This window comes from Diospyros lotus, chromosome 7 (genome assembly GCF_014633365.1).
Source record: "Diospyros lotus cultivar Yz01 chromosome 7, ASM1463336v1, whole genome shotgun sequence".
Lineage (NCBI taxonomy): Eukaryota > Viridiplantae > Streptophyta > Magnoliopsida > Ericales > Ebenaceae > Diospyros > Diospyros lotus.
The window spans coordinates 18590325-18849142 of NC_068344.1; the positions used below are offsets into that span (position 1 = coordinate 18590325).

Below are 258818 nucleotides of genomic sequence, written 5' to 3' on the forward strand. Positions count from 1 at the left end.
CATGTTCATCCCAAACATTGATACATTCAAACCATTCTACTTCTGATAAAACAATTTTGAATAACATCTATGCATATATCCATAATTACATATGGGCATTCAAGACTACACGCTTAACATCCTCATGTCGTTGTCTAATGTGGTAACCCACACAACCAACAACATTTGGCATGTCAAAGCATGTTGCCACAACATATTTGATAGAAGTGGTCGACCAGGACAATACAGGCAATCAACTGATTCCATACATGAAACTGCTGATTGTGTCCTTAAGTAGTCGACTAATTCTATAATAAAACACAACCAAAGCATTTACTACAAAATCAGCCAGCCGAAACCCTACGCATAGTCAATAAATTTCATACAACTTGACACATACAATCATCGTATATGAATTAAATACCAAGTTAAGGCTTTTGATACCACTATTGGAATTGTTGTACGGAAATGTAGGTAAATTTAAAATTTTTGCACATTAACCATGCACAACAAAAGTCATAAATATACATATCATACACAACTTAGGTATTTAAGAAACACGATATTTCATCATATAAAATGTAATAAATAACATACTTGTAGCTCGATGCTAGGTGGGTGTAGAAATTATTTCTACATTGAGATTGATTCCTTCTCACTGCATAGAAGGCCTAATCTATCCACACCTAGCTAGCAACCAATACCATGACGCAATCATCATCCCGTGCTAGCTTGAGGAATTTGATTCACTAGCATCCATGTGTCTCTCTGGACTCTCTATAATTTTCACTCACGTAACAATTATGCTTTATAATTTTAGACAAAGAAGTAGAAAAAAATAAAGAAGCAAATGCCAAGCACTATAAAACCCCTTTGTAATTTCCTCCTAATTTATGCCTCCCAATTTTTCCACTAACCCCTTATAATTGAGTGATAGGTGGAAGGCACTATCTGCAGCTTTGGCGGCGAAAATGGTTAACCAATTATTTAGAGATGGTCAACTGATTTCCACCAGATGGAAAAACAACCTTGAGGTAGTCAACATTCCTTGCTATTTCTAAAGAAACCACACGCCGATTCATTAACTTTTAATCAATTGAGTCATTAACACTTAATGACATCTTTATAAACCACCATTAACTATTAATGATGTTTGAGACATAACTGGTGCATAGTATCGATACCAGATGCCATACTATATTGTGTGTGACTTTTTAGGTTCACCATCAACTGGCAATCAGATAATGCCAAAACCCTTTTGACGTCGGCTGAAATAGCTCAACCTATCATGAGAATCTCTCCATATTCTGGTGATGTTCTGAAAGGTCATGGGAAGTGCCTAGCAGCAGTCCAACACAATATAGTAGGCAATGAAGTCAAACTTCAAGCAAGCCAATTACAGTTGATGATTACCATATAATGCAATTCTTTCGTCACTCAACGTCCCGACCGAGATAGAGTCATAGTACGATAAACTCACAAACTTAATAACTATGTGTAATGTAATGTCCCACTTTTCTCGAGCATTAAATAACTTAGGAATTTTGGGAATATATATATTTTAATATAAACCATTTTCCGACAATCTCGTTTTACCTTCCCAGCATACTAAATAAGAATAAATAAACTAAGACAGGTAATCATAATAAATGCGGAAGCTAAAATTAAAACCTGATATGCTATAGAAACGGAATTCACTTTAATCATAAAATAAGAATCCGTACCATTACATCTTCAAATACTTAATTACATGGAGACTCATCATCAAGCGATAACAACTAAATACCTCAATTGATACAATCCAATGATATCTCAAAAGTACATTAAATCATAACAATTATACATGATCATCAATATAATAATATATCTTGAATCCTCATGAGAAAGCAAATACCAGGATAACTCGCCAAACCCATCGGCCACGTCATCACATGTCGTTACGTCTCAATCATCTCCTTGCCATATCTGCAAGTCCTAACTAGAACATTTGAATGTTCCAGGGGCATAACCTGATTAAAAGATGAATCTTCTAGTGAGGGTTTAAAAACATGATACGTGAATGCATGATGCAAATACATGAACAATCATTTGCCCTAGTGTAACTTCTCAGGCCCAGCCCGGCATGGAACCCTTGGCAGAATGCCAAACCTCTGTAGGATAAGCCTAATGTTGTTCCATCAATTTCCCTTGGAGAATTTCGGCTACACTCTTAGGGTGACATCCCATTCCCATGCACAAATATTAATATGACAATAATATCGTGCCATACAAATATCACGACTTTCCATGCAATATGACAAAATTAATCATATCTTTCATAAGTATCTTGCATATATAAGCAATCACATCTTTCATAAATATCATGCATAATAAACAATCATATCATATAGGATAGGACAACTAACCTTTAGAGATAAAACTCAAATTTTTCAAAAAGGTGCATCACCTCGATATGCAGGCCCGACCTTGATTTTCGTGCTAATTCTCGAAAGTTGCACCAATCACTTTTCCTCGAGCACATAAATCATAAAAAGTATATTTAATCACTAAATATCTCAAAACCCCAATTTTTAGATATTTCCTTCATTTTCTTCTATTTTTCCCTCTAAAAATCCCAATAAATACCCTCGAGACTATTTTCTCGAATCTCTTTTCACAACAATTCATAATATCCTATGAACTTCAAAGCAAAATATTGGACTTAACCAAATGCTGCGTTTTCACGCAAAATAAGGCTGTTCGGTGCAAAAATTGAGACATCTGGAAGCCCAACTTCAAAAATTTTTACACAAACCCCCATAAATTATTTTTCTCTTTTTCTCTACATTTTTTTTGGATTTTTCTGAGCTAGCACACGCTCCCACGTACTGGAGCTTGGTTCTGCCCATGAAGGAAGCGCGTGAAGGCCACGCGTTGGCCTTCTTCTCCAGCGTACACCGGAGCTAGGAGCCGATGCCATCTTAACCTCATTCTCTAGTCGATCCAAATGGGCCCTCTTGAGGCCTGAAAAGACCACCGGAATACGTCCAACCGGGGACTCGAATGTCCTGCCAGGCGGACAGCCTCCCTCTTTCCGGCGATGTAACGACCCGCCTCTCGGAGCCTCATCGTGCACAAAGAGGATCCGTGAGAGGGTCATTACTAAAATGATACCGAACAATACACAACTACAACTCATGTACAATCCTTATTAAAATCATATTCTTTTTATCATTTAACATCTCATAATCATTTTTACAAAACCATTCATCACTTGGGCCCACTTGGGCTTACATAACATACGACAATCTCAAAAAACGTAAACATTAACCTTAACAAAGGCATGATGACACCCACGATCTAGTTTCGGGAGAGCTCTACACTTGCTACCTTGACACGATGGCCTGGACCCAAACCCCGTTGAACGTACCTACTATCTCAGGCGTTTCTCTTACCTAGAATGATGGAAAGCAAATGTGAGTCGCGAGACTCAGCAAGCTCATGAAAGAAAGGCTGTAGGTTTAAGGTTGGACTCTTCCCATGATACCCCATGCAATTCATACCAATGCAAACATGCCATGTCATGAACCATATGTGCTTTACGTTTAAATGCATAACATAAAGTTAACTGCACATAAAGGAACTAGGGGCCCACATAAGTCACACATTGGCACCCAGGTCCAACATACAAACTTGTTATAGCCTAACATAGGCTACCATTTCATCATTCTCTCGGACCCACCTTTTCATGACATGGTCGGCTTTTCCTGACATTCACATTTGGCTTTTCCTGATACTCGTTACATGTTCTTCCTGATACCCATCATACCCTCATATGCTTTTCCTGTCATCCATCACATTGTCATATCCTTTCGTGATCTTGGTCTTCCCTCGGGGCACCCCCGAGCTAATATCTAAGCCGAGCCAAAGCTCCCTCGAGCCAACCCCGAGCTAATATCTAAGCCAAGCCGAAGCTCCCTCGGGCCAACCCTAAGCTAATATCTAAGCCGAGCCGAAGCTCCCTCAGGCCAACCCCGAGTTAATTTCTAAGTCTTCCCTCGAGCTTGCATCCTCACCATGCAATGCAACAAATAGGAAATGCAATGGCTTTTGTAACATAAAAATGATGACAAGGCCCCCATAAACCAAGCATCAGGCCCTGCTATGCCCACATAGGAATACACACATGCGATATGCTCTAAGTGCATATGCTCACCTAGGATACCCAAGTTGGCTCTTAGACCAACCGGGTCATGCAAATGCTTACACATCCCATCACACACAAAGCATGTGTCCCCAAATGAATGCAACCCAGCCCCCTGTATCACACACATCATGATATGCACAAACCAAGGTGAAAATCTGGAGTACCAGCTCTTCTGGCCCATCTAGCGCTTATCGTAACAGCCGATGACTGGCGCCCATACATCCAGCCATCAACTACCACGACCCACGATCGACAGTCAGTGACTTTGTACCCCATACCCTTAAACACACATAGACAACATTAAACTCATCATTTCGCACTCTTTAACCATAACAACATAGCCACTATTATGTCATTTGCATTCTCATCTCTTCTTATACACAGAAAACCATCTCCACATTCATAATAATTTATTAACATAACCCCATAAATCATACTGACTCTTCTAAGAACCTAACCCATCGGGTTCGGCATCATTCCCAAGGAAAATGGAACGATACGAAGCTCCGTAACGGTCAAAATGAAAGACACCAAGATATCTTTGCTTAACTCATTCCATCAACAATAACCTCATTAATAAATATAAATCATAGGGTGGTTGTCACGCGAAGTATTATTATTAATGCGTGGAACCAAGTCAAGGTGAGGGAGGGAATAACATATGAGAAACTACGAAGACTTTCACGGGAAATAAAGAATATGAGTAAAGGGTTAGGAGCTTACCTGAAAACAGTTGACTTCGGCCTCTTTTGTGCTCCCGTTACGAAGTAAAACGTTTCACTGCGTATAATAGTACCATAGCTTAAATTAATTAAATCTAACCGCTTAAAAATTTGTAATTTAAACACATAACGCTTCTACTAATTTTTACCCACGTACCTGATCATTTTCCCTGCCGAAAAATCCCAAAATTCCTTTATTTTCCCCTTATTTTCCTTCTTTTTCTTTTCTTTCCTTTCCTTTCTTTTCTTTTCTTTCTTTCCTTTTCTTTCTTCTTCTTCTTCTTTTCTTCTTCTTCTTATTCTTCTTCTTCTTCTTCTTCTTCTTCCTTTCTTCCCCATGCCTTCTCCAGCCGCCGTCTCAGCCAACACCGCCCTCGCTGTTCATCGCTGCTCCTCCCTCACTGGTGCCTTTGGCCGCCACCGCCACAGCCGGCTCCACCGCGGCCACCCGCGCCTCATGCAGCTGCTGCTACCGCCTTGCTCGGCTGCCATGGCCGAGTTTCACTCAGCCAGCCTCTCTCCCTCTCTCTCTCACACTGCTCTCTCTCTCTCTCCCTTCCTCCCTCACTTGGCCGAGCCCTCTCCCTCTCCCAATCTCTCAGCCCACTGATCTTTCTCCCCTTTGTTTATTCTCTATTTTGAACAAAAATGGTCCCCTGTAGCATACTTGGTTGCCACATAGCTATACATACATATATATATATATTAATTAGTTAAGTTAATTCAATTTATTCATTTGCTATTTTATTATTATTATTATCTCTTTTATCATTATTATTATTATTATCTTGATACCTTAAATTCTCAAATACCGAAATTGATATTTATTATTGTTTCCAAAATTTTGGGATATTACAGGCAAGCTTCGAAACTAATTTGATCTTGCTTTGTTAGCCACCAAAATCTCCAGAATTGATCTTCAGGTCATGGGTAACAAAAGCCCCATGGTTTTGACTCTCAATTTATTCGAAAAATCCCTTGATTTGAAGCTTCATTTCTCTCCATTTTCGGCAATTGTGGAACTCTTACTTATAGGCAAAATTGGGCTTCCAAATGCCCTTGGACGAACAACCCATGCCCCTTAGAGCATAAACCTCCCTCAGATCGCCCTCGAATCATCCTCACCCGACCCCAAAAGCGAGTTGCAGGTGTGCGATAATCCGATCGAACTTTCAGTCAATTTTTTTGCTTTTCTGACTAACCCCGTGGCCGTTATCGGCCCATGTCTTTACAAAAGATGCTCCCTCGACCATCCCTTGTGCAACTCTGTGGCTAAAATCGGCTGTGGTTGACCGACCATGTGCTGGTCATTGGCCAAACTTTTGGCTTTTAGCACTTTGGCCCCTTAACTTTTGGCTTTTACCTTTTTTACCCTTTTCACTTAGCCCATAACTTTCTATAATTGTTTTCAAGACCCTCAAGTCCTAAAACATCAATTTGACCCCTGAGGATTCCGAAAAAACATCGTTTTGACTTCCCTCTGGCAATTTAGAAAAACTGCACTTAGGCCTGAATCTTCTTTTTGGCCCTAAACCCTTTCTTTTCTTCCTGAAACCCCTAAAGGGTTGTTACTTATGAAAAAATCATGCCCCCTCAATCTTTCGTTGATTTCCCAAAAGTTGCCAATGACAATTCGATTTTGCAACCAAAATGGCAGCTGCATTTTAGCTGTACCAAAAATCGTTCCCGATCTGGTTTCTTTCGATACCATAAATCTTATGTCGGGATACTCGTTAAGGCCACATCATTTTTCTTTGGCGTCTCGGCTTCAGGGTACTCCCTACAATCAATTCGATCAATTTTTTTGGGCTATTTAGATACCAATCTTCCCTGAAATTTCATTTTCTTAATAAAACGTTTATTCTCTAATAATCCTAATTTCTTGGATATTACATGTAAGATCTTATTAATATGACTAGATGACACCTTAAGAAACACTTTTCTGATTAATCATACTGTCTTGGCTAAGAAATTTCTCATCACACTAACAGTAGAACACATGAGGGTGACAGATCATATCCCTAAACACCTACCTCTATGCACCAGCAATGCAGAACTGCGTAGATGAACTTCCCCACCTCATAATTGGATGGTTCAGTGCATTAACAAATCCCGCACACTAATACATAAGACAACCATGTCAGTTCAAGTCTTATAAGAATCAGTTATACAATCGCAACTCGATGACAAGATCATTATCCACAATGCTATATAATTAGTTATTAGTGTCACATTCAGTGCATTATTATCCAATAACCACCCATAAGTTTATTAGAGACATCGCCATGTCATATAGTATGTGACTCACCACTCTTAACCATTAGTATCTCATACTAATCAAGGAAGTAAACATCATGCTAATCCATAATTGATCAATTAGAGTCCCCATCCGATTAATCTAAGTACTAGGAATATCTACGAAATCACATATTCTTTACATCTTAAGAATAAGACTCTTAAGCAAAAAAATCCAGGGACTCATTCATATAACAAACTAGAGATTTTAATGAATGATGATAAACTTACATTTTATTAATATAATATACAAAGATACATTTAATGTATTTAATTACAAACACGTGCTAGACATCATCTAAATCTAGCATTAGGGCAGATCACTAATATGTTGTGTGGTTAGAAGAGTTGAAACTGAAGTTGTTTAGTTGTTTCAAGTGATCAACTTGGTTTTTATTACCTATGAAAATACCTGAGAGGTGGTTGAATTGGATTTAGTGAAAATTTAAGGATTTTTCCCAAAAATTTTTGGTTTTAGTTAGTTTGATTTGAGAGTGATTTAATTATGAAATGATTAAGTAGAGAGCATGGAAGCATAATTACTCAACATAAAATTTTTTAGAGGTTTGACTGTAAGAGCTTACATTCTCTCTCTTCAAGCAAAAACTTGAAAGTTTAACTATGAAGAATAAACCCTAGCTTTTGTATACAAGGTATAACTTTGAATTACAATTCTCTTGCAATCAAGAACAGTTCCTAAAGAAAGTTACGCACCCTCACAAATTACAGTGAGCTCTCATAACACACAAGTGAATTAAATTTAAAGTACATTGATTTAAAAATACAAAAAGATATAGGATGAATGAGAATTTAAAACCACACTCCTTAAGATAATCAACCAACTCAATACTCAAGTATTCACCTCCTTGTCAAACAAAAGATGGCCTAGTCATTTTCCCGAGAATATAAGATTCATAAGTTAGCCCAAGTTCTAAACCCGAATTGAAATCAATCCACATTGAACTAACTTTGTCAATCGACTCTCACTAATATGACCAAGCCGAAGGTGCCACAATTGTATAGGATTAACATGATTATCTCAATAAGGTTTCTCTATTATTGTGGTGTTAGCGTTATCAACTATTTGCTGACTTTGTTCACATTCACATGTTTCTAGAAAATACAAACATTTACCATTACATCCTTGCCCACACACTCATTACCATAATAAATGTAACAACAATTGTTGGCAAAAAAGAATTCATAATTTTATCGTACAAGCTTACAAATAGACAAAACATTCCTTATAGGATTCGATACATGTAAACAGTCCTATAAATAAAACACATGACAAGAAGGCAAAAGTAAAAAAGTAGTTCCAATGGCTAATGCAACAACTATTGCTCCATTTCCAACCTTTAGAATCACTTCAAGCTTCCCAAGCATCCTACTTCAATGGAGATCCTATGCAGACAAATAAATATGAGAAGTAGCACCTGAATCAATGATCCATGAAGTAAGGTACTGATCAATCGTAAGATCAATCTCAATTATAAACAAGGAAGAAGAAATACCTTGACTTTCTTGATGCATGACCTTCAAGGTTCTAAGATAGTTAGGGCAATTTCTTTTCCAATGACCTTTCTTTTGGTAGAAGTAACAATTATCTTTGCTAAATACCTCATTTCCTTTCAACTTTGTCTTTCCTATGTCCTTCCTTGCCCCAAGAACCTTTATTTTCTTCTTCCTAATTTTAGGTTTCCTCTGAGAAGAACACGAGACAACGATAAGAACTCTTTCTTTACCTTTACCCTGCATTTGTGATTGTGTTGTCGTTAACTTGTTTAATAACTTGGGGAGAGAACATGCAATTTTATTCATATAAAAATAAATGATAAAGAAAGAAAATGAGTCCGACAATGATTGCAAGATCAGATTAATCCTAAGATGAGGATCCATGGGAAAATCCAGTACATTAAGCTGACCGATCCAATTGATCATGTTGATGACATGTTCTCCCACATCTAACCCTTCCATCATTTGAAACCAAAATAGCTTCTTCCATATCTCATATCGAGCTATTTGACTACGCTGCCATAAAGGTCCCTTAGATTCTAAATCATCCCTGTAGTATTAGGAAAATTCTCATGATGTTGTTGCAAGTCATTGGACATAGAGGTAAGAATATAATTTTGGGCTCTCAAGTCATGATTCTTCAAACTCTCTCAGGTAAACCTCTCCTCATCAGTCACATCATCAGGAATAAAAAAAGAAGTACTAAGGAACAAGACATCGTCTATCCTCTCCATACTAAGAACAATTTTAGGATTATAAAACTAGTTGGAGATATTAGAGTCAGTAAGCCTATTAGTATCCAAAATACGGGTTAAGGGATTCATGTTGCTTATCATTTTATCTGTAGAAAATAAATAGATATATTAGTAGATGGATTTTGGTAAAAAAAAAAAAAAAAAGCCATTTAATTAAGGACTTTAAACTAAATGGGTGCTCTCACTAAATTTTTTGAATCTGTACTTCCTAACCAGAAAACGTGATCCTTCAGAATGATCCAATAGCAGGTGTGAATTCTCTTTCATATGAATATCCCTCATATTTTAGTTTTTGAAGTACTCACATAATTGAGTAGGCAACACTTGACCCCACATCACATGTGGAGCTCGTTCTTTGGCTTCTAACCAACCATAAATCTCACATTTTAGTTTTTGACCTGATGGACTAGTTAGATCCCACCCACTGTCTTGGCTAAGTGCAATGGTTTGAACATAATCCTCCCATATTTTAGTTTTTTGTTAGGTGAAAATCATTAAAGACCACCCCATCATATGGTTAAAATAGGAAAGTTAAGCCCCTAAGGCATGACGTAAGTGGTAAAACTCTCAAGTTTTCTTGGGAGTGGCAGGGGATCAACTATTGGTAGAGGCGGAAATGCCCCATTTAGTAAGGACTGACTGTGTGTTTTCTTAACTACAACAAATTTTGGTTTTCTCTATGAAATTTTTCGTAGTTAAAAATTCAATTTTCGTAACAAAAACCAATTAGTTACGAAAATTTATTCGTAGCATGAATTGTAGTTAAAGCCTCGTAGCTAATAGTATTTAGCTACGATTTAATGTTTCGTAGGAAATAATACATTTTTCTCTACAATCAGAGAAATGTAGAGAAAGCATTAGTTTTCTACTACAACATATATCGTAGCTAATGATGGCAATTTTCATAGTAGATAACACAACTTTTACTACGAATGTCAAATTGTAGAGAAAATATTTATTTTTCACTACATCAAATCGTAGCTATCCATGCCAATTTTCATAGCAAATTAGTTTTCACATACCAAATTTTCATAGCAAATTAATTTTCACATACCAATTTTCATAGTAAATTGATAGTCACATACCAATTTTCGTAGTTAATTCTATATACAACTAATATACCACTACAATATCACTAAATTCAATTTCGTAGTAGAAAAAATCCATTTTTTGGGAATAATATTTTTCTCTAAACCTACACCAACCCTTACAATCTATATGAAATTTAAAACACAATATATAACTTCAAAAAAATTCAATTAATCATATAAAATAAAACTAATGTCAACCACAATCTCCACAATCTCCAACTGTTTACATAATACCAATACATATAATGATAGTAACATTAAATCCTAAAATAAAAATAGTTAATTAACACAATATGAAAATTTAGCTCCAAGTGTCATTCTTCCTCTCCAAGTGTCTTTCTTCCTCTGCTACTTATGCATGCCAAGAACCTGAAAAACAAATGTAAACGAAAGATCAAACAAATTAGTCTAATTTGTTTCAATGTGAAAGACTTATAATAATTCGAATAAAGAAAACTAATCATACTAAAGTCCATCAAATTTCACAAGGACATCAAATTTCATAGTCTTCACCCATATTATCTCTAATAAATTTCATGAAAGACTGAACTCCATGCAGATACACCTCAAACCAATTTTTGGCAAACATCCAGCCTTCTGAATGACATAAAACACTTTCTAAATCACATAAAAATAAACTTAAATTAAAAGTAAAGCAATATCATCAGACAAATTATGGTTTGCAATATAAAGCTAAGGTGGATCAAGGAAAAGTAGTAACAAATCAATTGTTTCGTTGCATATTCACTACATTAAGAAAGAAGACATGTTTGGAAATAGAAAAGCATAAGTTGGTTTGGGTTGTTTTACTGTCTGGTGCTACAGTGCATGTGAGACTGTTTTATTTTTTGTTTCAATTTCTCTTCCATCTTTTCTGTTTCTTTCCAGTTTCAACTATTTTATATGTATGTATTAAATTGAAAACATACATTCAATTTCTCTTTCTTTTTTTTCAGTTTCAATTCAATTAATTGCTTTTCTCGATTTTTTTCCTATTTCTTTTTATATACAAATATTTTCTTTTTACAAATTTAAATTGAAAATAGTACTATCTAAGTATTTTATACATATTTTTTATTATATGTGCGGCTCATGTGCTTGAAGCTCGTGATTCACCTGACATCTAGGCTCCAAGCTCCTCCTTCTGCACTCTTGAAAACTATGTTGGTGATTGATATCATTGTTATCTGCATTGCGAAGTTTATGGTCTTCTCCTACTTTCTTTTTGTGCTTTCCATAAATTATAGATTAATCTGTCAAGTTACAATTTCCCCTTCATTTTGTTTAAAGCATCCACTATGCTTTATGAAAGTATTAATTGAAATATTCATGCTGGTTTCCAACAAGATTCCTAAAGGTTATATGTTTGTTTTTACAAAAGTTTTTTTCACTAAGATTCTTATTATGTATTTGGTTTAATTCTATGCCATTTTCCTACTTCCTGATTTGTGTAATAAATACAAGTAAATGTGCCTAAACAATAATTTTAAGTGTTGGGATCACTACAAATGTTGTAAAACACATACTTTGAAATCCAAAGTTAATCAAATTAACCAAAAAAATAGGGGAAAAAAGAAGCAAAAAACACTAAATATAACAATTAGACTTTCACGCAGAATCAATGCATGCATAATTTTTGTTGAATATGTCCCACTTTGAACACTCCAACACCTATTGTATCACTCATTGTCTCACAAGTCTTCTCTACGAACTTTTGACGAACACATGGTACATGCAAAGATGAAACATATGGTGTGCTTGTACAACTATTTAAACATAGGCATTTTATCAAATATATGGTGTGCTTGTACAACTAAAATATAAACAATGAATCCAAGCAAAAAGGGAAAAAACAAAAAAAATCAACTCTAGACACAACTCTCGACACACAGATGATTACAAGGAGGAAAAGCACAAACCGGATTGACAATCACGGAGTCGGATCAGGAGGTGTTCGAACTACCGAGGAAGCTGTCGGAGTTGGAAGTAGATGGTGGAGATGCTGCCAGAGGAGACTTGCAGCAGGTCACAGTGAAGAATCAGGGCACATAATCGCGACCTGGGTTTGAACAAATGATTAATCGTGGGAAGAAACAAAAGTTTTGGTTTGGACAAAGGGTTTCGATTTGGCGGGGATTGACAACGAATTTGGATCTTCAAGGATTTGAAGGCTTCTGGAATCGGTTTGCACAGCAAAATCTAAACCCACTAATTCCGTGCAAAAATATGAGACTTTGGAAGGCCAAATTGGATTTGGCAGGGATTAACGAAGGATTTGGATCTTCAAGGATTTACACGATTTGCACACAGGAATTCCATTCAGAATTTTGAGTGGGTTTACACATAATTTAAATATTTGATTTACATGATTTAAATATTTGACACTAATTCCGTGCAATTTGAGAGTTTGAGAGGTTAATTTTTAATTAATTTGAGTTTCTAAATGTACATTTTAGGGGGAATCTTTCTCGCTCATTTTTTTATACTTTTTAATTTTTATTATTTTTAATTTAAAAAAATTAAAATTATCTTTTAACTACAATTTAATAATTATGTAACAAAATCTTATTTTTTTGCTACGCAATTTTGAATCGTAGATAAACTTTCGTATTGAAAAATTACATTTGGTGGCAAAAAAATTTGGCTTATTGAAATTGCCTACGATTTAATAATTACGTAGTAAAATATTAACTTTTTACTACGAAACTTATAGCTTAGATAAAATTTTCGTAGCTAAAAATTATATTTGATGGGAAAATTTTTAGCTCCTTTAAATTATCCACAATTTAATAGTTTTGTAGCAAAATGTTAACTTTTTGCTATAAATTTACTACGTAGAAAAAAAAAATCATAGAGAAAGGGTTATTTTGTTGTAGTATAAGTTTGTGACCGCATCCGATTTACCTGGAGGTCGAACCAAGGAGGAAGGCCAGTCTTCTCCAAGACTAGGCAGGTGAAATTCGGACACCTGAGTCATCAAAAAGAAAAAAATGAGAGTTAAAAAAATCTTCTCAAAATGGTCAACTCTCTCCTCATCCTTTGATGATGTTGATTACTCAATCTCTTTCCCTTTCCATCTCCATCTTGCTTTCCTTTTCTCTTTGGGTTCTCTAAACCCAAAACTCTATCTAGGATTTCATGATAGTTAATAAGGAACCCTCCACCATTCCAACAGTAGTGCTCGTGTTGCAAAGTTCGTGGGCGGACACCTTATTTTTTATGATGGTGATTGCCTAAAAAGGTTTTTTTTGTAGTTTTTTTTTCTAAAAAACATTAGTTTATATTTATATATATTTACCCTATTGGAAAATATATTTATTTTTATAATTAGAATATAATTTTTGTAACAAAAATACATTTTTATATTTATGTAAGATATGAGAAGAGAGAAGGACAAAAGGGAAAGAATGCAAAGAAGAAGTTCTGGAAGAGATAGGAGAGACGAAGAGAGGAAGGGAAAAGAGAACCCAATGTAGAGTGGTCCTTCTATTCAAATTTCTAAGAAAGAAGGTTTTTGTAATTTTAAAAACATAAAAAGTGTCTTTTGCTTTTCTTGATGGATATGAGAATGATGAGTGTAATGCACTTGATAATTAATTATCATGTAACCCAATCTTATCAAAAAGTAAAAACTTATATGGCTAAAATAGCCTTTTCAGCTTTTGATGGTCATCAATTACTCCCTTCAATGAATGAAGTAATTACACAGAACAGAAATGGAGAGAGAAAAAGAGATGTGTTCCCTATTTAAGTTGTTTCTTGCATTGGGAGATAAGAGAGTCAAACCATCATTTAATTTCTTCCTAAGTTTTCCACCTATTATTGCTCTTTGGCCCAAACCTTTCAAATATTGCACTTAGACCCCTTGCAACCTGGTCTTCGGGCCATCCTAAAATTTCCTTTATGCCCCTATAGAAAGGGTTTATTGCGTTAATCCCCCAAGATTTTGATAAATTATACTTGTATCCGAGTTTTTCAGAAATTGCACTTTTACCCAGGCTCAAAAGTTACAATTTTGCCACTAGCTTTGAAACTATATTTTTATCTCAGAACTTTCATAATTCCTTGAAATGACCTTTTTCCCCAAACATTTTAGTTTAAAAATCTTGGGTATTACATCTTGGTTCCAACTTTTTTGTTTTCAACCTTTTAACATAAACTGGTAACCCCAAATCCTAATATGTTTAAGTCTTTGGGGTCTCCCAACCCATATTTCATAAGGTGTAGTCGAAACAAATTTAGTTCGTATCCGATTTAATAGATAAATTATCGTAAGAATGACATAATCCCACAATGAAATAGGCAAATCTGTGTAGCTAATCATAGAACGTACCATGTCTAACAAGATTTCTATGTTTAGGCACATCATTTAGTTATGGTGTATACGAAAGAGTTAATTGTGAAACAATACCACACTCTTTAAGATAATCAACTAACTCAGTACTTTCTAATCCAAGAATCTTGATACTCTTTCATTTTTGTGTTTTCTACTTCCACTTTGAATTCTTTGAACTTTTCAAAGACTTCAAACTTGTACTTCAAAGAGTACACATAACAATACCTAGATAAATCATCAGTAAAAGTCACAAACTAGACATAACTACCCTAATCCATAACATTTATGGGCCTACACACATCCGTATGTACCAATGCCAATAATTTAGTAGCCCTTTTCCCTTGTCAAACAAAAGATGACTTAGTCATTTTCCCAAGAATACAAGATTCATAAGTTAGCCCAGGTTCTGAACCCAAATTGGAAATCAATCCACATTGAACCAAATTTGTCAATCGACACACACTAATATGACCAAGCCGAATGTGCCACAATTGTATAGGATTAGCATGATTATCTCAAGAAGGTTTCTCTATTACTATGGTATTAGTGTTAGCAATTATTTGTTGACTTTGTTCACATTCACGTGTTTCTAAAAAATTGTTGGCAAAAGAGAATTCATAATTCTGTTGTACAAGCTTACGAATAGACAAAACATTCCTTATAGGATTTGATACATGTAAACAATCATATAAAAATACAACATGTGACTAGAAAGTAAAAGTACAAAAGTAACTCTAATGGCTAATGCAACAATTATTGCTCTATTTCCAACCTTTAGAGCCACTTCACGCTTCCCAAGAGTCCTACTTCAATTGAGATCCTGCTTAGACAAACAAATATTAGAAGTAGCTCCTGAATCAATGATCCATTAAGTAGGGTACTGATCAATCATAAGATCAGTCTCAATTACAAACAAAGAAGATGAAATACCTTAACTTTCTTAATGCTTGACCTTCAAGGTTTTAAGATAGTTAGGGCAATTTCTTTTTCAGTAACCTTTCTTCTAGTAGAAGTATCAATTACCTTTGCTAACTACCTCCTTGCCTTTCAACTTTGTCTTTCCCATATCCCTCATTACCCTAAGAACCTTTCTTTTCTTCTTCTTAGTTTTAGGTTTCGTCTGAGAAGAACACGAGGCGACGATAAGAACTCCTTCTTTGCCTTTATCCCACATTTGTGACTGTGCCGTCATTAACATGTTTAACAACATGGGGAGAGAACATGCAATTTTATTCATATAAAAATAAGTGATAAAGAAAGAAAATGAATCCAACAACGATTGCAAGATTAGATTAATCCTAAGATGAGAATCCATGGGGAAAACCAATACATTAAGTTGATCAATCCAATTGATCATGTTGATGACATGTTCTCCCACATCTGACCCTTCCATCATTTGAGCCCAAAACAGCTTATTCGATATCTCATATTGAGCTGTCTGACTATGCTTTTATAAAGGTCCCTTAGATTTTGAATCATCCCTGCAGTATTAGGAAAATTCTCACAATGTCACTGCAAGTCATTAGATTTAGAGGCAAGAATATAGTTATGGGCTCTCAAGTCATGATCCTTCAAACTCTCTCAAGTAAACCTCTCCTCATCAGGAATAGAATTAGGAGAACTAAGGAACAAGACATCGTCCATCTTTTCCATACTGAGAACGATTTTAAGATTACAAAACTAGTCGAAGAAATTAGGGTCAATAAGCCTATTAGTATTCAAAATGCTAATTAACGGATTCATGTTGCCTGCCATTTTATCTATAGAAAATAAATAGATATATTAGTAGATGGATTTTGGTAAAAAAAAACCATTTAATTAAGGACTTTAAACTAAATGGGTGCTCCCACTAAAGTTTTTGAATCTTGCACTTCTCAACTAGAAAACTTATCCTTTAGAACGATTTAATAGCAGGTGTGAATTATCTTTCATATGAATATCCCTCATATTTTAGTTTATGAAGTACTCACATAATTGAGTAGACAACACATGACTCCACATCACATGTGGAGTTTGATCTTTAGCTTCTAACCCATCATAAATCTCACATTTTAGTTTTTGGCCTGATGGACTAGTTAGATCCCACCCACTGTCTTGGCTAAGTACAATGGTTTGAACATAACCTCCCATATTTTAGTTTTTTGGTTAGGTAAAAATCGTTGAACATTGTCCCATCATATGGTTAAAATATGAGAGTTAAGCCCCCAGGGCATGGTGCAAGTGGTAAAACTCCCAAGTTTTCTTGAGAGTGGCGGGGGATCAACTCTTGGTGGAGGCAAAAATGCCCCATTTAGTAACACTACAAAAAAATTGATCTTTTTGCAGTGGTTTTAAAAACTGCCGCAAAACACAGTATTTTGCGGCGATTTTAAAAAAATCGTCGCAAAATTCAAAAATTAATTTAATAATTAAAAATTAAAATTAATTTAGCCGCTAAATTCAAAAAATAATTAAATAATTAAAAATTAAAATTAAATAACATTTGCGACGGTTTTGAAAAACTGCCACAAAATTTATTAAAAATTTAATTTAGCGGCAGTTTTTTGAAAATCGTCGCTAAATTTAAAAATAATTAAATAATTAAAAATTAAAATTAAATAACATTTGCGGCGGTTTTTCAAAATCGTCGCAAAATTCATTAAAAAATTTAATTTAGCGACGGTTTTTTGAAACCGTCGGTAAATTTAGAAAAAAAATTAAAAAATTTACAAATAAAAAAATTACCGCAAAATTTATTGAAAAATTTATTTTTAAGAAAATAAAAAAAATTAACAAAATTTTAATATATAAAGTTTTTTATAATTTTAAAAATAAATTTTAAAAAATATATAAAATCCTCGTTTATTTTTTAATCAATTAATTTATTTAAAAAATAATCAATTAATTTATTTTTATTTTATTCCATTACTCTTTTAAAAAATAATTTATTTATTTATTTTTTTCAATTTATAATAAAGAATATAAATTATAATTCTGGAAAATAGTAGTTATATGTTAGTATATAATTTATATGAGTGAAGTTTTACTAACAAGGCTTCGCATCTCATTTGGTTTCATGCGCGCATGTGGTCAAGGGAGGTTCTGGGTTTGAGTCTGGGGAAGGGGAGAAGGATGCTGAAAATTTATTTTCAGCATCCGCCACGTGGCACACGGACAAGCGGCCACGTGGCCAGGGGGTCCCAGGCGCACTTGTGCGCGCAAGTCCACACTGGTGGGCGGATAGGCGCACGGCTTGGCCGCGCGCTTGAGATTTCAAAAATTCGAATTTTTTTGAATTTTAAAATTTTTTGAATTTTTACAACTGTTTTAAAACCGCCGCTACAATTTAATTTTTTTGAATTTTTGCAGCAGTTTTAAAACCGCTGCTAAAATTTAATATTTTAAATTTTTTTTGTGGCAATTTTGAAACTACCGCTAAATCACTTTTTTTGCGGCGGTTTTGAAACCACCGCAAAAAATATGACTTAGCGGCGGTTATTTCAGCAGTTGCTGAAAACCGTCGCTAAATGCTTCACGATGGCTAAATTACGTGAACCGCCGCAAAATGCAAAAAAACCCCCACAAAATGAAAAGAAATCGCCGCTAAATGCTGATTTTTTTGTAGTGACCGCGTCTGCCTTGGAGTGTATACACTTGTGACCCCATCCGATTTACCCGCAGGCCAAACTAGGGGGGAAGCCCAGTCTTCTCCAGGACTAGGCAGGCGAAACTTGGGCACCTGGATCATCAAAAAAAAAAAAAAAAAAAAGAGTTAAACAAATCTTTCCAAAATGGTCAACTCTCTTATTTTCCTTTGATGATGTTGATGACTCATTTCCCTTTCACTTTTCATCTCCTTCTTGCTTTCCTTTTCTCTTTGGGTTCTTTAAACCCAAAACTCTATCTAAGGTTTCATGATGTAAGGTTAATTAGGAACCCTCCACCATTCCAACAGTAGTGCTGGTGTTGCGAAGTTGGTGGGCGGACACCTTATTTTCGATGATGGTGATTGCTTAAAAAGGTTTTTTTTGTAGTTTTTTTTCTAAAAAACATTAGTTTATATTTATATATATTTACCCTATTGGAAAATATATTTATTTTTATAATTAGAATATAATTTTTGTAACAAAAATACATTTTTATATTTATGTAAGATAAGAGGAGAGAGAAGAATAGAAGGGAGAGATTGGAGAGAAGAAGTTCTAGAAGAGATAGGAGAGACAAAGACGGGAAAGAAAAAGATACACAATGTAAAGTGGTCCTTTTATTCAAATTTCTAAGAAGGAAGGTTTTTGTAATTTTAATAAACGTAAAAAATGTCTTTTTCTTTTCTTGATGGATGTGAGAATGATGAGTGTAATGTACTCGATAATTAATTTTCATGTAACCCAATCTTATCAAAAAGTAAAAACTTATATGGCTAAAATAGCCTTTTCTGCTTTTGATGGTCATCAATTACTCCCTTCAATGAATGAAGTAATTACTCATAGAACAGAAATGGAGAGAGAAAAAGAGAGGTGTTCCCTATTTAAGTTGTTTCTTGCATTGGGAGATGAAGAGAGTCAAACCATTATTTAATTTCTTCCTAAGTTTTCCACCTATTATGACTTCATATGTTTTGTTCTTTTCTTTCCTTCAATTTAATCTTTGTCAATTTTCTTGTAGTTACATTTGATGAAGTAACTCAACCCCCACCAACCTACTAATCTCTAATTTCAACCCATCTTCCTTTTATATAAATATGCATCTTCCCTTTAGTTTCTCATCTAGAAATGATCGATCTGAGTCTCAAGAAATGTATGAAGATTGTGAAGTTCTTGCATCCATGGTCGCTGAAGAAGATGGGGTTTTGCTACCGAGCCATGGCTCTGACTTTAGCGACATTCACATAAATTTTGACCCTTCTTCTCCTCTAATTATTTCAGTATGTAAACTAATTAATCATCCCTTCTTTCTCTCTCTCTCTCTCTCTCTCTCCATATATATATAAATCTAAGAAATGGTTAACCTTGTTGTAGAATGATGAAGAGGTAGCTGGAGGGACAACTATAGAGGAGGAGGAGAATGGCTCCTCTAGTAAGCCCCTAGAAGGAGAATCAACAAAAGAGATGGAGATGATCATTAAGCCCCAACATAAGAAGAAATGTTATCACCGCTACACTCCTCGCCAAATTCAAGAGATGGAAGCGTCTCTCTCTCTCTCTCTCTTTCTCTCTCTAAACTTAATTATGCATACACGATATCACTTTCCTAACCTTATGCCTTGCACACAGTTTGTTTAAGGAGAGTTCACACCTAAATTACAAACAAAGGGAAAGGGTGAGCCAAGATTTAGGGCTCAAGCCAAGCCAAGTCAAGTTTTGGTTTCAGAACCGTCGAACCCAAATGAAGGTACATGCATCTTAGAATTAATTTTATTCATAACTTGCCATTTCAATATCTTATATAATGGGTTTTTATTTTTTTAAATATGTAAGATCTCAATTTCAACTTAGTTTTTAATTTGTGCTTAATTAGTTTGGATTATTTATTGATAATTTTTCATGTGCTAGGCACAACAAGATCGGAATGATAACTTGAAATTAAGAGCCGAGAATGAAAGACTGAAGAATGAGAATTTGCAACTACAAGCTGCCATACAAGCATTGATATGCCCAAACTGCAATAATATGGGTTACGATGAACAACTTCAACTTGAGAATATGCAACTCAAAATAGAGGTACACTACTCTCACAGACTTATCGTATTAATATATCTTTTAATTTTTTCTAATTCAGGATATTTGAAATACAGATGCACACACACACATATATATATATATGTAACTGTCTTTGTCACAAAACTTTTTCTACTTTTTATATAAAAATTTAACTACAATAATACTATTATTTTTATTTAACATTATATTAGAATACAAATACTTCTTCACATAAAGATATTTAAACAAAACTTTTTTACATAAAATTGAATTTGTTTTTTGTGGTCAACACATTTGGCCCACAAAAATAGTAATGCCCAAAATTTACACAAGATAATGCGACCCTTTCAAACTTGTTTATAAGAAACAAAAAAATTATTATGATAATTTAATATTAGCAAAAATTAAAATAATATTACTATATTATTCTTAATAAAATTTTCTTCCATAAGAAAAAAAATTTCCTTCTTGTATACCTTCTTTAATTTTTTCCTTTTGCTTATATATGTTCTTCTTTCTAGTTACAAAGAGTGAGTTACTTTGGTATAACATCAAGCCAGCATATTCAAACAGTGGAAGAAACAGAAGCGATATTGGCCCCTTCACTTCCTCCTTCCTCAACAATTCTTTTCCAGGAGCAGCAAATAGACAACTCCAAGGACGTGGTCAACCAAGCCCCTTTGGTAACAAAAAACTTCTCCCAATTCGTTGGCGACTGTCTATTTGTGGAAGGAAACAAATCCATTGTATTGGGCCTTGCAATGTCATCCATGGAGGAACTGATGAATATGTGTCAGGCAACTGAACCTCTTTGGATTAGATTTGAGGGTAGCAAAAAAGAAGTGTTGAATGGTGAAGAGCATGCGAGGATGTTTCAATGGCCATTGAAGTTTCAGCAAGATAGAGGCAGTGAGTTTATTGTGGAAGCCTCTCGACACACTGCTGTTGTCGCCATCAGTAGCTTCATGTTGGTTGATGCTTTCCTTGACGTCGTAACTCCAATTCAATAACTTCTTTAAATTAAGATAATGTATGTAAATGTTTTCCATTCCAAAACAATTTTTTTGAGTGATTAAATGTTAAAAAACACGATCCATTATTTATCATTAAATAGAAAAATTATTTTGAAAATGTAAACAATGCAACAAGATGCATTAATTGAAGCTTAGCGTTACCCTATTTAATATATCTCAAAAAAATAATTTAACATATATTGAATGATAGTTTTTTTTTTTATTAATACTCATTAACTTTTATTAGTAATAACTATGCAAAAAACGTCACCAAAATAATATTTTAATTTCTATTTTAATCTATAGACGTAAGGGACAACATCCATCTATATTTTGAATTTGTATATAAGAAATTTCTATAAAAAGTCATTATTTGTTATTTCAGAGGAAGTGGGCGAAGCTCTTCCCCTCCATTGTCTCTAGAGCAACAACTCTTCAAGTGGTCAATTCAGGCATTTTGGGACATGCAAGTGGCTCCCTTCATCTTGTGAGTATTCCACATATATGAAAAGTTCATGGGATTATTTTGAAATTTTGATTAAATTAACATTATATATATGTTGTTTTACTTTTATATACTTAGTTTTGATAATCAAAAATAATATTTTATTCAATCCCTAAGTTATGAATCAAGGTTGTGGTTTTCAACATAAATCAATTTCAATATCAAGTATTATTTTGTGAGAATGAAAACCAAATGAATTTCAAGTATCAAGAATTCAAAGTCATATTTTTCTAAGTCTGGAAGGTTAGAGCACCTTATAAGGAGACATATATGAAAATGTTTTAGTTTTAGAAAACTAACTTTCGATAATTCAATAGTTAACATTCATTAGTGATAAAATGATTTTTAACGAATTTTTCAAAGAATAGAAAGTGTATATCTTAGAGGTGGTAAAATCGCAAAATCCTAAGTTCCTACTAAAACCCAAATTCTACTTTTTTATTCTTATGGATTTTGATTTTTTATATATTTTTATTGAATCCAAATGGGGAGTACTTTCTTATTTACATTTATGTATTAAAGTAAATGGAAGGTAAAATATAAATTAAACAAAATGAGGACTTTACTTATGTAAATATGTGGTGATGTTTTGTATTAATCAAGTGTGCTTCTACATGTTATCTGTTAAGTTTTCAGATTTTCTAAGAAGATAGTCGACTATGCTTGTTTAATCTATTAACTATATATGACCTCTGTCGACTATATTTCATTATGTCGACTATTGTGTAAGGATAGTCAACTATGCTATTTCATCTGTCGACTATGTTTGTTCATGAATTTCAAAATTTTCCTTGTATTTTTGATCTGTCGACTATGTAAAAGGATCTGTCGACTATGAGAAGTTTTGGTTGAAAAATAGTCGACTATGCTTTCTTATCTGTCGACTATGCCTAGTTTTATTTGAAGAAATAGTCGACTAACCCATTTGATATGTCGACTATGTGTTTCACAGAAACTTACAACGGCTAATTTTTCAATCTCCAATGGCTAGTTTCTCATTCTCCAACGGCTCAATAACGGCTAGTTTTGTGCAAGACTCTTGGGATGCTTATATATACATATCAAGAGATCAAGAGACGGCTAATGGACGGGAATGAAATAATTTGAGCTTCTGTTACTTTCGTTTGTATTTACAGTGATTGGGCTTCAATTTTTTTTTTTCTCTTCAAGGCTTTGATTTTAACTTGTATTAATTCATTCAAACCTTGTTTTCTTTGTGAGAGAACTTGTAACTAAGAGTGCCAACTCTTAGCATCTCGTTTACATTTGTATCACTTTTATTTTCCTAGCTTTGTGCTAGAGGACTTGCTCGTTAAAGCAAGGGGCTGTAATTCCTAGCTAGGTGCTAGAGGGCTTGCTTGTATAAGCAAGAGGTTGTAATTTCTAGTCTTGGACTAGAGGACCTACTTGGTTTAAGTAGGGGGTTTTAGTGGATTGTTTGCAAAATCCTTAGTAAGGAACTAAGGTAGTGGATTAGGCTTGGGTTAAGCCGAACCACTATAAATCCTTGTGTTTCTTATGCTTGTGCTCTTTGATCTATTTATCTTTCCAAGCATTTCGTTTTTCCTCACTTGGTTCACATATTTATTTTTTGTAAACTTTCATCTGTCACTTTTATATACTTTACGTTTTATTTCATAAAACCTCAATTTGTGTTAAAAAGCTTTTCAAGTTCAATTAAGTTTTTAAAATAACCAATTCACCCCCCTCTTGGTGTGTGCCATAGTACCTCCCGTTCTAACAATATATATTTAGGCACCTAATATTGGATTTTAGATTTTTACCAAAATAGCATATAATAAGAATGACTTGCCAGTCTAACTAGCGTGTCCTTCTTGATTTTCTTTGCAAACACTCTAGCAAAAGATTTGGCATGGAATAGGTGAACTCGCTAATGTGACTGGTGAATTTGGTTTAACTTGCAAAAACTTATGTTTTTTAAGACTTGGCAAGTCTCTTCGATTTTAGTCTCTGAAACCATCCAATGCTATTTTAGTAATTATTGGATATATGAAACTTAGTAATATATTGAAGACCTTCATAATATACTACTTTATAGGTGTTACATTTTTATTTTTTAAAATTGATAGGATGCTCGTATTTACAGGGATGCAAATAACCGAAGCAAGGAAGAAACTGATGAATCTTGCAGAGAGGATGACAAAAAATTTCTTTGTGAATATGAGTAGTTCTTGTGGTCAAACATGGATGGCCCTTTCGGATTATGCTGATGACACTATTAGAATCACCACTAGATGTATCACCGAGCCTTGCCAGCCCATTGGTTTGATTCTCGCTGTTGCATCCACTTCTTGGCTTCCATATTCACCCTTTCTCGCTTTCAATCTACTCAAAGATGAGCATTGTAGGGCTCTGCAAGTACATAATCATCACCTTCTCAATACATTCTTCCTTTGTCTCATTTTCTTTTCGAAATCCATTAATTAGCATTGCATTTGTGTTCATCATATATGGCAACTAGATGTTCTTTCAAATGTGACTTCTTTGCAAGAGGTGGTTCACATTGCTAGTGGCTCACATCCAGGAAATTGCGTTTCTTTTTTTCGCATTAATGTAAGTATGTGTACATTCATTTTGATTCTTGTGTGTATGGGTATTTTTTTCATGTAAAGTTGTAGTACCACATTACTACCTATATATATTTGTGTAGGACACAAGCATAGAATTCATTCTACAAGAGAGCAAGATTAGCGATACCAGTGGTGTAGTGGTGTTTTGTACCCTTAGCATTGACTCTCTCCAACTTGCCATGAGCAACTGAAACCAGTCCAACATTCCTCTACTTCCACTTGGATTCATCATACATCCTATGGGAGCACTACTTGAAAATGACTACTCCGTCATCAGTGAAGTCAATGGTGTGCCTAATTCAGACTTTGAAAGCTTGCCAGGACAAGGTTGTTTACTAACTGTCGGGCTATAAGTTTTGTTTAGCGCCAACCCAACTGAAAAGCTTGAGTACTCTGACATTATCGCGATCAGCAAGCCCTTGTGCAACATAGTCCAAAAAATTAATACTAACAGTGATAGAGGAGGAGATGATGGTGCTGGTTGTGCTAATAATGGTGGAAATGTGGGCATTGCTACGAAGCCGGTGGCACAAGATGAGCCATCCTTGCAACAAGATTAGGGTTTTGAATATATCCCTAATTACACAAAAAAATCTCCATCTCTTTTTGAGAGAAATTTGATATAACAATATTTTAATTGTTTTTGTTTCAGCCTTTATTTGGTAATTATTGAACTAGATATTTAGCTTTTTATAAGGTGAGAATGTGATGTAGAAGACTCTACCATGTAAAAGACTTCCTCAAAAAGATAAGATACCACAATACTAATCCTATCCATGTAACACATATTCAATCTATCCCTTTGAGGATAAAGTATTAAAACTTCTCAAGTGGTAGAAATATATTTAAGATACACATAGCCAACCGATAAAGAAGGAAATGATAGATCCCATGAAATAGGAATCTCCCTAAGGGTAGAGTAAAACTATAACTTCAAAAATTAAGGTCACAATATAAAAAACATGTGAATCACATGGAAACAACACTTTTAGTAGATCATTCGTCACTTTGGGGGGTCATTCATCATCTTGAGACTCATTCATGACCCTAAGAGTCATTAGTTCAGAGGACTCACTCCCACAATGCTTCCAAACTTCCAAATGCCATCCTAAGAGTCACAACCTTCATGCCATCTTGAGAGACACAACCCCTCCTGAGACTTCATTGTTACCAAGACACACTCCCATCACAAGTCACACGAGAAAGGGTCACACGCATACTTCAAAAAGATGATCCCCCACAAAAAAAATAATTATTATTGTAGTCAAGCAACAACACATGCTTTTTACACGTGCATCAATACACAACACAGAGAATAGGGACATCTTAAGTTTTATCTATTCTTCCAAGAAAGAGAATATCTCTTAGAAAGCATACTAAAGGAGTAGAAAAACTAAAGAGAATCAATAGAGAATGATTTCACTTATATGCACATAAAATGCTCCCCCTAAGATCACACCCAATTAGATTGATGAACCCCTACGATAGTAGAAAGTCACGATGAATCGGATTCACCGCATAAATCTAATATTCTTTTTCACATGGGAAGATTTTCAAAGCCTCTTAAATTTATACGGTTTCTTCGAAAAACCATTCACATCATCAAACATCATATGTAAGACAAAATGAATAAGGATGCATAAACATAATAAATAAAATGATCATGGGCTTGTGCACAGATTAAACTTGAGCTTCAAAGGTTTAAGCTATGCCTCAATCATATCATACATGACATGAAGTGCTCTTAGCTTCGCCGCTTCTTGTCCTGAGAATCCATCAACTCTTAACGTCTTATCCATCATCTCCTTGATGTTGTCTTCTTTTACAATATTTGTAAAACAAAGACTAAAAGAAACTACTTTAGACTTAATTATGTCTCATTACATAACCAAATGACTAAATTATTACATATTAAATGAATTAATATGAAGCTCCTGTAACATTCACTAATTCACATTCAAGCCCATGTTCATCCCAAACATTCATACATTCAAACCATTATGCTTTTGATAAAACAATTTTGAATAACATCCATGCATATATCCAGAATTACATATGGGCATTCAAGACTACACGCTTAACATCCTCATGTCATTGTCTAATGTGGTAACCCACACAACCAACAACATTTGGCATGTCAAAGCATGTTGCCACAACATATTTGATAGAAGTGGTCGACCAGGACAATACAGGCAATCAACTGATTCCGTACATGAAACTACTGATTGTGTCCTTAAGTAGTCGACTAGTTCTATAATAAAACACAACCAAACCATTTACTACAAAATCAGCCAGCCGAAACCCTACGCATAGTCAATAAATTTCATACAACTTGACACATACAATCATCGTATATGCCTTAAATACCAAGTTAAGGCTTTTGATACCACTATTGGAATTGTTGTATGGAAATGTAGGTAAATTTAAAATTTTTGCACATTAACCATGCACAACAAAAGTCATAAATATACATATCATACACAACTTAGGTATTTAAGAAACACGATATTTCATCATATAAAATGTAATAAATAACATACTGGTAGCTCAATGCTAGGTGGGTGTAGAAATTATTTCTACATTGAGATTGATTCCTTCTCACTGCATAGAAGGCCTAATCTATCCACATCTAGCTAGCAACCCAGTACCATGACGCAATCATCATCCCGTTCTAGCCTGAAGAATTTGATTCACTAACATCCGTGTGTCTCCCTGGACTCTCTATAATTTTCACTCACGTAACAATTATGCTCTATAATTTTAGAAAAAGAAGTAGAAAAAATAAAGAAGCAAATGCCAAGCACTATAAAGCCCCTTTGTAATTTCCTCCTAATTTATGCCTCCCAATTTTTCCACTACCCCTTATAATTGAGTGATAGGTGGAAGGCACTATCTGCAGCTTTGGTGGTGAAAATGGTTAACCAATTATTTAGAGGTGGTCAACTGATTTCCACCAGATGGAAAAACAACCTTGAGGTAGTAAACATTCCTTGCTATTTCTAAAGAAACCACACGTCGATTCATTAACTTTTAATCAATTGAGTCATTAACACTTAATGACATCTTTATAAACCACCATTAACTATTAATGATGTTTGAGACATAACTGGTGCATAGTATCGATACCAGAAGCCATACTATATGGTGTGTGACTTTTTAGGTTCATCATCAACTGGCAATCAGATAATGCCAAAACCCTTTTGACGTCGGCTAAAACAGCTAAACCTATCATGAGAATCTCTCCATATTCTGGTGATGTTCTGAAAGGTTCTGGGAAGTGCCTAGCAGCAGTCCAACACAATATAGTAGGCAATGAAGTCAAACTTCAAGCTAGCCAATTACAGTTGATGATTACCATATAATGCAATTCTTTTGTCACTCAACGTCCCTACCGAGAGAGAGTCATAGTACGATAAACTCACAAACTTAGTAACTATGTGTAATGTAATGTCCCACTTTTCTCAAGCATTAAATAACTTAGGAATTTTGGGAATATATATATTTTAATATAAACCATTTTCTGACAATCTCGTTTTACCTTCCCAGCATACTAAATAAGAATAAATAAGCTAAGACAGGTAATCATAATAAATGCGGAAGCTAAAATCAAAACCTGATATGCTATAGAAACAAAATTCACTTTAATCATAAAATAAGAATCCGTAACATTACATCTTCAAATACTTAATTACATGGAGACTCATCATCAAGCGATAACAACTAAATACCTCAATTGATACAATCCAATGATACCTCAAAAGTACATTAAATCATAACAATTATACATGATCATCAATATAATAATATATCTTGAATCCTCATGAGAAAACAAATACCAAGATAACTCGCCAAACCTATCGGCCACGTCATCACATGCCATTACGTCTCAATCATCTCCTTGACATATTTGCAAGTTCTAACTAGAACATTTGAATGTTCCAGGGGCATAACTTGATTAAAAGATGAATCTTCTAGTGAGGGTTTAAAAACATAATACGTGAATGCATAATGCAAATACATGAACAATCATTCGCCCTAGTGTAACTTCCCAGGCCCAACCCGGCATGGAACCCTTGCCAGAATGCCGAACCTCTACAGGATAAGCCTAACGTTGTTCCATCAATTTCCCTTGGAGAATTTCGGCTACACTCTTCGGGTGACATCCCATTCCCATGCACAAATATTAATATGACAATAATATCGTGCCATGCAAATATCACGACTTTCCATGTAATATGACAAAATGAATCATATCTTTCATAAGTATCTTGCATATATAAGCAATCATATCTTTCATAAATATCATGCATAATAAACAATCATATCATATAGGATAGGACAACTAACCTTTAGAGATAAACCTCAAATTTTTCAAAAAGGTGCATCACCTCGATATGCGGGCCCGACCTTGATTTTTGTGCTAACTCTCGAAAGTTGCACCAATCACTTTTCCTCGAGCACATAAATCATAAAAAGTATATTTAATCACTAAATATCTCAAAACCCCAATTTCTAGATATTTTCCTTCATTTTCTTCTATTTTTTCCTCTAAAAATCCCAATAAATACCCTCAAGACTATTTTCTCAAATCTCTTTTCACAACAATTCATAATATCCAATGAACTTCAAAGAAAAATATTGGACTTACCCAGATGCTGCGTTTTCACGCAAAATAAGACTATTTGGTGCAAAAATTGAGACATCTGGAAGCCCAACTTCAAAATTTTTTACACAAACCCCCATAAATTATTTTTCTCTTTTTTTCTACATTCTTTTTGGAATTTTTTGAGCTAGCACGCGCTCCCACGTGCTGGAGCTTGGTTCTGCCCGTGAAGGAACCGCGTGAAGGCCACGCATCGGCCTTCTTCTCTAGCGCTGGTACACAGGAGCTGGGAGCCGATGCCATCTTAACCTCCTTCTCTAGTCAATCCAAATGGGCCCTCTTGAGGCCTGAAAAGACCACCAGAATACGTCCAACCGGGGACTCGAATGTCCTACCAGGCAGACAGCCTCCCTCTTTCTGGCAATGTAACGGCCCGCCTCTCGGAGCCTCATCGTGCACAAAGAGGATCCGTGAGAGGGTTATTACTAAAATGATACCGAACAATACACAACTACAACTCATGTACAATCCTTATTAAAATCATATTCTTTTTATCATTTAACATCTCATAATCTTTTTTACAAAACCATTCATCACTTGGTCCCACTTGGGCTTACATAACATACAACAATCTCAAAAAATGTAAACATTAACCTTAATAAAGGCACGATGACACCCAGGATCTAGTTTTGGGAGAGCTCTGCACTTGCTACCTTGACACGATGGCCTGGACCCAAACCCTGTTGAACGTACCTACTATCTCAGGCGTTTCTCTTACCTAAAATGATGGAAAGCAAACGTGAGTCGCGAGACTCAGCAAGCTCATGAAAGAAAGGCTGTAGGTTTAAGGTTGGACTCTTCCCATGATACCCCATGCAATTCATATCAATGCAAACATGCCATGTCATGAAACCATATATGTTTTATGTTTAAATGCATAACATAAAGTTAACTGCACATAAAGGAACTAGGGGCCCACATAAGTCACACATTGGCACCCAGGTCCCGCATACAAACTTGTTATAGCCTAACATAGGCTACCATTTCATCATTCTCTTGGACCCACCTTTTCATGACATGGTCGGCTTTTCCTAACATTCACATTTGGCTTTTCCTGATACTCGTTACATGTTCTTCCTGATACCCATCATACCCTCATATGCTTTTCCTATCATCCATCACATTGTCATATCCTTTCTTGATCTTGGTCTTCTCTCGGGCCACCCCCAAGCTAATATCTAAGCCGAGCCAAAGCTCCCTCGAGCCAACCCCGAGCTAATATCTAAGCCGAGCCGAAGCTCCCTCGGCCAACCCTAAGCTAATATCTAAGCCGAGCCGAAGCTCCCTCGGGCCAACCCCGAGCTAATTTCTAACTCTTCCCTCGAGCTTGCATCCTCACCATGCAATGCAACAAATAGGAAATGCAATGGCTTTTGTAACATAAACGTGATGACAAGGCCCCCATAAACCAAGCATCAGGCCCTGCTATGACCACATAGGAATACACACATGCGATATGCTCTAAGTGCATATGCTCACCTAGGATACCTAAGTTGGCTCTTAGACCAATCGGGTCATGCAAATGCTTACACATCCCATCACACACAAAGCATGTGTCCCCAAATGAATGCAACCCAGCCCCTTGTAGCACACACATCATGATATGCACAAACCAAGGTGGGAATCTGGAGTACCAGCTCTTCTGGCCCGTCTAGCGCTTATCGTAACAGCCGATGACTGGCGCCCATACATCCAGCCATCAACTACCACGACCCACGGTCGACAGTCAGTGACTTTGTACCCCATACCCTTAAACACACATGGACAACATTAAACTCATCATTTCACACTCTTTAACCATAACAACATAGCCACTATTATGTCATTTGCATTCTCATCTCTTCTTATTCACAGAAAACCATCTCCACATTCATAATAATTTATTAACATAACCCCATAAATCATACTGACTCTTCTAAGAACCTAACCCATCGGGTTTGGCATCATTCCCAAGGAAAATAGAGAGATACAAAGCTCCGTAACGATCAAAATGAAAGACACCAAGATATCTTTGCTTAACTCATTCCATCAACAATAACCTCATTAATAAATATAAATCATAGGGTGGTTGTCACGTGGAGTATTATTATTAATGTGTGGAACCAAGTCAAGGTGGGGGAGGGAATAACATATGAGAAACTACGAAGACTTTCATGGGAAATAAAGAATAAGAGTATAGGGTTAGGAGCTTGCCTAAAAACGGTTGACTTCGGCCTCTTTTGTGCTCCCATTGCGAAGTAAAACGTTTCACTGCGTATAATAGTACCATAGCTTAAATTAATTAAATCTAACTACTTAAAAATTTGTAATTTAAACACATAACGCTTCTACTAATTTTTACCCACGTACCTGATCACTTTCCCTGCCGAAAAATTCTAAAATTTCTTTATTTTTCCCTTATTTTCCTTCTTTTTCTTTTCTTTCCTTTCCTTTCACTACAACAAAAACAGGCATTAACGACCAAAAATTAGCGACGACATTAGTTTTGGTCGTTAATGTAGTACTATTAACGACTAAATATAAATCTCGTCGTTATAAGATAACTTTTAACGATAGGTAAAATAAGTTGTCGTTAATCAATCATTTTCCCGTCCTTATTGACTAAAATTTTTAATTCTAACTATAAAATAAAAAAAAATTATTAAAATTTAAGTACTACTTATAATAATTAATTTATTATAATTATTATAATAATACAATATATCAAACTAATTAATTTATTATAATTATTAGATTTATAATATAATTATATTTTTAAATAAATATTAATTTGATACAATAATTTAAATTATTTTATTACCATATTTTAGATTAATAATTCAAATTATTATTTTATTAGTTATCATAATTATAAATTATTTTATTTTTATCAATTAAATAATTAATAATTATTTTCATAAATTATTTTATTTTTATCAATTAAATAATTAATAATATTATTTGTATAAATTATATGATTTTTACTTAACAAATAAATATTTTAAAAATAAAAAAAAAAAGAAAAAAAATGTGGGCGGGAATACTCCCACCGTGTATATCTCTCCCTCTCCCTTTCCCCTTCTTCCCTAAATCATCAAATCCCTAACTCCCCTCTCTCTCTCTCTCTCTCTCTCTCTATCTATTTATGAAGTACTCCCCCTGTCGATCAATTCGCCGCGCCTCCTGCTACTGTCGCTGCCGCTACCTCCGCCTCCGCCTTTCCTGCCTCAAAGAAGGTATATATATATATTGTGTGTGTGTGTGTATATGTAGTCTGCGTGTATATATATTCTGTGTATATGTATTCTGTGTGTGTATACGTATTATGTGTGTATATATGTATTCTGTGTGTATGTCTATGGATTATGTGTGTATGTATATATATTTATTTGATACTTTGAAACTTCGATTCGACTGATCGTGTGGCGCTAAAGCTATATAATCTTGTATTATGTGTGTATGTATATATATTACACTGATTGCATATGCTCGATCCTGCTTCTTTCCTTCCTAATTTGACTATTTAGAGCAAGCTTTTGATGTTAAAAAAACAGAGGAACGTACTGTTATAAAACCAAAAGATTCACTTGCTTCTGATGTTAATTGTTACAACTAAGATTCACTTCCTTCCTTCTTAATTTGACTATTTATGACTTTTTATTATTGTTCAACTAGTATATGAATTCCAGAATATCCTTAAACAATTAATGTCAATATTATTAATCTCTTTCTTCTTAAATTTGAGATTTTTAGGAAAACACTCTTATTATCCAAAATAGAAAAAAAGAGATAGAAAATAAAAAAAAAATGTTGGTTTATTTGTGGATATGGAGTCCTAGTTATCTTTTAGGGTTGTAAAATTGATGCTTTAATTAAAAAGCACATTTTTAATTTTAATTGGTGTAAGTAATTACTTTATCAGTAGGTGTTATTATGGGGGTGGGAGGGGTGTTACTATTAGTCCATTAGGAGACATGAAATCACCCAAATGATTTGTTTATTGTAATACCCGGGAAATTATTAAGAGTATAAATGATATTTAATGAAGGGTATAACTGGAATTATCGAAAGAATAAGGCTATATGACACACTAACGCAATCTTAGATGATTAAATCAGTCGGAGGGAGTAACCCGGACCTTAGATAGCTAAAGAAAATTGTACAGTATCAACAAGTGATTCGAATTATGATTTTTAGTGATGAAAGAAGTGGGATCGGGAACAGTTTTCGATACAGCTATCGACCGGGCTGAGAAAACCGAATCGACGTAGGAAACGTCCAGAAGATCAACGGAGCATGTCAAGAACTAGTATTTAATGTGTAGAACAACCCTTAAATGATTTCTGGTTGAATCAAATGGATTTAAGGTCAATTTGACCAATCGGGCCTAAGTGCAGTTTTCTAATTTTGCCCAAGGGAGGTCAAAACGGTAATCTTTCAAGAGTCTTGAGGGTCAAATGAGATGTATTAAACTTATGGGACTTAGTGATATGTTTGGATAGTTTAGGGGCACAAGGAAAAGGGCTGAAATGACAAAGAAAGAAGCAAGGGGGTTAAACTGCAATTTAACAAAAGCTGCACAGTGTGAACGCAAGAAGGAACGGCCGCCGCAAATCTTCGCACGTGGAGGCCGAATTCGCCGATGGGACGGCTGGGGAGGAGCTGGGGGAGGTCGTATACGGCGGTGGGTTGCTTGTAGGCCAAGTTGTGGCCGGTGATTGGCCGGATTTTGGCCGGATTTCGAGTATAAAAGGAGGCCGCGGGTTTTGATTTTTGGGCTTCAAATCGATCAAGTTTTTGAATGGTTTCGGGAGAGTGAATAAGGGGCTTTTGGTCGCGGGGCATCAAGGAAGATTTTGGGAGGCTTTAGAAGCATTTTCGTCAAGTGTAGAGGCCGATTGAAGCTCGGCCGAGGGTTGGTGGCGGACCGCCACGAGCCGCTTGCAACTGCCATTTTCGGGCTTTTTCCGGTGAGTTTTCGGCCTGATTTTGGTGCCATTGGGATCGATTCTTCAAGAGCTTCAAGGAGGTACCAGTTTTGCAGCCATCGGAGCAACCGCCGGTGACCGGTCTTGAGGAAGAAGACGACGCGCGTGGCTGCACGCGCCAACCTCCATGCGCAGCCACGCGCAGGGTGCGTGAGAGCGCGTGCGAAGGGCTATTTTGGTAATTTTAATTCCAATATTTTTCTTTAATTATGCTAGGAATTATTGTGTTGAAATATTTCAAAAAATAGTTGAAGAAATAATTATTTTGGAATTAACGAGGAGAAAATTGGGAGAAAATAGAGGAAATTATGAAATAATTGAGGAAAATGGATTTTAATGCTTCCTTAATTAAATATGGTGTTTAGGAAGTATTGTGGCTCGAGGTTGAGTATAAGTTCAAGCATTTGGGATTTGGCACGCAAACTGAGGCGTTGCATGAGGATCGAGGCGATCTGAATACATTCGAGGTGAGTGGTTTGATTCCAACTTTTCCTTGTCTTGGAAGTGTTTTTTTAGGTGCTTGTGGTGAGTTCTAGTGAGCGGTTATACCCTCCTAGACATAGATTGTTTTACAAGGCTTTTACTTATGATCATTGTGTCGATATTTGCTACATTACATTAACTGTTTTATTTTAAAATGTTGGTGCATGGCGTGTAAATTTTCATATCATTTGGGGTCAAATTTAATTGCATCGTTGGGTCCGTATGGGGCGGGATGGGGTCTACTTGAGATTGGGACAATGTTAATCCAGGTGAACGGGTGTCACACTGGGGCACTCGAGGGAATAATGTTAAACCAGGTGAACGGGTGTCACGACGGTGCACTCGAGGGATTAACGTTGGACCAGGTGAACGTGTGCCACAGTGGGGCATTCGAGGGATTAAGTATGTCAAGGTGATATCTCGAGTTAGACGTGTCTTGCATATTTACGTTTTTCTGAGTATGCCATGCTCGTGTATCTCTCATGCATTGTATGAACTGTTTTATGCCGTCACTTAGATGTTTATCATCTAACTTGGGCTATGCCCGTAGAACGTTTAATGTTCCAGCCAGGAACTGCTGCGAGGGCAAGGATGTGGCCGGTTGAGGGCCAATGGTGCTTAGTTTGTTAAGTCGTTGTAACGTTTGGAGGCTTTAGTATGTATTTCAGGTTGTAAATGAACAGTTGTATAATAGCGATTTTATCATTTGATCTGTATTAAGTATTTTGCTATGGAAATACCATGGTGTTTTGGTATTAGTGTATCCGCTGCGTTGTATTATGACTCGTTTAGTTTAAGATTATTGATCTTGATAATTAAACGGGCAAGACTGGGGTTCGCGGGGTTTTGTTTCTGCATGTGAAGATTGTTCTTGAAATACCGCGCGTGTTTAACTTAAAGAGAAAAAAAAAAAAAGAAATCCCGGGAATACCCTTATAGTGACACGCCTAGCGAGACGGGGTGTTACATTTATTCTCCCAAGCCTAATCATGCTCCAATTTTAGAGCTCTCCACCTCCTCAACAAATTTACAGTGATTGACTTTCATTTTTTGAGCCTCTAGTGAGTGGTTTGTCCTGAAATGGTAGTATTTGGTGGACTATTGTTGGCTTAGTTGATCATTGGTTGTGCTCATACGGTTGGTAAATTAACCCTGGTGGATTGGCTGAGTTAATTTTTTATTGAGTGATCGTGTGAAAACAACTCTTTGGTAGATTTTTCTTGGATTGGGAGTCAGATAACGTTTCAAATTGTTACCCTTCTATATAAAGTTAGGGTTTTGGTATGGTTCAATGAGATGGATCACGGATGCATTAACAATGAGGATTTCCCCCCCCCCCTCCACCCCACCCCAAACCAACACACACACACACACACAGAGAAATATGACAACTATTTTTTTCTTTTTAATCTCAGATGGCATGATTGATTGTGCATGGAGTAAAGACTTATTTATTGTTAGTTGTCATTTTTTTGGCATAATTTAGAATTTTCAAAACCTATATTTTTTTAATGGACTTCCTTGGCATTCTCTACTCTCCTGGCTGGCCTATTTTAATTTATTGATCTTTTCTTTGCCAGGTGCATCCTGTTTGGAACCTTTTTATGCATATGTAAATTATTTCAAAAAGACAATGAGCCACGATAGCAATGGTGTTGTTGCTCCTTTTTGACTAGAAAGTCATTGGTTCAAGTTATGGAAATAGCATTAAAAAAAAAGTTGTGTGAAAATGACTCTTACAAAATGAGGAGCGTGGTGAAATGGGAATGCCTCCCCCCCTTTAATCTTATTTATTTGTAAAGTATCTCTCTCTCTCACACACACACACAGAGATAAGCTGCCAGTCATTTACACATTTATTAATTGATTTTGTGTTGTATTGCTGCTGGATTGAACAAGCTTTGCACTGGTTCTATTGATTGTGGAATATAGGACTAGAATAATTTTTGTTAATTTGCCAGAATATATGTGTTGAATACATATGTATCATAATATATATTATATTTATTTTTTATTATTTTATGTTGGGTCATAGGACTACATTTTAGTAGATAAAGAGATGTGAGAAGATATGGTGATGGATAAAGATAATTCACAAATTAGAATTCATATAGGTGGCCCCCTTCTATAGAACTAGGACTTGGTGTTTTTGTTAATTTACATTTCAATCTACTCTATATTTAAGAGTTTCTATGTTTTGGTACATTTTAGTGATTGTATGTTATATAGTTTGTGATGGAGACGTTTTGAGCTTTGTTAATTCTATTTCTAACATTTTATAAAGAAAACATGAACACCTATTTGACTCTAATTTCATGTTTTATTTCTTGTTTTTGTAGGTCAATGAGACAACAAGACTCTAAAGGAAACAACTGCTATCTTGGAGTACATGAACAGTTTTATGACTATATATAGTGTTTTGTTGTACATTTTTTAATAGTATATATGATTGTTAAAATGTTACTTTTAATTGAATATCTTTTTTGGTGTATATTTTTGAATAGTATATACAATTGTCAAAGTGTTATTTTTAGTTGAACATATTCTTTGGTGTAATTTGTTGGCAATTAACACATATATATACTACTTTTGGTGTGTAAATGTAAATGGATAATGATTACTTTGGTGTTATTTGGATGACATGTTTAATTTTATGAGTTTTATTTCAATTTGATATGGATAATGATATATAGGTTTGATGGTTTATATCAAAACATGATATTTTTATCATTGATGACTAGCAATTGTTTTCATATATACTATTAAAAAAATTAAAAATTAAAAAAATATATTTTTTTAACGATAGGAATCATATCGTCGCTAATTGTTCATATTATTAACGAGAGGAAATATTGTCGTTATTGGTTTGTGTTTTGATAACTAAAAAGTTATTTTTAACGACAGGAATTATACGGTCGTTAATTGTTTAAATTATTAACGACGGGAAATATTGTTGTTATTGGGTTATAATTTGGTAGTTAATAATTATTTTTAACGACGGGAATCATACGGTCACTAATACAATTAACGACAGGTTTATCATTCCCGTCGTTAAAGACTTTTATCCTCGGAGGCAATAACGACGACTGATGACAGGAAAATTCCCATCGTTATAACTTTTTAACGACTGAAAATCAACTTTCAACGACTGATTTTCCCGTCGTGAAAACCCGTTTTTGTTGTAGTGTTTCCTTTCTTTTCTTTCTTTCCTTTTCTTTCTTCTTCTTCCTCCCTGCAACTCCCTCTTCTCTTTTCTTCTTCCTTCTTTTCTTCCTTCTTCTTCTTCTTCTTCTTCTTCTTCTTCTTCTTCTTCTTCTTCTTCTTCCTTTCTTCCCCACGCCTTCTCCCCTGCGCACCATGCCCAGCCGCCGCCTCGGACAGTGCTGCCCTCGCTGTTCGTCGCTGCTCCGCCCTCACTGGCGCCTCTGGCCGCCACCGCCACAGCTGGCTCCACCGCGGCCACCCGCGTCTCATGCAGCTGCTGCTACCGCCTTGCTCGGCTACCATGGCCGAGTTTCACTCGGCCAGCCTCTCTCTCCCTCTCTCTCACACTGCTCTCTCTCTCTCCCTTCCTCCCTCACTTGGCCAAGCCCTCTCCCTCTCCCAATCTCTCAGCCCACTGATCTCTCTCCCCTTTGTTTATTCTCTATTTTGAACAAAAATGGCCCCCTGTAGCATACTTGGGGGCTACACAGCTATACATACATACATATATATTAATTAATTAAGTTAATTCAATTTATTCATTTGCTATTATTATTATTATTATTATTATTATTATTATTATTATTATCTCTTTTATCATTATTATTATTATCTTGATACCTTAAATTCTCAAATACCGAAATTGATATTTATTATTGTTTCCAAAATTTTGGGATATTACAGGCAAGCTTCGAAACTAATTCGATCTTGCTTCGTTGGCCACCAAAATCTCCAGAATTGATCTTCAGGTCATGAGCAACAAAAGCCCCATGGTTTTGACTCTCAATTTATTCGAAAAATCCCTTGATTTGAAGCTTCATTTCTCTCCATTTTTGGCAATTGTGGAACTCTTATTTATAGGCAAAATTGGGCTTCCAAATGCCCTTGGCCGAACAACCCATGCCCCTTAGAGCATAAACCTCCCTCAGATCCCCCTCATCCTCACCCAACCCCAAAAGCAAGTTGCAGGTGTGCAATAATCCGATCGAACTTTCGGTCGATTTTTTTGCTTTTCTGACTAACCCCGTGGCCGTTATCGACCCATGTCTTTACAAAAGATGCTCCTTCGACCATCCCTTGTTCAACCCTGTGGCTAAAATCAGCTGTGGCTGATCGGCCATGTGCTGGTTATTGGCCAAACTTTTGGCTTTTAGCACTTTGGCCCCTTAACTTTTGGCCTTTACCTTTTTTTTTCCCTTTTCACTTAGCCCATAACTTTCCATAATTGTTTTTAGGACCCTCAAGTCCTAAAACATCAATTTGACCCCTGAGGATTCCGAAAAAACATAGTTTTGACTTCCCTCTGGCAATTTTGAAAAACTGCACTTAGGCTTGAATCTTTGTTTTGGCCCTAAACCCTTTCATTTCTTCCTGAAACCCCTAAAGGGTTGTTACTTATGAAAAAATGATGCCCCCTCAATCTTTCGATGATTTCCCAAAAGTCGCCAATGACAATTCAATTTTGCAACCTAAATGGCAGCTGCATTTTAGCTGTACCAAAAATCGTTCCTGATCTGGTTTCTTTCGATACCATAAATCCTATGTCAGGATACTCGTTAAGGCCACATCATTTTTCTTTGGCGTCTCGGCTTCAGGGTACTCCCTGCAATCAATTCGATTAATTTTTTTGGGCTATTTAGATACCAATCTTCCCCGAAATTTCATTTTCTTAATAAAACGCTTATTCTCTAATAATCCCAATTTCTTGGCTATTACATGTAAGATCTTATTAGTATGACTATAGGAAACACTTTTCTGATTAATCATACTGTCTTGGCTAAGGAATTTCTCATCACACTAACAGTAGAACACATGAGGGTGACAGATTATATCCCTAAACACCTACCTCTATGCACTAGCAATGCAGAACTGCGTAGTTATTAGTGCATAGAGGTAGGTGTTTAGGGATATAATCCGTCACCTATCTCAGTTCAAGTCTGATAAGAATCAGTTATACAATCGCAACTTGATGACAAGATCATTATCCACAATGCTATATGATTAGTTATTAGTGTCACATTCAGTGCATTATTCTCCAATAACCACCCAGAAGTTTATTAGAGACATCCCCATGTCATATAGTATGTGACTCACCACTCTTAACCATTAATATCTCATACTAATCAAGGAAGTAAACATCATGCCAATCCATAATTGATCAATTAGAGTCCCCATCCGATTAATCTAAGTACTAGGAATATCTACGAAATCACATATTCTTTACATCTTAAGAATAAGACTCTTAAGCAAAAAAATCCAGGGACTCATTCATATAACAAACTAGAGATTTTAATGAATGATGATAAACTTACCTTTTATTAATATAATATACAAAGATACATTTAATGTATTTAATTACAAACACGTGCTAGACATCATCTAAATCTAGCATTAGGGCAGATCACTAATATGTTGTGTGGTTAGAAGAGTTGAAACTGAAGTTGTTTAGTTGTTTCAAGTGATCAACTTGGTTTTTATTACCTACGAAAATACCCAAGAGGTGGTTGAATTGGATTTGGTGAAAATTTAAGGATTTTTCCCAAATTTTTTTGGTTTTAGTTAGTTTGATTTGAGAGTGATTTAATTATTATGAAATGATTAAGTAAGTAGAGAACATGGAAGCATAATTACTCAACATAAAATTTTTTAGAGGTTTGACTGTAAGAGCTTACATTCTCTCTCTTCAAGCAAAACCTTGAAAGTTTAACTATGAAGATATAAACCCTAGCTTTTGTATACAAGGTATAACTTTGAATTACAATTCTCTTGCAATCAAGAATAGTTCCTAAAGAAAGTTACGCACGCTCACAAATTACAGTGAGCTCTCATAACACACAAGTGAATTAAATTTAAAGTACATTGATTTAAAAATACAAAAAGATACAGGATGAATGAGAATTTAGTACCACACTACTTAAGATAATCAACCAACTCAATACTCAAGTATTCACCTCCTTGATCTAATCAAAGATTCTTGATACTTTTTCCTTTTTGGTTTCTACTTCCACGTTGAATTCTTTAAACTTTTCAAAGACTTTAGATTTGTACTTTAAAAAGTACAGATAACAATACTTAGATAAATCATTAGTAAAAGTCACAAATTAGACATAACTACCCTAATCCATAACATTTATGGGACCACATACATCCATATATACCAACCCAAAGAATTTAATAGCCCTTTCCCCTTGTCAAAAAAAAGATGGCCTAGTCATTTTCCTAAGAATATAAGATTCACAAGTTAGCTCAAGTTCTAAACCCGAATTGAAATCAATCCACATTGAACTAACTTTGCCAATCGACTCTCACTAATATGACCAAGCCGAAGGTGCCACAATTGTATAGGATTAACATGATTGTCTCAATAAGGTTTCTCTATTACTGCGGTGTTAGCGTTATCAACTATTTGCTGACTTTGTTCACATTCACATGTTTCTAGAAAATAAAAACATTTACCATTACATCCTTGCCCACACACTCATTACCATAATAAATGTAACAACAATTGTTGGCAAAAGAGAATTCATAATTTTATCGTACAAGCTTACAAATAGACAAAACATTCCTTATAGGATTCGATACATGTAAACAGTCCTATAAATACAACACGTGACAAGAAGGTAAAAGTAAAAAAGTAGTTCCAATGGCTAATGCAACAACTATTGCTCCATTTCCAACCTTCAGAACCACTTCACGCTTCCCAAGCATCCTACTTCAATGGAGATCCTATGCAGACAAACAAATATGAGAAGTAGCACCTGAATCAATGATCCATGAAGTAAGGTACTGATCAATCATAAGATCAATCTCAATTATAAACAAGGAAGAAGAAATACCTTGACTTTCTTGATGCATGACCTTCAAGGTTCTAAGATAGTTAGGGCAATTTCTTTTCCAATGACCTTTCTTTTGGTAAAAGTAACAATTATCTTTGCTAACTACCTCATTTCCTTTTAACTTTGTCTTTCCTATGTCCTTCCTTACCCCAAGAACCTTTATTTTCTTCTTCCTAATTTTAGGTTTCCTCTGAGAAGAACACGAGACAACGATAAGAACTCTTTCTTTACCTTTACCCTGAATTTGTGATTGTGTTGTCGTTAACTTGTTTAATAACTTGGGGAGAGAACATGCAATTTTATTCATATAAAAATAAATGATAAAGAAAGAAAATGAGTCCGACAACGATTGCAAGATCAGATTAATCCTAAGATGAGGATCCATGGGAAAATCTAGTACATTAAGCTGATCAATCCAATTGATCATGTTGATGACATGTTCTCCCACATCCAACCCTTCCATCATTTGAGCCCAAAATAGCTTCTTCCATATCTCATATCGAGCTATTTGACTATGCTGCCATAAAGGTCCCTTAGATTCTGAATCATCCCTGTAGTATTAGGAAAATTCTCATGATGTTGTTGCAAGTCATTGGACATAGAGGCAAGAATATAGTTATGGGCTCTCAAGTCATGATTCTTCAAACTCTCTCTGGTAAACCTCTCCTCATCAGTCACATCATCAGGAATAAAAATAGAAGGACTAAGGAACAAGACATCATCTATCCTCTCCATACTAAGAACAATTTTAGGATTATAAAACTAGTTGGAGATATTAGAGTCAGTAAGCCTATTAGTATCCAAAATACGGGTTAAGGGATTCATGTTGCCTATCATTTTATCTGTAGAAAATAAATAGATATATTAGTAGATGGATCTTTGTAAAAAAACCATTTAATTAAGGACTTTAAACTAAATGGGTGCTCTCACTAAATTTTTTGAATCTGCACTTCCTAACCAGAAAACATGATCCTTCAGAATGATCCAATAGCAGGTATGAATTCTCTTTCATATGAATATCCCTCATATTTTAGTTTTTGAAGTACTCACATAATTGAGTAGGCAACACTTGACCCCACATCACATGTGGAGCTCGTTCTTTGGCTTCTAACCAACCATAAATCTCACATTTTAGTTTTTGACCTGATGGACTAGTTAGATCCCACCCACTGTCTTGGCTAAGTGCAACGATTTGAACATAATCCTCCCATATTTTAGTTTTTTGTTAGGTGAAAATCATTAAAGACCACCCCATCATATGGTTAAAATAGGAAAGTTAAGCCCCTAAGGCATGACGTAAGTGGTAAAACTATCAAGTTTTCTTGGGAGTGGCAAGGGATCAACTATTGGTGGAGGCGGAAATGCCTCATTTAGTAGGGACTGACTGTGTGTTTGCTTAATTACAACAAATTTTGGTTTTCTCTACGAAATTTTTCGTAGTTAAAAATTTAATTTTCGTAGCAAAAACCAATTAGCTACAAAAATTTATTCGTAGTGTGAATCACAGTTAAAGCCTCGTAGTTAATAGTATTTAGCTACGATTTAATGTTTCGTAGGAAATAATACATTTTTCTCTACAATCAAAGAAATGTAGAGAAAGCATTAGTTTTCTACTACGACATATATCGTAGCTAATGATGGCAATTTTTGTAATAGATAACACAACTTTTACTACGAATGTCAAATTGTAGAGAAAATATTTATTTTTCACTACATCAAATCGTAGCTATCCATGCCAATTTTCGTAGCAAATTAGTTTTCACATACCAAATTTTCGTAGCAAATTAATTTTCACATACCAATTTTCATGGTAAATTGATAGTCACATACCAATTTTCGTAGTTAATTCTATATACAACTAATATACCACTATAATATCACTAAATTCAATTTCGTAGCAGAAAAAATCCCTTTTGGGGAATAATATTTTTCTCTAAACCTACACCAACCCTTACAATTTATATGAAATTTAAAACACAATATATAACTTCAAAAAAATTCAATTAATCATATAAAATAAAGCTAATGTCAACCACAATCTCCAACTGTTTACATAATACCAATACATGTAATAATAGCAACATTAAATCCTAAAATAAAAATAGTTAATTAACACAATATGAAAATTTAGCTCCAAGTGTCATTCTTCCTCTCCAAGTGTCTTTCTTCCTCTGCTACTTATACATGCCAAGAATACATGCCAAGAACCTGAAAAACAAATGTAAACGAAAGATCAAACAAATTAGTCTAATTTGTTTCAATGTGAAAGACTTATAATAATTCGAACAAAGAAAACTAATCATACTAAAGTCCATCAAATTTCACAAGGACATCAAATTTCATGAAAGACTGAACTCCATGCACATACACCTCAAACCAATTTTTGGCAAACATCCAGCTTTCTGAATGACATAAAACACTTTCTAAATCACATAAAAATAAACTTAAATTAAAAGTAAAGCAATATCATCAGATAAATTATGGTTTGCAATATAAAGCTAAGGTGGATCAAGGAAAAGTAGTAACAAATCAATTGTTTCGTTGCATATTCACTACATTAAGAAAGAAGACATGTTTGGAAATAGAAAAGCATAAGTTGGTTTGGGTTGTTTTACTGTCTGGTGCTACAGTGCATGTGAGACTGTTTTATTTTTTGTTTCAATTTCTCTTCCATCTTTTCTGTTTCTTTCCAGTTTCAACTATTTTATATGTATGTATTAAATTGAAAACATACATTCAATTTCTCTTTCTTTTTTTTCAGTTTCAATTCAATTAATTGCTTTTCTCGATTTTTTTCCTATTTCTTTTTATATACAAATATTTTCTTTTTACAAATTTAAATTGAAAATAGTACTATCTAAGTATTTTATACATATTTTTTATTATATGTGCGGCTCATGTGCTTGAAGATCGTGATTCACCTGACATCTAGGCTCCAAGCTCCTCCTTCAACACTTTTGAAAACTATGTTGGTGATTGATATCATTGTTATCTGCATTGCGAAGTTTATGGTCTTCTCCTACTTTCTTTTTGTACTTTCCATAAATTATAGATTAATCTGTCAAGTTACAATTTCCCCTTCATTTTGTTTAAAGCATCCACTATACTTTATGAAAGTATTAATTGAAATATTCATGCTGGTTTCCAACAAGATTCCTAAAGGTTATATGTTTGTTTTTACAAAAGTTTTTTTCACTAAGATTCTTATTACGTATTTGGTTTAATTCTATGCCATTTTCCTACTTCCTGATTTGTGTAATAAATACAAGTAAATGTGCCTAAACAATAATTTTAAGTGTTGGGATCACTACAAATGTTGTAAAACACATACTTTGAAATCCAAAGTTAATCAAATTAACCAAAAAAATAGGGGAAAAAAGAAGCAAAAAACACTAAATATAACAATTAGACTTTCACGCAGAATCAATGCATGCATAATTTTTGTTGAATATGTCCCACTTCGAACACTCCAACACCTATTGTATCACTCATTGTCTCACAAGTCTTCTCTGCGAACTTTTGACGAACACATGGTACATGCAAAGATGAAACATATGGTGTGCTTGTACAACTATTTAAACATAGGCATTTTATCAAATATATGGTGTGCTTGTACAACTAAAATATAAACAATGAATCCAAGCAATAAGGGAAAAAACAAAAAACATCAACTCTAGACACAACTCTCGACACACAGATGATTACAAGGAGGAAAAGCACAAACCGGATTGACAATCACGGAGTCGGATCAGGAGGTGTTCGAACTACCGAGGAAGCTGTCGGAGTTGGAAGTAGATGGTGGAGATGCTGCCGGAGGAGACTTGCAGCAGGTCACAGTGAAGAATCAGGGCACATAATCGCGACGTGGGTTTGAACAAATGATTAATCGTGGGAAGAAACGAAAGTTTTGGTTTGGACAAAGGGTTTCGATTTGGCGGGGATTAACAACGAATTTGGATTTTCAAGGATTTGAAGGCTTCTGGAATCGGTTTGCACAGCAAAATCTAAACCCACTAATTCCGTGCAAAAATATGAGACTTTGGAAGGCCAAATTGGATTTGGCAGGGATTAACGAAGGGTTTGGATCTTCAAGGATTTACACGATTTGCACACAGGAATTCCATTCAGAATCTTGAGTGGGTTTACACATAATTTAAGTATTTGATTTACATGATTTAAATATTTGACACTAATTCCGTGCAATTTGAGAGTTTGAGAGGTTAATTTTTAATTAATTTGAGTTTCTAAATGTACATTTTAGGGGGAATCTTTCTCGCTCATTTTTTTATACTTTTTAATTTTTATTATTTTTAATTTAAAAAAATTAAAATTATCTTTTAACTACAATTTAATAATTATGTAACAAAATCTTATTTTTTTGCTACGCAATTTTGAATCATAAATAAACTTTTGTATTGAAAAATTACATTTGGTGGCAAAAAAATTTGACTTATTGAAATTGCCTACAATTTAATAATTACGTAGTAAAATATTAACTTTTTACTACGAAACTTATAGCATAAATAAAATTTTCATAGCTAAAAATTATATTTGATGGGAAAATTTTTAGCTCCTTTAAATTATCTACAATATAATAGTTTTGTAGCAAAATGTTAACTTTTTGCTATAAATTTACTACGTAGAAAAAAAAATCGTAGAGAAAGGGTTATTTTATTGTAGTATAAGCTTGTGACCATATCTGATTTATCTGGAGGTCGAACCAAAGGGGAAGGCCAGTCTTCTCCAGGACTAGGCAGGTGAAATTCGGACACCTGAGTCATCCAAAAAAAAAAAAAAAAGGAGAGTTAAAAAAGTCTTCTCAAAATGGTCAGCTCTCTCATCTTCCTTTGATGATGTTGATTACTCAATCTCTTTCCCTTTCCATCTTCATCTTGCTTTCCTTTTCTCTTTGGGTTCTCTAAATCCAAAACTCTATCTAGGGTTTCATGATAGTTAATAAGGAACCCTCCACCATTCCAACAGTAGTGCTGGTGTTGCAAAGTTCGTGGGTGGACACCTTATTTTTGATGATGGTGATTGCCTAAAAAGGTATTTTTTTGTAGTTTTTTTTTTCTAAAAAACATTAGTTTATATTTATATATATTTACCCTATTGGAAAATATATTAATTTTTAGTTTATATTTTTTTTTTATAATTAGAATATAATTTTTGTAACAAAAATACATTTTTATATTTATGTAAGATATGAGGAGAGAGAAGGACAAAATGGAAAGAATGCAGAGAAGAAGTTTTGGAAGAGATAGGAGAGACAAACAGAGGAAGGGAAAAGAGAACCCAATGTAGAGTGGTCCTTTTATTCAAATTTCTAAGAAATGAGGTTTTTGTAATTTTAAAAACATAAAAAGTGTCTTTTGCTTTTCTTGATGGATGTGAGAATGATGAGTGTAATGCACTTGATAATTAATTATCATGTAACCCAATCTTATCAAAAAGTAAAAACTTATTTGGTTAAAATAGCCTTTTTAGCTTTTGATGGTCATCAATTACTCCCTTCAATGAATGAAGTAATTACACATAGAACAGAAATGGAAAGAGAAAAAGAGATGCGTTCCCTATTTAAGTTGTTTCTTGCATTGGGAGATGAAAAGAGTCAAACCATCATTTAATTTCTTCCTATGTTTTCCACCTATTATTGCTCTTTGGCCCAAACCTTTCAAATATTGCACTTAAACCCCTTGCAACCTGGTCCTCGGGCCATCCTAAAATTTCCTTTATAACCCTGGAGAAAAGGTTTATTGCGTTAATCCCCCAAGATTTTGATAAATTATACTTGTATCCCGAGTTTTTCAGAAATTGCACTTTTACCCAGGCTCAAAAGTTACAATTTTTCCACTAGCTTTGAAATTATATTTTTATCTCAGAACTTTCATAATCCCTTGAAATGGCATTTTTCCCCAAACATTTTAGTTTAAAAATCTTGGGTATTACATCTTGGTTCCAACTTTTCTATTTTCAACCTTTTAACATAAACTGGTAACCCCAAATCCTAACATCTTTAAGTCTTTGGGGTCTCCCAACCCATATTTCATATGGTGTGGTCGAAACAAATTTAGTTTGTATCCGATTTAATAGATAAATTACTTTAAGAATAACATAACCCCACAATGAAATAGGCAAATCTGTATAGCTAATCATAGAACGTACCATGTCTAACCAGATTTCTATGTTTAGGATCATCATTTAGTTATGGTGTATAAGGAGTTAATTGTGAAACAATACCACACTCTTTAAGATAATCAACTAACTCAGTACTCTCTAATCAAAGAACCTTGATACTCTTTCATTTTTGTGTTTTCTACTTCCACTTTGAATTCTTTGAACTTTTCATTGACTTCAGACTTGTACTTCAAAGAGTACACATAACAATACCTAGATAAATCATTAATAAAAGTCACAAACTAGACATAACTACCCTAATCCATAACATTTATGGGCCTACACACATCCATACGTACCAATGCCAATAATTTAGTAGCCATTTTCCCTTGTCAAACAAAAGACGACTTAGTCATTTTCCCAAGAATACAAGATTCACAAGTTAGCCCAGGTTCTGAACCCAAATTGGAAATCAATCCACATTGAACCAACTTTGTCAATCGACACACACTAATATGACCAAGCCGAAGGTGCCACAATTGTATAGGATTAGCATGATTATCTTAAGAAGGTTTCTCTATTACTATGGTATTAGTGTTAGCAATTAGTTGCTGACTTTGTTCACATTCACGTGTTTCTAGAAAATTGTTGGCAAAAGAGAATTCATAATTCTATTGTACAAGCTTACGAATAGACAAAACATTCCTTATAGGATTTGATACATGTAAACAATCATATAAAAATACAACATGTGACTAGAAGGTAAAAGTACAAAAGTAACTCTAATGGTTAATGCAACAACTATTGCTCCATTTCCAACCTTCAGAGCCACTTCACGCTTCCCAAGAGTCCTATTTCAATTGAGATCCTGCTTAGACAAACAAATATTAGAAGTAGCACCTGAATCAATGATCCATTAAGTAGTGTACTGATCAATCGTAAGATCAGTCTCAATTACAAACAAAGAAGATGAAATACCTTAACTTTCTTAATGCTTGACCTTCAAGGTTTTAAGATAGTTAGGGCAATTTCTTTTTCAGTGACCTTTCTTCTAGTAGAAGTATCAATTACCTTTGCTAACTACCTCCTTGCCTTTCGACTTTGTCTTTCCCATATCCTCATTACCCTAAGAACCTTTCTTTTCTTCTTCTTAGTTTTAGGTTTCGTCTGAGAAGAACATGAGGCGATGATAAGAACTCCTTCTTTGCCTTTATCCCACATTTGTGACTGTGCCGTCATTAACATGTTTAACAACTTGGGGAGAGAACATGCAATTTTATTCATATAAAAATAAGTGATAAAGAAAGAAAATGAATCCAACAACGATTGCAAGATCAGATTAATCCTAAGATGAGAACCCATGGGGAAAACCAATACATAAAGTTGATCAATCCAATTGATCATGTTGATGACATGTTCTCCCACATCTGACCCTTCCATCATTTGAGCCCAAAATAGCTTATTCGATATCTCACATTGAGCTGTTTGTCTATGCTTTTATAAAGGTCCCTTAGATTCTGAATCATCCCTGTAGTATTAGGAAAATTCTCACAATGTCACTGCAAGTCATTGGATTTAGAGGCAAGAATATAGTTATGGGCTCTCAAGTCATGATTCTTCAAACTCTCTCAAGTAAACCTCTCCTCATCAGTCACATCATCAGGAATAGAATTAGGAGAACTAAGGAACAAGACATCATCTATCTTTTCCATACTAAGAACGATTTTAAGATTACAAAACTAGTTGGAGAAATTAGGGTCAATAAGCCTATTAGTATTCAAAATGCTAATTAAGGGATTCATGTTGCCTTCCATTTTATCTATAGAAAATAAATAGATATATTAGTAGATGGATTTTGGTAAAAAAAAACCCATCTAATTAAGGACTTTAAACTAAATGGGTTCTCCCACTAATTTTTTTGAATCTTACACTTCCCAACTAGAAAACGTTATCCTTCAGAACGATTTAATAGCAGGTGTGAATTATCTTTCATATGAATATCCCTCATATTTTAGTTTATGAAGTACTCACATAATTTAGTAGACAACACATGGCTCCACATCGCATGTGGAGTTTGATCTTTAGCTTCTAACCCACCATAAATCTCACATTTTAGTTTTTGGCCTGATGGACTAGTTAGATCCCACCCACTGTCTTGGCTAAGTACAATAGTTTGAACATAACCTCCCACATTTTAGTTTTTGGTTAGGTAAAAATTGTTGAACATTGCCCCATCATATGGTTAAAATATGAGAGTTAAGCTCCCAGGGCATGGCGCAAGTGGTAAAACTCCCAAGTTTTCTTGGGAGTGGCGGGGGATCAACTCTTGGTGGAGGCAAAAATTCCCCATTTAGTAAGGACTGACTGCGTCTGCTTGGGAGTGTATACACTTGTGACCCCATCTGAATTACCCGGAGGCCAAACTAGGGGGGAAGCCCAGTCTTCTCTAGGACTAGGCAGGCGAAACTTAGGCACTTGGGTCATCAAAAAAAAAAAAAAAAGGGGAGAGTTAAACAAATCTTCCCAAAATGGTCAACTTTCTCATTTTCCTTTGATGATGTTGATGACTCATTTGCCTTTCACTTTTCATCTCCTTCTTGCTTGCCTTTTCTCTTTGGGTTCTTTAAACCCAAAACTCTATCTAAGGTTTCATGATGTAAGGTTAATTAGGAACCCTCCACCATTCCAACAGTAGTGCTGGTGTTGCGAAGTTGGTGGGCGGACACCTTATTTTCGATCATGGTGATTGCTTAAAAAGGTTTTTTTTGTAGTTTTTTTTCTAAAAAACATTAGTTTATATTTATATATATTTACCCTATTGGAAAATATATTTATTTTTATACTTTTTAAGTTTATATTTATTTTTATAATTAGAATATAATTTTTGTAACAAAAATACATTTTTATATTTATGTAAGATAAGAGGAGAGAGAACAATAGAAGGGAGAGAATGGAGAGAAGAAGTTCTGGAAGAGATAGGAGAGACAAAGACGGGAAAGAAAAAGATACGCAATGTAAAGTGGTCCTTTTATTCAAATTTCTAAGAAGGAAGGTTTTTGTAATTTTAATAAACATAAAAAATGTCTTTTGCTTTTCTTTATGGATATGAGAATGATGAGTGTAATGTACTGGATAATTAATTATCATGTAACCCAATATTATCAAAAGTAAAAACTTATATGGCTAAAATAGCCTTTTCAGCTTTTAATGGTCATCAATTACTCCGTTCAATGAATGAAGTAATTACTCATAGAACAGAAACGGAGAGAGAAAAAGAGAGGTGTTCCCTATTTAAGTTGTTTCTTGCATTGGGAGATGAAGAGAGTCAAACCATTATTTAATTTCTTCCTAAGTTTTCCACCTATTATGACTTCATATGTTTTGTTCTTTTCTTTCCTTCAATTTAATCTTTGTCAATTTTCTTGTAGTTACATCTGATGAAGTAAACTCAACCTCCACCAACCTACTAATCTCTAATTTCAACCCATCTCCCTTTTATATAAATATGCATCTTCCCTTTAGTTTCTCATCTAGAAATGATCGATTTGAGTCTCAAGAAATGTATGAAGATTGTGAAGTTCTTGCATCCATGGTCGCTGAAGAAGATGGGGTTTTGCTACCGAACCATGGCTCTGACTTTAGCGACATTCACATAAATTTTGACCCTTCTTCTCCTCTAATTATTTCAGTATGTAAACTAATTAATCATCCCTTCTCTCTCTCTCTCTCTCTCTCCATATATATATAAATCTAAGAAATGGTTAACCTTGTTGTAGAATGATAAAGAGGTAGCTGGAGGGACAACTACAGAGAAGGAGGAGAATGGCTCCTCTAGTAAGCCCCCAGAAAAAGAATCAACAAAAGAGATGGAGATGATCATTAAGCCCCAACATAAGAAGAAATGTTATCACCGCTACACTCCCCACCAAATTCAAGAGATGGAAGCGTCTCGCTCTCTCTCTCTCTAAACTTAATTATGCATACACGATATCACTTTCCTAACCTTATGCCTTGCACACAGTTTGTTTAAGGAGAGTTCACACCTAAATTACAAACAAAGGGAAAGGGTGAGCCAAGATTTAGGGCTCAAGCTAAGCCAAGTCAAGTTTTGGTTTCAGAACCGTCGAACCCAAATGAAGGTACATGCATCTTAGAATTAATTTTATCCATAACTTGCCATTTCAATATCTTATATAACGGGTTTTTATTTTTTTAAATATGTAAGATCTCAATTTCAACTTAGTTTTTAATTTGTGCTTAATTAGTTTGGATTATTTGTTGATAATTTTTCATGTGCTAGGCACAACAAGATCGGAATGATAACTTGACACTGAGAGCCGAGAATGAAAGACTGAAGAATGAGAATTTGCAGCTACAAGCTGCCATACAAGCATTGATATGCCCAAATTGTAATAATATGGGTTACGATGAACAACTTCAACTTGAGAATGTGCAACTCAAAATAGAGGTACACTACTCTCACAGACTTATCATATTAATATATCTTTTAATTTTTTCCAATTCAGGATATTTGAAATACAGAGGCACATATATATATATATGTAACTGTCTTTGTCACAAAACTTTTTCTACTTTTTATATAAAAATTTAACTACAATAATGCTATTATTTTTATTTAACATTATATTAGAATACAAATACTTCTTCACATAAAGATATTTAAACAAAACTTTTATACATAAAATTGAATTTCTTTTTTGTGGTCAACACATTTGGCCCACAAAAATAGTAATGCCCAAAATTTACACAAGATAATGCGACCCTTTCAAACTTGTTTATAAGAAACAAAAAAATTATTATGATAATTTAATATTAGCAAAAATTAAAATAATATTACTATATTATTCTTAATAAAATTTTCTTCCATAAGAAAAAAGTTTTTCTTCTTGTATACCTTCTTTAATTTTTTCCTTTTGCTTATATATGTTCTTCTTTCTAGTTACACAGAGTGAGTTACTTTGGTATAACATCAAGCCAGCATATTCAAACAGTGGAAGGAACAGAAGCGATATTGGCCCCTTCACTTCCTCCTTCCTCAACAATTCTTTTCCAGGAGCAACAAATAGACAACTCCAAGGACGTGGTCAACCAAGCCCCTTTGGTAACAAAAAACTTCTCCCAATTCGTTGGCGACTGTCTATTTGTGGAAGGAAACAAATCCATTGTATTGGGCCTTGCAATGTCATCCATGGAGGAACTGATGAATATGTGTCAGGCAACTGAACCTCTTTGGATTAGATTTGAGGGTAGCAAAAAAGAAGTGTTGAATGGTGAAGAGCATGCGAGGATGTTTCAATGGCCATTGAAGTTTCAGCAAGATAGAGGCAGTGAGTTTATTGTGGAAGCCTCTCGACACATTGCTGTTGTCGCCATCAGTAGCTTCATGTTGGTTGATGCTTTCCTTGACGTCGTAAGTCCAATTCAATAACTTTTTAAATTGTTTTGGAATGTTTTCCATTCCAAAACAATTTTATTGAGTGATTAAATGTTAAAAAACACGATCCATTTATCATTAAATAGAAAAATTATTTTGAAAATATAAACAATGCAACAAGATGCATTAATTGAAGCTTAGCGTTACCCTATCTAATATATCTCAAAAAAAAAAAAAAATTTAACATATATTGAATGATAGTTTTTTTTTTTTTATTAATACTCATTAACTTTTATTATGTCAATATCCATGTTATTTAGTAATAACTATGCAAAAAACGTCACCAAAATAATATTTTAATTTCTATTTTAATTTATAGACGTAAGGGACAACATCCATCTATATATTGAATTTGTATATAAAAAATTTCTATGAAAAGTCATTATTTGTTATTTCAGAAGAAGTGGGTGAAGCTCTTCCCCTCCATTGTCTCTAGAGCAACAACTCTTCAAGTGGTCAATTCAGGCATTTTGGGACATGCAAGCGGCTCCCTTCATATTGTGAGTATTCCACATATATGAAAAGTTCATGGGATTATTTTCAATTTTTTATTAAATTAACATTATATATATATTTGGGCAACTAATATTAGATTTTAGATTTTTAACAAAATAGCTTATAATAAGAGAGACTCGCCAATCTAACTAGCATGTCCTTCTCGATTCTCTTTGCAAACACTCTAGCAAAAGATTTGCCATGGAATAGGTGAACTCACTAGTGTCACTGGCGAATTTGGTTTAACTTCCAAAAACTTATGTTTTTAAAGAATTGGCAAGTCTCTTCAATTTTACTCTCTGAAACCATCCAATGTTATTTTAGTAAAATCATAAAACCAATGTTAGTTGCATAAGAAATGCTAATTTAATAATAACTCATTTTTTTTCTTAAATTTGTAGATTACTAAAAAATAAATTATTTTTTTATGTATTTACATGTATATGTGTCTCTAGATGTGCGCAGAGCTACAATTTCCATCTCCTCTAGTTCCTACAAGAGAAGCTCTATTTCTTTGTTACTGCCAACTAAACAAGGAGGAGAGGACTTGGGTTATTGTTGATTTTCCATTTGAAAGCATGGATGGAAGTTGCCAACCTTCCTCCCCTAGATACAAGAGAAGACCTTCTGGTTGCATCATCAAGGACTTGCCAAATGGATGCTTTAAGGTGACATATCAAATCAACATATATATATATATATAAGACTTAAAAGAATTATTTATTATCATTATATCTTATAACTCTATTGAAATAAATGTAGGTCACTTCGGCAGAACAAGCAGAGGTTGAGTACACACCAATCCATAAGATTTTTCACCTTCTCATCAATAGCGGAAGGGCATTTGAAGCTCAACATTGGCTAGTTGTCTTGCAAAGACAATCTGAGAGGCTTGCAAGCCTTGTGGCTACTAATGTATCAAATCTTGGAGGTACTCATTTTTTCTTCTTTGTATCACACCTAACATCACATATCCTTACCCAAAAGTGTTACTTGAAAGGTAATTATTGGATATATGAAACTAAGTAATATATTGAAGACCTCCCTAATATACTACTTTATAGGTGTTACATTTTTATTTTTTAAAATTGACAGGCTGGTCATATTTACAGGGATGCAAATAACCGAAGCAAGGAAGAAACTGATGAATCTTGCAGAGAGGATGACAAAAACTTTATTTGTGAATATGAGTAGTTCTTGTGGTCAAACATGGATGGCCCTTTCGGATTGTGCTGATCACACTATTAGAATCACCACGAGAAGCATCACGGAGCCTTGCCAGACCATTGGTTTGATTCTCGCTGTTGCATCCACTTCTTGGCTTCCATATTCAACTTTTCTCGCTTTCAATCTAGTCAAAGATGAGCATTGTAAGGCTCTGCAGGTACATAATAATCACCTCCTGAATACATTCTTCCTTCATCTCATTTTCTTTTTCAAATCCATTAATTAGCATTACATTTGTGTTCATCATATTTGGCAGCTAGATGTTCTTTCAAATGTGACTTCTTTGCAAGAGGTGGTTCACATTGCTAGTGGCTCACATCCAGGAAATTGTGTCTCTCTTTTTCGCATTAATGTAAGTATGCATACATTCCTTTTGAGTCTTGTGAGTATGGGTATTTTTTCCATGTAAAGTTGATAGTACCCCATTACTACCTATATATATTTGTGTAAGACACAAGCACAAAATTCATTCTACAAGAGAGCAGCATTAGCGATACCAGTGGTGTAGTGGTGTTTTATACCCTTAACATTGACTCTCTCCAACTTGCCATGAGCAACCAAGACCAATCCTGCATTCCTCTACTTCCACTAGGATTCATCATACATCCCATGGGAGCACTACTTGTAAATGACTACTCTATCATCAGTGAAGTCAATGGTGTGCCTAATTCAGACTTTGAAAGCTTGCCAGGACAAGGTTGTTTACTAACTGTCGGGCTACAAGTTTTGGTTAGCACCAACGCAACTGAAAAGCTTGAGTACTCTGACATTATCGCGATCAGCAAGCCCTTGTGTGACATAGTCCACAAAATTAATACTAACAGTGATAGAGGAGGAGATGATGGTGCTGGTTAAGCTAATAATGGTGGTAATGTGGGCGTTTCTACTAAGCCGGTGGCACAAGTTAGCCATCCTCGCAACAAGATTAGGGTTTTGAATATATCCCTAATTACTCAAAAAAATCTCCATTTCTTTTTGAGAGAAATTTGATATAACAATATTTTAATTGTTTTTGTTTCAGCCTTTATTTGGTAATTATTAAACTAGATATTTAGCTTTTTATGAGGTGAGAAAAGTGATCGTAAGATATTCAACATGGATTGAATCTACTTAGATAAGCTAAGAAATTTAATTCATTATACTTGTATAGCACGTGTAATGTGATTGTTCATTAGACTTTACCATGTAACACACTTCCTCAAAAAGATAGGATACCACAATACTAATCCTATCCATGTAACACATATTCAATCTATCCCTTTTAGGATAAAGTATTAGAACTTCTCAAGTGGTAGAAATATATTTAAGATACACATAGCCAACCGATAAAGAAGGAAATGATAGATCCCATGAAATAGGAATCACCCTAAAGGTAGAGTAAAACTATAACTTCAAAAATTAAGGTCACAATATAAAAAACATGTGAATCACATGGAAACAACACTTTTAGTAGGTCATTCGTCACTTTGGGTGTCATTCGTCATCCTGAGACTCATTCATCACCCTAACAGTCATTCAGTTCAGAGGACTCACTCCTGAAACGCTTCTAGACTCCCACATGCCATCCAAAGAGTCACAACCTTCGTGCCATCCTGAGAGACACAAGTCCTCCTGAGACTTCATTGTTGCCAAGACACACTCCCATCATAAGTCACATGACAAAGGTTCACACGTATACTTCAACAAGATGATCTCCCACAAAAAAAAATAATTAATATTGTAGTCAGACAACAACACAAGCATTTTACACATGTATCAATAAGTAACACATAGAGTAGAGACATCTTAAGTTTTATCTGTTCTTCCAAGAAAGAGAATATCTCTTAGAAAGCATACGAAAGGTGTAGAAAAACTAAAGAGAATCAATAGAGAATGATTTCACTTATATGCACATAAAATGCTCCCCCTAAGGTCACACCCAATTAGATTGATGAACTCTTATGATAGTAGAAAGCCACGATGAATCGGATTCACCGCATAAATCTAATATTCTTTTTCACATGGAAAGATTTCCAGAGCTTCTTAAATTTATATGGTTTCTTTGATAAAACCATTTATCTCATCAAACATCATATGTAAGACAAAATGAATAAGGATGCATAAACATAATAAATAGAATGATCAGGGGCTTGTGCATAGATTGAACTCGAGCTTCAAAGGTTTAAGCCATGCCTCAATCATATCATACATGACATGAAGTGCTCTTAGCTTTGCCACTTCTTGTCTTGAGAATCCATCAACTCTTGATGTCTTATCCATCATCTCCTTGATGTTGTCTTCTTTTACAATATTTTTAAAACAAAGACTAAAAGAAACTACTTTAGACTTAATTATGTCTCATTACATAACCAAATGACTAAATTATTACATATTAAATGAATTAATATGAAGCTCCTATAACATTCACTAATTCACATTCAAGCCCATGTTCATCCCAAACATTCATACATTCAAACCATTCTGCTTCTGATAAAACAATTTTGAATAACATCCATGCATATATCCAGAATTACATATGGGCATTCAAGACTACATGCTTAACATCCTCACATCGTCGTCTAATGTGGTAACCCACACAACTAACAACATTTGGCATGTAAAAGCATGTTGCCACAGCATATTTGATAAAAGTGGTCGACTAGGACAATACAGGCAATCAACTGATTTCGCATATGAAACTACTGACTGTGTCCTTAAGCGGTCGACTAGTTCTATAATAAAACACAACCAAAGCATTTACTACAAAATCAGTCAGTCGAAACCCTACGCATAGTCAATAATTTTCATAAAACTTGACACATACAATCATTGTCTATGCATTAAATACCAAGTTAAGGCTTTTGATACCACTATTGGAATTGTTGTATGGAAATGTAGGTAAATATAAAATTTCTGCACATCAACCATGCACAACAAAGGTCATAAATATACATATCATACACAACTTAGGTATGTAAGAAACACGATATTTCATCATATAAAATGTAATAAATAACATACTTGTAGCTCGATGCTAGGTGGGTGTAGAAATTGTTTCTACATTGAGATTGATTCCTTCTCACTGCATAGAAGGCCTAATCTATCCACTGTTGGAAATGTATGCCCTAAAGACACGTTTTGTTTAATTTATGGTAATGATGTTTCTTTTATTCAGTTTATGGCACATATATTATTTGCATTTAATTGTTGGAAAGGTGTCCATGCTATTAAGTAAGTGATTCATGTGATGGGTCGTTCTTCACAGTTAGGCATGAATCATGGGTACTTAATAAGCAAGAAAATATAACTCTTGATCTTTTGATAGAACTGGGCATTCTATCATGATAAGATCATTGTGCAATAGATCCTAATGGAGGATGGCTTGCCTTAGCCAGTAAACAGTCCGTTTACTCTAATTGTACAAGCGCATTTGGAATGCGTAGAGTGGACCTGTGATAGAAGCTAATGACAAAGTACTAATTATCATGGAGCTAGTCTATCACTGCTACTACGTGGACGAGTACTCTAATACTTGAGTATTAGTTGGTGGTCTAGTGAACCTAGAGCTATATTCTTAGATTCATTGCAGGTGAGGTCTATCAAAGATCAATATCCTTTTGAGTTGGGAGTATGGTTTCTAATTAGCTAAGACAGACTAATACAAGATAGTTTCTGTGATTCACCCCCTTGTGATTGTCCAAGAATAATCGAATAATCCAGGGCCCTAGGAACGTGACTTATGAGTGTGTGCTTCTGGGTAGCTCCCAATGATAAGCAAGTACATTCGAGTAGTCACGGATTATTGGACTAGTGATCTAAGGATGGTAGAAGTCATTTAGAAAGGTGTTAGTACATTATTCCTTTCTAAATGATGGGTGTTACGCAGAGGGGTATTTTCGTCATTACACTAGTAGGTCAAAGACATGGCATATGCAAAATTATTCGTGGGGTCAGTGTTACCATATGGTGATAGTTGGAACACTTAGAATGACAAAATATAGCTACTAGGTAGCAGGGATATTTTGGTCATTTTAGCAGCCGTGAATAATTTGTCTTTTGGTCCCCGGGGTAGCTCGATGTAACTCATGTATTTTTTAATACATTTGGCTTGTTGGATGAATTACATTAAGAGAGAATTATTTTATTTAGAATGGTCCATTGGGCTAAAATAAAATAATAGTTCATTAGGGTCTTAATTAATTAATTGGGCTAACCCAATTAGAAAATTAATTAAAAGGTCTTGGCCCATTAGGGTTTGGCCCACTAGGGTTTTAACCCTAGGGTTCTCCCTATATATATCTCTCTTTAGTTGTTTTTCATCCAAGTCGTTTTTTATTCTCCTTCACCGAAGAGAGGCCACGAGTTCGAGTCATACTCCGGAAGATCGAAAGGGGGCGTTTGAGTTCTGATGCGACGGAGCCGAAGGCTAGCAGGACAGCCGTCGTCTCCTCCACGCGAAGAAGCTCCCATCGCTCCATTCCGTCCGGTAATCCGCCGTAAAAGTAAGTCTCCTAGACTCTAACCAATACGAGGATCGTTTTTATTTTAAAACGCTTCCGTTGCATGCTTTTGATCCTCGTTCATGATCCAACATCCACACCTAGCTAGCAACCCGGTACCATGTCGCAATCCTCATCATGTGCTAGCCTGAGGAATTTGATTCACTAGCATCCGTGTGTCTCCCTGGACTCTCTATAATTTTCACGCACGCAACAATTATGCTCTATAATTTCAAAAAAAGAAGTAGAAAAAAATAAAGAAGCAAATGGCAAGCACTATAAAACCCCTTTGTAATTTCCTCCCAATTTATGCCTCCCAATTTTTCCACTAACCCCTTATAATTCAGTGACAGGTGGAAGGCACTATCTGCAGCTTTGGCAACGAAAATGGTTAACCAATTATTTAGAGGTGGTCAACTGATTTCCACCAGATGGAAAAATAACCTTGAGGTAGTCAACATTCCTTGCTATTTCTAAAGAAACCACATGCCGATTCATTAACTTTTAATCAATTGAGTCATTAACACTTAATGACATCTTTATAAACCACCATTAACTATTAATGATGTTTGAGACATAACTGGTGCATAGTATCGATACCAAATGCCACACTATATGGTGTGTGACTTTTTAGTTTCACCATCAACTAGCAATCAGATAATGTGAAAACCCTTTTGACATCGACCGAAACAGCTCAACCTATCATGAGAATCTCTCCATATTCTAGTGATGTTTTGAAAGGTCCTGGGAAGTGCCTAGCAACGATCCAGCACAATATAGTAGGCAATGAAGTCAAACTTCAAGCGAGCCAATTACAGTTGATGATTACCATATAATACAATTCTTTTGTCACTCAACGTCCTGACCGAGAGAGAGTCATGGTACAATAAACTCACAAACTTAGTAACTATGTGTAATGTAACGCCCCACTTTTCCCGAGCATTAAATAACTTAAGAATTTTGGGAATATATATATATATATATTTTTAATATAAACCATTTCCCGACAATTCCGTTTTACCTTCTTAGCATACTAAATAAGAATAAATAAGCTAAGACAAGTAATCATAATTAATGCGGAAGCTAAAATTAAAACCTGATATGCTATAGTTTAAAAACATGGTACATGAATGCATGATGCACATACATGAACAATCATTTGCTCTAGTGTAACTTCCCATTCCCAGCCCGGCACAGAACCCTTGGCAGAATCCAGAACCTCTACAGGATAAGCCTAACGTTGTTCCATCAATTGTCCTTGGAGAATTTCTGCTACACTCTTAGGGTGACATCCCATTCCCATGCACAAATATCAATATGACAATAATATCGTGCCATGCAAACATCACGACTTTCCATGCAATATGACAAAATGAATCATATCTTTCATAAGTATCATGCATATATAAGAATTCATATCTTTCATAAATATCATGCATAATAAACAATCACATCATATAGGATAGGACAACTCACCTTTAGAGATAAAACTTGAATTTTTTAAAAAGGTGCATCACCTCGATATGCGTGCCCGATCTTAATTTTCGTGTCAACTCTCGAAAGTTGCACCAATCACTTTTTCTTGAGCACATAAATCATAAAAAGCATATTTAATCAATAAATATCTCAAAACCCCAATTTCTAGATATTTTCCTTTATTTTCTTCCATTTTGCCCTCTAAAAATCCTAATAAATACCCTCGAGACTATTTTCTTGAATATCTTTTCACAATAATTCATAATATCCAATGAACTTCAAAGGAAAAATATTGGACTTACCTGGATGCTGGGTTTTCAAATAAAATAAGGTTGTTCGGTGCAAAAACCGAGATATCAGGAAACCCAACTTCAAAACTTTTTACACAAACCCCCATAAATTATTTTTCTCTTTTCTTCTACATTTCTTTTGGATTTTTCTGAGCTTGTACGTGCCCCCACATGCTGGCGCGTGGTTTTGCCCATGAAGGCAACACGTGAAGGCCACACGCTGACCTTCTTCTCCAATGCCGATACACCGGAGCTAGGAGATTTCAATGCCATCTTAACCTCCTTCTCTAATCGATCCAAATGGGCCCTCTTGAGGCCTGAAAAGACCACCAAAAGACGTCCAAACGGGGCCTCAAATGTCCTGCTAGGCGAACCACCTCCCTCTCTCCGGCGAGCTTCGAAACCAGTTCGATCTTGCTTCGTTGGCCACCAAAATCTCCAGAATTGATCTTCAAGTCATGGGCAACAAAAGCCCCATGGTTTTGACTCTCAATTTATTCGAAAAAACCCTCGATTTGAAGCTTCATTTCTCTCCATTTTTGGCCATTGTGGAACTCCTATTTATAGGCAAAATCGGGCTTCCAAATGCCCTTGGCCGAACAACACATGCCCCTTAGAGCATAAAACTCCCTCAGATCACCCTCGAATCACCTTCACCCAACCGCAAAAGCGAGTTGCAGGTGTGCGATAATCCAATCGAACTTTCGATCGATTTTTTTACTTTTTTGGCTAACCCCGTGGGCCCATGCCTTTACAAAAGATGCTCCCCTGACCATCCCTCATGCAACCTTATGGCTAAAATTGGCTGTGGTTTGATTAGTGATCAATTTTGTAAAAAATTTGTTATAATTTTACCCTTATTTTGATCTTAAAATAGTTTTAATTGAATATTATTATGCATTTTGTGATTTTGTGCATGTTTAAAAATATTAATATAAAAATATATAAAAAATAAAAAATAAAATATAATATATAATAATATAATATTATGGATTCCAAGCCCAACACCAGAAAGGCCCAAGCCCGAGTCCAAAACAAGAAAGGCCTAGGCCCAAGCCTAACACAAGGAAGACCCAGGCCCAAGCCCAAAACAAGAAAGGCATAAACCCAACACAAGGAAGGCCCAAGCCCAAGCCCAAAACAAGAAAGGCCCAGGCCCAAGCCCAACACAAGGAAGGCCCAAGCCCAAAAATAGGAAAAGCCCAAGTCCTAGGAATTCATGATATCATCGCTTACATCATGGGTTGGAATGACATCATTGCTTACATCATGGGTTGGAATGACATCATCGCTTACATCATGGGTTGGAATGATGTCATCGCTTACATCAAGTCACGAAGTTTCAAGAACTACACTTTGGCCCAAACTTTTTAAGTAATTAGATATTTTATTTATCTTTGTATTTTTAAATTAGTTATTTTGTTTTTCTTTAGATATTTTATATTATTAAATTATATAATTGAGTGGTCTCTATTGCATCTTTTAGCCTATAAATAGAGCACTTGGGGTGCATTTGTAACAATTCAATTTTCTTATAATGAAAGTATAGTTGTGTTCTTAGGATTTCTCTCTCAAATTTTTCACTTTAGTTTCTATATAGTCTTGTTCTTAGAATTTCTCTCTCAAATCTTCAACTTTTGTTTCCACATAGTTGTATTATGTTATTCATATTGTCTTTTTAATTATACACCGCCTATATAGTCGGTTGAATATTGTCTTTAAATATTGTCTTTCAATTATATACTGCCTATATGGTCGGTTAAAAAATTGTCTTTCAATTATATACCGCCTATATGGTTGGTTAAAAAATTGTCTTTCAATTATTGTCTTTCAATTATATACCGCCTATATGGTCGGTTAAAAAATTGTCTTTTAAATACTGTCATTTAAATTCCTGCCAATTTATTTTCAAATGAAGATCAGTAGCTAATCCAATCTTGGGTTAAGCCAAGGACAGTGTCCAACGCCAATGATTCTCAAAGAAAGCTGCGCTTCAAATGTGTAATATTAATCTGATTTAATTCGAGTAGTGTGCGTATGGTGTATCTTTGAGTTTGGATTGGAGCATAAGCCTAACTTAGAATTTTCATGCCACGTATGGAGATTGCTAGACATGGAAATGTTTTCATACCCAAACCCAAATGATTAATCTGTATCTATAAAATTTGTCTGTGGAATATAATTCAATTTATGGTAATTGCTTAACTTAGAATTTTCATGCCATGTATGGAGATTGCTTAAACAAGAATTACCATTATCTTGAACTAAAATTGCTAACAGATCTGCAAAACTCAAATCAGATGAATATTACTGATCTTTTCTATTAAATCGGGAATTAATTGGTTTTGGCACTGAAATTGTCTTGACCCAAGCTGCCTAAATTCAGTATTAGTTTAGTTTTAATTCTTACCTTTTAAATCATCTTAATCACCTCCTAAACTCAAATATTTAGTGATCTTTGTTTTCATCCATAAAAAATCTCCCGGTGAATTGACTCGGACTCACCGAAATATAAATTTAAAATTGTACTACACGCACACTTGCACACTGACAAGTATAATCGCCCTACACCTGCTTTAATAAGAGGATTGACGTCTGATGAATTTGGTTGTAGTTTTGATAAATAAATGTGTAGGATAGCGTAGCAATCAGTTTTTAGCGCCGTTGCCGGGGAGATTAATTGGTAACTTAGTGTGTTACTTTTGTTGTTTTACTACTTTTAAAAAAAAAATAAATAAATATTTTAAAGATAAGAAAAAAATCTATATACTTAAAAAAAATTGTTAGGTAACTTTTAGTTACTAAACAGTGTATGAGACTTAGATCAAGTAGAGTGCTAGAACAAGAAGTCCATTCACAATCTCTAATGTCTCAACAAAATGATAATATGTCTGCTCAATGGGGTAATCATGCTGATCAAGATCCCTTGGGAGCTGAAATGCTTCGACCTCTCAAGGACTATTTACACCCTCCGAGGCAAACGACTCCCTTTTGCATTGTACTTCTAGTTAACCATCATAGATTCAACTTTAAACCAGGTACCATTCAGATGTTACCTACTTTTCACAGTATGGATTCGGAAAATCCATACACTCACATGAGAGAATTTGAAGAGGTCTGCGGCACTTGTGTCGATCAGAATGTCAATGAAGATACTGTGAGGCTAAAATTGTTCCCATTTTCATTAAAAAACAAAGCTAAAATATGGTTGAACACATTAGAGTCGAGATCAATAGGAACATGGAGAGAAATGCAAACTAAATTTTTAAAGAAATACTTTCCGGCCAATAGGAAAACATCCCTTCAAAGACAAATGATGAACTTTGCTTGTAAACCCACCGAGTCATTTGCTCAAGCTTGGGATCGTTTCAAAGATTTACTTCTTACTTACCCACATCATGCTTTTGAGCAGTGGCGGGTGGTTAGTTTTTTTCATGGTGCCTTGACCCCCAACCTTAAGATGTTAGTGTCGACCATGTGCAATGGTGAATTTTACGAGAAGACACCCGAAGAAGCTTTTTCACTTTTTCGACACTTTAGCTAAGAATACTAGGAATTGGGAGGTAAGTCCATTGTCTTTGGAAGACTCAAGAGAGCATGTCAGTCCACAGCCTCGAGGAAAAATTCAAATAAGTGAAAGTGATAACATCAATGCCCGGTTAATAGCATTAACAAAGAAAATGGAAGAATTAGAGTTAAAAAAAACCAAGGTCATCCATGAGGTGGAAGTCCTTTGCGTGGTCTGTGAGACGAATGGCCATATGACAGAAGATTGTCCTACCATTCCTGCTTTTAAAGAGGTCTTATATGGCCAAGCGTCTGGAGCACAACCACGTCACACAAAGGGTAAGCCTTATCAAAATCAGAATCAGGGTGGGAACTACTCAGGGTACAATCCTAATTCTAATACGTACCACCCAAACTCCCGTAATCACTCTAATTTTTCATGGATAAATGATTCTGCCGCCTAACCCCATGCACCATTCCCCTCACAGCCATAGTCTTACCAACCAAACCAAGGGTCATCTGGTGTATATCAACCTCCTCATAGGAGATCTCTAGAGGACACCCTACAACAATTCATGCAAGGTCAAATAGGAACTAATACCCAAGTAGCCAAGTTTCAAGAACAAACAAATAGGGCTCTAGAAGATATGAGAAGTCAGCTGACTAAGTTGACTCAGACCTTGAGTGTTAGAGAACCAAGGAAGTTTCCCTCACAACCAAGTCCGAACCCCATAGGTCAAGCCCATAGGGCCGAAGGGTCATCTAGTGAGAATCATGAACAAGTCCAGTCTGTCACTGTCCTTAAGAGTGGGAAAGTAATTGAGAAACCTGAGGACCCTAGGACAGTGTGGCCTACCACTAGTAAAAAAGACCAAGGGCATTATGAAATGAATAATGAGGAAGTGAATAAAGGAAGTAAAGAGGGTAAGAAGAAAGCCGAGGAGGAAGAAAGAGAGCAAGAGAGAAAGCAAAAGGAAAAAGGGAAGAGTATTGAAGAGAGATCCAAATTTGAACCTCGACCACCATTTCCTCAAAAATTAGCCCAATCGAAAAGAGATAAAACAAATGCAGACATATACAAAGTGTTCCAACAGGTAAGGACAAACATTCCTTTATTGGATGCAATTAAGCAAACGCCTTCATATGCTAAGTTTTTTAACGATCTCTGTACAGTCAAAAGAAAAATCAATGTGCGGGAAAAAACATTCCTGACGGAACAAGTAAGTGCTATCCTTCAATTCAATACCCCTCCAAAGTACAAGGACCCAGGATGTCCTACCATTACTTGCATAATTGGAAGCCAAAAAGTCGACCAAGCACTTCTTGACCTAGGGGCTAGTGTCAATCTGTTGCCTTTCAGTGTCTATCAGCAGCTAGGGTTGGGAGAACTCAAGCCCACTAGGGTCACTCTTCAATTGGATGACCAATCAGTAAAAGTTTCTCGCGAGATTGTGGAGGATGTCCTAATCCAAGTGGACAAATTCTATTTCCCAGTGGACTTTATTGTCTTAGATACCCAGCCCCACCAGGGTCCTCAGTCGCCTATTCCCGTTATCCTAGGGAGACCATTCCTTGCTACTTCGAATGCTATCACCAATTGTAGGAATGGGATCATGAAACTATCATTTGGGAATATGACGGTGGAGATGAATGTTTTCAAGGTAGCTAAGCAACCAAATGATGAAATGGAATTGGAGGAAGTTGATTTAATCCAGACCTTAAGTGAAGAATACTTTGAGAAGGCTCTTTATGAGCATGTTATTTATAATTTATAGAAGCAAACTTCGGAAGGGATAGAGCCTGACGTTGAGTCAGCCAGGGTGATCACACAATTGATGCTTGGCCTAGAGCCATTGAAATTACCTAGGAATGAAACCTCACCATCTTTGGTCCGCCCACCCCAACTTGAGAGAAAACCATTGCTGGATCACCTTATGTACGCATTCTTAGGTGAAATGGAGTCTTTGTCAGTAGTGATTTCATCAAGTCTAGAATTGCATCAAGAGGAAGCATTACTATATCTCCTCAGAATGCACAAAAAAGCTATAGGATGGTCCATCTCTAACCTACATGGCATTAGCCCCCTCACCTGCACCCATAGGATATTCTTAGAGGAAAAAGCAAAACCTGTAAGGCAAATGCAAAGGCATTTGAACCCGAACATGAAAGAAGTTGTCCGGGGAAAGGTTCTTAAACTGTTAGATGCAAGTATCATCTACCCCATCTCAGATTCCAAATGGGTCAGTCCGACTCAAGTTGTACCTAAGAAGTCAGGAATCACTGTGGTAGAAAATGAGAACAATGAGCTCATCCCTACTCGCATCCAGACTGGATGGCGTATGTGCATTGATTATAGGAAGCTCAACTCCGTGACGAGGAAGGATCATTTTTCGCTTCCATTTCTAGATCAGGACTTAGAGAGAATAGCGGGACATGCCTTCTACTGCTTCTTGGATGGGTACTCTGGGTATAATCAAATTGAAATCGCATTAGAGGATCAGGAGAAGACCACATTCACTTGTCCATTCAGGACATTTGCTTATAGACGAATGCCATTCGGTCTGTGCAATGCCCCTGCAACATTTCAAAGATGCGTGATGAGCATCTTCAGTGAATTGGTAGAGAATGTGGTGGAAGTTTTCATGGATGCCTTCTCAGTGTATGGAGACAGGTTTAACAGTTGTCTGAAAAATTTAGAGAGAGTCTTGGAGAGGTGCAAGGAAACATATTTAGTGCTAAATTGGGAGAAGTGCCACTTCATGGTCACTCAAGGAAGTGTCTTGGGACATATTATTTCTTTTAAGGGTATTGAGGTCGATCAGTTTAAGGTTGAATTAATTTAAAAATTACCCGCCCCAAAGAATGTGAGGGATGTTAGGTCTTTTCTTGGCCATGCTGGTTTTTATAGGCGCTTTATTGCTTCATTTAGTGCCATAGCCAGACCTTTATGTCGCCTTTTAGCCCTAGACATGCCCTCTGAGTGGACCAGTAAGTGTCAAACTACTTTTGAGAAATTGTAAAACTCACTAGTTTCCACACCCATTATTCAGTCCCCTGATTGGTCCCTACCATTTGAGCTAATGTGTGATGCCAGTGATTACGCAATTGGAGCCGTGTTAAGGAAAAGGAAAGACAAGAAACCTTATATGATATATTACGCTAGCAAAACTCTTAACGAGGCCCAAAAGAATTACACCACGACAGAGAAAGAGTTGCTAGCAGTTGTCTACGCCTTAGACAAATTCCGGTCTTACCTCGTGGGGTCACTAGTGATTGTTTTTACTAACCATGCTGCTCTTAAATATTTATTAACAAAGTAGGATGCAAGACCCCATCTCCTTAGATGGATCTTATTGTTACAAGAATTCCATATCGAGATCAGAGACAAAAAAGGGGTAGAAAATGTGGTGGCCGATCACTTGTCTCGTCTACATGCCAAAATCTTAATCAATTTGAAAACCCAATCTAATATTCCTTTCCTGACGAACAATTGTTTCAAACAAACACTCAAACTGAACCACTCACCTTTTCATGGTACGCAGACATAGCAAATTATCTAGTCACTAAACAGATCCCAGATTATTGGTCCAAACTAGATAAACAAAAAAATTTTAGGAATGTGGTGACATTTTTCTGGGATGACCCGTATCTGTTCAAATATTGTCCTAACCAAATCATTCACAGCTGCATCCCTAATCATGAACAACAAAGTGTCATAAATTTTTGTCACACTCTTGCTTGTGGAGGCCATTTTTCCATCAAGAAAACAGTTGCAAAAATTCTACAAAGTGGATTTTATTGGCCAACATTATTTAAGGATGTGTACATATTTTGTTCAAGTTGTGATCAATGTCAAAAACTAGGCAGTTTATCAAAGAGAAACATGATGCCATTACAACCAATCCAGGTGTTAGAAGTCTTTAACTGCTGGGGTATAGACTTTATGGGTCCATTTGTTAGTTCATTTGGGCATGAGTATATCTTACTTGTTGTCGACTATGTGTCCAAATGGGTCGAGGCAATCCTAACAAGGAGCAATGACCATAGGATTGTGGTGAAATTTTTAAGGGAGAACATTTTCAGTCGGTTTGGGATGCCACGAGCGATCATTAGTGATGGGGGTTCCTATTTTTGTAACAAGGTCGTGGCAGGTCTCATGAAAAAATATGGTGTGTTGCACAAGATTTCCACGCCATACCATCCCCAAACCAATGGTCAGGCTAAGCTAGCTAATAGGGAGATTAAACATATCCTAGAAAAGACTGTTGCCACCAATCTCAAAGATTGGTCTTTGAGATTAGTGGATGCTCTTTGGGTATATAGGACTGCATATAAAATGATCTTGGGAATGTCTCCTTATAAATTAGTGTATGGTAAACCTTGTCATCTACCCGTAGAAATTGAACATAGAGCATATTGGGCAATTCAAAGAATTAATAAGAGTTTGACCGAAGTAGGCCTCTCTAGGAAGCTCCAATTAAATGAGCTTGATGAAAAAAGAAACGATGCATTTGAAAATGCACGACTGGCCAAGCTTCGCATGAAAGAGTTGCATGACCGACGCATCATTAGGAAAAGCTTTTATGTTGGGCAACAGGTACTTTTGTATGATTCTTGATTGCATTTATTCCTAGGAAAATTAAAGTCAAGATGGGTTGGCCCCTTCATAATCAAGTCCATCTCAGAATATGGGGCTTTCGAAATTGAAAATCAAGAGTCAGGGCAATGCCCTAAGGTCAATAGTCATAGGTTGAAACCTTATCAGTATAGTTATGAGGAAGACGAAGGAAGTGTGGATTTAGGGGATCCACCATCAAATGAGTAAAAGAGGTTTCGTATCATTTGGGAATCTGACGTTAAAAGACCACATTTCCATTTAGGTTAAATGGATGTCTCTAGGTCCAGGACATTAATAACAACCCCTGTAGCTATTCAGGGTGAAGAAAACGTCACATATTCATGAATTGATGACAGCCAGATATGCCTATCCTCTATCTTTTCTATTATTGTCAATTGAGGACAATGCGCAATTCAAGTTGGGGGGTAAGGTGTACTTAAGGAATTGTTTTGTGTGGTATATGTGATTTTATTGGGCCCCTTCAAAAAAAAATTAAAAAATTAAAAAAATTATTAAAAATATATATAATAAAATAAAAATTTTATTTTTTTTAAAATATATATATATATAGATATAAGAGGGAGACAGACTTAACGTTGATGACAACCACTTTTATTTTTTTGGGCAGATGAATCATACTGCCCTATAAAGTAAACAACACACTGCCCTATAAAGAAAAAGAAATGCCGAACGTTGAAAAAGGAGACCCCAGATGTGACCCTGCACTTGTGACACGCCTCGAGCCAAGTGTGGTTGTTGGAATGGTGACTTCCATAGCCCTATAAGAGACCCCATATCTGCATGAGGTAAGCCACATTTCTTTGAGCTCAGTCTTCTCTCATTTGTGTTGTTCTCCAATCAGGTACTCTCGTTCCTTTTGTAAGATTCATTATTTTGTTTTACTTTTCTCTTACTATAGTTCTGTTTTAAAAAATGAATCTTCAGTTCTTAAAAATTTGCAAGTACTATTCATCTCTCCCACAAAATGATTTAAAAAAGATTTATGCCACTAGGTGTGAAAGACTTCGGATGTTGATGTATAAAAATATCCCTGAGGATATTCGCTGGTTAATTGAAGCAAAAGTTTGATTTCTTGGCGAAACCTTACCTAGTTTTAAGCATTTTCCAGGATTGGGAAAGAGTAGTTTTTCGAAAAAAAGAAGAGTGAAAAGATTAAATGGTTGTCACAAATATGCTCAATGGACTTGTAACACACAATGCAAATCTATGGGTTTACTTCCATAAATCGACATGATAAAATTTGTTTCATAAAGGATGGGCTGAGTAAGGAGTCTTTAGATGATATCCGATTGACTCTTGAGACGCATCCGTGTGGAATAGTGCAGTGAGAAATTCTTGCTTTATGGACCCAATTTAGAAGTGACCACCAATGCTATAGTTTTGGGAATCTGACTATAATTGACCCTGTTGGCCAATCTATAAGAAAATTGGATGGGAAGCTTATCCCCGCTTCATAGAAGATGTTTAAGCCATTTCTGGACGTAAAACCAGAGAAATATGTGAACCACAATCACAACTACTTGTATATATGCATGATTTTTGTTTATGTTATTGTTGAATTTCTATGTAGTTACTTTTGACTGCCAAACCTCTTTAACCAGTTCTACTTTTAAGGCGTACATAAAGAACTAACATAAATGGAAGGCCAGCCAGTTCGTCGAATCAATACCATATGTGTACTATGTGACTCTCAACTTGGGAGCGATATTTGTTACACACTTGCAACAAGCGAACTTGGCATAAAATTGGGAGAGAGAAAAATTAATTTGGTCTATGGAGGGGGAAGTCGTGGATTGAATGGATGTGTTTCACAGGCTGCACATCTTGGGCAATCATATGTGGTAGGTGTTATGCCAATCCCTTTGGCTGATCCACAGATTTCCAGGTATACACGAGGTCAACTTATAAGAATGACTTCTATGTCTGAGTGCATGGCTTGTAAGATTTATCAGTCAGACGCCTTCATTCCTTTTCCAGGAGGTTTTGGTACACTTGAAGAAATCTTTTGTATAATCTCCTGGGCTAAGAGCAATCTCCATACCAAACCCATTGGACTTTTAAATATTAACCATTTTTTTATGGGTTGTGCTCTCTTTTCTTGATCAGGCTGTGGAACAAAAGTTCATTTCTCTTTCTACAAGAAATATTCTCGTTTCTGCATCCACCATTGAGGAGCTACTAGAGAAATTACACGTTTATGTTCCACAGCACGATCCTTACGAGCCTCGGATAGACTGGTCTAAGACAATTGGAAGCAAGCGTCAAAAGGGTCCGATTAATTTAGATTTATCCCTCTAAGGAGGGTAAGTCTATGATAAGATGGCTGAGTAAGGAGTACTTTTCTGTATTCTTGAGACGTATCTTTTTATTTTGACTTGCATGAATTTATTTTATGTTTTTCTTTCAAAAATTGTGGAATGTTGTTAGGCAAGTCTATGATAAGATGGCTGACTAAGGAGTACTTTTTGTACTCTTGAGACACATCTCTTTATTATATGACTTGCATGAATTTTTCTTATTTCGGTGTGAAAAACAATATATATAGGGTATTCTCATTTGTTTGTTGAAGATTTAACAGTTCACAATAAACTTACAGACTCGTGAAGTTACAGGTATTTCTAACAACCCTATTTTATTACTGCAATTCAAGTTGGAGGGAGTAAGGTATATTTATGAACTATCTGGTCCATGTTTAACTATGAATTTGTAACTGAATGCTTGTAGTTTTGTGTGAATTATTTACTTTTATCTACTCCTATTAAAAATTAAAAAAAAAAATATGGTGCTTTAAATAATGTTATCCCTAAAGCTTTGGAGTTATATACTGATAGCCAGTTGAATTTGCAGTATGAATCATGAATGCATTAATTTCTTATTTGAAAACGTAGATGTATGAGATTAGAATAAGTGATTTGCATGCATCGAGTGTTCAATAATTAGACATTGGTTTGTTGGTCATAAAGTCAAAGGCAATAGTAATTAGTTAATTAGCACACTCCATGATCCCTCAACAGAAGTGGAGACTATTACCTGAGTGAGTGTTTGAGCCTAATAATCATTAATTCTGAGTGAAATAACACTTATTCTAAATGTACTTTATTGTTGATCTCATATTTTCAATAGTTTCAAAACATCAATTTGCTTCGAATGTCTAGTATGATAGCGGATGAATTTGGCTGGTTTCAAACTCTGAATTAGTTGACTGAGTAACATCGTTTTGTAGAAGCATGATAGGGGATCAATTTCTTTCAATTTGGGCCTATTAACCTTTTTCTTTCTTTACATTAACCCCCTTGCTAGCCTATTTGAGCTGTTCTTGGCATAATTCCTTTCATTACCCTCGTCTAACCTATAACCATATGAAGTTTGTCCAACCTGGTGTGTTTTTAGGAATCAGTCTATCTCAGTACTTTCATATTAAAACAAAAAAAACAAAAAAAAGCAAAAAAAGAAATGAAAAAAAAATGGAAGTTCTCTTACCTTTTCAGCACGAGTGTTTCAAAATAAATGCTAAAGAAAACAATATGTCTAATTTGATATTAGTGTCAAAAAAAAAAAGAGAGAAAAAATCCCGACACACCTTTTGCACACTTTATCCTTTTCTTCGACAACCCGTATTAACCTCATAGCCCCATTACAATCCAGTCTGGTCTCTCTTGATGCTATAAATCATGTGATCTCAGAATTTGAGTTAGGAGTAAGGAATTCTATTTAAATTCAGAAGTTATTTATCTATGGCATTATTCCAGTCATGAAGCTATGGCAAATTCCCTATTCTTTCATGAAAATACATTCTTTGTATTTGGGATGACACAGAGTTTGAACTTGTTTTGCATTTTCTCTTAAAACGGTGCACCCTCTTGTATGTACACCTGAGGAATCATTTTTTTTATTGGAAGAAAAATCTATAGTAAGATTTGAAGTTGAAACTTCGAGAGAGTAAGGTAGAATGATGGTCATCCTAATTATCGTTCCTAAGATTGTATGACCTTTCACCAAAATCTGATTTAGAATATTCGACTCTATGACAGATAGCTTGTTCTGTTCTATGTATTTCGGTTTCGAATTTGAAATTTTTATATTCATGTGATTATTGTGAATAAATATTGGCTAGTGTAAAGTCTAATTGCTATGGGACTAGCAATGTTTAAGTTAGGGGGTCTGATTAGTGATCAATTTTGTAAAAACTTTGTTATAATTTACCCTTATTTTGATCTTAAAATGGTTTAAATTGAATATTATTATGTATTTTGTGATTTTGTGCATGTTTAAAAATATTAATATAAAAATATATATATATAATATAATATATAATAATATAATATTATGGATTCCAAGCCCAACATAAGAAAGGCCTAGGCCCAAGTCCAAAACAAGAAAGGCCCAAGCCCAAGCCCAACACAAGGAAGGCCCAAGCCCAAGCCCAAAACAAGAAAGGCCCAGGCCCAAGCCCAAAACAGGAAAGGCTCAGCCCCAAGCCCAACACAAGGAAGGCCCAAGCCCAAAAATAAGAAAAGCCCAAGTCCCACAAATTGATGATATCATCGCTTACATCATGGGTTGGAATGACATCATTTGTTGGAATAACATCATCGCTTACATCATGGGTTGGAATGATGTCATCGCTTACATCAAGTCACGAAGTTTCAAGAACTACACTTTGGCCCGAACTTTTTAAGTAATTAGATATTTTATTTATCTTTGTATTTTTAAATTAGTTATTTTGTTTTTCTTTAGATATTTTGTATTATTAAATTATATAATTGAGTGGTCTCTATTGCATCTTTTCGCCTATAAATAGAGCATGTGGGGTGCATTTGTAACAATTCAATTTTCTTATAATGAATGTATAGTTGTGTTCTTAGGATTCCTTTCTCAAATTTTTCACTTTAGTTTCTATATAGTCTTGTTCTTAGAATTTCTCTCTCAAATCTTCAACTTTTGTTTCCCTATAGTTGTATTATGTTATTCATATTGTCTTTTTAATTATACACCACCTATATGGTCGGTTGAATATTGTCTTTCAATTATATACCGCCTATATGGTCGGTTAAAAAATTGTCTTTCAATTATGTACTTCCTATATGGTAGGTTAAAAATTGTCTTTCAATTATATACCGCCTATATGGTCGGTTAAAAAATTATCTTTTAAATACTGTCATTTAAATTCCTGCCAATTTATTTTCAAATGAAAATGAATAGCTAAATCCAATCTTGGGTTAAAGCAAGGACAGTGTCCAACGCCAATGATTTCCAAAGAAAGCTGCGCTTCAAATGTGTAATATTAATCTGATTTAATTCGAGTAGTGTGCGTATGGTGTATCTTTGAGTTTGGATTGGAGCATAAGCCTAACTTAGAATTTTCATGCCACATATAGAGATTGCTAGACATAGAAATGTTTTCATACCCAAACCCAAATGATTAATCTGTATCTATAAAATCTGTCTGTAGAATATAATTCAATTTATGGTAATTGCTTAACTTAGAATTTTCATGCCATGTATGGAAATTGCTTAAACAAGAATTATCATTATCTTGAACTAAAATTACTTACAGATCTGCAAAACTCAAATCACATGAATATTACTGATCTTTTCTATTAAATCGGAAATTAATTGGTTTTGGCACTGAAATTGTCTTGACCCAAGCTGCTTAAATTCAGTATTAGTTTAGTTTTAATTCTTACCTTTAAATCATCTTAATCACCTCATAAACTCAAATATTTTGTGATCTTTGTTTTCAGCCATAAATAATCTCCCTGTGAATCGACTCGGACTCACCGAAATATAAATTTAAAATTGTACTACACACACACTTGCACACTGGCAAGTATAATCGCCCTACACCTGCTTTAATAAGAGGATTGACGTCTGATGAATTTGGTTGTAGTTTTGATAAATAAATGTGCAGGGTAGCGTAACAGTCATGGTTGACCGGCTATGTGCTGGTCATTGGCCAAACTTTTGGCTTTTTGCACTTTGGCCCCTTAACTTTTGGCCTTTACCTTTTTTGCCCATAACTTTCCATAATTTTTTTCAGGACCCTCAAGTCCTAAAACATCAATTTGACCCCTGAGGATTCCAAAAAAACATCGTTTTGACCTCTCTTTGGAAATTTTAGAAAACTACACTTAGGCCCGAATCTTCGTTTTGGCCCTAAACCCTTTCGTTTCTTCCTGAAACCCTTGAAGTGTTGTTATTTATGAAAAAATGAAGCCCTCTCAAGCTTCCGTTGATTTCCCGAAAATCGCCTATGACAATTTAATTTTGCAACCTAAATGGCAGCTGCATTTTAGCTATACCAAAAATTGTTTTCGATCCAGTTTCTTTCGATACCATAAATCCTATGTCGGGATACTCGTTAAGGTCACATCATTTTTCTTTGGCATCTCAGCTTCAGGGTACTCCTTGCAGTCGATTCGGTCAATTTTTTTGGCCTATTTAGATACCAATCTTCCCCGAAATTTCATTTTCTTAATAAAACGCTTATTCTCTAATAATCCCAATTTCTTGGGTATTACATGTAAGATCTTATTAGTATGACTAGATGACACCTTAAGAAACACTTTCCTGATTAATCATACTGGCTTGGCTAAGGAATTTCTCGTCACACTAACAGTAGAACACATAGTATGTTCTCCTCACCAATGACAATGAGGGTGACAGATCATATCCCTAAACACCTACCTCTACGCACCAGCAATGCAGAACCACGTAGATGAACTTCCCCACCTTATAATTGGATGGTTCAGTGCATTAACAAATCCCGCACACTAATACATAAGACAAACATGTCAGTTCAAGTCTAAGAATCACTTATACAATCGTAACTCGATGACAAGATCATTATCCACAATGCTATATGATTAGTTATTAGTGTCACATTCGGTGCATTATTCTCCAATAACCACCCATAAGTTTATTAGAGACATCCCCATGTCATATAGTATGTGACTTACCACCCTTAACCATTAGTATCTCATACTAATCAAGGAAGTAAAAATCATGCCAATCCATAATCAATCAATCAGAGTCCCCATCCGATTAATCTAAGTACTAGGAATATCTACGAAATCACATATTCTTTACATCTTAAGAATAAGACTCTTAAACAAAAAAATCCAGGGACTCATTCATATAACAAACTAGAGATTTTAATGAATGATGATAAACATACCTTTTATTAATATAATATACAAAGACACATTTAATGTATTTAATTACAAACACGTGCTAGACATCATCTAAATCTAGCATTAGGGTACATCACTAATATGTTGTGTGGTTAGAAGAGTTGAAACTGAAGTTGTTTAGTTGCTTCAAGTGATAAACTTGGTTTTTATTGCCTACGAAAATACCCAAGAGGTGGTTGAATTAGATTTAGTGAAAATTTAAGGATTTTTCCCAAAAATTTTTGGTTTTAGTTAGTTTGATTTGAGAGTGATTTAATTATGAAATCATTAAGTAGAGAACAAGGAAGCATAATTACTCAACATAAAATTTTTTAGAGGTTTAACTGTAAGAGCTTACATTTTCTCTCTTCAAGCAAAAACTTGAAAGTTTAACTATGAAGATATAAACCCTAGCTTTTGTATACAAGGTATAACTTTGAATTACAACTCTCTTGAAAATCAAGAACAATTCCTAAAGAAAGTTACGCACCCTCACAAATTACAGTGAGCTCTCATAACACACAAGTGAATTAAATTTAAAGTACATTGATTTAAAAATACAAAAAGATACAGGATGAATGAGAATTCAATACCACACTCCTTAAGATAATCAACCAACTCAATACTCAAGTATTCACCTCCTTGATCTAATCAAAGAATCTTGATACTTTTTCCTTTTTAGATTCTACTTCCACTTTGAATTCTTTGAACTTTTCAAAGACTTTAGATTTGTACTTCAAAAAGTACACGTAACAATACCTAGAAAAATCATTAGTAAAAGTCACAAATTATACATAACTACCCTAATCTATAACATTTATGGGACCACATACATCCATATGTACCAACCCTAACAATTTAGTATCCCTTTCCCCTTATCAAACAAAAGATGGCCTAGTCATTTTCCCAAGAATATAAGATTCACAAGTTAGCCCAAGTTCTAAACCCAAATTGAAATTAATCCACATTGAACCAACTTTGTCAATCGACTCTCACTAATATGACCAAGCCGAAGGTGCCACAATTGTATAGGATTAACATGATTAGCTCAATAAGGTTTCTCTATTACTGTGGTGTTAGCGTTAGCAACTATTTGCTGACTTTGTCCACATTCATGTGTTTCTAGAAAATACAAACATTTACCATTGCATCCTTGCCCACACACTCATTACCATAATAAATGTAACAATTTTCGCTAAAAGAGAATTCATAATTTTATCGTACAAGCTTACAAATAGATAAAACATTCCTTATAGGATTCGATACATGTAAACAGTCATATAAATACAACACGTGACCAAAAGGTAAAAGTACAAAAGTAGTTCCAATGGCTAATGCAACAACTATTGCTCCATTTCCAACCTTCAGAACCATTTCACGCTTCCCAAGAATCCTACTTTAATTGAGATCCTATGCAGACAAACAAATATGAGAAGTAGCACCTGAATCAATGATCCATGAAGCAAGGTACTGATCAAGCATAAGATCAATCTCAATTATAAACAAGGAAGAAGAAATACCTTAACTTTCTTGATGCATGACCTTCAAGGTTCTAAGATAGTTAGGGCAATTTCTTTTCCAATGACCTTTCTTTTGGTAGAAGTAACAATTATCTTTGCCAACTACCTCATTTTCTTTCAACTCTGTCTTTCCTATGTCCCTCCTTGCCCTAAGAACCTTTATTTTCTTCTTCCTAATTTTAGGTTTCCTCTGAGAAGAACACGAGATGACAATAAGAACTCTTTATTTACCTTTACCCTGCATTTCTGATTGTGTTTTCGTTAACTTGTTTATTAACTTGGGGAGAGAACATGCAATTTTATTCATATAAAAATAAATAACAAAGAAAGAAAATGAGTCCGACAACGATTGCAACATCAGATTAATCCTAAGATGAGGATCCATGGGGAAATCCAATACATTAAGCTGACCGATTCAACTGATCATGTTGATGACATGTTCTCCCACATCCAACCCTTCCATCATTCGAGCCCAAAATAGCTTTTTCGATATCTCATATCGAGCTATTTAACTATGCTGCCATAAAGGTCCCTTAGATTCTCAATCATCCCTATAGTATTAGGAAAATTCTCATGATGTCGCTGCAAGTCATTGGATATAGAGGCAAGAATATAGTTATGGGCTCTCAAGTCATGATTCTTCAAACTCTCTCAAGTAAACCTCTCCTCATCAGTCACATCATGGGAATAAAAATAGAAGGACTAAGGAACAAGACATCATCTATCCTTTCCATACTAAGAACAATTTTAGGATTATAAAACTAGTTGGAGATATTAGAGTCAGTAAGCCTATTAGTATCCAAAATACGGGTTAAGGGATTCATGTTGTCTGACATTTTATCTGTAGAAAATAAATAGATATATTAGTAGATGGATCTTTGTAAAAAATCATTTAATTAAGGACTTTAAACTAAATGGATGCTCTCACTAAATTTTTTGAATCTGCACTTCCTAACCAGAAAACGTGATCCTTCAGAATGATCCAATAGCAGGTGTGAATTCTCTTTCATATGAATATCCCTCATATTTTAGTTTTTGAAGTACTCACATAATTGAGTAGGCAACACTTGACCCCACATCACATGTGGAGCTCGATCTTTGGCCTCTAACCAACCATAAATCTCACATTTTAGTTTTTGACCTGATGAACTAGTTAGATCCCACCCACTGTCTTGGCTAAGTGCAATGGTTTGAACATAATCCTCCCATATTTTAATTTTTTGTTAGGTGAAAATCATTAAAGACCACCCCATCATATGGTTAAAATTGGAAAGTTAAGCCCCTAGGGCATGACGTAAGTGGTAAAACTCTCAAGTTTTCTTAGGAGAGGCAGGGGATCAACTATTGGTGGAGGCAGAAATGCCCCATTTAGTAGGGACTAACTGTGTGTTTGCTTGCGAGTGTATAAGCTTGCGACCGCATCCAATTTACCTGGAGGTCGAACTAAGGGGGAAGGCTAGTCTTCTCCAAGACTAAGCAAGTGAAATTCTGACACCTGAGTCATCCAAAAAAAAAAAGGAGAGTTAAACAAATCTTCCCAAAATGGTTAACTCTCTCATCTTCCTTTGATGATGTTGATTACTCATCTCTCTTTCCCTTTCCATCTTCTTCTTGCTTTCCTTTTCTCTTTGGGTTCTCTAAACCCAGAACTCTATCTAGGGTTTCATTATAGTTAATAAGGAACCCTCCACCATTCCAACAGCAGTGCTGGTGTTGCAAAGTTGGTGGGCGGACACCTTATTTTTTATGATGGTGATTGCCTAAAAAGGTTTTTTTTTTTTTTTTGTAGTTTTTTTTTTCCAAAAAACATTAGTTTATATTTATATATATTTACCGTATTGGAAAATATATTTATTTTTATACATTTTTAGTTTATATTTATTTTCATAATTAGAATATAATTTTTGTAACAAAAATACATTTTTATATTTATGTAAGATATAAGGAGAGAGAAGAACAGAAAGGAGAGAATGCAGAGAAGAAGTTCTAGAAGAGATAGGAGAGATGAAGAGAGGAAAGGAAAAGATAACCCAATGTAGAGTGGTCCTTTTATTTAAATTTCTAAGAAGGGAGGTTTTTGTAATTTTAATAAACATAAAAAGTGTCTTTTGCTTTTCTTGATGGATGTGAGAATGATGAGTGTAATGCACTTGATAATTAATTATCATATAACCCAATCTTATCAAAAAGTAAAAACTTATATGGTTAAAATAGCCTTTTTTCAACTTTTGATGGTTATCAATTACTCCCTTCAATGAATGAAGTAATTACTCATAGAACAGAAATAGAGAGAGAAAAAGAGAAGTGTTCCTTATTTAAGTTGTTTCTTGCATTGGGAGATGAAGAGAGTCAAACCATCATTTAATTTCTTCCTAAGTTTTCCACCTATAATTGCTCTTTGGCCCAAACCTTTCAAATTTTGCACTTAGACCCCTTGCAACTTGGTCCTCGGCTATCCTAAAATTTCATTTATGCCCCTGGAGAAAGGGTTTATTTCGTTAATACCCCAAGATTTTGATAAATTACACTTGTATCCTGAGTTTTTCAGAAATTGCACTTTTACCCAGGCTCAAAAGTTACAATTTTGCCACTAGCTCTGAAACTATACTTTTATCTCAGAACTTTCATAATCCCTTGAAATATCCTTTTTCCCCAAACATTTTAGTTTAAAAATCTTGGGTATTACATCTTGGTTCCAACTTTTCTGTTTTCAACCTTTTAACATAAACTGGTAACCCCAAATCCTAACATGTTTAAGTCTTTGTGGTCTCCAAACCCATATTTCATATGGTGTGGTCGAAACAGATTTAGTTCGTATCCGATATAATAGATAAATTGTTGTAAGAATGACATAACCCCACAATGAAATAGGCAAATTTGTGTAGCTAATCATAGAACGTACCATGTCTAACAAGGTTCGATTTCTATGTTTAAGCACATCATTTAGTTATGGTGTATATGGAGGAGTTAATTGTGAAACAATACCACACTCTTTAAGGTAATCAATTAACTCAGTACTCTCTAATCCAAGAATCTTGATACTCTTTCATTTTTGTGTTTTCTACTTCCACTTTGAATTCTTTAAACTTTTCAAAGACTTCAGACTTGTACTTCAAAGAGTACACATAACAATACCTAGATAAATCAGCAGTAAAAGTCACAAACTAACATAACTACCCTAATCCATAACATTTATGGGCCTACACACATCCGTACGTACCAATGCCAATAATTTAGTAGCCCTTTCCCCTTATCAAACAAAAGACGACTTAGTCATTTTCCCAAGAATACAGGATTCACAAGTTAGCCCAAGTTTTGAACCCAAATTGGAAATCAATCCACATTGAACCAACTTTGTCAATTGACATGCACTAATATGACCAAGCCGAAGGTGCCACAATTCTGTAGGATTAGCATGATTATCTCAAGAAGGTTTCTCTATTACTATGGTATTAGTGTTAGCAATTATTTGATGACTTTGTTCACATTCACGTGTTTCTAGAAAACTGTTGGCAAAAGAGAATTCATAATTCAGTTTTACAAGCTTACGAATAGACAAAACATTCCATATCGGATTTGATACATGTAAACAGTCATATAAAAATACAACATATGACTAGAAGGTAAAAGTACAAAAGTAGTTCTAATGGCTAATGCAACAACTATTGCTCCATTTCTAACCTTCAGAGCCACTTCATGCTTCCCAAGCGTCTTACTTCAATTGAGATCCTGCTTAGACAAACAAATATTAGAAGTAGCACCTGAATCAATGATCCATTAAGTAGGGTACTGATCAATCATAAGATCAATCTCAATTACAAACAAGGAAGATGAAATACCTTGACTTTCTTAATGCTTGACCTTCAAGGTTTTAAGATAGTTTAGGGCAATTTCTTTTTCAGTGACCTTTCTTCTAGTAGAAGTATCAATTACCTTTGCTAATTACCTCCTTGCCTTTCAACTTTGTCTTTCCCATGTCCCTCCTTACCCTAAGAACCTTTCTTTTCTTCTTCTTAGTTTTAGGTTTCCACTGAGAAGAACACAAGGCGATGATAAGAACTCCTTCTTTGCCTTTATCCCGCATTTGTGACTGTGCCGTCATTAACATGTTTAACAACTTAGGGAGAGAACATGCAATTTTATTCATATAAAAATAAGTGATAAAGAAAGAAAATGAATCCAGCAACGATTACAAGATCAGATTAATCCTAAGATGAGAATACATGGGGAAAACCAATACATAAAGTTGATCGATCCAATTGATCATGTTGATGACATGTTCTCCCACATCCGACCCTTCCATCATTTGAGCCCAAAATAACTTCTTTGATATCTCATACTGAGCTGCCTGACTATGCTTTTATAAAGGTCCCTTAGATTCTGAATCATCCCTGTAGTATCATATTGCCCCCACGGGCGTAGCATGGATGGTTCACAGGGTAGAAGATTGCACCCAAGGATGCAGGTTCGAGTCATGGTAGCCGCAGTGTTAGAGTTTCATCCTCTTTTGGGGGTGGCTCCTTGTGGGTACTATGCACTGTGCCTCCTACCTTGGGGGCCACCGTGTACTGTGAGTAACCCCTCCCAAGTGCATAGGGCAGTGTGGGGGGGGGGGGGCGGCCTTAAGGTGAGGGATTTCACCTTTTGCACCCAAGGAAAATTCTCACAATGTTGTTGCAAGTCATTGGTCCTAGGGGCAAGAATATAGTTATGGGCTCTCAAATCATGATCCTTCAAACTCTCTCAAGTAAACCTCTCCTCATCAGTCACATCATCAGGAATAGAAATAGGAGGACTAAGGAACAAGACATTGTCTATCTTTTCCATACTGAGAACGATTTTAAGATTACAAAACTAGTTGGAGAAATTAGGGTCAATAAGCCTATTAGTATTCAAAATGCTGATTAAGGGATTCATGTTGCCTGCCATTTTATCTATAGAAAATAAATAGATATATTAGTAGATGGATTTTGGTAAAAAAAAAAAAAACATTTAATTAAGGACTTTAAACTAAATGGGTGCTCCCACTAAATTTTTTGAATCTTGCACTTCCCAACTAGAAAACGTGATCCTTCAAAATGATCTAATAGCAAGTGTGAATTCTCTTTCATATGAATATCCCTCATATTTTAGTTTATGAAGTACTCACATAATTGAGTAGACAACACATGACTCCACATCACATGTGGTGTTTGATCTTTAGCTTCTAACCTCCCAAAAATCTCACATTTTAGTTTTTGGCCTAATGGACTAGTTAAATCCCACCCACTGTCTTGGCTAAGTATAATGGTTTGAACATAACCTCCCACATTTTAGTTTTTGGTTAGGTAAAAATCGTTGAACACTCCCCCATCATATGGTTAAAATATCAGAGTTAAGCCTCCAGCGCATGGTGCAAATGGTAAAACTCCCAAGTTTTCTTGGGAGTAGCAGGGGATCAACTCTTAGTGGAGGAAAAAATGCCCCATTTAGTAAGGACTAACCGCGTTTCTGCTTGGGAGTGTATACACTTGTGACCCCATCCGATTTACCTAGAGATCGAACTAGGGGGGAAGCCCAGTCTTCTCCAAGACTAGGCAGGAGAAACTTGGGCACCTGCGTCATAAAAAAAAAAGGAAAGTTAAACAAATCTTCCCAAAATGGTCAACTCTCTCATTTTCCTTTGATGTTGTTGATGACTCATTTCCCTTTCACTTTTCATCTCCTTCTTGCTTTCCTTTTCTCTTTGGGTTCTTTAAACCCAAAACTCTATCTAAGGTTTCATGATGTAAGGTTAATTAGGAACCCTCCACCATTCCAACAGCAGTGCTGGTGTTGCGAAGTTGGTGGGCGGACACCTTATTTGATGGTGATTACCTAAAGAGGTTTTTTTTGTAGTTTTTTTTTCTATAAAACATTAGTTTTTATATATATATATTTACCCTATTAGAAAATATATTTATTTTTATACATTTTTAGTTTATATTTATTTTTATAATTAGAATATAATTTTTGTAACAAAAATACATTTTTATATTTATGTAAGATAAGAGGAGAGAGAAGAATAGAAGGGAGAGAATGTAGAGAAGAAGTTCTGGAAGAGATAGGAGAGACAAAGACCAGAAAGAAAAAGATACGCAATGTGAAGTGGTCCTTTTATTTAAATTTCTAAGAAGGAAGGTTTTTGTAATTTTAATAAACATAAAAAATGTATTTTGCTTTTATTGATGGATGTGAGAATGATGAGTGTAATGTACTTGATAATTAATTATCATGTAACCCAATCTTATCAAAAAGTAAAAACTTATATGGCTAAAATAGCCTTTTCAACTTTTGATGGTCATCAATTACTCCCTTCAATGAATGAAGTAATTACTCATAGAACAGAAATGGAGAGAGAAAAAGAGAGGTGTTCCCTATTTAAGTTGTTTCTTGCATTGGGAGATGAAGAGAGTCAAACCATTATTTAATTTATTCCTAAGTTTTCCACCTATTATGACTTCATATTTTTTGTTCTTTTCTTTCCTTCAATTTAATCTTTGTCAATTTTCTTTCAGTTTCATCTGATGAAGTAAACTCAACCCCCACCAACCTACTAATCTCTAAATTTCAACCCATCTTCCTTTTATATAAATATGCGTCTTCCCTTTACTTTCTCATCTAGAAATGATCGATCTGAGTCTCAAGAAATGTATGAAGATTGTGAAGTTCTTGCATCCATGGTCGCTGAAGAAGATAGGGTTTTGCTACCGAGCCAAGGCTCTAACTTTAGCGACATTCACATAAATTTTGATCCTTCTTCTCCTCTAATTATTTCAGTATGTAAACTAATTAATCATCTCTCCTTTCTCTCTCTTTTTCTTTCTCCAAATATATATAAATCTAAGAAATGGTTAACCTTGTTGTAGAATGATGAAGAGGTAGGTAGAGGGACAACTAGAGAGAAGGAGGAGAATGGCTCCTCCAGTAAGCCCCCAGAAGGAGAATCAACAAACGAGATGGAGATGATCATTAAGCCCCAACATAAGAAGAAATGTTATCACCGCTACACTCCTCGCCAAATTCAAGAGATGGAAGAGTCTCTCTCTCTCTCTCTCTCTAAACTTAATTATGCATACATGATATCACTTTCCTAACCCTATGCCTTGCACGCAGTTTGTTTAAGGAGAGTTCACACCTAAATTACAAACAAAGGGAAAGGGTGAGCCAAGAGTTAGGGCTCAAGCCGAGCCAAGTCAAGTTTTGGTTTCAGAACCGTCGAACCCAAATGAAGGTACATGCATCTTAGAATTAATTTTATCCATAACTTGCCATTTCAATATCTTATATAATGGGTTTTTATTTTTTTAAATATGTAAGATCTCAATTTCCAATTAGATTGGGTTTTTAATTTGTGCTTAATTAGTTTGGATTGTTTATTAATAATTTTTCATGTGCTAGGCACAACAAGATCGGAATGATAACTTGATGCTAAGAGTCGAGAATGAAAGACTGAAGAATGAGAATTTGCAGCTACAAGTTGCCATACAAGCATTGATATGCCCAAACTGCAATAATATGGGTTACGATGAACAACTTCGACTTGAGAATGTGCAACTCAAAATAGAGGTACATTACTCTCACAGGCTTATTGTATTAATATATCTTTCAATTTTTTCTAATTCAGGATATTTGAAATACAGATGCATATATATATATATATGTAATTGTATTTGTCACAACTTTTTCTACTTTTTATATAAAAAATTAAATACAATAATACTATTATTTTTATTTAACATTATATTAGAATACAAATGCTTCTTCACATAAAGATATTTAAACAAAACTTTTATACATAAAATTGAATTTCTTTTTTGTGGTCAACACATTTGGCCCACAAAAATAGTAATGCCCAAAATTTACACAAAATACTGCGACCCTTTCAAACTTATTTATAAGAAACAAAAAAATTATTATGATAATTTAATATTACCAAAAATTAAAATAATAATACTATATTATTCTTAATAAAATTTTCTTCCATAAGAAAAAAAAATTAATTAATTTGTTCTTTAATTAATTCTTTCTTTTTGCTTATGTATGTTCTTCTTTCTAGTTACAAAGAGTGGGTTGCTTTGGCATAACATCAAGCCAGCATATTCAAACAGTGGAAGCAACAGAAGCGATGGCCCCTTCGCTTCCTCCTTCCTCGACAATTCTTTTCCGGGAGCAACAAATAGACAACTTCAGGGACGTGATCAACCAAGCCCCTTTGGTAACAAAAAACTTCTCCCAATTCGTTGGCAACTGTCTGTTTGTGGAAGGCAACAAATCCTTTGTTTTGGGCCTTGCAATGTCATCCATGGAGGAACTGATGAAGATGTGTCAGGCAACTGAACCTCTTTGGATTAGATTTGAGGGTAGCAAAAAAGAAGTGTTGAATGGTGAAGAGCATGCGAGGATGTTTCAATGGCCATTGAAGTTTCAGCAAGATAGAGGCAATGAGTTTATTGTGGAAGCCTCTCGACACACTGCTGTTGTCGCCATCAGTAGCTTCATGTTGGTTGATGCTTTCCTCGATGTCGTAAGTCCAATTCAATAACTTCTTTAAATTAAGATAATGTATATAAATGTTTTCCATTCCAAAACAATTTTTTTGAGTGATTAAATGTGAAAAAACACGATCCATTTATCATTAAATAGCAAAATTATTTTGAAAATGTAAACAATGCAACAAGATGCATTAATTGAAGCTTAGCGTTACCCTATCTAATATAGCTCAAAAAAAAAATTAATTTAACATATATTGAATGATAGTTTTTTTTTTTTATTATTAATACTCATTAACTTTTATTATGTCAATATCCATGTTAATTAGTAATAACTATGCAAAAAATGTCACCAAAATAATATTTTAATTTCTATTTTAATCTATAGACGTAAGGGACAACATCCATCTATATATTGAATTTGTATATAAGAAATTTCTATGAATAGTCATTATTTGTTATTTCAGAAGAAGTGGGTGAAGCTCTTCCCCTCCATTGTCTCTAGAGCAACAACTCTTCAAGTGGTCAATTCAGGCATTTTGGGACATGCAAGTGGCTCCCTTCATCTTGTGAGTATTCCACATATTTATATATCAAAAGTTTATGGGATTATTTTGAATTTTTGATTAAATTAGCATTATATATATATATATATTTTTAAGCAACTAATATTGGATTTTAGATTTTTACCAAAATAGCATACAATAAGAAAGACTCGCCAGTCTAACTAGCGTGTCCTCCTCGATTCTCTTTGCAAACACTCTAGCAAAAGATTTGGCATGGAATAGGTGAACTCGCTAGTGTGACTCGCGAGTTTGCTTTAACTTCCAGAAACTTATGTTTTTAAAGAATTGGCAAGTCTCTTCGATTTTAGTCTCTGAAACAATTCAATGCTATTTTAGTAAAAATCACAAAACCAATGTTAGTTGCATAAGAAATGCTAATTTAATAATAACTCATTTTTTTCTTAAATTTGTAGATTACAAAGAAATAAATAATTTTTTTATGTATTTACATGAATATGTGTCTCTAGATGTACGCAGAGCTACAATTTCCATCTCCTCTAGTTCCTACAAGAGAGACTCTATTTCTTCGTTATTGCCAACTAAACAAGGAGGAGGGGACTTGGGTTATTGTTGATTTTCCATTTGAAAGCATGGATGGAAGTTGCCAACCTTCCTCCCCTAGATACAAGAGAAGACCTTCTGGTTGCATCATCAAAGACTTGTCAAATGGATGCTCTAAGGTGACATATCAAAGCAATATATATATAAGACTTAAAGAATGATTTATTATCATTATATTTTATAACTCTAATGAAATAAATGTAGGTTACATGGGTAGAACAAGCAGAGGTTGAGTACACACCAATCCATAAGATTTTTTACCTTTTCTTCAATAGCGGAAGGGCATTTGAAGCTCAACATTGGCTAGCTGTCTTGCAAAGACAATCTGAGAGGCTTGCAAGTCTTGTGGCTACTAATGTATCAAATCTTGGAGGTACTCATTCTTTCTTCTTTGTATCGTACCTAACATCACATATCCTTACCCAAAAGTGTTACTTAAAGGTAATTATTGGATATATGAAACTAAGTAATATATTGAAGACCTTCATAATATACTACTTTATAGGTGTTACATTTTTATTTTTTAAAATTGACACGATGGTCATATTTACAGGGATGCAAATAACCGAAGCAAGGAAGAAACTGATGAATCTTGCAGGGAGGATGACAAAAACATTCTTTGTGAATATGAGCAGTTCTTGTGGTCAAACTTGGATGGCCCTTTCGGATTGTGCTGATGACACTATTAGAATCACCACGAGAAGTATCACGGAGCCTTGCCAGCCCATTGGTTTGATTCTCGCTATTGCATCCACTTCTTGGCTTCCATATTCACCTTTTCTCGCTTTCAATCTAGTCAAAGATGAGCACTGTAGGGCTCTGCAGGTACATAATCATCACCTCCTGAATACATTCTTCCTTCGTCTCATTTTCTTTTTCAAATCCATTAATTAGCATTACATTTGTGTTCATCATATATGGCAGCTAGATGTTCTTTCAAATGTGACTTCTTTGCAAGAGGTGGTTCACATTGCTAGTGGCTCACATCCAGGAAATTGTGTCTCTCTTTTTCGCATTAATGTAAGTATGCATACATTCCTTTTGAGTCTTGTGAGTATGGGTATTTTTTTCATGTAAAGTCGCTAGTACCCCATTACTACCTATATATATTTGTGTAGGACACAAGCACAGAATTCATTCTACAAGAGAGCAGCATTAGCGATACCAGTGGTGTAGTGGTGTTTTCTACCCTTAACATTGACTCTCTCCAACTTGCCATGAGCAACCAAGACCAATCCTGCATTCCTCTACTTCCACTAGGATTCATCATACATCCCATGGGAGCACTACTTGTAAATGACTACTCTATCACTGGTGAAGTCAATGGTGTGCCTAATTCAGGCTTTGAAAGCTTGCCAGGACAAGGTTGTTTACTAACTGTCGGGCTACAAGTTTTGGTTAGCACCAACCCAACTGAAAAGCTTGAGTACTCTGACATTATCGCGATCAGCAAGCCCTTGTGCGACATAGTCCACAAAATTAATACTAACAGTGATAGAGGAGGAGATGATGGTGCTGGTTGTGCTAATAATGGCGGTAATGTGGGCGTTTCTACTAAGCCGGTGGCACAAGATGAGCCATCCTTGCAACAAGATTAGGGTTTTGAATATATCCCTAATTACTAAAAAAATCTCCATTTCTTTTTGAGAGAAATTTGATATAACAATATTTAATTGTTTTTGTTTCAGCCTTTATTTGGTAATTATTGAACTAGATATTTAGCTTTTTATGAGATGAGAAAGTGACAGAAAGATATTCAACATAGATTGAATCTACTTAGATAAGTAGAGTGATGCCAAATGTGGCCTAATTAAATGGATCAAAACTAATGATAACCTGATTAAGTAGGCCGATGGTTGAGGATGGCCTAAGGGTACACAAGTGTCACTTGTAATTTTCGAGCATATCAATATGATTGAGAATCAAATAAGAAATAAACATGCATCATTTTATTAAGATCACAAAACCAAACATTAAAATGAAAAAAAAAGTATTAAGCCACAAATAATATTTTATTGAGAATCAAACAATGAACAAACGAGCATTATTTTATTGAGTTTACCATTATACTATTGTTCGTATCACATGTATATATTTTAATTTAATATAGATACACATCAATCCAATGCAGGGAAGCAATTGTTGGCAGCAAGAAACTATTAATACATAAATGCATTGGCAGCGAGAGACAATAGCTTTGGAGGGAATGAAACACGACTGACTACAAGGGTGTGTGTAAAAGGAGAAGAATTTTTTTGAAGGAGAAGAATTATACAATTTATAATATTATTATAGCACTGGGGTGGTGAAAAGGGTAAAAAAGTAAAATAAAATACATTTTTATTAAAAAGATTGCTGCTCCCTCCTCTCACACTTCCCAATCAGGAAGAATGGGAGAGGAAAGGGTCCGCTTTGATCTGCTTTCGTGGGGGAATTATTTCCCCTTCCCTCTCCATACCCTCCTTTCCCCTCCATTTTCTCACTCAAGACATACCCTAAAAATTCTTCCTTTTAACTTATACATCAAAAATATTATAAATCTTGATACCATCTCCTCTCCACAGTTGTTTACATGTTTTATCTTCTTTCTTTATCTTATGTGACTTGCATTCTTGTCTGCATCTCAAAATGCATTTCCACTTCATTCTCATAAAAAATTGTTTAGGTTTGGTTAACATAACATCAAGGTAGTAAAGCTTTGTAAGTTACAACAAGAAGATAGAATAAGACAAATGCAATCAGAACTACATGTCAAAATTGATATTTGCTTGAGAAATATCAAGCGCAGAAATCCATGGTCAGTTTCACTGTCTCTTTAACAAAACATAAAATAGAATCCAGAACCAGAACCAGAACGTAATGTTACATGACGAGGAGAAAATAATCTAAATTCTGATTACCATCTATGACAGTTACATGTCTTGCTTACAACCTTCACTTTTGAAAAGCCATGATATGAGGAAGTGATTCCTTCACTCAGCATCCTAGTCAAATAGATATCCAGAATGGGTGGTCTGGCCAGAGGGCATTCTCCTGTGTATTTCACAGATTGATTTCATTGTAAGTAACCCAAATATGGAAATCCTAGTCAGAATCTGGATCTGCATCGACGATATCAGGAAGTGACTCCATTGATGCTTCACTATCCAAGTCGATTGCAAGTTGCTGGCTTCTCTCCAACCTAGAAGTTGTAGTAGTGACCACAGCACGGGTTGCCAATGGGCCTTCTGCAGGAACTGATGCTCCACTTTCTTAAAAAGCCCCAAGTTGAGGCTCTGCAGAGACTTCGACAGCAAGCATTAGATCACCTTACTTGGCGGGATATTGAAACAGAGGTGCTTCATCCGCTTCTCCTTCGATCTCCGCAGCAGCACTGGCTGATGCCAACTCCTCCTGTCCACTTCTTTTAAGAACTCTAGTACCCTGAGAATCAGGTACAGGGGGAATTTTCTCGGGTGATGGATCTCTAGTTATCTCCGGAGGTTTCAGAGTAAAAATTTTATCCTTTCCAGGGTCAGTCGCTGGAATCTCATGCTCATCTTCTGCTAGCCAACTTTTGTACAGGTCATCATCCTCTATGGTGAAATCAACTGGCCTGTTTCCAAGGTTGCTTCTTGAAACTGGAGTATTTTGTTTCTCATAGGAGTATGCATTTGGAAACTTGCTGTGAACATCATCAAAGGTGGTGATGCGGGATGACAGATCAAAAAGCGAGAGCACCCAAGGATATATAAGCACTTCCAAGGATCGAAGTGCATGAGCACAGAATTCAGTAAGTTTAGTTCTGGTTCCTCGTGTGCCTGAAGAAATCATTTCCATGGAAGTTTGAGTTAAAGCAACAGAGAAGAAGGAAAGTCTTGAGGACTAACAGAATGTTTAAGGAGAAGGATAACATAAATGAAGCCAGTAAAACCTATTATTTGTGCAGCAGCGGAGTCCTTTTCACTGAGTTAATGGAAGAGAACCTCTCTACAGCCACTAAAGATGAACTTTTAGGACTGTAAAAGTTGAAAGGTTGACAAAGTGCAAAAGAAGACGCGTGGCAATTTGTGTCGTCTTCCATATGAACAGGTCAATAATTAGCACCCGCGGGGGAGGGGGGGGGGGGGGGGTGAGAGAGAGAGAAACTGCTTGAAGACACATTAGATAATCTGGCAAATGTGCCCCCACCTCCTGTGTAGAGGAAAGTGTTTGGAGCCCTGCGTATCACAGACTTCTATTTATCTTCCTATTATTGAAGCCAATACAAAACGAATGGCACTGTTGCCCCTATAGTACTTTTGATGCATAGCCGAAGACGGGCAAACAATTGCAGATAAATATCTCAAATTCAATTTTAAATTGGTTGCCAATACACTTTTCCCTGCAATACATAATTTTTTTGTAACAGGTTCTTGTTCATCATATCTAAAGTAGCGATCCAGATACTTCAAATTATTGTTGATCTCATAGTTGTCTACCATCTTTGTTTGCCTGTATATCCCTAGTGCTGCACACGTGTTGTGGTCTAGCAGTTCTAGCAAAAGAATCACAGAAAGTCAGCATTTCCGTTATTAGATGTCCCAAAAACATTGTTAATGCAACCATATGAATTGAGTAAACTTACTCACTTTCCAACATGGCTAAGGTTATATCACGAATTACAAATTGATGAAGAATTGTTGAATTTTGACTTAGTAGCTGCTGACGTGATTTGAAGGAGTCAAAATAAATTAGGATTATCTATAACCAATAAATTAGTAACTATCTGATATTGTTTGTTAGTTGTTTTGGCTAAATGTTATATCATATTATTCTTCATTTTATGCTCATTTCAGTTTATATTTTAGCTGTATAAATTGGAGTTTATGATTGAATAAAATATATGATTTTTGCTTTGGTATTTTTTTTTCCATTCCCTTTTCTTCTTTCTTCATAAAATACCAACAAATGGTATCAAAGCATTTTTCTTGAGGGACCTGTTAGTTGAGAAAAAACCAACACCGATGACCTACCATGCTACACCTTCAACAGCAGCCCCAGCAACATGCTATCCTACCATGCCAGTATTAGCCGAAATTCCCCGAATGCAGGAACTTTGATGGATACCAATAACTAGAGTTCTGCTCAAGGTGCTATTAAATCTATGATGGATATTGGAAGTTCTGGCGCTGCTTGGAAGACCCAATTGCCACCCAATGAACGACAAGAGATTGCTAACAAAATCGTGGACACTTTGAAGAGGCACCTTCCTTTTTCTAGACAAGAGGGACTTCAAGAACTCAAGCAAATTGCAAGTAGATTTGAGAAGAAGATCTACACCTCTGCAAGAAGCCAATTAGATTATCTAATAAAATTATCTCTGAATATGCTGACAATGGAGCCCAAATCTCAAAATACCATGGCCACTTCTCTACCAGCCAACTCTTCCATTAATAGTAAAATCCCCAAGATTAAGCCAAAGCAGCAATGAATAGCCAACTAGACGAGGAGAAGTTATTCTAACTCTACTCAAAATCATATTCATGCCTATGCCCCATAACCATATCTATGCCTCATAACCATAAACCATAAAATGCCCCCATAACCATACCTATGCCTCATAACCATAAACTATAAAATGCCCATATGCCTATATCTAAGACATGCCAAAATTTAAATTTTGCATTTACAGCCTCAAAGTCAAGGAGGAGTGTTGAATTTTGACTTAGTAGCTGCTGACGTGGTTTGAAGGAGTCAAAATAAATTAGGATTATCCATAACCAATAAATTAGCAACTATCTGATATTGTTTGTTAGTTGTTTTGGCTAGATGTTATGCCATATTATTCTTCACTTTATGCTCATTTCAGTTTATATTTTAGCTGTATAAATTAGAGTTTATGATTGAATAAAATATATGACTTTTGCTTTGGTATTTTTTTTTCATTCCCTTTTCTTCTTTCTTCATAAAATACCAACAAGACTAAAGAGAGAAGTTTGATAATGGCAACTATAAAGTTGTAAATGTGTTATTAAATGAGAATGCAATTAATGAACATACCTAACATGATGTGAAACTTCCAAAATCACAATGTTATGAAAGAACATGATCTTCAAAATTTCTAACAGACTTTACCTCTATGGAAAAGCTTGAGACTACGAGGTAGAATTGGGGACCGAAAACGAGAAGGTGAAAGAAGAGACGCCAAAACTGCACCTAAGGCTGCAAGCTGAAAATCTGCCCAGGTTATGGCAGATTCACTGGAAAGAAAAATATGTTTCCCCTCCTTAGACCATACTCCTTTGCATGCATATGTTGCTACATTTATAAGAAGATAATCAACACTTGGTCTCCAGCTTTTAGCTCCCAAAGTACCACCCTAAAAATATCACATGGTTAACAATGATTGTATTTCCTTTTAGATTGGGAGAAGCGAAAAAGAAACAAAGGGCTAGAAGAGAGAGTCAAATGTTTCCTTCATACATGCAGATAAAGAACTTAAGTCATTGTTTTGAGAAAATGCACATATTCTTTTTATGATGCAGAAACACAAGTTAGTTAAGAAATCCAGTTGTGTAACAAGATATACAGCTGAAACCAAAAAAAAAATCTAAATACTACAAGGAGATGAATAAAAACTGAAAACAAGAGATGATGAAGAATAAGAAACTAGATAGGAGATAAATAAACAAACAATTATTAAACTGTATATAATTCATAGTTGTGTTTTCATGTTGCATAGATTGGTTTCACAGTATCAACTATGTGATGAAACACAACCACATTAGTTATCTTCAGTCATTGCCATTGCATGAAATATTCCTATATGAAGACGATGCTGGAACTTTATCTCATCTTTCCATCACCAGAGAGTTGTTTTAGGAAGAGCATCTGGCCTAAAATTTTGGCTTTTTTTTTTTTTACATAAATTTGTATTGTCGATGTGACTTTTAGAAATCAATTGACATTATAAATGCTATGCCATTGACCCTAATTAGTTAGGACTTGTAGTTGATGATGATTGTGAAGATATCATTTATATGTAGTAGGTGGAGGGGGGAGGGACTGGATTTTAAGCTACATATCAATAAAGCATATGGCAAGAACAAATGTAACATATATGAGAACATTAATAGATAAATTATACTAGAAGATAAACCTATCAAGGTTCCTTGACCATAAACATATTCAAGGCAACCTTAACATATATAACCTATCAAGATAGGCTTAAGATATCCTTAACCAATAAAAGAATTTCTATATATATACAAAACATATTAATAAGCCTATGAGTTCATATCATAAGAGGACATTAAAGTTTTGGCATATTGCAGTCATCATCAAAATATTCATAAGATAAACTCAACACTTGGATTTAACTACAAAATAGACATAATACCCTAAACTATCTTTAGGATATCCCACGAAACGTTATTTCTCAGATCTTGGTTCCAACTTTTATGTTTTCAATCTTTTAACATAAATTGGGTAACCCCAAATCCTAACATGTTTAAGTCTTAATAGTCTTCCAACCCATATCTAATATGGTGTGATCGAAACAGATTTAGTTGATATTCGATTTAATAGATAAATTGTCGTAAGAATGGCATAACCCTACAATGAAATACGCAAATCTATGTAACTAATCATAGAATGTACCATGTCCAACACGGTTTGATTTCTATGTTTAGCCATATCATTCAATTATGGTGTATATGGAGGAGTTAATTGTCAAACAATACCACACTCCTTAAGATAATCAACCAACTCAATACTCAAGTATTCACCTCCTTGATCTAATCAAAGAATCTTGATACTTTTTTCGTTTTGGTTTCTACTTCCACTTTGAATTCTTTGAACATTTCAAAGACTTCAGATATGTACTTCAAAAAGTACATGTAACAATACTTAGATAAATCATTAGTAAAAGTCACAAATTAGACATAACTACCCTAATCCATAACATTTATGGGCCCACATACATCCGTATGTACTATAACAGCCATAAATTTTCACCTCAATATTTTTTTACAACAACGGAAGCACACTGACAAAAATCACACATTTCAAGGGCTCTTACATACATCCCATAACATCAACTAAACAAATCTAACAAAGCACCCCATCTGAGCCCCTGTCCACACTCACCACCAAGGATCTTTTAGGTCAGGAGAGCCCCGTACACGTGACTATCAACAAGGATCTGATACCACTAGCTTAACCTTGAACTTTCTCTTCCTTAACCTGGAATGATGTTAAAACAACATGAGCCACGAGCCTCAGCAAGCATATCTAAAATAAATGAGGCATCATAGGAACAGACGTATTCATAATTATGCACATGGCTATTCGAGTCAAGTTCATATTGTATACCGTGCACTGACATGCACATTCACGTTCACACTACTTCTTTACATTATGCACATGCTCAATAAAATACAAATAACCCTTAAGCTCAATATGATCAACAATATCATATGCAATGTCATAACCCTTAATACTCATTAACCATATGTCACCCTCTTTGGCATGGCAGCATACGCATATCCTATCCGGACCTCATTGGCACAGCGATAATAGTGCCCTCGCTCAGAGGCCAAGGAGACAAATACCCATCATAAACTTTACTTGATAATATCATGCATGATAATATACAACTCACACCACCATGTATATGCAAGGGTCTTTACATAGTTATGGGAATATTTACTTGAGTAGTTTAAGGGCAAAATCCCACATGTTCCACGTTACGCAAATCACTTTATTGAACCCATATTGATACGTTCCCAACCTATTTATGGCATAAGGTATTAGCCCCAATATTTGCAGGCAGACATATTGATATCTCATACGATTCCGAGATCAAGGTATGAACCCCTATACGACGTAAGTATTTGTACCACTTTATTTTCGGGATTACAGGTAACGCCCTTTGTTAGTCACATTATTGGTTAATCCCACATATTTGATAATATTAAATATCAGACAGAAGCTAGTCAGTTGACTGTCACAATTACATCGAGTCTCCCCAACTCTCTAAGAACCTAGCCCCAATGAGTTTGGCATCATTCCCAAGGAAAGTAGGGGCGATACAAAACCTCATGACGATTAGAAATAAATATCTCCAGGAGTCACGTAGTTTCAACAACAAATCGCATATTATAAGATGGTTATCACGCGTATTTACATAATTAATATCTGAAACCGAATCATGGTAAGGGAGAGAATAAATTATGGAAAATAACGGAGATTTGCATAGAGATTACAGAACATAAGAAGAGGGTAAGGAACTTACATAAAGAAAATAAAGGAGTAGAAGCTTGCCTTCAATTGATCAATTCTTGCCTTATTTGCCTTCCCACTTAGTGCCAAAATTCCTTCTCCTCAAGCTCCTCTTTTTCCAAAATCCTCTTTGCTTCCTTTTGATCTCAATTTCATAGCCACATACCTCTATTTATAGGCAAATTTGCCTTGGCCATCAAGCCTCAACCCATAGTTTTCTCCAATTTACGACGGATTTAAGCCCCCTGATTTCCTTCCTAATCATGACATTCTTGTGCAGCCCATTAATTTATGTCATTTTCTCACCAAGCACACATACACATATATATAATAATATAATATGGCCAAACTTGGCTTTTACGCACACCACAAACCATATTTATATATAAATATAACTAGCCCATTGATTCCCACTTATTTCAAGTTACCATTTGCCCACTTACACATATTTAATTATTCTTCCACTTTTCTATTCATGTGGTTGCACTATGATTAAATGTGCACCCACTGATTTCTCACCCAGAGCTTCACTTCATGCCCACAACTTATATACACGCATATATATATATATATATTTACACTTATAATTTATTATATGATTGGAATTATAAAAATTATATATATAAATTCATAAATTATATTCTTAATCTCACTTTAACTTTTCTACTTTGCAATAACACCCTCAAATAAAAATTTTATTTGGATTAAACTATCAAAACCCAAAATTAATAATCTAAGGTTACTCGATAAGGTCAATTTTGTCACTGCGCTCTCACAGGACCCTTGATTCATCCCGAAACCACCTCAGGGTTGATCGTCACGAAAAACCAAAGCCCCCTCAGGGTTCCATTGACTTCCCAAGAGTCCCTTACGATGATTCAATTTTTTGGCCTAAATCTGTTGTTGTACTTTTTATACAAGAGTTTTAATGATGAAAAACATATATTGGTTTAATCCCCAAGTCATGTGTCAAGTGTGTGGTTTTCAATATATATCAATTTCAATATCAAGTATATCAAGTATCTCTTTGTGAAAATGAAAACCTTGTTTTTGACTAAGTCTGAAAGGCTAGCACCTTATAAGGAGACATATAAGAAAGAGTTTTCTTTTTAGAAAACTATCTCTCGATAATTTGATATCTAACATTCATTAGTGCTAAAACGATTTGTAATGATTTTTTCATTAAATAGAAAGTATATATTTTGGAGGTGGTATCATTGCTAAAACTTGAGTTTGTACTAAAACTCAAAATCTACTTTTTTATTTATTTGGATTTTGATTTTCTAAGTATTTTTATTGATCCAAATAGGGGGTACTTCGTTATTTACATTTAAGTATTAAAGTAAATTAAACTAAAGAAATGTAAATAAGCTATGATGTATTCATGCTGTGGATTATGCTTTCAAGTATATTCTTCTGAATATCTGTCATGTTTCCATGCATGTTTTGAAACCCCTTTGAAATGGTTTTCAATGTTTTCAGTGTATGCCATTTCGAAACATCTCTGTTATGCATGTGTTTTCAATTCAGGTTTTGAACCATGTTTCGAAACCTATATGTCTATGTTTCGAAACCTCATTTTCAGAGAGGTATGTTTCGAAACTTATCATGTCATGTTTCGAAACCTCTGACATTCTGTCAGCAGATCATTTGAAAATCGAGATGCATGTGTGCTGCATTTTTGTATGCTTCTCACATCATTTGTTTAATGCATTCCCCATGCTATGAGATTCAAATTTGAATTTGAATGTGAGTGCTTATAAAATATTCAAAGTGGGCATAAGACTTTGTCTCCCACTATATGTTGTCTCTAAGTGCAAGTACAACTGGAAAGGCTATATGTTTCGAAACCTGTTGTCTATGTTTCAAAACCTATGTGTTAAATTGTGATGTTTCGAAACCTACTAAGTATGTTTCCAAACCTATTTTTCTGTCTTGTCTCTAACGACTATAAACGGCCAGATTCCTATCTCTTGGTATAAATAGTAGGTATTTGAAGACAAGAAGAGATTGATTGAGCAAGAACAAGATACAACAAGTGAGCACACACTAGAGACACACACACAAGCACAAGAGGTGATTAAAATGTTTGATTGAGCTTTCAAGAAGATCTACACACATCCTATTCTTGTGCATTGCAAGTGTGAAGAGGAGAAGCAAGCTAAAATCTGAAGTATCATCCTCCAGCTCTCCTCACCTCAAGTTAAGAGGTTTGTACAACCACATTGGTAGATATTCATTGCTATACATTCCATTGGGTTGTAAAGATAAACTTTATTTATCTTGATTGTTGTAAGGTTTGAGTTGAGCCTAAAACTCATTGTGTCAAAGGTTCAAGTTTAACCTTAAAACTCACTTGGTGTAAGGTTTGAGTTAAGCCCGTAAAAACTCACTTGGTGCTAGGTTTGAGTTGAGCCCATAAAAACTCACATTATAAGGTTTTAGGGTGAACCGTGGTAAACCCCTTGTTGTGGTGATCACTAGTAAAAGTGATTGGGATTGCAAATCCTTCAAGTGGGTAAGCTTGAAGGTAATGGAGTAGGCGGGTGCCAAACCACTATATATCTTGTGTGCAATTGTTCTTTAGCTTTTGCTTATCATTATCGCTTATTGCACATGTTATCATAAGATTTGTTATCAAAGGCTAAAATAGTTTTCTTGTGCATAAACATATTCATATACATAGAAAACCTATCTTTGATATACAAACATCTTTGGTATACTCTTACATATATAAATCATCTTTTCCAAAGATCATTAGTTTAAAATATAAGGTAAAAGATTTCAAATCAATCAAAACAGAAAAGTGTATTTCGAAACATATATAGTAGGTTTCAAAACCTACTTAGCAGAAAGTTTTATTTCGAAACATATCCCATATATTTCGAAACATTGTGTTTTGCTATCAATCAAAGTTTTAAATTACCTATAATTTATACAAATCCCAATTCACCCCCCCTCTTGGGATATATTTGTCATCATTAGGAATCAACAAAATCGAAGTTGTACCGAAAATTATCTTGACTCCAATCTCTTTTAATACCATAAATTTTGACTCAAGACGGTCGTCAATACCGTACCATTTTTCTTAGACATCTAGGCTCTAGGACACTCCCTGCAGTCGATTCAGTACTGAAAACTATAAGGAAATTATATAACCCCAATATTCCAAAGTAAGAGTACCTATTTCTCCAAAGCAAAATAACTTATTATTTTCTTCTAAATTCCCAAACATTCATTAATCAACCGCGGCACACCAAAATTAATAATTATTGTTTGTTTCCAAATTTCTAGGATGTTACATGTACCAACCCTAATAATTTAGTAGCCTTTTCCCCTTGTCAAACAAAAGATGACCTAGTCACTTTCCTGAGAATATAAGATTCACAAGTTAGACCAAGTTCTAAACCCAAATTGAAATCAATTCACATTGAATCAACTTTGTCAATCGACTCTCACTAATATGACTAAGTCGAAGGTGCCACAATTGTATAGGATTAACATGATTATCTCAATAAGGTTTCTCTATTACTGTGGTATCAGCATTAGCAACTATTTGCTAACTTTGTTCACATTCACATGTTCCTAGAAAATGCAAAAATTTACCATTACATCCTTGCCCACACACTCATTACCATAATGAATGTAACAACAATTGTTGGCAAAAGAGAATTCATAATTTTGTTGTACAAGCTTATGAATAGATAAAACATTCCTTATAGGATTCGATTCATGTAAACAGTCATATAAATATAACATGTGACCAGAAGGTAAAAGTACAAAAGTAGTTCCAATGGCTAATGTAACAACTATTGCTGCATTTCCAACCTACAGAACCAATTCACGCTTCCCAAGCGTCCTACTTCAATTAAGATCCTATGCAGACAAACAAATATGAGAAGTAGCACCTAAATCAATGATTCATGAAGTAGGGTACTGATCAATCCTAAGATCAGTCTCAATTATAAACAAGGAAGAAGAAATACCTTGACTTTCTTGATGCTTGACCTTCAAGGTTCTAAGATAGTTAGGGCAATTTCTTTTCCAATGACCATTCTTTTGACAGAAGTAACAATTACCTTTTCTAGCTACCTCATTTCCTTTCAACTTTGTCTTTCCTATGTCCCTCCTTTCCCCAAGAATCTTTATTTTCTTCTTCCTAATTTTAGGTTTCCTCTGAGAAGAACACGAGACGACAATAAGAACTCTTTCTTTACCTTTACCCCGCATTTGTGATTGTGTTATCGTTAACATGTTTAATAACTTGGGGAGAGAACATGCAATTTTATTCATATAAAAATAAATGAAAAAGAAAGAAAATGAGTCCAACAACGATTGCAAGATCAGATCAATCCTAAGATGAGGATCCATGGGGAAATCCAATACATTAAGCTGACCAATCCAATTGATCATGTTGATAACATGTTCTCCCACATCCAACCCTTCCATCATTCGAGCCCAAAATAGCTTCTTCGATATCTCATATTGAGCTATTTAACTATGCTGCCATAAAGGTCCCTTAGATTCTGGATCATCCCTGTAGTATTAGGAAAATTCTATAAGGAAAATTCTCATGATGTCGCTGCAAGTCATTGGACATGGAGTCAAGAATCTAAGTAACAATACGGGTTAAGGGATTCATGTTGCCTGCCATTTTATCATGTTGCCTGCCATTTTATCTGTAGAAAATAAATACATATATTAGTAGATGGATCTTTGTAAAAAACCATTTAATTAAGGACTTTAAACTAAATCAGTGCAATTCATTGCACATGGTGTCAAGAATCTAAGTAACAATACAGGTTAAGGGATTCATGTTGCCTGCCATTTTATCTGTAGAAAATAAATACATATATTAGTAGATGGATCTTTGTAAAAAATCATTTAATTAAGGACTTTAAACTAAATCGGTGCTCCCACTAAATTTTTTGAATCCTGCTCTTCCTAACTAGAAAATGTGATCTTTTAGAACGATTCAATAGCAGGTGTGAATTCTCTTTCATATGAATATCCCTCATATTTTAGTTTTTGAAGTACTCACATAATTGAGTAGGCAGCACTTAACCCCACATCACATGTGGAGCTCGATCTTTGGCTTCTAACCCACCATAAATCTCACATTTTAGTTTTTGACCTGATGGACTAATTAGATCCCACCCACTGTCTTGGCTAAGTGCAATGGTTTGAACATAATCCTCCCATATTTTAGTTTTTTGTTAGGTGAAAATCATTAAAGACCACCCTATCATATGGTTAAAATTGGAAAGTTAAACCCCCAGGGCATGACGTAAGTGGTAAAACTCTCAAGTTTTCTTGGGAGTGGCGGGGGATCAACTATTGGTGGAGGCAGAAATGCCCTATTTAGTAGGGACTAACTATGTGTCCACTTGGGAGTGTATAAGCTTGCGACTGCATCCGATTTACCTAGAGGTCGAACCAAGGGGGAATGCCAGTCTTCTCCAGGACTAGGTAGGTGAAATTCGATCACCCGAGTCATCAAAAAAAAAAAAAAATTGAGAGTTAAACAAATCTTCTCAAAATGGTCAACTCTCTCCTCTTCCTTTGATGATGTTGATGACTTATTTCTCTTTCCCTTTCCATGTTCTTCTTGTTCTTTTTGGGTTCTTTAAACCCAAAACTCTATCTAGGGTTTCATGATGTGAGGTTAATTAGGAACCCTACATCATTCCAACAGCAGTGCTGGTGTTGCGAAGTTGGTGGGCAAACACTTTATTTTCGATGATGGTGATTGCCTAAAAAGGTTTTTTTTTTTTTTTTTTGTAGCTTTTTTCTGAAAAAAATTAGTTTATATTTATATATATTTACCCTATTGGAAAATATATTTATTTTTATACATTTTTAGTTTATATTTATTTTTATAATTAGAATATAATTTTTATAACAAAAATACATTTTTATATTTATGAAGATAAGAGGAGAGAGAAGAACAGAAAGGAGAGAATGCAAAGAAGAAGTTCTGGAAGAGATAGGAGAGACAAAGACAGGAAAGAAAAAGATAACGCAATATAGAGTGGTCCTTTTATTCAAATTTCTAAGAAGGGAGGTTTTCGTAATTTTAATAATCGTAAAAAGTGTCTTTTGCTTTTCTTGATGGATGTGAGAATGATGAGTGTAATGTACTTGATAATTAATTATCATGTAACCCAATATTATCAAAAAGTAAAAACTTATATGGCTAAAATAGCCTTTTCAGCTTTTGATGGTCATCAATTACTCCTTTCAATGAATGAAGTAATTACTCATAGAACATAAATGGAGAGAGAAAAAGAGATGTGTTCCCTATTTAAGTTGTTTCTTGCATTGGGAGATGAAGAGAGTCAAACCATTATTTAATTTATTCGTAAGTTTTCCACCTATTATTGCTTTTTGGCCCAAACCTTTCAAATATTGCACTTAGATCCCTTGCAACTTGGTTCTCGGGCCATCCTAAAATTTCCTTTATGCCCTTGGAGAAAGGGTTTATTTTGTTAATACCCCAAGATTGTGATAAATTACACTTGTGCCCCAAGTTTTTCAGAAACTGCACTTTTACCTAGGCTCAAAAGTTACGATTTTGCCATTAGCTCCGAAACTATACTTTCATCTCAGAACTTTCATAATCCCTTGAAATGTCCTTTTTCCCCAAACATCTGAGTTTAAAAATCTCGGGTATTACATCTTGGTTCCAACTTTTTTGTTTTCAACCTTTTAACATAAACTGGTAACCCCAAATCCCAACATGTTTAAGTCTTTGTGGTCTCCCAACCCATATTTCATATGGTGTGGTGGAAACAGATTTAGTTGGTATTTAATTTAATAGATAAATTGCTATGAGAATGACATAACCCCACGATGAAAAAGGCAAATATGTGTAGCTAATCATAGAACGTACCATGTTTAACAAGGTTCTATTTCTATGTTTAGACACATCATTTAGTTATGGTGTATATGGAGTAGTTAATTGTGAAACAATACCACACTCCTTAAGATAATCAACTAACTCAGTACTTAAGTATTCACCTCTTTGATCTAATCAAAGAATCTTGATACTCTTTTATTTCTTTTGTTTTCTACTTCCACTTTGAATTCTTTGAACTTTTCAAAGAATTCAGACTTCTACTTCAAAAAGAACACATAATAATACCTAGATAAATCATCAGTAAAAGTCACAAACTAGACATAACTACCCTAATCCATAACATTTATGGGCCTACACACATCAGTATGTACCAACCCCAATAATTTAGTAGCCCTTTCCCCTTGTCAAACAAAAGACAACTTAGTCATTTTCCTAAGAATACAAGATTCACAAGTTAACCCAAGTTTTGAACCCAAATTGGAAATCAATCCACATTGAACCAACTTTGTCAATCGACTCTCACTAATATGACCAAGCCGAAGGTGCCACAATTATGTAGGATTAGCATGATTATCTCAAGAAGGTTTATCTATTATTGTGGTATTAGTGTTAGAAATTATTTGTTGACTTTGTTCACATCACGTGTTTTTAGAAAATTATTGGCGAAAGAGAATTCATAATTCTGTTGTACAAGCATACAAATAGACAAAACATTCCTTAAAGGATTTGATACATGTAAACAGTCATATAAATACAACATGTGACAAGAAGGTAAAAGTACAAAAGTAGTTATAATGGCTAATGCAACAACTATTGCTTTATTTCCAACCTTGAGAACCACTTCAATTGAGATCCTACTCAGACAAGCAAATATTATAAGTAGCACCTAAATCAATGATCCATTAAGTAGGGTACTGATCAATCGTAAGATCAGTCTCAATTACAAACAAGGAAGATGAAATACCTTGACTTTCTTAATGCTTAACCTTCAAGGTTCTAAGATAGTTAGGGCAATTTCTTTTTCAGTGACTTTTCTTCTGGTAGAAGTAACAATTACCTTTTGCTAACTACCTCCTTGCCTTTCAACTTTGTCTTTCCTATGTCCCTCCTTACCCCAAGAACCTTTCTTTTCTTCTTCTTAGTTTTAGGTTTCCTCTAAGAAGAACACGAGGTGACGATAAGAACTCCTTCTTTTCCTTTATCCCGCATTTGTGACTATGCCGTCATTAAAATGTTTAACAACTTGGGGAGAGAACCTGCAATTTTATTCATATAAAAATAAGTGATAAAGAAAGAAAATGAGTCCAACAATGATTGCAAGATCAAATAAATCATAAGATGAGGATCCATGGGGAAATCTAATACATAAAGTTGATCAATCCAATTGATCATGTTGATGACATGTTCTTCCACATCTGACCCTTCCATCATTCGAGCCCAAAACAGCATCTTCGATATCTCATATTGAGCTATCTGGCTATGCTTCCATAAAGGTCCCTTAGATTCTAAATCATCCCTGTAGTATTAGGAAAATTCTCACAATGTTGCTGCAAGTCATTGGACATAAAGGCAAGAATATAGTTATGGGCTCTCAAGTCATGATCCTTTAAACTCTCTCATGTAAACCTCTCCTCATCAGTCACATCATCGGGAATAGAAATAGGAGGACTAAGGAACAAGACATTGTTTATCTTTTCCATACTGAGGACAATTTTAAGATTACAAAACTAGTTGGAGAAATTAGGGTCAGTAAGCCTATTAGTATCCAAAATGCTGATTAAGGGATTCATGTTGCCTGCCATTTTATCTATAGAAAATAAATAGATATATTAGAAGATGGATTTTTGTAAATAGGAGAGTTAATTAAGCCCTCAGGGCATGGCGCAAGTGATAAAGCTCCCAAGTTTTCTTGGGACTGACGGGAGATCAACTCTTGGTGGAGGCAAAAATGCCCCATTTAGTAAGGACTGACCGCATGTCTGTTTGGGAGTGTATAAACTTGTGACTCCATCTGATTTACCTAGAGGCCGAACTAGGGGGGAAGCCCAGTCTTCTCCAGGACTAGGCAGGCGAAACTTGGCCACCTGGGTCATCAAAAAAAAAAAGGGGGAGACTTAAACAAATCTTCTCAAAATGGTCAACTCTCTCCTTTTCCTTTGATGATGTTGATGACTTTTTTCTCTTTCCCTTTTCATCTCCTTCTTGCTTTCCTTTTCTACTTGGGTTCTTCAAACCCAAAACTCTATCTAGGGTTTCATGATGTGAGGTTAATTAGGAACCCTCCACCATTCCAAGAATAGTGTTGGTGTTGCGAAGTTGGTGGGCGTCCACCTTATTTTAAATGATGGTGATTGCCTAAAAAGGTTTATTTTTTGTAGTTTTTTTTCTAAAAATATTAGTTTATCTTTATATATATTTACCTTATTGGAAAATATATTTATTTTTATACATTTTTAGTTTATATTTATTTTTATAATTAGAATATAATTTTTGTAACAAAAATACATTTTTATATTTATGTAAGATAAGAGGAAAGCGAAGAATAAAAGGGAGAGAATGCAAAGAAGAATTCTGGAAGAGATAGGAGAGACAAAGACAGGAAAGAAAAAGATGTGCAATGTAAAGTGGTCTTTTTATTCAAATTTCTAAGAAGGGAGGTTTTTGTAATTTTAATAATCATAAAAAGTGTCTTTTGCTTTTCTTGATGGATGTTAGAATGATGAGTGTAATGTACTTGATAATTAATTATCATGTAACCCAATCTTATCAAAAAATAAAAACTTATATGGCTAAAATAGCCTTTTCAGCTTTTGATGGTCATCAATTACTCCTATCAATGAATGAAGTAATTACTCATAGAATAGAAATGGAGAGAGAAAAAAGAGGTGTTCCCCATTTAAGTTGTTTCTTGCATTGGGAGATGAAGAGAGTTAAACCATTATTTAATTTCTTCCTAAGTTTTCCACCTATTATGACTTCATATTTTTGTTTTTTTCTTTCCTTCAATTTAATCTTTGTCAATTTTCTTTCAGTTTCATCTAATGAAGTAAACTCAACCCCCACCAACCTACTAATCTCTAATTTCAACCCATCTTCCTTTTATATAAATATGTATCTTCCCTTTAGTTTCTCATCTAGAAATGATTGATCTAAGTCTCAAGAAATGTATGAAGATTGTGAAGTTCTTGCATCTATGGTCGCTGGAGAAGATGGGGTTTTGCTACCAAGCCAAGGCTCCGACTTTAGCGACATTCACATAAATTTTCACCCTTCTTCTCCTCTAATTATTTCAGTATGTAAACTAATTAATCATCTCTTCTTTCTCTCTCTCCCTCTTTCTCCATATATATATAAATCTAAGAAATGGTTAACCTTGTTGTAGAATGATGAAGAGGTAGCTGGAGAGACAACTAGAAAGAAGGAGAATGGCTCCTCCAGTAAGCCCCTAGAAAGAGCATCAACGAATGAGATGGAGATAATCATTAAGCCCTAACATAAGAAGAAATGCTATCACCGCTACACTTCTCGCCAAATTCAAGAGATGGAATCCCCTCTCTCTCTCTCTCTATCTAAACTTAATTATGTATACACGATATCACTTTCCTAATCCTATGCCTTGCACGCAGTTTGTTTAAGGAGAATTCACACCTAAATTACAAACAAAGGGAAGGGTGAGCCAAGAGTTGGGGCTCAAGCCTAGCCACGTCAAGTTTTAGTTTCAGAACCGTCGATCCCAAATGAAGGTACAAACATCTTATAATTAATTTCATCCACAACCTGCCATTTCAATATCTTATATAATGGGTTTTTATTTTTTTTAAATATGTAAGATCGCAATTTCCACTTAGATTGGGTTTTTAATTTGAGCTTAATTAGTTTGGATTATTTATTGATAATTTTTCATGTGCTAGGCTAAACAAGATTGGAATGATAACTTGACCCTAAGAGCCGAGAATGAAAAATTGAAGAACGAGAATTTGCAGCTACAAGCCGCCATAAAAGCATTGATATGCCCTAACTGCAACAATATGGGTTACGATGAACAACTTCGACTTGAGAATGTGCAACTCAAAATAGAGGTACACTACTCTCACAGACTTATTGTATTACCTTTTAATTTTTTCTAATTCAAGATATTTGAAATTCACGCATATATATATGTAACTGTCTTTGTCACAACTTTTTCTACTTTTATATAAAAATTTAAATACAATAATACTTTTATTTTTATTTCAAATTATATAAGAATACAAATGCTTCTTCACATAAAGATATTTAAACAAAACTTTTATACATAAAATTTAATTTCTTTTTTCTGGTCAACACATTTGGCCCACAAAAATAGTAATGCCCAAAATTTGCACAAAATAATGCAACCTTTCAAACTTGTTTATAAGAAACAAAAAAATCATTACGATAATTTAATATTAGCAAAAATAAAAATAATATTACTATATTATTCTTAATAAAATTTTCTTCCATAAGAAAACAATTTTCCTTCTTGTATACCTTCTTTCTCTAATATTTTCTTTTTGCTTCTATATGTTCTTCTTTCTAGTTACAAAGAGTGGGTTGCTTTGGTATAACATCAAGCCAGCATATTCAAACAGTGGAAGCAACAGAAGAGATGGCCCCTTGGCTTCATTCTTCCTCAACAATTCTTTTCCAGGAGCAACAAATAGACAACTTCAGGGACGTGATCAACCAAGCCCCTTTGGTAACAAAAAACTTCTCCCAATTCGTTGGCAATTGTCTGTTTGTGGAAGGAAACAAATCCATTGTATTGGGCCTTGCAATGTCATCCATGGAGGAACTGATGAAGATGTGTTAGACAACTGAACCTCTTTGGATTAGATTTGAGGGTAGCAAAAAAGAAGTGTTTAATGGTGAAGAGCATGCGAGGATGTTTCAATGGCCATTGAAGTTTCAGCAAGATAGAGGCAATGAGTTTATTGTGGAAGCCTCTTGACACACTGCTGTTGTCGCCATCAGTAGCTTCATGTTGGTTGATGCTTTCCTCGACGTCGTAAGTCCAATTCAATAGCTTTTTTAAATTAAGCTAATGTAGATAAATGTTTTCCAATCCAAAACAGTTTTCTTGAGTGATTAAATGTTATAAAACACGATCCATTTATCATTAAATAGCAAAATTATTTTGAAAATGTAAACAATGCAACAAGATGCATTAATTGAAGCTTAGCGTTACCCTATTTAATATATCTCAAAAAAAATAATTTAACATAAGATAGTTTTCCAATCCAATGATAGTTTTTTGTATTAATACTCACTAACTTTTATTATGTCAATATCCATGTTAATTAGTAATAACTATGCAAAAAACGTCATCAAAATAATATTTTAATTTCTATTTTAATCTATAGACATAAGGGACAACATCCATCTATATATTGAATTTGTATATAAGAAATTTCTATAAAAAGTCATTATTTGTTATTTCAGAAGAAGTGGGTGAAGCTCTTCCCCTCCATTATCTCTAGAGCAACAACTCTTCAAGTGGTCAATTCAGGCATTTTGGGACATGCAAGTGGCTCCCTTCATCTTGTGAGTATTCCACATATATGAAAAGTTCATGGGATTATTTTGAATTTTTTATTAAATTAACATTATATATATATTTGGGCAACTAATATTAGATTTTAGATTTTTAACAAAATAGCTTATAATAAGAGAGACTCGCCAATCTAACTAGCATGTCCTTCTCGATTCTCTTTGCAAACACTCTAGCAAAAGATTTGCCATGGAATAGGTGAACTCACTAGTGTCACTGGCGAATTTGGTTTAACTTCCAAAAACTTATGTTTTTAAAGAATTGGCAAGTCTCTTCAATTTTACTCTCTGAAACCATCCAATGTTATTTTAGTAAAATCATAAAACCAATGTTAGTTGCATAAGAAATGCTAATTTAATAATAACTCATTTTTTTTCTTAAATTTGTAGATTACTAAAAAATAAATTATTTTTTTATGTATTTACATGTATATGTGTCTCTAGATGTGCGCAGAGCTACAATTTCCATCTCCTCTAGTTCCTACAAGAGAAGCTCTATTTCTTTGTTACTGCCAACTAAACAAGGAGGAGAGGACTTGGGTTATTGTTGATTTTCCATTTGAAAGCATGGATGGAAGTTGCCAACCTTCCTCCCCTAGATACAAGAGAAGACCTTCTGGTTGCATCATCAAGGACTTGCCAAATGGATGCTTTAAGGTGACATATCAAATCAACATATATATATATATATAAGACTTAAAAGAATTATTTATTATCATTATATCTTATAACTCTATTGAAATAAATGTAGGTCACTTCGGCAGAACAAGCAGAGGTTGAGTACACACCAATCCATAAGATTTTTCACCTTTTCATCAATAGCGGAAGGGCATTTGAAGCTCAACATTGGCTAGTTGTCTTGCAAAGACAATCTGAGAGGCTTGCAAGCCTTGTGGCTACTAATGTATCAAATCTTGGAGGTACTCATTTTTTCTTCTTTGTATCACACCTAACATCACATATCCTTACCCAAAAGTGTTACTTGAAAGGTAATTATTGGATATATGAAACTAAGTAATATATTGAAGACCTCCCTAATATACTACTTTATAGGTGTTACATTTTTATTTTTTAAAATTGACAAGCTGGTCATATTTACAGGGATGCAAATAACCGAAGCAAGGAAGAAACTGATGAATCTTGCAAAGATGATGACAAAAACTTTATTTGTGAATATGAGTAGTTCTTGTGGTCAAACATGGATGGCCCTTTCGAATTGTGCTGATCACACTATTAGAATCACCACGAGAAGCATCACGGAGCCTTGCCTGCCCATTGGTTTGATTCTCGCTGTTGCATCCACTTCTTGGCTTCCATATTCAACTTTTCTCGCTTTCAATCTAGTCAAAGATGAGCATTGTAGGGCTCTGCAGGTACATAATAATCACCTCCTGAATACATTCTTCCTTCCTCTCATTTTCTTTTTCAAATCCATTAATTAGCATTACATTTGTGTTCATCATATATGGCAGCTAGATGTTCTTTCAAATGTGACTTCTTTGCAAGAGGTGGTTCACATTGCTAGTGGCTCACATCTAGGAAATTGTGTCTCTCTTTTTCACATTAATTTAAGTATGCATACATTCCTTTTGAGTCTTGTGAGTATGGGTATTTTTTTCATGTAAATTTTCTAGTACCCCATTACTACCTATATATATTTGTGTAGGACACAAGCACAAAATTCATTCTACAAGAGAGCAGCATTAGCCATACCAGTGGTGTAGTGGTGTTTTATACCCTTAACATTGACTCTCTCCAACTTGCCATGAGCAACCAAGACCAATCCTGCATTCCTCTACTTCCACTAGGATTCATCATACATCCCATGGGAGCACTACTTGTAAATGACTACTCTATCATCGGTGAAGTCAATGGTGTGCCTAATTCAGGCTTTGAAAGCTTGCCAGGACAAGGTTGTTTACTAACTCTCGAGCTACAAGTTTTGGTTAGCACCAACCCAACTAAAAAGCTTGAGTATTCTGACATTATCGCGATCAGCAAGCCCTTGTGTGACATAGTCCACAAAATTAATACTAACAGTGATAGAGGAGGAGATGATGATGATGCTTGTGCTAATAATGGTGGTAATGTGGGCGTTTCTACTAAGCCGGTGGCACAAGATGAGCCATCCTTGCAACAAGATTAGGGTTTTGAATATATCCCTAATTACTCAAAAAAATCTCCATTTCTTTTTGAGAGAAATTTGATATAACAATATTTTAATTGTTTTTGTTTCAGCCTTTATTTGGTAATTATTAAACTAGATATTTAGCTTTTTATGAGGTGAGAAAGTGATCGTAAGATATTCAACATGGATTGAATCTACTTAGATAAGCTAAGAAATTTAATTCATTATACTTGTATAGCACGTGTAATGTGATTGTTCATTAGACTTTACCATGTAGCACACTTCCTCAAAAAGATAGGATACCACAATACTAATCCTATTCATGTAACACATATTCAATCTATTTCTTTTAGGATAAAGTATTAGAACTTCTCAAGTGGTAGAAATATATTTAAGATACACATAGCCAACCGATAAAGAAGGAAATGATAGATCCCATGAAATAGGAATCACCCTAAAGGTAGAGTAAAACTATAACTTCAAAAATTAAGGTCACAATATAAAAAACATGTGAATCACATGGAAACAACACTTTAAGTAGGTCATTCGTCACTTTGGGTGTCATTCGTCATCCTGAGACTCATTCATCACCCTAACAGTCATTCAGTTCAAAGGACTCACTCCCGAAACGCTTCCAGACTCCCACATGCCATCCAAAGAGTCACAACCTTCATGCCATCCTGAGAGACACAAGTCCTCCTGAGACTTCATTGTTGCCAAGACACACTCCCATCATAAGTCACATGACAAAGGGTCACACATATACTTCAACAAGATGATCTCCCACAAAAAAAAAAATAATTAATATTGTAGTCAGACAACAACACAAGCATTTTACACATGTATCAATAAGCAACACATAGAGTAGGGACATCTTAAGTTTTATCTGTTCTTCCAAGAAAGAGAATATCTCTTAGAAAGCATACCAAAGGTGTAGAAAAACTAAAGAGAATCAATAGAGAATGATTTCACTTATATGCACATAAAATGCTCCCCCTAAGGTCACACCCAATTAGATTGATGAACTCTTATGATAGTAGAAAGCCACGATGAATTGGATTCACCGCATAAATCTAATATTCTTTTTCACATGGAAAGATTTCCAGAGCCTCTTAAATTTATACGGTTTCTTTGATAAAACCATTTATCTCATCAAACATCATATGTAAGACAAAATGAATAAGGATGCATAAACATAATAAATAGAATGATCAGGGGCTTGTGCATAGATTGAACTCGAGCTTCAAAGGTTTAAGCCATGCCTCAATCATATCATACATGACATGAAGTGCTCTTAGCTTTGCCACTTCTTGTCTTGAGAATCCATCAACTCTTGACGTCTTATCCATCATCTCCTTGATGTTGTCTTCTTTTACAATATTTTTAAAACAAAGACTAAAAGAAACTACTTTAGACTTAATTATGTCTCATTACATAACCAAATGACTAAATTATTACATATTAAATGAATTAATATGAAGCTCCTATAACATTCACTAATTCACATTCAAGCCCATGTTCATCCCAAACATTCATACATTCAAACCATTCTGCTTCTGATAAAACAATTTTGAATAACATCCATGCATATATCAAGAATTACATATGGGCATTCAAGACTACATGCTTAACATCCTCACATCGTCGTCTAATGTGGTAACCCACACAACTAACAACATTTGGCATGTAAAAGCATGTTGCCACAACATATTTGATAGAAGTGGTCGACCAGGACAATACAGGCAATCAACTGATTCCGCATATGAAACTACTGACTGTGTCCTTAAGCGGTCGACTAGTTCTATAATAAAACACAACCAAAGCATTTACTACAAAATCAGTCAGTCGAAACCCTACGCATAGTCAATAATTTTCATAAAACTTGACACATACAATCATCGTCTATGCATTAAATACCAAGTTAAGGCTTTTGATACCACTATTGGAATTGTTGTATGGAAATGTAGGTAAATATAAAATTTTTGCACATCAACCATGCACAACAAAAGTCATAAATATACATATCATACACAACTTAGGTATGTAAGAAACACGATATTTCATCATATAAAATGTAATAAATAACATACTTGTAGCTCGATGCTAGGTGGGTGTAGAAATTGTTTCTACATTGAGATTGATTCCTTCTCACTGCATAGAAGGCCTAATCTATCCACACCTAGCTAGCAACCCGGTACCATGTCGCAATCCTCATCATGTGCTAGCCTAAGGAATTTGATTCACTAGCATCCGTGTGTCTCCCTGGACTCTCTATAATTTTCAGGCACGTAACAATTATGCTCTATAATTTCAAAAAAAAAAAAATAGAAAAAAATAAAGAAGCAAATGCCAAGCAATATAAAACCCCTTTGTAATTTCCTCCCAATTTATACCTCCCAATTTTTCCACTAACCCCTTATAATTGAGTGACAGGTGGAAGGCACTATCTGCAGCTTTGGCAGCAAAAATGGTTAACCAATTATTTACAGGTGGTCAACTAATTTCCACCAGATGGAAAAATAACCTTGAGGTAGTCAACATTCCTTGCTATTTCTAAAGAAACCACACGCCGATTCATTAACTTTTAATCAATTGAGTCATTAACACTTAATGACATCTTTATAAACCACCATTAACTATTAATGATGTTTGAGACATAACTGGTGCATAGTATCGATATCAAATGCCACACTATATGGTGTGTGACTTTTTAGTTTCACCATCAACTAGCAATCAGATAATGCGAAAACCCTTTTGACATCGACCGAAATAGCTCAACCTATCATGAGAATCTCTCCATATTCTAGTGATGTTTTGAAAGGTCCTGGGAAGTGCCTAGCAATGATCCAGCACAATATAGTAGGCAATGAAGTCAAACTTCAAGCGAGCCAATTACAGTTGATGATTACCATATAATACAATTCTTTTGTCACTCAACGTCCTGACCGAGAGAGAGTCATGGTACAATAAACTCACAAACTTAGTAACTATGTGTAATGTAACGCCCCACTTTTCCCGAGCATTAAATAACTTAAGAATTTTGGGAATATATATATATATTTTTAATATAAACCATTTCCCGACAATTCCGTTTTACCTTCCTAGCATACTAAATAAGAATAAATAAGCTAAGACAAGTAATCATAATTAATGCGGAAGTTAAAATCAAAACCTAATATGGTATAGAATCGAAATCACTTTAATCATAAAATAAGAATCCATACCATTATATCTTCAAATACTTAATTACATGGAGACTCATCATCAAGCGATAACAACTAAATAACTCAAATGATACAATCCAATGATGCCTCAAAAGTACATTAAATCATAACAATTATACATGATCATCAATATAATAATATATCCTGAATCCTCATGAGGAAGCAAATACCGGGACAACTCGCCAAACCCATCGGCCACGTCATCACATGCTGTTATGTCTCAGTCATCTCCTTGCCATATCTGCAAGTCTTAACTGGAACATTTGAATGTTCTAGGGGCATAACCCAATTAGAAGATGAATCTTTTAGTGAGGGTTTAAAAACATGGTACGTGAATGCATGATGCAAATACATGAACAATCATTTGCTCTAGTGTAACTTCCCAGGCCCAGCCCGGCACGGAACCCTTGGCAGAATCCAGAACCTCTACAGGATAAGCCTAACATTGTTCCATCAATTGTCCTTGGGGAATTTCGGCTACACTCTTAGGGTGACATCCCATTCCCATGCACAAATATCAATATGACAATAATATCGTGCCATGCAAATATCACGACTTTCCATGCAATATGACAAAATGAATCATATCTTTCATAAGTATCATGCATATATAAGAATTCATATCTTTCATAAATATCATGCATAATAAACAATCATATCATATAGGATAGGACAACTCACCTTTAGAGATAAAACTTGAATTTTTTAAAAAGGTGCATCACCTCGATATGCGTGCCCGATCTTAATTTTCGTGTCAACTCTCGAAAGTTGCACCAATCACTTTTTCTTGAGCACATAAATCATAAAAAGCATATTTAATCAATAAATATCTCAAAACCCCAATTTCTAGATATTTTCCTTCATTTTCTTCCATTTTGCCCTCTAAAAATCCTAATAAATACCCTCGAGACTATTTTCTCGAATATCTTTTCACAATAATTCATAATATCCAATGAAATTCAAAGGAAAAATATTGGACTTACTTGGATGCTGGGTTTTCAAACAAAATAAGGCTATTCGGTGCAAAAACTGAGACATCGGGAAGCCCAACTTCAAAACTTTTTACATAAACCCCCATAAATTATTTTTCTCTTTTTTTCTACATTTTTTTTGGATTTTTCTGAGCTTGCACGTGCCCCCACATGCTGGCGCGTGGTTTTGCCCATGAAGGCAGCACGTGAAGGCCACACACCGGCCTTCTTCTCCAACGCCGATACATCGGAGCTAGGAGATTCCAATGCCATCTTAACCTCCTTCTCTAGTCGATCCAAATGGGCCCTCTTGAGGCCTGAAAAGACCACCGAAAGACATCCAACTGGGGCCTCGAATGTCCTGCCAGGCGGACCACCTCCCTCTTTCCGACGAGCTTCGAAACCAGTTCGATCTTGCTTCGTTGGCCACCAAAATCTCCAGAATTGATCTTCAAGTCATGGGTAACAAAAGCCCCATGGTTTTGACTCTCAATTTATTCGAAAAAACCCTCGATTTGAAGCTTCATTTCTCTCCATTTTTGGCCATCGTGGAACTCCTATTTATAGGCAAAATCGAGCTTCCAAATGCCCTTGGCCGAACAACACATGCCCCTTAGAGCATAAAATTCCCTCAAATCACCCTCGAATCACCTTCACCCAACCGCAAAAATGAGTTGCAGGTGTGCGATAATCCAATCGAACTTCTGATCGATTTTTTTACTTTTTTGGCTAACCCCGTGGGCCCATGCCTTTACAAAAGATGTTCCCCTGACCATCCCTCATGCAACCCTGTGGCTAAAATTGGCTGTGGTTTGATTAGTGATCAATTTTGTAAAAATTTTGTTATAATTTTACCCTTATTTTGATCTTAAAATAGTTTAAATTGAATATTATTATGCATTTTGTGATTTTGTGCATGTTTAAAAATATTAATATAAAAATATATAAAAAATAAAAAATAAAATATAATAGTCGGTTGAATATTGTCTTTAAATATTGTCTTTCAATTATATACCGCCTATATGGTCGGTTAAAAAATTGTCTTTCAATTATGTACCACCTATATGGTTGGTTAAAAAATTGTCTTTCAATTATATACCGCCTATATGGTCGGTTGAAAAATTGTCTTTTAAATATTGTCATTTAAATTCCTGCCAATTTATTTTCAAATGAAGATAAGTAGCTAATCCAATCTTGGGTTAAGGCAAGGACAGTGTCCAACGCTAATGATTCCCAAAGAAAGCTACGCTTCAAATGTGTAATATTAATCTAATTTAATTCAAGTAGTGTGTGTATGGTGTATCTTTGAGTTTGGATTGGAGCATAAGCCTAACTTAGAATTTTCATGCCACGTATGGAGATTGCTAGACATGGAAATGTTTTCATACCCAAACCCAAATGATTAATCTGTATCTATAAAATCTATCTGTGGAGTATAATTCAATTTATGGTAATTGCTTAACTTAGAATTTTCATGCCATGTATGGATATTGCTTAAAGAAGAATTACCATTATCTTGAACTAAAATTACTGACAGATCTGCAAAACTCAAATCAGATGAAAATTACTGATCTTTTCTATTAAATCGAGAATTAATTGGTTTTGGCACTAAAATTGTCTTGACCCAAGATGCTTAAATTCAGTATTAGTTTAGTTTTAATTCTTACCTTTAAATCATTTAATCACCTCCTAAACTCAAATATTTTGTGATCTTTGTTTTCATCCATAAATAATCTCCCGATGAATCGACTCGGACTCACTGAAATATAAATTTAAAATTGTACTGCACGCACACTTGCACACTGGCGAGTATAATCGCCCTACACCTGCTTTAATAAGAAGATTGACGTCTGATGAATTTGGTTGTAGTTTTGATAAATAAATGTGCAGGGTAGCATAGCAGTCAATTTTTGGCGCCGTTGCCGGGGAGATTAATTGGTAACTTAGTGTGTTATTTTTGTTGTTTTACTACTTTTAAAAAAACAAAAATAAATAAATAAATATTTTAAAGATAAGAAAAAAATCTATATACTTAAAAAAAATTGTTAGGTAACTTTTAGTTACTAAACAGTGTATGAGACTTAGATCAGGTAGAGTGCTAGAACAAGAAGTCCATTCACAATCTCTAATGTCTCAACAAAATGATAACATGTCTGCTCAAGGGGGTAATCATCCTGATCAAGATCCCTTGGAAGCTAAAATGCTTCGACCTCTCAGGGACTATTTGCACCCTCCGAGGCAAATGACTACCTTTTGCATTGTACTTCTAGTTAACCATCATAGATTCAACTTTAAACCGGGTACCATTCAAATGTTACCTACTTTTCACGGTATGGATTCGGAAAATCAGTACACTCACATGAGAGAATTTGAAGAGATCTATGGCACTTGTGTCGATCAGAATGTCAATGAAGATACTGTGAGGCTAAAATTGTTCCCATTTTCATTAAAAAACAAAGCTAAAATATGGTTGAACACATTAGAGTCGAGATCAATAGGAACATGGAGAGAAATGCAAACTAAATTTTTAAAGAAATACTTTCCGGCCAATAGGACAGCATCCCTTCAAAGATAAATGATGAACTTTGCTTGTAAACCCACCGAGTCATTTGCTCAAGCCTGGGATCGTTTCAAAGATTTACTTCTTACTTGCCCACATCATGCTTTTGAGCAGTGGCGGGTGGTTAGTTTTTTTCATGGTGCCTTGACACCCAACCTTAAGATGTTAGTTTCGACCATGTGCAATGGTGAATTTTACGAGAAGACACCCGAAGAAGCTTTTCACTTTTTCGACACTTTAGCTGAGAATACTAGGAATTGGGAGGTAAGTCCATTGTCTTTGGAAGACTCAAGAGAGCATGTCAGTCCACAGCCTCGAGGAAAATTTCAAATAAGTGAAAGTGATAACATCAATGCCCAGTTAATAGCATTAACAAAGAAAATGGAAGAATTAGAGTTAAAAAAAACCAAGGTCATCCATGAGGTGGAAGTCCTTTGCGTGGTCTGTGAGACGAATAGCCATATGACAGAAGATTATCCTACCATTCCTGCTTTTAAAGAGGTCTTATATGGCCAAGCGTCTAGAGCACAACCACGTCACACAGAGGGTAAGCCTTATCAAAATCAGAATCAGGGTGGGAACTACTCAGGGTACAATCCTAATTCTAATACGTACCACCCAAACTCCCGTAATCACCCTAATTTTTCATGGAGAAATGATTCTGCCGCCCAACCCCATGCACCATTCCCCTCACAGCCATAATCTTACCAACCAAACCAAGGGTCATCTGGTGTATATCAACCTCCTCATTGGAGATCTCTAGAGGACACCCTACAACAATTCAGGCAAGGTCAAATAGGAACTAATACCCAAGTAGCCAAGTTTCAAGAACAAACAAATAGGGCTCTAGAAGATATGAGAAGTCAGCTGACTAAGTTGACTCAGACCTTGAGTGTTAGAGAACCAGGGAAGTTTCCCTCACAACCAAGTCCGAACCCCGTAGGTCAAGCCCATAGGGCCGAAGGGTCATCTAGAGAGAATCATGAACAAGTCCAGTCTGTCACTGTCCTTAGGAGTGGCAAAGTAATTGAGAAACCTAAGCACCCTAGGACAGTGTGGCCTACCACTAGTAAAAAAGACCAAGGGCATTATGAAATGAATAATGAGGAAGTGAATAAAGGAAGTAAAGAGGGTAAGAAGAAAGCCGAGGAGGAAGAAAGAGAGCAAGAGAGAAAGCAAAAGGAAAAAGGGAAGAGTATTGAAGAGAGATCCAAATTTGAACCTCGACCACCATTTCCTCAAAAATTAGCCCAATCAAAAAGAAATAAAACAAACGCAGACATATACGAAGTGTTCCAACAGGTAAGGATAAACATTCCTTTATTGGATGCAATTAAGTAAACACCTTCATATGCTAAGTTTTTGAAGGATCTCTGTACAGTCAAAAGAAAAATCAATGTGCGGGAAAAAACATTCCTGACGGAACAAGTAAGTGCTATCCTTCAATTCAATACCCCTCCAAAGTACAAGGACCGAGGATGTCCTACCATTACTTTCATAATTGGAAGCCAAAAAGTCAACCAAGCACTTCTTGACCTAGGGGCTAGTGTCAATCTGTTGCCTTTCAATGTCTATCAGTAACTAGGGTTAGGAGAACTCAAGCCCACTAGGGTCACTCTTCAATTGGTGACCAATCAGTAAAAGTTCCTCGCAGGATTGTGGAGGATGTCCTAATCCAAGTGGACAAATTCTATTTCCCAGTGGACTTTATTGTCTTAGATACCCAGCCCCACCAGGGTCCTCAGTCACCTATTCCCGTTATCCTAGGGAGACCATTCCTTGCTACTTCGAATGCTATCACCAATTGTAGGAATGGGATCATGAAACTATCATTTGGGAATATGACGTGGAGATGAATGTTTTCAAGGTAGCTAAGCAACCAAATGATGAAATAGAATTGGAGGAAGTTTATTTAATCCAGACCTTAAGTGAAGAATACTTTAAGCAGGCTCTTTATGAGCATGTTATTTATAATTTATAGAAGCAAACTTCGGAAGGGATAGAGCCTAACGTTGAGTCAGCCAGGGTGATCACACAATTGATGCTTGGCCTAGAGCCATTGAAATTACCTAGGAATGAAACCCCACCGTCTTTGGTCCGCCCACCCCAACTTGAGAGAAAACCATTGCTGAATCACCTTAAGTACGCATTCTTAGGTGAAATGGAGTCTTTGCCAGTAGTGATTTCATCAAGTCTAGAATTGCATCAAGAGGAAGCATTACTATATCTCCTCAGAATGCACAAAAAAGCTATAGGATGGTCCATCTCTGACCTACATGGCATTAGCCCCCTCACCTGCACCCATAGGATATTCTTAGAGGAAAATGCGAAACCTATAAGGTAAATGCAAAGGCATTTGAACCCGAACATGAAAGAAGTTGTCCGGGGAGAGGTTCTTAAACTGTTAGATGCAAGTATCATCTACCCCATCTCAGATTCCAAATGGGTCAGTCCGACTCAAGTTGTACCTAAGAAGTCAAGAATCACTATGGTAGAAAATGAGAACAATGAGCTCATCCCTACTCGCATCCAGACTGGATGGCGTATGTGCATTGATTATAGGAAGCTCAACTCCGTGACGAGGAAGGATCATTTTTCGCTTCCATTTCTGGATCAGGTCTTAGAGAGAATAGTGGGACATGCCTTCTACTGCTTCTTGGATGGGTACTCTGGGTATAATCAAATTGAAATCGCATTAGAGGATCAAGAAAAGACCACATTCACTTGTCCATTCAGGACATTTGCTTATAGACGAATGCCATTCGGTCTGTGCAATGCCTCTGCAACATTTCAAAGATGCGTGATGAGCATCTTCAGTGAATTAGTAGAGAATGTGGTGGAAGTTTTCATGGATGACTTCTCAGTGTATGGAGACAGGTTTAACAGTTGTCTGAAAAATTTAAAAAGAGTCTTGGAGAGGTGCAAGGAAACGTATTTAGTGCTAAATTGGGAGAAGTGTCACTTCATGGTCACTCAAGGAAGTGTCTTAGGACACATTATTTCTTCTAAGGGTATTGAGGTCGATTAGTTTAAGGTTGAATTAATTCAAAAATTACCCACCCCAAAGAATGTGAGGGATGTTAGGTCTTTTCTTGGCCATGCTGGTTTTTATAGGCGCTTTATTGCTTCATTCAGTGCCATAGCCAGACCTTTATATCGCCTTTTAGCCCTAGACATGCCCTTTAAGTGGACCAGTAAGTGTCAAACTGCTTTTGAGAAATTGTAAAACTCACTCGTTTCCGCACCCATCATTCAGTCCCCTGATTGGTCCCTACCATTTGAGCTAAAGTGTGATGCCAGTGATTACGTGATTGGAGCCGTGTTAGGGCAAAGGAAAGACAAGAAACCTTATGTGATATATTACGCTAGAAAAACTCTTAATGAGGCCCAAAAGAATTACACAATGATAGAGAAACAGTTGCTAGTAGTTGTCTACGCCTTAGACAAATTTCGGTCTTACCTCGTGGGGTCACTGGTGATTGTTTTTACTGACCATGCTGCTCTTAAATATTTATTAACAAAGTAGGATGCAAAACCCCATCTCCTTAGATGGATCTTATTGTTACAAGAATTCCATATCGAGATCAGAGACAAAAAAGGGGTAGAAAATGTGGTGGCCGATCACTTGTCTCGTCTACCATGCCAAAATCTTAATCAATTTGAAAACCCAATCTAAGATTCCTTTCCCGACAAACAATTGTTTCAAACAAACACTCAAACTGAACCACTCACATTTTCATGGTACGCTGACATAGCAAATTATCTAGTCACTAGACAGATCCCAGATTATTGGTCCAAACTAGATAAAGAAAAAAAATTTAGGAATGTGGTGACATTTTTCTAGGATGACCCGTATCTGTTCAAATATTGTCCTAACCAAATCATTCACAGCTGCATCCCTAATCATGAACAACAAAGTGTCATAAATTTTTGTCACACTCTTGCTTGTGGATGCCATTTTTCCATCAAGAAAACAGTTGCAAAAATTCTACAAAGTGGATTTTATTGGCCAACATTATTTAAGGATGTGTACATATTTTGTTCAACTTGTGATCAATGTCAAAAACTAAGCAGTCTATCAAAGAGAAACATGATGCTATTACAACCAATCCAGGTGTTAGAAGTCTTTAACTGCTGGGGTATAGACTTTATGGGTCCATTTGTTAGTTCATTTGGGTATGAGTATATCTTACTTTCTGTCGACTATGTGTCCAAATGAGTCGAGGCAATCCTGACAAGGAGCAATGACCATAGGATTGTGGTGAAATTTTTAAGGGAGAACATTTTCAGTCGGTTTGGGATGCCACGAGCGATCATTAGTGATAGGGGTTCCCATTTTTGTAACAAGGTCGTGGCAGGTCTCATGAAAAAATATGGTGTGTTGCACAAGATTTCCGCGCCATACCATCCCCAAACCAATGGTCAGGTTGAGCTACCTAATAGGGAGATTAAACATATCCTAGAAAAGACCGTTGCCACCAATCGCAAAGATTGGTCTTTGAGATTAGTGGACGCTCTTTGGGTATATAGGACTGCATATAAAACGATCTTGGGAATGTCTCCTTATAAATTAGTGTATGGTAAATCTTGTCATCTACCCGTATAAATTGAACATAGAGCATATTGGGCAATTCAAAGAATTAATAAGAGTTTGACCGAAGTAGGCCTCTCTAGGAAGCTCCAATTAAATGAGCTTGATGAAATAAGAAATGATGCATTTGAAAATGCACGACTGGCCAAGCTTCGCATGAAAGAGTTGCATGACCGACACATCATTAGGAAAAGCTTTTATGTCGGGCAACAGGTACTTTTGTATGATTCTTGATTGCATTTATTCCCAGGAAAATTAAAGTCAAGATGGGTTGGCCCCTTCATAATCAAGTCCATCTCAAAATATGGGGCTTTCGAAATTGAAAATCAAGAGTCAGGGCAATGCCTTAAGGTCAATAGTCATAGGTTGAAACCTTATCAGTATAGTTATGAGGAAGACGAAGGAAGTGTGGATTTAGGGGATCCACCATCAAATAAGTAAAAGAGGTTTCGTATCGTTTGGGAATCTGACGTTAAAAGACCACCTTTCCATTTAGGTTAAATGGATGTCTCTAGGTCCAAGACATTAATAACAACCCCTGTAGCTATTCAGGGTGAAGAAAACGTCACATATTCATGCATTGATGACAGCCAGATATGCCTATCCTCTATCTTTTCTATTATTGCCAATTGAGGACAATGTGCAATTCAAGTTGGGGGGTAAGGTGTACTTAAGGAATTGTTTTGTGTGGTATATGTGATTTTATTGGGCCCCTTCAAAAAAAAATTAAAAAATTAAAAAAATTATTAAAAATATATATAATAAAATAAAAATTTTATTTTTTTTAAAATATATATATATATAGATATAAGAGGGAGACAGACTTAACGCTGATGACAACCACTTTTGTTTTTTTGGGCAGAGGAATCATATTGCCCTATAAAGTAAACAACACATTGCCCTATAAAGAAAAAGAAACGCCGAACGTTGAAAAAGAAACGCCGAACTTTGAAAAAAGAGACGCCAAATGTGACCCTGCACTTGTGACACGCCTCGAGCCAAGTGTGGTTGTTGGAATGGTGACTTCCATAGCCCTATAAGAGACCCCATATCTGCATGAGGTAAGCCATATTTCTTTGAGCTCAATCTTCTCTCCTTTGTGTTGTTCTCCGATCAGGTACTCTCGTTCCTTTTGTAAGATTCATTATTTTGTTTTACTTTTCTCTTACTATAGTTCTGTTTTAAAAAATGGATCTTCAGCTCTTGAAAATTTGCAAGTACTATTCATCTCTCCCACAAAATGATTTAAAAAAGATTTATGCCACTAGGTGTGAAAGACTTCGGATGTTGATGTATAAAAATATCTCTGAGGATATTCGCTGGTTAATTGAAGCAAAAGTTCTATTTCTTGGCGAAACCTTACCTAGTTTTAAGCATTTTTCAGGATTAGAAAAGAGTAGTTTTTTGAAAAAAAGAAGAGTGAAAAGATTAAATGGTTGTCACAAATGTGCTCAATGGACTTGTAACACACAATGCAAATCTATGGGGTTTACTTCCATAAATCGAGATGATAAAATTTGTTTCATAAAGGATGGGCTGAGTAAGGAGTCTTTAGATGATATCTGATTGACTCTTGAGACGCATCCGTGTGGAATAGTGCAGCGAGAAATTCTTGCTTTATGGACCCAATTTAGAAATGACCACCAATGCTATAGTTTTGGGAATCTAACAATAATTAACCCTATTGGCCAATCTATAAGAAAATTGGATGGGAAGCCTATCGCCGCTTCATAGAAGGTGTTTAAGCTGTTTCTGGACGTAAAACTAGAGGAAGATGTGAACCACAATCACAACTACTTGTATATATGCATGATTTTTGTTTATGTTATTGTTGAATTTCTATGTAGTTACTTTTGACTGCCAAACCTCTTTAACCAGTTTTACTTTTAAGGCGTACATAAAGAACTAACATAAATGGAAGGCCAACCAGTTCGTCGAATCAATACAATATGTGTACTATGTGGCTCTCAACTTGGGAGCGATATTTGTTACACACTTGCAACAAGCAAACTTGGCATAAAATTGAGAGAGAGAAAAATTAATTTGGTCTATGGAGGGGGAAGTCGTGGATTGAATGGATGTGTTTCACAGGCTGCACATCTTGGGCAATCATATGTGGTAGGTGTTATGCCAATCCCTTTGGCTGATCCATAGATTTCCAGGTATACACGAGGTTAACTTATAAGAACGACTTCTATGTCTGAGCGCATGGCTTGTAAGATTTATCAGTCAGACGCCTTCATTGCTTTACCGGGAGGTTTTGGTACACTTGAAGAAATTTTTTGTATAATCTCCTGGGCTAAGAGCAATCTCCATACCAAACCCATTGGACTTTTAAATATTAACCATTTTTTTATGGGTTGTGCTCTCTTTTCTTGATCAGGCTGTGGAACAAAAGTTCATTTCTCTTTCTGTAAGAAATATTCTCGTTTCTGCATCCACCATTGAGGAGCTACTAGAGAAATTACACGCTTATGTTCCACAGCACGACCCTTACGAGCCTCGGATAGACTGGTCTAAGGCAATTGGAAGCAAGCGTCAAAAGGGTCCGATTAATTTAATTTATCCCTCTAAGGAGGGTAAGTCTATGATAAGATGGCTGAGTAAAGAGTACTTTTCTGTACTCTTGAGACGTATCTTTTTATTTTGACTTGCATGAATTTATTTTATGTTTTTCTTTCAAAAATTGTGGAATGTTGTTAGGCAAGTTTATGATAAGATGGCTGACTAAGGAGCATTTTTTGTACTCTTGAGACACATCTCTTTATTATATGACTTGCATGAATTTTTCTTATTTCGGTGTGAAAAAATATATGTAGGGTATTCTCATTTGTTTGTTGAAGATTTAGCAGTTTACAATAAACTTACAGACTCGTGAAGTTACAGGTATTTCTAACAACCCTATTTTATTACTGCAATTCAAGTTGGAGGGAGTAAGGTATATTTATGAACTATCTAGTCCATGTTTAACTATGAATTTGTAACTGCATGCTTGTAGTTTTGTGTGAATTATTTACTTTTATCTACTCCTATTAAAAATTAAAAAAAAATGTGTGTGCTTTAAATAATGTTATCCCTAAAGCTTTGGAGTTATATACTGATAGCCAGTTCAATTTGCAGTATGAATCATGAATGAGTTAATTTCTTATTTGAAAACGTAGATGTATGGGATTAGAATAAGTGATTTGCATGCATCGGGTGTTCAATAATTAGAAATTGGTTTGTCGGTCATAAAGTCAAAGGCAATAGTAATTAGTTAATTAGCACACTGCATGATCCCTCAACAGAAGTGGAGACCATTACTCGAGTGAGTGTTTGAGCCTAATAATCATTAATTCTGAGTGAAATAACACTTATTCTAAATGTACTTTATTGTTGATCTCATATTTTCAATAGCTTCAAAACATCAATTTGCTTTGAATGTCTAGTATGATAGCGGATGAATTTGGCTGGTTTCAAACTCTGAATTAGTTGACTGAGTAATATCGTTTTGTAGAAGCATGATGGGGGATCAATTTCTTTCAATTTGGGCCTATTAACCTTTTTCTTTCTTTACATTAACCCCCTTGCTAGCCCATTTGAGCTGTTCTTAGCATAATTCCTTTCATTACCCTCGTCTAACCTATAACCATATGAAGTTTGTCCAACCTGGTGTGTTTTTAGGAATCAGTCTATCTCAGTACTTTCATATTAAAACAAAAAAAAGCAAAAAAAGAAATGAAAAAAAAATGGAAGTTCTCTTAGCTTTTCAGCACGAGTGTTTCAAAATAAATGCTAAAGAAAACAATATGTCCAATTTGATATTAGTGTTAAAAAAAAAAAAGAGAGAAAAAAAATCCCGACACACCCTTTGCACACTTTATCATTTTCTTTGACAACCCGTATTAACCTCATAGCCCTATTACAATCCAGTCTGGTCTCTCTTGATGCTATAAATCATGTGATCCTAGGATTTGAATTAGGAGTAAGGAATTCTGTTTAAATTCAGAAGTTATTTATCTATGGCATTATTCCAGACATGAAGTTATGTCAAATTCCCTATTCTTTCATGAAAATACATTCTTTGTATTTGGGATGACACAGAGTTTGAACTTGTTTTGCATATACTCTTAAAACGATGCACCCCCTTGTATGTACACCTGAGGAATCATTTTTTTTATTGGAGGAAAAATCTATAGTAAGATTTGAAGTCGAAACTTCGAGGGAGTAAGGTAGAATGATGGTCATCCTAATTGTCGTTCCTAAGATTGTATGACCTTTCACCGAAATCTGATTTAGAATATTCGACTTTATGACAGATAGCTTGTTCTGTTCTATGTATTTCAGTTTCGAATTTGAAATTTTTATATTCATGCGATTGTTGTGAATAAATATTGGCTAGTGTAAAGTCTAATTGCTATGGGACTAGCAATGTTTAAGTTGGGGGGTGTGATTAGTGATCAATTTTGTTATAATTTACCCTTATTTTGATCTTAAAATGGTTTAAATTGAATATTATTATGTATTTTATGATTTTGTGCATGTTTAAAAATATTAATATAAAAATATATATATAATATAAAAATAAATATAATATATAATAATATAATATTATGGATTCCAAGCCCAACATAAGAAAGGGCTAGGCCTAAGTCCAAAACAAGAAATGCCCAGGCCCAAGCCCAAAACAAGAAAGGCCCAAGCCCAAGCCCAAAACAGGAAAGGCCCAGCCCTAAGCCCAACACAAGGAAGGCCCAAGCCCAAAAATAAGAAAAGCCCAAGTCCCACAAATTGATGATACCATCGCTTACATCATGGGTTGGAATGACATCATTGCTTACATCATTGGTTGGAATGACATCATCGCTTACATCATGGGTTGGAATGATGTCATCGCTTACATCAAGTCACGAAGTTTCAAGAACTACACTTTGGCCCGAACTTTTTAAGTAATTAGATATTTTATTTATCTTTGTATTTTTAAATTAGTTATTTTGTTTTTCTTTAGATATTTTGTATTATTAAATTATATAATTGAGTGGTCTCTATTGCATCTTTTAGCCTATAAATAGAGCACGTGGGGTGCATTTGTAACAATTGAATTTTCTTATAATGAAAGTATAGTTGTGTTCTTAGGATTCCTCTCTCAAATTTTTCACTTTAGTTTCTATATAGTCTTGTTCTTAGAATTTCTCTCTCAAATCTTCAACTTTTGTTTCCCCATAGTTGTATTATGTTATTCATATTGTCTTTTTAATTATACACCGCCTATATGGTCGGTTGAATATTGTCTTTAAATATTGTCTTTCAATTATATACCACCTATATGGTCGGTTAAAAAATTGTCTTTCAATTATGTACCGCCTATATGGTCGGTTAAAAATTGTCTTTCAATTATTGTCTTTCAATTATATACCGCCTATATGGTCGGTTAAAAAATTATTTTTTAAATACTGTCATTTAAATTCCTGCCAATTTATTTTCAAATGAAGATGAGTAGCTAAATCCAATCTTGGGTTAAAGCAAGGACAGTGTCCAACTCCAATGATTCCCAAAGAAAGCTGCACTTCAAATGTGTAATATTAATCTGATTTAATTCGAGTAGTGTGCGTATGGTGTATCTTTGAGTTTGGATTGGAGCATAAGGCTAACTTAGAATTTTCATGCCACATATAAAGATTGCTAGACATAGAAATGTTTTCATACCCAAACCCAAATGATTAATCTGTATCTATAAAATCTGTCTGTGGAATATAATTCAATTTATGGTAATTGCTTAACTTAGAATTTTCATGCCATATATGGAGATTGCTTAAACAAGAATTACCATTATCTTGAACTAAAATTACTGACAGATCTGCAAAACTCAAATCAGATGAATATTACTGATCTTTTCTATTAAATCGGGAATTAATTGGTTTTGGCACTGAAATTGTCTTGACCCAAGCTACTTAAATTCAGTATTAGTTTAGTTTTAATTCTTACCTTTAAATCATCTTAATCACCTCCTAAACTCAAATATTTTGTGATCTTTGTTTTCATCCATAAATAATCTCCCAGTGAATCGACTCGGACTCACCGAAATATAAATTTAAATTTGTACTGCACGCACACTTGCACACTGGCGAGTATAATCGCCCTACACCTGCTTTAATAAGAGGATTGACGTCTAATGAATTTGGTTGTAGTTTTGATAAATAAATGTCCAGGGTAGCGTAGCAGTCATGGTTGACCGGCCATGTGCTGGTCATTGGCCAAACTTTTGGCTTTTTGCACTTTGGCCCCTTAACTTTTGGCCTTTACCTTTTTTACCCTTTTCACTTAGCCCATAACTTTCCATAATTGTTTTCAGGACCCTCAAGTCCTAAAACATCAATTTGACCCCTGAGGATTCCAAAAAAACATCGTTTTGACCTCTCTTTGGCAATTTTAGAAAACTATACTTAGGCCCGAATCTTCGTTTTGGCCCTAAACCCTTTCGTTTCTTCTTGAAACCCTTGAAGGGTTGTTATTTATGAAAAAATGAAGCCCTCTCAAGCTTCCGTTGATTTCTCGAAAATCACCTATGACAATTCAATTTTGCAACCTAAATGGCAGCTGCATTTTAGCTATACCAAAAATCGTTTCCGATCCGGTTTCTTTCGATACCATAAATCCTATGTCGGGATACTCATTAAGGTCACATCATTTTTCTTTGGCATCTCAGCTTCAGGGTACTCCTTAGAGTCGATTCGGTCAATTTTTTTGGCCTATTTAGATACCAATCTTCCTCGAAATTTCATTTTCTTAATAAAACGCTTATTCTCTAATAATCCCAATTTCTTGGGTATTACATGTAAGATCTTATTAGTATGACTAGATGACACCTTAAGAAACACTTTCCTAATTAATCATACTATCTTGGCTAAGGAATTTCTCGTCACACTAACAGTAGAACACATAGTATGTTCTCCTCAGCAATGACAATGAGGGTGACAGATCATATCCCTAAACACCTACCTCTATGCACCAGCAATGCAGAACCACGTAGATGAACTTCCCCACCTCATAATTGGATGGTTCAGTGCATTAACAAATCCCGCACACTAATACACAAGACAAACATGTCAGTTCAAGTCTAAGAATCACTTATACAATCGCAACTCGATGACAAGATCATTATCCACAATGCTATATGATTAGTTATTAGTGTCACATTCAGTGCATTATTCTCCAATAACCACCCATAAGTTTATTAGAGACATCCCCATGTCATATAGTATGTGACTTACCACCCTTAACCATTAGTATCTCATACTAATCAAGCAAGTAAAAATCATGCTAATCCATAATCGATCAATCAGAGTCCCCATCCGATTAATCCAAGTACTAGGAATATCTACGAAATCACATATTCTTTACATCTTAAGAATAAGACTCTTAAACAAAAAAATCCAGGGACTCATTCATATAACGAACTAGAGATTTTAATGAATGATGATAAACATACCTTTTATTAATATAATATACAAAGAAACATTTAATGTATTTAATTACAAACACGTGCTAGACATCATCTAAATCTAGCATTAGGGCACATCACTAATATGTTGTGTGGTTAGAAGAGTTGAAACTGAAGTTGTTTAGTTGCTTCAAGTGATCAACTTGGTTTTTATTGCCTATGAAAATACCCAAGAGGTGGTTGAATTGGATTTAGTGAAAATTTAAGGATTTTTCCCAAAAATTTTTGGTTTTAGTTAGTTTGATTTGAGAGTGATTTAATTATGAAATCATTAAGTAGAGAACAAGGAAGCATAACTACTAAACATAAAAAATTTTAGAGGTTTAACTATAAGAGCTTACATTTTCTCTCTTCAAGCAAAAACTTGAAAGTTTAACTATGAAGATATAAACCCTAGCTTTTGTATACAAGGTATAACTTTGAATTACAACTCTCTTGCAATCAAGAACAATTCCTAAAGAAAGTTACGCACCCTCACAAATTACAGTGAGCTCTCATAACACACAAGTGAATTAAATTTAAAGTACATTGATTTAAAAATACAAAAAGATACAGGATGAATGAGAATTCAATACCACACTCCTTAAGATAATCAACCAACTCAATACTCAAGTATTCACCTCCTTGATCTAATCAAAGAATCTTGATACTTTTTCCTTTTTAGATTCTACTTCCACTTTGAATTCTTTGAACTTTTCAAAGACTTCAGATTTGTACTTCAAAAAGTACACGTAACAATACCTAGATAAATCATTAGTAAAAGTCACAAATTAGACATAACTACCCTAATCTATAACATTTATGGGACCACATACATCCATATGTACCAACCCTAACAATTTAGTAGCCCTTTCCCCTTATCAAACAAAAGATAGCCTAGTCATTTTCCCAAGAATATAAGATTCACAAGCCCAAGTTCTAAACCCAAATTGAAATTAATCCACATTGAACCAACTTTGTCAATCGACTCTCACTAATATGACCAAGCCGAAAGTGCCACAATTGTATAGGATTAACATGATTATCTCAATAAGGTTTCTCTATTACTGTGGTGTTAGCGTTAGCAACTATTTGCTGACTTTGTTCACATTCACGTGTTTCTAGAAAATACAAACATTTACCATTACATCCTTACCCACACACTCATTACCATAATAAATGTAACAACAATTTTCGCTAAAAGAGAATTCATAATTTTATCGTACAAGCTTACAAATAGATAAAACATTCCTTATAGGATTCGATACATGTAAACAGTCATATAAATACAACACGTGACCAGAAGGTAAAAGTACAAAAGTAGTTCCAATGGCTAATGCAACAACTATTGCTCTATTTCCAACCTTCAGAACCACTTCACACTTCCCAAGCTTCCTACTTTAATTGAGATCCTATGCAGACAAACAAATATGAGAAGTAGCACCTGAATCAATGATCCATGAAGCAAGGTACTGATCAACCATAAGATCAATCTCAATTATAAACAAGGAAGAAGAAATACCTTAACTTTCTTGATGCATGACCTTCAAGGTTCTAAGATAGTTAGGGCAATTTCTTTTCCAATGACCTTTCTTTTGGTAGAAGTAACAATTATCTTTGCCAACTACCTCATTTCCTTTCAACTCTGTCTTTCCTATGTCCCTCCTTGCCCTAAGAACCTTTATTTTCCTCTTCCTAATTTTAGGTTTCCTCTGAGAAGAACACGAGATGACAATAAGAACTCTTTATTTACCTTTACCCTGCATTTCTGATTGTGTTGTCGTTAAATTGTTTATTAACTTGGGGAGAGAACATGCAATTTTATTCATATAAAAATAAATGACAAAGAAAGAAAATGAGTCCGACAACGATTGCAACATCAGATTAATCCTAAGATGAGGATCCATGGGGAAATCCAGTACATTAAGTTGACCGATTCAATTGATCATGTTGATGACATGTTCTCCCACATCCAACCCTTCCATCATTTGAGCCCAAAATAGCTTTTTCGATATCTCATATCGAGCTGTTTAACTATGCTGCCATAAAGGTCCCTTAGATTCTCAATCATCCTTGTAGTATTAGGAAAATTTTCATTATGTCGCTGCAAGTCATTAGACATAAAGGCAAGAATATAGTTATGGGCTCTCAAGTCTTGATTCTTCAAACTCTCTCAAGTAAACCTCTCCTCATCAGTCACATCATCGGGAATAAAAATAGAAGGACTAAGGAATAAGACATCATCTATCCTTTCCATACTAAGAACAATTTTAGGATTATAAAACTAGTTGGAGATATTAGAGTCAGTAAGCCTATTAGTATCCAAAATACGGGTTAAGGGATTCATGTTATCTGTCATTTTATCTGTAGAAAATAAATAGATATATTAGTAGATGGATCTTTGTAAAAAATCATTTAATTAAGGACTTTAAACTAAATGGATGCTCTCACTAAATTTTTTGAATCTGCACTTCCTAACCAGAAAACGTGATCCTTCAGAATGATCCAATAGCAGGTGTGAATTCTCTTTCATATGAATATCCCTCATATTTTAGTTTTTGAAGTACTCACATAATTGAGTAGGCAACACTTGACCCCACATCACATGTGGAGCTCGATCTTTAGCTTCTAACCAACCATAAATCTCACATTTTAGTTTTTGACCTGATGAACTAGTTAGATCCCACCCACTGTCTTGGCTAAGTGCAATGGTTTGAACATAATCCACCCATATTTTAGTTTTTTGTTAGGTGAAAATCATTAAAGACCACCCCATCATATGATTAAAATTGGAAAGTTAAGCCCCTAGGGCATGACGTAAGTGGTAAAACTCTCAAGTTTTCTTGGGAGTGGCAGGGGATCAACTATTGGTGGAGGCAGAAATGCCCCATTTAGTAGGGACTGACTGTGTGTTTGCTTGCAAGTGTATAAGCTTGCGACCGCATCCAATTTACTTGGAGGTCGAACCAAGGGGGAAGGCTAGTCTTCTCCAGGACTAAGCAGGTGAAATTCGGACACCTGAGTCATCAAAAAAAAAAAGGAGAGTTAAACAAATCTTCCCAAAATGGTTAACTCTCTCCTCTTCCTTTGATGATGTTGATTACTCATCTCTCTTTCCCTTTCCATCTTCTTCTTGCTTTCCTTTTCTCTTTGGGTTCTCTAAACCCAGAACTCTATCTAGGGTTTCATGATAGTTAATAAGGAACCCTCCACCATTCCAACAGCAGTGCTGGTGTTGCAAAGTTGGTGGGCGGACACCGTATTTTTTATGATGGTGATTGCCTAAAAAGGTTTTTTTTTTTTGTAGTTTTTTTTTTCTAAAAAACATTAGTTTATATTTATATATATTTACCATATTGGAAAATATATTTATTTTTATACATTTTTAGTTTATATTTATTTTCATAATTAGAATATAATTTTTGTAACAAAAATACATTTTTATATTTATGTAAGATATGAGGAGAGAGAAGAACAGAAGGGAGAGAATGCAGAGAAGAAGTTCTAGAAGAGATAGGAGAGATGAAGAAAGGAAAGGAAAAGATAACCCAATGTAGAGTGGTCCTTTTATTTAAATTTCTAAGAAGGGAGGTTTTTGTAATTTTAATAAACATAAAAAGTGTCTTTTGCTTTTCTTGATGGATGTGAGAATGATGAGTGTAATGCACTTGATAATTAATTATCATGTAGCCCAATCTTATCAAAAAGTAAAAACTTATATGGTTAAAATAGCCTTTGATTAATGCTCAAAAATGCCAAAAATTTGCTATATTTATACCCCTAGTTTAATCTTAACATTGGTTTTAATTGAATATTTATATTCAATTTGTGGTTATATGCAGGTTTAAAAAATTAATATAAAAAAATAGTAAAAATAAAATAAATATAATATAATATAATATAATATATGATATATAATATATAATATATAAATATAATACATATATATATTCTATATTCATGCGTGACATACATATATATAATATATAATATATCAATAACATATATTCTTTGTATGTAGCGTGAACCAGTGGACGTGAAGTAAGACTAATTGCAATTTAACTTGGAGATTAAATTAAGAAGTCCAAACTGGGACCCACGCATGTGCACATTGAAAGCGAAACTGAAGCCCAGCTCGTGAAATCAGCAGGCGCACAGCAGCTTCACCATGTGATCTTCTGTCAGAGCATGCACAAATGACCATGGTGGCACGCGATGTAATTTCTTCTTTGACCAGGGCCATTTGCAGAATATGTACATATATATATTCATCGTCGACTTCAGCACAAAGGGAGACCCCATCCGCCATTTCTGCAAGAATAAGGGGAAGAGAGCATTGTTTACGTTCTATTTTTTTTTTCTTTTCTTTCATTCCAATAGTGTTGTTCATTTACTTTGTTTCATCAATACAGTGTTCTTCATTTTCAGTTACTTACATTCTGCAATTTCTTTTCATGCTTGTTTACATTCTGTAATGTTCTTTAACTGTTTATTTACGTTTCTGTATTACATTCTAGCATTTTACTTCCTGTCTCTTTAATTTTTAGTTGGAGGTGTGTGGCTAAGTTTAAGCTTGGGCCAAGGCAAGGAATGTGTCCAGTGCCACTGTTTGCCCAAGAGAGCTAAACTCCGATTGAATTAACAGAATGCTTATTTGAATTGAGAAATGTGTGTGTATTGAATCTTTGGGTTGAGTTGAAACATAAGCCTAACTTAGAGTCTCCATGCCATGTATGGAGGTTACTTAAACTGGAAATGGTTTCATACTCAAGCTGGAATGATTAATCTGCAATCCAATTTATGGTGGTTTCTTAATTTAGACTCTCTCATGCCATGTATGGAGAGTGCTTAACCTAGAACTACCATGACCTTGAGTTGTGGTTACTTATCGGATCTCAAATGTATGTTAATCTGTATTTCAATTTATGATAGTTACTTAATCCAGACTCTCTCATGCCATGTATGGAGAGTGCTTAACTTAGAACTATTATCATCTTGGGATACAGTTAACTGCATAACCTCAATTTAAATCAGTTAATGTTAAGTATTTTGATATCTCTTTGGTAAATCAGTGGGCTGGCACATAAATTGCTTTGTCCCAAGATTACCTTCCATACACAAACATCTTATTTTTAAATCTTAAAAAACAAATCATTTAGCTGAATTGGTCTGACAAACTCATTCAGCGCATACAAATCTTTCGCCGCATTTCATTTCTATTTTGATCTCCCAGTGATTCGACCTGGACTTTCCCAGAAAATTAAATTGTGCTACAGCGCACACTCATACACTGGCGAGTATAAACGCCTTGTGCCTGCATGCTTGTTTCTTCTTTGTTTATTTTGTATATGTTTGTTTGAAATAAATGCACAAGGTTAAGCGCAGCCAATTTTGCTGCATCACTCACCCTGCATTTGTCACTTTTTGTATTTTTCTTTCACTAATTCAGCTGATTTAGCAACTAATTATGTTTACAGATAGGATGAGGCGTTTAGACTCGCCAGTGCACGAGTGTGATTGTAGCAGAAAATTTATATGTAATTTTTTTGGGCAAGACCGGGTCGACTCACAGGGAGATTACTCATGGAATGAGATAACCACACCAGTTCTTTTGATTAACGGAATAATGAAATGAGATCAAACTAAATGTGATATAACTGTAATCTGGAAATGGAGAGATCTTGGGTCAAGACAAATCTGGTGCCAAACCCAACTGATTCACCATATAGTTTTCTGTGATGTAACTAGAAGCTCAAATAGCTTGGGTTTTCAACCATTAAATGTACTACTGAGATGATGATAACTCTTTGTTCAAGCAACCTCCATACATGACATGGAGACTCTATGGTAAGAAGCTATCATAAATCAGTGTATAAATAATGTTTTGACAAAATAATTGCTCGAGGCTTGGGTATGAGAACGTTTCCAGGTCAAGCAGCCTCCATACATGGCATGGAGACTCTAAGTTAGGCGTACGAACCAATCCAAGCCTGAGGTTTTCATTAACAATATTTCCCAAACTGCTTTTGCTTTTGTTACTTTGACATATGGAGTTCTGTTATATTGATTCATCAGTGGCTTTGGGCACCATCTTTGCCTTAACCCAAGAATCGAATTAGCCACACATCTTCATAGGAAGTGCACGACTACAACTAATCTCTCCAGATGAATACGAGATTCGCAAAGAAAATAAATTGAGACAACAGATAAGAACTTGGTAAACTACTACTGTATTGATTACTGAAACGAACTACAACTTGAAGCAGAAATTAAAATGGACTTGTAATACAGAGCTCAGAATTAGCAAGAACAACTAGTGTAACTGAAGCGCTATTCGCAAAGAAAGAAATACAAACAAGAACAAAAATAGGAGAAACAGACAAAAGGAAAGGAAAAATCTCTACTTTCAAAATGATCTTCTTCTTTCTTGTATTGTTTTTCTTAGTATCTTCTGCACTCGCCAACCTCTGATTCCAAAGAATGTTGGTCCCTTTTTAAGCTTATGGCGCATGGAAGTGGGGACCATTTGTCGAAAAGTTGTTCAAAAAGTTGATTGAATTTACCTTAAAGCCACCGCGTGTATTTGCGCATGTCAGAATTTTTGTTCAGCTGCTCATTCGAATGACTAGCAGAGACATTCGAATGCTTGCTGAGTTTCTTTTGGCTGATCGGCTCATTCGAATGAATTTTAGTCCTATTCGAATGAATTTCATGCTTTACTGTTCCTTACACGGCGATTTTCTCGGTCATTCGAATGCAACAGTACTTTTATTCGAATGAATTTCTAATTTTTCTCTTGACTTCTTCATTGCATTCGGATGACCTGGAGAGCATTCGAATATGGAGTTCCTTGGGTTGCTTCTCATTCGAATTACTCAGCCTTCATTCGAATAGATTTCCTTTCTTCTTCAACTTCATTCGAATGACTTGGATTTCATTCGAATATGTCTTCACTGCTTCCAAACGATGTGCTCATCCGAATTTCTCCTCATGCTCGGCTCATTCGAATGACTTGGATTTCATTCGAATATGCACAATCTTATCTGGAGATCTTGATTTTTGTTACTTCTTATTCGAATTAGGCCAAGCTCATTTGAATACATACCCGATATCTTGCATATTCGAATGTCTGAATAATTTATTCGAATGTTTGAGTAGCTCTCTTCTGTTTTGCTTCATATTTGAATACCTTTGAAGACTCATTCGAATGGCTTTGACTTTCATTAGGACACCTTTATTTCTTGACTTTTTATTCCTCTTTCAATCATGCTTTTGGAGAGTATGAGTCATTCTTTCATCTCTTTTCCTTCTTTTGGGCTGCAACAAGCAATTCTGGAGATTTTAAGTCGATCAAATGGATTAGGAGGTAATAAAAACATAACAAATATTGCATTTTTTTAGCATCAATCACACCCCCCAACTTAAACATTGCTAGTCCCTTAGCAATCAAATTAAATGCACGAATGCTTCAACATTCACAAATTCATTGATAGTGCAAATCTCGTATGTGAAGCAAAAATGTATGGTCAGTAGCATAGGGACTTCGGACAATCAAAGGAATGTTTATTATTTGAACTTTTGTCTCAGGCATATTAAGTTAAATCAATCAGCATATTGCATTCAATTCTCTAAGCTTTGATTGCAAGTTTCACTGGATATGTTTCTCTTCAATAAAATGTTCACTCAAAGTTGCTCTCAAGGATGTACCTCAATTTGGAGTGGATGTAAATCAAGTTCGAAGAGGTATCATCAATCATCAAAAATGCTATTAAGGAAGGAAAGGACCTGACATAGCTTCATGATTAGAATAGCATCTCAATGAATAGCATTTAAAATTAACCAAGTCTCCTTACTCTTGAAATTATATCCTGAAATTGCATGATTGATAAAACAAAGAGGGATCTTTCTGGGAAGAAATGGGGCCATATGGTAATGTGGTATAGCAAAGGGGATGATGGAAATCAAAAGAGTTATTAGGTCTCGGGAATTTTCTACTAAGAACTGAAGATTTTTTTTTTTTTTTTTTTTTTTTTTTTTTTTTGGTATCAGAGAAAATAAACTGCACATGTGATGCATTCATGCATCAATAGCTGAAATCATATCAGGGCACCTAAATCCAGTTGGTCGTATCTGAACCTGAATCTAACTGCTATTCCAACTGATAGTGAACAAGCTTCCATTGCTTCACCCTCAATGGCTATGGGGGGTGTTTTTAATGTCCCAGACCTAGAGACAACCATTTATCTTAAATGGTAAAGTGGTCTTTTAACGTCAGATTCCCAGACGATTTTTCTCTTTTTTTTTTTTTTTTTTTTTTTTTTGGTAAACTAGTGAGTAATTCCCGAGACCTAATCAATGGATAAGAAAATGTCAAGGCTATGACCTGGACAGAGGGAATGATGCCACTGGCCATGAAGAGTTTTAATGGGCTATAAGTGGAAACTGATCAAAACAATAGGTTGATTGGCTCAAGTAGTAGGAAAATGATCCCTCTATGATATTTCATAAATCAGCCTTATTCATTCAACTGGTTTCAAGCTTAGAGTCAGTTAAAATTAGCCGCGATCATTAAAGACACTCAAGGCAAAATGTTGTTTTGAAGCTATTGAAAGACAAGAGAATCAACAAAATATTTTATTGCATGAATAGATGTTATTTCACTCAGAATAAAATGTCATGAAGCTCTAACACTTACTTTGGTAACAAATCTCCTCTTAATTTGAGAATTTGGGCAATTTGCTGATTATTTCACATGTTTTGTATGCCATTCAAACAAATGAACAGAAATAAAGCACCCTAAGTAGTCCTGGTCCTGGTTCTAAAGCTCATACAGTTCTGTTCTCAAATAAAAGATTATCATTCAAGTAACCAGTTGTGAATCTAAAGCATCGAGCACAATAATCTGAAGCATAGAGTAAGCAAAGTCATTTTTATTGACAAATGAAAATGTGATTAAACTTTGTAGTTCATAGGTACAGAAATTAAATATGAAGCATCAAATCCTATGACTACTCAGTGCCATCCGTGGCATCGTCAGAAGTAGAGTTCTCCTCAGTGGAGTTTCCAGAGGGGGTCTTAGATGAAGGATCAGTAGGAGGAATAGAGGTAGAAGATGGAATGGTAGGGTGAGAAGGTGCTGCATGCTCCGGCTGCGGCTGTGCCCCTGATGTAGAAGGTGCACCCTCTTCCTCTCGCCACATGTCAATAGTCTTCTGTATGCAAGTCTCAGCATCGGCCAACTTGTCCTTTGAAGACTTTTGTGGAAGCTCTTCTATGGGTGTGCTCAGAAGCTGACCTACTCTCTTGTCCATCGCAGTGTAACGTTCATTCATGGTCATTATTCCTGAATAGATGACTCTCTGCCTCCAATGTAGATCTTCATAAATGGCCTCCTGTCTCTCTTGGATCTTCTTCAGTGATTGCTCTACTAGGGCTTCATGTTTTACTTGCCTATCGTGCATTTCCTTGACTATCTCATATAAGCCTCTGATAGTGTGACCCTCCTCTTGTCTCTCTTCCTGATCTTCATGTAGTGGCAGTTCTTGAGTTGGTTCTTCTTGTGCTTCAACCTGCCTGCCCGATGCCTCTCTCTTCTCAGGTGTTGTTGCTTCAAGCCTCTTTAACTGCCCACTGCTCCTTCGTGTAGATGCTGGGCTGATCCTTTCCATTGGCTTGATGACTTCAAAAGTTGCCTTTTCTTTTACCCCGTGCCTTAGTACAAAATAGGTAATCAACCCTCCAAAGGGTAGTCCTCCGCCCCCTTTTGCATGCTTGGCCACTAAGTCGATGGTATCAAAAATATGCTTGGCCAAGTCTATGTATACTCCCAGGATCATCTTTCCCATGAATGTGGCTTGCTTAACCGAGACACTGCCAGTGAATGCGTGGGGCATGAAATGAGAACAAAGAAGCCTATGTAAGATGATGCATTTAGGGGACAAATTCTTCTTTGGGAGGGTAGGAGCTAACCACAAAACATCATCTGCCTCTGTCAACAACCTAGCCAAGTTTTCTTTTCCTAAGTCTGCACTTGCCTCCTCAATGTCTCTTGGTGATGCCTCTCTTGGAATTTGGAATGTTTCAGCAATATCAGAGGGCTTCAACTCTATTTTCACCTTTCTCACTTCAGTGATCAAGCACCTATTCCCCGAGTCATCTCTGTCACTGGTTATATTTGAGTAAAATTCTTTGACTAAGGGAACTATGGCCTTGTGTTGAAACTTAACCCAAGTTTGCCATCCTTTGGCAGTAATCAATGACAACAAATCACATGGTGGTTCTTCAAATCGTTCAAGCATAATTCCCCTCTCACAAAGTACTGGCCTCTTAGCATACCCCTCAACATAGTTCTTTTCAGCCGCGGGGCTAATGAACCTGATATTGGAATAGGGAGGGTTCAAATCAATGGTTGGGATGGTAGCGGGTTCTTTTCCTTTCTGCCTCTTCGAGGCCCTAGAGCTTTCTCCTACGACCTTGGGGGGTTTTTGCTTTGGAGACATGTTGATTTGAGGAGTGTTTGGTCTAGGGAGTTGGTTCGGGGATTTTATCGAACAGTTGGTAGGCACAAACTGGTTCCTCTCTTTTCTTCTTCTTTCAACTTCCCTACCAATCCTCTCTTTGACACACTGAACTCCTTCACCCCCTCTTCACAACAACTCCCCCATCCAATCAATTAAATTCGGATTTAAACAATGGGAACAACTCTTACCTCTCGGCTGTTCTCTTCCCAGAATATTCGAATGAAGCGGCCCCCTATTCGAATGCTAGCGGACTGTTCTTCCTTGTACGAAACCGGATTGATCTTCGAGTGGATGAAATGGATGATGAATGAGGGTAGTTAGAACAAGGTAACAAGATATATAGGAAGGGTTTGGGTGGATGAATGAATAATCGCACCGCTTAAGGAGGGGTTTCGATCTTTAAAGGGGGGGGCGTCGATTCGGATTTCAGGGACGGTTATGCGGTTAATAGGAGCATCATTCGAATGATACTGGGGTTATACGAATGATAGAAGAAGATTCGAATGGAGGTTAAGCAATTCGAATGATAGCTCGGGTCTTAGAACAATCGGTAGAAGAGGATTCGAATGAGAGAGAGAGAATGCGAATGTTCGCTGAAAGCTTTTAAAGGGCCAGACGCCTCATTCGAATGTGGAAAAATTCATTCGAATGAATTTTAAACAGTAACTTGGCTTATTGAAGGATTTGAGCCACTCATTCGAATGCAACAGTACTTTCATTCGAATGGATTTCTTGTTCATTCGAATGACTATGAGTGTCATTCGAATGAATCTGGCAGCACACTCTCAAAGAGGGCATTGAATAGAATGATCATTCGAATGCAAAAATCTTCATTCGAATAACCTTGAACACACTCTTTTTTTTATTATTATTATTATTTTTTTTTTTTTTTTAAGCTTTTGATGGTTATCAATTACTCCCTTCAATGAATGAAGTAATTACTCATAGAACCGAAATAGAGAGAGAAAAAGAGAGGTGTTCCCTATTTAAGTTGTTTCTTGCATTGGGAGATGAAGAGAGTCAAACCATCATTTAATTTCTTCCTAAGTTTTCCACCTATTATTGCTCTTTGGCCCAAACCTTTCAAATTTTGCACTTAGACCCCTTGCAACTTGGTCCTCGGTCATCCTAAAATTTCCTTTATGCCCCTGGAGAAAGGGTTTATTTCGTTAATACCCTAAGATTTTAATAAATTACACTTGTATCCTGAGTTTTTCAGAAATTGCACTTTTACCCAGGCTCAAAAGTTACAATTTTGCCACTAGCTCTGAAATTATACTTTTATCTCAGAACTTTCATAATCCCTTGAAATATCCTTTTTCCCCAAACATTTTACTTTAAAAATCTTGGGTATTACATCTTGGTTCCAACTTTTCTGTTTTCAACCTTTTAACATAAACTGGTAACCCCATATCCCAACATGTTTAAGTCTTTGTGGTCTCCCAACCCATATCTCATATGGTGTGGTCGAAACAGATTTAGTTGGTATTTAATTTTATAGATAAATTGCTATAAGAATGACATAACCCCACGATGAAATAGGCAAATATGTGTAGCTAATCATAGAACGTACCATGTTTAACAAGGTTCGATTTATATGTTTAGGCACATCATTTAGTTATGGTGTATACGGAGGAGTTAATTGTGAAACAATACCACACTCTTTAAGGTAATCAATTAACTCAGTACTCTCTAATCCAAGAATCTTGATACTCTTTCATTTTTGTGTTTTCTACTTCCACTTTGAATTCTTTAAACTTTTCAAAGACTTTAGACTTGTACTTCAAAGAGTACCCATAACAATACCTAGATAAATTATCAGTAAAAGTCACAAACTAGACATAACTACCCTAATCCATAACATTTATGGGCCTACACACATCCGTATGTACCAACGCCAATAATTTAGTAGCCCTTTTCCCTTGTCAAACAAAAGACGACTTAGTCATTTTCCCAAGAATACAGGATTCACAAGTTAGCCCAAGTTTTGAACCCAAATTGGAAATCAATCCACATTGAACCAACTTTGTCAATTGACACGCACTAATATGACCAAGCCGAAGGTGCCACAATTTTGTAGGATTAGCATGATTATCTCAAGAAGGTTTCTCTATTACTATGGTATTAGTGTTAGCAATTATTTGCTGACTTTGTTCACATTCACGTGTTTCTAGAAAATTGTTGGCAAAAGAGAATTCATAATTCAGTTTTACAAGCTTACAAATAGACAAAACATTCCATATAGGATTTGATACATGTAAACAGTCATATAAAAATACAACATATGACTAGAAGGTAAAAGTACAAAAGTAGTTCTAATGGCTAATGCAACAACTATTGCTCCATTTCTAACCTTCAGAGCCACTTCATGCTTCCCAAGCGTCCTACTTCAATTGAGATCCTGCTTAGACAAACAAATATTAGAAGTAGCACCTAAATCAATGATCCATTAAGTAGGGTACTGATCAATCGTATGATCAATCTCAATTACAAACAAGGAAGATAAAATACCTTGACTTTCTTAATGCTTAACCTTCAAGGTTTTAAGATAGTTTAGGGCAATTTCTTTTTCAATGACCTTTCTTCTAGTAGAAGTATCAATTACCTTTGCTAATTACCTCCTTGCCTTTCAACTTTGTCTTTCCCATGTCCCTCCTTACCCTAAGAACCTTTCTCTTATTCTTCTTAGTTTTAGGTTTCCTCTGAGAAGAACATAAGGCGATGATAAGAACTCATTCTTTGCCTTTATCCTGCATTTGTGATTGTGCCGTCATTAACATGTTTAACAACTTGGGGAGAGAACATGCAATTTTATTCATATAAAAATAAGTGATAAAGAAAGAAAATGAATCCAGCAACGATTACAAGATCAGATTAATCCTAAGATAAGAATACATAGGGAAAACCAATACATAAAGTTGATCGATCCAATTGATCATGTTGATGACATGTTCTCCCACATCCGACCCTTCCATCATTTGAGCCCAAAACAACTTCTTTGATATCTCATACTGAGCTGCCTGACTATGCTTTTATAAAGGTCCCTTAGATTCTGAATCATCCCTATAGTATCATATTGCCCCCACGGGCGTAGCATGGATGGTTCACAGGGTAGAAGATTGCACCCAATGATGCAGGTTAGAGTCATGGTAGCCGCAGTATTAGAGTTTCATCCTCTTGTGGGGGTGGCTCCTTGTGGGCACTATGCACTGTGCCTCCTACCTTGGGGGCCACCGTATACTGTGAGTAACCCCTCCCACGTGCATAGGGCAGTGGGGGGGGGGCCCTTAAGGTGAGGGATTTCACATTTTGCACCCAAGAAAAATTCTCACAATGTTGTTGCAAGTCATTGGACTTAGAGGCAAGAATATAGTTATGGGCTCTCAAATCATGATCCTTCAAACTCTCTCTAGTAAACCTCTCCTCATCAGTCACATCATCAGGAATAGAAATAGGAGGACTAAGGAACAAGACATTGTCTATCTTTTCCACACTGAGAACGATTTTAAGATTACAAAACTAGTTGGAGAAATTAGGGTCAATAAGCCTATTAGTATTCAAAATGCTGATTAAGGGATTCATGTTGCCTGCCATTTTATCTATAGAAAATAAATAGATATATTAGTAGATGGATTTTGGTAAAAAAAAAAAAAAACATTTAATTAAGGACTTTAAACTAAATGGGTGCTCCCACTAAATTTTTTGAATCTTGCACTTCCCAACTAGAAAACGTGATCCTTAAAAAGGATCTAATAGCAAGTGTGAATTCTCTTTCATATGAATATCCCTCATATTTTAGTTTATGAAGTACTCACATAATTAAGTAGACAACACATGACTCCACATCACATGTGGAGTTTGATCTTTAGCTTCTAACCTACCAAAAATCTCACATTTTAGTTTTTGGCCTGATGGACTAGTTAGATCCCACCCACTGTCTTGGCTAAGTACAATGGTTTGAACATAACCTCCCACATTTTAGTTTTTGGTTAGGTAAAAATCGTTGAACACTCCCCCATCATATGGTTAAAATATCAAAGTTAAGCCTCCAGCGCATGGTGCAAGTGGTAAAACTCCCAAGTTTTCTTGGGAGTAGCGGGGGATCAACTCTTGGTGGAGGCAAAAATGCCCCATTTAGTAAGGACTAACCGCGTTTCTGCTTGGGAGTGTATACACTTGTGACCCCATCCGATTTACCTAGAGACCGAACTAGGGGGAAGCCCAATCTTCTCCAGGACTAGACAGGAGAAACTTGGGCACCTGCGTCACCAAAAAAAAAAGAAAAGTTAAACAAATCTTCCCAAAATGGTCAACTCTCTCATTTTCCTTTGATGTTGTTGATGACTCATTTCCCTTTCACTTTTCATCTCCTTCTTGCTTTCATTTTCTCTTTGGGTTCTTTAAACCCAAAACTCTATCTAAGGTTTCATGATGTAAGGTTAATTAGGAACCCTCCACCATTCCAACAGCAGTGCTGGTGTTGCGAAGTTGGTGGGCGGACACCTTATTTGATGGTGATTACCTAAAAAGGTTTTTTTTGTAGTTTTTTTTCTACAAAACATTAGTTTATATATATATATATTTACCCTATTAGAAAATATATTTATTTTTATACATTTTTAGTTTATATTTATTTTTATAATTAGAATATAATTTTTGTAACAAAAATACATTTTTATATTTATGTAAGATAAGAGGAGAGAGAAGAATAGAAGGGAGAGAATGTAGAGAAGAAGTTCTGGAAGAGATAGGAGAGACAAAGATGGGAAAGAAAAAGATACGCAATGTGAAGTGGTCCTTTTATTCAAATTTCTAAGAATGAAGGTTTTTGTAATTTTAATAAACATAAAAAATGTCTTTTGCTTTTATTGATGGATGTGAGAATGATGAGTGTAATGTACTTGATAATTAATTATCATATAACCCAATCTTATCAAAAAGTAAAAACTTATATGGCTAAAATAGCCTTTTCTGCTTTTGATGGTCATCAATTACTCCCTTCAATGAATGAAGTAATTACTCATAGAACAGAAATGGAGAGAGAAAAAGAGAGGTGTTCCCTATTTAAGTTGTTTCTTGCATTGGGAGATGAAGAGAGTCAAACCATTATTTAATTTATTCCTAAGTTTTCCACCTATTATGACTTCAAATTTTTTGTTTTTTTCTTTCCTTCAATTTAATCTTTGTCAATTTTCTTTCAGTTTCATCTAATGAAGTAAACTCAACCCCCACCAACCTACTAATCTCTAAATTTCAACCCATCTTCCTTTTATATAAATATGCATCTTCCCTTTAGTTTCTCATCTAGAAATGATCGATCTGAGTCTCAAGAAATGTATGAAGATTGTGAAGTTCTTGCATCCATGGTCGCTGAAGAAGATGGGGTTTTGCTACCGAGCCAAGGCTCTGACTTTAGCGACATTCACATAAATTTTGATCCTTCTTCTCCTCTAATTATTTCAGTATGTAAACTAATTAATCATCTCTCCTTTCTCTCTCTTTTTCTTTCTCCAAATATATATAAATCTAAGAAATGGTTAACCTTGTTGTAGAATGATGAAGAGGTAGGTAGAGGGACAACTAGAGAGAAGGAGGAGAATGGCTCCTCCAGTAAGCCCCCAGAAGGAGAATCAACAAACGAGATGGAGATGATCATTAAGCCCCAACATAAGAAGAAATGTTATCACCGCTACACTCCTCGCCAAATTCAAGAGATGGAAGAGTCTCTCTCTCTCTCTCTCTCTAAACTTAATTATGCATACATGATATCACTTTCCTAACCCTATGCCTTGCACGCAGTTTGTTTAAGGAGAGTTCACACCTAAATTACAAACAAAGGGAAAGGGTGAGCCAAGAGTTAGGGCTCAAGCCGAGCCAAGTCAAGTTTTGGTTTCAGAACCGTCGAACCCAAATGAAGGTACATGCATCTTAGAATTAATTTTATCCATAACTTGCCATTTCAATATCTTATATAATGGGTTTTTATTTTTTTAAATATGTAAGATCTCAATTTCCAATTAGATTGGGTTTTTAATTTGTGCTTAATTAGTTTGGATTGTTTATTAATAATTTTTCATGTGCTAGGCACAACAAGATCGGAATGATAACTTGATGCTAAGAGTCGAGAATGAAAGACTGAAGAATGAGAATTTGCAGCTACAAGTTGCCATACAAGCATTGATATGCCCAAACTGCAATAATATGGGTTACGATGAACAACTTCGACTTGAGAATGTGCAACTCAAAATAGAGCTACATTACTCTCACAAACTTATTGTATTAATATATCTTTCAATTTTTTCTAATTCAGGATATTTGAAATACAGATGCATATATATATATATATATGTAATTGTATTTGTCACAACTTTTTCTACTTTTTATATAAAAAATTAAATACAATAATACTATTATTTTTATTTAACATTATATTAGAATACAAATGCTTCTTCACATAAAGATATTTAAACAAAACTTTTATACATAAAATTGAATTTCTTTTTTGTGGTCAACACATTTGGCCCACAAAAATAGTAATGCCCAAAATTTACACAAAATACTGCGACCCTTTCAAACTTATTTATAAGAAACAAAAAAATTATTATGATAATTTAATATTACCAAAAATTAAAATAATAATACTATATTATTCTTAATAAAATTTTCTTCCATAAGAAAAAAAAATTAATTAATTTGTTCTTTAATTAATTCTTTCTTTTTGCTTATGTATGTTCTTCTTTCTAGTTACAAAGAGTGGGTTGCTTTGGCATAACATCAAGCCAGCATATTCAAACAGTGGAAGCAACAGAAGCGATGGCCCCTTCGCTTCCTCCTTCCTCGACAATTCTTTTCCGGGAGCAACAAATAGACAACTTCAGGGACGTGATCAACCAAGCCCCTTTGGTAACAAAAAACTTCTCCCAATTCGTTGGCAACTGTCTGTTTGTGGAAGGCAACAAATCCTTTGTTTTGGGCCTTGCAATGTCATCCATGGAGGAACTGATGAAGATGTGTCAGGCAACTGAACCTCTTTGGATTAGATTTGAGGGTAGCAAAAAAGAAGTGTTGAATGGTGAAGAGCATGCGAGGATGTTTCAATGGCCATTGAAGTTTCAGCAAGATAGAGGCAATGAGTTTATTGTGGAAGCCTCTCGACACACTGCTGTTGTCGCCATCAGTAGCTTCATGTTGGTTGATGCTTTCCTCGATGTCGTAAGTCCAATTCAATAACTTCTTTAAATTAAGATAATGTATATAAATGTTTTCCATTCCAAAACAATTTTTTTGAGTGATTAAATGTGAAAAAACACGATCCATTTATCATTAAATAGCAAAATTATTTTGAAAATGTAAACAATGCAACAAGATGCATTAATTGAAGCTTAGCGTTACCCTATCTAATATAGCTCAAAAAAAAAATTAATTTAACATATATTGAATGATAGTTTTTTTTTTTTATTATTAATACTCATTAACTTTTATTATGTCAATATCCATGTTAATTAGTAATAACTATGCAAAAAATGTCACCAAAATAATATTTTAATTTCTATTTTAATCTATAGACGTAAGGGACAACATCCATCTATATATTGAATTTGTATATAAGAAATTTCTATGAATAGTCATTATTTGTTATTTCAGAAGAAGTGGGTGAAGCTCTTCCCCTCCATTGTCTCTAGAGCAACAACTCTTCAAGTGGTCAATTCAGGCATTTTGGGACATGCAAGTGGCTCCCTTCATCTTGTGAGTATTCCACATATTTATATATCAAAAGTTTATGGGATTATTTTGAATTTTTGATTAAATTAGCATTATACCTATATATATATATATTTTTAAGCAACTAATATTGGATTTTAGATTTTTACCAAAATAGCATACAATAAGAAAGACTCGCCAGTCTAACTAGCGTGTCCTCCTCGATTCTCTTTGCAAACACTCTAGCAAAAGATTTGGCATGGAATAGGTGAACTCGCTAGTGTGACTCGCGAGTTTGCTTTAACTTCCAGAAACTTATGTTTTTAAAGAATTGGCAAGTCTCTTCGATTTTAGTCTCTGAAACAATTCAATGCTATTTTAGTAAAAATCACAAAACCAATGTTAGTTGCATAAGAAATGCTAATTTAATAATAACTCATTTTTTTCTTAAATTTGTAGATTACTAAGAAATAAATGATTTTTTTATGTATTTACATGTATATGTCTCTAGATGTACGCAGAGCTACAATTTCCATCTCCTCTAGTTCCTACAAGAGAGGCTCTATTTCTTCGTTATTGCCAACTAAACAAGGAGGAGGGGACTTGGGTTATTGTTGATTTTCCATTTGAAAGCATGGATGGAAGTTGCCAACCTTCCTCCCCTAGATACAAGAGAAGACCTTCTGGTTGCATCATCAAAGACTTGTCAAATGGATGCTCTAAGGTGACATATCAAAGCAATATATATATAAGACTTAAAGAATGATTTATTATCATTATATTTTATAACTCTAATGAAATAAATGTAGGTTACATGGGTAGAACAAGCAGAGGTTGAGTACACACCAATCCATAAGATTTTTTACCTTTTCTTCAATAGCGGAAGGGCATTTGAAGCTCAACATTGGCTAGCTGTCTTGCAAAGACAATCTGAGAGGCTTGCAAGTCTTGTGGCTACTAATGTATCAAATCTTGGAGGTACTCATTCTTTCTTCTTTGTATCGTACCTAACATCACATATCCTTACCCAAAAGTGTTACTTAAAGGTAATTATTGGATATATGAAACTAAGTAATATATTGAAGACCTTCATAATATACTACTTTATAGGTGTTACATTTTTATTTTTTAAAATTGACACGATGGTCATATTTACAGGGATGCAAATAACCGAAGCAAGGAAGAAACTGATGAATCTTGCAGGGAGGATGACAAAAACATTCTTTGTGAATATGAGCAGTTCTTGTGGTCAAACTTGGATGGCCCTTTCGGATTGTGCTGATGACACTATTAGAATCACCACGAGAAGTATCACGGAGCCTTGCCAGCCCATTGGTTTGATTCTCGCTATTGCATCCACTTCTTGGCTTCCATATTCACCTTTTCTCGCTTTCAATCTAGTCAAAGATGAGCACTGTAGGGCTCTGCAGGTACATAATCATCACCTCCTGAATACATTCTTCCTTCGTCTCATTTTCTTTTTCAAATCCATTAATTAGCATTACATTTGTGTTCATCATATATGGCAGCTAGATGTTCTTTCAAATGTGACTTCTTTGCAAGAGGTGGTTCACATTGCTAGTGGCTCACATCCAGGAAATTGTGTCTCTCTTTTTCGCATTAATGTAAGTATGCATACATTCCTTTTGAGTCTTGTGAGTATGGGTATTTTTTTCATGTAAAGTCGCTAGTACCCCATTACTACCTATATATATTTGTGTAGGACACAAGCACAGAATTCATTCTACAAGAGAGCAGCATTAGCGATACCAGTGGTGTAGTGGTGTTTTCTACCCTTAACATTGACTCTCTCCAACTTGCCATGAGCAACCAAGACCAATCCTGCATTCCTCTACTTCCACTAGGATTCATCATACATCCCATGGGAGCACTACTTGTAAATGACTACTCTATCACTGGTGAAGTCAATGGTGTGCCTAATTCAGGCTTTGAAAGCTTGCCAGGACAAGGTTGTTTACTAACTGTCGGGCTACAAGTTTTGGTTAGCACCAACCCAACTGAAAAGCTTGAGTACTCTGACATTTTCGCGATCAGCAAGCCCTTGTGCGACATAGTCCACAAAATTAATACTAACAGTGATAGAGGAGGAGATGATGGTGCTGGTTGTGCTAATAATGGCGGTAATGTGGGCGTTTCTACTAAGCCGGTGGCACAAGATGAGCCATCCTTGCAACAAGATTAGGGTTTTGAATATATCCCTAATTACTAAAAAAATCTCCATTTCTTTTTGAGAGAAATTTGATATAACAATATTTTAATTGTTTTTGTTTCAGCCTTTATTTGGTAATTATTGAACTAGATATTTAGCTTTTTATGAGGTGAGAAAGTGACAAAAAGATATTCAACATGGATTGAATCTACTTAGATAAGTAGAGTGATGCCAAATGTGGCCTAATTAAATGGATCAAAACTAATGATAACCTGATTAAGTAGGCCGATGGTTGAGAATGGCCTAAGGGTACACAAGTGTCACTTGTAATTTTCGAGCATATCAATATGATTGAGAATCAAATAAGGAATAAACATGCATCATTTTATTAAGATCACAAAATCAAACATTAAAATGAAAAAAAAGTATTAAGCCACAAATAATATTTTATTGAGAAACGAGCATTATTTTATTGAGTTTACCATTATACTATTGTTCGTATCACATGTATATATTTTAATTTAATATAGATACACATCAATCCAATGCAGGAAAGCAATTGTTGGCAGCAAGAAACTATTAATACATAAATGCATTGGCAGCAAGAGACAATAGCTTTGGAGGGAATGAAACACGACTGACTACAAGGGTGTGTGTAAAAGGAGAAGAATTTTTTCGAAGGAGAAGAATTATACAATTTATAATATTATTATAGCACTGGGGTGGTGAAAAGGGTAAGAAAGTAAAATAAAATACATTTTTATTAAAAAGATTGCTGCTCCCTCCTCTCACACTTCCCAATCAGGAAGAATGGGAGAGGAAAGGGTCCGCTTTGATCTGCTTTCGTGGGGGAATGATTTCCCCTTCCCTCTCCATGCCCTTCTTTCCCCTCCATTCTCTCAATCAAGACATACCCTAAAAATTCTTCCTTTTAACTTATACATCAAAAATATTATAAATCTTGATACCATCTCCTCTCCACAGTTGTTTACATGTTTTATCTTCTTTCTTTATCTTATGTGACTTGCATTCTTGTCTGCATCTCAAAATGCATTTCCACTTCATTCTCTAAAAAATTGTTTAGGTTTGGTTAACATAACATCAAGGTAGTAAAGCTTTGTAAGTTACAACAAGAAGATAGAATAAGACAAATGCAATCAGAACTACATGTCAAAATTGATATTTGCTTGAGAAATATCAAGCAGAAATCCATGGTCAGTTTCTCTGTCTCTTTAACAAAACATAAAATAGAATCCAGAACTAGAACCAGAACGTAATGTTACATGACGAGGAGAAAATAATCTAAATTCTGATTACCATCTATGACAGTTACATGTCTTGCTTACAACCTTCACTTTTGAAAAGCCATGATATGAGGAAGTGATTCCTTCACTCAGCATCCAAGTCAAATAGATATCCAGAATGGGTGGTCTGGTCAGAGGGCATTCTCCTGTGTATTTCACAGATTGATTTCATTGTAAGTTACCCAAATTTGGAAATCCTAGTCAGAATCTGGATCTGCATCGACGATATCAGGAAGTGACTCCATTGATGCTTCACTATCCAAGTCGATTGCAAGTTGCTGGCTTCTCTCCAACCTAGAAGTTGTAGTAGTGACAGTTCCTGTCGCAAACGCTTCAGCCCTGTCGACCACAGCATGGGTTGCCAATGGGCCTTCTGCAGGAACTGATGCTCCACTTTCTGAAAAAGCCCCGAGTTGAGGCGCTGCAGAGACTTCGACAGCAGGTATTAGATCACCTTGCTTAGCGGGATATTGAAACAGAGGTGCTTCATCTGCTTCTCCTTCGGTCTCCTGAGCAGCACTGGCTGATGCCAACTCCTGTCCACTTCTTTCAAGAACTCTAGTACCCTGAGAATCAGGTACAGGGGAAATTTTCTCGGGTGATGGATCTATAGTTATCTCCGGAGGTTTCAGAGTAAAAATTTTATCCTTTCCAGGGTCAGTCGCAGGAATCTCATGCTCGTCTTCTGCTAGCCAACTTTTGTACAGGTCATCATCCTCTACGATGAAATCAACTGGCCTCTTTCCAAGGTTGCTTCTTGAAACTGGAGAATTTTGTTCCTCATAGGAGTATGCATTTGGAAACTTGCTGTGAACATCATCAAAGGAGGTGCTGCGGGATGACAGATCAAAAAGGGAGAGTGCCCGAGGATGTATAAGCATTTCCAAGGAGCGAAGTGCATGAGCACAGAATTCAGTAAGTTTAGTTCTGGTTCCTCGTGTGCCTGAAGAAATCATTTCCATGGAGGTTTGAGTTAAAGCAACAAAGAAGAAGGAAAGTCTTGAGGACTAACAGAATGATTAAGGAGAAGGATAACATAAATGAAGCCAGTAAAACCTATTATTTGTGCAGCAGCGGAGTCCTTTTCAGTAAATTAATGGAAGAGAACCTCTCTACAGCCACTAAAGACAAACTTTTAGGACCGTAAAAGTTGAAAGGTTGACAAAGTGCAAAAGAAGACACGTGGCAATTTGTGTCATCTTCCATATGAACAGGTCAATAATTAGCACCCGGGGGGGGGGGGGGGGGGGGGGGGAGAGAGAGAGAGAGAGAGAGAGAGACTGCTTGAAGACACATTAGATAATCTGGCAAATGTGCCGTGTAGAGGAAAGTGTTTGGAGCCCTGCGTATCACAGACTTCTATTTATCTTCCTATTATTGAAGCCAATACAAAACGAATGGCACTGTTGCTCCTATAGTACTTTTGATGCATAGCCGAAGACGGGCAAACAATTGCAGATAAATATCTCAAATTCAATTTTAAATTGGTTGCCAATACACTTTTCCCTGCAATACATAATTTTTTTGTAACAGGTTCTTGTTCATCATATCTAAAGTAGTGATCCAGATACTTCAAATTATTGTTGATCTCATAGTTGTCTACCATCTTTGTTTGCCTGTATATCCCTAGTTCTGCACACGTGTTGTGGTCTAGCAGTTCTAGCAAAAGAATCACAGAAAGTCTGCATTTCCGTTATTAGATGTCCCAAAAACATTGTTAATGCAACCATATGAATTGAGTAAACTTACTCACTTTCCAACATGGCTAAGGTTATATCACGAATTACAAATTGATGAAGAATAAAGAGAGAAGTTTGATAGTGGCAACTATAAAGTTGTAAATGTGTTATTATATGAGAATGCAATTAATGAACATACCTAACATGATGTGAAACTTCCAGAATGACAATGTAATGAAAGAACATGATCTTCAAAATTTCTAACAGACTTTACCTCTATGGAAAAGCTCGAGACTACGAGGTAGAATTGGGGACCGAAAACGAGAAGGTGAAAGAAGAGATGCCAAAACTGCACCTAAGGCTGCAAGCTGAAAATCTGCCCAGGTTGTGGCAGATTCACCGGAAAGAAAAATATGTTTCTCCTCCTTGGCCCATACTCCTTTGCATGCATGTGTTGCTACATTTATAAGAAGATAATCAACACTTGGTCTCCAGCTGTTAGCTCCCAAAGTACCACCCTAAAAATATCACATGGTTAACAATGATTGTATTTCCTTTTAGATTGGGAGAAGTGAAAAAGAAACAAAGGGCAAGAAGAGAGTCAAATGTTTCCTCCATACATGCAGATAAAGAACTAGTCACTGTTTTGACAAAATGCACATATTCTTTTTATGATGCAGAAACACAAGTTAGTTAAGAAATCCAGTTGTGTAACAAGATATACAACTGAAACCAAAAAGAAATCTAAATACTACAAGGAGATGAATAAAAACTGAAAACAAGAGATGATGAAGAACAAGAAACTGGATGGGAGACAAATAAACAAACAATTATTAAACTGTATATAATTCACAGTTGTGTTTCCATGTTGTACAGGTTGGTTCCACAATATCAACTATGTGATGTAACACAACCACATCAGTTATCTTCAGTCACTGCCATCTCATGAAATATTCCTATATGAAGATGATGTTGGAACTTTATCTCATCTTTTCCTCACTAGAGAGTTGTTTTAGGAAGAGCATCTGGCCTAAAATTTTGGCACATTGTTTTTTTTTTTTTTTTTTACATGAATTTGTATTGTCAATGTGACTTTTAGAAATCAATTGACACTATAAATACTATGCCATTGACCCTAATTAGTTAGGACTTGTAGTTGATGATGATTATGAAGATATCATTTATATGTAGCAGGTGGAGGTGGGAGGGACTGGATTTTAAGCAGCAATTTCATGATTCATGATTGAACAAAGGGGCAATGGCAGTACATTTATCCCCTAAAATTCAAGAACAACTCTTCCCCTTCAAAGTGAGCTTCTCATTCCGTATATTCTAATGAAACAACCCTCACTGCAGTCAACTAACTTCTGATTATACAACCCATGAGAGAACTGAAAGCAGGCCCTTGCAGTAATAGAAAAAGGTTTTGTACAAAAAACTGCAAAATGCATATTGATTTTGATACAGAATGCCCGGTTGCCAGATGATCTTAAGGGAAAGAATCATAATGCTGTTGTAATGCTTGTATACTCATAAATCCCTAGATTTTATGGGAATCTGGCACTACAAAATCAGCCAGCCCTTAAGCAAAAACGTTATCGACATTATGCAAAGGTAACCAAGTATAGAATATTGTTAAGTTGTGGCATACATAACTCTGCTGATGCTTTCCCCAAGTAAAACAATGCACCCAGGAAAGGATGGAGGATTTCAGATTTGTTTGCTTTGGAAATATATATTTTTTGATAAGTTGGAGGTAGATATGGAAAACAAATTTGAAGGCTATTCATCAAGGGAGGGAAAGAGAGCAATCAGAACACCATAAGAAATATATTGATTCCCCATTTAAAGAACAAAATTGTATATTATCAATTTCTTTGTGGATCACTTTAGCAGCTTGGAAATATAGAGCCAATAGAAAAATACAGGACTACAAAGCTCATAAAGTGGAATGAGATACTTTATTGAGAAAAACAAATGTAGTCTATTGGTGACCAATATCATTAAAGGAGTAACAACATATGCAGGAGAGTAGTAGAAAATTGATCAAAGACGGGAAACTTACAACTCAAGTCTTTAACTTCATCATATGGAAGGACAGTTCATTCACAACTAACATGAGGAAGTGCAAACCCCAAAACTTCAAAGGGCAGAAATTTTTTTTCTAGGGGCAAAAAGAACATAGACACAAAATAAAATTTCATTTTTTCAGTAAGTACCCAAGAAAATTCACATCAGAAAAACCCAAATCTAAAGTCTGAAATCTACTATCAGATGTGTGAACAAGATTGGGTCATGTCAAAAAAAATAACATTTTAAATAAAATAAATTGGAGAACAAGAAAATTGATAGCAGATTAACAAGAGGCAGAGTGATCTGAACAATTGAAAAGGGAAATGATTTTGTGGATGATTCTATTCTCATTAGCAAATAGACACAGCGAGTTTTGACAAATACCACAGTCAGAAATGCTTCTAGTGCTTCTAGTGCAGCTATCTTTACTGATATTGGAGCTGGGTCAATGACCATCCCCGCTTCCAGATCAACTCTATCAGCCTGCTCTACAGGAGGATCACTTGAACTTTCATGCTTCCGTTTCTTTTGGAAAGGCAGCAATACCTCACTGGATGGCTTTGCAAATAGACTAGAAGATATTCCACCACCATTAAGGGCACTAGACTCCAAATCAGCAATGGCATTCTTGATAACTTCCTCGCTGAGATGGACTGCTACTCCTGCAGGTATACAACCATGCCCAAGTATATTACTCAAAACTAAGTCTAACAAGAACAACAATTTAACTTGTAGAAAACCAAGTCAACATGAAAAGGCTATATACACTGATGACAAAGCCTGGTCCTACTTACGTATAGTGGTAACACTCTACACAAAGAATGGCAGAATATGAACCCAGAGTAGCCAAGGAAAAGCAAAAGTTCAATTTGGAATTCGAGAACAGAAAATGAGAAGTTATTAGAGTTAGTACCATTATCCAAGGTTGTGCAACTTAGATTTTTCTTTTTGTTTTCTATTTTATTTTATATTAATGTCTTGCAACTCCTGCCTACCTAGCAGGATTAATGCTTAGAATTTTTGTTGCAGGGAATTGCAACTCTCGTAGAAATGGTATACATGACATTTTCTTTTCTCAAGGTTCAGAAATGGATGTCAGATTATCATTCCGAGTTTTTCTTTCCATCTTTGAAAATTGGGGGACTATCAACTGGGCCTTTGAGCAGAGCTGTCAGCTACTTCAATCCTTCTACTACTTGAGCTACCAAGAGCTCACCTTTTAAGCATTATTATGCTGGTAACAATTAAGCAGGCAGATTAGTATAACCAAGTAGGCTTCCCTTACATAAATAAATACTAAGATATGGTGCACTAATGCTCAGCTGGGTTGTTTGGGAGGTTAGCTCATGGTTTCTATTTGTACTAGGAATCATAATCCCTAATCAGTATCACATCTCCTTTTTTAGGTGATACCCTGCCTTTGTTGAAAACTCATAAGAGGATTTCAGCTATCCATGCATATTTCCTTTTATGCTTTGAGGTTGTCCCTGGCTCATGATTTAATTTGAACAAAAATAAGATCACTCCCTTCAGGGAAGTGGTGGAATGCAGATTTTGGGTAGAAGTTGAGATTGTAAGGCAGGCCCTCAACCAACCTATTTTGGGTTTGCCACTGATGGGGAAGAGCCTTAACAAAGAGATTGACTTTGGAAGAGGTAGTATTTATCCCAGGGACAGCACTTTAACACTTACCAAGACAAGTCTCTCTATCTTACAACATATTCAATGTCTTTTTCACTACTCATGACGATGCAAGAATGTTTAGAAGAGTAAGACCCACATCCAATTTGTTTGGTAATAAGGAATGTTTTAGCTCTGACAGAAAAATTTATGAAATTGATCGATCTAATGATCAGGAAAAAAAATATATCATTTGCCTTCAAAGAGAAAGAGATGGGTTAGACAAGAAAGCCACATGTTTACCAAATTCGGATACAAGCTTTGGTGCTTGAGGAAGGACAGACAATGTAATAGAGAGTATTACAGATAAGACTTTAAAGGATAAGGTAGAATATGTGAAGAGATTGGGAGGTGGCATTATCATAGTTAAAGTTAATCAATCTAAGAGAAGAGACTTCATATATTATTAGTACATATACACCCCAAGTTTGGTTGGCAAAAGTCAATTTTGGGAGAATTCGGAGAGGTTATGGCAAAAAATACCTAGAGGATAGAAGATTATTATAGGAGGTGACTTAAATGGTCGTCTGGACTAAAAAGTGAATGGTTATAGAAACAAGCATGGAGATTATAGCTTTGGAGAAAAGAAATAATAAAGGAAAAATAATTTTGAATTTTGCCACTACATATGATCTCATTATGTGATATTAAGGTATAACTTGAACATCAACTCATTCCAAGAAAAGATCAGTTTAGATATCTTGAATCAATCATCAGAACAGATGGAGAAATTAACTAGGGTGTTATCCATAAAGTTAAGGTAGGATAGATACAATTACAATGGAAAAGTGCATTTGACATTTCACATGATAGTAAGCATTTGTTGAAGATAAAAGAAAAATTTTATAAGATGAGTTATATGACCAACTTTGTTGTATGGCAGAGAACGTTAAACAATAAAGCCCCATCATCAAGTGCATCTTATCCTAACCAAGTTAGGATTGGTGGCACAACATTCATAACAAATCCATGCAAAAGAACAATGTGCCAAAACTTTACACAGGATGCCCTTCCTAAAGCTACTCTCTAGCAAGGAAAATGTAGGAAATCAGAACGATTCTTGAATTAACTTGAATGTACACGGTTGCATCCTCTTTATAGAGGAAAAGAATACAGTATAAGGAAACTAGCTATAAGGAAGCTAATCTAATTACAAAAGAAAAGGAAGCTAATCTAATTACAAAAAGAAAGATACATATGAACATACTTAGGAAAGTTTCTTAAACCTAAAAAAAGAAATATCGAATTTTAGATCTAGACTCTCCCTCAAGTTGGTGAATGAATGTCTATCATTTCCAGTTTGCTTATTAGAACTTCAAATCTTTCTTGCAGGTAGTCCTTTAGTCAACACATCAGCCACTTGATTCTCAGATGATACATAGGGAATCCGGATTAGATCACCATCCAACTTTTCTTTTATGATGTGTTGGTCTATTTCTATATGCTTAGTCCTGTCATGTTGAACAGGATTGTGAGCAATATTAAGAGCTAATTGGTTGTTATAAAATAGATCAATAGTGCCTTGAATCTTGATCTTCAAGTCATCTAAGATAATTCATAGCCACAACAGTTCACTTAAACCTAGGACCATAGCCCTAAACTCTGCCTCTGCACTAGATCTTGCCACAACACTCTACTTTTTACACCTCCAAAACACAAGATTTTCCCCCAAAAACACACAATATCCAGTTGTGGATCTCCTATCAACGATGGAGCCACCTTAATCTACATCAGTAAAGCCTTGCACATTTATTTCAGTCCTAGTTTTAAACAAAATGCCTTTATCTAATGTAGCTTTTAGGTAGGACAAAATGTTCCTCACAGTTTGCATATGCTCCTCAATTAAGTTGTGCACGAACCGGCATACTAGACTGACAACAAAAGCTATGTCAAGTCTAATATGTGAGAGATAGATCAGCCTCCCAACTAGCCTCTAGAACCTTCCTTTATCTATTGCCTTCCCCTCCAGATTTTCCTATAATCTAAGATTAGGATCCACAAGTATGTTGGACCCTTTTCCTCCTGTCATTCATGTTTCAACCAACAAATCTAAGACATACTTGCATTGGGATAGAAAAATACCAGCTTTAGAGTAAGCAACTTCTATCCCCAAAAAGTATTTGAGCACTCCAAGGTCTTTAATCTCAAACTACTTAGCTAATATTTCTTCATTGTCATTTCCTTTCACTGCTATATCATCAACATATACTAAGAGGGTTGTAACCTTCTCACCTGAATGTTTGAAGAAGAGAGTGTGATCTCCTTTGCTTTAGTAGTATCCATAGTTATTGAATCGAGAATCGAAATCCTTATTTTATGAATCGTGAATTAAGAATCGAATTGAATCGTAAGATTCAGTACACATTTTCAATTTCAACTATAAATAACATATATCCATAGAAAATAAATAAAATATATTAAAATTATACAAAAAGTATATTCATGTTGCCTTTAAATTCAAATTGCATTAAATCAAACCACTTTCAAATCAAAAAGCTAGAAAAAAAAAGGAAAAAACTGTTAACTATTAGTATTAGGCTACTAATAAATTCCATTGTCCATAATCTTCATTAGTTATCAATCATCTTCATCTTCAAGTTCAAGAGCATCATCATCTTCATCATTTTCATCATCTTCTTTGTCTTAAAGCATAGCCAAATCCACTTACTCTCCATCCTTTACATCTTCCTCACCGTTAATCATTTCTAAATTCAATTCTTCTTCCACTTTGTCTTCAACAACTTTTCCTTTTCCTTTTCTATCTAGCTTCAAGTTCCTTGGCCCTATGTTATACAATATAACATATTAGAATTCAACTCAAACTTACACAAACACATTAACTTAGTTTTAGAAAGTAGGAAACTATAAAGTATAGATATATACCTCTTCTATTAATACTTGGTTGAATACCTCCATCATCTTCAAAGCATTCATTAGCATCCATCCATAAATTATCTTGGGGTAAACAAGGGTTTTCTTGTTTGGTGATCCATTCATCATCGAACTCCATATCACTCAAACAAATGTGCTCATACTTTATCTTTTGATGATTGAAAGTTTATGTAATTTTCTCATTTTCCCTATCCATCACTTCATATATGTATCCCATTGCTAGTTTCACATCCCCATCAACAAGTCTTAAAACTTTAACAAGTGGACTTACACATTTCAAGCAATACTTGACTGATTTCCAAAACTTGTCATCGAATAACAAGATTGTTCCCACTTTAATTGCATCCACCTTAGAAGCATAATGACTTTTAGCCCACTCTTCCAATGCAAACATAGCCCTAAGAGGAATCTTGTTTTCCTCAAAGCTCCTCAATGTAAGAAATCACCCTAGGACCCAAGCATGTCTATAAATGTATATGTTGGAGAGATTACTTGAGCCTATTTCTGTTAGAATACTTGAGATTGTTTTTGTTATGTATTTACTTAGTGTATGCTGTTAGTATGCTATTAATATGCAGTGATGTAGTTTCTGTTATAGTGGTTAGGCATGGTTGTATATAAGCTCGATGAGCTTTCATTGTATGTGTTGAGAAAAACATTTATTCATTTTCTAAGTAAAGTTCTGAGATCGTTCTCTTCTTATCTCTTGTGCCCTAGATTTCTATTGCCCTAACCTTCTTTACATGGTATCAGAGTCAGCGACTTGAGTCCATGGCCTCGAACCTTGATCGGAATTCTTCTTCTTCACTTCCGATACCTTCTTCCACCTCGCTATCCTCAACCTCACAATCTCATTTCTCAGCCATGGCAAAGGCGTTTAGCTTTATACTGATTAAGTTAGACTCGAGTAACTACATCTTTTGGAAAGCACAGGTTCTCGCTACAATTCACACCTTCGACCTGTTGCCTTTTCTGAACAAGTCCCCTCCTCCTAAATATGTGTCGGATTCGACTAGTGATGGTGAAGCTCTAGTGATTAATGTGGAGTATATGAATTGGATGTGATCGAACCAATTGCTACTTGGCTGGTTGTTTTTTACCATTGACAAGGAGGTGCTTGCATAGGTGATTCAATGTGAATCATCAACCGAGATATGGTCTGCCCTTGAGAGCTTGTATTCTCGTCAAACCATAGCAAAATCTTTTCAATTAAAGCAACAACTAAGGTCTATTAAAAAGGATTCAATGTCTATTAATGACTACATTATGAAAATTAAGACAATTGGTCATTCTCTAACTGTTATTGGTGAATCTTTGAGTGATAAGGATCTATTACTTGCAATTCTAAATGGATTAGATCATGAATATGAAACTGTCGTAAGCTTGATCACTTATCAAATGGACGAGATCGATTTAGAAAAAGTGCAGTACCTATTGTTGACGCATGAGCAGCAATTGAACTCTAAAAATACTGCACAGTCTATGGTGAATTTTGAATCTGTTATGCATGCTCCTGTTAATGTGAATATGACTTCTGTTGTATCACATAATGGTAGCAATACTACAGGAGGTTTTGTACAAAGAAGAGCGGGATACAGAGGTGGAAGAGGTCATGGTAGGGCATCAAATAGGCGAGTCTATTGTCAATTATGTGGAAAACCAAGGCATCTTGTTGATAAATGCTACCATAGGTTTGACAGAAATTTCCAAAGGAATATTGGTGGTCAAACTTTTCAGAATTCTCAGAATTTTCAGCGATTTCCCTCTGCTGATTCTAGGGCATATGTAGCTACCTTCACTGATTCTAATGAGTCCTACATGACTGATATAGGTTCTTCACAAGGAGTCACCTCGTATGGCCATTTTTCTCAGCCTTCAGAAAATTTGTCTTCCATAACTTTGCTTGATCACTCATGGTTTGTTGATTCTAGAGCAACTTCAAACCTCAACAACTTGTCATTGCATGCACCTTACAACAGATGTGACAAGGTCTTCGTTGATAATGGTAAGCAATTGTCTATATCTAATGTTGGTCTTGGATAGCTATATACTCACACTAAACCTGTTTCTATTATTACTTTGCCTAGAGTTCTTCATGTTCCTCATATGAAAAAAAATTTAATCAGTATATCACAACTTACTAATGACCATAACGTGATTGCTGAATTTCATTCAAATGTGTGTTTGATTAAGGACAAGAATACAGGGCTGGTGCTGCTTCGAGGACATCTTAGGGATAGTCTTTATTAGTTGGTTCCTGCTTTTGATCAAACTACTAGCATCCCTGAGCACTCTTATCAAGTCTACTCATCCAGTGTCCTACTCTGTTAAGTCCACTCATCCAGTGTCATTTGCTGCTTCTTCATCCTCTTTGAATAAATGTATTGATTTTTCTTCTAAATGTTGTAAAAGACAGCTTCCATTTAGTCATGGAATGTCTCCTAGTGTTTGTTTAGCCTAGCACAATAAGACATGCCAGCAATGGAAAGCTTGGTTGGGTCATCCTACATACAATGTATTGAAATTGATTCTTAATAAAATTAGAATTCCATGTTCTCCTTCAGCTCTTTCATTCTGTGATTCTTGTAAACCAAACATCATCGACTTCCATTTGTCTCTCATGATATTATAGCAAAGAGACCTTTAGAGTTGATATACTCTGATGTATGGGGTCCTTCCCCTACTATTTCTATTAAAGGGTTCAGATATTATATTATCTTTGTTGATGCCTATTCAAGATTCACATGGCTATATCAATTGAAATTAAAATCAGATGCCTTACCTATCTTTATTAGTGTTCATAAACTTGCTGAAAATCAATACCAAACCAAGCTTAAAGCTATCCAAACTGATAATGGGGGGGGGGGAATTTCGAGCCTTTTTACCTTATCTACAAAGTCATGGAATACAGCCTAGGCTTTCATGTCCTTACACTCACCAACAAAATGGTGTAGCCGAAACAAAACATAGACATGCAGTTGAGATGGGTCTTACATTGCTCGCCCATGCTCACATGCCGTTAAGATTCTGGGAAGAGGCATTTCAAATTGCAGTTTTTGTGATTAACATGCTGCCATCCTCTTCATTACAGTTTCGTACCCCCTTTGAGCTTCTCTATGATAAAACACTTAATTATCTATTGTTACAACCTTTTGGATGTACTTGTTTTCCTTACTTGAGACTTTATAACAAGCACAAGTTTGACTTTCATACCCACAAGTGCATATTTCTTGGATATAGCCATCCTCAAGGAGGTTACATCTGTTTGCATCCTTCTAGAAAAATTTATGTCTCCAAACATGTGAGTTTCAATCCGGATGAGTTTTCATTTCCAATTCTATTCTCTTCTTCATCCTCTACTTCATCTATGTCCATTCCAGACAATTCTTCTACTTTGATTTTTCAGTCTCTTCCTTCTTTTTCTTCCACCTCTTTTAGTCCTCGAGTAGTATAGTCTTCTATTCCTCTTGAGTTTGCACACACTTCTACAAGTTCTGATCATTCCTCATCTCAAGTAGCCTTTTCTGCCTCATCTCTTCAACCAATACAGTCTTTTACTCCCAGAATGTCAGTTTCTGTTCCTAAATACAAAACTGCTCCAGCTCCCTCAATTCATCCTATGATCACTAAGTCCAAGACTAGACATCTTTTAATCCCCTCTCCTCAAGCCTTGGCGAGTTTCTTAGAACTTAACACAGTTCATGAGGCCTTATTAGACTCACGATGGGTTAAAGCTATGGTAGAGGAGTTTTCAACTTTGCAGAAAAATAATACATGAGAGCTAGTTCCATTTTCTAATGATATGAATCTAATTGGGTGTAAATGGGTATTCCGAATTAAGTATAACTCTGATGGGACTGTTCTAAAATATAAGGCTCGCCTAGTTGCAAAAGGTTTTTTCCAAAATCCAGGCATTGATTATGCTGAAACATTTAACCCTGTTGTTAAAACACCTACTATTAAAGTGTTGTTTTCTTTAGTAGTGACCTTTGGATGGGATATACAACAAGTTGATGTAAATAATGCATTCCTAAATGGTGATCTTGAAGAGGAAGTGTTCATGTCTCAACTTGAAGGGTTTATTAGTTCTACACGTCCTTCTCATGTATGCAAGCTGAAAAAATCCCTTTATGGACTGAAACAAACTCCTAAATCTTGGTACACAAAGTTAAGGAATGTTCTTTAGTCTTGGGGTTTCTTAAGGGGTGTCTCAAATGCTTCGTTGTTTATCAAACGAACATCTACCTTTGTCATTTTTATTTTGGTGTATGTTGATGATATATTAATTACAGGCTCGGATTCTACTGCTTTACAAGCTTGTATTCTTGATCTTGACACCCATTTTGCTCTAAAGACCCTAGGTTCTGTTAATTACTTCCTAGGGTTTGAAGCATATAGAGATAGCAATGGTCTCTATCTTACTCAGTCAAAGTATGTGTTAGACCTGTTAAAGAAGGTTGTTATGTCAGATTGTAATTCATGTGACACCCTAGTTGATACTGATGTATCTCTAACTGATGAAGGTGAATTGTTTGCTAATCCATCCTTGTATCGAACACTGGTTGGGTCACTAGAATACCTTACTTATACAAGACCTGACATAGCCTTTGGAGTGAATAAGCTTAGTCAATTTTTGGCTAATCCTAAGCAGCAGCATTGGTTGGCTTGTAAAAGGCTACTGAGGTATCTTAAGGGTATAATCAGTCTGGGCCTCTTCTTTTCACCTTCTTCAGCAAATTTACCCCTTATTGTTTTCATGGATGCCGATCATGCTGGTTGTAAGGTGTCTAGGCGATCAACTAGTAGGGTGTATGTATTTCTTGGTGATAATCTAATCGTTTGGAGTTCAAAGAAACAATCAGTGGTTTCTCGATGTGTTGGGGAGGCTGAATATAGGGTTATTGCTCAGGGTGTGACAGAAGTGTTGTGGCTGAAATCCTTACTTGGTGAGCTAGGCTATTCGTGTGTGCATACTCCAAAAATTTGGAGTGATAATCAAGCAGCCAAGAGTATTGCTGAGAATCTAGTTTTTCATGCCCGTACAAAACATATTGAGATAGATATTCATTTTGTTCATGAGAAGGTGGAGAAGAATGAAGTTGAGATTAGATACGTGCCTACCACTCATCAAATAGCATATGTGTTTACTAAAGGATTACCAAGGAGCAGGTTCAAGTTTTTGGTTGACAAGTTGCATATACAACAGTCTCCCATGGTTGCTGATTCTCAAGGATTAACTACTAGATGAATGCTCAAAGGGAAGTCCACTCTGAGGGGGAATGCTGGAGAGATTACTTGAGTCTGTTTCTTTTAGAATACTTGAGATTGTTTTTGTTATGTATTTACTTAGTGTATGCTGTTAATATGCGGTGATGTAGTTTCTATTATAGTGGTTAGGCACGGTTGTATATAAGCTCGATGAGCTTTCATTGTATGTGCTGAGAAAAACATTTATTCATTTTCTAAGAAGTAAAGTTCTGAGATCGTTATCTTCTTCTCTCTTGTGCCCTAGATTTCTATTGCCCTAACCTTCTTTACAATATACACAAACTTCTTTAGCCTTCTTTATTGTATCTGTGAAAATAGACAATCCACCTATATCATGCAAGATCAAATCAATGCAATGTGCTGCACAAGGAGACCAACATAATTTTTTTCTTTTCTCCATCAACAAGTCACCCGCAGCTACGTAGGTCAAAGCACTATCAGTCACCACTTGAACAACATTTTCCTCCCCATTTTCCTCCACCAATGAATCAAGCAACTCAAATAACTTTTGTGCATCTTTTATAACATTTGAAGTGTCAATAGATTTAAGAAAAACTATTCCACTTGGACTATTCACCAAAAAGTAAGAGACCTACTTTTCCTATCCGTCCACCCATCCGACATCAAAGTACAACTGGTCCATTTCCACTCCTTTTTAGACTTTTCTAGCATTGAGTTTACATTGTCAACTTCCTTCTTAAGAAATGTAACTTTAGCCTCATGATAACTAGGAAGTTTTAAACCCTTACCATATTCACCAATCATTTCCATCATTGAAGCAAAAAGGGGACTTTTTACCAAAACTAAAGGCAATGCATGTCCATACAAAAATCTACAAATGCTATGAAAAACAAGCTCCCTTTTCTTAACCATTGCATTTAAAGTTTGTTGTTTTTCTTTCCCTTTAGTGACAAAGACATCCATACTAGTTTTTCTTTTCCCTCCAATCATTTGAACTTCTTTCTCTTCTTCTTGGAAACATTCTTTTTTATTCATCTTTTGTCTTTCCAATTCTCCTAAGATCTGAATACAAAGTTCCCTCACATTATCTAGACATTGTGCACAAGAAGCCACATTATCATGATCACCCGGAAAATGGTGTTTCATTCGAGTTATCCCTCCCCATCTTTCAAGAACACAATAATTGCACTTTTAAGTTCATTCTATTTCCATTAATCCGAGAGAAATATTCCTAGGTAGGATCATTACTCTCTGTTGTAGATCTATTTTTTTATCTTGACGCCATATTCAACGAGAAAGAAAGAAATATTCTTCTTCTAACATTGCGAAACAACATAATGTCAAACTTTTGAAATAGAAAATAGTAAAACACCATAAAGAAAATAAACTTGAAAAATAATATAAACTAGTTGAAAACTAAAAGTTTCACCATATAAAAAGAAATAACATTGAAAATAATATGAATTAGTTGAAAATTAAAAGACGCAAAACAAATTTGAATAGACAACAAAACATAACAGAAAAAATCAAAAGAACAAAAAGGACACAGCACTACAGTGCAGCAGCAAGAAAAAATTAAAAAAATTAAAAAAATAAAATAAAACAATAACAAGTTAACAACTACAAAATAGGTTGCCTAATAACCCCAAAGTCAACAAAAACAGCTAGTGCCTGGTAGTAAGCCTTAGTGGTTGAGTCTAATGCGCCCAACTGTCCACACCTGTGATGTGATCTCTTTGTTAGCACGAGAGCCTCAAGCCCACAAGGTACCAAGCACAAGAAAAATTATGATATCACTTTTCAAAGATGAAAAATGGTTTGACCAGAGAAGTGGTTATAGAAAATCCAAAACAAGGTGGACAGTGGACACCTTCAACACTCATCAAGACTCCCAAGCTGGATTTTCTCTAGGAATAGGCATAGAAGCACTGGTTTTAAGCAATGCAATCTTCTTCTTAGGACTCGTATGATCTCGGATAAAGCAAAGAAGAAAGAAGAAGAAGAAGAAGAAGAAAGCAATGTACCTTGAACAAAACTTGAAGTCTCGCAGTCGCAGCTCTCACCTTTGCTTTTGACGTTTCATCTCATGCTCATATGCAACATTTTTTGCTTCTCTATTTCAACTTTTCAGCTTCCAACTCCTAACATTTCAAGTACTGTCGTTTCACCTCATCTCTATTTCAGTTTTGTGATTCGTTTGATTCACCCGATTCGTCCCATTCTACCAATTCTTTGTCGATTCTTTTGATTCACAGTCAATTCTAAGGGATTTTCAATTCACTCTATAGATTCGACTCGATTTCTCTTTGAATCGAGCCACGAATTGCACGATTCTAACAAATAGCGGTAGTATCCCATAGACTTTATAGCCTTGGAAAACTTGCCAAATCACGCCCAAGGGGACTGCTTGAGCACATATAAGGCCTTTTAAGCTTGCACACTGTACCTATTTCTTCTTCCTAAAACCCAAGGGTAACTCCATCAATACATCCTCCTCCAATTCCCAATGCAAGTTACATCTAGTTGCTGCATTTTCCACCCGAAATGGTTACATGTCGCGACAAGATGAATTCTTGGGTAAGGGGAAAAAAATGTCCTCAGGTGAGGGACCCACTTGTGAAAAGGTGTGCGCTTTTGTCTTGTAGTCCATAAATTTTGGATAATTACATGAATTAAGAATTATGGAAATGGGAATTTCCATAATCATTGAATCAAATTAAATTAGGGAGATTAATTCTTCGTAAAATATTTCGGATAATTACGAAATATACAAGTATATAATTATATATAAATGTGTAAAAAAAAAATCCAAAGGTGGAAATGACAAGATTACCCTTGCCTAAATGTGGACCCTTGTGTTAAAACTTGATCAACAATTAAGATCAAGTCTAGCCTTCTATATGAAAGCATGATACAATAAAGAGAGAATATTTTGTTCTCTAAACCAGTAGTAGTTGAATTCAAGGGAAGCAAGATAGAGGGTGGTTGAACCATGTAGTCAATCACAAGCCAGTTTTGATTGGTTTTCAAATTCAAGATGAGAAACAAGGTAAGGGTGGATGTGATCTGGGTTATGACATGGTAGGTTGAAGAAAATGTTAGTTTGGTATGCTTGCATGGCTTGTGAAAGTTCATGTTTTAAAGTTTCATGTTATAACATGACCATAGTTTGTGTGGCTTTTGATATCCTTTTGGTTGAAGATTAAATCCTAGCTTGACTTAGAGCTATTGAAGGACTTGGTTGTCCAAGGATGGGTGTCGCACTTCCGTTGCATAACAAGCATGCTCATACATATATTATATCGAGGATGTGGCTTTCAAGCACATTGGTGTCATTTCCTTCACAGGTGGGATACCCTTACTGAGCATGGGCTCACCCCAGTATGTTTAAACATGCCAGGTACCAAACTTAAATTTCCAGTGACCAATGGCAAGGAGGTGCTAGAGACTGTATAAAATCAGTTTTTTTAGCTTTGTAAATATCATGTTTTGTAGTGTGATTGCCCCACAATAGCATTGGTGTTATGTTGATTTTTTGTATGTTTTCAGGATTTTCCTACTCTCTTTAATTTGTGAAGAAATGTAAAACTGAACTTTTGGTGGGGCTATACATTCTGCCAGAACCCTTTAGTGGACTGGTTTTGTAATTTATTTAATGTAAATTGATGTTACATGCTTGTAGGTGAGCCATGGGAAGTGTTACACTCGTCAGTTTCATGATTCAGATATTTAACCTTCTATAAGCATGTAATTTTGGTGAAAGTGCTCACTGGATAGAATCTGGTTGGGCCATTTGGGGGCCTTGAACAGTGAGTTTAGTAGTTCATTTAGGGTATAATGTGAAGCTAAACAGAATTTGGTATTGGATTTTCAAGCTAAACAGTGAGCCATGGCTTATTGAAAAACTTGTCTGTTGCAATCTCTCTTGATGTTTTTGTTACAGTCTACTCTAATCGTCTTTACTTGTTACACACACACAAAATGCACTAGCTCCACATATATACAAGTTAAAATCTCATTTTGTCCCAGAGGAGCTTTGCTAATATATTATTTATATTATCTGCTTTCATTAAACAGAATATGCATTGGTGTGTTGAGAGCATGCATATACCATAACTATAGATTTGATCAACAAATAAGACATATTGCTGATGCTACACTGATAGCATCAGTAAATAAATTCAGATGCATAATTTTTTAGTGTGGTCTCGCCAGATAACAACAGTACCCCACTATGGAAGTAATATGAAATTTTTAGGATCTAAATGCTTACCAACCCCCATGGACATAAGCAAAATCCTTATGATTGAGTAGACCTTTATCCTTAGATCTGGCAATGCACATCTAGTGAAATACTCTGTTAATAGCAGCACAATTTCTGCTGCATGTGGTAACAATTGACTGCAAAAAAGAAAACAGGTAGGTGTACTTTGAATATGGAGCTGAACAGAAATGCAAATAAAAATTTTAGTCAGATGCCAGTAGGCATTGAAGAAAAATGAGAGACTAATTCAAGTTATCCCCATAATATGCTAGCAAAAATAGATCCCGTGAAGTTAACACGTAGAATTTATAATTCTAAAAAGAGGTCAAGTTCAATAAACACCTATAATAGTCGAAAAGAAGCAAAAAGAAAATATTAACATATGCATAATTACATGAATTCTAGCTCGCCAATCAATATCTATAGCTATATCTTTTGTAAAAACCCTTATAACTCATATCTATGAGTTCCCACTGAGTTTTTCTTGATCTCTTCTACCTCTTTTGCTAAAGATGTCTTCCTGTCTATCCCCTCTCCTTATATAAACTTTTATCGGTCTTCTTCTCTATCAAGACCATGAGTTTATACTTACAAGAGAGCAGTGGTTGTAGCAGATTAGTTCTCCGGAGAATATCAGTTAGCAGTTATTTTTGTTGTAAAAAACTATCTAAGGAGTAGTTATATAAAGCTACTCAAGAACTGTATAGAGGTTGTTGAGAAATAAGAAAACTGAATTCTTTTCTCTCTCTTCAGTCCTCTTCCTAATTTCTCTCTGTTATTATCCCTTTCTCTCTTGTTCTCATTTCTGTCTTTAAACAAACCCTAGGTCAAGACTGGTTCCTGACATTCTCTCATAACGAAACCATCTTAATTGAGTCTCACACACTTACCTGGCGTATCATCCAGTAGAAAGGGTTTAATGCATAATCTTGATGTAATCCAATTTTAATTGAAAATGTTGTACTCCTTTCCACTCTACAACCCTTCATTGAAAACTTCTCTGGGGACTTTTTCATAAGTTCTAAATCTATAAACACCAACACCATATTTAAATCTTTTTCTCTCCACCAACACTATGGAACACTTGCAGGGTTCTCTTCCTTAATCTCCCTTACTGGTCTAAAACTTGGAGGAACTCATCTTTTTTTTTTTTTTTTTTTTTCTTTTGGGGGGTGGGGGTGGTTGTGCAAGTGCTGCTCCACAAGGGTTTGCATCAAGATAGTGAAATTCATCCTATGTGATCCAATAAGCAAGCAATTCTATCACTACATCCATTTTGCACAGCATCAATAAAAAAACCCACAAGAAGCATGCGTATTCCATATGATGAACTTCTTCAGTCCAGTTTGTGCAATACAGGAACAGGAAAAATGTTAAGGAACGTGTGCTAAAACTGAAATACATGATATACAACAGTTAGAATAATCTATCAACCAACTAGGAGGCACAACACTGCCTCTGTAAGGAAAAAAAACCTCAACAACAATAATAAGATCATATCCATATACAAATTCGGTAACTATGCATTTAGGCTCAACTTAATGGATACTGTGTGATGCAAACCTGTACATAGTTTTTATTTTCATGTGTTTTCTCTAATTGGGTAGGGGTATTTTGGTAATTTTCAGCTTTTGGGGGGTATATTTTGGTGTAAGTTAATTTTGGGGTGTCTTTTTGTAAGATCAAGTATTTTGTTGGGGTTCCTAAAGATTAGTGACTTTTAGGGGGAGTTGGCTTCTCTTGGAAACTTGAAGAGATAGAAGTTGGCTTCCCTTGGAAGCTTGAGGTCTGGTATAAATAAAGGGTCTCCCAGCTACTTTGGGGACTTTTTCAGCATTTTGAAGACAGAAGCCTCTGCAAGGAGCTTCAGCACCAAACCAACTACGGTTTTGAAGATTTGGAGGCTTGGGTTTTGAGGAGTTGACCTTGCAGCGCCGACCAATCCTCCATCACTGCCATAGGCACAAGAGGCTAGCAAGAAGCTGTCGCTACTCGACTATTCTAGGACTGAAGAGGTGTGATTAAATTATTTATGTGGCGGATCTCACTAAAAGATTTTAAGGATATCCTATCGATGAGTTCATTTCAATTGTATGTTTCTGGTGGTGCAAAATGTCGAGACGCCCTTTCTTGTTGATGGTCGTGTTCTTTTTCGACCCATGCTGTGGTTGAGGAGAAAAACCTTGTGCATAAACAACAATACCCCTAGATTGGAAATACTGATCATTGGTTTCAATAGAGGAGTTGGGTGAGTTTGCTTTTCTCCTTTTGTTTTTTCATTCTCCTCTTCATTTTACTCTTCATGTTACACTGAGACCTTTCGCAAGCCTTCTATAGATGGCCATTCATTTTCCTCCTATTTTTCCTTTGATTTCCGTTTCTTATAGCCTAGGCAACAGCAACAGAACATGTAACCAGAGGCACTTGCCTAGGCAACGCTTGAGAGAAGGAGCCTCGCCTAGCAATAGGCGATGTGCTTCTGCAGCACCTTGCGTCATCTAAGCACTTGGCTAGCCTTTTACTACACTACCAAGAACACAACATGATCGTACGAAAAAAGCACATTTTTAAGATGATGCAGATGCTCATTCTCACCGTTTATCATAAAAAATAAACAATGATGGCATAACCTAGGAAAGGATTTAACACCTCTTTTGTCGTGTGCATAAAAGGGCTTGAGGCATTGGCAAGGCCAAAAAGCATTATGAGTTGTGAATAAAATAATGTGTGTATACCAAAATGTATAATATAAGAGAATATTTATATACAAATATTTTTAAGTTAATTACACTAATACCCCTTATTTATCTTATTTAACACTCCTCCTTAAGCTGGAATATATATATTGAACATGTCCAGTTTAATACAAATGTAATTCACACGAGAATCTCTCAATGACTTGGTGAGTAAATCAACTAACTGATCATTGGAACCCACATATGCTGTAACTACATCCCCAGAGAGCACATTTTCTCTGACAAAATGACAATCAATTTCAATATGCTTGATTCTCTAATGAAAAACAAGATTAGAAGCAATATGCATTGCAGCCTAATTATCACAAATCAATTGCATAGATTTGACCTAAGTAAATCCTAACTCCTTAATTAATTGTTTCAGCCACATTAGCTCTGTTGGAATAATCCCTTAGCTTTCTAACTCTCAATAACACTCCTCTTCACAACGAAAACCTCTCTTAGAATTTACTCACCTCGATGACACACAAGATTGACAAAACAATCAGAAAAACAATCACAAAATGAGAAGCAAGAACACCAAGAAATTTATCTTGGTTCGGTCTTTTAACAAGACCTACATCCAGACTGCCCTAAGCACTTTATCTTCACTATCTTGAATGAAACTTGAAGGATTACATGCACTCAATAACCTCTCCAGCCTTGTACCCAAAACTGCTCAGAGTTTCCCTACCCAAAATACAAAGATATTCCCTCTTAGTACTCAAGTAGAAACTGCGCATACTCCTTTCTCCCTCTCATCCCAAGACAGAATAAAGCCCTTGCCTAAAGACTCATATCCGACCTCTATTTATACAACATAGAGGCGGTAACAGAAAGTTATCTAGAAAATACCGGAAGTTACAAACAACTAACCGAATTAACAAATCTGCTAACTAACCATTCTAGAAACAATCCTTCTAGAATAAAACAAGTGATATACAAATGCTAACAGCTAAGAAAACTCTCTCGAGATAACCCAAGCTAATCTAATACAAGTGAATACTACAAGCTCAAATGTTGTTACAGCTATTGCCCTATATTTAGCTTCTGCACTGGACTTGGCGACAACAGTTTGTTTCTTAATTTTCAAAAAGACTAGGTGTCCACCAACAAATACACAGTATACAAATGTGGATCACCAGTCACTAGGCAATCCTACCCAATCAGCATCCGTATATCCAACAATCTAGTTGTTTTCATAATTCTAATACAATACACCTCGACCGAGGGCAGCCTTAGTAACCGAAGAATACGAATCACTGCATCCCAATGACTGTCACAAGGTGAATCCAAAAACTGACTTACCACACTCACAACAAATGAAATATCAAGACGTGTGACTATGAGATAATTAAGCTTCCCAACTAGTCGACAGTAGCGCCCAGGGCCAAAAATAGGCTCCCCCTGTCCTAGTAACAATCTAATAGTCGGATCCATAGGGGTATTTGTTGGCTTACACCCAAGCAACCATGTCTCCTCTAGCATATCCAAGGCATACTTTCTTTGAGAAATATAGATGTCTTGCTTTGATCAAGCTACGTCAATACCCAAAAAATATTTAAGGGACCCAAATCCTTAATCTAAAACTATTGGTAAAGATGTGCCTTCAATTCAGTGATACCAACATCATCATCCCCTATAAGTACTATATCATCCATGTATACCACTAGAAGAATATGACAACCAAACTGAGAGCGATAAAAAATAGAATGATCAGCTCTACTATGAGTTAACCCAAACTCAAGAATAGCTAAACTGAGTCGACCAAACCAAACTTGAGGAAACTGTTTTAGGCCATATAAGGATTTTCGATGGCAACACACCAGCCCAGACTCCCCCTGAGCAACAAAGCCAAGAGGTTGCTTCATATACACCTCTTCCTGTAAATTGCCATGAAGAAAGGCATTCTTGATATCCAAGTAATGAAGAGGCTAGTGAAACATAGTAGCAAAGGACAAGAAAAGGCAAACATAGGAGATCTTAGCAACAGGAGAAAAAGTTTCGCCATAATCAAGGCCAACAACTTGAGTGTATCATTTGGCAACAAGGCAAGCGTTAAGGCGATCAATCATGCCGTCAGGACCAACTTTAACAGTGTAAACTCAGCGACAACCAATAGGAGACTTACCCTTGGGAAGAGGTATCAAGTCCCAGTGGATTGTAAGACAAACATTTCTTCAACCATAGGATCCCACCATCTTGGATGGGAAGAGCTTCTAGAACAAATTGAGGAAGAGAAAGAGAAAACAAAGAAGTAACAAAAGCAAAATATCCAGGGAATAAAGAATTATAGCTAACAAAATGTGAAATGAGATGGAAAATAGTGCAATGATGAGTACCTCTACGAAAAGCAATAGGTAAGTCAAGATCAGAAACCAAGGGAGACGAACCAGAGGAAGAAGAACCAATTGGCACAGAGGATGAGTCAATAGACGGCTCCATTGACCTAGCGATGACAAGCTCTGCTGGTGGGGCCACAAGTCGAGGATGCCGCTGATAGACCTGAAGATCGGGGCGATCAAGGCGAGATGCAGAGGGTGGTGGAGAAGGAGAAGCGAAAAGCTCAAGAAAAGGAACGAGTAAATGTAAGCCAATAGACACAGACTCGGAGAACTCAAACGAATGGAAAAAATAAGGAGATGACTTAAAGAAAGTAACATCCGGTGCAACAAAATAGTGAGCTAATTAAGGAGAGTAATAACGATACCCCTTTTAAAGGCGTGAATAACCAAGAAAAACACATTTGACGGAACGAGCAGATAGCTTATCACGACTTGGGGCAAGATGGTGAACAAAGCAGGTATTCCCAAAGATACGAATAGGAAGAGAATATAAAATCAACTTGAGGAAAAAGAACAGAAAGAGGAATCTGGTCATTAAGGTAAAAGGATGGCATTCAGTTAATTAACTAACATGCAATTAAGACAACTTCATCCCAATATTGAAGCAGAACATGCATATAAAGAAGAAACGTGCAGGCAGTCTCAATTAAATGACAATTACAATGTTAGCAGTACAAGCTACTTGAGGTGAGCGACCATGTAAATGATAGCAAGTCTCCCGAGTGTAACTAAGATGATTACAATAGGAGCACTGGGGCAGAGGACGCCCACCACCACCACAGCCACCTAAATTACCTCCATGATTAGGATGAGAATCAGTCTATTTAGTAGCAAGGGCAAAGTGATCTCTAGGTACAGACGTGCCACAATCAATAGTAATAGAAGAGGCTCTAAATAACCTTGCAAATACCTCTGTCAAAGGAGGTAGAAAGGCACTGTCGAGAACCTGTCTTAATTAATTTAAGCTCCAATTAAGCTCCAGTCGAATCCCATGAAGATAGATAACAGTAAACAGTAAACATTTGATCACACTGCTCTTGTTGTTTCTTGATGTCTATATCAAAGGGCATCAACTTGTTAAAAAAAGTAATGGAAGCTTGGAGTTTAACCAAATAGGTGGCCATATCTAAATCACCCTACTGTAGATTGAACAAAGCACCAATCACATCATAAATACAAGTGATGTCACTCGTATACAGCTCATGAGCCACTCACAAAGAGGTCAAAATATAGGCATCAAAGTCGACTCAATAGTCTGCCACAGCGAAGAGGTCAAAATATAGACATTAAAGTCGACTTAATAGGCATCAAAGTAACTATGTATCCACCTTTCGCCAAAGAGATTGATGTTACAACCCTCGAGTAGAACTCACCCTCAAAAGCTAACTGTTAAGGGAAGGTGCCCAAGAGGTTATAAACCTCACCCTAGAAGCCTGAACTTCCAGTGTGGGACAAGTCACATACCCTGCAGTGGACCATAACATACCACCACGCTTCGCAGCCCGGCGCCCACGACGACAGGCTGTGCACTAGCCACTGCTAGTCCTGGGCAAACACTATAATGCTGGTGTCACCCCTGTCGCTGCTCACTTGCACTAGGAGCCATGGGGCCGGCTCTAATACCAATTTGTCAGGGTGCAAGCCTAACAAAAAAGGGTTCTCAATTTTCTCCGAGAATTCAAATAGGAAAGAGAATTGAGAGAGAGAGAGAGAGAGATAGAATTCAGGGGGAAGAATAGAGAATTGAGAGAAAGAGAGAGATTTTCCGAATTGGAATCAATGTATTCATGCTTTCAACAGGTGAGATCAGCCTTTTTATACTGATCTCCCTACAATTCAAATGAAAAGAGAGCTTTGCGCTCTTATTGTCTCTCGCCACTACAACTACCACTACATGTGCGGTTAGTTACTCCTTATTCTACCAATTCTTCGAATTACAACAAAAATTTAAAAGTATTAAGAGTAGCTCGTGACAGTTGATTTCCCTCAGTAATAGTTGAGATGGTCCTTGATAAATGATCTTAAAGGCCATGTCTAAGAAACCAAATTTCAATCGTCGATGACCAAGCAGAATAATTTTATCCATTCAATTTCTCCATGGTAATAACTAGTATGCCTGAGGTGGAGAGGCTTGTGGATGAAGAGTGTGTTATAGATGAAGACAAGATACGGAAAGAACAGCCCATTGTTCTAGCTGACTGGATCTGGAGCAGATCAGATCTAACCAAGTCTAGGTTGAGATTTGGGTTGGCTGAAGCAGCCAACAATGGCAGACACAGCAAGGAAGGCCGATGGTCATCTGGTGAAAGGACCATCGATCAACAGTTGCGATGGCAGGCCGATGGTGGCAGTTAGTTGAAGAACAAAGATGGACGACGGAAGACCCAAACAAAGAGGAAGGCAGCCAAAAGCATATCTAATTAACCGATCTGAGATGGCCTGCCAAGGGGCGATTCAGTGGTGTTGACGGCAACAATGCAGCAACGGTCACGAAAGGCTAATGATGACGAAAGCAACGCTCAGTGAATGCACAAGCGAAGATGGCGATCGCAATGCTAGCGGAAGAAGGCATGGCCGATAGAAGACGAACAACCACAAAAGATCAGCAAACGTGCAGGGAGACCAGCGATGACAACAGATGAACGGCGGTGGCTAGGATTAGGGTTAGGGCTCTGTTACCGTGTGAATAAAATAATGTGTACATACCAAAATGTAAAATACAAGAGAATATATATAATTATATATGCAAGTATTTTAAGTTAATTACACTAATATCCGTTACTTATCTTATTTAACATGAGTCGTTCAAATAAGTTTTAAAAAGACTTAACACCTTCATGACTTCTCTAGATTTTTAAAAGTTCTTTTTCCATTCATCCCGCTCCTGATCTAAATTTGATGATAAGCGCTTCTCAAGTCAATCTTAAAGAACATTACTCAGCCAACAAGTTGGTCCATCATTTCATCTAGCGTTGCAATAATCAATCCAACCATGGAACAAGAGGATTATGTGTTCATACTAGTGTCTCAAAGATTTCCTTTGTTGGAACCTATAGAAGAAACCAAAACTACCAACCTAGATTGGATAATTGCTCAAACTACCAAAAGGGAAAGAACTAGATTGTCGAACTCTCCAACTTGAGAAGCCACTCATCTCTAGATAAGAAACTTGTAATATTTCTCAACCTCTAAAGCCTTATGGTAAGGTTTCCTCTCATGTATTAGGGGGAACAAGACATTTTATTAACCTTTCATTTAAATTTTGTTCCCAACCTTAAAACTCAAGGGTCTTCTCTACTGTTTCTCACCATAAAATAAGTTCCTAGAATTTGCTCGGCAATTAATTATGATTGCCTTATGCCAATAGTAACTACCACCTATAGAGATAAGGATATTTCTTTTTTAAACTCTCATCAGAACTATAAGTCATGGGATCTTCTCCTTGACACACTATATTCATTTGGACCCATAGAGAATAATTCTAGTTGGAACCAAGTTTAATTTGACATAAGCAACCTATCCACATTCTCACATGTCATGCCAAAAACTAGCATAATAACTTGGGGGGATACACTTTGACCTCTTTGATGATATCTTAGGATCCAAAAACACATTTGGGTTGCCACAAACAGAAATAAGTAATGCTGTTCAAGAAAGCTTCAAGCTGAAACAGAAATCATTTTGTTTTTCAGGTCAGCGTTGCTTCACCTGCACACACCCTTTACGACAGCATTGAGGAGATCCAGACTGCACAAATGCAGAAGTGGAAGTTCAGAACAAATGCGTTCTTGTTGCATGGAAGTCACGAAGGGCAACAAGGCTTGGGACAAGGACCCATCAACCATCAGGACCCTCCGAGCAAGGGTTACCAATGGTCGGACTGGAACTTTCACCTGTCAAAAAAAAAGAAAGGCTATATTGCTAAGAATGGTAGCATAGTTATATCAATAATGTTTGACTACTGAGCAGAGGAAGTCTAAAGTAACTGTTAAAGAAGTGGATCTGCATCTTTGTATTAACTGGAAAAGGTTAACTCTAATTAAGTAGCAATACCTGTACAGGATAAGATCTTGTAAGCATTGTACAACAACAACGCATCAAGGTAGAGACAGTGGATATTTGCAACAGCTCAGGTCGTTTTGTTGTATGTTCTGAGACTTCTCCTGAATAACCTAAGGGAGGTGGGGGATCTTTCCCAGGAGGAACCAATAGCCTGATGATTTCGTTACTTTTTGATTCTGCAAGGAGTGAAACAAACCTATAATTCCTAGATACCAGTAATATCAATTGTCAGCATAGTGTTGCTACACACCTTCTTCTACACCTTGAAAAGTATCATTTAGGTACACATTGATTGATAATAAAATCTTCTGCATCATTAGTGACCAACTATCTTCATCTCCTCTTGATTTTGGTAGCAATGCTAGGCAATCACCAAGTTCCTAAACATAGAAAGCAAATATGTTTGCATTCATGGGCATTTCCTGTTACCATATACCAGAGCTTGAGATTGAGATTGAGATAGGGCATTTGGAACTAGTCTTACCTCCAACAACTTTTGACTGCAGTCCCCTGACATAATTTTTGAAACAACAGCAGTTTCAGCCTGCAAAAAGAAATTATATGCTTATGTTAGCAATCAAAGGAAGTGAGTAACATCAACTGCAGAAAAAAACATATATCAGCTGCATCAACATAAATGATGAAATAAAAAATGTAAGCACTCCTTAAATTAAAAGAAGGAAAAACAGGACTTCAGTGAAAGAATCAAAAATAAAACAAACAAAAACAAGAACTGGCAGCACTTTGCATCGTCTAATCATATGGTCCACAATAATAGCTCTCCAACTTTGAGCTTTCAATTCCAATTCTCTATATTTTGTTGCACGCTTCTCAACTAAGTGCTAAAATACCCAGTACTGTTCTCAGATTTTACACAAACAGGTCTTATTGTATTTATCAATAGCTATATGTAAAAGTAAATCATAAGTCACTGTTAACACAAGTATGGTATGTGTTATAGTTTTGCATAGAGTCTAGCCTAGAAGAAGTCAGTGAAGTCAGATTGATTCAAGCGGCAGTGTTAGTTAAGTTAGATTGTGTCTAACAGTAGTATATGTATGAGGGGTATAATAGGTATTGTGTTATCTTTTATATTATCTTGTTATGTCCACCCAAAATGTCTATAAATAGAAGGCATAGGGCAGTCACTTGGGACGATCATTCATTCTGTTATGCAAGTGCAATAAAGTGAGAGGAAAGTCTAGATAAAGTTAGCCTTTGTAATCTCGTGATTGATGTACTCGTGTGAGAGGGATCTTTGTACTGATTTCATTCAAGATTCATAGTGGATTGCTCTCGGGACTGAGGCTGGATGTAGGATCACAATTGTGATCTGAATTGGGATAAAAACGCTGTATTCATCATGTGGTTTGCATGTTCTTACTCTTGTCTTTCATTTCTGTTCTTATTAATTTTCTGTTGTGGGATAAAAGAGTGTGTGTGCTGTTTATCGGCAAGATTGAGTATTTCCAGTGCTCCCCAAAATTCAACAGTATGCAACAAACTTAAATGGGAAAATACTCTCAGGATCCTTGAGGTTGGCCCAAAGCCAGGCAGTATCACTGAGGTTCTAAATATAGAATTGACCTCCGTTGACTTTACCTTGTCGCACTATACCCTACTTAACTCTAGGTAAATTTTTCAAAATAGTCAAAATACCCTCACTCTCTTTCTCTCTCCCCTCCTCTCCCCTCCCCCTCTCTCTCCCTCCCTCTCTTCCCAAACGAGAAGGTTTCTCTTAACAATACCCACAGTCTTCCAACTATCATTGATCCCGTTTTGACCCATAAATCTTTCAACCAAGATTAAACCCATTAAAATCCAAATCCTTTGGCTTCGAATTAGCCAACAAGTTTAGAAGATTGGGCTCACTGATACCAAAATTCCTCCTCTCCTCCAGCCTCTTTAATATGTATCAGTTATTGCAAATTGAATCATTTAGGGAGAGGTTGGAGAAGGCATTGTGATAGGGATATTTTCATATGTTTTCTATTTGATTTTAGAGATTAGATTTAGATTATGTTTTATCTTGTTTTGAGATTTATTTATCTTGCCTTGTGTTGATTTATCATAGTTGTTTAGATGATAGAATTATATTTCATTTAGAGATTAGAATCATATATAATCCCTCCCTCCCTCGGCTTTTCTTCTCTTCTTGGCTTCTTCTCTCGTCTAGGTTCTTCTTCTTAATCAATTCTCTCCCTTCAACTTTCTGTGATTTATTGTTGTACTGCATCACACTGTGTGGAGCCTAAGCTGGTCTTGAATTGGAAGAACAATTGCTAATTCTTCTCCATTTAGGTACTCCAGACCTTAGACCACCATGGATGAACCCAAAAAAACTATTCCCGCATCACATTGTGTGAAGCCTAAGCTGGTCTTGAACTCCTCCCCCTCTCTCTCTTTGACATGAAGCCCCACGATCGTCGAGGTTCCAACAGCCACCAATACTGTTCTTTTATTTTTGTTTTTCCTGAAATTAGGGAGAAAAGGAGAGAGAAAGATGGGTAAAATGGTTATTTTACTCCTTTTTTAGCGACAGGAGAAGTCATTGCTATTTTCAAAATGTCAAGGATCTCTCTACAATTGTGGCAAACCTCATGGGTGGTTATTGTAATTTTCTCAATTTAAACATAACCTACATGTAGTGGCTTTCTCATTCTTAGTTTTCTTGAAATCAAGGAGAGAGAAAAAAGAGTAAAACAGTCATTTTACCCTTTTTTAACAGGAGGGGTCAGAGAAAGTTCCTATGCTCTGGGAATGAGGGCGTGGCAAAAATGGCTCTTGCTAGATGGGAATTGGTCGAGTTGCCTAAGAAGCTGGGAGGGCTAGGGGTGGGGTCCTTGTTGGCCAAAAACAAAGCCTTGCTCTTTAAATGGCTTTGGAGGATGATTAGTGGGGGGGGGACCAGCTTTGGTGTAAAGTCATTGCGGCTAGGCACAATGGTATCTTCGTTGGAATCAATGATGTGGAGGTTAAGCGAAGCTTCAGTTCTTGGTGGAGGGGCATTGTTGACTCTTATTCCAGCAGTAATGAGGTTCGGTCTGTGGCCTTGGAAGGGGTTAAAATTCAGCTTGGTAAGGGCGATTTGGTTCGGTTTTGGGAAGACTCTTGGGTGGGTATCTCTTCCCTGTTAGGCTTGTTCCCTCGGTTGTATTCGATGTCCCTGGATAAAGGGAAGAGAGTGGTAGATTTGGGATTTTGGGTGAATAACGAATGGTTTTGGAGCCTTAGCTGGAGAAGGCCACTGCTTGACAAAGAAGAGGCTACCCAGGCTGAGCTGCTAAGACTTATCTCCCAAGCTCATTTGGTGAGAGGGAGGAGGGATATGATTTTTTGGTCGCTTGAAGCGACTAGTTCCTTCTTGTCGCACTCTTTCAATGAGAGGCTTTGCTCCCTAATGTTTGGTTCCAATACTCCTCACATTAATTCTGTGGCAGCTCGTGTTTGGGGCAGCCTAGCTCCTCCAAAAGTAGAGTTGTTTGTGTGGCTGGTCATTTGGGGTAAAATTAACACGAAGGACAATCTGGGTAGGAAAGGAATTTTGCAAGGGGACGACCTGCTTTGTGCCTTCTGTGGCTCTACTCCGGAGTCTATGGATCACCTCTTTGTCCATTGTGAGGCTGTTTTGTGCTTGTGGCAGCAAATCTTTCATTGGTGGGGCTATGTGTGGGTCTGTCCGAGAACAGTTGGGGGCCTTTTTGATTAGTGGGATTTCTTTGCTAGGGGTAAAGGTCAAAGGAAGGTATGGAAGTCTCTCTTTTATTCAGCGCTATGGACAATGTGGCTGGAGCGGAATAGGCTAATTTTCAAAGACTGAGGGACAGGTGCAGTTGACATCTTTAACTTGGTGCTTGTTAGGTTAGTTGCTTGGGTGAGGGCTGTGGAGCCATCTTTCCCTTACTCTTTGGATCAAGTTATCATGTCAGCCTCTGCCTTTGGCCGCTAGGTTCTTCTCCCTCTTCTTGGCTTGATAGCTTAAATGCCAGTTTTGGGTTGTTGTTCTCCCCTAACGACTTGTGTTGGGGGGGGGGGGGGGGGGGGGGGGGGGGTTGTTTTGGTCGGTTTAGTTTTGTTTGGAACTCTCTTGTTCCGGGTCTCTTATGTACATCTTCTACACTTCCTTTAATATAATTGGGCTTATTTCAAAAAAAATCACAACAATTAAAGCAAATTTCAAGGGTGGTTATTGTAATTTTCTCAATTTAAATATAACCTACATATAATAGCTTCTGAAGTGAGAACTTCTATGAAGAAAAAGAAAGAAACTAAAAAGAGAGAACTGAAACTCAAATTTGCCGAAAATGATTCTTGACATTAGAAATAGAAGAGCAGTTGAGTATTTATAGACTGTGAACTCAACTAATTCAGTTAGAGATACAACTAACTCGACAGCTGTACAAAGACAAGTGGACAGGTCCTGACTAACAAACTCAACTAAACTATAACTACACTTACAAAATTGCAGTTAATATCCCTTTGTACAGGACAAATAGAACTACTCTCAACAGCTTCTTTTAAGTAGGCTAAGAAATCATTTGATGAACACTCAAAATAACATACAAGACAATATAATTTCAAATCATGAAATCAGAGGATCAGAAAACATACACCATTATAAAAACGACTGATGGAAGAGGGGAAGAAATTTATAAAGGTGGACAACAAACAAACAGCTCCTTCCTGCAAAAATGACCACAATAGATTGATGTCAAGTCTGGAAGTTATAAAACTAGATAACAAAATGCCACTACTGAACAGAAGATTCAATACACAAAATAAAGTTGCAATCAAACTCCAAGAAGATACCACTGAAATGATCTTCCTAAACAAGGTGGAAAAATATAGACCACGAAATACAGCATACCTCTTAGGCTGGCTTGTGTGAAAAATAGGGATATCTTAAATGGAATGAACATATAACTTAGTTCCAGTTTAATTTATAGAATGAAATTTTACCCTATGTTGAAATTAGTTTGCCAATTACAAATTTTTCCCCATGTTTGTTGTTAATTTCCAAGCAGTTGTGTGCCCAGGCTCCGAACAGTCTTTCACCTCAGAACCTTGAGCCTTTGACAAATATGATTCTACACTGTTTTTAACCCTAATTCTGTACTTGTTTGTTATCTTCTCATCTCACCTTATATTAGATTGAGCTACAAATTCACTCACAAAGATACTTTCTATATTTTTTTGCTAGCAACAATATCGTCAATGTATCATGAAGATACATTTAAGATATGCCATTTTCTCACAACTGAAATGCATGTTTTTTCCTTCAGTCTCTGAACATAAGACTCAAGGCATGGGGTGCTAGGGGGTCACATGTTGATGTCTGATTACTTTGGGCAGAATGGTTTTATAAGATCACTTTCTGTTCTAAATAGTTTTACTCCTGGTTGGATTTCATGGGTCGTCCTTTTTTAAAGTCTGTTTGAGGTGGGGTTGGAAATTCAGTAATCCATGTCTCCTTCGTCTTTTCCTTCCACTTTCATGGGAAAATGCGGTTGATCAGGGAGCAATGGGTCTTCAAGTTCATGTTCTGATTTTTGAATATTCACAGCCATTAAGCAACAGATCAAATTTTGGTCTGGCATCAGTTTCACCTGGCTATATTTTATTCTCTGGGGGGTTACAATAGCACTTAGCCATTAGTTTCTGTTGAATCTGTTCACATTGCTGGGGTGGGGTGGTGAACCCTGTTTCATATTTCAGGCAACAGTGCGGTTCAGGCATTGGGGGTGTTGAATTCTTGATGTTGCTTGGTAGTGATTTATGTCATCTCTGGGTTTTGAATTTAGCATCTCATTCTCTATTTAGTTCAAGTTTTCTTGGGGATTGTTCGTTTCTGTAGGGTTGTATGTCTCGCTGCTTCTAGGGGCCTTGCTTTTATGCATTAATATTATATAATCAAACCTTCTTTCAAAAAAAGAGACTGAAAAGAGCAAGGTGCAATGTACATTTAAGATAACCATCAATGGCATCAACACATATACTAATCATGTCAGTTAATTTATCAATGTTATCTAGTTTCTCTAAGTAAAAGACATCAATGGTAAAGAAGTTAAAAGACAAATTTCTGGAATCGGGTACAGCTCAATAACCAAGCAAAACATAAGAACGAAGCAGCTAACACTAACCAATACAGCTTCTGAGCTATCTTCATTCAAAAGCTTCAAAACAGGTTGCACAACTTTAATAGCCTGGGAGTTGGCATCTTTCTTTACTCTTGGAAAGCTGCCCAGCCTAATTTGGAGGGAAAAGACAAAATATCTATATGATCAATGCAAAACTACCAATTAATAAATGATTCAAGGCATACAGACGAATATCATTAGTTATAATTGGATAAAAGCTCAATTTGGCCCCTGAATTTTTTTTGGCTCAAATAAACCCTGTACTTGGAGAATTGGTCTGAGGACCAATACATAAAGTACTGGCGTGTATTTGAGACCCAAAAAAAAGTTCTGAGACCCCTGTTAGTCATAGGGACAGAGGGGACAAATTTGTAAAATACAAGGATGCATTTTAGCCAAAAAAGAGTTTAGGGGCTAAAGTGAAAAATTACGAAAAGTTCAAGGGCCAAATTGAGCTTTTATCCATTACAATTTGTGGTTCAATGTGTAGCAGCATGTGCAAGCATAAGATTAACATGCATGTTTGTCACTTAGATGCGCATGCTAACTGTTAAGAAAGATAATTTCTCTCTTAATTAACCAAAGAACTGTTCATCTGTTGAATATATACACAAAACGAGATCTAATCATATCTCTAAACTAGGTAACTCCTAAGAATCTACAATCAAAGAAATTTGGAAGCTGTATATTAATTCTCCTAACTGTACATTGCCTAAAATAGGAGGATCTTGGAATATCTTGACACTCCCCCTCAAGTTAAAGATATAGGTTTATCATTCCCCACTTGCCGACAATCTTCTAAAATATATGACTGGATAGCCCTTTAGTGAGAACATCAACATGTTGATCTCCGGATGAGACATACAATGTGCAAATTAATCCACTATCTAGCTTTTCTTTTATAAAGTGCCGGTCTACTTCCACATGCTTAGTTTAATCATGTTGAATGAGATTCTGAGCGATGCTTATGGCTGACTTCTTGTCACAATATAATTTCATAGGACCTTCCCACTTAATTCTAAGATCCTCTAGTATGCCAAAGAAGCTCACAAATGCCCAGTGTCATGGACCTAAACTCAGCTTCTACACTTGATCTGGCCACTACTGATTGTTTTTTACTCCTCCATGTGACTAGGTTTCCCCAACAAATGTGCAATAACCAGATGTTGATCTCCTATCAACTATGGAGCCCGTATGGTCGACATCCGTGTAAGCCTCAAGACTTAGGCTTGTACTCTTCTTGAATAGAATTCCCTTACCCATATGTGTTTTCAAGTGATGCGATAGACTGCACGAAGGTGTGTCTTCTTGGGATTATGCATGACCTGACTCACCACACTGACAGCATAGGCTATGTCCAGTCGAGTGTGTGATAAGTAAATTAGTCTCCCAATGAGCCTCTGATACATTCCTCAATCTACTAACTCATCTCCTATTGCTTCACTGAGCTTGTGGTCAACTTCAATTGGTGCATTTACAAGCTTGCATTCTTTTTATCCAATCTCATTATGTAGGTCAAGAACATATTTTTGCTATGACATGAAGATCCCTTCTTTTGATTGCGCCATTTCTAGTCCCAAAAAGTACCTTAATCGCCCTAAATCATTAAATTCAAATTCCTTAGATAGGCATTCCCTTGGGGCTTTTTCTTCCTTCTCATCATTACCCATAACAATAATATCATCCACATAAACCAGAAGTGCAGTCACTCCACCTGACGCTGTGTGTTTCACAAACAAGGTGTGGTCCCCTTCACTTTTTCGATACCCCACTAACAACACTGCTTTTGTAAATCTACCAAACCAAGCTCTAGGGGATTGTTTTAACTCATAAAGTGTTTTTTTGAGTCTATACCTTCTTGTTTGTATTAGTGTCGAATCCCAAAGGACAAACCATGTAAATTTCTTCCTCTAGATCCCCATGTAGGAAGGCATTCTTCACATCAAACTGATACAAATTCTAGTCAAAATTTCTTGTTAATGATAGCAAGACCCTCATGGTGTTCATCTTAGCCACTGGAGCAAATGTATCTTGATAGTAAACACCACATGTTTGAGTGTAACCCTTTGCAACTAGCCAAGCCTTATATCTTTCCAAAGACCCATCTGCCCTGTATTTCACAAAGAACACTCATTTGCAGCCAACTAGTTTTTTCCCTCTCAGTAGATCAACCACCTCCCACGTTTTATTTTTTTCTAGCGCATCCATTTCCACTTTCATGGCATGTCTCCACTCCTCACTTTCTAGTGCTTCAAACACAATCTATGGTATTTTGATTGAGTTAAGATAGGTGAGGAAGATTTTATGTGAAGGTGACATTCTGTCAAAGGTTGCAAAATGAGCCAAAGGGTGGCTTGTGCATTTTTTACTGCCTTTTCTGAGAGCAATGGGAAGATCAAGATCACTCTCACTTCCATATGGCTCTAAGAGGGGCAAAACATGGCTAGAATCAATAGTATGAGGAGTACTAACCTCTGTGTTTACCCCAAGGCCAGGATTCGATTCAGACCATAGTTACCTAATACGCCCCACCCCCCTGAGCACCGCGTTCCAGTACACGCGCACTAGAACGCGATGCGTTTGAATCTTGGAACACTTGGGGACGCGTCCCAATTCTCCAGTAATGAAGACCCGGGTCCCTACTGCCATCTTCTTCCTCTCTCTCTGCACCTATATTGTCTTCTTCCTTTCTCTCTGCAACAGCCCTTCCTTTATCTCTACAACAGCTCATGGTTTTTGTCAAGAAGGGGAAGCAATGACGAGGATCAAACTATATAAGTTATGAAGAGAGGTTGCTGCAAGTTCCCCACCGTTCGAGCTTCTCATCTCCAAATAGAGGTGACTACGAAATATGGATGACGATGGACAACAAATCCTTGAAGCTTCTTCAACGATGGAGTACTTCAAGTTGTAGAAGATGAAGATGAGGTTTCCTTCTTCCATTGTGAGGCTTCAAGTTGTAGTAGCTGGTGGAGAGCAGTTGGTGGGTCTACTCTACAGAGAGGCACAGCCACCTCTCGTGAGTTGTGCTTCACTTTTTGACTTTTTAGCTAAAGTTTTTATTGGGACTCCACGTCCCATAATTCCCAATTGTACTTTCTAGAAATACACATGGGAATTGCACATTAAAATAACATCAAATACAAAATTTATAAATTAAATAAAAAAAATAAAATTTATTCTGTAAAAATAATATCAAATATAAAATATTGTTTGATGTCTTCATGAATCTTATTGATCTTGTTTGATGTCTTCATTGTTTTCAATCCTAAACTCCTAAGTCCTAATTTCTAATCCCAATTCCCAAGTAAGTTTCATCATTTCTCTATTTTAAGAATTTTAATCATTTGTATTAGTTCCTATTTCCTAATTTATATGGTCAAAAAATTTAAAATATTTTTTAAAAAATTTATATATTCATCGGCATTCCACTTTGGCACACCAAAACGTACCATGACCCCAAGTGGTGAACCGATGAAACCTACCCCCACGTATCGCATCTCGAGAAAAGTGGCGTACCACGTCCTCGTACCGCGTTCCACGTACCGAGCGTTCCACGAACCAGGTAACTATGGTTTAGACAATTGAGTGCGCTTCAATGAAGTCATGATACTCTTCCTTCTTGAATAAACCAACTCAATAGGTGGCCTTAGTTCAGGTTCCAAGAGAGTTGATGGCTAGGAATCAGACTCGGACTTGGTTTGGGTTTCAATGGGAGTGGGAATGGGTTTTGGAAAGGCTAAGGAAGATGGTGATTCGGCTGGTGGTGATTCAAGTTGTTGGGTGGCCAAGCTGGGTAAGGACAAGAAATTAATCCAATCATGGTCTTCCAAAGGTGGAGGCTCCCCCTGAAGACCACGATTGTCAAAGAATCGCACATGTTCAACAAAAGTAACATCAACCAAGACAAAGTTTTCCCGAGGGGAGTGATAACATTTGTAGCCCTTTTGAGTAAAAAAATACCCAATGAAGACACATTTGAGAGCTCAGGATTCAAGTTTGTTACGATTATGGGAGTGAATATGGACGAACACAACACAGCCAAAAAACCGACTGGGTAAGAAGGTAGAAGCAGTGAAATGAGGATAGAACTAGGAGAACACTTGCCAAGGACTCTAAAAGCCGAGAGTATGAGAGGGTGTGCGATTGATTAAATAAGGTGTAGTAAGGAGTAAGGACAACTTCCCCTAAAGATAGTTGGGAAATTTGTTTTGGAACATCAATGCACGTGCAGTGGACAATAGGTGGCCATTTTTCTGTTCAGCCACAATATTTTGCTAAGGGGTATCAACACACAAAAATTCATGGATGATGTCTTCGATGTGGAAGTATGAAGATAAGGTTTTATTGAAATAGTCTCGTGCATTATCTAACCTTATTTGTTTGATTTTCACCCCAAACTAATTTTGAATCATAGTGTGAAAGATCCAAAAAAAATAACACACACATCAAATTTTAGTAACATTCCTAGGGGCTGAAGAATCATTGTATTTCTTTGATTATACTTGCCATTTGTAATGCTCGTACTTAGTTGTTATAACGGTTGTGCTTAACCGGATTGTACACTCCAAATAATGATATTGTTAGGTTATGTATATAGGCCACAACTAGAGGTTAGGGATTATGACGTGAATGAAGAATCCTTTCCCTCACTTTTTGTTCTCTCTCTGTCTCAAACATTCTCTCTCTTGTTTCTCTCCCTCCTAATTCTATCTAGCTCTCAATCCTTCCCAATGAACCCCTTATCAGATCCGAGGATCTAACAATTGGTATCAGAGCCAAGCTATCCTTAGCAGTTGAGATCCAGGCGCATCAAATCAATGAGCTAATTCTGACGAGCCAGGCAATTCTAGCCTTGTTGACGAAGGTTGCGACGCTAAGGGGCGAAGAAATTCCGAGCGATCAAAATTATCACAATCGCTATCGGATTGTGGGTGATCGATGATTGGTGATTGTAGTAGTAGTCTGCAAATCAGATTCAACCTGTGGAAATTGGGCAAATCAAGGCTAAACGATAAAATTGAGAAGATGGTTGAGTGAACCAGAAAGAAACAATTGGACACCCAATTGGATGCAATGGAGACTGGGTTTTGTCAAAATCAAGAGTAGTTGGAGGATCGATTGGAGTCAATGGAGTTGAGCCTTTTCCAGACTTAGGAGAAAGTGAGTTGTGGTAGGGCAGGAAAAGTGACCACCTGAGAGGCGATGCTATCGTTGGAGAAGAGCATCAAAGCGGAGGTCACCAGAGTTAGAGAAGATGTAACGAGCCTGAAGGAAGAGTTTGCTAGGTTTGGCCAACAGTTAAGCACTGTTTTGAGCATGTTTTCCAGGCTACCTAATGCGAGCTTACCAATGGAGTGCCCTCCTAGGTTCACCACTACTTTGATCCTAACCAAATCAAGGATCCAATAGCACATCCCTAATGAAACAAAGGAGAAGACAGAGTTCATGTTTGAGACGTCTACCAGGGAAATGCATGTGAACCAAAATCACCTTCCAAATGCCGAGGCTGGAGATTTTGGCATTCAAGGGTGACAAATCCCGATGGTGGATCCAACATTGTGAGCGGTTCTTCCAACATTATCGAGTGGGAGAAGGCCAAAAGATGAATCTAGCCTCCACATACCTTAATGATGCAACAAATGCTTGCTTTCAAGGCTAAAGTAGAAGGAGAATTGAGCTGAATCGACAAGAGTTGGCGGAGTATTTATGTGCTCGTTTTGAAGAAAGAACCATGACAGACATAATAGAGTGGTTCAACAAACTTAAGAAGGAAGGTGTGGAAGCACCTAATGTCTTGTTATGACTGTTATGGTGTTGTATTACTTTTGATTTCATTTAACTGTGTGTCTAGTTGCTATTGTTAAGTTGGTAGCCAATAGCCTTGTTTTAGTTCTTATATGTAGATTAGGCGGTTCTTTCTATTTCTATTATGTTTTTTAGCAGTATATATATCAGCTTCTGCTCTTGTAATTGTTAATTTTTTATTCTTAATTCTTAATAGAATCACTTGAGGTATTCTTTCTCTCCTCGTGTTCTGTTTGTTCTCTGCACCTAGGGTTTGTTACAGAAGGATCAATTGAGGACTACCAAACTAAGTTTGAAGAGTTGAGATCCCCGCTAATCCTCTCACCCAACTTTGGATGAACCATACTTTGTGTCTAGTTTCATCAGCAGGTTGAGTGATGAACTTAGGCCTATTGTTAAGATGTTACAACCAGCCACCATGAAGCAGGCTACAGAGAAAGCCCAACTCCAAGAGTTAGCATTGGAGGCAATTTTTAAGAAGCACTGGTCACTAAGTAAGGGTTATACCGAGGGCTATTTACAAGGCAGTGAGGGAGGAATGACTAAGCCTAGCAATCTCGTGGTACAGAAGGGGAACCTACCACCCAAGTTGCACTCAACCCAACTCCGATCAAGTCCCTTTCAATGAAACAGCAACTAGGGCTCTGTTTTCAATGCCAGGAGAAATATACCCCCAAACACCAATGTAAGAGAGCTATTACACATGGAGGGACAAGTAGAAAAGGAAGGAGCAAAGGAAGCTGTAGAAATGGAGTTAATGGGACACGGAACTACAGGGGAAGAAGATTGGGAGATATTGTTGCATGCCCTACAAGGCTACCCATCTAAAAAGATAATTAAGGTGAAAGTCTTAGTGGAATGGTTCTTATTGACAGTAGTAGCACACATAGCTTCCTGGATAAGGATACTGACATGGACTTGCGGTGTCCACTATAGGCAACCCCTCCCCTATCTGTTGCAATTGCTAATGGCAATAAAATGGTAAGCAGGTTCAGGTGCCAAGGGTTCAAATGGGTGATCTGAGAATCCAAAAATTAGGTGGTTGCCACATTGTTCTAGAGGTGGATTGGATGAAAACGGTGAGTACCTTGATTTTTTATTTCAATAAACTTGAAGTAACCTTTGAATGGCAGGGAAGAAGATGACCTTGACAGGGAGTTTAAAGGCTGGTGAATGTAAGATGGTGACAAGCAGAAAGTTACAAAAACTTTTGTAACATGAAGCAATCATAGCCCAACTACATTCCCTATATCCAGTGCAAATGGAGGCTAAGGAATGAGAGGTAAGAGGAAGTGCAATGGAAGAAAAATGGGACCACTCATAGCCTGCACCTGTTTCCACTTTGCATTCTCTCAATGAGGTACACTCTTGTGCCCCCTACACTCACTGTTGATTGAGTTTGAGGATTTGTATGCTGAACCATTGGCCCTACCCCCAACTCGATTCCTTGACCATACTATCCACTTAAAACCCAATGCAAAACCTATTAACATTCGATCCTATAGGTATTCTCCCCTACAGAAAGTTGAAATAGAAAAACTGATCAAGAAAATGCTCACCAAATCTGTAATATAGCCAAGCCAAAGTCTTTTTGCATCCCCAGTCCTCCTAGTCAAAAAGAAAGATGGAACCTAACAGTTTTGTGTGGATTATCGACAATTGAACTCTCTTACTATTGAGAGCAAATTTCCCATCCCAATCATAAAGGATTTGTTAGATGAACTAGCAGGAGCCACTATTTTTTCAAAGCTTGACTTAAGAGTCAAATACCACCAAATCAGGATGAGTCCAAATGATGTCCCCAAGACTGCTTTCAAGACTCATCAAGGCCTCTATGAATTCCTAGTTACGCCATTTGGTTTAACTAACACCCCTACCACATTTCAAACTCTTATAAACCATATCTTTAACCCATATATGAGGAAATTCATCCTTGTCTTTTTTTATGATATCCTCATATAAAGCCCTTCTATTGATCAACATTTGATCCACTTAAGTGAAACCTCCAAAATCCTCAGATCCAATCAACTATTTGGGAAAAGGTCCAAGTGTACTTTCGCAAAGAGAAAAATGGGATACCTAGGCGACTTAATCACAAGAAAAGGTGTAAGCACGGATCCAAAGAAAATTGAGGCTATGGTGGGATGGCAGAGGCCGCAAACTATCAAGGAGTTGAGGGTTTTCTAGGCCTCACGAGATATTACAAGAGGTTCATCAAAGATTATAGCATCATAAGCAGGCTATTGACTGAATTACTTAAGAAGAATAGCTTTGGGTGGAATTCACAAGCGGAGACAACCTTACTAACATTAAAGAACGCTATGACTCAGGCCCCTACATTAGACTTACCCGACTTTTCGAAGCCTTTCATTTTGGCGACAGATGCACGTGAGACAAAGGTAGGTGTTGTGTTGGTTCAAGAGGGTAAACCCTTAGCATTCCTTAGCCAAGCCTTAACCCCAAAACACCTAGGACTAAGCATTTAGACAAGGAGTTGTTAGCAGTATTGGTGGTTGTGGATACATGTAGGTATTACCTAGAGGGTAACCAATTTGTGATCCAAATTGACCCTGAGTGTCTTAAATTCTTGATGCAACAAATGCTGCACACCCAACTGCAAAGAAAGGAGTAACTAAATTGTTGGGTCTGGACTATACGATACAATACCGGAAGGGAAAAGAAAATTTAGTTGCAAAAGCACTGTCAAGGAAAGAGGAAGTAGGGAATTACCAAGCCATTTCAGTCGTGGTGCCTAATTGGGTAAAGGAGATTACATCAAGTTATGAGCAAACCTCTTGGGCAAAAGATTTCATGACACAACTAGCAGTTCAACCTGCCAATCAAAAAGGATACACTTTGTCAATGGGTTTACTCAAGTACAAAGGAAGGTTGGTGATGGGGGAAGACAACCAACTTAAAAAGAGGATCCCACGATTACTGCACAACTCACCAATAGGAGGACATTCAGGGTTAAATGTCACTTACCACAAGGTGAGACATTTGTTCTTTTGGCCTGGACTCAAACGAGATGTGACTGCATATGTGGTAGAGTGTCCTATTTGGCAGCGCTACAAACATGAGCAGGTTTCTTATCATGGCATGTCATAGCCATTCAACATACCAAATCAAGCCTGGGAGCAAATCTCTATAGACTTCCATGAAGGGCCACCTAAGTAAGAGGGTAAGGATCTTGTACTAGTAATGGTGAACAGATTGACAAAGTTTGGCCATTTCTTAAGTTTGTCCCACCCTTCTACAACCCTTGAGGTAGCTAGATTGTTGTTGGATTTAGTTATGAAGATACTTGGGCTGCCCTTGTCCATTGTCTCGGACAAGAACAAAATATTCACTAGAAACTTTTGGAAGGAATTGTTCAAAACTTAGAGGAGTGGGATTGCATATGTCAACAAGTTACCACCCAAAAACAGATGGCAAGACTAAACAAGTAAACCAATGCCTAGAAACTTACCTCTGGTGCTTTTGTTTCTCTAAGCCAAAAAGTTGGAACAAGTGGCTATCACTAGCCTAATAGTGGTATAACTCTAATTTTCACAGCTCCTTGAAGAAAACCCCATTTGAAGCCCTCTTTCATTACAAACCACCCCAATTACATGTTATGAGATATTCTAGTGTAGAAGTGGCAAAGGATCAATATTTATAGCAAAGGCAAGAGGCATTGCAGGTGATCAAAAAAGAGTTGATTGTGGCCCAGAATAGAATGAAACAAATGGCAAATAGGAGGACTGAAAGATCATTTGAGGTAGGTGACATGGTTTATTTGAAGGTGAAAAGGTTTCAGCAATAGGTGTTTCTCAGTGACCCCTCCCAAAGTATTACGGCCCTTTTTCCATAATGGCCAAGTTGGGGAAGGTAGCATATAGGTTGCAACTACCCAAGGCAATATTGATCCATCTAGTTCCATGTGTCATTCCTGGAGAAATCAGTGGGACCTATTGACCTCACTAGTTTGGATCTTCCCCTCGTTACAGAGGACCTAACAATAAATGTGCAGACACTAGTAGTGCTGGAGAAAAGGGTGATCTATCAAAATTCTTTACCGCTAACCCAAGATTTGGTGCAGTAGACCCACCTACACCTTGATCACACAACACGGGAGTACCTACCCGATCTCCTCAAGCAATTTTCTATAGTTGCGTAGCTTTTGTAACTTCCTAGGGAAAAGAAGTGTTTCATTTTTATTTTTTTATTTTTTTTTTTTTGGGGGGGGGGGGGGGGGGGGGGGGATTGTCATATTCCTAGGGGCAGAAGAGTCATTGTGTTTCTTTTATTATCCTTGTTATTTGTAATGCTTGTACTTAGTTGTTATAGCGGTTGTGCTTAATCGAATTGTACATTCAAGATAGTGGTATTGTTGGGCTATATATATAGGCCACAACTAAAGGATGGGGATTATGATGTGAATGAAGAATCCTCTCTCTCTCTCTTTCTCTCTCTCTCTTGTTGTTTCTTTCCCTCCTAATTCTCTCTAATTCTCAATCCTTCGCAATCGACCCCTTGTCGAAGATCTAACAATTCTCGCTTTAAAAGATAAACCCAAGTTACACATGTGCAATCATCAATAAAGGTAATGAACCAAGCAGCACCAAAAATATTATGCACGTGAGAGGGTCCCCAGATATCGATATGGATTAGAAAGAAAGCTAGGGACGATCTTTTATCACTAAGAGGAAAATGCACATGTTTGTGCTTGGCAAGCTCACAAGTATCACAATGAAGTGTGCTGACATCAACACTTTTAAATAGAGATGGAAACATAACTCAAAGAACCTTGAATAAAGGGTGACCTAAACGATGATGTTGCAGCCAGATTTGACTCAGAGTCGAACTATTGGACAGCAAAGAAGTAGAACAGGGAACCTTATTGAACCCACTGATTTTATCCACCTCTTCAAGATAGTAGATCCCACTTCTTTCCTTAGCATGCTCAATCGACCTCCCCGAATTTTGATCCTGGAAAACACAGCAATTGGGAAGAAAGGTTAGGCTGCAATTTGAGTCATGAAGCAGGTGGTGAACGGAGATGAGACATGAAATGCATTTTTTAAGGTGAGGGAAGGACTGGTATGAATGTCACCAATCCCTGCCATGGTGATGGAAGATCCATCAGCTGTAATAATTTTTCATGAGCTGGAACAGGGAGTATAAGTGGAGAAAGAGCTGGAGGAAAAAGTCATATGATCGGTTGCGACGGAATCAATTGTCCGTGAAGAGGGTTGATTGTAATTTGAAGCACTATAACCATGAGAGGCAAGAGACATAACAGATTGTGCAAATGAGTAGACACTGGCGTTAGTGTTGGATGTACCTAGAGTTTCAAGAAAGGCCTTCATCCTTTCAATGTCCTGTTTGTCAAGTCCCATTGTGCTAGAGGATTCTGGGGACTCCAACTCCTCCTTTGGCTGAGACAGCTCCTTTGACTAGGATAGACTTACCTGCCCCTTCCGTTGTCCGCCATATCCCCGATCAGTGTCTTGGGGTCTGCCCATGAAGTTTGTAGCATTCATCCTTAACATGCCCCTTCTTCTTGCAGTGGTTGCCCACAAGATTATACATGTTATTCTGCTTTGATTTAGACTTTTACCTGCTGGCAGCATGGCAGTTTGCTTGGCTGCAGAATTAACCTTGTAGCCCCATATGGTTAATGTCAATCCTTCCACTGCTTGATCTTTAACCATCACATCCCGCCGGCTCTCCTCTGCTGGGACAATGGCAATGGTCTCATTCAGCGATGGTAATTCTGTCTTGCCAAATATCTGAACCCAGACTTGATCATATTCAGGCCAGAGCCCAGCCAAGAAATCACAAGATGCAATCCTTTTCTATAAACTGCCGTAGAGTGGCAGCATCATCCTGGTCTTTCATGGGGAGGGATCGATAATGATCCATCTCTTACCATAGGTTCTTCAACATATTTGTATACTCAGTGACAGAAAGGTTACCTAGCTTGGCAGCCATCAACTTGATCTTAATTTCGTAAATCTGGGATGAGTCATTCTTCTTAGAGCATGTCTGTTGGAAGGTCTCCCAAATCTCCTTACCCGTGGATAGGAACATATATGTATCACTAATTTCCAGTTCCATTGTGTTCCAAAGCAACGCCATAACCATTGAGTCTTGTTCATCCCATGCTGCAAACTTGGGGTCATCAGATTTTGGTCCTGTACCAAGGAGATGGCTGAGCTTTCCTTTCCCTTTGAGGAATGTGCAAACTAATTGTGACCACTTCAAATAGTTCCTCCCATTCAATCTGGAAGAGGCATGGACAGCTTGTAACTCTCCGGAAGAGGTATTGCTGATTGAGTCGTTAGTCAGAACTGGATCCGTGAGACTGCTGATGGCTGAGTTATCAAACATAATGGTACAGGGAGGTCGAGTGATTGGATCCAACTATTGGCAGAAACAAACACCGGGCATCAACCGACAGCTTGCACAAGGATGGTATCTGCGACAATAAAGGCAACAAGGGCCGGTAATGGGACAAAAATCATTCTATAGGGCCCGACGAACCTACCGAGCGGCTCATAGAAAGGGGGCAAAAAGATGATTTTGCCCTTGCCCGCTTTGCAAATTTGCAAAGCGGGGCATTGCCCCCGCCCTGCTGCTCTCGCCTCCCCTGCCATGGTCGCTGCCGTTGCCTAGCCGCATTAACTATCGGCAAGGCGAGGCGAGGCGGCGATGGCAGAGAGGCGAAGCGACGACAGCAAGGTGACGACAGCAAGGTGACGGCAACGGCCATGGCAGGGGAGGCAAGAGCAATAGAGGCGGGGCAAATCCATGGGAGGGGAAGGAGAGAGCAGGGCGTGGGGGCAAAATCGTCTTTTTGCCCCCTTTCAGTAACCCGGTCGATAAGCCCGTCATGCTTTCTAGAATTTTTCATGGGACAAAGTGCTCCGTGGACTGAGCCTACAAGTGTGGCAGCGATAGACAGTCGATGAAGACGAATAGGGAGAAAAAAACCCTAGAACAACTAGCAGCGACGACGGAAGCCAACAGGGAAGAACCACTGAGGAAGAACTGATGGTAGTGGCAATGAAGGCCAACAGGGAAGAACCCTAGGAATGGCAATTAAACACTGGCGATGAAGGCCAGAGAATGGTTACAAGGCTGGCGAAATAGAGGGCCTCGAAAACGAACGGCAATGAAGGCTGGAGAAACGAAAGTCCCTTAGGGAACGATAGGCTCTGATACCATGTTAAGAAAGATAATTTCTCTCTTAATTAACCAAAGAACCGTGCATCCGTTGAATATATATGCAAAAGGAGAGCTAATTGTATCCTATGAAGCACGGAAACGGCTCGAAGGCGCCGTTTCGGCGTTTCCGAACCATTTCCCGTTTCGGAAACGGTTAAAAACGGCCTGAAACGTTTTCGGGCCGTTTGTGTAATTTTTATAAACTTATGGGACGTTTTCGTAATTAAAAAAAAATTCAGGGTTTCAATTGCTTCCAAAGGGCCGCAACTTGAAAAAAAGCCCTAAATCCCTAAATTTTTCCTCTCCTCCTCTTCTTCTCCTTCTTCTTCTTCCAGTTCGAGTTCGATCCCCTTCGCCCTCGCCGCCACCTGTTTCCGGTCTGGTTGTTTCGTCGCTCTTGCTGCCGTCAGCTTCGTCGCACTCGCCCCTCTAGTTCGTTTCGGTGCTCCTCGCCGTCTACTTCAGCGCCTCACTTCATCGCCTTCAGCGCCGCCTTCGCCGTCTTCGTCGTCGCCTTCGTCGTCTTCGTCGTCGCCTTTGCTGTCTTCGTCGTCGTCGTGCTGTCTTCTTCGTCGTCGTGGTGTCTTCTGTTTCATCGCACTCTTGTAAGTAATCTAGCTCCTTGGCTGCTTCCCTCTTTGTGGCTTGTATGTGCAATTTCAGTGTTTGCTAATGGCTTGTATAATTGTGTATATTTAATTTAAATGAGTTTTGTATGCAATTACAGTGTTGTATGTGCAATTACAGTGTTGTATGTGCAATTACAGGGTTGGCAATCTGTTCTATATATTTAATTTAAGTGAGTTTTGTATGTAATTTTGATATATGCAGTTAAGAATTGGTTGATGCTTTAATTAGAAACCTTACAGTAAGAGAAATGCTCGTTTTTTAAAAGCTGTTATTTTGTTCTGTGTGTTGGATGTTTAAAAAATTATGTTGGGTTTCAGACTTCAAGTAACATGACTGTGGGTTATGAACTCTTGCAACTACAAATAGGTATTGTTGTTTGTGTCATTGTGTGTAGTCTTTTGATAATCCCTATAGAGTTCTTTCTGTGGATCCTTTTAGTTTCTTTGGAAAATAGATGATCCTAGTTTTTTAACTAGAAATGCTCTCAATGAGTCTTGCCAACTTTGTTTTATTAGAATTGAAACCTGTTTAATCTTTGTTCTAGTAATATTTGAGGTGGTAGTTTAGATGGTGATAAGTTGAATATATTACTTTGTGAGGTTGTAGTTGTGGGTTTATTAATCTTTGTTTTGATCATATATTGATTTATTAATTTAATTCATAGGTCATATGGCTCATTCAACTTCAAGTTCAGGATCTAGCAACAGTATTTCATCAAAAAATAAGGATGAGGAAAATAGTCCGTTATGGAAATATGTGACTAGAATGGAGAAAATGGGAGAAGGAGGGGGTAGTTGGAAATGGACTTGCAACTTTTGTGGTTTGCAAAAATTTGGGACATACACAAGAGTTAGGGCTCACCTATTAAGTATCGGTGGGAAAGGAATTGCTTGTTGTAAAAAGATAAGTCCTGAAATTATAGTTGAGATGAAAAAAAGTTGAAAGAGAAGTTGAAGAAAGATTATCAAGTTTACAACATAAGCAAGTGCCATTACCAACTAGTAGTGTTTCTTTGGGACCTTCTTTTTCTTTACATGAACCAAGAGTTTTAGAACATTTAAAGAAAAGAAAATCCATGGATTCACCTATTGCGAAAGCTTTTGACATGCAAACTAGAGCACAATTAGATGCTAAGATTGCTAGAATGTTCTATACTGGGGGTTTGCCTTTTAATCTTGCTAGAAACCCATATTATCTGAGTTCTTATTCATTTGCTGCTAATCATCCATTAGGTGGTTATGTGCCTCCGGGTTACAATAAGTTAAGGACCACATTACTTCAGCAAGAAAAGGCAAATGTTGAAAAATTGCTAGAACCTATTAAAAGTACTTGGTTGGGAAAAGGTGTTAGCATTGTTACTGATGGTTGGAGTGACCCACAAAGAAGACCCTTGATTAATTTTTTGGTTGTTTCTGAAAATGGTCCAATGTTTATCAAATCAGTGAATTGTTCAGGTGAAGTAAAGGATAAACAATTTATTGCTAATTTGATGAAAGAGGTAATAGATGAAGTTGGTGACCAAAAAGTTGTACAAATCATTACTGATAATGCTGCTAATTGCAAGGGAGCTGGGGAAATCATTGAGGGTATGTTTCCACATATTTATTGGACTCCTTGTATTGTCCATACACTTAATCTTGCTTTGAAGAATATATGTGCAGCTAGGAATTTGGAAAGTAATCAAGAGACATATGATGAGTGTCATTGGATCACTGAAGTGCATGGAGATGCTTTGATCATAAAAAATTTTATAATGAATCATTCAATGAGATTGGCCATGTTCAATCGGTTTAGTTCTTTGAAGTTGCTTGCAGTTGCTGACACTCGATTTGCTTCTATTGTTGTTATACTTAAAAGATTTAAACTTCTTAGACGTGCACTTGAAGCAATGATTATGAGTGATGAATGGGCACAATATCGAGATGATGACCAAGGAAAAGCTCGATTTGTTCGTGAATTGGTTGTGAATGAGAATTTTTGGGAAAAAATTAATTACATTCTCGCTTTCACAGCACCTATTTATGATATGCTTAGAGTTTGTGATACAAACAAACCATGCCTTCATTTGGTCTATGAGATGTGGGATTCTATGATTTTCAACATGAAGAAGGTTATTTATGATCATGAAGGCAAGCTGCCAAGTGATTTTTCATCATTTTTTCATGTCATTCATCGTATTCTTCTTGCTCGTTGGACAAAACATAGCACTCCATTACATTGCCTAGCTCATTCTTTGAACCCGAGGTAATTTTCAAATTCAATCTTTATTTCTTACTAATTCAATACTCTATGTATGTTTTTTTTAATTTTTGTTGATTTTGTCTTTTGAAGGTATTATAATGATAAATGGCTTCAAGAAAAAGAAGGTAGAATGCCTCCACATATGGATGGAGATGTCTCCACACAAAGAATGAAGTGTTTTAGGAGACTTTTTCCTAATCCAGATGAGCGTGCTATTATTGATGATGAGTTTGCTGATTTTTCTCTCAAAAGTGGGCCATTTGGAGACCCAGATGCTATCTTGAATAGCTATGACAGGGAACCTAGGAAATGGTGGGCATGTTATGGTTCACGTGCTCCTTTGCTTCAAAGGTTAGCTTTTAAGGTGCTTGGACATCCTACTTCTTCATCTTGTTCTGAAAGGAATTGGAGTACTTGTTCTTTCGTTCATTCATTTAGAAGGAATAAATTAACTCCAAAGCGTGCAAAGGATTTGGTCTTTGTTCATAACAATCTTCGTCTTTTATCGAGAAACACTTCCCAATATTATGACAAGAAGACAAAGATGTGGAATGTAGGTGGAGATGAATTTGGGAGCATGGAAGATGTGGGTATTCTCGAATTTGCTAATCTCTCCTTAGATGAACCAGAGTTGGAGTCTGTACTCTTTGGTGAAGATATTAGCCTGTTTATAGAGACAGAGCGTGATGAACTGAATGAACTTTTATAAATTGTATTATGTTTGATTCTGTTATTTAAATTCACTGTTTGTTTTTAATTACTAAGTCATGTAAGGATGGTAGAACTTTCTAAATATTGTTGATGGCTATTTGAATGCATTGTGGACTTTATGTTTATGTTTGTTTGAATATATTATGGAACTTATGTTTATTGTTTATATTTGAATTTTTTTATTTTTTTTATACTAAAAATTATATTTATAAAAAAATCCCTATATTTTTAAAATTTACAGTTTACCCCGCGTTTCCGTTTCCTATCTTTTTAGAAAAATACCGTTTCCGCGTTTCCGTTTCCTATCAGAAACGTCTCCCGTTTCCGTTTCCGTGCAACCTAGATTGTATCTCTAAACTACGTAACTCCTAAGAATCTACAATTAAAGAAATTTGGAAGCTGTATATCTCCTAACTGTACATTGCCTTAAATAGGAGGATCTTGGAATATCTTGACACCAACCAACAGTTGTTCTACTATAAAAGACCAAAACCAATCAAGCTAGACACACTAACACCAAAGGCGAACCATTTCATCCTAGATTTTAACATGAATTTCCCCAACTCCACTGAGCAAAGTGCATGGAGTGACTAGCAATTTCACTCCAGCATCATTTTTGAGAATTTGTAACAGCTGACCCTTTGTGATACATCCTGCTCAACTAAACACAATAGTTTTCCTTGCTTGAATAAACAGCAAGCATTGCCATGAAAATGTAGATTGGTACATTTATCTGTTGATGTAGGAGAGAGAAGCTAACAACAATAGCAATCATATATAAGTTTCTCTTTCAGAACAAAGAAACAAACCTTGTGAATAGATCCGACAGGGAGGCACAAGAAGCCATCTTCACGAACTGAGAATCTGCTGGCGTCTGCTTAAATAGGAAAGAACACAAACACGTCAGATTCTCAAACATACAATTTTTTCTTTTTTCTTTTTTTCTTTTTTCTGACACAAATAACACAGTTATAGATCAAAATTATACACTGGTCATTCAAGGCGCAACTCTGCCTCTGGGAACACAAAAATTCCAGATTGAGCCTGGTGTGATCCATTGTACACCCGAACTCATATAAACAAGGCTCTACTCTTCCCTAGAAATGGAGAAGGTCCAACATCTTGGTATTGATTTTGCACACAAAAGATCAGTTGCATACTACCAGCCTACCCTTCCTCATGCCGTCAAAAAGGGAGAATAGCAATTACAGGTGGCTGACCAGGTAAAGAAGGCAAATCTGGCAGGGCATTAAACTACAAGTTACATGGCAAGGAAAGTTAAACATCCCGTGGGCACAAAAGTTTTCATAATAAGGGAAAACTATAAAGGTATCCTATGGCAATGGCAACGTACCATCTACCCTCCCCTTGACCAGTTGAGAATAGGACATAAGGAGAAGCCTCTTTACAAGAAGTTAAAAAGAAGGTTGGAGACCAACTCAATAAGAGGTTTATGAAGGCTTATAACTATAAGGCTTATTTCCAGAAGCAATATTTCTATAATCTGAAAGACTGGAGCAAGAGGGACCAAATGTGTTGTATTTGGTAATGTTAGAGGGCCAGTTTCTACAGCCAGCTCGCCAGTGGAAATAGTATTGTCCTATGTTCATTCATGAACCGTACACACACACACACATAAACCTTAAAATTTCTCAGATTTAGTAGCTAGCCATGTTTCGAAAATTTTCAAATTTGAGGAATGTATGAAACATGCATACAAAATGGATCATCCAACAGTCAAAGCTCCAATGTTGTCTTCTTGGATTGTCATACATGGTCACATTTTAGATTTATAATAGTTTAGCAATCAAAAGCATTCTTCTCTTTTCGCCATATCCCAAATTCCTAATATGGATAAGCAATCTAAGCAATGGAGGTAACTTATATAGGCATTTGCAATCAAGGGAAGATGGAAGAATTATCAACAGCATACATAAAACCATTTCATAAATACAACAAACATGGTTCATTATCCATAAAAGTAGTCATCCTAATTCAATTACAAAAGACTAGATAAAACAACATGCAGTGCAATTAAGTACAACTCATAGTCCTCCATTCAATGAACTAAAACATGAGAGGTCTATCAATCTTCTGCACTCTGAATCTTATGGAAAAACACACTAGCAAAAGCACATGCAAAATTTTCATAATTTTTCTTCACAGCAATGCCTACACTTCGCACGTGTAGTGAGAAATGAGCTAAAGCCGCTGCAGCAGTGCCTGATGTAGTGTTAAACTTGCAAGGGTTCTCACATTTTCATGGACAGATGTGAATAAAGAAGATAGTCTAAAATAAAAGATTAAGGGTCATGGAATATTGGAACTTTGACAGGTAAATCTATGTAAGTGGTAGATGCAACAATTAGGAGGAAAATTAATATTATGTGCCTCCAAGAGATGAAATAGGTTGGAGATAAGGCTAAAATATTAACAAAATCCGAATATAAACATTGTTTTATGGCCAAAGGACGGAATGGGGATTATTATGTATAAGACTTTAAGTGATGCGGTAGTGGATGGAATAGGAGATAGGATTATTGCAACTAAAGTTGAACTAGGAGAGGTAATTATGAATATTGTTAGTACATATGCACAGCAAGTTCGGTAAGGAGAGGAGATAAAGGAAAAATTTTGGGAAAATTTAGAGGGGTTGTTACAAGAGATACCTAGAGGAGAGAAGGTCTTATAGTAGGTGACTTTAATGGTCATATGGGCAGAGAGGGGAAAGGATTTAATGATGTACGCTGAGAGTATAGATTTGCAAAAATCAATAATGAGAGTAAAGCTACTTTGGATTTTGCCTCGAGCATATGAGCTCATCATAGCCAACAATAGGTTTAAGAAACGAGATAAACACTTGATCACATAAAAAAAAGGCATATCAACCACCCAAACAGACTACTTTCTTATGAGACAAGAGGACCAATTATGGTGTAAGGATTGTAAAGTTACACAAGGAGAATGCTTGACTACTCAACATAGACTTTTAGTCCTAGTAGTATCAATAAAAGGAAGAGAAAAAATTGACAAACAAGGTCCAATTGGACCATAGGAGAGGCTAACCAAATGTGAAGTAAAACTGCTACTACTATTCAAAGTACGGCAAAGATCGTTCTTGGAGAGTCAAAGGGAAAAGTCAGAAATAAAAAAGAGCCTTGGTGGCAGAATGAAAAGGTACAAAAGAAAATCAAAACTAAGAAAGCTTGTTACAAGATTGTACATAATGAAGAAAACCTATAGAGATATAGTTAGTCCAAAAAGGAAGCAAAAAAGGCCATTAGGGAAGCAAGGTCAAGGGCTAATGAGAATTATATCAAGGACTAGATACAAAAGAAGGAGAAAGAGATATATATAAACTAGCTAAAGCAAGAGAAACAAAAACAAGAGATCTAAGCCAAGTGAAATTTATAAAAGATGAAAAACATAAGGTATTAGTAAATGAGGGAGCGATCAAGGAGAGATGGAAGGAGTACTTCTCGGAGTTATTCAATGAAGATAGAAAAACAAGTGTTATGTTGGAGCATCTTAATAAATCTAAAGAAGATAGGAATTACAAGCTCTGTGTACATATATGTCCAAATAAAATAAAGCAGGCATTGAAAAAGATGAAGGGTGGTGGTAAAGTAGTTGGACTAAATAATATAAGTATGAAAATGCATGGGAGAAGAGGGCAATTTTTGTTAACAAAATTATTTAATATGATCCTTAAATCGAAAAGGATGTTAGATGAGTGAAGGAAGAGCACATTAGTGCTTCTTCACAAGAATGAGGGAGAAATTAAAAATTGTGGAAATTATAGAGGAATCAAGTTAATGGACCACCCTATGCAACTTTGGGAAGAATGATTAAGCAAATATTAAGAAGAGAAATAAAGGCATCTAAAAACCAGTTTGGTTTAATGCCTAGGTAGGACAATAATGGGAGCAACATATTTGTTGACATGCCAAACCGAAAGGTATATATGGTGTTTATAGATTTAGAGAAAGATTATGACAAAGTGTCTAAAGAAGTCCTAGGGAGGGTTTTAGAGAAGGGAGTCTGAATTACTTATACAAAGTTATTAAAAGACATGTATGATGGAGCAAAAATAAGTGTCAAAACATGTGGTTATAATAGGATTACATCAAGGATCTGCATTAAGTCCTTACCTATTTGCCCTAGTAATGGATGAACTCACTAAACATGTTCAAGTAGAGGTGCCATGGTGTATGCTATTTGCAAATGACATAGCGTTAGTGGATGAGACAAAAGAAGGCATGAATACTAAACTTGAGTTATTGAGGGACCCTTTAGAATATAGAAGATTAAAATTAAGTAGGGTGAAAACCGAATATATGGAATGTAATTTTAGGATAAATATAAGTGGATGATTTATAGAAAAATTGGAAGATCAAATCATACCAAGAAAAGACCAATTTAAATAGTTTGGATCAATCATTCAAAAAGATGGAGAAATTAATGAGGATGTCACTTACAGAATTAAAGCAAGTTGGTTAAGATGGAAAAGTGCATCTAGTGTTTTATGTGATAGTAAGATTCCATTAAAGCTAAGAAGAAAATTCTATAAGACCAACTTTATTATATGGCATGGAATGTTGGGCAGTAAAGTACCAATGCATGCAAACTATGAGCGTGATTGAGATGAGGATGATAAGATGGTTGTGTGCTAATACAAGAAATGATAAAATTATAAATAAGGTTATGTCAGATCCACGAGGATCTGGCAGTATTCTAAAGCTGGTCCCCTTTCGAATGGTAGGATCTCGCAAGAGGGAGGAAGGAATTAGAAGAATAGGGAGAGAAATGGAGAAATAGAATGAGAGGGAAATTCATATTTCATTCAAAATATTCCATGCCCAAAAGAATAAGGCCGGCCATTATTTATAGCCTTCCTCACATGCTACATATCCTGCTAATTATAACTGCCTAAGTTTCATAGCTCACTACTACCCTTATACAATTGTTTATATCATCTCCTCCCCACTGTTTTATTTATTACAGTATACCCCAGGTACATGACAATTACCCTCCCCTTATAACATTTCTTATCCTCAAGAAATAGTTAGAAGACTAGCAGCCCTTGGAAACTGCTTAAGTCTAGGAGGTACTCCCAAGTACTATTGTCGGTTGGCATGCTGGACCACTGTACCAGCACCTGTATGATTGGGGTTCCATGTTGATAAATGACTCGGCGGTCCACAATGGCAATAGGTTCAGGGGGCAATTCTGAGTTGGGTGTTGTCTGTAGTAGCTGGGCGCTGACAGGTTGGTTCTCCACTGACTTCTTTAGTAGCGAAATATGAAATACCAGATGGAGAAGAAGAAAACTAATAGAGGCTCCTGTGAGAAGAGTTGATGCTATGGAAGTAGTTAGTGAAGAAGGTAGAGGAAGACCAAAAAAACTTAGCAAGATACTTAGGTCTAATATTAAGTATATACTAAAGAAAAGGCAATGCACAATGCACAAAAATAAATGAAAATCTAGAACTCACGCAGCCGACCCCACATAATAGTAATAAATGGATAAAGACATGACAAGTTTATTTATTGTCACGACCACAAGGATCCCTAAGGATATAATAGTAATTATGTATTATATGTATGTCTTTTGGTTGTTGCACTTTGTTGTTGCAATAGTTGTACCTTTCGATTGTATTGTAACTGAAAGGCTAGAACAGTCTATAAATAGGTTAGATTAGTTAGAGAATATTCATAGTTGAATGATAATTGAATATGCTTCTCTCTCAACTTCTCTGATCTCTCTCTCATTTCCCTCTGATTCTCTCTCTTTCTTTGTTTTGTCTGCATTTCCCCCTCATTTCTTCTGATTTCTCCCTCCTTTTTTTATTCTATCTCCCTCAATTCCTTCCAATTTCCCATCCAAACCCTAGGTACATAACAAATGGTATTAGGGCCAATGATTCACCTGTGATTCCGGCAATTATAGTAATTAATTCCAATCCGACTTAAAGGTATTAGAGACAGATCGAGTCACAAGAATTGTGGAGCCAAGCGACTGTCAGTTGTTGATCCAAAGCAGCTGGATCTCGATTGTTGAATTGTGAAATAGGTTGTTAATTGAGGCAACTACAGGTGAGTTTGAAAGCAGTTTCATATGTGACTACTGACCTAAGCAACTTTAGCAGTGATTCCGAGTCGAATTTGAAGGAAGATCAGAGCCGACGGTTATCGGCTACAACATGGTGACTTAGTCAATACCTACAACTTGATTTTTGGTTGTGAGTTCTAGCAATTCAAAGCAGCAAAGTTGATCAATTTGATAGACGATTCATAGCAATGATTCAGCGAACAAAATCAAGGTCGCTGAATTGAGGTTTAGGCAAGTATTGGAAGGCTGTCCTTGGAAGCTGATAGCAGGCAATAATTAAGAGGCTGTTTTAGAGGCAAATTTTCAAGGATTTCAGCTAGTCTTAGGTTAAACCTAATTCAGCCGATCTTAGGAATTCGATCTTAATAGTTAATTCTGCACAGCCAATCTTTGGTTGCTGACTTGTGAGGTGAGCACTTATAGGCTAACATTCAGGCAAATCTAAACTGTGGAGATGGAGAACAAATTCCAAGAGAAAGTCGATAACCTCAAACAAAAACTAGACGACTTAATGATTTTGATTTCACAGAGGTTTTGGATCAGTTTACAAAAGGAAATATTTTCAAGTTCCATTGTCGAACCAATTCAAGCAAGCGCCGGAAGCCTATTGTTAGATCCCCAGATCAGAGAAGGGATCGTTTAGTTCAAGAATAGAGAAGAATTTTGAAGGAGAGAAGATACGAGAGAGAGAGAGAGAGAGAGAATAGAACGAAGAGAGAAAGGATTCACGTCATTCATTTCATAATCCCCCATTCTCTAGCTGTCCAGCTAGAATACAACCAACCAAGAATGTACACTTAGTGATGCATGGCTACTCCTAACCAAGTACAATCTTTACAACATAAGAGGAAATTATATTTACTGTTCTACCCCCTAGGAATGTGACAAATACCCCCTCCCTTGTAACATTTTTTGTCCTCAAGAAATTACAAAAGTTGGGCAACTTGAGGGAATTGCTTGAGAAGATCAGGCAAGTATTCCTAGGTTGTGCGATCAGAGTGCATGTGGATCCATTGCACCAAGACTTGGGTTAAGGGTACAGAATTTTGATAGATTACTCTCTTCTCCAGCACTACAAGCAGCTCCACTCTTTCTGATGAGTCTTCTTCTATAGAAGAGAGATCCAGGCTAGTCAGATTAGTATGCCCCACTAATTTTTTTAATAGGGAGACTTGAAAAACCGAGTGAATTAGCACTCCTTATGGTAACTGCAGCTTATATGCTACCTTTCCTACCTTGGCCATTATCAGAAATGGTCCATAGTACTTGGGACTTAATTTTGTCGTCAGGGGTTGTACAAAAAAGTTGTTGCTAAAATCTTTTGACCTTCAAATAGACCATGTCCCCCACCTCGAAAGTTCTCTCACTCCTCTTCCTATATGCCTTTTGCTTCATCTAGTTCTGTGCTATCGTTAATTCTTTCTTTATCACCTGCAATGCCTCTCTTTTACTACAAGTACCGGTCCGCCGCCATTTCAGTACTTGAGTATTGCATGATAGCAGGTATTAAGGGCGGTTTATATCCAAAGAGGGCCTCAAATGGGGATCTCTTCAAGGAATGGTGGAAGTTAAGAGTTATACCACGATTGAACTAGTGGCAACCACTTGTTCCAACTCTTTGGCTTAGAAAAACAAATGCACCTGAGGTAAGTTTCTAGGCATTGGTTTACTCTTTCAGTCTATCCATCAATTTCGGGATGGTATGCTATGGACATGTGTAGCCCCACTCCCAATTGCTTGAATAGCTCCTTCCAAAAGTTGTTGGTGAATATTTTGTTCTTGTCCGAGATTATGGACAGTGGCAGCCCACGTATTTTCACCACTGAATCTAACAATAGCCTTGCTACCTCAGGTATGAGCCATAGTTATGAAATGGCCAAATTTTGTCAGTTTGTCCACCACTACTAGTACAACATTCTTCCTTTCTAACTTAGGCAAGCCTTCCACAAAGTCTATAGAAATTTGCTGCCACGCCTATTTCGATATGTTAAGTGGATGCAACAAGCTTGGATAAGGGACCTGCTCATGCTTACAACACTAACAGATAGGACACTCTAGCAGATATTTGGTCACAACCCTTTTATTCCCAAGCCAGTAAAACAATTGCCTTACCTTATGATAAGTGACATTTAAGCCTGAGTGTCCTCCTATGGGCGAGTTGTGCACTGACTGCAGGATCCTTTTCCTAAGATGGTCATCTTCTCCTATCACCGGATAGTTGTTAAAGGGGCGCCTAGGCGCCAATTCAGCGCCTCGCTTGGGCTGTGGCGAGGCGATTTCAGCAAGCCCCTCGCCTTGCACAGTGAGGTGCTGGGGAGAGAGGCGCGCCTCATGAAACCTAGGTTTTAATTAAAACCTGGGCAGCCCAATTCGCTCCTTACTCCATCTTCCTCCCGACTCCAGCAGCGCCCGCATCCTCTCTTCCTCTCCTCTCCAGCCTCCCCTCTTCTCGATTCCAACATGTATACATTACAACATATTTACATTCTCCTCCTCTCCTCTCCAGCCTCCCCTCTTCTTGGTTCCTGCATATATACATTACCACATATTTTCTTTAATTTATATTTTACCTTCCATTTACTTTAATACATAAATATAAATAAGAAAGTACCCCCCATTTGGATTCAAAAAAAATATCTAAAAAATCAAAATCCATAACAATAAAATAAAATTTTGGTTTTAGTACAAACTCGGGATTTAGCAATTTTACCACCCCCAAAATACATACCTATTATTTCTTGAAAAATTTATTAAAAATCATTTTAACAACAATGAATATTAGCTATCAAAATACCGGGAGATAGTTTTTCAAAATGAAAACATTTTCTTATATGTCTCCTTATAATGCGCTAATCTTCCAGACTTAGAAAAATAGCACTTTTCAAAATGAAAACATTTTCTTGATTGTGAACTTGTAGTGTTTATTGATTGTGGACTTGTAGTGTTTATGTGTTTATTTAGAACTTTGCATGATGATTGGTACTTGTTTGAATTTGAGTTTGAGACTTTGAGTTTGAACTTTAATGATGTTTCTAGTTTAAAATTTACATGATGAATGAATCAACTTTGATGTTGTTAGTTTAGAATTTGAAGATGATGAATCATGAATGATATGCATGTGTTATTATTGATAATTTGATAGTTGTTTATGATTTTATAAGATTTTGAACTTTTTTTTCTAAAAGGAGCGCCTCGCCTCGTGCGCCTCAAGCTCCAGGACCCTTTGCGCCTCGATGCGCCTCTCACCTTTCAGAACTATGCACCAGCCTTCCTTTGTACCATAGTAACCTAGCTGACATGGTACAACCATTTCGATTAGTGGGCTGAGTCGATAACTGAGTCACAAGATCCTTTACACATGTGATTTGTTCATAACTCGTCGTTATTTCCTTCACCCAATCAAGCACCACTACTGAGATAGCTTAACAACCCCCTTTTTCCTCCTTCCTTGACGGTATATCTACCACTCTGTTTTCTTTCCCTTTTTTGTACTGTATGGTGTAGTCAAGTCCTGTATGGTGTAGTCAAGTCCTAGCAGCTTAGTCACTCCTTTTCTTGGTAACTGAGCATGCAACCTCCGTTGCATTAGGAATTTGAGGCTCTTATGGCTAGTTTTTATTACAAACTGGTTCCCCTCTAAGTAATACCTCCATTTGTCCACTACCATTAACACTGCAATTAGCTCTTTGTCATAAATGCTTATCCCAAGTGTTTTGGGGCTAAGGCTTGGCTGAGAAAAGCCAAGGGTTTACCCTCCTTCACAAACACTGCACCTACCCCCATCACAAGCATTTACCTCCAAAATAAAAGGCTCAATGAAGTCAAGCAGGACTAGTATAGGAGCATGTGTCATTGCCTTCTTTAGTGTGTGAAAGGGTGTTTCTACCCTTGGATTCCATCCAAAGCTATTCTCCTTGAGTAACTCATTATATGGGTTTCTTATAACACCATAATCTTTGATGAACCTCTTGTAACATCCTGTTAAGCCTAGGAATCCCCTTAGGTCTTTAACAGTTTGTGGTTCCGACCACTCCACAATGACAACAATTTTATTTGGGACTATGCTCACCCCTTCCCCAATAATTATGTAGCCTAAGTATTCCACTTTCCTTTTAGTAAAAATACACTTAGACCTCTTTACAAATAGTTGATTACATCTGAGGATTTTGAAGGTTATTCTTAAGTGGCTCAAATGCTGGTCAAGAGAAGGATTGTACATGAGAATGTCATCAAAAAAAACAAGTATGAATTTTCTCGTGTAAGAGTTAAAGATGTGATTCATCAAGGTTTGGAATGTGGCAGGGGCATTAGTTAAGCCAAATGGCATAATTATAAAATTCATAAAGGCCTTGATGAGTCCTAAAGGCAATCTTTGGATCTATTGGACTCATTCTAATCTTATCCGGATCTTAGGCCAAGCTTCGAAAAGATAGTGGCTCTAGATAATTCATCTAGGAGATCCTCTATGATTGGAATTGGGAATTTATTTTTTATGGTGATGGAGTTCAATTGGCGGTAATCAATACAAAACCGCCAAGAGCCATCCTTCTTTTTAACCAGGGGGATGAGGGAAGCAAAAGGGCTTTGACTCGGCTATTGATTTGGTCAACATTTCCTTGACCAATCTTTCTATTCAACTTTTTAGAAAGGAGAATACCTGTAGGACCAGACATTCACAGGCTCTACATTGGGTTTTAAATGGATAGTGTGATCAAGGAATCGGTTTGGGGGTAGGGTAGAAGGTTCAACAAACAAATCCTCAAACTCAATCAACAATGAATATAAAGGGTCACAAGGTTATATCTCATTGAGAGAATGCAGTGCGAAAGCAAGTTTACGCCTTGAATGGTCCCCTCCTTCAGTTGTTGCATTTCTTCCTGCACCTCCCTCCTCATCCCCCAATTCCACTACATATATGGAATGTAGTTGGGTTATGGCAACTTCCCCACGCTGAATTTGCATCCTTCAACTTGTCACCAATTTGCATTCACCCTCTTCTAAACACCCAGTTAATGTTAACCTCTTCCCTGCCAATTCAAAGGTTACTTCCAGCTTATTGAAATCAAGAATCAATAGGCTCACTATTTTTATCCAATCCACCCCTAGCACAATGTGTGAACCACCTAATTTTAAGATCTGCAAGTCCATAGTGAATTCATGACCCTACATCATCCATTAGAAATATGGGCCTTTGAATCTACTTACCATTTTACTACCATTGGCAACACTAACTACTACGGGAAGAGTTGCCTGCATGGGACATTGCAAGTTTAAGACAGTACCCTCATCCAAAAAGGTGTGTGTGCTTCCACTGTCAATGAGGATCGTCACTCTCCTCTTTCCCACCGAGCTTTCACCTTAATTATCTTTTCTAACGCGCAACCTTCTAAGGCATGCAATGCTATCTCCCCACATTCCTCTCCGACACCTCCATTTCCCGTAGCCTCCAATTCACAAGCATCCTTTGCTCCTTCTTCTTCCTCTTCTTCTTGACCCACCATTTGCAATAAATGTTTCCTACATTGATGTCCGAGGGAATACCTTTCTCTAAAACAAAAGCATAAACCAAGCTGTCGTTTTTATTCCACCGTGAGGGATCTTGTCAGGGTGAGGTTGGGTATAGCCTTAGGAAGTAGGTTACCCTTATGTCCTATTTGATGGCCAAGCTTAGACATGCCTCCTCCACTATTCTATAAGTTGCTCCCAGTATATCCCTCAGATATAGTCCTCTGCTTCTTAAAAATCGCCTCCAAGGCTGACTCTTGGAGTCGAGCTTTCTCTACAGCCTATTTGATGGTGGCCAACTAGAACATCTTGACAGTTGGTCTAAGTTTATCACTTACTTAGTCCACTGATGAAACTAGACACAAAATATGGCTCACCCAATGTTGGATGAGAGAGGATTAGTAACGACTTTAACTCCTCAAATCTGGTTTGATAATCCTCTACTGATCTGTCCTACTTTAGTTTGTTGAATTCTTCTACAACATCTGTCATTGTCCTTTCCCCAAAGTGATAACAAAAGTCTGCTATGAAATCGTGCCAAACTAGATCAATCCTCCTTCTGCTCCAGCCCTAAAACCACGCATCCACCATACATTTAGGTAGGCAGCAGCCAGATTCACCTTCTAGCCTTCTTCCACTCAGTAGTGATGGAAGAACCACTCACAATGTCGAACTCACCATCACAGCTTGTCACCTTTGAATGTCGGAATGACTAGCCTCAACATTAGGGTGTGATACTGATACACATGCTCCCTTAGTGGAATTTTCCGATACAAATTTCAATCGTTCCTCTGTTTCGAGAGGATAAGGAGCATGCTGTCGGAATCCTAATCCCGTCAGAATCGAAGCCAATGTGGACCTTGGAGGCAAGTTTGTCAATAAGCTTGCATTTGGCAATCGTGAGAACAAGCTCGGTACAATACTTAACTGTCAGCCAAACCCAAATAATTCTTCTCTGAGGCTCATGAAATTCGCTCGAAGGTCAGGAACCTCCTCCCTAGTGGCTGAATTTCCCGACCTGCTTCAATTCATCTCTTCCTAAGTTTGGCGAAGGTCTAATTCCATCATGTCCAACTTATCCTCCAACTATTCTTGATTCTAGCGAAGCCCCATCACTAGAACACCCAAACGAGTTTCCAATTGCTTCATTCTAGTCCCTTTCGCCATCATTCAATCTATCAATCGCACCTCCTGTCGAAGCAATAGCGATCGATATGAATTCCAATCGCCTCAACTTGCCCCTAGCCGTCGACTTGATCTCTGTCCAAGGCCAAAAATTGCCTTACTCTAATACCAATTGTCAGATCCCCAGATCTGACAAGGGATCGTTTCCATATATTCAAGAATAGAGAAGAATTTAAAAGGAGAGAAGAAATGAGAGAGAGATAACAAAATGAAGAGAGAAAGGATTCACATCATTCATTTCATAATCCCCATTCTCTAGCCGTGGCCTTGTATGTATAGCCTCCAGCTAGAATACAACCAACCGAGAATGTACACCCAGTGATGCATGGCTGCTCCTAACCAACTAAGTACAATCTTTGTAGCATAAGAGGAAATTACATTTACTATTCTACCCTTAGGAATGTGACACCTATCTAATGCTTCTAGTTTGCAGAAAGCAGATGAATTAGCCTTAAATCAGGTTGGATATGAGAGTTGCAATGAAGAGTTCAACAAACTAACACAAGAAGGCCCTGCTATGGATTACCAAGTCAAGTTTGAGGAAATGAAAGCACTGATGCTCAATTCCCATCCGACCTTGAATAAGTTTTACTTTGTATAGAGATTCATCAGTGGTCTAAATGATGAGTTGAGGCCTATTGTGAAAATGATGCATCCTGCGACGATAAAACAAGTGGCTGAGAAGGTTAGGCTACAAGAATCAGCACTAAAAGCCTTTTACAGAAAGCATAAGCTGCAACCTAAAAGTTATTCTATGAGCAGCCAACAGTGTGGAGGTACTTCTAAGGCTGCCAATCAAGTAGTGAAGGAATCTAAGGAACAATTGCAAGTTGGAGATCATCAGTGTTAGTGTCCTAATGCTAGATTTAGATAACATCTAACGGTGTCAATTAGAGGCTAATGATATAAATCTTACAAATATAATAAAATATACTTTCATATTTTGAGGTCATATCTTCATTCATACCTCTCCAATCATCGTATATGAATGAGCCCTTAAATTTCTTGTTGATGGTCTTATTCTTAAGTGTTAAGAATATGTGACAAAGACTATCGAACTAAGGATTTCTTAAAGTATAGAATCTCAGTCCTTAGATTTCTCAAAAGCGGGCTATGAGCAATCAATTACGGACTGGCACATGAGTTACTACCTTTGATTAGTATGGGATACTAACGATAAAGTATGGTGAGTCACATGCCATAATCCATGAGATAGATATAGTAGACATGCGGGTAGATGTTAGTGAAACATCTATTGAATGTGATGAACATGACAGATCACATGGCAAAGAGGATCTTTGATCTGTCACATACATTCGATTGTGTTATTGGTCCTTAGACCGAAGTCAACACAGTTGTCTTGTATGTCGGTGCCTGAGATTTGTCTTTGCTAAAAACCGTTCAGTTATCAGATGGAGAGATGCACTGTGTAGTCTCTATGTAGTAGCATATGGAGGCAGGTGATTGCTAATGGGATCCGTCGACCTCCGGGGCAAAGCGAACATCCTATGCGATCAGTGATAGTTGTGGTTGTATGAACCTCTGGCCAGAGTACACTTGATTGTAAAATGTTTCAAATGTCGGAAAGAGTTCCAATGTATCACCTCGACCACACCACGCTAGATCTTGGCATAGCTATCGAGTTAGTGAGTTTGATCACTCCATGACTCTCATTCGATCGGGATCTTAATCGATGGAGGAATTATAGTACACGGGAATCAAAATCCCAAATAGATTCTCATTGAAGTTTGACTTCATTACTGGTAAGATCGCCCTGACATAATAGTAATTGTCACTCAGGGTCTTTTGGGGTACTTCGAAAAGATGGAGGGATCTTCATTATAGACCAAAGTTATTGGTCGGTGTCAAAGTGTTCAACACGTCCCGATTGCTACTTAGTAATGAACCTAAAAGGTCACACGCATATCCAAATGTAGTTGATTAAGCGATTTTTAAAGTTGTGATTAATGATCATCATTAATGGTTAATGATGACACCGTTAAGAGTTAACGGATCGAGTTCGGAATTAATTGGAATAATTGTCAAGAGTTGACAGGCATGCGTTAAGAGCTAATGAATCAAGTTTGAAATTAATTGAAGTAACTGTCAAGAGTTGACGAGCATGCCATTAAGAGTTAACGGGGGTCTCGATTTCATCATGAGATGGTGAAAGTGTCATTAAGAGTTAATGGTGGGGCCTAGATGCAATTTGGAGAAACTTAATGTTAGAGTTTTGTCTAGAGTATTGAGGCAGTGACAGCAGTGTTTTTGTATAGGTTATTATGTGATTTTAAAGGGTAGAGATAAGCGGTGGACTCTCTTGTAAATAGCTGTCAAGCTAGGGGTAAAATCGAAAATATCCATTCTTTAATAGCCTAGGAATTGCCACTCTAAATATTCAATAAATAGAGAAGGAGAGGCCTAGGCATTAGGCGCATAATTCAATTGTTTCTCAAGAAAGCTTTGAGAGAGGAAAGGTTGTGTTTTAGAATAGCTTTTGTAATCTTGAGAGAAGGCTTGTAATCGAGAGGGTGCAATTGATGTATTGGGATCATTCTTTATTAATCAAAGAAGGCTACTCTTGGAGGGTTCTTAAGGCTGGATGTAGTGCCAAATCAATTGGCATAAACCAGGATAATCTTGGTGTTCTTGTGGATGTGTGGTTTGCGTTTTTGTTTGTGTATTCTTATTCTTTTAATTCTGTTTCTATTTATCGTTTCTGTTGAATTCATTGAATATTTTCTTAAGATCAAATTCATGCATGTGTGAGATTGTGTGTGGCGTAATTTCTGTCCAAGAAAACTGTTCCAGTGACCCTAGGTATAACACTTAAGGCAAAGAGAAGAAACTATCAACAGCCCTCTAATGAACTGTGGACAGCTTGTTGGAAATCTGAAGGAAACTATCAACGATTTCCCTTGAACTGTCGACAGTTTCTGTCGTGAATGTCACGAACCAGCACATCTCCTTTGTTGTTTTTGCGCCGATTTGGACAACGCATGGCAGAGGGCTTCAACAAGAAGGATGTCCTTCGTCCTTGGAGGTCTAGATGGTCTCCCCTTTGTCCCCTCACGCTCCCTTGTGGTCATTTGTCCATATTAGGTGTTTTAAGGTTTTGGACTTGCATATAAAAGGTAAGAAGAAGAAGAAAGGCAGATGATGATTTTTGACATTGGTGGTTGTGGCTTCTCTCGGCCATTGTGCCCTTCTTCTTCCTTCTTCCAGTGCCAAAAATCCTAGCCCATTGTTTCCACTTGTTGCTCCAACCATCTCTTGTTTTGCTTGAGTAGAAATCCCATTCCAATAAAGAGTTTATTGAATTGGGTATCCCTTTGTTTTGAACCCAATATCTAGCTTGAATCACCCATAGGATACTTGTCTAGCACATGGGTCTTCCTATGGGGTTCATCCACATGAGGAGCATGGACTAACTAGGTCTCCAGTATTTTCGAAAGACGGGCTAGTCACCCGGCTTGTTGTTCGGGGCAGTAGGAGACTACCTGGTGGACTGTTCGGGAGCTGTTGGAAGCAAGGAGTTGCTACCATTGGAGGAGGTTTTCGTCCCATACATCAAAACCGATATCTCCATAAGTTATATCTCTAAACGCCCTATGGAATGGTTTCAGTTTTATGCATATGATTGATTGATACCAAGTCTTGCAAGGTGGTTTTGTGGCTTATTTCCGCTACGCATTTGATTGTTTTTCGAAAAAGTTTTGAAATCTAGAAACCCTTGCATTTGGTACACCAAGAGTTGGTGTTGCCCAACAGCCCTAGTCAATCCTTAACCCATGGAGGGGCAAGATATTTCTTATCCATAATAGATGGTTTCTCTAGGATGGTTTGGGTGTATGTTCTAAAATCAAAAGATCAAACTTTTGAGACTTTCAAAACCTGAAAAATCATGATAGAGAATCAAATGGGTAGGAAAATAAAGATCATTAAAACCGATAATGGTCTAGAGTTTTGTAATAAAGACTTCTCCCAAATGTGTAGTGATAATGGTATTCTAAGGCACCTAACATCCTCTGGAAACGCTAGGCAAAATGGCTTGACCGAGAGGATGAATAGGACCCTTTTAGATAGGGTGAGGTGCATGTTAATAAATGTTAGGCTGCCTAAAGGCATTTTGGGGAAAAGTTGTAACAACAGTCACATATGTAATTAATAGATCTCCATCGGCAACTATAGGATTTAAAACACCCTATGAGATGTGGAAAGGCCATAAACCAAGCCTTGAACATATGAAGGTATTTGGTTGTATTGCCTATGCTCATGTGAAGCAAGGCAAGTTAGAGCCCAAGGATTTATAGGCTATCCAACAGGGGTTAAGGGTTATAGCTCTGGTGTTTAGAGGAGGATATGCCAAGGACTATAGCTAGTAGGGATGTGATCTTTAAGGAAAACTCTTTCTTGGAAAGTAGAAAGATGGGGATGAAAAGGGAAAATCAAGAGGAAGCTGTTCAGAAACAGCTTGGTCATGATGCTGCAAGGATTGGGTTGGATGCAGCAAATGGCAGCCAGAGAGTGAATCAAAACCTAGGCATAAGGCTAGGTTAGTAGCAAGAGGCTTCACCCAAGTGGAAGGGGTGGACTTTAATGAATATTCTCACCAGCTGTGAGACACACTTTAATTAGGATTTTATTTGATATGTCTGCCCACGTAGACCTAAGCCTAGAGCAAATGGATATGACCACTGCTTTCCTCCATGAAATTAGAAAAGGATATTCTAATGGAGCAGCCTAGAGGATTTGAGATTAGGGGTAAGAAGGAGCAAGTATGATTGCTGAAAAAATCCTTATATGGACTTAAGCAGTCCCCTAGGCAATGGTACAAGAAATTCGACACATTCATGTTGAGCCAAGGGTTCAAGAGGAGTGATTTTGATAGCTGCATTTATTATAGGCATATTTCATCTAAGATCTTCATATATCTCCTCCTTTATGTAGATGACATGTTGATTGCAAGCCAATCACATGTGGAAGTCCAAAGTTCAAAGTTGAAGTTGAAATCAGCCTTTGAAATAAATGAATTAGAAGAGGCTACGAAGATTTTAAGAATTAAAATCTCTAGAAATAAGCAACTAAGGAAGGTCCAGCTATCGCAAAAGTCCTATCTTGAGAAGCTCATTAGGAAGTTCCATATGCTTGAGGCAAAGGAAGTCAATGTTCCTTTTGCTCAACATTTTAAGTTGTCCCACATGCAATCACCGAGTGATGAAGACAGCATGAGAGAGATGAAGAAGATTCCCTATTCAAGTGTTGTAGGTAGTCTTATGTATTGCATGGTGTGTACAAGGCCGGATTTAGCCCATGCCATGAGCGTTGCAAGTAGGTTCATAGCTAATCTGAGAAAAGACCATTGGGCAGTCGTTAAGTGGATATTTAGGTACCTAAAAGGAACAATCAATATAGCATTAGTTTATGATGGAGCTAGTTTAGATGAAGAGCCTAACATTCTAGGGTTCGCTGACGCTAATTATACAACGGATATAAATAAGAGAAGATCCTCTACAGGATATGTGTTTAAGCTATGGAACTCAACCATTAGCTGGAAAACCAATTTACAATCTATAATGGCTCTCTCCACCACTGAGGTTGAGTATATAGCTGTTATTAAAGCTATAAAAGAGGCCTTATGGTTGAAGGGTATAGTAGATGAACTCCTAGGGAAAGATATTAAGGCTACTCTAATGTGTAATAGCCAAAGTACCATACACTTAGCTAAGAATCAAGCTCACCATGAGAGAACGAAGCATATTGATGTGAGGTACCACTTTAAAAGGAAGTGGATCTAATTAAGGTGGTTGATGAGGATAATGCAGTCGATAATATATTCACGAAGGCAATGTCTATGGCTAAATTACACCATTGTTTAAGACTCTTGCAGATCTCTTCTGTAAATGAATGATCGGTTTCTGTTTTTTGCAGGTTAAAAGGATGAGCAATTGATGAAATCAGTTTATGGATGATACTCATGCAAAATGGTGGAGAATTGTTAGTTTTGCATTGAGTATTGGAGATCTAGAAGGAAGAGAGATAGATCCCGGTTTGGTTTGTTGCGCAAGTCAGTTAGTTGACTGCTTAGTGGTTTAACAGTCACTATCAGTTGAGGGGCAATTTAGGTATTGTCATATCTTTTTTAATTCCCTTGTTATATCCGCCCTTATGTCTATATATAGAGGGCACGGGTAAGCGCATAGATCATCATTCATTTGTAAATTTCTCTATTGTGAACGAGTGCAATGAGAAATCAAGAGAAAGGCTAGATTTTGGTAGTCCTTGTAATCTTGGAGAGGATTGTGCTCGTGTGAGAGAAAGCCTTGGAAACTCTTGTATCTGATTTCATTTATATTGGATTGCTCTCAGTACTACAGGATGTAGAACTGATTTATCAGTTCAAACCAGGATAAATTCTCAGTGCCTATTGTGTGGTTTGATTGTTCTTAACTTTGATCTTTTCAATTTTGATTTCGTTCTTTAATTTTTGTTTATGTCGTATGATTGTGTCAATGAATGAGAGTGTAAAAAGTGTCATATTTGTTGGCTTCTTGGGTGAATTAACAGTCTGTTAGTGCTCCCAATTGTAACCATACGGATTTACACCTCTCACTGTCGCACCCAGTTACGAACTGATTGTAATTAAAGAACATAAATTGAATAACATAATTTAGAATTGAAAGAAACAAAAATAGAAACTCAAACCACACAAGAAACACCAGAATTATCCTAGTTCAGATCGTTCTTGGAACGATCCTACATCCATCCTTAAGTCCTCCCACCGAGAGCAGTCTTCTTTTATTCAAAATGATCAGTACAACCTTAACCCAAGTACAATCTTTGCCTCACCCGAGATTACAAAGGACTACCACAATATCACAGTATCTAGCCTTTTCTCTATATCGCACAAAAGGTACTTACAGTAAGAATTAAATTAAATCCAGCGTTTAACCCCTTTCCCCTCCTTTTTTATAGAATAAGTGGCGAACATCCCTATATAACCAACCAGGATTGACATTACCGGTTTTACCCATCAACTAATAAAAAAATTACAGTTGATTAGAAAAATCGTCTATCTATATAAGGGACGCTTGAAACTTGTTGCTTCCATCGAATCTTAGACTCTCTACTCGAGGCAAACCTTTAACATGAAGCCCTCTTTGGTTACAAGCCACCCCTCTTACTAGCCCTACTAGGACCTACAAGTGTGGCAGCTATGGATGAACACTTGCAACAAAGGCAGCAAGTCATACACCAGCTCAAAAAAGACCTGGCCATGGCTCAGAATCGAATGAAACAGTTGACTGACAAAGGGAGAAGCGAGACGGAATTTTGTGTAGAAGAGGAAGTACATCTGAAGCTGGAGGGCCCCCACTTGAAGTCACTAACCACAGGCCCCATCTCTAAACTCAGACCCAAGTACTTTGGTCCCTTTCCTATTGTAGCCAAGGTTGGGAGTGTAGCCTACAAGTTTCAGCTACTAGAAAGTACCAAGATACACCTGGTCTTCCATGTATCTCTGCCAAAGAAGGCAGTAGAGGGACAACAGATAAGTCCCCACCTACCCCCGAGAGCTGTGAAGATCAATGATTCCCCTGAACCAGCTGCTATTGTGGATAGGAGAGTGATCTATCGACAAGGGGCGCCGATTATGCAAGCACTAGTGAAGTGGTCCAACAAACATGAGGACAACAACACATGGGAGTACTTCCCAGACCTGCTCAATCAGTTCCCTAAAGTAGCCAACCTACTAACCATTTCTTGAGGACAAGAAATGTCTAGGGGAGGGCATTGTAATGTGCTTATAGTAGTATAAGTACTTACATAAATAATCATGTAGTTCACTGTTACCTTATCACTAAAAATAAATAAGCATGCGTTGAATCAAAGGTGGGTGCAAATGAAAAAGCTACTTTCTAAACCTCCATCTAATAGATCATTGGGAAGGACTTAAAATAAACAAGAAGAAAATATGACAATTAACTTAATGTACACATAGAGAGAATATAAAGAACACAAAGAGGAAGTGAAGAGTGAACTCTGGAAGGGATGATAGTTAAAAATGCAAGTGCAAAGCAAATATGAGTTAATTACCAAAGTTTTCACAAAATCTCTACAATGAAGCTAAAAGAAAAAAGGTAAAAAGAATGATAAGATAATATATAAAAAAAAAAAGAATAGTTCAGTGCATTGATAGTTGAATCTTAGTTGCAGTAGCTAAGTTGAGACCAAGAGCTTTTGTCTTTAGTCAAGCTAACTAGCTAAGAATATTACTTCAAGGCACAAGGAAATAAGGTTTATATTATTCAACTTATATGTCACGTTATATAATATGGAACCACAACCTTGTATCAAACCCATGATCTTGGATAAATAAATATATATATGGTGATCTTTTAATATAAAAATCAAAAATAATTAATAGTAAATCTCAATGTTGTAAAACTGGATTGCACCAGCTAGTCAAGCTAGAAAAACCAGTAAACTGGTCATCTTTTTGCTAGAGTGGAAGCCAAACCGGGAATCAGGCAACCCCTCCCAGTTTGACTGACCGTCATCTTCACTGTGCAGCCAGAAACCAGACCTGGAAAACCATAACTAAAAATAAACAAATAAAAAAGAAACCTATGTCCTAGCAAAAAAAAAGAAAGAAAGAAACCAAATCTGAAAACGCAAATCTAAATGTTTAGCAAAAGAAAAAGAAAAACTTCCATATCGACAAGAGAAAACATTTCTCTTCCTTCAAAATCAGAACCCCAGATCTGCTGATGACCTCTTACTACAATTGGTTACAGAGGAAAAATATTGCAGAAAAAGACAATCTGTTGTAGAAGAAGAAAATCCTTGCAAGCGGTTCTTCTTCTTGTCACAGTCCTAGGGTATAATAGTAATTACAGCTTGTAGCAATTACTTTATTGTACCTTCTTTGCTTCCTGTACAAGTTGTACCTTTCAGTTAACAGTTACAACTGACTGAAAGTAACTTGTTTTTTTCAGTTAGTTGTTACAACTGAAAGCTAGAAGGCCTATAAATAGGCTACTACTTGGAGGATGGGAGATTATTATGTGAAATAACAAAATTCATTCCCTCCAAAACTTCTCTCTCTCTCTCTCTCTCTCTCTCTCTCTCTCTGTGTTCTTTCTGAACTCTCTCTCTTTCTTACTTACTCTCGATTCCTTCCTTAAAACCTAAGAAACCCTAGGTCAGGTCTAGGTACCTGGCATTTGGTATCAAAGCAGCCGATCCTCAATTGCTGAATTCAAATCCAGGTTATTCTTGGAGTCTGTTTCAGATGCGAAATTTTGAAGAATTGAACTATGGAGATAGCAGAAGGCACTTGGATGAAACAATTGGAAGAGAGGCAGGACACTCTAGAGCTCGGTTTGCGCCAGACTCAAGAGGAGGTGAGGAGGTGAGTCAAGGTAGGGCCAAGACTGCTGCAACTCGTGAGATTGTGCAGACACTGGAGAGAGGAGTTTAAGTAAGAATTTTCTTGTTTCGGCCAAAGGCTGGATGGATTCCTGAAAATGTTTTCAAAGATGCCTCAGGCCAGCCTACCAGTGGATTTTGCTCCAAGATCCACTGCAGAACCGATTTTTACAGGAGCTGGAATCCTTCCTCATACTCCTGACTTACAGGAAGCAGAGGAATGACCGAATTGGACCAGATCAGTGAAGCTGAGACAGTATCCTTGGGTCAACAGAGAAAGATCAAAGAGCTTGAAGCAAAACTTCAAGAAGCTGAGGATATTGTTAGCAACCTCAGAGAAGAGTTGAGAGAAGAGCAAGCTGTAGCAGAGAGGGAGAGAAACGGCAAGCTACAGCACATGGATGAACATCATGTTGCTAGTGAGGAACAAACATCAAATGAGGAGATTGGATACTTCTCAGTCTATAAACCGTCACACTCAGAGAATTCATGCATTTGAAGAGAAACTGAACGCTGGAGAGTTGTCTTTTTCTAATGATGTAAATTATGAAACAAGTGCAAGAAAAGATGGAGAAGGTGAACGGATCAGTAAAGCACATAGTCAAATGACGGAGAAGAAAGCTGGAGTGCAGGCAGATGGTAATTGTGAAGAAGTAAAGAAGGTTAAGTCTCGCAGATGGCGAAGTACTGTTAGACATAGGAAAAGAAAACAGCCATGAAAACAAAAAAGAATCAAACTTCTCACGTTTCTTCTACAGGGGCAGATTCAGTCAAAGAGAATGCCCAATATGATGCAGACCCTTCAAAAATAGTCCCCAGCATTATCAGCAGATACAGAAGAAATGGTACACCTTCACATCTCAGAAACGTTGCTGAAAGTAATGCTGACTTTGTGAAAGCTGTTAGTGCTGAGAACACAATGAACAAATACAAGGTATCTGCAGATAAATTGTTGATGACAGGACAGGAATGTAGATCTACAGATGATTCAAGAGTTCCAGTTTGTAGAATGGATGTTAATGAAGTTGATGTGCCATTGATTAATTCAGTTTGTAGAATGGATGTTAATGAAGTTGATGTGCCATTGATTAATTCACGAGAATATTCGGAAGGAAGAAATAGTGGCCCAGTTACTGTGATTTCTTGGAGACAATAAATCTCTTAAGGAGAGGGGTTTGTCACAGTCCTAGGGTATAATAGTAAGTACAGCTTGTAGCAATTACTGTATTGTACCTTGTTTGCTGTTGTACAAGGTGTACCTTTCAATTAACAGTTACAACTGACTGAAAAGTAACTTGTATTTTTCAGTTGTTACAACTGAAAGCTAGAAGGCCTATAAATAGGCTACTACTTGGAGGACGAAGGATTATTATGTGAAATAACAGAATTCATTCCCTCCAAAACCTCTCCCTCTCTCTCTCTCTCTCTCTCTCTCTCTCTCGTGGTTACTCTCTCTTGATTCCTTCCTGAAAACCTAAGAAACCCTAGGTCAGGTTCCTAGACCTGACACTTTTACAGGCAAATGCAATCTGCCGATGGCCTCTCTCTCTCTCTCTAACAATTTTCCTCTTTCTGTTGCTGACATATCACGATCAAGAAACCAAAAGGTCTACCACATTTTTTCTCAGGCAGAACATATTTATTTTAAGAGTCCATAAATTATATGGATTTAGGGTTATAAGACCTAGTGAATAGTGATAAATGATAGTATAAGAACCTAGATATTACATGCATGTTTTTACATTCATATCTGTAATATTTAAAACTTAGTAGCTATGCAATTTTTATTTTCTATGATAATTATAAAACTAGTGAGTAGTGATGATATTTTTATTATCAAAAAAAGAGATATAAGATTTTTTTTTAATACCATTTTCAAGATAATAAAAGTTTAGAACTAACAAATAAATTTACTAACAACTGCAATAAGATATTGACATAATTTTTATTTTTTATCATAGTTCAATTATATATTTTTTATTTAATTAAAATAGATTCAGTCTCAACCCTGGTCCAATTATTGACCCTTGACTCTCTACTCTTTCTAGTTCCATAACCTGTTCCTGTTTTTACATTGGTGATCTCAAAGTGGTGCCATTCTAGGGGTTAGTTTGTTGAACAACACATAATTTTGGGCTTAGCCAATATTTGAGCAGCCTGACTAGAAACTAGATGAAGCCTTGATCTTGCAAAAGAAAGAGGGTAGCATTTCTGTGTGAGGCCCTGTGATGTTACAGTATTGATATGCCTTTATGATAATTCTACAAATTTATTATTTTGGGACAAAGTATTAATGTGTACAAAATTATTACTTCATGGTGGAAGGATATGATGCCCACTTTTAACCTTTCTATTAGGTCTCAACTGCACATTTTGTAACTACACAAGTTACCTTGAAATATATGGCAGCGGCTATAAGAATCGTTTATGATTGATTGTACAGATTCAGTTTGTCATTTTCTTGAAGGAGGCTGGAGGAAACTGAAAGGACATCATGATTAACGTCTCAAACAGGTCAAAAATGAGACAAAGCATAATGTGACAATCATACAAGCAAATTCTACATATATCTAACTTAAAATACAATTAAAAAGGGGAAAAAATAAAGAAAGAAAACCATTCTTGAATAAAACAAAAACATTTGAAAATAATAGTCCTCTTCTATAAAGGAAATTAACACACTTCATAATTCCATAAATCACAATTGAAGCAGCTTGTCAAGCTTGACTGTATGTGCCAGACATTAACATCATGCAGTAGAGAAACGGCTCAAATCATTTATGTTTGTTGAGGAGGAATTCACGATGGCAGAGGATAAGAAGATAGATTCCGACTGCAGATAAAAATGACCAGTTTGAATAAGAGAAGATAAAGCCCCAGCTGTTCCTAAGAAATAGGAAGAGATGAAGATCAAGTTATTCCTAAGAAGTAGGAGAAAAATTCTCCCCTTATCTGTTGTTGTGTTTGTATTTTAATTCCCTAAAATTTAGATAGAAGATAAGTACAATTGTTGTATATATAGCATCTTGTAACCGAGAACTAGAGGGTAGCAGTTGGTATTTTTTCAATCCTATTACTTAAAGGATATCAATCCCAAAGTTCTCTAAATTTGTTCAATGTTGCACTCCTAAAATACATTCTTTCAGTACAATACAGGATATAACCAATAATTCTTTTTTAATTTGAAATTATTAAATTAGTTGAAATACCTGAATATTGAATAGGAGCTTCTGAAGCCAAATGGAGTATGATGCGAGGAAACGTTCAGAACTGCATTCTTGACAAGTCACTCCTAGAAGACATAATCCAGTCCAGCATTTATCTGGCTAAAACATATGTAATCAAGCAAATTTACAGTTAATTCATACTTGAACAAAAAACCATATACTGCATTTCCGTTCATGCATGGTCAGGCACACACAAAAATGTTCGCCTACGCACAGGCATACATGGGAACTATTTTTAATAGGTATGTTGAAATTGACCCAGATGTTAATATTGTTGCAGACAGGCACACAGACAACAATATTTTATGTATGCTTTTATGCATTTATCTATGTACATATTTATCAAAATTGTTTTGTGGAGAGCAGATTGAATAGAAATTCACCATATCGCTGGATGCGAGCATCAATAAGCGATCGACCCATGAATCTACAGCAGCTTTCCAGCTCTCGAACACCTTCGGGTCATTTGATTTTTCAACGGAAGATTCCGATAACAGTCGGTAAGTCTTGACCATAAACATAACATATGATAGCTTCGGAACGCCCTTAACTGGACGCATCTGGTCCGGCAAGTGTTCTCTTATGAGCGAACGCAGCAACCAAGGCTTCAGAGAAATGTCGTTCATGTCCCGAATATGATCGAAAGCCACCATCGGATTGGTCTCGATCTCTGTGTTTCAGAACGCAAGAGAAAAAACAGGAGCATGTAAATAGCAACTCAGTTCAAACTCATAGAAACTCGATGCAAATGAGTGCAAATAGCAACACAACACATAATCTTTTTTATTCAAATCTTGTGCAATATTCTTTGTTGAAGAAGTTCACGAGCATAAACAGAGCAGCAGCAGCAGCAACCGATGATCGTATTGAAGAACAAACGTTATTAACGTCACCGAGATAGAATTTAACACATGTAATCGAACAAACAATCAACATATGAAGTATACCTTCACGGATAATCAAACAAACAATTAATTGTTCAAGAATTGGGGTCCGCCAAAAGAGCTAATCGGCGCCCTAAGTGATGCAGAACCCTTCTTGCTGTGCGGAGAAGAAGGGTTTAAGGGGATGTCAGGGTTTTTCTGTTTTCTCTTGAAAAAGCTTAAAAAAAAAAAAAAACTAAACTAAACCAAAAAAGAAAATACTATTGATACATCATTGCGTATACCTTGAATTACATAATATTGTACCAATATTTAAAATGTCTTTGCCCAAAATGTTGAGGCGCAGTGAGACAAGGCATATTTATGTCATTTATATAACTTGTGTAGCCTAAAGTATAAATAAATAATGTACAAATAACATGACTCGCAAAAAAATATCTTTGATAAAATTTTACATACTTAATCTTAATAAAAATAACAAGTTAAAAAGCACAAGTTTAAAATTTACAAATTAATAATTGCATGTCCACAATAAAATAAAATTTATGAGTTTAAATTCAAGTAACACCATTAACAATATTATCTTCTTATGACGTCAATCTTGATTCATCATCTCCTTTGATAAAATTTTACACCCAAAGTTTTCTTCATCTATCACTTCTGCCCAAAAATGTTTTTGTAATTTTCTATAAAATCAAAGACAAGGCAAAGGTAACTTCATCAATCCTTTTTACTTTAGTCACCATTTCAAATATAACATCAACATTAAGTCGATGTTTGCTTAGCTCTCAAATTACAATGGCCCATCTTTAATGTTTGGTAGTTGTATTCTTAGAGTTGTAACCTTTTTTAAAAAAAATACATTAAATGATAATGTATTTTTTAATTTTTGTATCTCTTCCATGTCAACATTATCATCTAATGGAGTAAATCGTATTTTTTGAGATCTTATCAAGGTTGATATCATTCAATGACTTGGCAAAACTTTCGATTACCATATCTTTTTCTACAATAAGTGTCATCTCATTATACATCTCTATTCATTCTTTACCATCCTCAAATGATTTTCAATATGGTTAGGAACATAATTCACCTGAATATGGAGTTTCTACTCCATTTTGAATGCCATAACTGACATTGTCAAGATAATATTTTTTTTACAAATTTAATACAAAATATATTACAACTAAAACATATTAATAATTATATGTATAAATATAATGAATTTTAATTCTATAAATACCTTCAAGAGTCTTAAGCCCCAACTCTTAATAATACATCATTTAGAACCAGTGAATCATTTACACATAAATAAATTTTAAATCAAAATAGATGGCTGCCAACACATTTTGTGTGGTCCCATGATTTTGACCATAAAATATTACTTAAAGTTCAAAAGGTACATTTGCTTGAACATAAATTTCATCGAGTGCTCCAACACAATCCTAATTTAAAAAAAAAAAAAATATTTGGTGAGAACTATTTCTTTTGTTAATAAAATTAGCCAACCAAACATATAGAAACAATCGTTTACCTTAAAATGAGGATACAATCTTTTGTTGGTGACTATTTGTGTACGGGTGGAGCTCTCAAGGTTTTTAATGGCATGTTTGGGTAATTTTAAAATTGTACATAGCACAATTCTAAAATAGAAGTATACTGTTTCAACCGATTTGTAAAAATTTTCACAGATAAATTGAAACCTAGCATTGTGTCCTATTATTTGCAAGAAAATCATCTCTTACTCTATGACACTCATATTTGAAGTTGGTTGTAATAGTTTCAGTGTTTTTAGAAGATTACACAACTAGTGAAATGCTCTTGGTGTTACACAAAATTGTTCAACATAATGCCTATCACCTCGATTTATTAAGTACAGTACATAAAAATTTTGTAATTGTCTTGATATGCTATTACTATTTTTACACTAATCAATGACTAAAAGTTTATAGCAACTACAATTGCAATAGCCCCCTTACATATGGCACGAACAGATTGGGCATCCATGTATATAAAAAAGATTGATACAAAAGCACAAATCGTTATCAAATTTTGATCAAACTTTTAGGGACCAATCTTATTATAAAACACAATGAAGCATCACAGAGAGTACTTTAAGGCAACAACACCAACATCAAAAGTACCAAAAATAAAACATCAAAGATGGAGCATCAACAATAGTTAACAGCAAGAATGGAGCATTGGCAATAACAACAACAATATCCAAAATCTCTCCTAGAAATTCATTCCCAAAAATCACAATTTGAATAATAAAATTTTTCAATCATAGACAAAAATGAAAATTTTCAATTATTTTTCAAGCAACAAAACAAAAATGAACCCAAAATTTTTAGGCAACAAAAGAAACAAACCCTAATCATCAATTCAAACAAAAGATGAGAGAATCAAAACAACGACTTACCACTTGTTGGGGTAACCGCGACTTACTACTTGGTGGCTAAAGAGAGACCGAATAAAAAGAATGTTAGAGAGAGAGTCGAACGGTGACTATAAGGCAGATGGCAACCTAGGCAACGGCGATGGCAAGGTAGACGGCATAAAACTATGATGGTGAATTATATAGAAATGTAGACGTCGATGGCAAGGTAAATGGCGAGGCAAATCGCGCAAAACGACGATGGCGAGGTAGACTGGGACTCAACAATTAGACAGATGGCAATGACAAGGCAAATGGCGATGTAAGAGAGAAATGGCGAGTTAAATAAACAAAGTAAGAGAGAAACGATAATGTAGAAAGTCATTAAATAAATATAAAGAGTTTGGGAAATCTAACTTCCCCTTTTGCAAAGGGGAAGTCATTTTCTGCAATTTTGTATAACATAAGCAACTTGTTTTTTGTTAATTGAAATGTATTTTTAGTTGATTTTTGGATTTTTTTGCCCCAAATATTTTTCAAGAAAATACTTTCTCCCCAAACAAATGAAGCCTTGGAAAAAGACTATGTGTAATGACTTTAAGTTCTAGTATTTTTAAATTGATAAAATATTTATATAAGATGTATTTAAGTTTGTAGATAAGGATGGATGTAGGTAGGTTAATTCAAAAAAAAAAAAAAATGTAATCATCTTTGAAGGATATAATTAAAATTGAGAAAATAAATGCGAGCATGATGATGATTAAAAACTAAGAACTTCTAATTAATAGTTATTAAAATATAACTATAACTTTAATCATAATCGATAATCATATATAATTCTAATTTTTAAATATAAAATTAATGTAAGTTTATAAATTATTAATTTATTTATATATTCTTCTATAAAATATTCTTAAGTTATAATTTATTTATTACAATACTCAATAAATAAAACTGTGAGCTTAAAATAGATTGTAATAAATAATTTTAAAAAAAAACTAAAATCATTTCCAAAAAATATATAACATCTATCTATCATTTTAATTATTAGATTTCTAGAGGACTATTCTAATTTAATTATGTAATCATTAGTTTAAGTTTAATTTAAGTGTGTATTTTTTATTTTTGGATGAAAATTTCATTTTTTTTTTGTGAGTTGGCTGTCCATTATTTATTTTAATGAAAATTTTTGATTTTTTTGAAAATTTTATTTTATTTGTTATCCTAGTTATAGGAAAAATTTGTAAGTATAATTAATCTGTTGGTTACAGATTCGATTATGAAGATTTATAATTATATCATTATGGTTACGAACACAATTATAAATGTTAAAAATCTTATCCCTATATGTAATTTTATGATTATGTGTTTCCTAAAATAAAAGTTCATAAACTGTTAAAAACCAAAGAATGACTCCAGCTGTTTATAAATAAAGCCACAAAAAAAAAAAAAAAACTATTTTGGCAAAAGAATTTAATTAAAAATCATAAAAGTTTATATTTAAATAATAAATTTGAATTTTGATTAATAAATTTGGAAAAAATTAAATATTTAATTAATAAATTTGAGAAATTTATATTGGATATTTACTTAATAAATTCCTGAGATTTATATTTAAATAATAAACTTGGGAAATCTTTATATATATAAAAGTAAGATAGTCTTAAAAAAAAAATTTCTCCAAAACTTGCATTAATAATTTGCATTTAGTTCTTATTACATTAATAATTTAAAATTTTCAATTGCTTTGAAATAATAAATACTAATTATTATAAAATTAATAATAAATTTTAAATATATGAGTTTTTCAATACTAATCATGGGTTTTTTAATACATTATTATGTGAATATTAAATATTTAATTAATCTGTCAATCAATAAAAAATAAATATTATTTATGAGAAAATATGAATAAACTCTTAAAATATTAATTAAGTCACAAAAAATTGTTTATTAAATAAAATCTTATTTTTATATAATATAATAATATATAATATCTTTATATATATAAAAATATGATAGTCTGAAAAAAAAATTCTCCCAAAACTTGCATTAATAATTTACATTTAGTAATTTGCATTAATAATTTAAAATTTTCAATTACTTTGAAATAATAAGTACTAATTATTGTAAAATTAATAGTGGATTTCCCAATATATTATTATGTAAATATTAAATATTTAATTAATCCGTCAATCAATAAAAAATAAATATTATTTATGAGAAATATGAATAAACATTTAAAGTATTAATTAAATCACTAAAAATTATTCATTAAATAAAATCTTATATTTATATAATATAATAATATATAATATCTTTATATATATAAAAGTAGGATAATTTGTAAATAATTTTTTCCCCCAAAACTTGCATTAATTACTAAAAGTAGTAATTAAATACTTGTTGTAAGCACCCTCGCCCTGATATTCCAACCATCCGGACTACCCGAACGGGAGCACTTACGGAAGGGAAAAAGAATGAAACACAAGACAAGAACTACCCTAGCATGCATACACAAGAATTAAAAAAATGGAAGCGAAGCTATATATATGCATGCACTACGAGAACACTGTCAGTACAGTGATCACAAAATAAATAAATAAATACAGACTCCTATGCCGACATACACAAGACTCGAGGAATGACATGGCGTAGTTAAAAATAATAGAGTAAATCCTACTCAGACATCAGAGTTGACAGAGACTGACGGGACTATCTATACACCATACCGACTCTACCGCTAAAGCTAGCTCTCTTGCCCATGACCCATACTGACATTACCTGGAATGATAGAAAGCATAGTGAGTCGAGAGACTCAGCAAGCATAAAGAAAGAAAGACTGAAGGCAGAACATAACCAATAAATTCTCCCCAGAACACCAACCCCCAAGCATATACAAGCCATGAGACGCTACAACACAATAGTGGGCTTGTTTGTTGCAGCTTAAAAGTTGTAACTTTTAGGTTCTAGCTTCAAAAAAGTTGGGATGTAGTGTTTGTTTTAGCTTATGGAATTCTAACTTATAGCTTCTACTAGCTTTTAGAAGGGGTAGGAGCTGGCTTTTTAAAAGTTGGGATACCCTAGCTTTTACAATTTTTACTTAAATAATTACATTTTTATGACAATTTTGCCTTTATTTTTAACAAAGAATTACCTTATTGTCTATGCAATCATGGGTTTTTCTTCTCCACCGTCATCTCCATTTTCAGATCTCTTCCTCTTTCTCGTCATCTTCCTCTCTCTCTCTATACTTTAATTAATTTTTTTTATAACACTTGAAACTTATACATATACACTAATTAATTTTTAAATTATCATTCTATAACTACTAAGGGTATTATGGACAATTATACAAAAATAAGTTATTTTATAGCTTATGGTATTAAACACCACAACTATTTAACTACAACTTCTAAGAAATTGCAGCAAACAGATTCACAACTTATTCTAAGTTTTAAAAGCTATAATATAAGAAGATAGAAGCTATAATTTCTTTAATTAAGCTGCAACAAACGGGGCCAGTATAGCATAATAAAAGCACATACCAGTCATTGGGGCCCGCACAAGACACACGGCACCCAACTCCCATACCAACCTGTCGTTGCCTTGAAAGGCAACATATATCTCCACAAACTTGTGCGCGTCATCCCGAGTCGGTGCTCCCGACACCCGTGTGCTCGCGTCAATCCTCTCGACACTCGAGCTAAAGAATAACCGAGTCATAGGGTCCCTCGGAATGGTCCTCCCGTCCAAGACTTGTGAACTGCCAGTAACCATGCAATGCACATAAAAATGCAATGGCATAGTGAGCATCAACATGATACATTGCGCGCCCATACTTCCAGGCATCAGGCCATACACTGCCTATATAGTAAACCACACGCGATGCATATGCCCATGCCAGATGCAAACTAACCAAGCTAATATGTATGTGTCCAAGCATACTCAATAAATGAATCCCAACATACATCCCGTATTTATGTGCATATCAAATCATGAACAGTAATACAATGTGTCTAATCATGTAGTAAATCACATACTAGCAGAGTTAGTCAGCAGTGCCAGGTACCGATCAACGGTCAATGACTAGGAGTGTCCACCCGACGGTCTACTTCAGGATCATACAATAGTTTACCTCAACGTCACCAAACAACCGATAAATAAATTTAGTCCCCAAACTGGGTTCGGCATCATTTCGAAATGAATGAGAGCGGTACAAACTCCAGTAGGCTTTCAACAATTAAAATCCTAGAGGTCACATATTTAATTTAAATTAAAACAAATAAATAATAATTCAATAAATAATGTTAGGTATCGAATTAGAGTAAGGGAGGGGATAAAATACGAGAAACCACTGATTCTCTCACGAGAATTAAAGAATAGGAGGAGAGGGTTAAAAACTTGCCTTTACATGGTTGTTCCTTACCTTTCTTGTACTCTCGCTGCGAAGTAAAACGTTTAATAGCGATTAATAAAATCATGACTCACATTAATTAAATCTAACTGTGTAATATAAATAATTTAACTATGTAAAGTTCTTAAACATATACCGCTTCCAATAATTTTTACCCGCATAGGCACATCTCAAATAAAACCCCAACGAGACTCGTTTAATTTAAATTAAATCATGCTAATAAAATCCTCATTTTGTACAATTAATACGTGAGATCAAAACGAATTGAGGGAAGATGAGAGATTTACAAAATGGAAAGAGATCGCAAAGGTAAAGGGAGCTTGCCTCTATTTAGCTGTTTATAACGTTTTTACGCTCAGACACCATCAAAATAATACACGCTACAAATTAATATAAACATCCAAAATTAATAAAATTGAACCCAAAATGAAATTTCAACCGTACAAAATAATTATTACATATTTTTTTACTTATTTACCTGACTAATTAAACCATGATTAAATAGAATTTAATCTTCAATTTTCTCCCAAAATTGACCCTTGCGCGCGTTGCTTCTTCTTCTGTTCCGTGCGCTATATCAGCCCGAAATGGGCCAAAAATAAGCAGGCAGGACGCAGCCAAATCTGCTGCCTCCCTAGCCCCAAAATGACACCGTTTTGGGCTTGGAATTGGCTGAAAGATTCAGCCTTGATTTTTCTTCAACCGCGCGGCCTGCCCAGCTCGATCTCACGTCCACACCCCAGCCCTCATATGCGCCTGCCACTTGATCTACTAACCATTTTGATTATAATGTGAATTAAATTAAAGTTATAGAGACTTCTAGCCTTGCACCCATCAAGGTTCAATCCCCTGACCTTCCCCCTACCATGCGCATGCACAGCCACTTGGCTGCCACAATCCTTGTCATATAATGTCACATCATTTAATTTTATTCTAGTTAATTATTCAATTTTCAACTTATCTTTTACACCCTAAAATATTTTATAATCACCTTATAAGTCATATTTAATAATTATTAACTATCCACTAAATTAATTTATTTTACTTTTTTCATAAATACTCTCAAATAATTTTATTAATTACCTAAATTTCTTATTTCCTCAAAACATCATAAATTACTATTTTGCTTTAAATTAACCTAATAAATAATTATTTTTCTTAAACAATAAACACTCAATAATCATCGAAATAAAAATTAAATCAATATTTCCTTTAAATCCACAAATATTCAATAATCTACACAAATATAATAATTAATATTTCTCTTAAACTCAAAAATATTTACCAATCACCTTATACGCAATAATTACTAATTATCAGCCATTCACCAAATTATTCAATTCCAATAAATCAAAATCACTTCAAATGCAAAATTTAACAATTATTAATTGTTCCTGACTAAATTAATAATCATTTATTTAATTCTCAAAATTTGGAATGTTAGCATTGTGTTTTCTAATAAATTAAAGATAGTAATTAAATTAAAAAATTAATCATGAGTTTCGAATACTATTTATAATATTTATTTATAACTTAATTTTAAACTCAATTAATCTTCTCATCAATTAATTAAAAATATTTATAATATTATTTTTGATTAATTCCTTAATTAATCCCTCAATCAATCAAAAATAAATATTATTTTTGAATAATATGAATAGACAACATAACTATTAATTAAGTCATAAAAAATTGTTCATTTGTATAAAATAAAAATAATTTACATTTAGTACTTATTATTCCAAAGCAATTGGAGATCTTTTATAACATAACTTGGAACTTTTCATTATCAATTAAATAAATATTATTAATAGAAAATTTGAATAGACAATTTAAATTATTAATTAAGTCATGTATAGATATATAATTTCTCAATGAATTAAAAATAAATATTTTTTATAAATATTATTAATCAAAAATATTTATAATATTATTTTTGATTAATTCTTCAATTATTAAAAAATAAATATTAATGTATGAGTTTTTCAATATTAATTAAGATTTAATAGATCACATTTGCAAGACTATGCAATAAAATTAATACATAATAAAAGAAAAATAAGTCAAAATTCACAGTTTCAAAGTTTTTTTATTACTGCAAAAATTAAATTTCAAGATTATATAAATTTCAAATGAATTTTTAATTAGCATTGAAAAATTCATGTTTCCTCACATTTAGAAGTTTTAATTTATATTTATATTTATAATTTATAAATAAATATATAATATAATAAATAATTTATTTTAATAATTAATCAATCAGTACCTTTAATTTAATGCAAGATCAATGCATGAGTTTTTCAATACTAATTAAGATTTAAGATATTATATTTTCAAGATTAATATATAAATTTTTTAATATTAATTAAAATTAAAATTTTAAATTATAGTGATTACACCTCCCATGCAGGGTGAACACTAATTTATAATAATTACATTATAGTTCTGAGTGCTTTACTTCGCAAGAACAAACCAAACTAAAAAAATATCACAGAGATGCATGCAGTCTTTATTTTCAGTTCTTCCTAAGAAAATCCTCAAAAGTTTATTATGAAGCCAGTGGCTGCACATCTATTCCAATATGGGAAAATAAAATAATGAAGAAAACAAACGGCGAAAGACATGGCCAACGTTTCCAACATCAAACCTGTTCACAGCAAGGCCGGACTAACAACAACGGTAGCCGGTGCAGCGACGGCGGAGAAGGCGAGAGAAATAGAGGAGTGACGCCCAGATTGGAGATTGGGTTTTGTTTCTTACTAGCTTCCTGTCGTCAAATCCTATTACAACAAAGACAAGGAAGATGTATAAAATGCCTCAATGATCTTTCATCCATAGATCTAGGCTCTTTTAAGTACCTAGAAATATTACACAGTCTAATTACAAGAATGCCTTTGGTTTATCAAACAATACAGCATACAAAATATTAATATAACAAAAAATACAATAAAATATACTCTAATACCCGCTCTCAAGATGGACATGGACCGTGTATGTCATGAATGACCATCTTGGCTAACAAAGGCCCCATTTGTTACAGCTTAATTAGAGACATTATGGTTTTCAGTTTCTTAAATTATAGCTTTTAAAATTTAGAATAAGTTGTGAACCTATTTGCTGCAATTTCTCAAAAGTTATAGTTAAGAAGTTGTGGTGTTTGATACCCTAAACTATAAAATAACTTATTTTTGTATAATTATCCATAATACCCTTAATAACTATAGAATGATAATTTAAAAATTAATTAGTGTATATGTATAAGTTTCAAGTGTTATAACTAATGAATTTTTAACCCCTTTTGCTACACTTTTAACAAATTGACAACACTTCCCTCAATCAATTAAATAAACAACAATTTAAAAAATTATTAATTATGAATTTGCTACATTACTATTATTTCAATAACCGATAATTCTTTAAGAGAAAAGTGTTTTGTCTAGTAGAGCATTCATGTAATAAATTATTTAATTAAAACTTATATCCAACACAAGTAGTTAATTTAACTAGTTTCCATCAAACAATTTAATTAATACTGGTACCTCCATTCAACATAATTGTTAATTTTACTTGTAATAGACCAAAAATGCTAATACTTTCATAAATTAACACCATTTATATCCTAATATCAACGACAATAACTATTACAAATTGATTGACAAATCAAATTTCGCCTTGCGTCCATTACATTGTTGTCACTTTGGATTGCAGGTCTATGCTGAGACCTGCTTATCACTGATTCTTCGTTATCCTCAAGAACGAACAAAATCAATGAAAGTGTCATAAGATTCAAAGACAACATCATATAACTTTGCTTGTCTAATAAAATTGTGAATTGCCATAGTTGCACAAACAAGTTTTATTTGAGTCTTCCAATTATAATTTGGTGGGATATCTTTCATCATTGGCCATCTTGCTTTCCAAACTCCAAATGATCTTTCTATAACACTTCTTAAAGAAGAGTACGCATGGTTGAATATTTCTTGTGCATTTTTTGGTGGTTCTCCTCGTTGAAATTTTGCTAAGTGATACCTCTCTCCTTTATATGGTGCAGAGACCCATTTGTGTTAGGATACCTTGACTCTACCAAGTAGTACTCATCTACACGGCATGCAATCAAAAAATTATTTAAATAAAATTGATCATATAGTTATAATTTATAAAATATATAATACAGGCTAATTGACACTTTATATATACCTCCACGTGGCTTTGGAAAGTTAGCCTTCTCATTTCTAATAGTTTCCAAAAAGATACGTGTATCTTGTGCACTCCCCTCCCATCCAGGCAAGCAAAAGGTGAAACACACATAGAAGTCGCATGTTGTCATTATATTTTGTGTTGCATAACCTTTGCTACCAATGAAGCGAGGTTGCCTCTTCGGTTTCACAAGAGCTTTAATACGTGGTCCATCAATTGCCCCAATGCAATATATATTAATATTTAGAGCCATAATGTAAAGAAAATAAGAGCAGAATTGTTAGAATGCAAATGAGTAATATACTTACTTTGAAATATGGGGTAATATCTTGAATTTTCTTTCACATATGGATGCACACCTGATCTTCTAGGTTGTGGTTTTACCCAATCAATAGCCATGGCCGTTGCAGCGTCTAAAACATTATGAAAGTATTTGGAAATTATTTGACCTGAATGTTGAAATCACTCTTATGCATCCCTATTACCAACATCATGGCCAACAATCCAAAAACAAATCGCAACTTGCTCTTGTACTGAGACGTTTCTTCCAACGTGTAGGCCGTATTTAGTTTCTAAAAGCTTTTACAATTCATAAAAAACACATTTATCCATTCGAAAATTTTCGTAACAACTTCTTGGATTACCCTCATTTATTTCAACCATCCACTTCCAACCTGTAAGTGCAGATGTCCTACACAGTTCTTTAATTAAATACTTATTTGCATAAATAAATCCTACAACAGCCCCAACAATTAGTAATGAATTCCTAATATTAGCTTGCGGGTTAGACATATCAGGGCTAGATTGGTCATTAATTTCATCATCCATCAGCATGCACTGTAAAAGAAGAAAAAGAAAAAAAAAAAAGAAAACACATTCAATATACATCAAGTAGCTAACAATTACAACTAAAGCACCTTTAATAACAATCCACATCAGAATATGTCCTCTAAATCAACGAAAACTATTAAAAATAAACCACACATTTATAAAATAATAAAACATCCAAATATCCATATTCCAACCATCTCATCATGACAAATAAAACTTAAAAGATTTGTAGAAAAACCAACATAAAGGATTAGAAATCCCGACCAAACCCCAGAATGCGAGTCTTTTCTAATGCTATCTCTAAATTTAGCCACCTCAAACGTAGTCATCGGTGCGAAGACTCATGAACATCTCACGATACTTGTCTCATAAGAATAACCTCGCTGCCCATATGTTGAACTCATCTTCCTGACTCACCCCAGGTATATTTCCTAACTTCTCTAAACATTCGGCGATTGTCTGACCCGCTCTTTCTGAACCCTGTACCGAAGTAGCTGAGGTCTCTTCAGCATCTACAATACAATTAAGTGTCTTTTTCAACTTGGTTGCACTTGATTGTCTCTTGCTCTTTTGTAGAGAAGATGGCCCCTCATTGCTACTTCTCTTCTTTATAAGGTTACTTGGATGCATCACCTCCAATTGCTGTGATTGAGGTGTATCTGGGGTGTCATCCGCTAAAGGTGTGTCAGGTTCCTACGAGTCACGGGTGCTAGTAAACGGCATCTGGCCCGAGCTAGAGTATAAGCAAACTCCCCTGTAGCGGCAACATCATTGAACAAAGTATCCAGCTCATCGGCAAATTGCAATGGCTTCTCTCTAAACTTTGCAACATCTGGATACCTCTGTACATTTATGAGCAACAGAGTGTTAGAAATATATTTAAACAATCAAATAAACTTTCTTAATGACACTATACAAAATATAAAAAATAAACACTCACCTGAAGCTTGTTGTTCCACCATTCATCAGATGCAGTAATAACTCTAGTAGCTGGATCCTTTCCAAGTCCAGACTCACCCCTAAGTAGACTATTCCATAATCCCCACTCTCTTTTTAAGACGTCCTAGCAGTTCTTAAGTTGTATCCTACTGTAAATCTTACCAATTGCACTTTCAAACATTTCTATGACTGAGTCCCAACCCACCTTATTCAGGTGTGTACCAGGTCTGTTGCCTTGCTTTACTTGCTCAACACAAAGTCTAATAAATATCTCATTAGACTTTGGATCCCAGAAGGTTTTTGCAACTGGAACTTGTGGGGCTTTCCCCTTCACTTTCTTTTGAGATGACATGCTAACACACTAACAATAACAAAAATATATGCCATAATTCTTGAATAAGAACATTAATTTTCTATCTAAATTATTAGAAAGGGAAAAAAAATACATAAATAAGATAACAACAACAAAAATAACAAGTGAGCTGACCTTAATAAGAATATTAGAAAATTATTCAAAGAGAACAAGTGAACAAAAAATTTATATTTTCATTACTTTTGATCCAATTCCAAGCAACAAGCCATGATGTCTTCATCTGTTTAAGGTTTCATAATTATCTTTCTCTTCTCATAACTATTTATACAAATTTAATGAGCTCTCATTTATGAATCATTAGTAATCCAGCCGCAAGCTGACAATCATAACATAGCTTATTCAAAGAGACAAGAAAAATACAGGTGAAGGGGTCAGATCAACAAATTTAATGGCTATTTTACAGGATCATTGGTATGTTAATTGATTTAGCTAAGCTCCTGCTATGCCAAGCCTGCTTTAATTGATTTAGCTAAGCTCCTGCTATGCCAAGCCTAATTCCAACTAGTCCCTGTCTATTAAAGTTCCTCTATAAGAAGTTCTTAAGATCTGTAACTGGTTCTAGTAAAAAATAGGTGAAGGGGTCAGATCAACAAATAATGTGTTGAATTTCCTAATTTGATACTGTCTACTTATGAAACTCCATCTAGAAAGCATTTAGAGTTAGTTATATATTGATGAAAATGGTAATTTCTTCAAAGATTCATGCTGAGTGCACTGAACACATTTTTAGAGTAGGAACTCTCAAGAGTCCCATCACTTTTCTAGTTTCCTAGATAATTACACAACTCAAAGTGTAAAAACTCACCCAATTTGCTCCTAATCACTGTCCAAAAATCATCTGACAGTTGCAAATTCACCCAGATTGTTCTCAAGTAAAAATTATAAATAAATTAACAAAACAAAGAAGGATTACTCAAATGATATAGCAATGAAGGTGTAAACTTGCTAGAGAACTGTAGAAGTAGCTTCGCCCACAAAAAACCCTAGACTGCTCTCTAGAGTTCTTCCTCAATACTTCATGGATCTGAAGCGCTCTAGTGTAAGGAGTGATCGAGAGAGATCAGAGAGAGGCGACAGAGAACAAGTGAGAGAGGGAGATGGCGAGAGAGAGAGAGAGAGAGGGATCTGAAAATGGAGATGGTGGTGGAGAAGGAGACGATCTCTGATCGTGGACATCAGTGTAATTCTGAGCAGGTGAGAGAGGGAGATGGTGAGAGAGAGAGAGGGAGATGGCAAGAGAGAGGAAGAGATCTGAAAATGGAGATGGCGGTGGAGAAGAGAGACGCTTGATTGCGTGGACATGAGGGTAATTCTTTGTTAAAAATAGGGGCAAAATTGTCACAAAAATGTCATTAAAATGTGACCGTTTAATCATAAATTGTAGAAGCTGGGGTACCCCAACTTTGAAAAAACCAACTTCTACCCCTTCTAAAAGCTAGTAGAAGTTATAAACTATAATTCTACAAGTTAGAACAAATACTACATTCCCACTTTTTTGAAACTAGAAGCTAAAAGTTGCAGCTTTTAAGCTGTAACAAACAGGCCTAAAAGAAACAGATGAGCTATTGGTAGTGCTTTTGTGAACACATCAACTAGCTAATGCCTTGAACGAATGGGGAACAACTTAATAAGGCCGTCAACCAACTTCTCGTGAATAAAATGGCTGTCTAATTCGATGTGCTTCGTGGGCTCATGAAACACCGGATTGGTGGCAATGTGGATTGCAACCTAGTTGTCACAGAAAAGAAGGGTAGGAATTGGAGAATGAACATGAAATTCCAATAATAGCTAAGTGAGCCATACTATCTCACTAGCAATGGATGCAAATGCCTAATATTTTGCTTTTGTAGATGAACGGGGGGAACAATACTCTGTTTTTTAGCCTTCCATGAAACCATAGAATCACCAAGCAAAATGCAAAAACTAGTGGTAAACCTCCTTGAGTCCAAACAAGACCCTTAATCAGCATAAAAAAAGCTCTAAGCTAAAGAGAAGAAGTACCAGAGAAAAACAAATCTTCACTGGGGGCTGTTTTAAGATACCGTAACAAATGATGGGCAACATCCCAGTAAGGTTGAAAAGGCTATGATATAAATTGATTGAGCTTATGAACACTAAATGTAATATCAAGCTAAGAAACTATAAGATAAAGTAACCCATCAATAAGCCTTCGATACACAGAAAGATTCGATAATAAAAAATGTCCCTCAAATGAACATAATCTGGTATTAGGTAGCATAGGTAATGAAGTTAGTTTGCAAGCTAAAAAACTTGTATCCTCTACAAGCTAAAGAGTATAATGATGCTGAGATAGAGATATACCTTTAGAAGACTGAGTAATTTCCAAGTCAGAAAAATACTTAAACCGACCTAAATCTTTCAGTTTGAAATGATTATGAAGAAACTCCTTGAGAGAACTAATGGTTGCAACACTAAGACTGGTGATGATAATATCACCAGCATAAACGTGCAATGATAAAAAAGAATTATCACTACCCTTAGTAAAAAGTGAATTGTCAGACTGAGATTGATGGAACCCATGCTTAATAAGAACTCCAGAGAACTTTGAAAACCATTGTTTAGAAGCCTGTTTCGAGCTATAAATAGACTCGTGCAATTTACACACCAATCTACCCTCCGGAGAGGAAACACAAATTTTGGGCTGATAACCAAGGGGCAATTCTATATACACTTCCTCAAATAAATCACCATTTAAGAAGACATTATTTACATCTAGCTAAACAAAAGACCATTGATGAATAGCAGCAAGGGCAAGTAAGACTTTAATTGTTACCAATTTGGCAACATGAGAAAAAGTGTTAAAAAAAATCTAAACCTTCTTATTGAGTGTAACCTTTAGCTACTAAATGAGCCTTGTATATATCACTCTATAGAACCATATGTTTTATGCTTAATCTTGTACACCCATTTACAACCAATAGAATGTTTATCAAGAGGAAGAGAAATAATTGACCAAGTTTGGTTTTGATGCATAACTTCTAGTTCAGCATCCTTAGTAGCCCTCCAATGAGGAAACTGAACTACTTGAGAATAATGTTGTGGCTCAAAATGAGAAGAAATTGAGAAAATGAAGGAGTCATGAGAGGTTGAAATCTTCTCATAAGAAATGTAATTACTCAAGGGATAAAAAGTCTGAGCATAGGGCAATTGTTTGCTAGTTAAGAGGCTGCAATGAAAATCTTGAAGGTAAGAAGGAGGCCTGGAGACTCGGGTTGTCCTACGGACATGAATAGCTATAGTGGATGAGGAAATAGGAACAACCTCCAAATCAAAGGAAGATACAGGAGCCAAATTATTAGATAAACTTGAGTATCAGAAGATGGGATGGAAGAAGAGGACATATCAAGAAATGGTGTAGGCATAACAAAATCAGGAAAAAGATCAACTAATTTAGAAGAGGGGATAATAGAGTGAAAAGAAAACACGTGATCATGAAATATAACATCCCGAGAAACCAATATAAACTTGGTTCTAAGGTCATACAGTTTATTATCCTTTCATACTTGGTGGATAGCTAATGAAGACACATGTTGTGGCTCCAGGAGGAAACTTATTTCGAGGAAAAGACAAAGTGGAGGCAAAACACGAACACTCAAACACCCTTAAAGAAGCATAATCCACAGGAACTTGGTATAACAATTGATAAAGAGTATGAGAATGTAAAATAACAGCAAGTGTTCTATTTATCAATAAGGTTACAGTCTGGACACACTTCTTATAACGACCTGTTAGTGGGTCTAGAGTATTTATTAAAATTTTATTTTGTATGTTATATTTTGGGGGCATCATTGGAATTAAATGTTGGGATTAATTATTTTTATATGAGGATATTAACTGTCAGATTTAATATTTGAAATATTCGAATTAAGAGGCCATTAGCGAAAAAGTTAAGTTAGTGGAAATATTATTTTTGGAATCAATGTATGGTGAATAGTTAAAGAATGATTGTGGATAATGGGTTTGGGCCAAGGGTTAAAAGGCCCAATAGAATTGAAGAGTTGAAATTCATTTATAAATTGGGTTGAGGCAATTGGGCTTAAAATGAATTAAATATATGTGTGTTATTTTATTTGGGGCCTAAGATGGAAGTGGGTCATTTTATGTAATTGGGCCATTGATTTGGGCTTAGGCACATGTGTATAAAAGGTGGCATTATAATTAAATGAAAATGATAAATGTGGCAAATGGCAAAAAGGGGCATGCTTTTATGAAAAATGTGAGGGCAAAAAGGGAAATTTTATAATTTATTTGATAAAGAAAGTGAGAAAGAAATAAGAAAATGGAAAATGTCCAAATTGGGTTTAATGCCTTGTGTATAGTATGTGTAAAAAAGAAGGGTAAAAGGGGTAAATAGCCAAGGAGAGTGGTTGGCAGCCCACTCCCTCTCCATACCACCTTGCTCATTCTTTCTTCTTTCTTTGTTTTTCTCGTAAGCTCTATCTCCTTCTCTTCTCCTTTTTTGTTTCTTCTTCTTCTCTATTTTTTTGCTTCGTTGGAGCTTCAAGCGGGTAGAAAATTCAGCGTTCAGGCAACCTCTTGTCTTCTTTGGTTTTCATCAACAAGGCAAATTCCCCTTGCACTTTTTTTTTTTTTATTGTGCAAGCTTCCTTCTCATTTTCTCCTATCTTTAAGTGCAAGGTATACCCAAAGCTCTTGCTATCCTCTCTTTAATGGTGGTTTTTGAAAGTTGGTAGTTAAATATATTAGTTTCGTATTTTTCTTAAATCTTGTGGATTTCTTTCAAAGGTGTCATTGAGTCTTGTTTTGGTCTTTATGGGGCTTGTTTTCTCCATCTTTTATTCAAGGAATGACAACTTGGGGGTTAGGGTTTTGTTTGTGGGTGTTTTGGCTGTTTGTAGTTCGTGGATTTTCAGTTTCGTGTGAGTTTGGTAAACTATTAGAGCTGAAAATTTCAAAACATAATCTATGTATTTCGAAACTTGCTCAAACAGAAACTTTTATTTCGAAACTTGCACTTTGTATTTCAAAACTTGCTCAAATAGAAACTTATATTTCAAAACTTGCACTCTGTATTTTGAAACTTGCTCAATAGAAACTTTACATTTCAAAACCTTGTACTCTTTAGACCATAACTTTTTGTTTCGATATCAGAATTAAGATCCATTTTTTTTTGTTGCAGCCCTAACTCGATAAGATTTGATTTGGTATAGGATTTGAACCATTTGGGCAACTATTAAGCATGTGGGATTCCTTTGAAATGTAGGCTTGATTCGTAGCTTTCTCATTCCTTAAAATTCCTTCAATCTTAAATTCTAGAAACGAATATTTCCACCTTAACCTGGTTATTAATATTATCAAATAATTGCACTTAATTGATGTGGTTGAATCTATTTAAATGTTGAATTGTGTGGAATAGTTAGGAATCTTGGTGGGCAAAACTTAAGGGTGTGACTGTGTGATAATGTTACTTGTTATAACTTTGCTTGTGGCTGTGTTGCATGGTATTGTGTTACTATATTGTTTTGCATTATGATGTTGGGCCATGGGTTGCAATTATTGGGGGGGTCATGTTTTGTATGTGTTGGGAGTGTGACCATTAGCATGACACGGTTGGCCTCTTGAGTGCTGACTTGTGAATGTTAGACAAGCATAATTCATGTGTGTGAATTCCTACATGGGCGTAGCATGGCCTGATGCTTGACTTATGGGGGCCTTGCCATCACGTTAATGCTGCAAGAGCCATTGCATTTCGTATGTGCTGCATTACATGGCGGTGTGTCTGTGTAATTATACCGCATGGTGATGGAAATTAGGTTGTGATCATGATACGTAAGACTGGGGGTTTGAGTCCCACAGTAGCTGTATCTTGTGATGCGTAAGACTGGAGGTTGAGTCCCACAATAGCTTGTGACCTTGATGTGATTGTGAGTACTTTAGCACGTGATGATGATATATGGAGGTGGATATAATATTGATGGACGTGATATGAGAGTCTTGGGCTCATGTTATTGATTTGGTTGCATGTCCTTGGCTACTAGTAGGTTTGTATACCGGTTTTTGGGTGCTAGTGTCTGTATTTTATGTGGGCCCCAAGGACCCTATGTGTGTCGTTTATGTATATGAGACTAGTGTGTGTTTCCATATACAACATGATATGCATGATGTTTAGGGAAATTTTGATCTATTTTCTATTATTTCTATATACTTGCTGAGCCTTGTGGCTCACATTGAAAATGTGTTTTGTTAAAATATAAAAAATTGCATTTCTTTAAGAATGTTGTTGTTGAGTGTAGAAGGCACGAATCCAATTCATATCTCGATGTCGGGTAGTGATTTTCCTTTGACTTTGAGTTATTCATGCCTTCATGTGTCGATCTATTGATGCCTCATTTTTCTATATACTTGCTAAGCCTTGTGGCTCATGTTGTTTCTTTTGTCATTCCAGAAAAGAAAAGATAGTTATTTGGGGCAAGTCCCGGTTAGATGTGTACAGAGATGTCCTGGCCTCAAGATCCATGGGTATAGTTGTAAGGGTGTGAGTAGAGTGTTTCATTTTGTATTTGAAGTCTTAGTGCCCTTTTATCTTGAAAATGTATAGGTGGTAAGTCTGAGATGATGATGTAAAGAATGTTGTAATATTTATTTTGGCTCTTATTGATAGAGCAAATATGAAAATTAAAAGAAATTTTTGAAATTTTTGAGTATCTGTATCCATTTTGAATGGATCTTCTCTCGACTTCCTATGTTAGCGAAAAAATCTGGGAGTAGGGCTTGACACTTCCCCCAAAATTTTATAGGAACCTGAGACTGGAAAAATAGAGTCCTAGCCACATTAAGTAAATGCTGATGTTTACACTTTACAACAAAATTATAGTATTAAATTGGGTTTCTACCATAGCAATGAACCTAGGAATGATGACCTTAGCATCATATTTCTGCTTCATAAGAAACACCCAAGTAAACCTTGTACAATCATCTATTAGAGTAAGAAAATATTTATAACCAACATATGTGGGAACTGGATAAGGTCCCCTGAGTATCATAGTGAATAAGATCAAAAGCCTTTTTAGACATGCTATTATTGAAAACAAAAGACAACATTCTCTGCTTTGCTAATGGACATACTGAACAGGGAACATGTACATTGTCCTTTTTATTATTAGGAAAATTCAACAATCCATTCAATGCGTCCAATTTTTCAGAAGTAAGATGACCTAGCCTACTATGCCAAGTATCTCTACTAATAACATGTGCTACCATAACATCAGCATTACACATCCTATCTACAAATGGTTTATCAAAAGCAAGAGAATTAGAATCAAGCACATACAAACCGTTCATGAGTTCACCCTTGCCAATCATCCTTGAATGATAGAGATCCTGGATGATACAAGAATAAGATAAGAACCTGAGACATAAAGATGATTGTGCTGCTAATGCTCTCACTGATATTAGATTAAACTTGAATTAAGGAATGTAGAGAACATTCTCTAATAATATGTAAGGAGACAACTTCATAGTTCTAATAAAAGAGACAAAAAATCGTCTATGATCAAGTAATGTCACAAATGGATTGTGAATAGGCCTTAATTGATGAAAGAATGATTGATCATAACATATATGACTTGTAACCCCTGAGTCTATTATCCAAAACTTAGGACAACTTAGGTTGGAAGTAATATTCGTTGACAAACATATACCTAAGGCTTGATCATGAGGTTTTGGAACATCTGCATCAGTCTTAACATTAGATAGATGATTGCTCAACATATTTAGCAGATGCTAAAACTGTGTGGGAGTCAAAGATTGCATAAAACCTCTCATGTCTTGACTCTTGACTTGATTAATACATTTATCATTCACCTGATTAATAATAGCAGAATTAATTTGATTAGACTTTGACTGATTCAGATTGTTCCTTTGCCTAGGTTTGTATCTCGGAGGATAGCCATGAAGCTTATAACATTTCTCAATAGTGTGTCCACTATAGCCATAATGAGTACATACAGGTCTTTCTTTGTTTTAAGATCTATCAAAATTAGACCTGGTTGCTTCATGTTTAACCAAAAATAAGGTTGAATCAGTTCCATTAGCATTCATCATTGTTCTTTGATTTTCTTCTTGAGATATTAAAGCAAATACCTTATTTATAGGAGGTAGAGGATTCATAAGGAGCAGTTGACCACGGACTTGGGCATATGAATCATTTAGGCCCATTACTCTATTAAAATCTTTCCTTAAGATCATTCCATATATCAAACGCAAATTTTGAGTATATTAAACTTGTAGAAATTTCCTTAGAGATACCATTTAAAATCCATGAAATGCCAATATTATTGCTTCTGATCCAGGCATTAAGTAGAGTGATATCACCTGAAGGTCGCACAATTGTACCATTGATGAACCCCAATTTGTTCTTCACAGACAAGGCGATAGTGATCGAATAGCTCCAAGAGACGTAGTTCTCTCCAATTAACGGCTGAGAAACAAGAACAAGACTAGGGCTATCTGAATGGGGGATGAAGAAAGGACTAGAATTGACGTTGACGGCGGAATGGCTCATTGACGAAGGAGATGCATTGGGAGTGAGAGACACCATGAAGGAAGAGGCATTTTAAACAGACAATACAAGATAAACAAAAAACCAGATCTATCCAAAATAATAAGATTGCTGGAGGAAATCAACGGAAGAAACCAAAGGCGATCAAGAGAAAACGTAAAAAAAAAGAGATGAGAATGAAGCAATCAAATATAACAACGAGATTGAAATGGAATCGTCAAAGAAGAGGTCGAAAACAAGACTCAAATTGTCGAACACAAAATGTAAGCACCCCTGCCCGGATATCCCAACCACCAGGACTACCTGAATGGAAGCGCCTATGGAAGGAGAAAGAATGAAACACAAGACAAGAACTACCCTGGCATGCATACACAAGAATTAAAACAACAGAAGCAAACTTATATACATGCATGCACTATGGGAACATTGCTAACACAACGGTCACAAGATCAATAAATGAATACAGACTCCTGTGCCAACATACACGAGACTCGAGGAAAGACTTGGCATAGTAAAAATAATAGAGTAAATCCTACTCAACCATCAGATTTGACAGGGATTGACGGAACTGCCTGTACACCATACCGACTCTGCTGCTAAAAGCTGACTCCCTTGCCCACGCTACCACTACCTGGAATGATGGAAAGCAAAGTGAGTCGAGAGACTCAGCAAGCATAAAGAAAGAAAGGCTGAAAGCTGTATAGATCCAATAAGCTTTCCCCCAGAACACCAACCCCCAAGCACACACAAGCCATGAGATGCTACCACACAAAAGTATAGCATAAGGAAAGCACATACCGGTCCTTGGGGCCCACACAAGACACACGACACCCAAGTCCCATACCAACCTACCGCTACCCTGAAAGGCAACATAAATCTCCAACAAACTTGCGCGTGTTGTCCTGGGTTGGTGCTCCCTTCACCCGTGTGTCCGTGTCGGTACTCCCGACACCCGAGCCATAGGCTCCCTTGAAACGGTCCTCCCATCTGAGATCTGAAAATTACCAATAACCATGCAATGCACATAAAAATGCAATGGCGTAGTGAGCATCAACGTGATACACTGGCGCCCATACATCCAGGCATCAGGGCATGCTCTGCCCACATAGTAAACCACACGCGATGCATATGCCTGTGCTAGATGCAACCTAACCAAGCTAGAATGTTCGTGTCCAAGCATACTCAATAAATGAATATCCCAACATGTATCCTGTACCCATGTGCATATCAAATCATGAACAGTAATACAATGTAACTAGTCATGCAGTAAATCACATACTAGCAGAGCTAGTCAGCAGTGCTCGGCACCGGTCAACGGCCAGTGACTAGGAGTGTCCACCCGATGGTCCACTTCAGCGCTGTACAATAGTCTACCCAACGTCATCAAACAGCTGACCCCTGCCCTATTGCTCATAGCTCTATTCGAACTATAAATAAACCCTAGAAAACCTTAAATAATCCTGCACGTCTAGGAATCTAGTCCCCAAGCTGGGTTCGGCATCATTCCGAAAGGAATGGGGGCGGTACAAACCTCCGTAGGCTTTCAACAATTAAATTCTAGAAATCCAAATTTAATTTAAATTAAAATAAATGAATAATAATTCAACAAATAAAGCTAGGCGCCGAATTAGAGTAAGAGAGGTGATAAAATACGAGAAACCATGAAGTCTCTCACGGGAATTAAAGAACAGAAAGAGATGGTTAAGAGCTTGCCTTTACACAATCGTTTCTAGCCTTTCTTGCGCTCCTGCTGCGAAGTAAAATGTTTAATAGTGATTAATAAAATCGTGGCTCACATTAATTAAATCTACCCATGATATAAATAATTTAGTCGTCTAAAATCCCATGTAGGCTTATCACAAATAAAATCGCAATAAGTCTCATATTTATTTTAAATTAAATCACGCTAATAAAATCCTCGAATCCATCTTAATAAATTAAATTTAAATCAAACAATTCAAAATTCTATAATTAATAAACGGCCGAAACAGACGAAGGGAGGTTAAATAAATTGACAACGAAAGGAACGTTGTAGAGGGTATAAAGAACTTGCCTTAACGAAGATATCTTTAGGCTTGTTCTGTCCCAAAGCAGTAAAAATTATACAAACTGCAACACCCCAATAATTTGCCAGAATTAATAAAATTGGCCTCTAAACAAAATTTCAACCGTACAGAATAATTATTACTAGCTTCTCTACTTATCTGGCTAATTAAAACTTCGATTAAACTTGATTTAATCTTGATTTCCACCCCAATTCTTCCAATTTTTCGAGCTCGTGTACGCTGTCTTTTTTTCCAATTGGTTTGCTGCTTCTGAAGCAGTAAAAATGCCTGAATTCGGGCTTAAATTTGTGCAAAAAGAAGCGGACGAGAGGGAGCCACGTGGCAGCCACTGGGAGGCCACCACCTCAATCGAAATGGCGTCATTTCGGACGCCTATAGCTGATTAAAAATTAGCAAAATTCCCAGCTCGTTCGCGCACTCGCGGGCTCGAACCCGCGTTCGCCCCTGCCTCCACACGCCCGCGTGCCAGCTGCGCTGGCTGCCTCCTTCAACTATTAAGCGTCCTTAATTAAATTTAAGGGACCCTCAGCCAACTTTCGAGATTTGCACCAGCGCCCCAACACTTTGAAAAACTTCACTTGCACCCCACATTTAATTACACTAACACCCCCAGTATTCCTAAAACCTCACCTAATTATTTCCTTCATTTCCATAAATACTCTCAAATAATTTAATTAAATACCTAAATTTCCTATTTCGTCAAAATTACATAAATAAACATTTTTCTTAAATCTCCAAATACCCAAGTAAATTAATATTTCCTTTTAACACACAAATATTCAATAATCACCACAAATACGATAATTAATAAAGATTAACCATTTTCAAATAATTTAATTAATTACCTTTAATTCCTTATTTTCCTCAAAACCACATAAATAAATACTTCCTCTTAAATTCTCAAATATTCAATAATGTCCTCAAACACCGATTTGAATAATTATTATGTATTTTCAAATTTTGAGATATTACACAAAACCTCGGAGAATTGACCATGAGAGAAATCGACACAAAGGAAAGGGAAAACATACGCCCTAATTTTGCTCTGATACCATATTACAACAAAGACAAGGAAGATGTATAAAATGCTTCATTGATCTTTCATTCAAAGATCTTGGCCCTTTAAATACCTAGAAATATTATAGTCTAATTACAAGAATTAATGCCATTGGTTTATCAAACAATATAACATACAAAATATAAATATAAAAAAAAAAACAAAATACAACAAAATCTACTCTAATAAATCCCCCTCCCATCAATAACTTTTTAAAAGAGAGTTTTGCTAACTTTTTATCTAATATATTTTATTTTTTGATACTAGAATTTTTTACTGATTATTAGTAAATGTCTCGTATTTGAAATATTTTATTAAGCAGCAAAGGTATTGGAATGCTAAAAATAAAATATATTATACACACACCTTAACTAGTGTCCCTAGTACACTAGTTAACAAAAACTTTTTACAAAAGTGGATCTATACAATAAAATGTGGTCTTAACTAGTTTTTAAACCTAGCCAAATACCATATAAAGTACCATTAATTTTTCTAAAACATAACTTTATTTTGTTAGTAATATGCCATAATTCTAGATTTAGATGACATCTAAATGAGAAATTTGATGTGTTCTTGTACATAATAAAATAACAATTTATTTTCATCCATGAGTCTCCAATTTTGTATGAAAGAGTCTCTTGATTTCTTGTTAGAGATCGCATTTTTAAGTTGTTAAGAATATGAAAACAAGATTCTTTAGTACAATAAATCTTAAATTGTTTCAAGTCCTTAACTTCCTTAAATGGAGACTTTAATCAAGTGTGTACGGACTAGTACATATGCTTACTACTTTGATTAGTATGAAATATTAGTGATAAAGGGTGGTGAATTATATGCTACAAAGCATGAGATGTTTATAGTAAACGTGTGGGTGATTGTTGGTTAAACAACGCACGAAATGTGATATTGATAACAAATAACATGACTAATAGAATTAATGATTTGTTATTAGTTACGATTTTGTAACTAGTTCTCCAACTTGAAGTAACATGGTTGTTTTGTGTATTGGTGTGTGAAATTTATTGGTGATGTGGACTCATCTAATTACAAGGTGGGAATGTTCATTATGTGGTCTCATTTGACTGGTATATGAAGGCAAATGTTTGCCAGCTAGGATCCATTATCTCCAACGTGAGGTGAACATCTTATACGATCTTCTGTTGGTATGTGATAGGAGAAGTTCTTGGCTAAGGCATAAATGATTGAAAATTAGTTTTCAATATGTCATTATTTAGTCATATGTTAAGTTTTGATGTGATAAGAAAATGAGAAGATAATCTTGATGATGATGAACAAAACAATGTATTAGAGATAGAAGATGATAGAAGTATAATAGAGTAAGGCATAAAATCAATTGAGTATATTGAAATATTAATCGAGTACAAAACCTCTGTTACTTGAATAAAATGTCAATCTAGGCTATTGAGTCATATTCATCTACTCAATCGAGTAAAATTCATTTCTAATTGAGTAAGTTAATTTTAGCTAAGAGATAATCGATTAAAAGTTAAAATGTATTCGAGTATGAATCCATGTTGAACTAAATATGCCTTTGTAATCGAATGATTATTGCAAGTTTATGTCAGAACAAAATTAATCAATTACTTAAAATTTGTAATTGAGTAAGCATCTAAATGTACCCGAATAAATTAAATTTGTAATCAACTACTTGTTCTCCAGTGATCTATCAAGTCTCTGGAATTTTGATGTAATTGAGTATTCAAATTTGTAATAAAGTAAAAGATAAAACATAATCGATTAAATAAACTTTTGTAATTGAGTGATTATTGCAAGTTTCTGATAGAGCAAAAGTAATCGAGTACTAAATTTTGTAATCGAATAAACATCTAAATGCACTCGAGTAAATCTAAATTGTAATTAGTACTTATTTACCAACGATTAGTCAAATCTCTAGAACTTTAATGTAATCGAGTATTCGAAATTGTAATCAAGTAAATGTTAGAATATAATCAACTAAATTTGGCAATTCAATCAAGTAAGCTTTATAAATTTCTATTGCAAAAATTTAATAGAGTATAATGATTTTGTAATCGAGTAAATTTGAAAAATAGTCGAATACAAACTAAATGCACTCGAGTATCCATAAAAATTAGTTAATTAAATTGCAATGTGTAATTGAGTAAAATTTGAGAGTTTTTGAATTTATAGCCATTAAGAGCATTTAATGCACGTATTTCTACTTTTCAGAGTATAATTCAGACTATTTATTCATTAAAAATGATTTAATAACTACTTTGTGAGATTGTTTAGACATAAAAAATGACAGTTACAAAGAAGGCAATTTTGTATTCTAGTATTTCCAACATAAGCATTAAAGAGAGGAACACTGTATAAGGAGCTGGTGTTTAAGGAAGCAAAGTAGAAAGCTAATACAGGATTGATGCACTAAAGAGAACCTGAGAACTCAAAGCTTTCAAGTGTGCTTCATTGCTTCTATTGGGCTAAGACATGCATACACACACATACAAATGTCCCAACCACCTCTAACATAGGAAGATAATAACAAAGACAGTTCCCACAAAATAGATCAAAGCAGCACAAACATAAATACAGTGAAAGAGGCATTAGGTTTTTACCGTGGTTCACCCTAAAATAGGGCTACGTCCACGTTGAGTTCCGGTTTAAGGGAGCTCACTGCACTATAATGATGATGATAGATATACACCCTCAGCTTGTCAACACTCCAAACAAATACAGCAAGACAAGTAAGTAAGATGGTAACAGTAATAGCTTACAACCATAAACGAGCCAACACACAAGATCTGTAGGACTCGAATAGCACTGAAGGGGAGGATGACAGCAGTAGACAGAAGAGATCAGTGAGCGCTAGTATATCGCCATAGATCGCAGCTAGGGTTTAAATAGCCACGTGAGAGGATAGGTTCTGGAGAGAAGATCGGCAGATTTAGGGCTAAGGATGAGATGCGGTTGTAACAAATGAAGACCAGGTCATTTATATGGGAGAGCATTGGATGGGCCATGGAGCTAACAGATCGCGGAGGTTGCTGAATGGGCCAAGCCCAATTGCCATCCATCCAGCAAGGCCACGGGAGGTTGCTAAATGGGTCAAGCCCACTAACCTTCCATCCTGCGGCCCTCTTTGAGTTGGGGCTTCACTATCAACATTCTCCACCTTGAAGACTCAACACAAACTTGTAGAATAGTGCAGCATGCTTCAACCTCTCACCTTCATCACTCTAGTTGGTTTTGGGTCAACCAACATGAATGTGCAGCAAATCCAAACAGTGTTTGAATTTTGCTGTTGACACCACCTTAGTCCCCATGTCGGCTGGATTCTCTTCAGTAGGAACTTTCTGAATGCTTACCTTTCTTGTTGCAACCTGATCTCTGACATAATGGTATTTTATGTTTATATGTTTTGATCGTTCATGGTACACCGGATTTTTACACAAGTGTATAGCACTCTGATTGTCACAAAATATGTCAGCATTTCTTACCAGTAAGTGGATTTCAGCTAGTATACCTTGAAGCCAAATGGCTTCCTTAAATGCATCAGTCAAAGCCACGTATTCTGCCTCAGTAGAAGATAGCGGAACCAATGGCTACAGCTGTGCTTTCCAGCTGATGCAATTACCTCTAAGAGAAAACATATAGGCTGTTGTGGATTTTCTAGTGTCATGATCACCTGCAAAATCAGAGTCTACATACCCAACAAGATCAAGATTTTCACCTCTTTTCATATAATTTAACCCTACTCCGGTTGTACCTTTAATATATCTCAGAACATATTTCAGTGCATCCCAATGTGATTTTCCCGGATTAGACATAAATCGGCTAAGCAATGAAATAGAGTATGCAAGGTCAGGTCTAGTGCTTATCATTGAATACATGATAGTCCCTATTACATTAGCATAAGGAATATCTTCCATTTTAATATGTTCAGCATTAGTTTTAGGGCATTGAGATTTTGATAAAATGAAATGTCCAGCTAGGGGAGTGTTTAAAGGTTTACAGCCAGCCATGCCAAACTTAATTATTGTTTTTTTTCCAAATAATCATGTTGATGAATTTTCATAAAATATTTGCTTCTATTCCTTTCAATTTTCATACCAAGAATTTTATTTGCAGGACCTAAGTCTTTCATGTCAAAGTTGTCATTTAATTGAGACTGTAAGTTTTTAATTTTAGACTTAGATTTGCTGATCAATAGAATGTCATCAACATATAGAAGCAGGTAAACAGGTTCATCAGATATTATAAAGTAAAAACAGGCATCGTAGTTGCTTCTAATAAAACCAGCTTTCAATGCAAAATCATCAAACTTTTTATACCATTGCCGTGGGGATTGTTTTAATCCATATAGAGATTTTTTAAGTAAGCAAACATGTTCTGGATGAGAAGGATCTACATAGCCAACAGGTTGATCCATATATATAAGTTCTTCTAGATCCCCATGTAAGAAAGCTGTTTTAACATCTAATTGTTCTAGTTCTAAGTCAAAATGAGCAACAATAGCTAGCATCAGTCGAATTGTTTTAAACCTTACAACTGGTGAGTAAATTTCAGTATAGTCTATCCCTTCCCTTCGGGTAAACCCCTTAGTAACTAGGCGAGCCTTATACCTGATAGGATCAGATTTGTTCATTCCCTTTCAGTTTATATAGCCACTTACACTTTACCAACTTATGGTTTTCAGGCTTTGCAACCAACTTCCACGTTCCATTTAATTTTAAAGATGCCATTTCCTCATCCATGGCTTGTTTCCATTTTAGGTGTTCAAGAGATTTAATGGCCTCTTCATAACAAGATGGTTCAGTAGATTTCATTTCAGCTCCTGCTATCAGAGCACAGTAAATTAAATCGGCATAGCCAAACCTAGCAGGTGGTCTTACTTCTCTCCGGCCTCTATCTCTAGCAAGCTGATAATTGTTGAGATCTGGATGAGGGGTGTCTACAGCCACCTCTTCAACTTCACTTTCACTATGGTTAGGCTCAGAATTTTCACCTAAGTGCTCAGAATTTCCACCTAAGTTACTGTCTAATACTGGATCAGACTCCTGAGGATTAGGTACTGTCAGCTGGTCATGAGTACCAGCTCGGTGCTCCACCTCAATATAATTTCCACCTCTATGTTCATGATGTTTTGAAGTTTCTTCTATTTTATTTGAGGATTTGCAAGGGAAGTTATCTTCATTAAATACAACATCCCTACTTATTATAATTTTTACTCCACTTGAAGTCCTATCCCATAGCCGGTATCCCTTAGTCCTTTCTTGGTATCCTAAGAATATACACTTCTTAGATCTAGGGTCCAACTTACCCTCTGACTGATGAGCAAAGGCCTCACACCCAAAAACTTTAAGATGATTGTAGGTTAGCTTTCTCTTGGTCCATTTTTCTTCTAGGAAAACAAGTTTTAATGCAGTTGAAGGACTCCTATTTACTATATATGCAGCAGTGTTTAGTGCTTCCCCCCATAATGATTTAGGCAAGTTAGCAGTAAGTAATAAGCATCTGACTTTTTCTAATAAAGTTCTATTCATCCTCTCAGCTACCCCATTTTGTTGGGGTGTATATCTTACTGTTCTATGCCTAAGTATGCCTTGGGAACTACAATATTCATTAAATTCTTTGCTGCAGAACTCTAACCCATTATCTGTTCTTAAAATTTTAATTTTTCTTTCTGATTGATTTTCTACTAGAGTTTTCCATGACTTAAATTTATCTAATGTCTGATCTTTAGATTTAAGTAAGAAAACCCAGACCTTCCTAGTATAATCATCAATAATAGAGAGAAAATACATGTTTCCACCTTGAGTAGGTGTCTGAGATGGACCCCAAAGATCTGCATGTAAGTATTCTAGGCA

General features: G+C 35.9%; 6 protein-coding genes and 1 pseudogene across 12 annotated transcripts; 6 read left to right on the plus strand and 1 right to left on the minus strand.

Moving 5' to 3' along the window:
- Positions 1-19653: 19653 nt before the first annotated feature.
- On the plus strand, positions 19654-25226 carry LOC127805587 (homeobox-leucine zipper protein ROC3-like; annotated as a pseudogene).
- Positions 25227-52069: 26843 nt separating this feature from the next.
- Positions 52070-55968, plus strand: LOC127805588 (homeobox-leucine zipper protein ROC3-like). The gene is made up of 9 exons (XM_052342339.1): positions 52070-52075; positions 52237-52404; positions 52897-53367; positions 53790-53891; positions 54342-54554; positions 54649-54817; positions 54999-55270; positions 55370-55490; positions 55565-55968. The coding sequence occupies exons 1-9, from the start codon at positions 52070-52072 to the stop codon at positions 55966-55968; spliced, it is 1926 nt and encodes a 641-aa protein (XP_052198299.1).
- A 9543-nt stretch (positions 55969-65511) lies between these two features.
- LOC127805589 (uncharacterized) lies at positions 65512-66639 on the plus strand. Its single transcript, XM_052342341.1, has 2 exons — positions 65512-65788; positions 66038-66639. Exons 1-2 carry the CDS (start codon positions 65512-65514, stop codon positions 66637-66639), a joined length of 879 nt encoding a protein of 292 aa, XP_052198301.1.
- A 180-nt stretch (positions 66640-66819) lies between these two features.
- LOC127805590 (homeobox-leucine zipper protein HDG5-like) lies at positions 66820-89430 on the plus strand. The gene is made up of 11 exons (XM_052342342.1): positions 66820-67535; positions 67773-67852; positions 82593-82765; positions 85615-85782; positions 86273-86740; positions 87173-87274; positions 87739-87951; positions 88037-88205; positions 88386-88657; positions 88757-88892; positions 88964-89430. The coding sequence occupies exons 1-11, from the start codon at positions 66820-66822 to the stop codon at positions 89428-89430; spliced, it is 2964 nt and encodes a 987-aa protein (XP_052198302.1).
- Positions 89431-90558: 1128 nt separating this feature from the next.
- LOC127806114 (uncharacterized) lies at positions 90559-228382 on the minus strand. 7 transcript variants are annotated; one of them, XR_008024346.1, is made up of 15 exons: positions 228234-228382; positions 227670-227956; positions 227269-227385; positions 202638-202705; positions 185230-185362; positions 183701-183772; positions 179574-179633; positions 179340-179469; positions 179081-179265; positions 178736-178920; positions 169957-170084; positions 156267-156544; positions 154084-154327; positions 152176-153073; positions 90559-90764 (listed from the first exon to the last, which is right to left on the minus strand). XR_008024346.1 is itself a non-coding variant. In XM_052343147.1 (14 exons), exons 2-14 carry the CDS (start codon positions 227937-227939, stop codon positions 152328-152330), a joined length of 2616 nt encoding a protein of 871 aa, XP_052199107.1. In that variant the 5' UTR covers positions 227940-227956; positions 228234-228382; the 3' UTR covers positions 152022-152327. The 7 variants fall into 7 exon arrangements, 6 of the variants coding, with proteins under 6 accessions (XP_052199107.1, XP_052199113.1, XP_052199112.1 ...); XM_052343147.1 differs by lacking the exon at positions 90559-90764 and having other exon boundaries at positions 152022-153073; XM_052343151.1 differs by lacking the exon at positions 90559-90764 and having other exon boundaries at positions 152023-153073; positions 185230-185335; positions 202638-202702.
- On the plus strand, positions 107098-111648 carry LOC127805591 (homeobox-leucine zipper protein ROC3-like). The gene is made up of 8 exons (XM_052342343.1): positions 107098-107226; positions 107846-108013; positions 108493-108651; positions 109947-110159; positions 110254-110422; positions 110604-110875; positions 110975-111049; positions 111169-111648. Exons 1-8 carry the CDS (start codon positions 107098-107100, stop codon positions 111646-111648), a joined length of 1665 nt encoding a protein of 554 aa, XP_052198303.1.
- On the plus strand, positions 120754-150859 carry LOC127805592 (homeobox-leucine zipper protein HDG5-like). Its single transcript, XM_052342344.1, has 10 exons — positions 120754-121262; positions 144050-144197; positions 147040-147189; positions 147700-148167; positions 148600-148701; positions 149168-149380; positions 149466-149634; positions 149815-150086; positions 150186-150321; positions 150393-150859. The coding sequence occupies exons 1-10, from the start codon at positions 120754-120756 to the stop codon at positions 150857-150859; spliced, it is 2634 nt and encodes an 877-aa protein (XP_052198304.1).
- Positions 228383-258818: the final 30436 nt, after the last annotated feature.

Bases quoted from the DNA above. Each gene is read 5' to 3' on its own strand.
- LOC127806114 (XM_052343147.1), bottom strand. From the start codon at position 227,939: ATGGTGGCTTTCGATCATATTCGGGACATGAACGACATTTCTCTGAAG. The intron at 170,085-178,735 runs GTGAAGCAACGC...TCTTTTTTGCAG, and splicing joins GTCGTAAAGGGTGTGTGCAG to TCAATTGTTACCACATGCAG. The intron at 153,074-154,083 runs GTAAAGTCTGTT...TGATTTCTTCAG, and splicing joins TCTCGAGCTTTTCCATAGAG to GCACACGAGGAACCAGAACT.
- LOC127805592 (XM_052342344.1), top strand. From the start codon at position 120,754: ATGAAAGAAGTTGTCCGGGGAGAGGTTCTTAAACTGTTAGATGCAAGT. The intron at 148,702-149,167 runs GTGAGTATTCCA...ATATGTCTCTAG, and splicing joins CAAGTGGCTCCCTTCATCTT to ATGTACGCAGAGCTACAATT. The intron at 150,087-150,185 runs GTACATAATCAT...CATATATGGCAG, and splicing joins AGCACTGTAGGGCTCTGCAG to CTAGATGTTCTTTCAAATGT.
- LOC127805588 (XM_052342339.1), top strand. The intron at 53,368-53,789 runs GTAAGTCCAATT...TTGTTATTTCAG, and splicing joins TTGATGCTTTCCTTGACGTC to AAGAAGTGGGTGAAGCTCTT. The intron at 55,271-55,369 runs GTACATAATAAT...CATATTTGGCAG, and splicing joins AGCATTGTAAGGCTCTGCAG to CTAGATGTTCTTTCAAATGT.
- LOC127805589 (XM_052342341.1), top strand. From the start codon at position 65,512: ATGAGAAGTCAGCTGACTAAGTTGACTCAGACCTTGAGTGTTAGAGAA. The intron at 65,789-66,037 runs GTAAGAAGAAAG...ATCTCTGTACAG, and splicing joins GAATAAAGGAAGTAAAGAGG to TCAAAAGAAAAATCAATGTG.
- LOC127805591 (XM_052342343.1), top strand. From the start codon at position 107,098: ATGTATGAAGATTGTGAAGTTCTTGCATCTATGGTCGCTGGAGAAGAT. The intron at 107,227-107,845 runs GTATGTAAACTA...TTCATGTGCTAG, and splicing joins CTTCTCCTCTAATTATTTCA to GCTAAACAAGATTGGAATGA. The intron at 110,160-110,253 runs GTGACATATCAA...AAATAAATGTAG, and splicing joins TGCCAAATGGATGCTTTAAG to GTCACTTCGGCAGAACAAGC.
- LOC127805590 (XM_052342342.1), top strand. From the start codon at position 66,820: ATGGAGTCTTTGTCAGTAGTGATTTCATCAAGTCTAGAATTGCATCAA. The intron at 87,275-87,738 runs GTGAGTATTCCA...ATGTGTCTCTAG, and splicing joins CAAGTGGCTCCCTTCATCTT to ATGTACGCAGAGCTACAATT. The intron at 87,952-88,036 runs GTGACATATCAA...AAATAAATGTAG, and splicing joins TGTCAAATGGATGCTCTAAG to GTTACATGGGTAGAACAAGC.